This window comes from Haematobia irritans, chromosome 1, assembly GCF_050003625.1.
Source record: "Haematobia irritans isolate KBUSLIRL chromosome 1, ASM5000362v1, whole genome shotgun sequence".
Classification (NCBI taxonomy): Eukaryota; Metazoa; Arthropoda; class Insecta; order Diptera; family Muscidae; genus Haematobia; species Haematobia irritans.
Window position 1 is genome coordinate 278,188,941 of NC_134397.1, and position 238,637 is coordinate 278,427,577.

General features: G+C 32.7%; 12 protein-coding genes and 4 long non-coding RNA genes across 24 annotated transcripts; 7 read left to right on the forward strand and 9 right to left on the reverse strand.

The window, feature by feature from the left end:
• The first annotated feature begins 4,213 nt into the window (after window positions 1-4,213).
• Window positions 4,214-7,099, forward strand: LSm-4 (COMM domain containing 5 Like Sm protein 4). The gene is made up of 3 exons (XM_075295672.1): window positions 4,214-4,643; window positions 4,700-4,843; window positions 4,918-7,099. Exons 1-3 carry the CDS (start codon window positions 4,240-4,242, stop codon window positions 5,144-5,146), a joined length of 777 nt encoding a protein of 258 aa, XP_075151787.1. The 5' UTR covers window positions 4,214-4,239; the 3' UTR covers window positions 5,147-7,099.
• Window positions 7,100-7,143: 44 nt separating this feature from the next.
• Window positions 7,144-9,044, reverse strand: Galt (Galactose-1-phosphate uridylyltransferase). Its single transcript, XM_075295660.1, has 3 exons — window positions 8,487-9,044; window positions 8,259-8,428; window positions 7,144-8,054 (listed from the first exon to the last, which is right to left on the reverse strand). Exons 1-3 carry the CDS (start codon window positions 8,512-8,514, stop codon window positions 7,194-7,196), a joined length of 1,059 nt encoding a protein of 352 aa, XP_075151775.1. The 5' UTR covers window positions 8,515-9,044; the 3' UTR covers window positions 7,144-7,193.
• Window positions 9,045-22,936: 13,892 nt separating this feature from the next.
• On the reverse strand, window positions 22,937-87,416 carry Nrx-1 (Neurexin 1). 5 transcript variants are annotated; one of them, XM_075295715.1, is made up of 16 exons: window positions 87,190-87,416; window positions 84,423-86,187; window positions 70,527-71,148; window positions 70,187-70,374; window positions 69,892-70,050; window positions 67,941-68,093; window positions 67,762-67,878; window positions 67,179-67,563; window positions 66,729-67,099; window positions 66,532-66,652; window positions 50,676-50,823; window positions 41,987-42,744; window positions 41,029-41,379; window positions 40,718-40,953; window positions 36,513-36,810; window positions 22,937-26,327 (listed from the first exon to the last, which is right to left on the reverse strand). In XM_075295715.1, the coding sequence occupies exons 2-16, from the start codon at window positions 85,206-85,208 to the stop codon at window positions 25,381-25,383; spliced, it is 5,640 nt and encodes a 1,879-aa protein (XP_075151830.1). In that variant the 5' UTR covers window positions 85,209-86,187; window positions 87,190-87,416; the 3' UTR covers window positions 22,937-25,380. The 5 variants fall into 5 exon arrangements, with proteins under 5 accessions (XP_075151830.1, XP_075151843.1, XP_075151825.1 ...); XM_075295728.1 differs by having other exon boundaries at window positions 66,541-66,652; window positions 87,180-87,416; XM_075295710.1 differs by having other exon boundaries at window positions 87,180-87,416.
• Window positions 41,545-51,372, forward strand: LOC142225885 (uncharacterized). Its single transcript, XR_012719484.1, has 3 exons — window positions 41,545-41,757; window positions 41,935-42,767; window positions 51,146-51,372. It is a non-coding gene; the product is annotated as an uncharacterized LOC142225885 (long non-coding RNA).
• Window positions 87,417-108,306: 20,890 nt separating the features above from the next.
• LOC142225914 (serine hydrolase BPHL) lies at window positions 108,307-109,474 on the forward strand. Its single transcript, XM_075295770.1, has 2 exons — window positions 108,307-109,191; window positions 109,279-109,474. The coding sequence occupies exons 1-2, from the start codon at window positions 108,440-108,442 to the stop codon at window positions 109,370-109,372; spliced, it is 846 nt and encodes a 281-aa protein (XP_075151885.1). The 5' UTR covers window positions 108,307-108,439; the 3' UTR covers window positions 109,373-109,474.
• A 1,152-nt stretch (window positions 109,475-110,626) lies between these two features.
• On the reverse strand, window positions 110,627-113,079 carry LOC142225922 (protein D3-like). The gene is made up of 2 exons (XM_075295775.1): window positions 111,101-113,079; window positions 110,627-110,895 (listed from the first exon to the last, which is right to left on the reverse strand). Exons 1-2 carry the CDS (start codon window positions 111,493-111,495, stop codon window positions 110,760-110,762), a joined length of 531 nt encoding a protein of 176 aa, XP_075151890.1. The 5' UTR covers window positions 111,496-113,079; the 3' UTR covers window positions 110,627-110,759.
• A 2,265-nt stretch (window positions 113,080-115,344) lies between these two features.
• On the reverse strand, window positions 115,345-119,810 carry AP-2mu (adaptor protein complex 2, mu subunit). Its single transcript, XM_075295787.1, has 4 exons — window positions 119,428-119,810; window positions 119,012-119,290; window positions 117,543-117,702; window positions 115,345-117,177 (listed from the first exon to the last, which is right to left on the reverse strand). The coding sequence occupies exons 1-4, from the start codon at window positions 119,602-119,604 to the stop codon at window positions 116,480-116,482; spliced, it is 1,314 nt and encodes a 437-aa protein (XP_075151902.1). The 5' UTR covers window positions 119,605-119,810; the 3' UTR covers window positions 115,345-116,479.
• Window positions 119,811-137,562: 17,752 nt separating this feature from the next.
• Window positions 137,563-138,973, forward strand: Rpn7 (regulatory particle non-ATPase 7). Its single transcript, XM_075295841.1, has 2 exons — window positions 137,563-137,646; window positions 137,707-138,973. Exons 1-2 carry the CDS (start codon window positions 137,612-137,614, stop codon window positions 138,896-138,898), a joined length of 1,227 nt encoding a protein of 408 aa, XP_075151956.1. The 5' UTR covers window positions 137,563-137,611; the 3' UTR covers window positions 138,899-138,973.
• Window positions 138,974-139,536: 563 nt separating this feature from the next.
• LOC142225972 (uncharacterized) lies at window positions 139,537-174,405 on the reverse strand. 2 transcript variants are annotated; one of them, XM_075295836.1, is made up of 3 exons: window positions 173,884-174,405; window positions 147,039-147,947; window positions 139,537-141,159 (listed from the first exon to the last, which is right to left on the reverse strand). In XM_075295836.1, exons 1-3 carry the CDS (start codon window positions 174,086-174,088, stop codon window positions 140,375-140,377), a joined length of 1,899 nt encoding a protein of 632 aa, XP_075151951.1. In that variant the 5' UTR covers window positions 174,089-174,405; the 3' UTR covers window positions 139,537-140,374. The 2 variants fall into 2 exon arrangements, with proteins under 2 accessions (XP_075151951.1, XP_075151943.1); XM_075295828.1 differs by lacking the exon at window positions 139,537-141,159 and adding an exon at window positions 143,962-145,163 and having other exon boundaries at window positions 173,884-174,404.
• A 2,783-nt stretch (window positions 174,406-177,188) lies between these two features.
• Window positions 177,189-177,575, forward strand: LOC142219804 (uncharacterized). Its single transcript, XR_012717781.1, has 2 exons — window positions 177,189-177,304; window positions 177,362-177,575. It is a non-coding gene; the product is annotated as an uncharacterized LOC142219804 (long non-coding RNA).
• A 798-nt stretch (window positions 177,576-178,373) lies between these two features.
• Window positions 178,374-179,537, reverse strand: LOC142219805 (uncharacterized). Its single transcript, XR_012717782.1, has 3 exons — window positions 179,204-179,537; window positions 178,775-179,138; window positions 178,374-178,710 (listed from the first exon to the last, which is right to left on the reverse strand). It is a non-coding gene; the product is annotated as an uncharacterized LOC142219805 (long non-coding RNA).
• Window positions 179,538-180,333: 796 nt separating this feature from the next.
• On the forward strand, window positions 180,334-180,962 carry LOC142226015 (uncharacterized). Its single transcript, XR_012719575.1, has 2 exons — window positions 180,334-180,768; window positions 180,824-180,962. It is a non-coding gene; the product is annotated as an uncharacterized LOC142226015 (long non-coding RNA).
• Window positions 180,963-184,337: 3,375 nt separating this feature from the next.
• LOC142226034 (cytoplasmic aconitate hydratase-like) lies at window positions 184,338-198,694 on the forward strand. Its single transcript, XM_075295892.1, has 11 exons — window positions 184,338-184,559; window positions 184,666-184,758; window positions 191,737-191,906; window positions 192,072-192,287; window positions 192,451-192,655; window positions 192,864-193,166; window positions 193,230-193,447; window positions 196,865-197,519; window positions 197,575-198,007; window positions 198,062-198,347; window positions 198,409-198,694. Exons 1-11 carry the CDS (start codon window positions 184,553-184,555, stop codon window positions 198,517-198,519), a joined length of 2,697 nt encoding a protein of 898 aa, XP_075152007.1. The 5' UTR covers window positions 184,338-184,552; the 3' UTR covers window positions 198,520-198,694.
• A 503-nt stretch (window positions 198,695-199,197) lies between these two features.
• On the reverse strand, window positions 199,198-203,390 carry LOC142226042 (solute carrier family 25 member 44). 4 transcript variants are annotated; one of them, XM_075295901.1, is made up of 4 exons: window positions 203,264-203,390; window positions 201,779-202,649; window positions 201,584-201,711; window positions 199,198-200,351 (listed from the first exon to the last, which is right to left on the reverse strand). In XM_075295901.1, the coding sequence occupies exons 2-4, from the start codon at window positions 202,464-202,466 to the stop codon at window positions 200,160-200,162; spliced, it is 1,008 nt and encodes a 335-aa protein (XP_075152016.1). In that variant the 5' UTR covers window positions 202,467-202,649; window positions 203,264-203,390; the 3' UTR covers window positions 199,198-200,159. The 4 variants fall into 4 exon arrangements, with proteins under 4 accessions (XP_075152016.1, XP_075152021.1, XP_075152035.1 ...); XM_075295906.1 differs by having other exon boundaries at window positions 203,201-203,320; XM_075295920.1 differs by lacking the exon at window positions 203,264-203,390 and adding an exon at window positions 202,846-203,059.
• A 10,085-nt stretch (window positions 203,391-213,475) lies between these two features.
• Window positions 213,476-219,744, reverse strand: LOC142219807 (uncharacterized). Its single transcript, XM_075288617.1, has 3 exons — window positions 219,504-219,744; window positions 214,611-215,297; window positions 213,476-214,196 (listed from the first exon to the last, which is right to left on the reverse strand). The coding sequence occupies exons 1-3, from the start codon at window positions 219,655-219,657 to the stop codon at window positions 213,583-213,585; spliced, it is 1,455 nt and encodes a 484-aa protein (XP_075144732.1). The 5' UTR covers window positions 219,658-219,744; the 3' UTR covers window positions 213,476-213,582.
• Window positions 219,745-233,129: 13,385 nt separating this feature from the next.
• Window positions 233,130-237,504, reverse strand: LOC142236709 (uncharacterized). Its single transcript, XM_075307952.1, has 5 exons — window positions 237,075-237,504; window positions 236,037-236,990; window positions 235,418-235,499; window positions 235,138-235,360; window positions 233,130-233,270 (listed from the first exon to the last, which is right to left on the reverse strand). Exons 1-5 carry the CDS (start codon window positions 237,502-237,504, stop codon window positions 233,130-233,132), a joined length of 1,830 nt encoding a protein of 609 aa, XP_075164067.1.
• Window positions 237,505-238,637: the final 1,133 nt, after the last annotated feature.

Here is a 238,637-nt window from a genome sequence, read left to right on the forward strand (position 1 = left end):
GACTCAACTAATTTGCTAATTAAATAAAATATCAATCACAGACATTTAGTGTATTTTCTAATTGATCATTTCATATCATTTCTCTTATTGAAGAATTTTCAATTACAAATTATCTGAACCATTTAATTTCGTGAATGAGCTACCGTGATGTAATGGTTAGCTTGCCCGCCTCGCTTACATTATGGGTTCAATCTCAGTTCCCGACCGAAAACCATAAAGTGCAGAGAACGAAGCCGACCAATTTTTGTCGGCGGCGGCTTGACGGCTAAGCCGATGTAAATTTGTCCATCAATTATACATTTGAAGTTGCTCGTATAGTAATGAGATTAATTGTATAACCAATCTTACAATCAAATTTACATTGTTTCAAATTTTCTGAGCTAAATTTTTGTAAAATTATTATAGCAGCTTGAAAATGATTGTTTGGTGGAAGGTTCAAAATTTTAGAAAAAAAAGATAATTATAAATAAATTTTTCTGATTTAAATTGTTATTTTTGATTAATTAGCGGCTAAATTTGACGGCATCGACTGGCAATAAAAGTTCGGCGGCGCGACTTGGCGGCTTCATTCTCTGTGCGTGTGTTTTCAACTTAATAGGTTCTCAGGGAATTTAAATCTTTTGAATCACCCTGAAAATATATTACCTTAATTCATTAATTGACTTTCTTCGAATTCGACTACTCGACTTTGGTAAATATCATCATAATCAAATCACGCTACATGCTTTAGTTAACTCTTAAATAATCTCAAAGTGATAGGGTATACCAACGATTCACCACACCATACATACGTACTTCGGAATGAAGACGAATCCCAATTTGGCTTTAATTACATAAGCCTAAAATGTGAGAAAAATTTTTATGCATCACTCTGAACAAATGCTCCATAAACAAACACACCTTATTCCAAATTTCTCCCATGTTAATTCCTATCATCTCTTAAATTTCTATTGAAACACAAAGAGTAGTATACACGAGTTCAGCTTTTATCTCTAATAAATAATGAGCAATGAGTCATATGAAATACATATTCACACGCATAGTTCTTTTCGTTTTGCAAAGAGATTTCGAGTTGTTTACAACATTAAGAGACATTACCCAGTATTTTTCTCTTACCAAAGGAGAATAAAGTGCAAAATTAGAAGGGTGAAAAGTTAAATTTGGTTTTTAAGTTGTCATTAACCAAGACACAAACCACCCTCATCACTTTTTTTAATGAAAATTTAAATAAATTTGTCATTGATATTGAAATAAAATTTATCACGCTAACTTGAACTGTCGAAAAACAAAAGATTTATACACATTTAAATGCTGGAGGACTCTAAGGATACTCACTTCAGCAAAATACAAAGCAATCAACTCAATCATGAGTAACTTTATTTCTGAATGCAATTAATCAAAATGATTTTCTAAGATTGTTTACAAAAAAAATGTCACTGGAATAAATCTGTCAGTGATGAAGTAAAATCACATATGTATAAACAATTCTAAAATTGTTTTTATTCAAACTAAAAACACAAAGTCTGTTAAGAAAGTAATTGATAATTGTTACATTAGTTACATTTGCTCTTAAAAAATTAATTGGGTTTTGCAAACAATAATAATTACAATTTTTATTGAATCAATAAAAAATTAATTGAAATTTGCTAATGATACCAATTAATTGTTTACTCAAGTATTGTTTTATGCCCAATTAAAACTGTGATTGATATCATTTTTGTGATTATGTCTTCAATCATTACAAAATTAATTGGATAAATAAATTTTGTTAAAAAATTATGTGAAGTGTGCACGTAGTATTAAATGGAATGCTGCTTTCGATTTGTTTCGCTTTTAAATGGAGGTAAACAAGTATATTGTAGAAAATATTAGGATTTCCATCGAATAGTTACATGCAGACATTGTTGTAGAAACATTCCGTCCGAAATAACTGATAGTCTGTAAAGCGCATTACTCTCGTCCTATATTTTTATTGTGAGATGTAAAACTTTTTAATGTAAACATTGATCGCCATCTTTCCACAGGTTACTATTGTCAAAAATGTGTATGGTTACTATTGGTAACTATTGGTTACATAGGTTACTATTGGTTACGTAGATTTTATTGGTTACATTTTAAGGCCGGTACTCTGTTCGGTTTTCGCGTTGAAACTCCATACAAAATCAAAAAATGCGAAAAATTTGCGAAATTTTTTCCATTTGTGATACTTTGTTTTTTCGTGTTGAAAAACTGACGTTTATAGCACGGCGCCATTTGCAATGTGAATTAAGAAATAATTTATTTATTAAAAACTATTTGTGCGGGTTTATAAATCAAACACGGACCATATTTTTGTTCCGAAACTATACAAAGGATCAAAGGAATAGCAGATCAATTGCCCAAGGAAAAATAAAATGTTATTTTGTAAAAACAAGCAACAACCACCAACTTAATCCAATATCGCTCCCTGTAAAATAGCGCTCCAAGGTACCTAAAAAAACGCCGCTTTCTATGTGCGAAATAATGGCTTCCATAAAAATTTTTCGCAAGAATGAACATAGTACCGGCCTTTACATGCCAAAAACATGTCTGGTTACTACTGGTTACATAGGTAACTATTGATTACATAGGTTACTATTGGTAACTAACATTAAAATGTAAACAAAACAAATTGAATATTTTAATATCTTTTGTTTACTAACATTAAATTTTTGAACAAAACTGACATTTGGGTGTACTTGAATTTTGCTGTTTTTATTTATTTATTTTATTTATTTATTTTCTTGGCGAATCCAAGCCGCAAACCCATATACGGATTCCAAAACTACACAAACATAGCAATAATTACAAATTATAAAAATTATGAGCTTAAAAACTAGAAATTAATAACAAAAATAGTATCAATAAGTGACTAAACAGAATTTGAAACAAACAAATACACAATAATTATTATTATTATCTGACATAAATTATATAAGACTTAGGGCCAGTTTCTCAATGTCTTGTTATTATTTGTCGTGTCGATAAAACAGCTGATCCCATACAAAAATGTTATTAACCGGAGGTCTATCCACCGGTTAAAATTAATCGGAGGATGAGAAACTGGCCATTAGTACTTATCACACATTTGACTCATGAATTAGAAAAATGAACATGTAGTCTTTTACGAAATGTAGTTGAGGAACAATTTAATATCTTGAGAGAAATAGGTAATGCATTGAAAATGCGAGCAACGCGGACAAAATAAGCCTTTTCTAATGAAGTCGTTAACCGAGGTATAAATATTTTCGAGGTATAAATGTACGAACCGACCTACAGAAGGTAAACAATTTTATTGTTTTTGTAATACTGCAACTACCTGGGAATTATTTTACCATGATACAGTCGTGACTGTGTTCATTCACAACGAGTTATTAACATTTTGACAACACTCACGAACAGCTGTATTTTGTCCAGTTGTCAAATGGACAAAATGCTTAGAAGTACTAAACCAGTGATGATAAACGTATTGAGTTAAACAAAACAATATATTATTGTACAGAACGAATGTACTTCCTCAAAGAAATATGAAGAAAAGCAAGCGTTTATATATCTGTGTTTAATATTTGTTATCAATATTATGTATTTTGATAGATACCCATTCGGCATATGATTTCTCCTTCGGGAATACTAAACTAGCGATGATCGTAATGTACGAATAAAAGTACCCGTTATAAGACCGGTACACCTTTCTACTTTATTTTAATTGAAATTTTGAGTTCATCACATTACACTTCCAAAATCCACTTTAACTAGATTTAAACTGTCATATGCTTTAATACATTACGTCCGCACTAGACACGAAATCTAGGAGGATTTTGGCCGAAATCCTCCTAGATCTCAGTAGATTTACAATAGGCAAATATTAGTTGGCTCGTGGAGGAGTTCAACCCTGTCCCAATTTTTTATTATAAAATGAAATTACATTATAGTTTCCTATAAATTAATTCTCCAAATAAAATAAATAATTTCATATATACTAAGCACATAGAAGGATTTCACATGCCCTTATTACGAACTTCAGATTTTCGTCTGGCAACAACAAAGTACCACTTAAATCAAAACTGAAATGAAAATTTCCATAGTTTTTCGATTTTTTTACTTTGTATTGTGTTTCGCTTCAGAAATCGAATATAGTACGCTACTTTACTGAGGAAAGTACAAAATATTTTACCATCCCTGGTACATGCCATCAAGAGCCATATACAGACATATGCATATATGTGCAAACAATCCGAAAAAGAAAGGCGGAGGTCATTTTTGTTTGTGAACGGAAGAATACAGTTCGTCAAAAGGACATCAAGAAGCAAACGTTTATACTGCACAATGTCTACAAATTTCCGCTATACTATTGTAAAAACTATTCGTCCCTATGTAAAATTTTTTCCACAACTTACAAAGCCCGTCATGCGGGTACTTATCCAAGTGTCATTTCACTATATCGAAAGTTCCAAATGTTCCCCGGAGGTATTGGATTTAGCATTAAACAAACTAACCCATGCCGGACACACAATACCGGAAAATTTTTGTGAACTTTTTGCAGCAATTCTACAGATAATGCAAATATTTCTAAGGACGCCCGTGAAACAAGACGAATTAAAGGATTGCCTGAAACAGGATTTAAGGTATGGACTTTAATGGTAATTGAAGTGAAAAACTGAAATAGTTGTTCTATATTCAGAATAAATGATGAATGTGTGGAAGATTTGGCCAAAGTTTTACACAATCATAGGGCATCGTTGACCAAGAACTTTGTAGAAGCCAAAATGGTGCGGTCTTGTGCCAAGAATCTACAGTGGCGCATCAATATATCTTTAACTCAAGGGTAAGTAAAGGCAACGACATCCAACATAATAGAAAAAAAATTAAGAGTTTTTTCCCATTTTGTATATTTTATAGTATACCTCGAGGCCCTTCATCGTCTTCCTCCGCGTTAACAAAGAAAACAGCTGGAAGCGGAGTTTCTGCAGTTACACCCACCATAATATTGCATTTCCAGCTCTCGGATGGTCGCTATCGTACTCTTGAATTGCCTTTGGCTATGTTCCACCGTCTGCGATACAATATTGCTGTTCTTCTAAGTGAAATGCAATCGTTACAACAACGTGCGGTTATGAAAAAATTCTAAATAACCCAGTCACAACAATACAGGAATACACACACACATATACTTATTATACATACCTACAAATACATAGTGCGTTGGTTGAATACAAAAGGATGTGTACATGCATGTACATGGTGGAAAACATTTATACCCCACATTTACACAAACACATACCCTTGCGCCCTCAAGACATTCCTTACATTCATACGATTTTGGATCATCTCCAAAAACGGGAAAAGAACAATTGAACCTAAAACCTTACATTAAATGTTTCAATGTACGACAGTCAACCACAAAAACACTGCAAATACACTTGTTGTATGTGCTTCAATGTTAAATGGTGATATGACTATAGATGATACCACCCCCTACACCCTATTTAGAAATTGGTGATTTTATGATGGATGACAAAAGGTAAAATTGTAATAACCTTCAAAATCGAACATTTACTAACTAGCTTCAATGCTCACTGATATAGATATTTAAGCTTTAATTACCAGGATTTTTGAAAAACTTCAGGTACTGTAAAGTTCTGTTCGGTAACGAATGTACAATCGAATCATTGCCATCTATATCCAATTTTGAGAAAGGAATTCATAAAGCATAGTGAGTGTAAAGGCTATATTGCTTTTAAATAGTCGCAATACTTTCCAAATATTTCTAAATACGAAAAGTTTATTTACTTTTAGTTACTTAGTTCTAAAATAAGTTCAATGTGATCTCAAATTCTCGCATTCTAACCTTATCCTCCTTATTTAATTGATTAAGCTCACATAAAATGTTAAACAGTTTTTGTGAACGCTAAAAATAAGTGCCAAATTAGCATACATTTTAATTTTCCTAGATAGGTAATTTGTAAATATTCGGATATTTTAAAACCTTCCCATAATGAAAGGTTAGAAAATTATTAAAAGACATCACCTTGTTTTGCCCGAAACGCTGTGGTATAAAAACGGCCAAAATAGGAAAGCCCAATTGATGTCATTAAATTCAAACCTGTATTAGGTAGGCTTTTTGAATATTGAATAATAAATCTGTATCGGACTAAAATACTATCAAAATCAACATGCGAGTAAAATTGTCTAGTATAAATTTCATTTTGTATTGCTAATATATATTGTAGAAGAAACATAAATATATTCTTTTACTACCTTTATTTTAATTTTGTTGATAAGACTCTTGAACATTATATTTTGACAATGGATATTTCAAGCAAGCAAATTCTAGCGGAAAAACTCGCTTAGAGCTATATCAGTTTTTCAGGTGGTGTAGGGATTGTCATAGTCGAATTGTGTCGGCTGCTTTTTGTCATACCTAAATTAATGTTTTTGCTGCATTGACATTGCTTGTACTACATACCCAATCCAATAAAATAATAATACGTATCATGCAGCTGTGTGCGTATTTCCGGTATGTATGGTTGTTTGCTCCGCTACACATGTATATTGTACATTGTTTATATGTAACGCTTTTTTATATATAGTATCAAAATTAGAATAGAAACAAAAAACAAACAAAAAAATATAGTTGTTAATAATATACATATAATGTCATAATTGTAATACTAGTAAAGTGATTAGTATAAATGTCCTTGTTGGTTGTTAAAGTTTACACAGTTCATAAGTATTTGGAAAATGTTGTTTATTGATGATATTCGAAGAAGACTATAAAAAGTTTCGAATAAAAAAATGTGTTGTTGTCTTTTTGGCCTATAACCATATGATATAGATATTTACACGCATATAAGTATTTACACACATATACTATATGTTTATATTACAGATAATTAAAGGGAAATACTAAATTACATAATTACACACGAATACACATACAAAATACACGTTTATATACGTATAAAAAAGACTTGACTATGTGGTTTATATAAATAACAGAAAATAATTTATAACCTAATGGATTTTAACCCATGATTTTTGATTATCATGATGCAAAATAAATTGAAAGTTTCAAAACATACATACATGTTGTTTTTTTTTTTATCACTATATAAGAAGTAAACGTTCTTTTTTTTCATTTAAATAACAATATATTATTTAATATTCTAGTATTATTACAATTTTAAATAGTGATTTTCCCCATCCAAATCTCTCAACCGCTGAGCAGCCTGCTCTGCCGTTAAATCTCTTTGGGCTTGGCATAACAATTCAAATCCAACCATAAATTTCCTTACCGTTGCCGATCTCAAAAGAGGAGGATAATAAATGGCATGCAAGGTCCAATGGTCATTTGCATTTGCGGATAGATCACCGGTGGGTGCCCCATGGAAACCCATGGAGTATGGGAAAGAACATTTAAATAAGTTATCATATTTCGTTGTCAGTTGTTTGATAACCAAAGCTAAATTCTTTTGTTGTTCCAGTGTAAGGTCATTTATGCGTTTATTATTGTTGCGAGATATGATCATCGTTTCAAATGGCCAAGAGGCCCAATATGGCACTACCACCAGCCAGTCGGGATTATTAATAACAATGCGCTCTTTACGTATCAATTCCTTAGCTACGTAATCGCTTAGCATGGGCTTTTTGTATTTTTCGTAGTACTTTCTAAGATTATTGTCCTTAAGTGAAGGCTCTGATGGTAAAAATGAGCATGCCCATATTTGACAATGTGGATGCGGATTGGAACAACCCATGGCAGAACCTTTGTTTTCAAAAATTTGCACCCAAGTGTATTTCATACTTAGTTCATTGAATTGGTTTATCCACTCTTTGATGACAGCTTCAATTTCTTCTGGTATCATTAAAGGCAGTGTCAAATTAGACTTGGGATGGAAACACATAACACGACATGTTCCTCTAGCAGCAGTTGCTTGGAAAAGTGGATCATTGCTTTCTGGTGGTGAGGGAATATCTTCTAGTAAAGCTGGAAAGTCATTAGTAAACACAAAAGTGCTTTTGTAATTGGGATTTTTCTGTAATAAAAAGCCAAAGTGTTTTTATTTATTAAAAACATTGACAACAAAACCAACGGCAATAGTTTTAGCTCCATTTCTAAAATTGTTTCTTGTATTTATGATATATTGGTAATTTATTCCTTCTCAATTTTATTGTGGCAAATTCAAATTTAAAATCTGTTTTTATTTCACTTAGGCAACGAAGATAAATGTAGCACTTACTTCACCATTGGGTCTAACGACACCGGGACATAATGGATTATTCGGATCAAATTGTGGTAAATTATTTTGTTGTGGTGATTCTTCTTGACCCAACCAGGGTCTGAGCATCCTATGTGGACAAACCAAAATCCATTGTCCTGTTAAAGGATTCAATCTTCTATGTTGATGCTCTGTAATGGGATTATACACTCGTCTCCATTTTCCATACTGATATTTATACGCACCCACCTGTTGGTATGAAAGTAATTTTATCCATTTTGAGTTCCTATGCGGACTATGTGACTCAGTGACAATTATCTTCTTATCAGTTGTAAATCAAATGGCATACTGTATTTCAACTTGCGATTATTTCTACTTTAGATTATTGACAATTAATTTGCCCTTGTTTTGGAGTGTGTTTTGTTTTGATACGACGACAACATCCAAGTGAATCAAATTGCCAGACCTTTTTCATTTTGTGTTGACACAGAGAGGCAACCCAACAAACACAAGGATGAGCATTTTTCATAGGTAACGCCATATCAATTTGATAGTGAATCCCATCTTGTTGCAGGCACATGCAGCAACATACAATGGCATAGGGGGGTGGCCAACTGGACCATGGCAAATTTATGTAATTTCTATTTTTGGTGTCCACGGATATATTATAGGTGGCAAAAGATTGTGACGGATGTTTATGTTTGCAGTGGTAGTATTGTGGAAAATAGTTTTTCTTCTCATTTAAGAGAAGAAAATATTTTCTGGGTGAATGGCTTCTTGTTGATGTGTGGCTGTGAAATGGTGTGGAAGAAATGAAGCAGTAGAGGTTGGCTGCAGTGGCAGTTCATGTAGCGGGTAGGGCTAAATGGGAGCGTGTGACTGTGGCGTGTCTGTTGCGTAGTTGGTGGAATAGGTTTGGATTCAAGCAATATTCAAATGTGGTTGGTAGTGTTTGAGATCCAGCTAGTATTTTTGTTTATGACTGTCTTAAAGTGCTACTACCCAATAAACACAAACGTTTGAAAAATGCTAAATTTCAATAATTTTTCAAACATTTTTTCAAAGGATCAGGGTAACATTCAAGTTGAGAAATTGTTGAGAAAATCGCGTTCTCAACAAAAAACAGACATTACCCTCAACAGTGAAATTCAACACATTAGCAATAATATCTCAAGTGTTATCCTCAAATTAAAATGCATCGCTACTCAATAATTTGTCAAACAATTTTCGATGCGAGTCAAATTCAAAATTAACATCGTTGCAAATACTTTTCAACCTTAATTTGTCTGAATGATATCCCCACTTCAAATTTAAAGTCAAAGCCAAAATTCTATGAATTTTGTATAATTTATTCAATTTCATCAAAATAAAATATATAATAATACACTACACTACATAATACACTACAATACCAATTGATAAATAATAATTTTATTAAACATATCAACAAATAAGAACAAAAAAAAACAAACAACAAAACTTTAAATATCTTAAACATTATCAGTAAACACTTTTGCATTGATAATTCGATTTCCTTCCTTTTGGTGTCATAAAACAGCGTTAAAATTTATTAACATGCGGGCAATTTGAAATTAGGAACGTACGGGACAGCTGTTTAGAATTGATTTCCAGCAGAAGGAATTTACAAAATATCCATTTTAAACTGATAATAGCATATGAATTAAACTGACGATGTGATGCACATTTTAATTCAGAAGTTGTTGATTTTAACAATTTGTTGTTTATAACAATTTTAATTGGTTGCACTTGTAATGTTTCTGGAAACTTTTTCTTGTCGATAAGCCACTCATTTTTCATTGGCCAGCTTCTTAATGTTTGCAAAAATGTAGCATCCAAAGATTTTAGTTTTCTGCGAAGAGATTTAAATTTAGTGACTTCTCTAAAGTGTTGATTTAATTTTTCATATTGATGTAATAATTATTATAAACTATTTGAAGCAGTTCCAGTTAATTGTGCACCATTTTTTCATCGGTCAGCTTTTTCATGTTTTCAAGAACGTAGAATCCATAATTTTAGTATTCTGCAAAGAGATATACATTTAGTGACTTCCTTAAAGTTTTATTTGAAAAGTTGTTGCATTTGAAAAACGATCACAGGATGATGTTTATTGGGTATGGACAGTTTCAAGCGGATAGGCAGATCTTCACACGGACTATGTCATGATTCTGCGCCACGGTATGTTGAACTACACTAAGCATGAGTTAGATCCTCTATTCATGTTAGTAAAGTGGAAGTCAACAGCCGTTAATTTGAATTGCAGGGTAGTATTCAGTATTATCATTCACGATTAAATCGACAGGAAAACAAAACGAAGGAGGGTGTCAAAGAGGAATGGACGAAGAAAATGGGGGACATTGGAAAGTTGGCATTTGGTGGTGTTGAAAGCGGGGGTATATAAATGACAAGGGTAGCCCAGCTGAGAGGCAAACAAGACGTTATTGGTGAACATTCAAACCAATGTATTTATTTGTAAAGTTAAATTAAAATATTAACAAGTGTAATATAATTAAAGTAATATTAAAGGATTGATTGTGTTTAGTGTTTAATTACACAGTAATTAATACTAGAAAAAAATCTGGTGGTCGACAGAATCTGCACTGGCCTCCGTGGACAATTGTGAGGGCCAGTGCTTTCTTCTTTTCTGGTTGCTCGTTGAGAGCTTATGTTGAAGCCAATATTGAGAAGTTTGGAGAATATCTTTTCGTCCACATTTGTACCCCAACACACAAAGCCAAGTTCTTTGGGGAAAGCAAGAACGCCGAATTTGCGAAGTTGGTGGATTACTACGTTGTTGGACAACTCAAAGCCATATATATGGATGCTGATGGTTGGAGGCTTCAAGTCTGTTTATTCAACATAATCCTGCAAGAAAATAAGAAAACGAAAGTCTGTCAATAAGAGCAAAAATACCAGGTAACTTTGTGTTTCATCAGTTGTTGTGTATGTCTGTCCTTGCGCCATAGAGTATAAAACGTCGACAGATGATACTATTCCTGAAATTGCGTGAAAAAGAAATATTATTCAGTATTATTCTCGATTCAAAAACAATATAAATAGAAAAAAGAGGGAAAATAATCAATATAAAGGTGGGTATTAAATTCGAGTTTTTTCACTGAAGTGAAAACTAAATCATTAAAAAAGGCATAAAATTATACATATTTGTTGCAGATTTTATTATAACTTGATGGGGAATAGCCCAAAGAAAGTTTTCACAAAGTTTGTATTCCTTAAAAAGTATTATTAAAGAAAAGTAATCGTGAAAAATGGCGATTTTAGCGGCTAAAGGTGAGTATTAAGTTCGAGTTTAGCCGCTAAAATCGCTAAAGTGAAAACTAAATCAGTAAGAAAAATGCATGAAATTATACAGATTTGTTGCAAATTTTATTATAACTTGATGGGGAAAAGCCCAAAGCAAATTTTCACAAAGTTTGTATTCCTTAAAATGGATTATTAAAGAAAAGTAATCGTGAAAAAATGACGTTTTTAGCGGCTAAACTCGAACTTAATACCCACCTTAAACTCGAACTTAATACTCACCTTAAAGGTGTGAAGAGGTATGAGGTAGTTGTGTGAATACCATTGTGTGTGTGGTATTAAGGGGCCCAAAGAAATATGGAATTGAGGAAAATGGAGTGCTTTGGGTCATGGTTGGGTGGGCAAGTGTGATGTCAAAACACCAAGACCTCTGGATCAATGTTTTCCCATTTGAGATTGTCGTAAGTCGCGTTTTTTGTATTTGTGTAAGTCAAATCCTTTCAATGTTAGTGCTCTGGGTTTGATATAGGCGGGTTGAGTCCCACACCCATTGAGATCGCCGTAGTCAGCCGGACGGCCATGTCAAACGCCGCTATAGACGCATATAACAATCTTCAACATTAAATCAAATGGCCTTGCAAATTGTTTGCTTTCAACAAATTTTCCAATAGGTTTTAATCATTAAAATGAGATCTAGTTTGAAAAGTTGTTGCTAATGAGTTGAGAAATTGTTGCTAACGTGTTGACCTCTACTGTTGAGGGTAATGTCTGTTTTTTGTAGAGAACGCGATTTTCTCAATATTTTCTCAAATTGAACTCTAATCTAATTCTTTAACAAAATGTTTAAAAGCGTATTGAATATAAGAATTTCTCCAATGCTTGTGTTTATTGGGAATAGTACAAAACAGTGTACGAAAACAAACGAAACGATTGATGTACGTATCATTTAAAGTCACAAACTTTTCGTCAATCGTTTTGTACGCAGACAAAAACAAAACAACGAAACGAAATAGGAATAAAACGTTTGCAAACGTTTGCTGAGCGAAACGATGATAAAAATGTTTAAAAAAATCTTGTTTACCAACATAACAGGTGTTATTGTTCCAAGAATAAATTGAATAAATAATGCAAGACAAAAATAAATAACATTCAAGTTTTTTCTTCTTGTAACGATTTAATGAAACGTTTGCGAAACGTTTGCATTCAATGTGTATTGTTTTGTTTTCTATATTTTACTAAGCACCGCAGTACTTTTTAATTTAGGTTTGGTTTCCACTCACGAACAAAAACAATACAAAACGAAAGGCAAGCGCCGTTATCTTGGGGTTTCGTTTCGTTTTGGATATGTGGATTGTACGAAACGAAACAATTGGAAACGTTTTGTTTTGTTTGTTTTCGTACGCTGGTACAAAAGCGCATTATGCGCTTTACAGACTATCAGTTATTACGGATGACAGTGCTCGTGTCGAACATATCCCATATATTGTGCACATTATAAGTTAAGTCCGAAGGCATAATCGATACTGCTACATGTTTATGGGATCGATAACACATTTACCGATTATTTAGTCATTGCCGACAAGTCGTATCGATCCGATACACTGTAAGATTCTTTACAAACACCGACATTCCGTGCAGAATAACTGATAGTCTGTAAAGCGCATTAAATTCGTTTAAAAGTGATGCTTTGACGGCGTTTGACATATCGACGTTGACATTTGTCAAAACTGATGAGACCATTTCACCAACAATAGGTCTGTTTTTCTGGCAATAATTATCCAGTAAAAACCATAGACCTTATAATACATAGATGATCCACTATTCTCTTTAAAAAAGATGTGTTAGTTCCAAAAATTAATTTTCTGACATTTCGTTTTGATTTTTTCGTAAAGAGTCGCGCATTTGCTTTTGTGTTGTTCGTAAAGAGCAATGCTGCTCAACATTAAATTTCGTATTTTAATTTTCGGTTTTGGTCACAATTTTTGTTCAAATATGAACTTTTAATATATTAATTTATTTGTAAATCCTCTGTTGCATCATAAACGTTCTAATTTTGTGTAAAATTGACTAACTACAAAAAGGAAAACGAAAGAGATTGTAAGCGTGCTCTTATTTTTCTCGTTTATTCTTAATCTTCGGAACTGTCAAACATAGTTTGACACCCATGGCTCATCTATATAAATATTATAAGGTCGATGGTAAAAACTAGCAAGAGAGTAAATGTACATTTTACTCTCTTTCCTTAAAATTGCTGAAAAGTACGCGAATGCAATCCAGTTCCTATTTGTATATTCCAAATTAAAACATTAAACATATTCAGATTTTTAGCTTCCAGTATAATTGCGGAACATGTACATTTAACTTGTGTTTTGTTGTTATCAAACACTCAATCTGATAACTGTCAAATGTAGTCTCACGCTCTCTTTTGCAGGCTTTTTGGCGTAATCGATCGACTTCTAGTAAAAAATTGTGATAATTATCAAAAGTTATTGGGTTCTCGAACGGAGCTAATCACACTAAATAAACATGCTATCAAAGTAAGACGAAAAGCAAAGTAATTGGATATTGGCAGAGATTTTTTTTATTTTAATGGAAACATAGCTACGCTGCTCCCTTTGTATTCGCGATTCGTGGCTTGTTCACAAATGTTTTTGCATAATAATTTGTTTTTAATGTTTAATGTAATGTAGTTATATAATGTGTACCATTTTACTATTGCCCATTTGACCGGAGTGAATCTATAATTTTATTCGGATCAGCAGAAAATTTCAATAAACTACTGACTTTTCTGCAGAACGTCTGCTGTTCCAAAATAACAGATTGTTTGATGTTTTAGCAAAAAAACTGCTAAAACAGCAGCATTTTCTTTGCTGGAAAACAGCAGACAGCGTTCGCTGTTAACAACGGACATTTTTCTATGAGTGTACCCAAAAGGAAAGGGGAAAAGTCTCGAATATACGGAAGAGCATTTTGCAATAATGTCGATATCTGTCTTCTTGCTTCATTAAAAAGATTAAAAAACAATTTCCATGATATTATGTTATTCAATAAATACTTTATTTCATTTCTTTTATTTTCTTTCATTATAATTAGTTATTAATAATGTCTATATTATTATCATAATACATAATTTTCTTTTGGTTTTGTTAATAATTTAATATCTCTGTTTTTTTTTAATTATATGCAATTTATTTAAATCATAATCGTAACTTTTTGCCTTTCAAATAATAATTATAATAATAATAATTTATTTGTTGTTTCTTGTGATTTAATCAGTCGTTCTGCTTTTTTTATTTTAAGAATTTTTAATTTATTTTAGATATATCATATTTACTTTTCTTAGGTTTTATCTTTTGTTTTTGTATGATGTATTTTATATATATATATATATAAATATAAATGTATGTATGCTTTAGAGTATATTTTTCACTTAATAAATTAAAAAACCTAACACAAACAAAGCAATTGTATTTAATTTTTTTTTTCTATTTGTTTTTTAACTTTTATTTTTTATTTAGCTATCGTTTATTATTGATTTTGTTTAACAATCACTTGAGGAATATTTCTACATACAAATATAGTTTTGTTTTCTGGCTATTTGCTTCTTCTTCTTCAGTTTATTATTAATGTTTCCTATATGCATTTATTTTGTTACATAAATGTAATAATAATAATAAAAATTGTACAATTGGTAATACATTAATAAATACAACAATTTTTCTTAGCAGTTTTGTCAATTTTCCTATGTAGAATAAATTAAAACATAATCCAGACTCTTTTGTATGATAGGGGCTAATTGCTCATCCTCCAATTATTACTTAATCGGAGAGAGCTACGGTTAGTCGACATTTTGTATGTGGTTAGCTGTGTTATCGACGCGATAAATAATAACAAGGCCTAGAAAACGCAAAATCTCGAACATTGTTGTATCTAATGTTTGCTGTTAATAACAAAAACTGACTGCTGTTTGTTTGGGTTTTGCCAACACAACAGACATATTGCTGAAAAGTCCGTAGTTTGCTGACATTTTCTGCTGATTCTGATAAAATTATAAATTCCCTCCGGTCTATGCGATAAGAGATTTACAGCAATGACATTTGTAAATAAATCTCCCTTTTTTAATATATGAGGAGATTAATTTACTTCAAAATATCGATTAAAACTTTCTGCTTCTATAACAGCCATTTCAAGTAATGCTATTTCAGTAGCGAAGTTTATCAAATATTGTTAACACACACGTTTGCTAATTCAGCAGTATTTGTTTTCTATTTCAGCAGAGAAAAATGGTTGCTGTTTCAACTAACGGATGTTTGCTGAAACACCTATAGTGGCTGCTTTCTCTTATTCCGCACACAAAATCGTTTTTTTGCAAACATTTTTGCTGTTATGCATAACTCATTTTTTGAGTGTAAAAATTGTGACCATAAGTAATATCACTTTTGTCTAGAGATTCAATTTAGAATTTGCTAAGAAATTTTATGGGTTATTTTTCGATTTGAATGAATCAAAATTGAATGGTAATATCAATATTATTTTAAGTTTGTTTTTTTTTTTTATAAAGAAATCTGTTAGCAGAAATGTCGATTCACCTTGACCCGATCTTTAATTTCGAAAAATTTAAATAATTTTTTAAGGATTACAATTTCATCAGCTTACTGCACAGAAAAAAATATTTTAGTCTTCGTTCACAGAAGTGAAATCACCAACAATTATAATTTTATTTGGAAAATTTTCGGTGATGGTGTTTTTTTCTGTGTGATATATAATATTTTGTGCCACAATATGCAATGATAAATGAGTCAAGAAAATTAGATAGCTTTGTATGCTGTGTTAACACTCTAACTTTCCCCTATCACGTCGGCACATTTCGAATGGATTGTAGCGCCCATTTATTAAAATTTATTTATTTAAATTTGAAAAATAATATATAATTGTTTTATATTGTACCAAAAGTGTTAGGCTTCCCTGAAACATAATTCAATACCGCGTTGCTACAAAAATTAAAATATAGCTAAAATAACTCAGCAAAAATGCGTCGCCAAAAAAGTAGTGAAAATGTTCTGTTGGGATCCGGAAATGTTGCAAAATTGATGCAGCAGCGATGAATTTAACATGGGCTTGTCACAGGACGGATGTCCACCATTTCAACAGCCGTTGCACTGAATTTGAATCACTTCTTAGGGGGTCTGAACTCAGTGATATTTAAAAAATGTTGTGATATTTTGCCAAATAAATATTTTTTATAAATTTTTTATGATTTTTAATGCATTCTAACGCTTGTCTGAAATGTTTGACCACAAATATTTTCAAAAATTCGCAATTCTAAAATGGATTTAGCATTTTTATCGACTAATTTTGAATAATTTCTTCCATAATGTAACATCAATTGGATTGTTAGATTGGTTGTACAATTCATCTTCGATCGATTCGGATACCGTCAATTTGATTCTTCAGCGGATAAATGCCGCCTACCTAATAGACAATCCGTCTCTGGCTAAAAATATTTCTCAGCCGCAACGAATATATGGGTTGGCTTCATTCTCTGTTATCATGATGTAATAATAAGGTGAAATCACAGAAAATGCTGAATAAAAACTATTTTTTGTCACACAATGATTTTATGCATTATTTTGCAATTAAGAAAACATTTCCACTTTCTATTATGACAAACAACTCCAATCTAAAATGGCCATAAGCCCTGCCTTGCTTATGGAGAATTGTTAGCGATCGATAACACCGTCTCGTAGAATTTTCCCTAGCATACACAGCCGTGTGGTAATGAGGGGTAGTAAACATAGGAGTGAATATTGGCAAGAAACAAGAAGGAAGAAACACTGTTGTTATCTATGTTACAAATAAAATAATTTTACAAACAAAAAATACACAATTAATTTTTCCTAAGCACATTTGTATGCATTTATACTATTTTTATAAAAATATAATTTTTAAAATATATCAATTATAACAATAATCATTAATTAATTATGAGGTTCATTCTATGTTAATGTTATATTGGGGGAGGAGGGTTATTTGTATCTGTATTGGTTTATTCTTTTGTATGAATTTTTCTAAACCTTTTGTTACTGTTTTTGCATTTACTTTACCTTTATACGTTATAAGATGTATATGTATGGATGTATATCATATATACTATATATAACAGTAAGATGTATATACATTTCTTTTAGTGTATATAAAGTACATATGTAGTTAATAGTACATGCCTAGTGTTTTGTAAAAACAAAAAAAAATATAATAATTTAAGCATAATTCTATAATTTAGGGTAACCCGAAATATATTCTGTTTTGTGTCGATAATGGGCAAAACTTCCTATAGTCAGGTTATGATTAAACAAAAAAAAATCGAAAACATAATTTTAATATTAAATACATCTTATTAGTTTTACATATTTCGAGAAATGTATAAAAATAGATGTATTGATTAAATCATTATACCAAGCAATACGATAGACAAAAACATTTTATTACTTATACACCCTAATACCCAATATGAGTGTACCGGAGTGTGCAATAGCATTCATCGTTTCTCTTTTTTAATTGGTAAAAGGAATTTATTTTATTAATAAAAATAATTATTATTAAAGGTGTGTTGGTTCTTTTGTTTGTTTGTGTGTATGTGTGTGTGTCTGAATAGCATTTGTTTTAGTAGTTTGAATTTTAAATAGATTTAATCCTAAAATAAATAAAGTAGCATGGATGTTGTAGTTGTTCTTAGTTCTTGTGTATTCATAATTCGGTTGATTAAATATTTTTTTTTCCATTTCATGGATATTTTCTTTATACCAAAATGTATTGTTTTGGTGTCTACGAATGTATGTATGTGTGTAGGCGGTACATACATAATGAGTATATAAGAATTCTGAATAATACCATTGTTACTGTCATTGTTGTTCATTGTTTCCGTATCCGATTGCTATAATATTGTTCGTATAATATAAGAAGATAATAGTTCAAATATAGAGCTTAGCTTTTGTTTCGTTTTCGTCTTAGCAAAAAATAAAATAAGGTGGGGTTCATTTTGTGTATTTGTTTGTATTGATCAGTTTGTAAAAAAGTAATTAGAAAATTCTTGAAATTTCAATATTGATAAAAGGAAAATGATTTGATTTGGATCGGTCTATCGGAGTGCTGTGCGATTAATCGTTTCTTGTTCAAGTTTTCGATTGTGTTTCTATTTGGTCTTCTAAATCATTTATCCAATATGGCACTGCTTCCAATCGTTCGTCTTATCCACAAAACGATAATAATATCGGTGGGGATTTTAAAATGATAATGAAATGCCGATTAATTTCCATAATATTTACTCACTTACCATTTGGCATAGCTATGACCTATTATGGTTAACTTCAATTGATTGTCGGAAAGGGTATTAAGCACTAAGAATATTCCTCCAGGGAATAAATCCGAAAATTACGAATGTAAAACTATGCAGAAAAATGTAGAACTATACAATCACAAAATTATTTGATTCAATTCAATTATTCCATTTGATTTAATCAATTTTTAATTGATTTTATTTATTAAATAAGTAATGCAATCAATAAATATTTTAATTCAACATTTTTTAAATTCAATTAAGATTTTAATTGAAAAAATATTAGTGATATAATTTTCTGTGTATGTAAGGTTTCAACTAAAGATTCAGAAGAAATTTTGCGATAAATTAAATAATGTTTACCTCATTCGCGTTCTACAGATTAATTTTAGTTTTCCCCTATTTCGAAATTAAATTAAGGGTCCAACCGCACAAAGATGAACCAACAATTTTTGAAAATTAGGGATTCCATTTTCTTAGTTTTTACAAAAAGTCGTTTTATTGAAGAGTCTAATTTCGACTTTTGTATCCATATTGTTTATTAGACATCCCAGCAAAAAAAAGCGTCGCCAAAAGAGTAGTGTAAATGTTCATTTTGAATCCAGAAGTGGTGCAAAATTGAAAATTGATGTGAATTCAGTGATTGGGATGTGAATTAAGAAATTCTGTGATATTTTGAGAAATAAACAATTTGTACAATCTTTTATGATTTTTATTGCTTTCTAACGCTTGTCTGGAACGTTTGGCATCAAACTTTTTCAAAAATTCTCAAATTTTCTAGAATCATTTTTTCCGGCAAAATTTAAATAATTTGTACTATTTTATTAATTCTGTTTTTAACCTATTTGAAACAAAAAAATTTTAAATTTCCCATTGAAAATATGAAAAAAGTGAGTTATAAAAAATTGACTCAAATGAACTTCCTGTGCAGTTAAAATAAAGAACCTCTTTTGGAGGACATTTTTGGAAGTGCTTTTATAGTTGTGCCTTTGGAATAACTTCCCAATTTTTTTAGTGGGATACTTAATGAGGAAATTTCATTAGTTAGGTCAGTTATTTAGAATCGATATTTACGAAATACAATTGAAATTCCCTTTTTGTATAGCCGTTTTGCTTTGTACAGTGCTTCCATTTTAATTTAGCTACACTTTGTCTTCCTCTTTAATAATAACCCCAATAAAATAAATTTTAATTTTCTTTTTCAAAAACACGTGCATTAGTTTTCCAAATTGTTAATAAATGTTGAATTTTTAAGAACATATTGTGCCCAATAAATATATTATATATTTGTATTCCATTTTCGTGACGTTTATTTGTATTTTGGTTCTGATAATTTTCCAAAAAGAAATTCTTATGATATTCCATTAAAGCGCCAATTATATCCTATATCGATATAAGTATATATCGTGTTCTATAGTAAATCAATCGCACAACCCTTTTCTATTTTTATATGTAGATATTTTATTTTCATTTATTATATTATTGATTAGCTTTTAGTTATTTAAGGAAGGAAATTTAACAAAAGTTTTGTGGATAGTGCTGTAAGAGGCATTCAACAAATTCAATATCATAAACTAAATAAAACTCCATACAAATTTATATTTAAATTATCTTATCTTGGTGTGTGTTGTGTTTTTTACTTTTGTTTTTAAATGCAAAAAGTTCCTTGTGCAGCTTTAACTTTGTGTTTAATGTTTTCATATATAAGTTGTTTTTTTAGAATTACAAATATGGCATAATCTTAAGATAAATCAAACTTTTACTTAAATCTATTATAGCAAACAGAAATGGCATAAAAACTTATGTTACAAAATTATATGCAACTTGTTTACAAATGTTATAAATCTTTTATTACAGATTACGGGAGAGAAGGTGTACAAAAATCATATAAATAAAAACAATCAATTTTAATTATATATGTAATGATGTAATGTAGAGCTCAAATATTTTTAGTATATAAATAAAAAGTGTTTTTCATTGTCGTTTTGGTTTTCATGTCTTGTCTTTAATCAATATTGATATGTTTGAGGTTTTTCTTACAAAATTCCATAAGTCTTTTTTGACATATGTATGCGAAAATGTATATACTTAAAGAAATTCTTAGAAAAAATAATTTTACAATATATTTCTTCATTTGAGGAGATAAATGCAACTCGAGTTATAAGAAAAAATCATCTATTTATTACACAATGACAGAAAACGTCGAATCAAATGAATATAGCACTGGCTTTTTATATTCCGCATTCCAGTTTTAGCTTTTGGTTCGTATCGAAGAAAAAACCAGAACGTACAATAGATTTATTTTGTTTGAGATTCTTTAAGAAATATGTTACACATACATACGTTTTTTTATTCGCCTGTCGACAGTCGCTATGAAAAATTTTAATTTGGCAACACTACATTAACTGACTGGACACAAAATATAAAATAACAACAGGAAATAGTAAGCCAATAATTTAATTAACTCCTTTGAGTTGCATTTCCTCTAACTGTTTAGCTATGGAGTTAGTTGTAAATTGTGTTATCATTGTTTTGCTTAATATTTAATGACTGTAAATTTAAGTAAAAAAATCAAGCTTCCAAAACGAAGAGAAAAATTTTTTCTTAAAAATAGGTTAAAGCCCTTATATTTTTTATTAATGTATAATGTATATATAATTTCTTTCAATTTCTATTTTATTATATATTTATATATATACTCATCTATATATACTTATTTATATATATGTATATGTAAATGTATGTGTAAGTGGTTGTCTGTGTATATATGTATGTAGGTTTTTAAAATTTCCATTAGTGTTTTATTTTACTGATATTAATAAATTTTGAAAAGTTTAATGAAATTTTAATAATAGGATTTTCTTGTTCTTTAATTAATACATTGAAAGAGTATTTCATTTAATTAGTTGTAATTTATTGATTTTTGTTTTGAATATATATAATTTCTTGTCTTGTTTAATAGATTACAGCACCTTTTTTAAATATATAGTAAGTTTTACAAGAACGGGGATTTGCTTTTTTTTAAGGATTGTTAAGAAAATGAATATCATTATAATAATGGGAATTTCCTTCAATTTTTATATAAATTGATTGTATAAATGTAGTATGTATATTTGTATGTTTCTATATGTGTAGAGTGTGAATGTTTTTTTATGGAGAATGTGATTTATCAAGATTATATCTTATCATGTTTGTGTGTGTGTATATATATATTTTTTAGGTATCTGTTAATGTGTTCTGTGAAAAACAACATATACCCTATTCCAAAGAAAACCACTTCCTTTCCCTACCTAAATCATTAAATGTCTACTTCCGGTCTTACTTCCTAACAATAAACGGAAAACAATTAACAATCAATCCATTTCATTTCTTCTATCCTTACAAAATAATAGCCATACATTGCTAAAAGCACTAATAATAATATGGGGGGATGGGTTATATTTGCATTGCATAATAATATTTTACATCTGTCCTCTCTCTCCTCTCTCACTATGTTCTAGAAGAATTTCTTTGTAACTGAGATGTCAGTGAGTTGTTTTCCATTTTCTCTTAAATTCAATGCAATGCTAAGAAATGCAATATAATACAAATCAAAAAACGAGAGAGAGAGAAAGAAAAGAAAGATCTTAATGCCTATAATTAATAAGTCGCATACATTAGATTTTAAAGCCTTTTTTTGGAGAGTAGGGCAATGCAATTACATAATTATTTTGATACACATGGGACTTTTGCTGCATTGGGGGCTGCAAGGGATCTGTGACAGTGGGTTATCAATGGGGAGAGCTAAAGGTCATTATAATTTGTAATTGTGCTTTTATAATACATCTTTTTCGCATAATCTATCTAATCGCTCATTATCTACATTCAATCATTCATACACCTTCATTGTAAATCGTGAGAGTATTAAAAAGGAAAAATTAAATATAAAGCGAAATAAAGGATAAACTTAACAATCATTCAAGTCTAAACTTTCATTTTCTTAAATTACTATGGCACAGAATCTTAAAGTACTCCTACTGTATTTTCGTTATAAATAGCTGAGAGATTTCTTACACTCTTGTTTTTCTTTTAAACAATCGAGAAGTGGTTTATCTTTTTCACTCTAGTTATAATTTGGTTTATTACAAGGACCGTTCAACAATTGTTTATATTTGTATATATGCATGTCAATGTGTGTGTTGTGTGTATTTGCTGTTTTTTTTAATTTGTTGGGAGAAGGTAATTTTGAAGCTTAAAAGCTATCTAAAGTAATAATATTTTCCTTTGGGTTTTAATACATTAAATGTAAATAAAGTGTTTTATTAATTAATCAGAAAGTATGAGAAAGAGAGAGAGAGTGAGAGAGGAATATGAAGATTTAAATAAGAGTTGTGCAAATTACTAAATTCCTCATTACATGTCACAAATGATTAGATCGTAAAAATGCAATTTCGTCAAATCATTTTTTTTAACTTGGATGATTTTAAACAGCAACGTATGGATTCGCCAAACAACTTGTGAATAATTAATATGTTGTAAAAACGATCAAAACTTCCCACCTATATTCGAAGCAAGAATATCATCTATCTATAGCCAATGATTTAAGTTCGGTCTTATTGAACCTGGAACGCATTCGAATTTATCTTACTGAATTCGTAAACCAGAACATGTATATATATATACGTTTGTACAAATTTGGCCCAGTTATTGTTAATAACTCAGCAAGTTGCCTTTTACAACTTTGACCATTACCAACATTTTCTTGATTTCGTTAATATCTGGTTTGGAAACCACTTGTTATAATTGGAAACATTATCCTACCAGAGACATCTCAGTGTGGGAAACGTTTATGATATGAATGTACACCGTTTCTGCTTACTTCTTAGTGATAATCAGCGCTATCTTTGAGAATTTCCTACACGTATCATAAACAACAATTACTTTTTTATGATATGGGGTACCGGGTTTTGTTAGATATGGGATAACCGATCATTTGCTCTTTCCTATTTTTAGTTTATCAAGTGAAATATTTGATATATACGGAATAATACGTACGTAATTTAGTATGGGAGTTCAAAATTTTATTCAATTGCACGAAAATGTTATTACATGTTCTGGTTTATGAATTCAGTAAGATAAATTTTTAAATGTCATTGGCTTCTAACCTTTTCATATTTTACCAAAAAAAATTCTCCCATTTAATTTCTTATCTATAGAAACAGTAAGTAAACATGTCTTGTGAAATATCATTATGGTTCATAAACTAGAGATTGAGAAATTTTACAATTTGCAAATTCGTAAAACAGAAATATGTTTGAGCCCTGTATGCAAAATAGGCATGTTAATTTTACTCACTTTGTCTCTTCTACATTGTCATTTGGGAAAAATTGTGAGGTTACAACATTTTCAGTCATTTGCAAAACTAGTAAACTCATTCCTCTCTCGCACTCTCTCTCACACTCATCTGTTTAACGTTCACATGTCTACAATACGACATTATGTTTGAATATCTAGCTGTTGACTTTTTGTAATTACTGGTTCCATGTTATAACGAACATTTGTTTTATTGTTTTGCGTATGATTTATTAAAATGTTTTTGTTTTTATTGAAATATTATTAACAAACAGAAAATACTTAAACGGGTTTTTGGAAAACATCTCATCAAACTAGATGACTATATATGGAGCACTGGATCATATTGACAACCTGACAGTTTGGCCTACATTATTTTCATAAAAAAAAATCCAAAAAATAATTTAAACCGTATCTAGGCTATTCCTAGTTTATAAGCTTTACTCTTTGGCTAATTACAATTTTAAAATTATATATTCAATATCTCTCTAATACATTTAATAATCTATAATATTATTTGCATTATTTACTATATTATTTACTATTTAAATAAAAACAAAACAACAAATAGCTATACTCTCAATGTCAGGTTTTATGGTTATCTTTGGAATTTATTTTACTTCAAGGTGCTAACATTAAAGCTCTAGTATGTGATACAGTGCACTAATGATCTCTAATCGATGAAATGTTCTCCAATTATTATCATTTTCATTGCATCTTAATGAATTATTTGTACATTAACTGATGTTTGTTTGTTTCGTCGGTTTTTCCTTCTTGATTTATTTAACTTTGGATTTAAATATTTTTGTATTTTTGGAAATATATGTTTTGTTTTCGTTTATTGACTTTAAAGGGTTTTCTCAGTTAAATTTAGAACTGCTAAGTTAGGTATGAGATTATATTTATCTTTTTTGTTTTCAAATTCTCATATATTGCACTAAGTAACTGTATACCCGACCCTCGTACTATTCATATGGACACATATATGTAGGGACACACTTGGTACTTGTGTCTTGTGTACGTGTATGTATATATATAACGCTAACGGTTGTTTTTGAATAGTTTCGTTTTGTATTTACTATTGATTCTTTTTATTGCTAATTTGACGTTCGTTTACATTTGGATTTCCTACCAACACCGAAAAACAATAGAAAGAGTGATAGGTGGGACTACCGGATATTGGCATTGGTCGGGGTCCATTTACACGTACCACTCTTTAACATCTTTGGAATCGCGCTTTTTCGTTTTCACGAGACCGGGACGATCTTCGCCTTCGCTATGATCCGTCGAATCGTGATAAACACGCTCGACACGCATTGGCTGCGATCGTCCACACATGTCAGCGTTGCCATTGTTGCGCATGGCAATGCCCGAGTGAGAACGTGAACGTGCGTCCTGCGTCGATGATTGCAGATGATTGCTAGACGATTGTTGTCGCTGCTGATGGTACGAGCCATTGGTGCTCGTATTGCCCAGAAGTGAGGCATTAGGATTGTGTGTACCATAAATAGTTTTTTCACCAGCAGTTTTATAGTTACGATCCCCATTGGATTTTAACCATAAAACCAGTAAAATAACTAAAATTACAGCGATCAGGATACCGGCTACAATACCGATGATCATGGCTGTACGCTCCTCCTCAATGGAATTGATGCGACCTCCTTTGCCCTTGGGTCGATAGTTGTTATTGCCATAGGGTGGTGTTTGTGGTGGCAGAGGGAAATAGGGTAGACCTCCCTCAGTATCATGGATGGGCGGTGGCGGAGGAGGTGGTAGACGATCCTCGGGTATCTGTGGGTATACCATATTGGAATTTTCACTTTTATCATCCGACTTAAAGACATGCACAACATCATATGTGGTCGTATCTCTTTCGGTGGCTGTCGTTCGTATTTCGGGGGTGGGTGTAGCTGCCGTTGTAGTGGTGGTTGTTGTGGTCGTTGAAGTTGTGCTTGTAGTGCTGGTTGTGCGTTGCGTTGAGGTGGTCAAGACAGTTGTAGGTGGCGATGTCTGACTTGTGGTGACCACCGTGCTTAGAGCGGTTGTTTGTTGTGGCGTTGTCTGACTAATTGTGGTTGTTGTCTGTTGTTCTGTAGTTGAATCTTGTCGTCGCGTTACGCTATCAGTGGTCACTTCACTGTGGCTTTCTGCAACGGGTAAAAAGAGTATTTTGTTATTATTGGGGGTTTCACAGAGGCGATTAATGAATATTGACGTCTTATGTAATTTTTGTATATAATAAAGAGATAAATTCGGAAAACTAGCAACTGACTTTGGCTGTGTCTCTTTATACTAAGCAAATTTTTAGTTTTCGCAAAACAATATGATTAAATACCACGATATGCTTACTTGTTTACAAAAATTTTGATATTCTTTTATTTTGATTGGCATTTTTGGAACCACTAAGTGGACTCCTAACGAAAAAGTTTATGTAAAGTTCCGAAAACGTCAATGAAACCATGCCCTGTGCAAATTTTCGACATTAAGGCACTTACACCTAGATCTTAGACTTTTCGAGTGACAGCTAAATCTACACGGTAGTATTACAAAACACGCACTCCGTTCATTTTTCCATTTATTGTTGTTCATTGCCAATATTCTTGTATTGATCTAATTGCATTTTCTTCTTATTTTCGTTTTGTTATCGCAGGTCAGTTACACACTTGATTGTGACTGAGTTGTATACATTTAGTTGGTGACACTTTCCATTGGTATCGACATCCAGTTGGGAATGTTTGGTTTGCAAACCATACAATTTTTTTTTTTGGTTTGCAAAAAAAAAATTTAGCTCAAATATGTATTAGGCCTTTACCGACTTTTTTAATTCTGCATTTGTATTTTTAGTGCCGGTAAATTCGGGTGGACACATAATTTCAATAGAAAGAATCCTGAATCCTATTCAGGAATTCTGTTTTGTAATCTTTCTCTTTTTCCTCCATCTGAGACATCTTTTGAAGTCAGATAGATGACCATCCCTACATTGGCGATACACCTTCGAAAAATACCATGCTCCTGCATCGTTTTTGAGGAGATCATATACTTTCTTCTTCTGCTAAACTAGCAACCTACGAATATCGACCAATCAATATTTTATCAAAAACAAAAAGAAATTAAAAAGCTAAGCTAACAACATTTTGTAATTATTCAATTCGATTAATGTCAAAATCGATTCAAACTGGCAGATTGGTTGTTTATAACGGCCAAATTCAAAATTCTCTGCAGTTTTGTTTTGATTTGATTTTTATAAAGGGTGATTCTTTTGAGGTTAGGATTTTCATGCATTAGTATTTGACAGATCACGTGGGATTTCAGACATGGTGTCAAAGAGAAAGATGCTCAGTATGCTTTGACATTTCATCATGAATAGACTTACTAACGAGCAACGCTTGCAAATCATTGAATTTTATTACCAAAATCAGTGTTCGGTTCGAAATGTGTTTCGCGCTTTACGTCCGATTTATGGTCTACATAATCGACCAAGTGAGCAAACAATTAATGCGATTGTGACCAAGTTTCGCACTCAGTTTACTTTATTGGACATTAAACCAACCACACGAATGCGTACAGTGCGTACAGAAGAGAATATTGCGTCTGTTTCTGAGAGTGTTGCTGAAGACCGTGAAATGTCGATGAATGAAATGTCGCAGCAATTGGGTTTGTGTTATTCGACCACATGGAAGATTTTACGCAAAGATCTTGGTGTAAAACCGTATAAAATACAGCTCGTGCAAGAACTGAAGCCGAACGATCTGCCACAACGTCGAATTTTCAGTGAATGGGCCCTAGAAAAGTTGGCAGAAAATCCGCTTTTTTATCGACAAATTTTGTTCAGCGATGAGGCTCATTTCTGGTTGAATGGCTACGTAAATAAGCAAAATTTCCGCATTTGGAGTGAAGAGCAACCAGAAGCCGTTCAAGAACTGCCCATGCATCCCGAAAAATGCACTGTTTGGTGTGGTTTGTACGCTGGTGGAATCATTGGACCGTATTTTTTCAAAGATGCTGTTGGACGCAACGTTACGGTGAATGGCGATCGCTATCGTTCGATGCTAACAAACTTTTTGTTGCCAAAAATGGAAGAACTGAACTTGGTTGACATGTGGTTTCAACAAGATGGCGCTACATGCCACACAGCTCGCGATTCTATGGCCATTTTGAGGGAAAACTTCGGAGAACAATTCATCTCAAGAAATGGACCGGTAAGTTGGCTACCAAGATCATGCGATTTGACGCCTTTAGACTATTTTTTGTGGGGCTACGTCAAGTCTAAAGTCTACAGAAATAAGCCAGCAACTATTCCAGCTTTGGAAGACAACATTTCCGAAGAAATTCGGGCTATTCCGGCCGAAATGCTCGAAAAAGTTGCCCAAAATTGGACTTTCCGAATGGACCACCTAAGACGCAGCCGCGGTCAACATTTAAATGAAATTATCTTCAAAAAGTAAATGTCATGGACCAATCTAACGTTTCAAATAAAGAACCGATGAGATTTTGCAAATTTTATGCGTTTTTTTTTTTTTAAAAAGTTATCAAGCTCTTAACAAATCACCCTTTATATTTCAATAACAAGTTTCCATTTGAACGAGGTCATCGCTTTATACCCACCATAAACAAATATTAGCATATTTAAAGAAATTCGTTATAATTTTTTTGTTAAACACACAGATGTACTTGAATGAAAAAACATATTTTCTAAGGTTATATAAAGGGAATGGAGAATCCACCTCCAGGTCGAAGCTATAAATCGAAAGCGTCTACATTTTACAAATATACAAATATTATAGTATTCGGCAGTGTAGTTTAGAATAGCGCAATTTATCTTTAAATCATCGATACGCTTAGCATTTTAGAAGATCTTTGTTAGGCGAAATTGGAAAAAAATATTCATGTTACATATATATCATAATTTGAGAGTTAGCGTTACGGTGAACCTTACGCGGTCGGTTAAATCCAGCGACACAACACGTTACGGCGACAAATCTGCTAGTATAAAGCCATGTCCGCGTGTCCGTCCATGTGGAACGTTTTGGCATAAAATCAAACGAACATTGATTTTTTCCATTTTTAGAATTATATAACTCTAAACCAGAATTGTGAAATAAAAACTTTGAAGATTTTTGCTTCCATTCGATGGAACTCTAGGCAAGAAGTAATTTGTAACTTATCAAACATTTGCTCACATTATTAAGTGGATATCTTCAAGAAGCATTCTTTTGTTCATATACATGGATTTTTAAGGTGGAATTACATACAATGCGTTAATGCGTCCGTTGATTGAAGAGTTGAATTTTCTCTTTGAAAACAACAGTTTTGTTAGAGTGCTTCAAACTGAAAAAATCAACCCTTCCATCAACGCACGGATTAACGCATGACATGTAATTAAATCTTTACGAAAATTTCCTTCTTTCTTTTTTTATAAAACAAATAACTTCAGAAATTGGGTTTCGTCTATCTTTATTGCTTTTTTAACCTTCTTCTTATTTTTCCCATGTTGCGGCAATACATAACCAATACGCGAATCTCTGACGTATGGTTTATTCGACCGTATAAGGCCCTCTTTATAAAGAAGATTTTTTTTGATTAATTCCCTGTGAGGTACTATTTTTCAACAATTTACTAAAGATAATTTCAAATATGAATTATGTAAATACAGTTTTTTTCCAGATTCATGGTAACAATAATCTTCTTAAAAGATCAAATATTATCCTCTCTTGCTCACATTTTATAAACTTTATGAGACTTTCGAAAAATGTTTAGCTTATTTTTGGAGGATGGATTACGAAAATTTAAATGAGTGGTAATTTTTTGATGACATCTGTGTCGAAGATTTTCTGCACTGGATTTTATTAGTTCATTTAATAACGTAAAGCTATCTTAAGTTAAAACGACATGTTTTCAATTAAATTTAAATTTCATTTGTTAATAAGCCTTATAAAGTACATAAATACATTTCTTTTATACATAGTGGGAGATTACATATATATTTATATGATTTTATCATAGGAGATATTTACAAAATATTAACATAATAAAAAAAACAACAAATATTTTTAAATGTATAGAGTTTAGCTTATAATAGTGAGAGTAATAGAAATATTTGCGGACCTTATAGGAAAATGTTCAAATAGCTTAAGAGATCATAGAATTTTGAATTGAATTTTTTTATTTTTAATTCTTTTAGTTTTAATTCGGTAATATTTATTACGTAGAACATAGTGTGAATTCTGAACTTTTTGAAAGACCACACCAAACCAGAAATGGGGAGTAGCTAAAACTTCGAAATTCTCAAAATATGGGTGGACTTAAACTGAATTATATTGAAACAAAAAATAAAAGTGGATATGAAACAGGGCATACCTTAGCAACTCTAAACTTGAGTGAACGCGTTAAAAATGCGCTCCCATTAATTATAAAAAAATTCATGATATTCTGACAGACTGGTGGAAGATCATCTTTCATATAAAGTAATGAGAATTTAGTCGTATCGACATGTATTAAAAACTATGTAAAGAAGCCCGGCAAAGAAAGGAAAGTTAAATTATTCGCTACACCAAGAGAGAAGATTAGGCATGGCTGAATAAAGAGGTTGAAACACGATTACAAAAACAAAAAATTCAATATGTTGTTTACAATTTTAAGAAGTCAAAATCAGCTGATAAAAGAATAGTATGGCATTGGTAAAAGTGGCAATTATTTATTCTTTCAATTGTCCTGAAAAAAATAATTCAAACCCAGAGAAAAGTGAAGATTCATTTCAATTCATTTAATTGTGTTACCTACGAGTGATTTTAAAGTGGATAATTCATCCGAGGGACGCCGATATGAGACAAATAAGACAATAATACCCACCAAAGTTAAGAATGGAATTCAGTCAAATGGCTCGTCGCCAGCTATTAACAAAAACAGTTCATGATGCACTTTAAAAACTGATGTGCGTGGTATTTTGGGACTGGAATATGTTATCAAGATACAAAAGTCATTTTTGAACATGAATGCGTGAGTTGGTTTTAGATGCATTTGCTATGCAGTGTCATTTGGAGAGCTGCAATCAACATAAACATATGATTTTGACATCTTAAAATTTTGTGGATATAAAAAAAAATTGTAATCATATGGGCCCATGATTTAACCTTCTTGTTCAGCCATGAGATCAGGTGAGAGCTGTCACATGCAAGCTGTGTTTAATATCGAGAGACAACAGCTGTTCGGTACGAATTTTACAGTAGAGCCTAAAACTACACATATAAATGGAAATACCTATGGAAATGGCAGCAGGAATTATAAATGGAACTTCTCCACTATTCCCAAATAATTCTCTCGGTAATATATCTGTTACAGATTTACTTAGTTTAATGGAAACAACCATTGGAAATCTATTAGATGGAGCTGTTAAAAGATTACCGACAAAAGAAGATGTAATTGAAATAAAAGAGAAAATTATTAGTATGAAACAGAGAAATTGTTAAGTTATCAATTGAAAACCACAACTTGAAATCTTAGTTAATAAAATTGAAGAAAGAAAGAGAAAAGGATCACCGACACTTGATGTATTTGGAAGCTAACTTGAAAGCATTTTTATATCAATAGATTTGCGATCATAGCCGATTCGTTAATATGCGCCTCCAAGAGTTATCATTAAGGACTATCTTGTGCGAATTTGATGGCAATACTATCAAGATATCCCCATAAATTTTTCATATTTTAGATTTTGGACAAGTGGACTTTTCAACATTTCAAAAAGCGAAATTCACACATTTTTCTTTGACCCAATAATAAATACCGATTTTATTTCTCACACATATAATTTTTGAGATCATTCAATAATCATTTAAAAATTAAAATTAGATATATAGAAATATATAATATCAAAATGCAACATATTTGAGTGTCACATATATTGTTCCTAAATAGACCGCTTTTATAGATTTCGATATGATACCAGTGTATGCTAAGTCGGCTTATTCAATCCTCAATTATTGAGAAGAAATTCAATCGAATTTTACCAAACTTAACTCTCTTCAAAACTTATGATTGTCGACTTGACATATTAGGATAACATATTGGACACCATTTACATACAAGAAAGATAAGGAAAGATGCGTAGGATTATATATGTGTAAAAAATACATGACATATTTCTATTCATAGCTAAATTGTATTTTTTGTTTCTAACTTTCTCTGTGTCCATCAGGTTTTGCTACATCTGGTGCTGTATATTGGACATCCGCGTTACAATTGAGGGATGCCATAATCATTTTCAAGGTATGTTTGCCTATCTATGTTGGTTTCTAATACTAGCTTCCATCTAAATTGTCTGAAGGAAAAAGGTACATATGTATTTACGCGTCTTATTCGATTCCTGTACTTGATTTTTGTACTTCTATATATTAGCTTTGTTTTTTGGGATATATCTGTTTTGTCTTTATCTTGTTCTTTTAACTTTAACACTAAAACCTTTGGAAGTATAATGGAATAATTTTGTTTACATATGAGGGGTTCAAATCAAAGCATTCGAGACAAAAACCACTGCATAACATAGAATAGAGCATCGACAAACTGGTCGGATTTCTATTCTTTATCAATCCATACACTGAAAAAGATATTATCGTGAGGAAAAGTCCATTCAAAATGTATATTTAAAAACTATGATATAATATAAGTAGTAAATATAAATTAAAATAGAAAACAAGTTTGTACTGAAGGAGTCAACAAGTATTGACGAAACGTTGGGATAAAACTGCGAATTTCATCATGAATCAATGTATTTAGGTCCAATTATCTAAATAAAACATAAAAGGAAAAATGTCATGCCTTTAAAATCCGAGAGCGAGATTTGCATAGAATCATAGAAGACACATTTCTCCGATATAAAGATTTTTTCCCTATCCATAAGTCGATACGCTTCTCAATGAAGCTGTTTTGCCTTTAGAGATAAGTGATTTGACGTAAAAATGTGTATCTTTACACGAAAGAAAATTTTGTTGGACTATGATCAATTTGGCTTTAAGAAATCTGGAAAATGCTTCAAAATTATTAAAATCGTTCTTAAATTTGTAGACTTTTTGTATCTTGACTACAAAGCTAAAAAGCGCACAAATATTGTGAGTGTCTTTTAACATTTTATTCGTTTTTTACTTCAAGTATAACATAATTTCTTCTTTTAAAGAATATTTGTTACCGAAACAAAAGCTTTCAAAAATTTTAGAATAGCAATATCTTCTTTTAGTGTGGAGATATTCCACTTGGTGTAAGCACTCCTTCAGGCAAATTAAAATGCACTAAGATTCTGGATCCAATACCCTGTGAAGTTTACAGCTGGTTATACCATATATGTACTCGAAACTTTGATTTGACCTCTGTGTATGTAAAAATGTATAACTATTTTAATATTTCATTATCATTATTTTTTACTTTTTTAATCTTTACCACATAAATAGAATAATGTTTTTAATTGATGTAAATATATTAGAGCTACCTACATTTTGTTATTTTTTTAATTTATAATATAAATATGATGATTATATTAATAAGATATATGAATATGACCGTAATTGATCTACATATATAACAATGTATAATCAAATAAAAAGTATTAATAGTTTGCTCATTTATTTGAAGAAACATATATAATGAACATTTTGTAAAACCAATAAATGCTTCTAATTTTTAAATGATCACAAAAAGCCAACTGTGACATCAAATATTTTCTACGCCAGCCCAGTTCTTACCTATAAGTGTTTTCACAACAAACACAGTAGTAAAATACAATACAATTTAGAACATTTTTGAAGATTTAATTTGAAAAAAAAAATAAACTTTTCATTACGAGACTTCGAATTAAATGAGCAATTCTTGTTTTTTTCTGAACTGATTAATCCAAGGAACTTTAACTTTATTGCTTGTAGAGAGACATCTCTCATTTATACATACATACGTAATATGTGTATGTATGTAGTTTATGTTTGATGATAACATTATTGTACTCATACTTGGCTAATACTCATATCGTGTATTATATACAAGTTATTCAATAGGCAAATGCAAACACCCCCAAACATAGTCACAAAATCACTTAAGGCTATGTGTGTTTGTATGTAGGTAGGAAGGTCTGTCTGAGTCTCTGCCCATTATGTAGATGTTTTTGTTTTTTTTCATGATTTGATCTTAAATGTTAATCGTTGCATTTCTTTCGTTTTCTGTTGTTTTTGTTCAATATTATAGTTGTTGTTCTTGTTGTTGGTGTATACATCATTATTTAATGTTATCTAGTTTATCTCCTTTTTAAATGGTTTCCTCTGTCTTATGATAATAGGCTAAGATAATACTTTTTTGGTTTAGTTTGGTTTGAATACACTTAGGACATTAACGTTGAATTTAAAACAAAAGCATATATGGTGATGGTGGTGGTGGTGGTTGTTGTTGTTGTTCTCTATTAGTTGACTGGCTATCACAATTTTCCCCAACTCTGACACGGACAGGAAGTGGCTGTGGTTTCTCAGTTTCTATTATTTTGGTGTTTTGTATGTGGTAGTGGTGTATTTTGATCTAAGAAGAGAGGGCTTTTTATGATTCATTGCATTCCTGTCTACTCATGTGCTATTGAGATTGGTTAATTTGTTTGGCTTTAAATTTTATGTTAGGCTTGCCATGATTATTACTGAGACAGCCGGTGCACAATCACAGTCACTAGGATTATTATGAAGCACAGTTTTAGTTCTGAAAGAGATAAGTCCAACTGTTTAAATGCTTTGCAAAATGTAGTTTTTGTTTATAGCATTTTTGATTTGAGAATGTCCATGGCTGGCATGAATGAACGAGAAATTGAGAGAGAGAGATAGAAAGAGAGCGATAATGCCATGATTGAGATGAAAGAAGCAGTTGGGAGATGTTTTCTTGCATGGGGATTTTGGGATATTAGAGAGAATTCAAACTACTATGTTCTCGGAGCAATGATGATTTTTTTACAGCTTCGAATCGAGAAGAAGCCAGAAGAAGCCACTGAAGCAAATACATTTGATATAAAATGTACACCACTTTTCACCATACTTCTTAGAAACGTATTTACAAGTCATGCGAAATATATATTTGGTATTGTGCCAGTTGTTCAGACCAATATGCCACATTGTAATAAAGATTCGTAATGACAGAGATGTCGTGTTGCAAACTACTGAATTAGTTTTTTTATTTTGTTTTATTTTATTTCTCTATCGTTTCCATTTTCCTTTCTGCAAATGTTGGCGGAAAATAGTCGTTACTTTCATGTTTTTCAGAATATAAAAAATAAAATTATTGATTACTTAAAATAGGGTGACAATTTTGTTCACCACCTATCACCATTATGATGTTTTAAATTTTAATCGATCATTTATGAAAACAATTTTTATATATATTATTTATTTATGATCTATTGCCGACAAATACTTTGTGGAAAATTTTGACTTTTTTGATTTTTATGATTTTAATACTTTGTCATCGCATTCAACTCTGTCAACTTAAATAAATACATACATATTTATATCTATACAATATTTAAATATGTTTACCAATTAAAATTGAAACATGATCAAAATGGGCGAATGAGAAAAATAAAATAATAATGGTTGAAATGAGCAAAACATTATTTAAATTATGTAAGTTACGCTATATACAATTGTGGCATACCAAAATTACTACAAAGCGTATTGATTTTTCTGGTATGCAAAAATATAAAAATTTTGTCTAAGCACATACAATTTTATACAACGAGTTCAATTAAAAATTACATAAGAACAAATATTCAAGACATAGTGTCATATTATTTTGTATTTCTTTCCCTAACATAAAAATTATATTTTCTTGTATGGAATAACATTCTTAGGATTAGGGTGTTTTGGTAATTCACATATAATTTTTTAAAAACAAATACTGCCAATTAGACTATTCAAAGCTTCCGGTATTGAGCCATTTATGTGTTTCTAATTATTTTTAATAAAACTAATTAATAAAACACAAAATTAAGTATCAAATCAGAGAAGCATTTACCATTTTTATGAACAGATTTGACATTTGGGTTTCCTCTATTATTTCAGTCAGATATATCTGGCAGCAGTTTACACACTCACTTTTATATTTTCAGAAATTCATTATTCATTAAATTATTTTGAGACCAAGACAAAGTCATTAGCTGTCATGGACTTCTAACTGTTTCTTCTCTACTTTATTTTAATGATTATGTACAAATGTATATATGTGTGTGTGTGCGAAAGATGTCAAATAATGAAATGACACACAAATTAATATAAATTTTTTACAACATTCTATTAAATTAATGTATGTTGTATGTCTAGACTTACCTGCACCCTTTGCTGTGCTTGTTGAAGTGAACTGCTCCGTAGTCTCACCATAATCTCCCGACCCGTGTATACAGTCCTCGTCATCACAAGCTCGTTCTGTACCATTTGTCTTGTCCGTACTGACATTCTGGGGCATAGTTGTCTGTTTGGTCGGTGGCACATAGACTGGGGTAATGAGATCATCCCCGCTTGATTCAAAAGGTGGTGTACACTCATCTTCGTCATCGTCGCGACATCCAGAACCGGCACCGGAAAAGATCAAGTCATCAATAGCCCCTGGATAACCACTAGCCGGTGTCTGCTTGGGGAAGAGAACGTGAAGTAATAGGATACACATTAAACTAAGCTCAAAGAGTTGATATGTCATCAACTGTTTTTGGTATTGTACTGATACTGAATACTTGTTGGTTATGTATAGACATGTATGTAGATAATACGTATATTTTGTATGTGTGCATGTAATTGTAGTAATATTGAATGTATTCATGAATGCGAATGTGCTTTACATAGGTATTACTAATATACATATGCATATGTACGAATGTGCGATGTATAAACGAGGATCGTATGATAAATAGGTATAGGCTTATAAAAAAAAGAAATAAGGAAAACCCAAAGACGTTCGAAGCCTTTCGTAAGTTAGAATATACCCAAACCTAAACAAATCTAACCTGGCTAACACCAGTTTTGTGTTTCATTTCAAATCTTAATTAAGTTAAATTAAAAAATTAATTCATTCAAGAAATTTTTACTTGAACCAAAGATCAATCATAAAATACATTGTAGATGATTGATATTATAAATAGGTCACTATGATTGAAGTTATATCATAAATATTATATTATATTAATATTAATTCTTATATATTTACGATGGATTTGATACCTAATAGGTATATGGTTATGTTAGCCAAATTCGTGTAACATATAGAGTTACATTTATAGATGATGCTTTGAATCTTAAAAATCAGTATAAGGAATTTTTAAGATGACCCACATAAGCGTAGGGAGGCCTCTGGGGAGGGGGCTTAGACCCCCCCCAGAAAAAATTTAGCCCCCTCAGAATTTGAAAACCTATAATTTATAACCAAAAAACAGATGTTTTTTGGTTATAAATTCAGCTGTTTGTTTCCATTTTAGTCGATCGACAGAGCTCATTCGACATACAGAAACAGGCTGTAAAGCTCCTTTATTATATTGTTTAGTCTGGTTTAGTCATCTTAATTAAAAAATAGTAATTGGTATTAAAACTATTCATTCATAAATTAATATCTTAATAATGCAGCAAAAAAGCGTCGCCAAAAAAGAAGTGAAAATGTTCTTTTTGGGTCCGGAAGTTGTGCAAAATTGGCGGAGAAGCGATGAGTGTAATAGGAACTCGTCATAGAAAGAATGTCCACTGTTTCAATAGCCGTTGCAATAAATTTGCATCACTTCTTACGGTGTGATCCGAATTCAGAGTTTTGAATGTGAATTAAAAAATTGTGTTATATTTTCCCAAATAAATAATTTTTATTTATTCGTTTTTTATTTGATTTTTGGTCTACCTTTTGTTAGAATTATATAAACATTTATAAAGACCTCGAGCTTCAAGAAACATTAATTTGTAATAATTTTTATATTTTTTATGTTTTTAATGCATTCTAACGCTTGTTTGAATATTTTCAAAAATGATCGATTTTTCTATAATGGATTTAGCATTTTTGTGGCAAAATTTGAATATTTTTTACCATTTTATTTATTCTTACTCTTTTTTAAACTATTTGAAAAAATAAAACAAAAATTACGCATTAAAATATGAAGAAATTGAAGTAAAAACTTCCTGTGTAGTTAATATAATTAACTTCTTTGTTAGGGTATTTTTGGAAGTGCTTTTAAAGTTGTGCCTTTAAAACAAATCCCAATTTTTTTTGCTGGGAAAAGTGTGGAACTACTTTTAGTTGCTTTATTATATATTATTTTGATGTCTATTTTTTTATTCTTTTTTATGAAATAAAACAATAATTGAACCTATAAGTTCAGTCCATAAATTTTTAGCTAGGGGGGCTATAGCCCCCCCTAGGAAAATTGTCTAGCTACGCTAATGATGACCCATTACAATCGATAATGCATGTGATATATATGGGAGCTATACATTCATCAGTCCCCATATTAATAATATTTGGCATCATATAAGATTAGTTTATTCAAGAATTGACTTAGATTGTTAAATAGCGTGGGATCAGGATTACCTTCTAATCTTGGAGGAGGCTATATGGCTTTGAACAGGGCAAATTATAGTTGCACCAAAAACCTGGATTGAAAATCAATGATCAAGTTACACAAAGTAATATGAGCACCGTAGGTGATGAAGCAAAGGAGGCTCAAAAACTTGTAGTTTTGTGATCAATAAACTTTTCTGATCAGTAAACTGGTCATTTAGTTCACTGATTCATTATCGGTCAGTAACCTGTTCATTTAAAATTTCATCTATCCGTTGATTTATTTATCCCACAAAACAGATACGAAAAGAATACCGAATAATTAATGTGCAAAAAGGAGTAATATAAGCGTAAAGATTAAAAATTGGGCGATTTCCAAATAACTGAGGAAAATTCAAACATTTGGAACGGAAAATATCGATTGATGTGAACTAGTTCGTTGGCGAACTATCACGAACTATCAAAACCAGAAAAAAAAACAAAAATAAAAACAAGGCAGAAAGATTATAATCAGAGAATGAAGTAGACCCATTTTTGTTGACGGTGGGTATTATTTATTAAAAAATCGAATTGAAGTTATTCGAAAGGTCATGAAATTAAATAGACAACCAATCATACACCGCAATTTATAAATTATTTGTAGCAGCCGACCAAAATATTGGATCAATTATTTATTTTTTTAACATTCAAGAAAATAAATAAATTATAAATTATTTTTTAGAATTAAATTTCGATTAATTGACAACTAAATTTGAGTCAAGATGATCCGACAATTCGAAAGCTCTGATTCTCTTATAGTAATAATAAATAATTTTCATTGTTAACTGAATTATATTAAAATGAGAAAATAACCTATTTATCATACCATCTTTCATGTGTAGTGAATGTTTTATGTGTACATGCATATATGGGTATGTGTGTGCGAGTGTGTCTTATGATTATAATAAATATTCTGCGATAAGAAAATGTGCTTAGGTTTGCATAATTTCAATATTCATTACTAAGTGCATTAAAAATCTCTGTGAAGATAGAAATAAAGAAATATTCAACGAAAAATGATCATAAATAAAAAATTATTTTGAAAATCCAAAACTCAAGATCAGAGGCATATGGTGGGTTGTTAATAGCATTTTTGATTTGTAGATTTTCATTTTCATCGTTATTTTCAATATTCAAAGTTGCAGTTGTGGTGGTTATTATTGTGGTGATCATAAACAATTGTACAGAGAAACCCAAAAAAAAAAAACAAGAAGATAAATTAATGCCAAAGTGCGCAGTGCAATTGGTTAGTTACGATAGATATTTCAAATATTTTGTCATTAATTGATTAATTAGTGATAGTAGATTAGTGGCGGCGTAAAAGCGATGCGAAGAAACTTGAGAGATATTTCAAAGAGAACATCGATTTTAAAGGTCAAACAGCATTGGACATTGTACATGGAGGAATAATCTGATGCTTCGATGAAAATCTTTCAACTTTCCCGTGAACTTAAAAAAATAATGAAATGAATTAATTAGAAGTAGGTTTATGATATTATTCGGAAAAAGGCATAAAGAAAAATTACACAATTTACACAGAATTCAAGGCTAGGAATTAAAGATTTGGTTTTTCTTTCTTTTTTTTTTTTTTTTTGTTTTGATATGAAAAGACAACGAAATTCAGTCTCAATTGGTGTATGAAAAATGAACGACTACTACTAAGATTTGGTGGTCTTCAGTATTAGTGACTTAATTGGATTTTCCGCAACATTGATATTCATGATTTACTTACATCCAAGTGAGACTGATTGATTGACTGATAAAAAAAATACGATACGATATGATACAGATTTGAATTGAGCGACAAAAATAGAAACAAAATTTGATATTTGAATTTGATTGAGAAAGATTGATTTTCAAATACGACAGAGCAAAAAATCGATTTTTTTTTTTTGGTTACGATGAGAAAAATACTTGAAAAAGTTTGAGGAGAGATTTCAAATTATTTAAAAATAAAATCCCTAACCTGCTGCATTCTTTGCAGATCATTTCTATCTAATACTCCAGTTACCAATTGAACATCTCCTCGTATGGTTATATGGGGATCACGTTCCACAGCCAGATCCAAGACACGCAACTTATTCACCGTAAGGCCAGCAATGACCCCGGCAAAGGGGCGTTCAATGCGTGAGCGACCGGAGCGACTGAATTTTCCTCCGACTTGTATATTCGAAATGGTATTGAAGACTGTAGATTGGTGGACTGCAAATATAGAAAAACGAAATCCCCATACCGCATATAAAACAGTTTAACTTAATCCAATGCATCTAAGCTTACCCTGTGGCGTTAAGGTCTGAACATTATAATCGTCCAATTGGAGAGTGGCATTACCTCCTTTTCTACTGAATCTTACCACATGATAGGTATTGTCATTGACTTTGGTTCCAATTTCACCAAGTGGTAAGTCCCGTGTGCCCACATTGTAGCACATGAATATATTGCCCTCAACGATTTCCAATTCCATATAATCTTGTGTGGTGGCACTTTCAATCCTCAGTAGTACAGCATCAGATTTGGTGGTTATAAAACCCAATGCAATATTGTCCTCCTCCGTATCCGCCTGGGCATTTTCGGGGAAAGTGTATTGGATAATGCCCTTATTATTGCCAAATTCATAGGCAATTGATTCTGTACAAAGAAGAGGAAAAGAACAATCGATTCGTTATTGAAATTTGTTCCATTTCTAAGAATTAATCCTTTTGTTATATCTAGATCATTATTAAATTCAATTATTCATAATGCAAAATCTTTTAATTTTTTGTACTAATATTTAAATATAATATTGTAGTGCTATGAATCACGAATGGTATAGACGTCTCAAGTTGAGTGGCAATGCTTGTTTGTAGTGCGCACGCATTACACGAGAATTACTATACAAATCAACAAATTTGCGCTTAAAAGACCTGGATGGATATTCCTTAGGAAAATTTAAGAAAGGACAAAAACAAATTAAAAATACAGAAGAAAAGGCGCCATCTACTGTGAGCAGACAAACAGTGATGTGAAGTGAGTTGAGACGCATTTAGCATATTTGGTCTATCTTTAAGATCCATTTAAATATTCGCAATTTATCAAATTGTTCGTATGCTGTTTTTTATTTTGTTGTACTAATAATCATGTACCCATAAGTAGACGACACAAGAGAATTAACAGTATGATTCACTCTCTCCCTCTCTCTTGTAGAACAAGACTTATCGTAAGAATCACTCCCCCCCACTATACTAAGGTTACTTACCATCGTAACAAGTTGGTCCTGTATATGAAGTCATATCACACTCGCAGGCATACGCATTCCACTGCTGCACACAAACGCCTCTGTTCGCACATGCATTTTGGCTACATTTTGTTGGGCCCTCGCAACCGGACACAACAAGCGAGCTCGGTACTACAGCGTCATTTGTCAGTGATGGTGATGTGTCGCCCAAATCGAGTGAAGAAATACAACCCTCAAAGCCGGAACGCGATGATATCGAGGCCGGCAACTTCGAATACATATCCTTGAAAACACCACCTATATACAGAATACCCGACAACTCCAGGTGCATACTATTGCCCGTCAGCGTTATAATCTCAAATGAATCGTCCACGGCCAATGTATGCGTCTTTGGACCAGGTCTTCGTATGCTGACTTGATGCCACCGATTGTCGTTCATATGGATGCGTGTCTTGTCACGCATTGTTATGGGTCCATCACCCAAATCGAAGGTATAGTGAATGTGACCATTAACCAATTCGACAGCAACGAAATCATTGCGACGACCGCCATTATAAAGTAACAGTCCATTGGGTTCTACAGTTTTGAAACGAAAATCTACAGATATGGTGGAATAAGCTTTCAGCATTGGCAGTCCCACATAAGAGTGTTTGGAACGGAATGTGGCTGCATGATATGGATTTCCTGGTGGGGAGTTGACAAATCGGGCAGTTAGTTTAAAGGTGGCGCTAGGTAATGCCGATAGTTCTGGACCTAAACTTTTAACAACATCGATGTATCTGTAAAAAAGAAAAAATTAAACGTGAGTATAATACAGAATCAAAATGATATCAAAAAAGAAAGCAATAAATATCAGTTAATAAGTAAATACCCAAAAATATTGTCGTGATGTCAAAGATTTCATGTCTTTAAAATACGAATGCAAATTTTGCTTAGCATAGAAGACGCATTTCTCTAATAAATATAAAGTTTTTTTCCTTGTCCAATAGTCGATAAACCTTTCAATGAAGTCATATTGTCCTTATAATTAAGTGATTTCACTTAAAAATGGGTATCATAACATGAAAGAAAAAATGTTTGGGCTAAGGTCAACTTGACTTTAATAATTCAGAAAAATTCTTTAAATTTAATGAAATTGTCTTTAAATTTGCTGCCTTTTTGCATATTGACTACAAAGCAAAAAATCGTTCAAATATAGGACATGTCTTTAAAACTTTATTTTAAAGAAGTTTTTTACTTGAAACATAGCATAATTTCTACTGGAAGTCGAGTCTTAATTTGGAAAATAAAGTTGTCATTAACTCGTTTTTAAAGGACTTTGATAGCATATGAAGAAAAAAAGCTGAGAAAGCGAAAACTTAAAATTTGCTTACTAGAAGCAAGTACACAAAACCCAAATTTAAAAGAGAATTGTGTCTTAAAAGTAGCATTACTTTTATTCTCCACTTCTTTGGCTCGGAATCAATACCAAATTTTTTACAGTAAAGACAAAATCTTTGGAACCGGGTATGCTTTTTTTCAGTGTATGTGGGTATTCGTTTGCTTCGAAATATGAGAATTGAGGACCACTTTTCTCTCATCATTTTGATGCAATTTCAATATTTCCAAAGTTTTGGAATAAAATAATCTAATTTTTATTATACCCTGTCCTTCTGTCTGTGAACACATTTTTGTGATCAAAGTCTAGATCGCAGTTTTTGTCCAATCGCCTTCATATTTACCACAAGTTTCTGTTTTGGGTCAGTATAGAACCCTATTGATTTTGGAAGAAATCGGTATATATCTTTCGCTCGATATGCGCTTATATGGGACCTGAAGCCAGAGTTGTACCCTGATTTGCTTGAAATTTTGCATTAGGAGAACAATTAGTACTATAGTCAAGTATGCCAAATTTTATTGAAATAGGTTCAGACTTAGATATAGCTCCCATATATATCTTTCGCCCGATATAGACTTATATGGCCCCAAAAGCCAGAGTTTTACACTAATTTGGTTGAAATTTTTCACAAAGAGAACAAGTAGTATTATAGCCAAATTTTATTGAAATCGGTTCAGATTTGATATAGCTCCCATATATGGTTAGGTTGCCCGATGTATCAGGCTCACTTAGACTATTCAGTCCATTGTGATACCACATTAGCGAACTTCTCTCTTATCACTGAGTGCTGCCCGATTCCATGTTAAGCTCAATGACAAGGGACCTCCTTTTTATAGCCGAGTCCGAACGGCGTTCCACATTGCAGTGAAACCACTTAGAGAAGCTTTGAAACCCTCAGAAATGTCACCAGCATTACTGAGGTGGGATAATCCACCGCTAAAAAATTTTTTGGTGTTGGGTCGAAGCAGGAATCGAACCCACGACCTTGTATATGCAAGGCGGGCATTAGGAGTAGAATTCGGGTTCTTGATGTGCATGCTAATTTTGGTTGAAATCGGTTCAGATTTAGGTATAGCTCTCATATATATCTTTCGTTGTAATCCGATTTACTAGAAATTTTGCACAGGGAGTAGAATTAACATTGTAGCTACGCATGCCAAATTTGGTTGAAATCGGTTCAGATTTAGATAAGCTTCCATATATATGATTTTCCGATTTGGGAAAAATGGACAAAATACCCACATTTTTCCACTGCTAAGTTGAAAACTTGTAAAAATGACTCCAATTTTCCTATAATTCTAATACATATAGGTGGGTATTAAGTTCGAGTTTAGCCGCTAAAAACGTCATTTTTCACGATTACTTTTCTTTAATAATCCATTTTAAGGAATACAAACTTTGTGAAAATTTGCTTTGGGCTTTTCCCCATCAACTTATAATAAAATTTGCAACAAATATGTATAATTTCATGCATTTTTCTTACTGATTTAGTTTTCACTTTAGCGATTTTAGCGGCTAAACTCGAACTTAATACCCACCTTATCTGTGGACCGATAAATCATAAATACAATTTTGGAAAGTTGCCTCAAAATTGCTTCAGATTTAAATGTTTCCCATATTTTTCACTAACATTGTGTTCCACCCCTGGGCATTAGCCGACTAAAATTTTAGGTCTATAGATTTTGTAGAAGTCTAACAAATTTTTGTCCAGATGGGGTCAGATTTAAATATGTGTATATGGGAACATACACTTTTATATATAGCACATAACATATTTGACGGATTTGATATAGTATCGAAAATGTGGATACAGGGTATAACATAGTTTTTATTTTTTTAGCAGAGTTTAGCAGAGTTTCCCTAGGGGATCAAAGCTACAATATGTGCACTTTGTTAATATACATCGAAAATAAATGAAATGATTTCGAGTAGATGGGAAGAATTGGGGTTCCTTGGCTTCATAATGAAAATCTGCTTTTACTATTCCAGAATCTTTGCAATAGTTTACAAATTCAAACCCCATTATGTAGATCGATTTATAGAACTCGGAGGAAAAATAACAATCCTGATACAACTATAATCATTAAACTTGAATCACCATTTATAAAAAATTACCTCTTAAAAGCCATAAGTAATTTTAAAAAGCAAAATAATGTTAAACTTAATCTACAACTTCTAGGGTTTGAGTCTACCAAACCCATTTTTGTTAATGAATGCCTCACTACTGCTAACTATTCTATATATCAATCTGCCCTCAAATACAAAAAACAAAACAAACTCTTTTCTGTATTCACAAGACGTGGATTGATTCATGTAAAAGTAAACAAGGATGAAAATCCACGAATTTTCAAAACTATAGATGACCTGCATAATTTATTTCGTTAGTTTGGAAACGTATCTTCAAAAATTTATTTATAATTATTTAATAACTTGTATGTGCGTTAAGGAAAAAAATGTGTTTATATTATTATTATTATATATTTACTATGTGTTTCTCTAATTATTTTCTTGATTATGTAGTAATTTTAATTGTCGTTCGTATTTATCACAGCTTGGCTCAAATTTTAAATGTTGGCACATGAGAGTAATACTAATTCCAAAGACAATTTATCCTGTATGATTCGTGTTCTTGCAAACCGTCAAAAAGGTCTAAAATTAGTTCATATTAACGCTCAAAGTATCGCGAATAAGATAGACGAGCTAAGATTTTTATTTGTCAACTCAGGAATAGATGTAATTTGTATAGCAGAGACGTGGTTATGGCCAGAATATACTGATTCTCAATTTGCTGTTGATGGCTATCAGTTATATAGAGTCGATAGGGGATCACTGGGTGGTGGTGTTGCAATTTTTGTGAGAAATGGGTTTTCTTGCAAAGTGTTGACCAAATCGACCAGAGATGATCTGATTGAGTTTTTGTTTTTGAAAATCCGATCTTCTGTATCAAAGATGTTGATTTCTACAGTTTACCGCCCTAATAGAACAATTAGTTATGAGGCTTTAATAAGGGAATTGATGAAATATTCATTGTACTACCAGGATGTAATTATTTGCGGCGACTTTAATGACAACATTTTGAAAGATTGTAGCATTATAAACGAAATGAGAACGTTTGGCTTGGAAATTGTTAATTCTACTTTTCCTACTCATTTTACGTCCTCTTCTAATACACTTATAGATCTGTTGTTTGTAAACTGCTCAAATAAGGTAAAACTATACGATCAACTCTCTGCCCCTGTTTTTTCTCGGCATGATCTCTGTTTTCTTACTTATGAATATGAGACTGATTTATCTTCAGAATTGCTGACTTATAGGGATTTCCGAAATATTGATTATCAGTCTCTTCAAGCTGATATCATCTCAACTGACTGGGACCCTATTTATTATATGTTAGATGTTGATGAACAGATACAATATCTACAAGGAAGAATAAATTATATTTACGACAGAAATGTTCCTTTGAGAAGGAAGATTATCATTAATGCTCATAATCCCTGGTTTGATAAAAGAATACAATTCTTGATCAATAAAAGGGACGAAGCATATACAAGATGGAAGAGATATAAAATCCCAGAGTTGTATGCTACTTATAAAGATCTTAGGAATAGGACTACCTATACCATTAGATTGAAGAAGGCTCAGTATTACAGTCAAAAGTTTAAGGGTTGTGTTAACTCTAGACAAATTTGGAAGCAAATTAAATCTATTGGCATTGGAAAGGAAAATATGGGCTCATCTAATATTGATATTAATCCAAATGACGTAAATGATACTTTCGTTAATTTGCCTATGAAGTCCGCGGATCACAGTTTTTATGATTTGATACAAATCGATAACGATGTTGAACGATTTTCTTTTGAACACGTCACACAAGCTGATGTACTTAGCAAGGTATTTGCAATAAAATCTAATTCTGTGGGGTCTGACGGAATTGATCCAAAGTTCCTCAAGATAGTAATCAGGTATGTTTTGCCTCATATAACGCATATCTTTAATACTATTATATTAAAGTCAAATTTTCCATTGACTTGGAAGCATGCAAAAGTCATACCAGTCCCCAAAAATGGAAATGATTTTCGACCTATATCGATTCTACCCTTTTTATCAAAAGTGCTCGAAAGCCTTTTAAGTGACCAGATATTAAACCATCTCAGAAGTAATTCTTTTTTGACAAATTTTCAATCAGGATTCAGAAAGAAACATAGTTGTATAACTGCTCTCCAGAAAGTGACTGAAGATTTAAGGCGTCAACTTGATAGTAGCAATGTATCATTTCTGGTATTATTGGACCATTCTAAAGCCTTTGATACGGTCGACCACCATATTCTGTGCATGAAACTTTCAAAATTTTTCAATTTTGCTCCGCAATCTACAAATCTTATGCGTTCATATCTTTCATCCAGGTCTCAATCTGTAGTCGTCGGCGCCAATTGGTCTGATCCATTATGCCTATCTAGAGGTGTACCGCAGGGATCAGTACTTGGTCCCTTGATGTATTCAATATATTCCAATGACTTACCACTTCGAATTAAGTATTGTAATGTTCACATGTACGCTGATGATGTTCAAGTATATATAAGCACCCCGAAGGCAGATGTTGACCCTTGTGTTGAACAACTGAACAGTGACTTGAATCACATTTACATTTGGGCAAAGTCTAATGGATTGAGCTTGAACCCCGTGAAGTCTAAATGTATAGTTATTGGCAGAAATATTGCACCTATTGAGATACCCATTCGAATATCAGATACTGCAATAGAAGTTGTTGAGAGAGGTAAAAATCTTGGTGTAGTCATGAATAATAAACTGAATTGGTCTGATCACGTTAATATTGTAGTTGGGAGAACATATTCGACAATGAGAAATTTATACTTAAGCCAAAAATATACGCCAGTTAGCATAAGACTTCTTTTGGCAAAATCTTTACTGATTCCTCAATTATTGTACGGGTGCGAACTTTTTTCTAATTGCAACAGTGAATCGATGAGGAAACTGAATGTAACTTTTAATAACATTGCACGCTACGTTTTTGGGAGGAATAGGCGAGATAGCATAACCGAGTATGCGAATATGATTTTTGGAGTTTCCTTTGTCAATTATTTGAAGATAAGAACCTTGATAAACTTACACAAAATCGTATATAGTAGGGAACCTGAGTATCTATACACATTTATACGGTTTGCCAGATCGCAAAGAGGAAAACAGATAATCCAGATAAGACATAATCGACATCTCTCAGAACATTTCTTTTTTATTTATGCCATTCGTCTTTGGAATAATCTTCCATTTACAATTCAGCTAATTAAAAACGAACGACAATTTAAAACTGAAATTTATAACTTTTTTAAATAAATAATATTATATTTTTTATTTTATCTACAATTAAATTCGAAAATATTCTTTGATTTTTTTTTTTTTTTTTGAATACCTTTTTTATTTTTTTTATTATTGCTTTTTAAATAAATAATATTATATTATTTTTTATTTTATCAACAATTAAATTCGAAACTATTCTTTGATTTTTTGGATACCTTTGTTATTATTATAATAATTATACAAATTTTATTATTGCATATGTATCATTAATCCACTGTTATTTCAAATCTAAATTTAATGAAGAAAACTGTAACTAATATTCAATATGTAACTGCAAATACTATAAACCATGCTTTATATAAGATTTAGTTCTTGTGCATAGGTTAGTCAAATAAATAAATAAAATAAAAATAAATAAACACTGAAATTTTAATACAAGGTTATATTATCATTGATTGAAGAACTACTGCAACGTGTTTAGTAGGGGGAGATGGCAAACCCAAAAAATCCCTCTAGCTACGGCAGTGTCGTTAATAAAATCTATTTAATATAAACAAACAAAAATATTCAATAAAACCTTGCAAAGAGTAAGTATAGATTTACTCTCTTTGGTAAAGTTAGTAAACATGAACAACCATTTTGCAATTGTTTTTTATACATTTAGTCTATGATTATGTAACATGCAGAAAAATCAGCGGTTTCTATTTTCGAATTCAAAGAAAGTTAAGACGCAAGGGAGCAAAGAAGTTGATGTGTTGTCCCCAAAAGTCCTCAATTTTTTATTTATTGATTTTTTAATTTATGGACTAGAGAAAACTTTTCGCAAATGGTAATGATCTAAATCAGCAATTCGAAGAAGTTTTTAAAAATGCAAAATTCTTTGATGTTTTTTTTTATTTTAAATACAGCGGTGTTTTGCCTTCCTTTGCTTCGAAGGAAAGAGTTCATGTAACTTAGAGAAATTGGTTGTTAGATTCATAAAATCTCCAACAAAATCCTGGAAAAGATTCCCCAGTTTGGAAAACATACCCATCGCAAACGTCTCGTTATACACTGAAAAAATATTTACGTGGTATTAAAGATTACGCAACCAAAATTTAAGGATGCGCAATTTACACAATACTAAGGACAAATTTCTTTAAAATAATGAAATTTTAATTAGAAGAATTTGTCAACTATAGGCTAAGACTTGTTTTGAGGATTTTGTATTATTTGTTTACATTTTTTTAGATTTAAGGAAACATTTTTTATTTCGAAGTATCTGTTATCTGTTTGGATTTTTAAACTGACATTTGTTTGTACGTGATTTGCTTTATTAATGAGAGAATGAAAATTCCATAAATGAGATCTGTAGCCTAATTTAATATTTATTGATCCTAGATTTAAAGCTACAAAGGTCCCTAAGAAATGTCCTTATCATTGGCTCGGAATCAATACCAAACACCTTAAGGGAGGGTCAAAATACCTAATATAAAAACCTTTCAAACTTACATTACACGAATATTACCATAAAAAAAAACAACATTTTTGATATCACTGCTTCCTTCCTCCATTTTAATTAGCAATAGTCGAAAATATACAACCAGTGATTTCGACAATTTATATATTATGTATAACCATGAACATTCTTATCACATCTTATCCACATACTAACACAAATATATGTGTAATGGAACAGTTCTTTCAAGTTTCTAATATAATTATTGCAGTATTCTCTTCGTAATATCAACAATTGGCAATTCCACTGTCTTATATTTGCTGATCAAAAAACGTTTGAGTTGCCCATCAAGGATTGACATAGTGCTAAAGAATTTGGAATATATATTGTGATGTTTTCAGAAATGTTACCAGCATTATTGAAGCTTCCCGAACTTGAGGTGTCATTTATTAAAATTACATTACATTTTTGATGAAATATGATTCAACATCGATTTATATGCAAATATTAGTGTAATATCATTTACCTCTTATAATTGGTACAATTATTACAATTAATTTATTAATTGGCAGACTTACCTTTGGCCATTGAATATGAATCCCTGCATTTGTCCAATAAAATTCGGCATAGTTGAGGTCATTTGTATCTCTTCTTCGGCATGGAATAGACCGCCCAAATGGATGGATCGTATCTCAATGGTGCTATGACGTCCCAATATGGTCTCCGCTGTTTTGTGAAGGGTAAGGGGAATACAACATATACAGTGACAAAAGATGAAGTTGGCATTCGAGCACAATGTGATCGGTTTTGTTTTAGTTCAATCATAAACAACCTAACGCCTTCTTCATACATCATACATCATCATCAATATCATTATCATTATGGTACATTATACATACATACATACATACAAATATATGCATTGCTCTGGCTACTATGTACTGCTACATATGAACATACATAATAGCATATCTTATATATGCTGCTAATTTTAACATTACCATTGATTACTTTAATTTTGTTTTGTTTTTTTTTTTTTTTTTTTAAGGGTGACGTGAATTTTGGCATTTAACATCGATTTAAGCACAATTACAATCAATTCCAGGTTATTTAACTAATTTTTGTTGTTTTCTTTTGTTTGGCAAATTACGTTCTGAGTTCTGTAGTTTCATTGTTATTACAAGGATAGTCACACATATATGTATGTATATGAATAGCAATATCAATATGTATGTAATAGAGTACAACATAAAAATCTATTTGGATTAATTTTATTATTATCATAGTTAATTATATTGAATAAATTGTATTGGACAAAAAAAGGATTTATAAGAATAAGATCTCAAGCAAATCTCTTATTACAAAATTAATTCAGGTTAATTTCATTAAAAATTGAAGAATGTACCCATATGGATACTTGCAGTTTTGTAAAAAGACTATGTTGGTGCAGTTTACGTTATTAATTATATTATTATCGTTATCATTATTAATTAATGATTATTATTGGAGGTAAGTAAAACAAACAAAAAATAAAACGATTAGAAATTATTCAAATCAAAACTAAAAGTAAATGCTATAAGAAAAAGTTAATGAAAAGTTATCTAAGAAGGCTAGAAAAGAGAAGTAAGAAAAAAACTTTTGGTAATGCTTGGGCTCGCAAATTTTGTTTTATATTTACCTTTTAACTGATATGCAATATGGATAATAGAATTCTGGTACGGGGTTTCATTACTTGAAAGTTTCTTCAAACACTAAAGTGGAAAATCGAATTATGAAATACATATATCGAAAAGTCGACTTTACCAAATTTTGACAAATTTGAAACGTCTATGATTCCTATTCCAGATGTGAGCACATTGTAATCAAACTATATCCCTCTCTCAGAAAAATTTTCTTCATTTATTAATTCATTCATTCAATATAGAAACTAATCTATCAAGTTGACTTCTTGAATGCGTACAAAATCTAGTTTTGTTTTTGCTCAAGTACCAAACATATGATAATCTAGATGGGACTCTGATAAGACTTATCTGGTATCTGGTATTATTTTATACCCAAATTTTTGTTTTGAATTAAAACCCTCGACTTTTAGTACACCTAAAAAGTTTAGGCAATTCGAATGGGACTAGTTTAGACCCATTAACATTGATGGGATTATCATGGTTTGTTTTCTAGAATATCCATTTGGAATCTGGATTCTTGGAATTTTTTAAAGCCACAAAGAGCTAAATGTTATTCTTTATTAAAAAAGAAGCAGAATGCGTTATTTTCATTACCCCAAATATGGAGCCAGATTTTATTGTTGAACGCTTGATTTTCTTGAAATTGGAGATATAAAGTATAGTAACGATTTTATTGTTTATACCAAAATCCATTTAACCATTGCTAATTTAATTTAAATTTAAAATATTCTTTTAATTTTCATTACCTGTAGTTTCCCTTTTTTCAAAAAAGATAACTTTAAAAATATGAAGCTAACTCATAAGCCAAAACAATTTTTAATAAAAAACATAAGAATTGAATTGAAATAAAATATTTACGAATTTTATTTTTGGTGTAGAAGTATGGTGCTCTTTTCATTGGTACGATATTCAGAGTGCAAAGTGAGTGTGAGCAAAATTAAATTAAAATTTTAAATAAAAACGGCTATGATCGACAATGACCAACTTAAAAGAGAACATAGAAAATAAAAATGTAACTGTAAATGGCAAACGAACACACGACACGATACACGATTTAAACTGTAGTGACACGAGTAGTAGTAGATAAGTACTTGGCAGATGGGTAGCTAGGTTGGTATTTATCTTAGTAGTACAGGTTCATATGTATGTTGGTTTGTTTTTTTTTTTTGTACAGACAGCTAACACGAATCACGTAATAAAACATAAGAGAATGGTGCGACACAACCTAAAAAACAACAGCTGATAGATTTGTTCTCTTTTGTGTTCTCGCTAAGATTTATGTAAGATTTTCTCTTTTTCGGAGTGGAGGTGTGATGGTGTTTTTTAATTTATGTCAGTGTGGGAGAGAGGTTAGCAGAAGGATGAAGTAAATCACATTGTTTATAGAGGGCATAGATAAGGGCAAAATAGAGAGGGACTAATTAAGAGTGCTAAAAGAGGGGAATTAGCGCATCAATTTATAGAAATCACTGATATGGTTTCGGACTTTTCATTAAAAGCTTGGTCCACAATTCCTTAAGGTGGTATTGGGGAGGAGGTGACAAGAAAAAGAGAAGAAAAACATTCAACATTTTATAGAATCATGTGGTGTAAGATGAATATTCGAATCGCTGATTTTTACCGAATTGTTATAGATGAGAATTGACTGTTTTTGGTTTGGTGTGAAACTGATCTGATGTAAATGGAAATGAGTTTTCTTCAATGCAGATTCATTAGTCAGTAGTTTGTCTTTATAATTTCCATCAATGAGTGTCTGTGTCTACATTAGTAAGGAGATCACAAAAAATATCGTATATAGTGCCTAAAAAAATTTGGTGAAATTTGAATATATGGATTTTGTCATTGTTTTTGAGTGGCGAGAGAGAGAGAGAGAAAGAGAGAGAAAAAAACTAATTTGCGTTCTAGTTTTAGGAATGTTACTTTTCGTTCCATTTTTCAGCTTTAATGACTCATGCATGCAATTGTTGTTGTTGTTTCTATTGTTATTAATAATTATTTATGTAGTTGTTGCTATTGCTCTTTTTTATTATTGCGATTTTTTTTTTGTAGTTTGCAAAATAGTGGTGCTGTCATGCAAACGCCATACGTGAGGAAAACACTTTTTCATGTTCATTTTCCATTTTAATCATTTCTATTTAAATATTAATTATGCGTGATTTGATTTTGTTGTTATTGTTGTTAAAGTTGTATACAGTGGCGATATTATAAAATAAAAAGAGACGACAAAAACAAAATGCAAATGTCCAAATGGTCCTCCGGCTCTAGTATGTGTAATTCATGTAAGTTTATTCGTTTCTTTGTGTGTGTGTGTGTATGTATACGTGCCTACGTGATTTTGGCGTTGTCCTTTTGTGCCACAATAAACAGGCAAACACATTAAATATAAAATAGAAGGGTGTATGTGGGTGTGTGTTTAAGTGTCCTGTTTTTGCCGGCATGATAAGTTTGTTTCAAAAATACTGATTTCATTTGCGATAAAACCTTGAAATGCAATCTATGGTTGTTTCACTTGTTTTTCTTGTGTCTATTAAAAAGCAATTATTGTATATCTTTAAAAACCATTTATATGGAATATTAGAAACTTTTATATAATATTAATGAGGCAGATAATATTCATAATTGATAATATTTTTTCAAATGTACGAGGTCTATAAGAACTGATTTCTGATGTATGAATAGAGTTCTGCAACGTGTATATCTGCATAATAGAAAGGAGATGAATAACTGTTGAAAAAATCCAACCATAGATTCGTTTGCCTTTCCAGGCAATGAGGGAATTGTGCCCTTGCATTCGATGGAAAAATATTCGAAGTTGGCCGCAAATTACTTAGCCTCCCCATATGTTGCCAGAATATCACGTGACTTTCTGGGAATTCTAGAAGACTAGACATAAAAAATGCCAGTTGGCGATTCTATTCATATCTCGGAAAGTATATTGTACTGCAAAACCAAAGAGCGTTTGGTATAGCCTGACCTTCTTTTCTGGAATCTGCAAAAATACAAACTTTTAATTGAATAGCGTCTCTTTTTTAGATCCACCCAAGTACAAACACTCAGTGTGATATGACTTGAAAGTCGTATTTTCTTGTATACTATCCATGTTTTATACCTGCAAGGTATAAAGGTTTTCGACAGACAGAGTGAAGTGAAAGTAGGTGCTGCCGTTTTCTTGTTTAGTATAAACATTTTTCTCTCAATTCTTTGGATGAGCAAATGTTTGTGATTAAATAACCTTAATGAAGCAAGTAACCATTAATTGCTTAGTTGTGTTAATTTATATATATTGAGGATTATGATATGCCTTATGAAAATAGTTGTGGGCAAATTTTATGACTTCTATCGATTGTTTAAATGGTTTCATAATCTGATTTCATATCAGCTGATCACTTGCAATCTCCTGTGAGTAAGAAAGAGGGAGAAAAAGAATGAGTGTCGATGATCAAGTGCAATACCCAAACTAACATTATATGATATATAGATGCATACTGATATTTTTTTTAAATCATTCGATTTGCTTTATAAATTATTTACTCAACATTTGGTAGTCAATCTCCACATTTGTGTCTATGTATACTAACCACATTTGTAAATTATTTTATAGAAATCATATTTGTCCATCAAAACTTATTATACCATCACATTATCTAAACGACTTTTTCCCAAAAATAATATTAGGGAAAAAATTATTGTAAAAGTAAATAATGAGAAATGTAATGGAGGCCATTTTTGAACATTTGCTGTGAAAATAAATTTTAGGGTGTCGGTCAATAATTGTAGTTGTTGTTATGAGAAAAGTGCTGCTAAGAGCTAAAACAAGAGCATTTATACGACTAGTTGTTGAGTTGGGTTTATAGTCGTTGTTGTAGTTCTTGTTTGTTGTCTAAACGATAGAGTCGAGTGCTTGTAATGCGTTAGAAGTGAATTGGTAGTAGTAACAGTAATTACAGTTGTAGTGGTAGTTTGTTTTTTGTGAGAGTACAAAGAGCTGTTCAGTCTTGGTTGGTTGATGTGGGTATAGTTGGGTAAGTAGGTAAGTAGGTAAGTATGCTGGTTGGTTGGTAGATTGGCAGGTACATATGTTTAGGTTACGTACACTTACACATATTCTACATTTAAACTAAATTACATAATTGTTTATTTTAATATTTTTGGTGCAAAATACAGCCCTGGGTGGTCCTTCATCAAACCCATTTTCTTTGCCAATCCATATGTCATGTTTTTTTCGCTTTCATTTTATTTTAGATTGACCTTCATTTTTTTGCAATCTCAGGTCATTCTTTCATGCGATGGAGAACGAACATGAGATTTTGCGTTTTTCTTATATATATTTTATATATATATATATATTTTTAAAGAAATTATACAAGTTTCTTAGGGCGATTGGCAAAAGAAAATGTTTTGATTTCATATCACCGATCTTGCGTGTCGATTTTTTTTTTTCGTTTTCGTTTTTTATTTTCTTGACTCTGTTCTTCAGCTGCTGATTGGAAAGAACTAAACCTTACTTTGTTGGTTGCTTTTTTATTTGCATTTTTTGTTTTGTAATTATATCCGTTGTTGTAATATTTATATTTTTCCTTTCTCTTATAAATGCTGCAAGTGTTAGATTTAAATCTTTTCGCTTTCAAAGGAAAAAGTGTTTGGGGCAAAATAGGTGGAGTGTCAATATTTTCATTCCATATTTTTATTATTAATTCCTCTTCTTTTCTTTATTTTCTAGAAAAGCAATAATATGGCAGGTGGAGGGCGAATGAATTTTAATGTGTAATTTATTCAAAAATATACCTAGTTTCTGTTTACTTCATTATTATGCATAATTGTTATGAGGTTTGTCTTGGTAAATATGGTAACTCTCATTGCTATCGTTATTCATAATGACTACAACAAAAGGAACACACATTCATAGCCACTAGAAAATAGAATATAAATGTGAAAAAGTATTAAACAAATTATAGGTAAATAGCCCTAACAAAATAACACACTTACAATAGACTTATTGCCAGCATTTTTTAATTTAAACTTCAAGGTTAAATGAAATCATTCGTATAGGCGCAACCATAATAAGGGTTTGATGTTAGCCTCAACTAATCGAATTAAATTGAAGTATTTTAAATATTTACATCCATATTCAAAATAGTTTATAGACTAATTCGAAGGAATTTACTATGAAGTAAATATAAAATTCAAGTTTTCTACAACATTGGGTTTATTTATTTTTATTTGGAAAACTTTGCATCTCTCTTTTTCATGAATAGACTCAATGTATGGTATAAAACAAAAACGTACCCCTAAGCGTATGAGTGTTGTGTCAATGAGAGGAAGAGAAAATAATTATACGCCACCAGGCACTATGAGAACAAAGAATTACATTTCAGTCATACACACAGCATCAATTTGCTGCAATTGGCACTACATATTTATCTCCTTTGAAATATCGGTGAACACGTTAACAGAAGTGTAATTTTGCACCATTACCAACTTTCGATACTAAATTTTGAGTTATATATATATTAACTCAATTATTAATTTTTTGATATTGATTAATTGAAGAATATAACAAAATTGCGATTGCCTTACAACAAAATCCCAAAGTAAAAAATATACCTATTCACAACTGTCAAACATTGTGTGCGATATATTCGGCGCTTAATCCAGAATGATTTCTTAACCCAGCAAAAAACGAGCGTCCAAAAAAGTAGTTTGGATCCCCAATCTGTGATCCGGAAGTAGTGCAAACTTGGACCATCTCCAATGAATTTTACATGGGCTTGTCATAGGACGGAAGTACTCCCTTTTTGGATCCTTTGCATTGCTTTAGAAGTTGTACCCTGGAAGTTAATTCGAATGAAGAAATTTAAAAAGCGAAAAAAAATTTTTTTGAACCAATTTCACTTTTTCTTTTATTTATATGTTTTATTACACTATTATTTTCCTAATTTTTCTAATTTTTACAATTTGAAAAACTTTTTCGCTCCGACCAGGGATTGAACCTGGGTTTGCTGGCACCATAACAGAACGCTTTAGCACACTCAGCCACAAACGTCATTGAACATAAAGCGTCGAAAGGTCAATTCAAATGTTTGTGATATGATCGTAATACGACACCAAGGAATAACATTCTAATTGCTTCTCGAGATGTTCTTTATTAGTATGAACGAAAAAATAAGAAACGCAGGTTCAAATCTCACCAGCGGCAATCTTTTTATCAAATATTTTTCTAAAAAAATATTTTTTTATGCTATGCATCGTTTTATTTTTTATTTTCGGCATATATTTTCGTATAAATATATTTTTTCCATTAAAAATCAACAAAAAAATTAAAAAATCTCGTAATTTGCAAAACCTTCTCAAAAGAACTTGCATGGAAGCGAAAAAGTCAAACGGCACAGGTTCAAATCCCAGCGGGGATAAAATTTATTTTTTTATTATTATTTTTTTACTTTTTTATTAATTTTTCTATTTTTTTTTTATTAGTTTTCTATTATTTTGTAAAATTTAATTGTCCAAAATTTGACTTAAAATAGCTTGATTGCGTTCTTTCTAATACTTGTCCACAAGGACTGCATCGGAAGTAGAAAAAAATCATTGGGGGATTCCAAGATGCGCTTTAGAATAAATGTTTGTGTACTTGCCCAAAAGGACTACATCGGTAGTGGAAAAAGAACATTGGGGGATCCCACGATGCTCTTTAGAAGAAATGTTTGTGGACTTGTCCAAAAGGACTGCATCGGAAGTTGGAAAAACTCGATGGGGGATTCTGGGATGGGCTTTAAAAGAAATGTTTGTGGAACAACTTCCAATTTTTTTTGCTGGGAAGCTAATCATAGATAATGACCTATATCAAATAGTTTATTTCCTCAATACGTTTGATGTGGTTTATGAGTAATTTAAAACATTTCGACCCTGAGAAGAAATTGCCCTATTGTGGTATCAAACTATGTAAGAGTCTAGATGAATCTATATATGCAGACGTTCATCATACCGAACTGATTTTTCTCATGCCTTTAAAAAGATTAAAAATTTATATTTATATTTTTGTTGTAAAGTATTTTTTTTTCATCACCCTCGCTTACTTAGGACACTGGTCACAGAGTGGCAGTGGTGTATTATATTTTCCACCCAGTGATAATGCACAAATTCGTATATTCGAGTGTGAATACGAGCATTGCCTTTAATTTGGCGTTGAACGTTGTTTGACGATGAAGCTCCATCAAGAGCTCCACAGAGCTCGTAGTTCACTTCAAGACAAATTTCGTTAAAGTCGTCCAAAATCAATTGTTGTTTCGGAATCCGTTGATGCTGTGCGCAAACTAATATTACAAGATCGTCATTTGACCTATGGTGAGATTCAGACACCTTTATGCATTAGAGGGACTGACATACATTCGACATTGCATAAACATTTGACCGTCAAAAAAATTGTTCGTGTTTGTTCATATACAATTTGCCAATCGCCAAATAAAAGACTCGTGTCGATTAGTCGCAAATAATACTGTCGCGGTAATTCGAAACACGTCTATGACATCTTGATATCTGATAAAAACGTAGATTTATGCGTTGAGACGTGACAGCAGTCACGTGCTCTACACTTGAAGAAGGAAATACAGCAAAGTGCTTCGACAATTGCTTCAAACGTATGCAAAAGTAAGTAGTGGGGAACATTTTGAAAATCAATAAAGCTATTTTCGATGATTAATATTTATTTTTTTGTCGCGAAATATAAACGATTGTATTAGCACTTATATTCATTGAAAACGGTGTCAATATTATTCTAAGTTACAGCCCAAAACAAAACTGTTTTGGTATTTTGTGCCAATCCACGATTGAATCGATGATCCCAAGTATGCATGGTGGTCATACCAACAAATGTTTTAAAATTAATTGTTTTGCTAGGATATCATATAATTGGCTCCGTCTATATCCCATTTGTTTTTAATTGTTTTACACTTTTCAGCATCCAGTGTGAATTTTGGATTTTGAGACTTATGCCAGACCGTGGAAACCAACAAAATAGCGGCCTTTTATAAATGAATTCACATACTTTGTTTTCCTTTATGTTAATACAATTGCAATGTTTAATATTCCTATCATGATTAATAAGAGAACTATAAATATATAATTTTTATTTGTCACATCATTGCCCTTTTACTGCAATTTACTTCTGGACCCAGAAAGATACAAAAATTATTTTCTCTTCCTACAAAATTTCAACAAAATAGTTTTTTATTGCCTTTTTTTTTGTTATCAATTATAACACCGAACATAAATGATAATAAATTCTTGCTGATGAATGTGTGTCCTATGCTGTAAAAGTTTTACTGGTAAATGAGTCCTTGATAGTTTCGCATTCCAATAGAAAAATATGCTCGTATACTTTGATAACAAAGTCCAAATATGACTGTGAATGAGAGACTACAAGCATACGATTTGAGTGTGTGTGTGTGTAAATACTTTCCGATTTCATGTTAAGATATGCTAATGAAAATCACTTGGCATAAGTTTTTCCTTGACATCGTCTACATGACAAATGTCCTAAAAACATTACACTTAGATTTTAGTGAAAATGTGACTTTTGGTGTTGTTTGGAAAAGGATTTCTATGTATGAGAGAATGTAAGAGAGAGGACAATGTTCATTGGAGATGAAGTTTCTATGTTTCGTCTTTTCGTTTCTCCAAATGCTTTTGTAATAACAACTCTAAAAAACTTTGTTGTATGCTAATTCCTATTGTCCTGATTTTCATATGGTGATTTGTGAAGAGGGGCTGAGGGAATATATCAATCGTATCAAACAAGAGAAAATGTCTAGTCACTCCAAATACCAATATAATAATAAGGACAGAACATAATACCTATGTGTTGTATGTCTGCTTGGTTGGTGTTTTGGGTCTTTTTTTATCATTGATCAAATCAAAATCACAATGGAATAAAATGGAGCACAACATCGAGATGTGTTTAACATTTTCTTTTTTTTTTTGGCAGGTTTTGAGAAAAGTTACGAGGAGTTGTTAGTTGAAAGTATAAAAACCATATAGCAAATTCCAAAACAAAACAAAAATAACAAACAAACAACCAAACAACCAAACGAACGAACAAATATTGAAGTATTGAATGAAATCAAATAAAACTGTTTCAAGAATTTATACAAAACTTGTCAATAGAAATATGAAATAAATCCAAAAATATGCAATGCCTTTCTTTGTATTGAGCTGACAGAGGAGCATCACAGGATGAAAGGGAAGAATATTGGTTATTTGACTTGCAACAAGGAAATACTTTTATTTAGATGTTTGGACCGAACTTTATTTAGGCTTCTTTTGTTGGTGTTGAAGAAAACTTTCATGGATTCAGGGAGACGGATGGATGTAATTGTAGCAATTCGATCGATTACAGTACATTCAATGGATGGATGTTAGAAGTAAGGCAAGTATGCACATACTTGTGATGGAATATAATTTAAACAAATGTGGAGGTAGGGAGATATGGCTTAGATAGTTGGGTGTCTCAAACTAAATTATTGAACATAAGAATCTGGAAAATGACAACATCAGCATTTGAAGGATGTAACTAAAAAAAATTGAATGGAAATCAAAATCAAAAACCATGTTCAATAGCTTCAAATACTAAATGTCAATGCAACACACATTTAGATGTCAAATAGATGGTGTTTTTATGGAGGAGGGGGTGGGGGTTGGATTAGAGAAAAACATTTTCTGTTTGGTGGTGTTTCTATATGGGGGGGTTTTAAATGGCGAAGATATCGAACATCGGCCGATGAGTGAATTTCTGTTGTCTGTAAACTTTGATAGTTTTCTAAAGATTTTTTTCTTGTCTGTCCTTTTAATTGTTGTCTATGTTCCTTGTTTTTGTTTCTTTTTTTTCTGCTGTTGTTTGGACAATGAAAGAGGAGCATGGTGAATTGTTGTCTTTATTGTTATTGTTGTTGTTTTTCGAAAAAAGTTGTTATTAAAAAAAGAAAAACAAAAACAACAGTTACGGAACAACTCAAGTTAACTCAAACACCAAATGAAAACAACAGATACTTAATGGTGTAATCAACCCAAGAAAATGAAAAGAAACAGAAAACAAAAACCAAACCTATTACAACTAAAGTGTATATATTAATGAAGTATTCTGTTTGAAATTTTCAACACAAATAAAAACTTTTTAAAATAGCATAACATATGAATAATGGTAATACAAAATAATTATTATTTAAATAAATTGTTAAGAGTGAGTATATTTCCGTTTCACATTTACACTGTTCAACTTGTTTTGTTTTGTCACTATAATGGAGGAAAAATAAATGTGCCCCTTTTTAGGCATGTAGTTAAAGTATTATTTTAAAAGGCAGAAAAAAACAAATATTTCTTTAAATTAACGAAATTTTAATTAGAAGAAAGTTAATTACAATGCTCTCTAAATAAAATTTAAATTTCTTTAAACTAGAACACGAATCGTTGAAATTTGCCTATGTCGTTGAAGTAAGATCAATTTTCCTTATATTAAAGAAAATTATTTTGATTAAAAAAATTAACTCATTAAATTAAATTAACTGATATATTGAATCTCTGGATTAATAATAAAAAAAAACTTTACAAATTATTATTATTAGAATTTTTATACGAGTTTATTGGACATGAAAGTTTGATGAATTGATTGATTATGATGTAAAGAAAAGAAAACGCGAGATACCAATCCTCAAGCCTGACTAGACATGTGTTTCTTTGCTGGCTAATGCAGTTTCCATAGTCTTTAGTGTAGATCTGGCGATATAGCACTGCGATGCAGGAAATTAGCATATAAGACCAAATTAAATCATATCACACCCCGCCAGATCTACACTTGTTAGCATTAGCCAATAAAGAAACATATGCTTGGGGATTGGTAGCTGGCGTTTTTAATAGCTTCATAATCAATCAATTCCTTAATTTCATGTCCAAAAGCTCGTATTAAAATTGTAATAATAATATCTAAAGTAATTAATTTTGACGAAACATCAGCCAGTATTGTCACCAGGCTACTTAGTTTTAGGATTTTTTTTAGGAAAATATTTTTTAGTTTCAAGTATCAGTTGTAGGTAAATTTTTTAAATTAACTTTTATTTGTATATTAATACATTTGTTGATATATCGCAAAACGAGAACGAAAATTCGATTAATGAGATCTGTATCCTAATTTTTAATTTATAGAGCCGAGATAATTCTTTTTAAGAAGCGACATCTCGGCTCGCAATCAATAGCAGAAGCCTTAAAGGAAGGCCAAAATATTTGAATTCAAGTTAATGTCTTCTTTTTTTGAGTGCATGTTTGGTTATTTAACATTGGGACACAAAAGTCGAATATTGTGTTTTCGACTAAAGATTTTAAAAAAACAAACGATTGGGCTAATAGCCTTTTGATGTAATTTTTTTAATCACTCAAATGGGCCAAACTCAATAAATCCATTTTTATACCCTGCGCCACACTGTGGAAAAGGGTATTATAAGTTATTTTATATTGAACAAATTTTCGAATTAGAATATTGGTGTTGATGCCAAAATCGATTAGATTTTCGCACATCTAGCAACTACATAAAGGGAATGACATCAGTATATCGACTCTGAGAATACGTTTTATGGGGTGATTTACGCATTTTCCACATACTTTTAGCTTAGATTTTTTCATCTAGAAATATGCGACTTAAATACATCCCTGGTTGTATCTACGAAAAGGACTTTATGACAATATGCCATCTATAACTAAACAAAAATGTTGCATTAGATACAAGTCGAAAAAAATATTTCTAAATGGCTCATTTTAATGAGAATTTGTTGCAATTTCGTGGTGCTCTAATCTAAAATTAGAGCTCATGAATGACCGCATTTAATTAATGGCGCAGTTTCGTGTTAACGCACCATTCCGGTTTATTTAACGGTAAAACTATTTTCATATTTTGCACTCTCCACTAAACATCGTTAATTTAGTTGTACAGCGAGAGTAAAACAACCACTGCACACGTACAGATTTATGGTTTATTAAAACGCATATGGGTTAATACAACGATGGCAATGCTAATGAAAACGACGATGGCGACGCAGACAAAGACGGCAGCTACAACGACTCCCCTACTACACCACAATGAAACTGACTGGAAGTCTATGTGATGTTCATTAGGGATGTCATTGGAGATATTCCGAATCCTGAACTTGTGATTTTTGAACATGTATATCCTGAATCATAGAGATCTCGGATCGCGGTTTCTTACAGTGAAACAACCAAATACAAGTGCAAATATAAAAGTAAAATGATTTCTGTAATGGAGTGTCCATAAATATGCAAAATATGTAATTAAACATTTTATTTTAATTTTAATTTATATTTTGGGTAAATTAATTTACAAAAAATATAAAATTGACATTACGACTGGTTGGTAGGACTTTCGCCAAAAACAAACCGGACTGCATTGATATAAGGCTAATATAAAAAAAAAAACAAATTTTGTTTAAGTGACCGTTAAATTAGGTTTGGTTAAGTATAGACCGGCCGTTATTATGGGCTCTGTTAGACTATTCTATGTATAGCTGAATGGTAAGAGACCTATCGATAGCACTATCGATAGTTTTATTTTATATTTCTTCGATAGCATCGCTACCCTATCGATTAAACTCAGATCACTAAAAAAACACCGACATATTTTTGATTATGCTCTAATGGCAATGATGTCCATCGAAATATCGGTGATAAAGTCTTGGTCCTTATGTAATCTTCACATACCATTGTCGATGTATGAGTTTGCTACATCGAAATAAAATAACAACTTTATTCGCAATTTGTTAATTGTGGCTATATACATTCGTTCAGTAAAAATGGATTTGCGGGGTCATCAATCCAAATAGAAGAGTTTGCAGATTTTTTACGGTTGGGATCTATATGCTAAAATTTCTTCTATAGCTGTCGAGTTTTGCAGAGAAAGCAGCTCCCATAAATGAACATATTCAATGGAACTTCTTTGATTATTATATATTCAACAAATTGAAGAAATTTTTTTAGACATAATTATTTTTTTTTTTCCATTGTTAAAGAAATTTCATAGATTGAAGAAAAAAATTGGAATTCAAAATTGCAAAAATGTCTTCATCGCTATACTAAGTTCACGATGGGTACATTGTAGTAAATTTTACACATTTTAAGAATTTCAGAACTATTATGTGGGAAATCCGAATTTATGTGTATAATTTTTTATCCTTTTTTAGTTCATTTACGGCAAGAAAAAATATTAATGTCATGGAAACTATCTCAAAACGTAATAAATCCGTGAACTAAAATACAGTTGAATTGGCATTAGTGCAATAGAGAGTTCCCTTTTTTAGTGTAGGTTTACATATGATAAAATTGGACGAAAGTGATCATAAAATCCACGATGTGCATAAAAGTATGTTTTATAATAAATTTCCTTTATTTCGATATCTAGAAATAGATTTGCTTACTACTGCTTATACAGTGAAACCGCTCACGAGTGGACATAATTTTGTCTACATTTGCAAGGAGTTCACGTACTTTTAATGTGAGCACAAGCCTCCACTTTTGAGAGGTATACGGTTTTCAGAGTGTCCAAGTTTGAGAGGTTTTACTGTAGTAGGGTGCAGCAGCTGATTTTAGACATTAAACTTTTTAACTTCTAACAATATTCACTACGAAATGACATCCCTATTATACACACACACCAAGTGAAATGTATTTAGTAACGCAGCGAGAGGGAGAGTGGGGACTTTGGCCTCTTTGGGAGAGAGACACACTTATATGGTGTCGGTTATTGTGGTTTTCATCGTAGACTGCTATCGCCCAAATGGCCTTGAATCGAAAATGCGAGTGCGAGTAAGAAAATTCTAACATCCGTTTCCTGTGCTAGTACAAAACATTTGTTGAACAGTGTAAATTAGATGAATATACTTAAATTAGAAATTAGGTAGCTAAATAGCTGGCCTGGCTGCCTGAGTTGCCGGTGATGGTGATTGTGGCCTATGTATTATGACTGCACATTGATATATATATTTTTGTTTTTAATTTGGCTTTATTCCTCTCTGTGGAAAGTTTTTGTTCTCCGCTGCTAGTTTCGTTCATCATTTGGAACATACACCAGTTACAGGGATTCTATTTGAAAAATGTCAGCTACTTTACTTTGAGCATTTTTAGACAAACCAACGAAACAAAAAAAACACAATGTAACTAACTGAACAAAAACAAAGATGAATAAATTTTACAGTTTTTGTTTTTTTTTTTTTTTTGCTCATTTAATGGTTGGCTTAATTTTACAGAATGAAAAAAAGGCTTTTATTTACACGAAAGTATAACTAGCAATGTTCACATTAAAGACGATTAGAGGAAAAAACATAATAATAACAGTAACAACAATATGAAGGTTGCCCACAACGGAAGGACAACCTTCTACCTTTCCACACTCTGAGGGTGGGTGGTTTACAGAAAAGAACGAAAAACTGCATATCGAGAGATTTTTTGTTTCTTGGGTATCGAAAAGTATCCTACCGGTATTTTTTATGTACATTGGATGGTGTTTACGTTGTACGAAAATTAAAGGCGCAAGCAATAACCCTAACACTATTCAAATTGGGATGCTCGAAATGGTGGTAAGTCTGATTGGTAAGGAGCAATTTTGGATTATTTTGTTTTTTGAATTTGTTATGAAAAATTTTGATTTAAAAAAACGACACGGCACGACACGTAGTAGGGCAATTAAAGTGCTGGTGATACATACATAACATACCCCTGACAGGGGGAGCCCCGTCAACTTGTAGACGTAGATTCGAGGCACGCCTCGAGAAACGTATGGTGTGCCAGTTGTTGTCATTCAAAACGGACTGACCGGCCAAGAGATTCTGAAAATACGAAACAAAAGCAATACAATTGATGCTTTAGCATAATTCTGGTCTTAGCTTTTTTTGTGTTTATTACCTTTTCACGATCACTCAGTCTCACACTGGCACGTATACGTCCGGCAACCAATGCAATTTCTAATCTATCTGGTGAGTTTGATTCGGCACTGGTCATTAACAATAGACCAGTGGGTCTTCCGGTCTTGAAACGTAATAGTAACTCTTCGGTCTGGGTTTTGGTACCTTGACCATTGCCCAACCAAACGGTCATGTGTTGTGTTCCATTGAAAACCAAAGTGGCAGATTCACGTCCGCATGTAGGTCCATAATACAGGGTTGAAGTACAATCACATATGGGTCTATTCCATCCTTCCATGCATGTTCCACCATTCAAGCAGGGATTACCTGCACAAACATTGGCCTGTACATGGCACGAAGGCTTAACTGAAGCTATTGAAATGAAAAGTAGAGAAAAAAAAATAAAATTGAGTCGCCTTGCCTCTGTGGTGCGGGGAGCTATTAAACTAACCTGAATCCTGTAATCTGGCAAATGCTGCTATATCTATGGGCTTTCCACTCAATACCAAATCTCTTAAGCATCCAACGAAACCCTGGCGTAATGTCGCCGTCCAAATAGCTGGCGGCCAATTGGCATTGGCATAAGAGGGTCCTGTACCGCCCACATACATATGGCCATCCAATTCCAAAATAGTGCCTTCACCCGGTGTACGGAAATCATTCCAAACTCCGTCGACACTAACTTTTGCATCACGACCATTGCGTCTCAAAATGAAATCATGCCAATCGCCATCATCTACTCGGCGGCGAGAGCCACGTACTTTGGCAGCACCAGAACCCAAATCCAAGTGAATGTAAATGTGACCATTTAACAATTCGATTGCAAAGAGAACAGGCTAATGAAAAATAAACAAATTAAATATAATTTAACAAAATTATCACCAATATGGTGTTGTGGGTTGGATTTTTCAATTTGTTAAAAACAAAACTGGAAACATTTATTTCATTTATAAATATTTTAACAATATAATTCAATAATTTACATAGTTGCAATTAACAGTTAATTACATTAATTAATTGAATGTTCTACTTACATTTTTCGCTCTAGGCTGCTTTGATCCTGTTGCCATAATGATCAAACCATTTGGTTCTTTAGTTCGGAATTTAAAACCAATAGAGCTTTGTTTCCCTGTTTCCCATGGTGGCAGCACCTAATTAAAAAATATACAATTTTGTAACCGTTTCGTTTCCATTCATCTTTCTCCAAACTTACTAAATGCGATTCTCTAGTTGTGAATGTAACTGGATCTTGGGGATCTCCTATGGGACATTGATATTCAACATTACCGGCCACTTGTATAAGTTTCGAACCGCTCTTAGCCAAATCGATGAGATTCAATAGAAGAGTATCTGCTGAGAATTCCACCTATAAGAGAAGAGGAAAAAACACGGAACTCAGATTAAATTTATGTTCTATTATTTTAAATTTGTAACAATTATTAAATCGATTATTTTTTTTACATGGAAGAGAGAAGGATGTGAAGGAATATGTAACTAGACAGAAAATTCGACAAAAAAAGTTTTATTTTGAGTAAGGGTCACACTAGGCAACTATTTAACCAAAATGAGTGTTAAACTTTTGTTCCAGTATACTGTTTTCATATTGGAAAAAACTCCTATTCGTATAGGAATAATTTTTATTCGTCTAAAATTTAAACCACATCAAAGGATTTTATTTTTTTAAAGATTTCTCGCTTTTCCGGGAATTACAAAAGTCCGACCTACTCATAATGTACCCTTCGGTGGAGTAAACATGCATGTATGGGTATATGAAACAAATCAGGAGACAGGACCTTGTTCGTTATTCCAAAGAGCCTGCAAACAACAAATGCCAGAGCGAAAACAAATTTGGTTGTATAGGTGCTGTAGACAGTAAAATTCGCCTTTTCTTATTTGCAGATTTCTACTAAAAATTTGCGTATGTACCTAAAATTGAACACACTGAATTTATGGTTTACTCAAAAAAAGTTGTATCCAAAGATTTCGAACTTCCTTTAAGGATATTGACTCTGAGCAAAAGATGAGGTTTCTTTAAAATAAAGACATTTTCTAAGGACCTATTTAGCTTTAAATCCAGGATCAATCATTCACATTTTGCGATATATTACTAAAGCTATACACGAACAATCAAAAGCCAGTAAAAAAAAATACATCATATTAAAAAATTAAAAATATTGTCCTTATTCCAAAAAACTTTAAACCAAAAATACAAAATCCTCGAAATAAGTCTTAGCATATAATGAAGCGTGTTTAACTTGGTATTGATTCCGATCCAACGATGCGGTGTGTTTAAAATAAAGACATTTTTAGCGAGCTATCTGGCATTAAATCTAGGATCAATAAAATCAAAATTAGGATACAGATCTTATTTATCGAATTTTCAGCCTCTTTTAGTGGTATATTAATAAAGCTATTTACGTACAAATAAATGCCAGTTTAAAAGTCCAAATTATAGCGGATACTTCAAAGTAAAAAATTCAGAGATCTAATTTGATACGATTAGATATCAGTAGATTCGAAAAATGGTAAGATGTAATCATATCTAATTACTGTGGAATTGGATCTGATCAGATCTCAATATTGGATTAGATATAATATCTTAGATATAATTATATTTTTCCTTATATATAATTGGATCTGATGTTAGATCTCGTCATATATGGTATTATATATAATTATATCCAATTTTGTCTCATAATGTCTGGGTAAATCTACTTAGATCTAAAGAGGGCAATTTTGAGATCTAAGCATATCTAATCACATCCCCCAATGTTTACACGGAATGTTTTCTTGATTTCAAAAAAACGTTAAACCAAAGACGCTAAATCCTCAAAATAAGCCTTAGTGTATATTTGAAGTGTTTTTACCTTAAATCTAACGATTGAATACTTCAGTTAATTTAAGGACGATTTCTTCAAATCAAAAATGTGTTTCTTTACTTTAAGGAAATTTAATGACAAATATTTTTTAAGCACATATTATAAACGTTATTTTATCTAAAATTTAGGTGATGTAATCTTTAATACCACATAAATATTTTTCTAGTGTATGTTAATTTTAATTCTTAAATCCAAATGGATGCTAAGATTCCCTTCCTTCGATTTGTAATTCATGGAAATCCCCATTTAAAAGTAAAGATTATCCAATTTCACACTTTCACTTACCTTTCTCAGACAACCCACGAAATTGTTATGGACTCTGGCACCAAGCAAGGCCCTTGGATTGACTGCACCACCCACATAGACACGAGATGAGGATAGCATTGTGAATTTTCCAGCAATGTGAGAGTGGTCTGTATAAACATCGTCGACAACAGTAACCAGCTGGGCAAAAAAAAAAAAACAACAGAACATAAGAAACGGAATTCATACAAATTAAACCATTCCAAGATGATGACAACGAAAGTTGCAATATAAGAATGAAAGTGGACAAACAAACTCGACAATTAGCCACACTTACACGACAAAAGCTGGTAATGGATGAAATTTCTTGGATACGTCTGTGTACGGTAACCTTGTGCCATTGATGATCATCGAAGCGTACTTTGGAGGGTTTAATGTGCATTTCCTGTTTGCCATTGGCCAAGCCCATGGTCAGTGAAACGCCACCATCACGCAAAGCCAAATTTAAGTAATCAGTGCCGTGTCCTGTAATTTAGAATAGCCCACGCCCCCACACACAAAAATGGAGCAATTAAAATACGAAAATACCACCATTAGTTTGACTCGATTTTCGTTATTAGTAAGTACTTGGGATAATTGAAGAAATGACAAGCAAACGCTTGACCTTCACCACTCACCTGTGTAAAATAGTAGACCATTTGGTTGTCTGGTGCGAAAGTATAATGTTATGGCATCCTGGGCACTGACAATAGGTTCAGCACCTGTCTGACCAAGATCATATGAAAGGAACTGTGTACCGCGAAAGGTCGCCTCAGAGGGGGCCTTTTCTTTTTCACAATATTGTCCATCGTATTCTAGATTTCTGCACTCGCAGATGGGGCCGGAATCGGTTGATATACATATGCCACCATGCTGGCATGGATCATGGCGTTCACAAGCATCTGTTGTATTGCTGCCGCGTAAATTTCTAGTCACCTTTTCCTTGGGCATTTCACCGTGATCGCATGGGCCATCGCCACATTTGATGTCACGAGGCTGTTTCATTTCCTGGCGTCGTGTTTGGCCACCCGGTTGATCAGCATACACCAGATTTCGTATAGATCCACGAAATCGTGGTTCGAATATAACACTGGGCAGGGCAAGCAGAGCCAATTTGCTACTGTACCAATTTGGCATACCACCGACATAGACGTCGGAATTTGTGGCAAATTTACCGAATTGAAATTCTTTACCTTTCGTTGTGCGACTCTGCGAGACGCCATCAACAATGAGCGATGTCTGCTCATCATTGCGTATAACCTGAAAAGGACCAAGAGAAAAGAAAAGTGTTTAGTAAATAGTCGAAAGGAAGAAATTAAGCATTAAATAATAATTTATTTTAAGATTCAATAAAGTTTCTATAGTATACTAGCGTAACTCGGCCCGCTTCGCTGCTCCTTCCGAAGCGTATTTGTAGGAACATTTTGCATTAACTTAGTCAACCATATCCTTCGTGCTGAAAACAAATTCGAAAAGATTTGAATTCTTTCAAACAAATCGGACTACTTGCTTTTTCGTTTATAGGTACAAATACGTCGGATATGCATATGTAAAACGGTTCGTCTTAAAACACACCCTCTGTACCCTTTCCTCCAATTTTTTTAAATAATGTTCTGTATTTAAGTAGTTAGATAATCATCTATATTTCTTGTGAATTTTAAGTGTGGTTTGTCAAGGAAAGGTATCCTTCTCCTCAACATATCTGAAAATTAAGCACTAAAGAGTGATACGGTCAAAATTTGGTCTATATAAACTTGACGTATTTCTTTCAATTTTGCATTTAAAAAACCTGAACACCCCTCATTTTGAAGGTGTGTGTGTGTAGAATGTTGGTCCTATTTTGATTTTGGAATTCACTCTTCAGTTGTCAAAATGCCGTCCAAGCAAGAAGAGCAGCGTATCAAAATTTTGCTCGCCCATCGCGAAAATCCGAGCTACTCGCACGCAAAGCTGGCAAAATCGCTAAAAGTTGTCAAATCAACCGTTACAAATGTAATTAAAGTGTTTGGGGAACGTTTGTCGACAGCCAGGAAGTCTGTATCGGGGGGAAATCGAAAACCGGAAGCCGCTGAGACGACAAAGAGAGTTGCCGGTAGTTTCAAGCGAAACCCTAACCTCTCTCTCCGAGATGCCGCAAGTAAGCTGTGTGTATCGTCTACAACCGTGCATCGAGCCAAAAAACGAGCCGGACTATCGACTTACAAGAAGGTAGTGACTCCAAATCGCGATGATAAACAAAATACGACGGCAAAAGCGCAATCCCGGAGGCTGTACACGACGATGCTGACGAAGTTTGACTGCGTGGTAATGGACGACGAAACCTACGTCAAAGCCGACTACAAGCAGCTTCCGGGACATGAGTTTTATACGGCAAAAGGAAGGGGAAAGGTAGCAGATATTTTCAAGCACATAAAACTGTCAAAGTTCGCAAAGAAATATCTGGTTTGGCAAGCCATCTGTACCTGTGGCTTGAAAAGCAGCATTTTCATAGCTTCCGGGACTGTCAACCAAGAAATTTACGTGAAAGAGTGTTTGAATAAACGTCTGCTGCCTTTCCTGAAGAAACACGGTTGTTCCGTACTGTTTTGGCCGGATTTGGCATCTTACCATTACGGTAAAAAGGCCATGGAGTGGTACGCCGCCAACAACGTGCAGGTTGTTCCCAAGGACAAGCAAAACGGTCAACTTTGGTCCAATTTTCAAAAAGTTCGATAAAGGGGAGGTCCCCCTCCGCGATCAGGTGTCACAAAAATGAGGTACCCTATTTTCACCACATGAACGTGCCCTACGATCTCTGAAAGTTTCAAGTAAATCGGTTCAGCCGTTTCGGAGCCAAGGCTCATGTCGATTGGTCGAAAGAAATTATCCAAAAATAAGAAATGAAGACCGGAGGTTCAAATCCCACCAGCGATGAATTCTGCAATTTAAATGTTCACTTTAAACGGCCTAATAGCGTATTTTCTTAGACTTTTCCAAAATAACTACATCGGATGAGGTAAAAAATTACAAAATAACCGGCATTCTTTTCAACAGACGTTTTGCTGTTTTAGTATATTTTTGGTTGTGTCTAGTATACACAAAAAAGATTTTTTGTGTTCAATCACGAAATTAATTAATCCAAATAATTTTTATTTGAAAATAATTGAAAGTCAATTAAAAAATTACTTGATACAATTAACTTTTGTGATTGATTTTTGTTTCAATTAAAAATTTGTTTGAATCAATTAATTTTTTTATTGAATATTTTTTAAAACTTAATTAAGTCTACAATTGGAAAAATGTTCGTGATTTTTTTTCTGTATACAAACCAATTTCAAAGAAATCGACGCCGTAGTGTAAGTAGTAAGTAGAGAATAAGAAATATTCGGGTTTCGTCTGTTAAAAAGGTATGAATGTCGAAAACTACATATACCTTTAAAAATGTTGTAAATGTAACAACTCCCACAAGCTCTTTACATAATCATTACGATCAAAACCCTAATTTTTTTGGAAATTTTAAATCTCTTTTTATAAGGCAAATTGAAATCTTGTAAAGATTACATATTAATGTGTGTACAAATTTATTTCGGCAAAGGCCGGCTATCATAATCCTTTTTTCGGAAGGTTCAACTGTGGTTCACTTTGAGTTTAGTGAACTGCCTAAATTTATTCTGATAATTGGTTGATAGTTTGAGGATGCTGATGAGGAATGTGGTAATTCCGAAACGTGCGTCCATCCAACCAGTCTATAGGGCTTTGCCCAAATAAATTTGACAAACATTCGTTTCCTCTGTTGGTTAAGCTACACTTGTAATTTAGTCAATGCATGGTTTTAAGCTGAAATCAAAAACAACAAAATGATTGAAGAATAAACCAACAATAACATAACAAAACGAATTTTGGAAAATTATTATATTAATATTATTAATTTTTTACTCAAAGTGTAGAGTGTAAACTAAAAATTCTTTAATAGAAACCCACAATTGAGGAACGTCTTTATTTGAACTCAATTTCAAATGGTATACTCTGACTTGCTAATCTCACAAGGTTGAGAAATAAAATACGTAATCCATTAATTCAACAAATGTTCTTACATTGGTCAATATATTGTTATTACACAGAAAAAATTCACATATTTAATTGATGCAACAAATTTTTTATTTGAAACAAAAATCAAATACAAAAATTAATAGTATCAATTATTTTTTTAATTGGATCGATTAATAGTTTAATTGACTATCAAATAATATTTTTAATTGATACTATCATTTCTGTGATTGAAGACTTGGACTAATTGGATCAATTAATTTCGTGATTGAATCAGAAAAAAATGTTGTATGTATATAAACAGATAAACTAACAACTATCTTCTGATGAAATGTTTGTAGCAAAAATCGGACCAAATTTAGATATAGCATATAACCTTATAATAAATCGGTACAGAGCATGCCTATAGGATAAATTATAACGCTAAAGCAAAATTTGGCACAAAGTGACGGTCTTCCATCTTCGACTTCAAGTAGTGGTATGGACAGATGTGAGCGTCGGTGGTAGAACTGAACCCAAAAGTCGACTTTGATTTTTCGAATTTTGTAAAAACATTATTGATTTTTGTATCTGTAGCAATAATCTACTTAAGTTTAATTTTAATTTTTTAATTCGTTAGTTTTAGCAACACAAGATGACCTTTATAAATTGTTAAACCTTTTTTTAGTTGTTTTCCATGTGAAGCATAAACAAATCATTCCTTGAGGCATCTAACAAATCCATGTGACAAACAAAGCCAATGTCACATATACACAGACAAGCACACATACATATTCTCCTTTAGCAGAACAATCCAAAAATAATCCCTTTCAAAGGTTAAGGTTATTTCTCAATTGCATTTTAATCCGAAGGTATCACTCCAATACTTACCCCCTCCCTCCAACCATCCAAAAAAGACAATCTCTCATCTGTGTACTTAACAAAGGTACAAAATCACATAAAAATAAATCAGGTAAGCATTATCTGGGATTCTATTGCTGGAGGGCTAATGCCATGGCAATGATAACCAAAAATTGCACTTGCCATCTTTTCTATTTTCTCCTAATGATGGTTCAAATAATGGAACTTATGTTGAACCACACTCACACTAACCCCAGACACATTTGTGGGGGGTCTAAGGCAAAATGTCAACAATGTTTATTTCTTTTCATAGAGAGAGAGAACACATTTCGTAACCTGGAATACCTAGAATACGCTATGTTTGAATATCCACAACGACCTGGTACAGCTCACCACAATCCAGCACAATCTCCATGGAAGCATCCTAAAGCCAAGAAATAAAATCAATGACACTCTTTTGACATCGAGCCAAACGGATGTCTAACATTCTTATGCCGAATCTCTTTTAAACATCGATGCCTCCTTCTTCTTCTCCTCCTCCTCCTCATCTTCCATATACCAAAGCCTCAACGAACAGAGTCTAACTACATAGAAATGGTCAAGGTAAGCTACCAAACACCCAAACCAAAGAATGGGGCACGATTGTTTAACACTTGAGAGAGCAGCTTGACGTAGATGTGTTTTTCGAGTGTGTTAGTGTCGATGAAACAGCAGCCATCGCTGTTGGTGTCTGGGTTAAAATTATCACCATCTAAAATGCTTGAGATTAAACGCCTCAGATGCCATAAGCTGATGAATAAATTATATAATGACCATATCTATCAATATTCCAATTCTACCATACGAATACAGATTTTATAGAAATCTGCCCCCATACCCACCTCCATTGGAGAAAAGAGAATTTCTAAGTAAAGGGTGATTTGTTAAGAGCTTGATAACTTTTTTAAAAAAAAAACGCATAAAATTTGCAAAATCTCATCGGTTCTTTATTTGAAACGTTAGATTGGTCCATGACATTTACTTTTTGAAGATAATTTCATTTAAATGTTGACCGCGGCTGCGTCTTAGGTGGTCCATTCGGAAAGTCCAATTTTGGGCAACTTTTTCGAGCATTTCGGCCGGAATAGCCCGAATTTCTTCGGAAATGTTGTCTTCCAAAGCTGGAATAGTTGCTGGCTTATTTCTGTAGACTTTAGACTTGACGTAGCCCCACAAAAAATAGTCTAAAGGCGTCAAATCGCATGATCTTGGTGGCCAACTTACCGGTCCATTTCTTGAGATGAATTGTTCTCCGAAGTTTTCCCTCAAAATGGCCATAGAATCGCGAGCTGTGTGGCATGTAGCGCCATCTTGTTGAAACCACATGTCAACCAAGTTCAGTTCTTCCATTTTTGGCAACAAAAAGTTTGTTAGCATCGAACGATAGCGATCGCCATTCACCGTAACGTTGCGTCCAACAGCATCTTTGAAAAAATACGGTCCAATGATTCCACCAGCGTACAAACCACACCAAACAGTGCATTTTTCGGGATGCATGGGCAGTTCTTGAACGGCTTCTGGTTGCTCTTCACTCCAAATGCGGCAATTTTGCTTATTTACGTAGCCATTCAACCAGAAATGAGCCTCATCGGTGAACAAAATTTGTCGATAAAAAAGCGGATTTTCTGCCAACTTTTCTAGGGCCCATTCACTGAAAATTCGACGTTGTGGCAGATCGTTCGTCTATTCATGATGAAATGTCAAAGCATACTGAGCATCTTTCTCTTTGACACCATGTCTGAAATCCCACGTGATCTGTCAAATACTAATGCATGAAAATCCTAACCTCAAAAGAATCACCCTTTATTTTGCAAATATTTTGAAATTGATATGAATGAGAGGGTGAGCGATATGGAATGAGGAAAATTCGAGAGTTGTCAATGAAAGGCATTACAAACGTCTAGATTTAAAGAGATTTTTATTGGATATACCATACATGTAATCCTTTTAACCCTCTAATGCCCAATCATGCCCTACAAAAACGAATAAAATAAAAAGAAACCTTACACTGAAAAAAATATTGTTGTGATGTCAAAGATTTCATGTCTTTAAAATACGAATACAAATTTAGCTTAGCATAGAAGACGCATTTCTCTAATATAAAGTTATTTTCCTTGTCCAAAAGTCGATAAAGTTTTCAATGAAGTCGTATTGTCCTTATAATTAAGTGATTTGACTTAAAAATGGGTATCATAACATGAAAGAAAAGATTTATAGGCTAAGATCAACTTGACTTTAATAATTCAGAAAAATTCTTTAAATTTAATTAAATTGTCTTTAAATTTATTGTCTTTTTGCATCTTGACTACAAAGCAAAAAATCCTAGAAACAAGTACACAAAACCTAAATTTAAAAGAGAATTATGTCTTAAAAGAATCCTTACTTGTAGTCTCCGCTTCTTTGGCTCGGAATCAATACCAAATTTTTTAAAGTAAAGACAAAATCTTTGGAACCGGGTATGCTTTTTTTTCAGTGTAGTTGAACCTGTTCAAGAGCCTTTGCAGCATATACGATACTGAATTTTAACATTCAACATCGTGGCTCAAAGTATTTTAAAACAAAGCGAGATACATTGTTCGAAAAAGTAAACTTTATGATTCTGATTACAATCCCCTCGATATGATAACACTTCTTACGGAGACAATATCAACATGTGGACAGATCATAATAATATGTTAGATACAGTCATGCTATCATAGCTACCGAGCAAATTATGCCACTTGTTTGGAGATTTCAGTAGGATAACGACCCGAAACACTCATCAAAGTTGGTGAGTGAATGGCTTCGGGTTCATAATTCGTATGTTGTTGAGTGGCCAAGTCAGTCCACCGACCTCAATCCCATTGAAAACCTTTGGGGCGAACTCAAGAGACAACTCTCTAAGCTTCCCTGCAGCTACAAAAAGTGAGAAAATTAAAAAAGTATGGTGTAATGTACAGGTAGAGATTTGCCGTAAGTTAATTTCATCAATGTCTAAGAGAATTGAAGCTGTCCTTAAAAATACCCGTGAATATACAGGACATTAGCGACCTGGCGCCGAATTTCTTGAATTTGCTTTAAGTATTATTTAGTCCTATCTGAATTCTAAACTAATTTTCAAATACACGAAATTTGTTTACTTTATAAATTAATCAGAAATATTTAATAAAAAGTATACAAATGTAAAAAATAAAAATCATGGCATCGTTAAAAAAAAAAATACTTACACCTACATATTTTTCTGTCCACATTTGTATAGTTTTAAACTCTATTTGACCCGCAGAAGTTACACGAGTCAACTTTAAAATGGCTATAATTACATTGAATAACATTCTTCTGAATGTTTTTTTTTGTAATTTTCGTATGAAATAAGCTAAAAGAGTTAAAATATTTTTTTTATACAAAATACCCAAATATAAATTTATAAGTTAACTAACTGTGTCTTAAATTTATTTTTAGATTAATTTCTGGCATGTTGAGATTGTAATCAAAGACTTCCAAGTAAAGGCAATTTTTTTCTGTGTGGAAAAAATGGAAAACTTAAATGAAAAAAATAAATTTTCTTCGAGATCATATCATTTACATTAATGATCATATTCTGCTAAAAAAAACTAGAAAAATGTGTTATCAGAATATAGTATTTTTGTCTAGCATACACTGAAAAAAATATTGTTGTGAGGCTAAAAATTTAATGTCCTTAATTTAATTGTATCAATTAATTTTTTGATTAAAAATTTTAAAATTTTCAATCATTGACTTAATTAACTTAATATTAATATCTTGATTAAAAAGTTAATTGTATCAATTAATTTATTAATTGAAAATTTGTTCAACTTCAATTAACATTTTAATTGGAAATATTTTGGTGATATTGTTTTCTGTGTACATAGCGTATACCTTTGTTGTAAATAAACCGTGTCTTTGCGTTTGAATCAATTCCAAATCTTTGAAAAAGGTCAACTTTTTTATGGGTAAGACTCATAAATTCATTAATTAGGCATTATGTCCTCACCTGATCAGACCAAGTCAAATATTATAATTTTCCAGTCGACCCCACTAATGTTGAATTACAAAGTAAAAATGGTTTTTTCGATTGAGGAAATTAACATTACAATTAATTTTAAAATTTTCCATAATTTATTTAGACTTCCATTGTTCAGAGGTTGTGATATATGTGGACTTTGAATGCAATGTAAGTCCCAATGGTTTTTCAGTATCTTTTATTATGGCTGTTGCAAACAGATGGATTTTGCACTGCTCCTGATTTGATACCAGTCTATACACAATGAAAATTGACGGAACCAGGATTGCATTGTTTTCCTTTTGGTTTCAGTTAAATACAGACCCCCATATACCATATACACCATGCATTTGCAGAATGAATATACAAACAATGAGATTCTCGTGCTGTTGTATGCTGTGAAATTTACGGATAAAACTCAAACAATTCGTTTGGTAAAAAAGTCGATAAACCAAATAAAACATTGGTATTACATTGCTGCAGCAATTTACTCACACCAGTTTTTACTTCACTAAAGAAAAAATTAAGAAAGCTTGTTGAAAGATTTCTTTAATTTGTTAAATCGACTAGTCTAATTTAATGATAAATGAGTCAATTAATCGTTTGTTTGTTTATTTGAAAATTATAAAAATAAGACTACGAGCTTTGGATATTTTTACGAAAAAATCTATTTGACCAACATGGCCAATTAATAGATCAAAAATAATTTTTGTAATGAAACAAATATAGACTTAATAACTTTTATGGATCTAAATGTTGACATCGTTTTCAAACAAAAGGCAAATTATCTGAGTTCTACATATGATGCATAACACTAATGGAAAAACTTACGTTCCAAAATCGTGAACGGCCGGTAATAAAATGAAACGCAAATGTTCAAGAAAAATCAAAACAGAATGTTCACGGTTTCGTCCACGGGCGTTCACGATTTCATGAAAGGCTTTCGTATTTCTTTGGCAATGAAAAGTCTTAAAATATTCGTTAGACGTTATTATTATGGCAACTCCGTCGGTGGAGCAATGCGCTAAGGCGACTGTTAGCTCGTATGGTATGGGAGCCACCGGTAGTGGGTTCGATTCCTGCTTCGACCGAACACCAAAAATTTTTTCAGCAGTGGATTATCCCACGTCAGTAATGCTGGTGACATTTCTGAGGGTTTCAAAGCTTCTCTAAGTGGTTTCACTGCAATGTGGAACGCCGTTCGGACTCGGCTATAAAAAGGAAGTCCCTTGTCATTGAGCTTAACATGGAATCGGGCAGCACTCAGTGATATGAGAGAAGTACACCACCGTAGTCTAACCTAACCTAGCTCGTATGGTGCAGGCGAACCAGTCACGGATTCGTAACCACTACATTTTCAGATCATGAACGCTGGATGTTGTTTCGACAACGCATGGAGTCATTTTATCGTTTGTAGATTTACACCGTCTGTTCTTCGTTTGACACCACATGTATGTTGATTCACTTTCATGAACGGATCGTTTTGATACATGATTTTTTCTATGGGTGTATACATTGAAGGTCAAATTATTACACTCAAAAAAAAGTGAACTCTCTATTCACTAAAGCCAAATTAACTTTATTTTAGTCCATGGAATTATTATGTTTGGAGAAAGTTTCCTTTACTCTAATAATTTTTTGTGTATGTTAGTTAAATTAACTAAAACCGAGGAAAAAATATACTCAAATGAAGCATAAAGATTAACTAAATTCGTGTCTTCCACAAAATAGTTCAGAACTTCTTAAAATTTGTAAATTTTGCCAAAAATACGTCCATCATGAACTTCGTATATCACTAAAGACATTCTTGCAATTTTGAACTCTAAGTTTTTCAAAATTTTCTTTAAGAAGTGAAAAAACTTAGTTGTGTCTAAAAATTTTCTTAAATTTGTTGAAAAATATTTACTTAATTTTATGACATCGGCGTGATGCCAACGTTTGTAATACTCTTTAGTTAAAATTTTCTACAAATATTCAACATTTTTTTAAATTAACCGAAAGTTTTCTTCCTGGTGGGTTCACTGTTTTTTCAGTGTATGCAACGTTCGAATAAGAATTTTGTTTGCGGTTTGAACATTGCGAAAAAGTTAAGCTAAAATCACAGTTTCCACCGAACACCAAAAGGTTTTACAGCGGCCTACAGTAATGCTGGTGACACTTCTGAGTTTTGCAAAGCTTATCTATTAGCTAAGAGTCTATTTTATACACAGACAAAATATTGCCATAAGCACTCATTGATGTAAGAGAAGTTCGCCACCTACGGTACCAGTCGAATTGATCCTAAAATGACGAGCTGCCCAAATGAATCACATACCATTCTGTTTTTATCACATCGAAATATCGTTGTGGTACCATGATACTTAACCCAAACCCGCTAAACTTATCATTGAAGTCGTTTTGTCCTTAGTGTGAAGTTAACTAACACACACCACTTCTTAAATACTATAGAAAACGTAATTCAAATCGATGATATTTTGTAACTTTATAGCATTAAAAAAAACAGCATTAGCAATAGGAGAAGATTTTATTTTAAATGTGCTTTTTTATTAAAACATGACATAATTTATATTTCAGATCGAGTTTGAATGTGAAATTACGTTTAACAAGTTCATGAAGGTTTCATGGAAAAAGCTAGAAAAACGAATGAATGAGAATTTGTTACCTAGTATTAAGTAGGCAAGACTTAAACTTTAAGGTGAGTTGCGTCTTTATTGTCTCCTTAGTGTAATTCATCGCTTCTTTGGGTCCAAATTAATACCAAACGCAATACAATAAAGACAAAATATATTTAATTTATCCCAACGATGTCTCATAAAGTTTATGAACTAACCGTTAAACAATGTGGCAGCACACTTTACAATAAAATAAACTTTAGATATATGAAACATATCACGTTTGCTTTCAAATTTTAATAATTTAAAATATAGAAAAAATAAAATAGTTTAAAAGCGTATTTAAATTTTCCTCGACAAATTTGGTGACCCCGACGTAGCAATGCCGAACGAATCTGGAGATGGGTCTTCCGCGACTCAACTATCATCCCATGCCGTTAAGATACCAATATTCTGGAGAGAACACCCATTACTTTGGTTTGCCCAGGTCGAAGCTCAATTTGCCCTATATCAAATTGAAGCTGAACGGACAAAATACCACATACTCATCGCAGAGTTGGACACCGAACTGCTAACCCACATAAGCAATATAGTTTTGAATCCGCCTAATGATGTATATTCCCAGATAAAAAAAATCGGCTGATCGAACATTTTTCTGTGTCTGATGAAAATCGCATAAAACGACTTCTTAACAATATGGAGATTGGTCAGAAAAAACCAAGTATATTGTTGCGCGAGATGAGGAGTCTATCTAATGGTGGTGTCACCGAAGATTTTTTACGAACCATGTGGATGCAAAGATTACATTCTCATTCACAAGCGATTTTATCAACTTCTACCGAACCATTAGACAATCTTGCAAAGATGGCTGATAAAATAGCTGATATATCTACTTCCGGAAGCGTATCAGAAGTCATACAAGGAAACGCATTTGATTTTACATCAATGTGCAAACAAATCGAGACGCTCACATCATCCGTCGAAGAAATACAGAAAAGACTTTCTTGGAAATCTTCAAGGGGACGATCCAGAAGCAAGAAAAGAGATAGTTCTCAGCACGAAGTATGTTATTATCATCGACGTTTTGGGAACCACGCCAAGAAATGCCGAAAACCTTGCTCATTCAAGCCTTCACACTCGGAAAACAATTAAACCGGAGGCGACCAGTGACCGGATTTCACCAACTAATCGCCTGTTTATATACGATAAGACAATAAAAATGCATTTTTTAATCGACACAGGGGCAGATATTTCTGTTATTCCCGGTAATGGAAACTGTCAACCACAAAAATATACACTCTTCGCTGCAAATGGAACACCTATCAAGACTTATGGAAGCGTCGTTATATCCCCAAGTCTAGGACTCCGCCGCGCCTTCCAGTGGAATTTCATTCATGCAGACGTATCGCACCCCATTATCGGTGCAGATTTTTTAAAACATTACGGTCTATTAGTTGATGTAAAAAAACATATTGATCGACCCCGAAACTAAACTGCATACTAAAGGCGAAGTTAAAGAAATTTCGAACTACTTTGAAATAAAAACTGTGTTAAATAACTCCAAATATCATGAATTGCTGGCTAGATTCCCCAACATCACAAATGCATCCAGACGTAATAAAACTGTGAAACATAACGTCCAACACGTCATACACAGGCTCTACAGTATCAACAAAACCCCGCCGCCTTCCACCAGATAAATTAACCATAGCAAAGCGAGAATTCCAGTTCATGGTTGATCAAGGACTGTGTAAACCATCAAAAAGCTGTTGGGCAAGTCCTTTACATATGGTTCTTAAAAAACGGTGAGTGGAGACCATGCGACTTCTCAACGCGCAAACGGTTAAGGATAAATACCCACTACCTCATATTCATGATTTTTCTCATGGCCTTAAAGGGAAGTCAATATTCTCAACAATTGATTTGGTACGAGCTTACAACCAAATACCTGTTTCGCCTGAAGACGTTCCGAAGACCGCGATTACGACCCCATTTGGACTCTTCGTGTTCAACTTCATGACATTCGGATTATGTAATGCCGGACAAACTTTTCAACGCTTCATGCATGAAGTATTAAACGGTCTAGAATTTTGTTTCCCATATTTAGACGACATATTGATTGCCTCCGCAAATGAACAAGAACATTTAATTCACTTAGAAAAGTTGTTCACCAGACTACAACAATATGGTGTAATTGTAAACGTCGCTAAATGCAATTTCGGTAAAAGTTCTGTAACATTCCTAGGACACCTTGTGGAGGAGGCAGGTATCAGACCACTTCCCAAAAAACAAGAAAAACGACAAAACCAAGATCGTCTGGACCGATGAGTCGAAAGCTGTCTTTGAGAAATGCAAGTTTTCACTAGGATGCGACAATTTTGTCGCATCCTAGTGAAAACTTGCCAATATGCGTGATGGTAGATGCATCTGATCATCCGCCCTAGGCGGTGTTTTACAACAAAGAACAACAGAAGATTGGAAACCACTTAGTTTTTATTCAAAAAAAACTTTCCGACACACAGAAGAAGTACAGCACGTATGATCGCGAACTCCTTGCAGCTTATTCTGTCGTAAAATACTACCGCTTATTTCAAGCTCACTAAAAAACATCTCCTGTTTTTTTTTTAAACTTTTTTTGCTTTGCAAAAATTTATCAAATTTTAAGACGATTTCATTAGTTTTGAAAAAAAAACTATCTTTCATGTAAAGATACCTATTTTTAAATCGAATCACTTAACTATAAGGCCAAAACGATTTCATTCTTCTATGCTAGTCAAATATCGTATTTAAAGAAAATGCAATCTTTGGCATCACGAGAATATTTTTTGTCAGTGTGGTTATAAATTCATAACCTATTTGTCTTCATACAACAAACGCTGGTTGCTCTTCTGAATACACATGGTATCATTTTATCAGATAGTTTCAATTCGTTTTGAGTGCATTGCTTAGGAAAACAAATGATTTTGATAGAAAACTAAATCATACAAGTTTTACTACTAAATATAGTTTTAACTCACCTGTACTTTATGCCAATGACCATCGTGTAGATCACGACCCACGGTAATAATCTGGGCTCCTCCACCCAAATTATAACGCAATCGTAGAGCTCCTTCGACCAGTTTTAATTCGAAGAAATCATAGGTGCCACCATCGTCCGAATACAAGACCAAGCCATTGGGTTGCTCTGTTTTGAATTCCAATTCTAGAGAACCGTTTAGACCCACATACCATTTGCGAAATTGGGCAAATGAACTCTGTGAACCATCCAACTGAAAGGCGGCCGATGTGGTTAAACAACAACAGGACAGGATTAAGGCCAACAAAGACAGCATAAACAGGGATTGCAGGCGATTAAAATAACTGCAGCTAACACGGCAGCGGTCAAGGGATTTGGCAATAGTACTATTGCTACGACTGGTGTTAATTCTGGGTCTAAGACTGTTAGGCCTTTCATGTTGTTTTCTTAATGGATTACACGAAACGGGCGATGAAGACTTTGGAATTGTTGATTTACTGATGGTGGCTTCATTTTCAATTTTAGATGAATGCATTACTAATGACAATGGCGCTGACGATGGCACCATGGATGTCGATGTTGAGGGGATAGTGGTAGTGGTAGTGGTAGCGGCGATGCAGATGGTTTTCGATGAAATTGTTGATGTGACTGATGTTCCTAATGTCGATGATGATGGTTGTTGTCCTGCTGGTGATGGTGGCCTTAATAACACTTTTCTTCTTGATTGGTTTCTGTGACCTCGTTCAGTTACTGGGAAAACAACGGCTGTCGCCTCGGAGGCCACCATTTTGTTGAGGAAAGGTTATTTGGTTCCCCGCCTTTTTTCAATTTAGTTGTAAGGACTTTTTACAACTTTCCCCTTGCTTTTGTTGTTGCCTTTTACTTCTATTTATATGAGGTGCATAGATAATTTAGATAGTTTTTTGGGTAGTTCTGTTGAAGTTTTTTTATTTGTTTGTTTGTTTGTTTGTAATTTTAGTACCCGGGGAAAGGGATAAATCGAAGTTATCATTGATTGGTATCTTATGATATGTTTGGGAATTTAGCTACCGATGATATTTGATTGGCTTTTGGCTTTGTCGTCTCATGGAATTCGACTACCAAAAACAAAAGCCTTTGTATCCTCCTGCACCGTAGTTTGCGTGTTTCGAGTTCAGTGGAACCACAACAGCACACTATACCATAGAGCACCTTGTGTGATTTGCTTGTGGGAGGAGGTGCTGATGGCTGTTCCGTGTAGCCTTTACTAAAATGCTACTACAGCCCGTTTATTTGTTTTTATATTTACATTTCATTTTTCACTAAGTGATGTTGCTGCTACTGTTGTTGTTGTTGTTGCAGTGATTGTGTGGTTAGATTAGGACATGCACTTCAATTATTTCGTGTTTTGCTTTGAAATTCGAATGTAAAAACCGTTTATTTACTTTGTATTGAATTATTTATTTGTATTTCGTTTTTATGACAGCCATGAATATGGACATGAAACGTTTTGTTTTTGTTGTTGTGTTCTTCTTTTTAAATTTACCGTTACTATTTTCTCTTTGGTTTGAGATGAAATTGCTTTGGTGTTTGGTGTTTTTTGTTTTGTTTTTCTTTTTATCAGACTAACGTCATGTCGTTTTTACAGCTACCAAATTGTGTAGGGGTTGTTGTTATTTGTGTGTTCTGCTTTGGTGGTACCGTTATTTGATAGCAACAACACTACTTGGTTGATTATAGTAAATTTTGCGCGATTTTCTTTTCATATTGTTTGGCTTTCCTAAAACCTATGCACGGCAAACAAAAAATAAAAATAAAACAAACAAAAAAGAGCTTTATTAGATAGAGTGTTGGTATTTGCGTGAGACAGAGAAAGAGAGAATAGTTTGTTCACACGGATAACTGAGAGACTGCCGACTAGGATTATCCGTTATCTCAGTGTTGTCTTGGGTTAGGGTTTAATTGTTGGCTTCACTGCCGCCATTCGCCGTGTAAATGTTTTTGTTGTTGTCTTGTTATGGTCACACGAGCAACTTTCATTGAACTTTTGTTGTTGTTACTTTTCGGCTTAACCATAGCATATGCAGTATGTGTTGGTGGCATTTGTATAGGGGCAATGTGTGTGCGTATGTATCCGTACAACCCCAAGTTGATGGTTAATAAAAATCTAAAGCTTTGTGATACGTCTGTCAAGCTAACTAACCATTCAACCAGCCATTGTGCTTAAAGTGAAGTTAGCTGTGAGTTGGCGTAAAGCTTTTATTTTACAAAAAAGCTATTCCCTTTATATATGTTAATAAGGACGCTTGTATTTAATAATAGACACAAATTGCTACTAAGTCAACACTCCATTGATACATTTCCTATTTTTTTTTTCTTCTTAAAATTCGATTTCTTTTTTTTACGCACTAAAAATCATTAAATATTTCCAAGTTCTCATTAATTCAAAGAGGGTTTGCGTCCTCTGGCTTGTCCCAATGCCAATGAGCCCACGATAAAAAAATGCTTAGCACGTCCATGTGTACATACTAAAATTTTCTATGAACCTATTGAAAAAATCAATTATAAATGAAATTTCGGAGATATAAATGAAATCTTTACAAAATATGCATGGTTTTTCATTAATTTTAAAGGCTTCTAAAACATTTTAAATTTCTCGAGTACAGACAAATATATATATTATAAGGACCACCGAAAAATTTACATAATATTTTCCCCAAATCACTTAAATAAACTACTTTTTCATGTTGCTCTTGTAGGCATATTAAAATTTTCATACATTATTTTACTTTTTTTAACTTCACTGTAAATTCTTAAAATTCCTTGGGGTTTTTGTTTAAAATTCCTTCACATTTCTCTAACCGATGAAGGACAATCATGTCTACCCCCGAAAAAATGGTAGAACATTTTCTTCCTTTTCAGTTACACACATAGAAATAATATAAGATTCTCTATTTCTCTGGTTTTGATGCCAATGGACGCGCACATGGAACTCCTCCGTTTTTACGAGTATTGATTCACACTGCAATCGCGACGATACTAAATTGCAATTTCCAAAAATCTTCACATGAAACATTGGCCAAACGTATTCTTCCTTTCCTAAGGAACGGATAAAAAAGCTCTACTTCGCTAGACAAAAAAAGCTTTGATTGGCACACGAACATATGATAGCGAAACCAGAAATAGATGGGTCTGGGGGTGGGTGGTTTGAATGAATGTAAACTACCTCCCCACACACACACAAGCATGGTGTGAATTCGCTTTGCCGCCTCGTAGTATACTTTACACTATCCACCACCATGGGCCATCCTAAGCGGAAACAGGTTCATAACCTGCACCACTTGAAGTATAAGTGTGTATGTACATAAACTAATACACACATAAATACATTTATATGTTGTGTGCATATATATACATATATATATATATGTGCATACGCATGAATTGGTTACGATTTACCATTTTATGTAGTAGTATTCGTTAGCTTGCTCCTGTTTCTGCTCCTGTTCTTTCTCTTCGGGTTATAGAGATGATTTCACACGTACATACATATATACACACACATAGTATTCGCTCGTAGAATGACTTTGGTGATGCATTATGGTTGCTTTGACAAGAAGTAACGGGAGGGGTACAAGGTAATAAAGTTTGAAGGATGTTTGCCATTTTTTAACAATGCAATTTTGAAGTAACTGAAGGAGAATCACAAAGCGTGAGGTGAATGAAGAAATCATTTATTTCATTTCTTACCAAGAAACAGAAAACTTTTGAAGGGGTTTTGCGAATAATTTGTTGTAAAATAATATGTATGTACATGTACTATACATATTATTTTTTTATCAAATTCAATTCATCAATGATTTTCTTTGGATAATTTCAAAATATTGTGTACCACTAATTTAATTACAATAATAAAAAGCAGTACCGTAATAAAACGAATTAAAGATACAAATTGTCACAATCTTGATTAGTAACAATAGATCAATGGAAAGGATGAAACACTATAAATAAATGTATATTTGTCGGACACGGCCGAAGAAAATAAACCATTGAGGGTTGGTGGGTATGTTGCGGGATGATATGAGCGCCGAAGACCCAATAGACGCCCAGATTTTTATTACCATTGTTATATCCAAATTATAACAGCTACTTGAAGATAAAAAATGTTTTTTAATTCCAAAATAATTGTAAACTAAAGATGCAAACTCCTGAAAATAAGTATTAGCCTATATTTGTCCTAAATTTAATGAGAAAGATATTTAAGAAGCAAAGATTATAAATTTTCTTTTAATTTGTTTTTCTTTTAAAATTTGCGTGTCCTAACATTTAGGTTGCATAATCTTTCATATTAGGTAAATATTTTTTTCGGTGTAGGGATTCTAATCCGAATTAAAATTAGACTTGTTCAATAATTGTAAAATTTTATTTTGCCTTCTCGAGTTTTACAAAGATTGAATTTCACCATTAAAGACCCATAGATGAGCCACTCCAATATACATATGAGAGTACAAATCTCGTCCTTAATAATGTGGTATGCGACAGTATGTGCCAATTGATTTGCAGCTAATACAAAATTCACTAAATTGGTCTTTATTAGATTAAAGCAGTTTAGCTTTCGCATAAAATAGCCTATTTTCACGCTTTTCCGTGAACATCATTTTGGCAGGAAAAAAGGGAAATAGCAAATTATTAAGTCACGATTTCCAATAAAAAACAAGTGTATATAGATTACAAATATTTTGACGTAGTCTGCAATGCATGGAAACATTTATGATAGCTTTTAAAATTAATGTAAGTACGTGGCATTAGATATAAGGTCCCAACAAATCTGAAAGACGCTGTCGCAAATCTTTTCATGTCAACAAACAGAAAAACAACAATATGAGTATGGATATGAATACGTTCCAAAAACAAATTTTATATTCATGATAACAGTAGAATTTAATTTATTTTAAAGTATTAAGGTTTATGCATGTATGGACACCCAGAAGAAAGTGAACCCATCATGAAAGAAAATTCAAGTTTATATTAGAAAATGTTAATTAAAATATTTTAGTAATTGCAACATAATACAAATAAGTTGATAATTTTTTTGTCAAATTCAGGATGATTTATTAAAAATAATAAATTTTTCTGTTGTTTAATAAAATTATTGAAGAAAAATTGGATTGGAAACTGTTAGAATGTCTTTAGCGCTACATAAAGTTCTAGATAGAATTTAAGTAAAATTTACTCATTTGAGAAACTTATGAACTCAGTGTTAGCAAACTTTACCCATTGTAGGAAAAAATATAAATTTTAAATTTATTATAAGATACAATAGGAAATGTATTATAGAACTGATATGTTAAGAAATAAAAAAAAACTAGGAACACAAAATCCGCAGGTAAATTGCTTTTGAATGTCGTTCATTTTTAATCCAAAATTCAACATTTCTGTCATATGGCTTTATAAATAAAAACGCAAATACCAAAGATGAGGATCATAAATATAATGAAATACATTTTTACAGCAATGATTTTGGTATTGATTCAGAGCCAAAGAAACGGAGAATTGAAGTAAGAATATTTTTAGAATACAATTATCTTTCAAATTTAAGTTTAGGGTATTTGATACTAGAAAATAAATTTTAATTAAAAACGTGTTAAAGACGACTTAAATTTCCAAATTCAGGCTCGACATCAAATAGACATTAGTTTCAAGTAAACAATGTCTCTCAACTACAAAACATATCCTATTTTTAGATGTGTTTTAGCTTTTTAGTTAAGATGTAGAAAGTCAACAAATGCAAAGACGATTTCATTCATTTTGAAGATGTTTTCAGAAGTTTTAAAGCCAAGTTGGCCTTTGTAGTTTAGATCGAATCTTAATATTTTAAGTCGACAAAACAAATTCATTGAAAAGTTTATCGACTTTCGGACAAGGAAAAAAACTTTATATCAGAGAAATGCGTTTTCTATGCTAAGAAAAATTTGCATTCGTATTTCGAAAATATTTTTTCAGTGTACCCGTAGTGTAACAGGTTGGCTGATAAGTCCCCGGTCTAACAAAGAAACACACATTTTTTTTTGTCAAAATTAGTTTTTATTATTCAACATAGTTCCCTTCAAGAGCGATTCAACGATTATAACGACCTTCCAATTTTTTGATACCATTTTGGTAGTACTCCTTCGGTTTTGCCTCAAGATAGGCCTTAGTTTCGGCGATCACCTCTTCATTGCAGCCAAATTTTTTTTCCTGCGAGCATCCTTTTGAGGTCTGAGAACAAGAAAAAGTCGCTGGGGCCAGATCTGGAGAATACGGTGGGTGGGGAAGCAATTCTCAATGACTTGTGGCACGGTGCGTTGTCTTGGTGGAACAACACTTTTTTCGTCTTCATATGGGGCCGTTTTGCCGCGATTTCGACCTTCAAACGCTCCAATAACGCCATATAATAGTCACTGTTTATGGTTTTTCCCTTCTCAAGATAATCGATAAAAATTATTCCATGCGCATCCCAAAAAACACAGGCCATTACTTTGCCAGCAGACTTTTGAGTCTTTCCACGCTTCGGAGACGGTTCACCAGTCGCTGTCCACTCAGCCGACTGTCGATTGGACTCAGAAGTGTTTCATCCATTGTCACATGTTTCATCCATTGTCACATATCGATGGAAAAACTCGGGTGTATTACGAGTTAACAGTTGCAAACACCGCTCAGAATCATCAACCCGTTGTTGTTTTTGGTCAAATGTGAGTTCGCGCGGCACCCATTTTGTACAGAGCTTCCGCATGTCCAAATATTGATGAATGATATGACCAACACGTTCCTTTGATATCTTTAAGGCCTCTGCTAAAGGGTGATACGGTCAAAATTTGGTGAAGGGAAAACGCGTGTAAATCGGTGAAATCGTTTATTTAAAAAATCAAATTAAATTTCTTTTTCAAGTTCAATTAGTATAAAATTCAGGAAAAATATTCAGTTAGGCTTTCGCTTTTCCAAATCCGCCATCAGATTTTGTACAGCCACCTTGTTCACCTTTTTCGCCGCAAAAAGCCTGTTTGCCTTGAACTGCTGCTCGTCCTTAGCAGTTTTTTTGGTCTTCTTTAGGTTCCGCTTGACAATAGCCCAGTATTTCTCAATTGGGCGGAGCTCTGGCGTGTTGGGAGGGTTCTTGTCCTTGGGAAGCACCAGCACGTTGTTGGCGGCGTACCACTCCATGGCCTTTTTACCGTAATGGCAAGATGCCAAATCCGGCCAAAACAGTACGGAACACCCGTGTTTCTTCAGGAAAGGCAGCAGACGTTTATTCAAACACTCTTTCACGTAAATTTCTTGGTTGACAGCCCTGGAAGCTATGAAAATGCTGCTTTTCAAGCCACAGGTACAGATGGCTTGCCAAACCAGATATTTCTTTGCGAATTTTGACAGCTTTATGTGCTTGAAAATATCTGCTACCTTTCCCCTTCCTTTTGCCGTATAAAACTCCTGTCCCGGAAGCTGCTTGTAGTCGGCTTTGACGTAGATTTCGTCGTCCATTACCACGCAGTCAAACTTCGTCAGCATCGTCGTGTACAGCCTCCGGGATCGCGCTTTGGCCGTCGTATTTTGTTCACGAGCAGCAGTTCAAGGCAAACTGGCTTTTTGCGGCGAAGAAGGTGAACAAGGTGGCTATACAAAATCTGATGGCAGGTGTCAAGCGTGAGGACCGGCAATTCGGATTTGGAAAAGCGAAAGCCTAACTGAATATTTTTCCTGAATTTTATACTAATTGAACTTGAAAAAGAAATTTAATTTGATTTTTTAAATAAACGATTTCACCGATTTACACGCGTTTTCCCTTGACCAAATTTTGACCGTATCACCCTTTATTTTTATCTTTCCATTACACCATAATAAAAAAATCAGTAAAGATAGTTTAAATAATAAGCCATTATATCATTAGATGTAAAGTACTTTGTTCAATAATAATCTCGATGCGCATCAAACACTGAACAAATATGGACCTAATATGAATATAATTAAAATTAGGACACGAATCTTGGAAATTAGAGTCCCCCATTAGGCAAGAAATTTTCTTTAAAGTAAAAAAATAAAACATTTTGTATTCAAAGAATCGTCCTTAAATTAACTGGTAGATTGAACCTTCAGATGTAAGATAGAAACGCTTCAAATATAAGCCAATACTTAATTTTAAAAATTTGCATGTTTTTTTTGCGAATTAACAGCCTGTTTCTGTGATAACATTTCTTGTTTTGAAGTATTTGTTGTAATTTGGATATTTAACTAGCAATTGTTTGTATTATTTATATATCGCAAAAAGAGAATGGAAATTCGATTATGAGATTTGTACCCTTTCATATTTAAGTTTATTGATCTTAGATTTAAAGGTAGATAGGTCCCTAAAAAATTTCTTTATTTTAAAAAAGCCGAATCTTTGGCTCGGAATTAATACAAAATCCTTAAGGGAAGGACAAAATCTTTGGATCCAAGTAAACATTTTTTAGTGTAGATGATAAAAACACTTTTTATCATTGTATGAGTTTATTATTATAGTTGTTCATTACCTTAATTTTCTTCTGTTGGATTTTTCGATTTATTGCAACTAAACTTTTAATACAAGAACCTCCCAATTAGTTTTGCAGCAACAATATAGCTTAACTTAAATTTCAAACTATTTTAAAGAATATTTTTATTAACATATAATCCTTCTTTTTAAATAGATGTCATGTCCATTTCTCCTAAATATAGATAAAATTTGTTCCCAAGAACTCAAGGATAAATTCCTCGTATATCTTCAAAATTGTACGCAATTTTTCCAGCACTAGATTTCTGGCATGCATGGTAAAAGAAACGGACACACCAACGTAACCACAATGAAACATTCCTTTGAGATTCTGGCATAAAAATATGGTCTAATTTAGATATGACTTTAATAAAATGGATTTAATAGAGGATTGCAAAAGTATTTTCCCAGAAGGCAGAAGAAAGATAGTAGCCATAAAAGACTTTCTAGTTTTCTTATGTTTGTTTATGATAAACTGAGTGTAAATACATCAGAGTGACCCAGCGGGAAAATTGCGAAGTACCGCAAAAATCATGCTTTCTTAACCCATGATTTTGGGATCCTTAACACCTTCCCATATGCCATCTCCTATCATGCATGCTAAAATGCCTTGCACTTCCTTTCTAAAAAATGCCCGCAAACATTATTCTGTGCCTTCTTTCGGAATTGGAAAAAGAAGGACCTATATTGTTGTTATAAGAACGAAAATTCAGTTTTACAGACAGTTTTAATCAAATCCTTGAGAGTTAAAGAAGCAAACAAATTGTCTTTGATAGTTCCGCTCCGCCCATTCTCTCTAGTAATTTTGACAACTTGTTTCACGGTATGACATTGAAATCTTTTTTAATGCGAATCGTCCAATAGGAAAACACGAATTAACTCATTCTCATATTAAACAAGTAAGGAAAGTCTAAAGTCGGGCGGGGCCGGCTAAATTATACCCTTCACCAGTATGAATACCAACATCTTAACACCTTCAAATTTGTTAGTAGCTATATAAACGTTTATTTTCCCATATACAAATATTTAAATATGAACCGATTTGGGCATTTTTTAAACATTCACAAAATGTCTAGACTCAAAATTTAAATTGGTTTATGACCGGGACGGACCACAATGTTAGTAAAAAACAAGTAAGGAAAGTCTAAAGTCGGGGGGGTCCGAATATATTATACCCTGCACCACTTTGTAAATCCACATTTTCGACACTACATCAAATCCGTCAAATGTGTTGGGTGCTATATATATAAAGGTTTTTGTCCCAAATTCATACATTTAAATCTGACTTCATCTAAACAGATTTTATAACCTATAGACTTAAAATTTAAGTCGCCTAATGCCCTGGGATGGTACACAATGTTAGTAAAAAAATATGGGAAACATTTTATAATGAAACAAATTTGAGGCAACTTCGCAAAAGTGTATTTATGATTTATCGGTCGATAGGCATGTATAAGAAATAAAGTAAAATTTGAGTCACTTTTACAAGTTTTCGACTTAGCAGTGGCGATTTTATAAGGAAAATGTGGGTATTTTGGCCATTTTTGCCCAAATCGTAAAAACATATATATGTAAGCTATAAGAAATATGAACCGATTTTAACCAAATTTGACACGCATACTTAGTATTTTAATTCTACTCCCTGTGCAAAATTTAACGAAAACGGACTACAAATTTGAACTCTGTGGTCATATGACGGAAAATCTGGCGAAAGATATATATGGGAGCTATATCAAAATCTGAACCGATTTCAATTAAAATTCGCTCTCATATCCAGAACCTTAATTCTACTCCCTGTGCAAAGTTTCAAGTAAATCGGGGTAAATCTTTGGTGTCTGTGGGTATATGAGTCGAAATCGGTCGAAAGACATATTCGGGAGCTATATCTAAATCTGAACCGATTTCAACTAAATTTGGTATAATTAACGACACTATTAAACGCACTCCTTGTGCAAAATTTGAAGCAAATCAGGGTAAAACACTGGCTTTTGAGGCCGTATAAGTCCAAATCGGGCGAAAGATATATATGGGAGCTATATCTAATAATTTTGCATATTTGACGAGAGCCCCCAAATATTCGGCTCTGCGAAATTTTAAGGAAATACGTTGATAAATACGTCAATTATGAACCGAAATCAATCGCGATTGTCTTTGAGCCAAGGTAAAACTCTGTGCCAAATTTGAAGGCGATCGGACTTAAACTGCGACCTGTACTTTGCACTCAAAATTACATATACAGACAGACAGACGGACATCGCTTAATCGACTCAGAATTTAATTCTAAGACGACCGGTATACTAAACGACCTTCTTGACGTTACATACAAATGCACAAACTTATTATACCCTGTACCACAGTAGTGGTGAAGGGTATAAAAACGAACTAAAAATAAAGGACAAAATCATTGGCATTTCATTCTATTTTTGGAATCGTACGAAAATTTTCTTTTGCTTTAGTTCATATGGAATTTATGTGTACGGTCATTGAACTATATACCCACGTTTAGTTTATAAAATGTTTGAGACATACTTACAAAAAACGAAAATTTCATTGGGATGTGGAAAATTTCGAAAAAAATAAATTTAACTACAAACAAATAATTTTTGTGCAATAAAAATAAGTTAAATTTAGTGTTCCGTTAACTACGGATTTTTTCGGTGTAGTAATATCATCTTTTCATTTTCCCCTAATCAAGTATATATACACTGTATATAGTCGGAAATAGATATTTTGTTGTGCTACACACGGAATGACAAATTTGTTATACCCCCAATACCATTCTGTGACGTCAGGTATAAAAAGGATCTCATACTCATTCTTTGTTGGCTGCCAAGCTATTAATTTGTTTATGTCTAGTTACTCCTAACTTTGGCCTTCTAGAAGACATTCTCTGTAACATATAAAAGATCCGATACCAATTATACGTTCACTTCCGACAGAAGGGAACGCGGAATGGCCTCACGTGTAGCTTAAGTTTACCTTTTGGCGCCCACATCACATAAATGTGTCGTAGGCCAGTGGATGAGTGTAGGACTACCAATAACGAGGACCCCGGTTCAAATCCCGACGGAGCAGAAAAATAAAAATACACATGAGGTAAATATTAAAATCACAAAAATAAAATAAACTGTATAGGAAAAGTAAGTCAAATTAAATTATAATGTAAAAGGTATGAGGGCAAATGTTCAGTTAATAGACAACCTTGCCTTCAAAATATTTATTTTTACACGCTTTCTTTTATGCCTTCCTGTCCAGGCCTTTTTGAGGGCCTTCTTTGGAAGGCATGATTTTTGTACTTAGTATGAAGGCCTGATAACATGGCATCGACGACATCACCACTAGAAGGCATACGAATAGAAGCGAGAGGCAAGGCCTTGGTCTCCAATCCAATCCAATGTTATTTTGAAATGAACACGTAATGCAGCGCCCAGGCCTTATAGCTACCCAGGCAGCACTTCCATCATCGATTCCACGTCCCTTCCATTTCCCGCTGGGGATTGATATACGCACACATTTACACATCCATACATGAAAACACATACACACACATACTCTTACGAGCATATATGAAGAAACATAGAAACGTAATTTGTTATTCATTTTATTACACATTTCATGATGGAAAATATATTTTATCGCAAATACACATCGCTACTACACATGTACATACATTAGTGCAAATGTAATTCCACTTGGACGCAAAAAACTAAACGAAATTTTTAGTTTGTATATAAAACTTCTCATATATATGTGTGTGTGTGTATGCATACTTAATGACTGAGACTATCTTCTATTATCAATAACACCACTAAAGTTCAAGGCAATGTCTCTTCTTTTCGTTACTCCTTGAGAAAACCACGTATTTGATATTTTCACAGTGCTTGGTTGTGTGAGTGACTTTTTGTGTGCGTCCATGAGCGTGAGTTTGATTCGTCTTCGCTTTAACTGATAAGTATTGGCAACAGTATTGCCAGAAGTTGGAAAAATATTTCTAATGCTACTTACTTCTATTTGTAATACTTTCAAATAAATACTGTTGGAGAAAAATCAATTTTAATTGTCAAATACTTTTTTATATAAATAAAAATGTTGTCTTTATTCACATTGTTATTAAGACTAGAGCCAAATAACGAAATCAACAGATTTTGCTGGGAAACTGAACATGAGACAGGAGTGTGTTGAATGTTATGAGGTAGTAGATCTTTAAATATAGAGATTCGTGTAAATATGTTCACAAATACTAATGGGTTCCCCAATGAATATTTGCAATATGTACAATTTTACACATACACACACTGATAACCCCATTTCACTTCGGTTTGAAATTTGCTTTCGTACAAACTAAACACTCTCAAGCTGTGCTATATGTTAATATTATAAAAAAAAAATTGGATGGAAAAGACCAATTGAGTAAAATTACGAATTTTCGCGATTACTTTTCCTTAAACAATCAACATTACAAATGAAAACAAACATGTTCCTGTAAAGCCTTGCCGAAATCTAGAGGGACAAGAAACTGCACATCAATTGAGTTCATTTATCTGTTTTATATTGCTTTATATAACCGCGAAAATTTCAACGTGAACATAGTACTGCACTTTACCTTTTATAAAATCACAATGAAATCTGAAAAAAAGAATATTTTCCCGTGTCCATGAATGTGAATGAATGTGAATTTTCCTTAGCCAAAAGTCAATAGGTTTCAATAAAGCCATTTTGTCCTTATGCTTAGTACTAAGTTCGTTTCTGCGAAAAACGAATATCTCAAACCCAGGGATGTTAACTTATTTATACGAAATAATATGCCTGCCTATTTTTTCGTGCGAAAATGGGTATCTTTACATAAAATAAAATTCCATAAATTAAAAACAAATCTTCAATATTATTAAAACCAATTATTTGTTGAAACTTTACTATAAAGATAAAATGAAATAGAATATGTCTTTCAATACTACATTTGAAAGTCGTCATTTGCTTCAAACATTGCATAAATTGTGCTTGAAGTCGATCGTGGTTAACACGTTTATGAAGGACTTTCATATTACATGAAGAAAACAGACAAGAAAAGCGAACAAATTCTAGTACAATTGCCCCTTTATTTCCAGGAAGAAAAGTTTTGTGTAAAATTAGACAATTTTAACCAACCTGTATAACATTCGATGATTACACAGAAAAAAATGAAGCAGAATAAAAATTAATTACTGGCATAATTGAATGAAAAAATTATATCAAGTACGATTTTTATTAAGTCAAATACAAAAATAATTGGTTGAATGGAAAACTGGAAAAAATATCCAAATTCCCCGATAATTGAATTTACAACACATCAATTACTATGTTCAATTGGACCAAGTATAAAAGTTATTGATTTAATTATAATGCGTAATTGCCAGGCAAAACTGATTATGACGTTGCTAAGTAACGAAAAATAAACAAATACAAAAAATAAAATATCATTTATTGTTATTATTAGGAAACTTTCTAAGTACATGGTCGCGCAAATAAAAATTGCTATCGGTATCGCGATTCCAAAGGTTTAAATATTAATAACGCATCATATTTTATTTTTTTCGTAGGTAAGTATGTTATATACTTTTATCTAAATCCGAGTTTTTTTTTGACAGCGAATTTTTGTGGAAACTACTCTGAAAGAATTCTCTTCCTAAAAATTAACAGTTTCGTTGTGAGTGTATCGTGTGTGAAGAACTCTCTCTCTCTCTCTCCCTCTCTCACAAGCACATTCACGAAATACTCATGTATGTTTTCGCAAATACGATTAAAGATGCACAATAATTTTTCGTGACTTCTACTATTAGTCGGGATCACGACGAATCACGAATGTTTCACAGCACGAACTTTTTCGAATGGAAAGTTAATATAATATATTTAGTATATATTTCGTATATTCGTAAAAAGTTGTTCGTAAAATTTACAAAATTCGTTGAAAACTTTAATAAACTTAGTAAATGAATTCTTTCGTTGTATAAACTTACACACATCCTGAATTGGGCCATTCAAAAACTTGCGAAAATGCTTTGATAAAGGGTGATACGGTCAAAATTTGGTCAATATAAACTTGACGTGTTTCTTTCAATTTTACATTTAAAAAACCTGAACACACCTCATTTTGAAGGTGTGTGTGTGTAGAATGTTGCTCCTATTTTGATTTTGGAATTCACTCTTCAGTTGTCAAAATGCCGTCCAAGCAAGAAGAGCAACGTATCAAAATTTTGCTCGCGCATCGCGAAAATCCGAGCTACTCGCACGAAAAGCTGGCAAAATCGCTAAAAGTTGCCAAATCAACCGTTACAAATGTAATTAAAGTGTTTAGGGAACGTTTGTCGACAGCCAGGAAGTCTGGATCGGGGGAAATCGAAAACCGGAAGCCGCTGAGACGACAAAGAGAGTTGTCGGTAGTTTCAAGCGAAACCCTAACCTCTCTCTCTCCGAGATGCCGCAAATAAGCTGGGTGTATCGTCTACAACCGTGCATCGAGCCAAAAAACGAGCTGGACTATCGACTTACAAGAAGGTAGTGACTCCAAATCGCGATGATAAACAAAATACGACGGCCAAAGCGCGATCCCGGAGGCTGTACACGACGATGCTCACGAAGATTGACTGCGTGGTAATGGACGACGAAACCTACGTCAAAGCCGGCTACAGGAGTTTTATACGGCAAAAGGAAGGGGAAATGTAGCAGATATTTTCAAGCACATAAAACTGTCAAAGTTCGCAAAGAAATATCTGGTTTGGCAAGCCATCTGTACCTGTGGCTTGAAAAGCAGCATTTTCATAGCTTCCGGGACTGTCAACCAAGAAATTTACGTGAAAGAGTTTTTGAATACACGTCTGCTGCCTTTCCTGAAGAAACACGGTTGTTCCGTACTGTTTTGGCCGGATTTGGCATCTTGCCATTACGGTAAAAAGGCCATGGAGTGGTACGCCGCCAACAACGTGCAGGTGGTTCCCAAGGACAAGAACCCTCCCAACACGCCAGAGCTCCGCCCAATTGAGAAATACTATGCTATTGTCAAGCGGAACCTAAAGAAGACCAAAAAAACTGCTAAGGACGAGCAGCAGTTCAAGGCAAACTGGCTTTCTGCGGCGAAGAAGGTGGACAAGGTGGCTGTACAAAATCTGATGGCAGGTGTCAAGAGTGAGGCCCGGCAATTCGGATTTGGAAAAGCGAAAGCCTAACTGAATATTTTTCCTGAATTTTATACTAATTGAACTTGAAAAAGAAATTTTATTTGATTTTTAAATAAACGATTTCACCGATTTACACGCGTTTTCCCTTGACCAAATTTTGACCGTATCACCCTTTATATTCACTCTTTATATTTTATTTTTACATTTAGGATGTGTACGCGTCAAACTGGTCTATGAATGGATAAAAGACGACTGCCAAAACTATGTGGCCTAGAGGAAAATGTGTTTAGTTTGAAAACGGGAAGTTCGTGCTCCAATTCTTCCCAGAATTCTTCAACAGAAGGTAAAATTATATAAAAATTTTTTAAATCTTTTTAAAATTTTGAATTGAATATAGGCTTCTACATTGATTGCATTACAGACAGCGTTGCCAGAATTGTTTCACAAAAAACCGCTAGATTTGTCCAAAAAACTAGCCAAAAAAAGCTAAAAAATTTTAAAAAATAGCTAGAAAAAAAGCTAAAATGTTTTGTATCAAAAGTCACATTTTTGATTGAAATTTAACAAACTTAAAGGCTTTATTTCACTTAAAATGCATATTATTTTAATTGTATTCATTTTATTTCAATTTCTGTGAGACTGTAAGAAAATTTAAGTCATATTAGCTCTGTTTGCATACTCGATACATTTTGATTACTATCACAAATTTTTACTGGAAGTCCTTCGTTTATATTTCCTAGTAAAAACATTTTTCCCAGTAAACTTGCAATTGTCAGCTGGTTAATCATCAACAAGTCCAATGTGTGATATATTGCACAATGTCACATAGAACTGCATAAGAAAATATCAATATATTTCGTTTTAACTGAATTAATGATAAATTCGTGAACGTGTACACTTCTCCTAATTTTACCCATGAGAATAAAACCCATTCTAACTGTCTTGCAAGTTTATATTGAATAACTTTTATTCGAAGATTTCCCATACAAACCTATTGTTGTCTAATTTTCGTAAATGTAAATCCATTCCATTAATATATAGCAGATTTGTTTTTATCCTATCACTACGAATTTTTTCATTGCATTTTTTTGATGTTAAAAAAAATAATACCACATTCAAAACTTTATTTCCTTAATTATTTCTATGTTCGGTTCCAAAGATTTTGTACACTAATGATTTTGGTATTGATTCCGAGTCAAATTTGAATTTATTCGTTTTGTCAGCTTTTTCTTCATGAGCTATCACAGTGCTTTAAAAACGTGCTAACGACAACTTAAATTTCCAAATTCAGACTCGACTTTAAGTAGAAATTATTCTATGTATACGTTTTTAAAATAAAATGTTGAAAAATCTCTTCTATTTTTGAACGCTATTTTGGTTTGTGGTCAAGATACAAAAACTCCACAAATTTAAAGACTATTTCATTAATTTTAAGAATTTTTTAGAATTGACCCTAGCCTTCTTTCATGAATAAATACCCATTTTTAAGTTGAATCACTTAACTATAAGGACAAAAAGAATTTATCGGCTATTGAAGAAGAGAAATTCACAAATGCTATTATAACCAAATTATAATAAAATAAAAAGGATAAACGAGTCAAATGCTAATATTCCTAATAATTTACTGACAGTTTATATAAGGAATTGAAATATGTGGAAAACCTTATTCTGGCAGCAAGGCTTAGATAAAAACGAAGCTTTATCCATATTTCAATAGGAACATGTCGAAAATAAAAAAAAGCCAAAATTAGCTAAAAGGGTTATGAAAAAAAGCCAGAAAAAAAGCTAAAAGCTAAATGCATTTTTTCCCCGCTAAACGTCTTCAAAAAAAGCCAAATCTAGCGGAAAAAAGCTAAATTGGCAACGCTGATTACAGAAGACGACGAATCACATAGAAATGAGATTTGGGAAGCCCAATTCCAACAGGTGGTACAGATAATTCAAAAACTGTTTATTCTTTGTGAGTGAGCCTGTTAAATATGTCGTTTATAAGGAATATTCTGTATTTTTGCCAAACATGTACTCTGCCATATTTTCAGTTATATATATATTTAAAATTTTTTACAATAAAAAGCATAAAACCTCTTTTCAGAGTGTATTTTTATATTTTTTTTAAACCAATATAGATTATAACATATAGTACAAAGATTATATTGATTACCATCGTAATAAACACAATTACGATAGTAATTGTATAGGTTACAAAATTTTATAAACATTGTACTCAGTTCAATTACGACTGTAATTGAAAAACTTTATATATTTTAAATACCAATGTATTTGGATTGAGTACTGAATCATTTGGAAATTTTGACAAATTCCAAATACCTTTATACTCAACACAAATATCCCTTCATTTGAAAATAATTTTACGACAACCTTACAATTTGGGTAATTGGATTTATGATTTTCGTAATAAGCTGAAAATCAAATACAAAAATAATTGAAATCACAATTTTTGTATTTGATTCAAGTATTCACTTTTTTCTGTGTACACGCCGATATTACAAAAATAAGTAAATATTTTTCGAAAAATTCAAGAAAATGTATGGTTCAAAAATATTTTTTTCACTTGTTAAAGAAAATTTCGTAGTTTGACGGATAGAATTGGAGTTCAAAATTACTAAAATTGAGTTAAATTGGCTTTATTACCCTAGAGGATTAACTTGTTTGAGTGCACGCAGAGAAGGAATATGGTCACTCGAACCCTGTTCCAAGAGCAAAATGTTATTTTTTTACGGAAAACATGTACCATGTTGGTCGAAACCATGTTCTTTTCTCGGAGATTATGTATCTGATTTCGGAAAGTATGCTATGTTTGACGAGAAAAGAATATTTTTGCGACAAAAATGCTGCATGGTCGCTGTGAAAAAGTAACATGGTGATCTAGAAACATGTTTGAGGTGATCATATTCCTTCTCTGGGTGTATTAGCTCGCAATCAAAACCAAAGTCATTAACGGAAAGACAAAATCTTTGGAACCGGGCAAACTTTTCTTTAGTGCAGAGACTTTGAGTATTGAAAGGAAGGCCAGGGTAGTATACCCCTGCCATTTAGACGCATAAACTTTCATGTAGAAAACTGTTCATATTTTGTTCACATTTTTAAAGTGTCATATCGGAAAAGGCACAGGCATAGGATAGCCGTTGTTCCAGGAGTGATGCATTTGTCTCGTTTGTCGCTAACCATTCGAAAGGTTAGGTTAGGTTATGTGGCAGCCCGATGTATCAGGCTCACTTAGACTATTCAGTCCATTGTGATAACACAGTGGTGAACTTCTCTCTTATCACTGAGTGCTGCCCGATTGCATGTTAAGCTCAATGACAAGGGAACTCCTTTTTATAGCCGAGTCCGAACGGCGTTCCACATTCCAGTGAAACCACTTAGAGAAGCTTTGAAGCCCTCATGTCACCAGCATTACTGAGGTGGGATAATCCACCGCTGAAAACTTTTTGGTGTTCGGTCGTAGCAGGAATCGAACCCACGACCTTGTGTATGCAAGGCGGGCATGCTAACCATTGCACCACGGTGGCTCCCAACCATTCGAAAACATTAAAATTTTTGCAACACATTATCCCTAGGACGTAGTAAGATGGCAACACTGTTTTCATTTCTAGTTATTACTGCTACTAGTGTCATCGTTGCTGAAGTCGTATCTACTATCTATCTAACCATGATTGGCAAGTATGATGTACGAGAATTTCATTTCTTTTACCATTGCCGTTCGCGCATCGCATGTGTGACTTTTTATTTACTCCATTCACATATACGCACATACCTACATGCATATGTATGTGTGTATGGATGAACATATGAATGCGATTTTGTATGCCTTTCACACTTTTATACACATTACCAAAATGAACAATAACAACAAAATACAAAATCCTCTCCTTGTAACATTACATTACACACTCTCTGAGTTGGATAAAATGTTTGTGGAAGTGTATGTGTGTTCATTGAGCATGTTATATTCGTCAGTTTGGATGCGTGTAAATTCCTTGACATTTCCATTTCATAGAAATATCATTGCACACAATATTTACGCACGCATGCACAAACTTACATATTCGATAAACCAACTCACTTTGAAATATAGACAGTCTTGTGTATATGTATGTACGCCAAAGCTAATGGGTGCGTTTGTATATTGAGAGGTCATTAATTCAATTGTTTTATTTTCCCAAATGAATATTTGCGATATGCACAATTTGGCACATATATACACACACATACGCACACTGATAACACCACTTCACTTCACTTCGCTTTGAAATTGGCTTTTGTGCCAACTAAAAAAACACTCTAAGGCTGTGCTTTATGGGGTTGCCGTTGTCATTTTCACAGTCACTGTTATTGTTGTAGTTGTCGTCATAGTCGTCTTTTAGCAAATGTAATCACTTTAACACTCTTGTTACTCTGTTTTTTTCTTTTGTTCTTATTTCATTTCAATGTGTGTTAGCATGTGTGTTGTGGTTTGTGACAGTGTGAGGGTTTATAAGAGTATTAAGTCTAGTGTAAATCTATTTAATACATTCGAAGTTGGGTTAATACGACATATTTAGGCTAAATGCGAGCCTTAATCCCCACAACAATTTAGCTTAATTGGTTTATACATCATTAATGGTGTCGCCTTCGTCGTCATCGACGATATTTCCGATGGTATGAGGATGTAGCCAATGAGAAGTCAATTGAAAATGTGCTCACGAATCGTTCGTTTCCCTTTTTCTGCATTTGCTGGGACTATGCAAATTTTATATCGTGTTCGATATCGAAGTGCAGCAACCCAATTATGTAGGGGCACTTCACACACTTTAGACACTTTTTTATATTATTTTTTTTTCGAACCTGTTTTAAAATGTTTACTTTAATTCATAGTTTAAATCGTATGATTTTTTATTTAACACTGTATGTAATATTTTATATAATACTTTAAGTTAAAGTTTGTATTTGTAATTATTAAGACTTCATTCCCTTTTTATTTTAATCAACCGACAATCATGTGTTCTAATGGAAAATTATAGCGATGGTACGTCTTTTCACCAACTCTCAATATTATGAACTGTCAAAACAGTGCCTTTTTTTGAGGGTGAAAGGGCGCATGACACTAAAAGCAAAAAAAAATTCAACCAAAAACTACACAAGGTGCTTTCACGTATCCACAATCACCACATCTACGAAGAATATTTATTCCTCCAACATCTATTACCTTCTTACCGAGTTTTGGTGTATGCTACGTAAAAACTATTATTTTCTGTCATATGTCCATATGGATATATGGCGTCCGGGCGTATACTCAATATTACTCATTCGCTCAATGGTACAAATATCCTAATGGCGTTTTCTTTTCTTGTAAAAAATGCACACTTTTTTTGCATTTTGCCCGGAAAATGTACTCTTTAGGTTCTTTTCTAAAAAAAACAGGCAAAAGTGCGAAAAGGCTTCGAATTCTGTTGTGAAAATAGTGCCACGCATAGAGGCAAATTACGGGCATTTTCAGCACTGCCAACAAACGAGAGTGCTGCGATTGCCCTGTTTCCTTCTTTGAATTCTTTTCTGCCCGCTGAAATGATAGCATTTTTTTAGGTTTCTGGTAACATTTTAAAAATGCGCATTCTGTACAGACAAAATGAAGGCAAAGCACTTTTTTCAGAAAAGAAAAAACCATAAGAGTTGTTCAAATGTCGGCGAAAAATTAGTAACACATCTAATGGTGTTTTCTTTTCTGAAAAAAGTGCTTTGCCGTCATTTTGTCTGTACAGAATGCGCATTTTTAAAATGTTACCAGCAACCTAAAAAATGCTATCATTTCAGCGGGCAGAAAAGAATTCAAAGAAGGAAACAGGGCACTCGCAGCACTCTCGTTTGTTGGCAGTGCTGAAAATGCCCGTAATTTGCCTCTATGCGTGGCACTATTTTCTCAACAGAATTGAAGTGAATGAAGTTGAGGAAAAGTAAAAGAAGAAATATAAAATATTCTTTTAACCTTTAAGGTGAGTAATAAGTTCGAGTTTAGCCGCTAAAGTCGATTACTTTTCTCTAATAAAATTTTAAAGAATCTAAACTTGCATCAAAGAAGAATAATTTTATACTTTTTTTACTGATTTATTTTTGATTTTAGCAGCTAAACTTGAACTTAGTAGACACCTTTAGGTGAAATATATACTGTGGTGGTGGTAAATTTTAAGGTGGGTATTAAGTTTGAGTTTTGCAGCTAAAATGAAAAATAAATCAGTAAAAAGAAAAGCTATACCTCATTGATGCAAATTTTATTAAAACTAAATGGGGAATAGCTCAAAGCAACTTTTCATAATGTTTATATCTTTGAAAATGGATTATTAAAAAAGTAGTCGTGAAGAAATGGCTATTTAGCGGCTAAAGGTGAGTATTAAGTTCGAGTTTAGCCGCTAATTTTCACTAAAGTGTAAACTAAAAGAGTAAAAAACGTCATAAAATTATACATATTTGTCGCAGATTTCATTATAACTTGATTGGGAATATCCCAAACCAAATTTTCACAAAGTTTATATTCCTTAAAATGGATTATTAAAGAAAAGTAATCGTGAAAAAATGACGATTTTAGCGGCTAAAGGTGGGTATTAAGTTCGAGTTTAGGCGATAAAAACGTCATTTTTTCACGATTACTTTTCTTTAATAATCCATTTTAAGGAATACAAACTTTGTGAAAATTTGCTTTGGGCTTTTCCCCATCAAGTTATAATAAAATTTGCAACAAATATGTATGATTTTGTGCATTTTTCTTACTGATTTAGTTTTCACTTTAGCGATTTAAGCGGCTAAACTCGAAGTTAATACTCACCTTAAACTCGAACTTAATACCCACCTTAAGGGTGGGTATTAAGTTCGAGTTTAGCCACTAACGACAAAACTAAATCAGTAAAAAAAGGCATAAAATTATACATATTTGTTGCAAATTTTATTATAACTTGATGGGGAATAGCTCAAAGCAAATTGTCATATTCCTTAAAATGGATTATTAAAGAAAAGTAATCGTGAAAAAATTACGATTTTAGCGGCTAAACTTGAACTTAATGCCCGCCTTTACCTCTTTAATATTTGGAAATTTGTGGCAATTTTTTTTTTTTTTTTTTAAATGACTAAAGTAAGAAATTAAACATATCAGACTTGCAGTTAAATAAAACAAGAATTAATAGTACTCAGTAAATTAAAACAAACAATAAGAGAGGTTAAACTTTCAATTGAAATTTGAATTTTTGAAAGGAAAGAAAGTCGATTTTGTTTTTTTTTTTATTTCAAAAGACGTCTAGTAGAAGTCAAAATGAAGAATTTGCTTCAAATTAGAACGTATTCTCCTGTCAAAAATTAAAAAAAAAACTCGTTTTTGACAATCAATGTATGTTCATACAAACAAAGTTTCCAAAATAGAACAGTAACTTCGAATTGGAGTTCCTGTGTTTTAATAATTTATTTGTAGTTCACTGCTGTTAGCTTTTAGTTGCAAGATAACATAACTTTGTAGAAAAGTTATGATATCAGAGGAAAATTCTCAGGTGTCAGTTAAAGTTCTCTTAAGTGACACTATGCCAATTTATCATCACATTTTAAATACAAACTTTTTATTTATATTCAAATGCAACGGTTTTGATTGAGTATCGTTATTCTAACAAACACACAAACCGATTACTTTATCTTCGCCATCTCTGTTGCCAACAGTCAGCTGATTTATAAGCAACAAATGGTTTCCCAGCGGCGTAGTTCGCGGTACACTTATAAGGCTGAATAAATAAAAAAATCTATTGGCTGTACGTGTGTTTGGCCCTATTTTGCTATTTTACTAAACAATTTCTTTGGTTGTGGAAATAAAAGTAGTAGTCGAATTTCAGAACATTTAAATATAGCAATATCATTAAATGTCCACATTAATTAATGCATCATCAATGTTATAACGAATTAGGAGAATAAGGAGCCAGCATTCATAAGGAATGCTATTCATAAATGTTAAAACCCATTTTTCCAAATACCAAAAAATATTGAAGGTGCTCTTTTTTTACTGACTTTATGGTCTTCTCAATTCATTTAAAAAATTCAAATGCTACAAATCACTTAGAATGTCCCTATAGCCGCGAAATGCAAAACAACTCTTTCGTATTAGTAGCGATGAAGCGAATGTTTTTATTGTTAGGGCATTTAATGGGCCTGAATTTTCCAAGGGCATTCTCTATTCCGCCACTGGGTCTATTTGATTTAGGCAATAACAATTAAACTTTCATAACAAATATTATCAAAATTCACTTCGCTGAGAAGCGGTTTGCTTACGTTGTCTTATTAATATACTAATCAGGCAATTTGTGGAGAGCTAAAATGTTCCAATCTCATTCAAAGGTCCTGTCTTCGTTAAAGCAACTGTCACGGATCATGTCTTATCGTTTTGTACATGTTGAGCGGAAGGTTAAAGTAAATGACCTTGACATTAACTTTGTTGAGAGCGGTAATGGTGAAAAAAGTGTTCTGTTAATGCCCGGCGCATTGGGATCAAGTTGGACAGATTTCAAGCCTCAAATTGAAGAATTGCCAAAGTTGCTACCCAATTACACAGTTATTTCATGGGATCCCCCAGGCTATGGGAAATCTGTTCCCCCAAAGAGAAAATGGGGTCTAGATTTCTTTCATAATGATGCAAATTGTGCAGTAGATCTCATGAAAGCACTAAACCGGCCGAAATTTTCTATTATCGGTTGGAGTGATGGTGGTATAACCGGTCTCATAGCAGCCGGCCGGTATGTAGACAATGTAGAGAAACTTGTTATTTGGGGAGCCGGAGCATATTTGGTGCCAGATGAGGTAATAGCCTTTCATAATATACGCGATGTTAGTAAATGGTCACCAAGAATGAGGGAACCCATGGAAAAAGTTTACGGTGCTAAACGATTTGCAGAACTTTGGGGTGAATGGGTAGATGCGGCATCCGCTTTCTATGCGGAGAGGGATGGTGATTTTTGCAAAAAAGAAGTGGAAATGATAAAGGCACCCACTTTCATATTGCATGGAAAAAAGGATCCAATGATTGCCGCTGAACATATTCCCTACCTTAGGGAACATCTTAAAAATGTAAGGTAAGACAAACATTGATAGTGTGATATGATCATGATTTAAAAAAAAGTAAATAAAATGTATTCCCCCAAAATGTATTTTTATTATAGGTACCATGAGTTTCCCGAAGGCAAGCACAACATACATCTACGTTATGCTGATGAATTTAATAAACTTGTTGCACAATTCTTGTTGGACAAATGAAGGCATAAAAATAAGCTACATTATATTTGTTTTGTAAATATGAATATGTTTGCTTACGGATAGAACAAATATCATTTAAAATTAAAGTGGTATAAATGAGAACTATTTATTGTTTAAATCATTGTTTTGTTCAATATTAGCAACATCATTATTTGATATTCAAAAGCAAAAAAAAAAATCTTCAATTAGAGCGATTAGCTGATAAGACCAGTTTGCATTTATTCTTTTGGTCCAAAATACATAATTTAATTAAAGCGTTACGCTTATAATGTTTTTTTTTTTTTTTTTGGTTAATTTATTTTGGAATTTCTACAGAAAATTACAATTGTCGATAACGTACAACGTTGGTTGTCTCTCATAATGACCTTTTGCAAGCCAAAAATACGGCTATAATATTTATTCTAGTCCGGTCTGCACCTCTAGCGGAAATTTCGTTTGTGTTACAATAACGCAGTTTTGCCATGCATTTCTTATAGAAGCAAAATCGATAATAACGTCTCAATGGGTAGCAGAAACTTCGTTAGAGGTGCATACCGGCCATATGGGAGCAACAAAGTCAATAAGTTTACACTTTTATACAAAATAAACGAATAAAGAACCGGTGTACCATGCGATATATTTGCTACCCTAAATGTTCATAGTTTATTTTATATACAAAACGCTGAATGCCGTTCAAAGTAAAACATTTTTCCCAAGCGTTATGAAATTCAGAGCAAAACACGAACTTGGTACACACATTAAAGGTGGGTATTAAGTTCGAGTTTAGCCGCTAAATCATCATTTTTTCACGATTACTTTTCTTTAATAATCCATTTAAGGAATACAAACTTTGTTAAAATTTGCTTTGGGCTATTCCCCATCAAGTTATAATTAAATCTGCAACAAATATATATGATTTTATGCCTTTTTTTACTGATTTAGTTTTTACTTTAGTGAAACAATTAAGATTTTAGCGGCTAAACTCGAACTTAATACCCACCTTAAAAGTTCCGCTAAAATCGCCACTTTTTCACGATTACTTTTCTCTAATAATCCATAAAAGAGGTACTAGTTTATACTGTTTTTACTGATTTCATTTCGGTTTAAGCGGCTAAACACGAACTTAATACCCACCTTAATATACAAAAGAAAACAGAGATGGGTTTGTTACAATTTAATAGTCCAACGCGTTAATTTCTTATATATATCGTGTTTTGGAAATAGTTATTTTAGCAATCCCGAATAATATTGTCAAGAATACAAAACTATCCAAAATACTTGAAAACGGATTTATTATTAATTTTTTCCCTTGGAATAAAAGATAAATATTTTCTATTTAATTATTTTATGAATGCAAAAAAAAATACATCTGAATGAGATAAAATTCGTTGGACTATCGAATGTAGATTTACTTCAATTGAGCTTTCAAGATGGGAACGTAGTCATCGTATTGGGCCTGGTAATAATTGCCAGCAATAGGGTTACCCAATTTATACTTGGTAATATAGTCCCGAGTCTTAATACTTAAACGTCCTTCGCGGGATCTGCAAAAGATAGGTGAATGTTTATTCAAAAACCTGTTGTGCTTCTTTAAACTTTAAAAATAGTAGACAATGTGTTTAGTTTCAGTACTTTCCCTTTTTTAGCTTCTTTGGACTTCTATTTTTGTACAGTGCCAACTAAATGAATTTACCAGCTTCCAAGTTATTTTCGTGAAAATTATTTATTACTTATAATAGTAATACTTACGTTTTTGAGATGAATTTGTCTGTAGTAATTTTTTCACTCTGCTTGAACACAAGAAAGACATAGCGATGTAGACCTGTACCCTCTGGTGGTCCTGATCCGATATATTCGGCAATCACTTGACCGTCAGCAACCTTATTGCCGGGCACATTGATAACTAACCAATGTAAAATTTCACGGTAAGTGGGTTCCTGACGAGATGGTGCATCTGGGTCAACCATCAATAATGTGTATAAGGCTCCCTCTTCTGCTTCCCAGGTGACTTCAGGCTGATCCTTGACTTGTGTTGGTGTAAGCTCTTTGCCCAATTCAACTTTAACACCACCGGCATAGGTTACCTTTGCAATTGCACCAGGCTTAGTGTCAATAATGTCGGGAATAATACCGCCAGTATCCATATTTTTGAGAGCAGACAAAGAACAATAATTTTACTAACGAGTGGTGGACTTAAACTGAGCAATGTTTCCACAAATACTAGCCTTTTTATCACTTTTTTAGAGAATAAACTCAGTCCATTTAATATCATAGGCCAACGAGGAATATTTTGATCATCATTCAATAAAATAGATAAGAAAGTTCCACAACATACATATATGCATTAGAAGGAAAATGTATGCACATAGAAAAATTACAAATCCAAATATGGGTGTAAGAATACAAATTAAAATCAAACCTGGATGTAAATAAAAATTTGGGCTTTGGTGCCAAGTTCACATTTATTGTACGCCCGCTTATATAGTTATATAAGTTTGGTGCCTTTGGTGCCAAGTTCACATTTATTGTACGCCCGATTATATAGTTATATAAGTTTCAACTTTTTTCGAAACAGGAAAATAAGTCAAGAATTTTGGGGCTTTTTCATTGTGCGTCGTCTTTACATTCTTGGATCATAATATGAAGACTCCTTTCTGTTCGCAATAGAAAATTAGAAACAAGATAACGAAGAAATACCGAGTAAAGAAGGGCCAAACAGCCTTGCCGACAAGCAAACACAATTTTAGAGATGTATTTATAATAGACTTTATTACTTTTTTTAAGTGTGTTGATTTCCATTGCTTTCAAAATTATTTCCACCCAGTTTTTGGTAGTTATGTATTCATTTATACATCAAGTTGTGATCAATTATAAAATCAGATAGTAAATAATTTGGTTATCAGAAAACCCAGTTATCAGTTCATTCGACAATACAACCCCCTTTGAATCACAATGATTTTTATGCCACCATTTATGCTTATCTCTTAGTTTCCAGTCCATCAATAGTAAATTTTCGTTAACAAAATCAGCTGCAGTGACAAACCAATTTCCATGATTCATATGGAAACTTTTGGAATTTGTAGCTTCTAGAAATTGCAACTCATACCCTGAGGGAAATTTCTTTGAAGAATTGGCAATAAATATTACTATCATTTTAAATCCCTACATTTAAGCATTTTAGGTTATAAGTAAAACATTCTGCCTTTAGGCGTTATTTTTTAGTAGATTTATAGTAATATACCTCAATTGGCCTTTAAGGCTTTAAAGTACAAATAAAGATAATAATAATAAAAAAGAAGCAGGGAAGTGTAAGAAAACAGCAGTTATGAAAGCTATTGTAGAACCATTCTGGGCTGTAAAAAAATAACTCTATGAAATTGTTAGAAGTGTTATTCGCTAGCTTAAAAAGGGCAAGTATTCTCGATTACTAAAACTGCTGTCTCGAATAATGCTGTTAGCTCCTAAAATTTTATATCAAATCAGCTGAATTAAGAGCGCTGGCTAAATCCATTCTGGAGTATGGGTCTATCGTATGGGATGTTCAATATGATATTTACGTTGATAGGATAGAATCGGTGCAGAAGCAGTTATCAATGTTTCTGAAGACTTTTTTCTTCCTTCCTAGACTTCTAGATTGAATCTTATTCATTTAACCACTCATAAGAGCCGACGGACGAATTGATATCTAGGATTAAGATAAATATTCCTTTCAGGCCTTCCCTTTTATTGATTTTCAACGTTCGAATTAAGATAAATATCCCTTTCAGGCCTTCCCTTTCATTGATTTTCAACGTTCGAATTATATATTTTATTTCAATCACCTAATTGACACTAACTTAAGTACTGATGTGATAAATTCCAAAATTGTAGCATATTTGCATAACTAATACATTTTTGTTGGCTAGTATTTAGTATTATTATGTTATATGTCCGGCTGAATAGACCATCTCTGTAGCTTTATGACTATGCTGCATTGAATTATATATTTATATATTTTTGGTACGTTTAAGTTATATGTAAAATGATCAACTATTTTTTTTTAACTTTATACATGTCGTATCGACGACTTCGCTAAATAAATTATTACAAGTCTAAACTACTGAATGTTATTATTTCTTTAAAGGGTGATACGGTCAAAATTTGGTCAAGGGAAAACGCGTGTAAATCGATGAAATCGTTTATTTAAAAAATCAAATTAAATTTCTTTTTCAAGTTCAATTAGTATAAAATTCAGGAAAAATATTCAGTTAGGCTTTCGCTTTTCCAAATCCGAATTGCCGGGCCTCACGCTTGACATCTGCCATCAGATTTTGTACAGCCACCTTGTCCACCTTCTTCGCCGCAGAAAGCCAGTTTGCCTTGAACTGCTGCTCGTCCTTAGCAGTTTTTTTGATCTTCTTTAGGTTCCGCTTGACAATAGCCCAGTATTTCTCAATTGGGCGGAGCTCTGCGTGTTGGGAGGGTTCTTGTCCTTGGGAACCACCTGCACGTTGTTGGCGGCGTACCACTCCATGGCCTTTTTACCGTAATGGCAAGATGCCAAATCCGGCCAAAACAGTACGGAACAACCGTGTTTCTTCAGGAAAGGCAGCAGACGTTTATTCAAACACTCTTTCACGTAAATTTCTTGGTTGACAGTCCCGGAAGCTATGAAAATGCTGCTTTTCAAGCCACAGGTACAGATGGCTTGCCAAACCAGATATTTCTTTGCGAACTTTGACAGTTTTATGTGCTTGAAAATATCTGCTACCTTTCCCCTTCCTTTTGCCGTATAAAACTCCTGTCCCGGAAGCTGCTTGTAGTCGGTTTTGACGTAGGTTTCGTCGTCCATTACCACGCAGTCAAACTTCGTCAGCATCGTCGTGTACAGCCTCCGGGATCGCGCTTTGGCCGTCGTATTTTGTTTATCATCGCGATTTGGAGTCACTACCTTCTTGTCAGTCGATAGTCCGGCTCGTTTTTTGGCTCGATGCACGGTTGTAGACGATACACCCAGCTTATTTGCGGCATCTCGGAGAGAGGGGTTAGGGTTTCGCTTGAAACTACCGGCAACTCTCTTTGTCGTCTCAGCGGCTTCCATTTTCGATTTCCCCCCGATCCAGACTTCCTGGCTGTCGACAAACGTTCCCCAAACACTTTAATTACAGTTGTAACGGTTGATTTGACAACTTTTAGCGATTTTGCCAGCTTTGCGTGCGAGTAACTCGGATTTTCGCGATGCGCGAGCAAAATTTTGATACGCTGCTCTTCTTGCTTGGACGGCATTTTGACAACTGAAGAGTGAATTCCAAAATCACAATAAGAGCAACATTCTACACACACACCTTCAAAATGAGGGGTGTTCAGGTTTTTTAAATGCAAAATTGAAAGAAATACGTCAAGTTTATATTGACCAAATTTTGACCGTATCACCCTTTATAATTCTCCCACTGGTTTCCTGGCATTTAATTCATATAAGCTTTTTCTTTTCATTGTCCACGACGACTTTGTTAAAAAAAATACAATTAATTACACATTAATTTTGAGATACATATTAAATCGTATTAAAGGGTATAAAATAATCTTTTTGTGCACTAATGTAGCATGTTGATTTGCCAATAAATTATTTTCTTTCTTAAGTTCTGTGACATGCACCTAAACGAAAATTTCGTTTGCATTCAGTATTGAGCATTTTTTATAAACTATGAAGAATAGGTAATGACCGTATGATTTTTATTTTTTCGCATATAGCAATGCTTTTCAACACGAAAGCTCCATATCGGTTTTGGAAACTATTTCGAAATCGACAATAACAACTCGTTTTTTAGCAAGTAGTTTGCTATTATAAATCTGCAAATATGATGCTGCAGCATCAACAGAAAACTTTCTTATTATAAACATTTTGGAGATTAGATTAATTAATAAAAAAAAATACTTGAATTGTGCAATTAGTATCACATATAACACTCACCATTTCCTGAAATCCAAAAATCAACAAACAAAGAAGCATCCAATTAAATAACAAGATGGAGGAAATCCATTATTGTTTAATACTATTCGAGTATATCATGTATTTCTATTGTTGTCATATTAATAATTATGTGTATATTTTAACTAATTAACGACAAAGATGTATGCGATGTTTGTTTGCTGCACTTTCATGATCTTTCCTGCAAATAATTAATTAATAATAATAACATCTTGCTTGATATTTATATATGTATTTAAATTTTTTTCATTGTTTGTTTTGTAGGGTTGCTTCTCTAAGGAAGAAAATATACATTTATAATGGTTACCACATATGGATGCCAGGATTTGAATGATTGTAGATGTTTGCTAGTGTCTACGTGGGTTGGAGATTGAAGGAGGTGGTCTAAGATAAAACTGTAGTAGTGTTGGCAATACTTAATAGTTATTATTTAATTTCATCCACGGCAAAAAAAACATTAATTGTTGTCATTGTGATAGCATTAATATATATTCTAATACATGGTAGTTATTAATTTGTTGTTTAAGCTTAAGAAGCTTTTGTGTTTTTGTTGGATTTCTTGATTGATCCTTTTTTGTAACTGAATTTATATGGCTTTCTGTTCATCGATACATGAACACAATCCTTGATGCAATGCGACCCGCACAGGGGACCAACATTGCATATTTTTCCACTACAACTAACTAGAAGTGTTTCTTGAAAAGGAGATTATTTGTCTTTAAAAGTTGTTTAAAACTTTTTGTTTTGTTAAGATGAACAAATTTAAACAAAAGAATATAATACATTAAATAATATATAAGGATTTTATGTATATATAAATCAATACAAAAATCAATAAAGCATTTATGAATAAAAAGTTTTTTTTTTAATAACATTTGTGTTTTTAGGAATACATGTGTGTTTGTATGTGTAGACTAAATAATATATTTTATATATTTAATATTGGAATTATTTTAATAATTTTGCAATTGCTTGTTCAATTTTTCAAATTGATTGAAGAAAAAACCTGCTGGATTGATCAACGAGGAATTAAAAAAAAACGACAACACAGGATCTTGAATTATGTTTTTGTTTTTTTTTTCTTTTGTAGCGTACAACTTTCGCTTTTGTTCAGTTAATTTCGGAACATGTATCGAAACGGACGCATAAGTAATTCTAATTTAGCAACGTGTCTCATATAAACCACTGCGGCCTATGTAGCGCACCCATTTAACCACATCGTGGTCAGAGTAATTCAATTTGGGTTCGAATACTTTCAAGTAACGCACTTTAAAGCCAGAAGGAGCAAAAGGTACTTCAAAGTTCATGGATATGGGTGGACGAGTCCACTTCTTTTTCGTATCCGTTTCAAGCAGTTCTATTTCGGCAGAGAGTTGTGTCTCTTTCATGCCAGCCATGCGTTTAATCTTCCAGACAATGGCGTTCTCGGATGCTTTATATTTGGCTTTGCCTTTAAGACAGATTAGTTGCACACCCGAAGTGTTAAGGGGTGTGGGGATTTTAACTTCAATCTTTTGACCCAACAACGAGGGCTTGAAATTGGATTTCAAGACTACCTTTACTTCCATTTTGGTGCGGCCAACTTCACGCACCAGAGGTATAACACGGAATGGCAGCGAAATGTCTTTGGTCGTACGATAACGCATCAATTCAAATTCACCGTCCGGCGGTATAAAGCTAATTGAATGTTCCGTTTCGAATTTACTTAGTTTAACGCATTGGTGGAATTGACAGTCGTCAATAACAACCACCGGTTTACCGGAGCGTGAAGTATCCGCCTCAGTGTTACCAGATAATCCACGACCTCTAGATTCCATAACAATTTTATCATTGATACCGAATTTGCATTCAGGCATACCTAAAAATGGAATTTAAAGATCGAAAATTATTGTAGTTGCCGTCGGTTGTGGATGTCTAGGTTTCTTAGGTCTTGTCACAGTTTTCGAATCAATTTGACGAATACATTTTAAAAATGTGATGGTTGTATTCCTCAAATCGTTTCGAATCCTATTTGTCGATGGTCCAACAGCCTTCCATTTCAGTCCAACTTCATTGCAGTCCATGCGTCGCAGTTTTTGAAAAATATATGTTCTGTGGTTGCTATAATTTTATAACCAATTAGTATAGCACAGGCTTTGAATGAAAAAAATCGTAGCCACTTTGCAAGGTTTAAAAAAATTCTGTTGTACCTGTGGAAAAAATCATAGAATCATCTATACTTACCGGATAGATAGGATTTCATAACTACTCTTCCAGCTACATGAGCTGAAAGTACTTGTCCCTGAGGACTCATTAACAAATTTACATATTCCAACACATCCAAGAATAATTCGTTACGTCTATATTTGATACCTTCACGCCTCCAACCAATTTGACCAGTCACCTTTGTAAATAGAAATGTTTAATTATTACATATTATTATATTTAAAAACATTTAAATTAATAAACTAAAAAGACGCAAATATAAAAAGTAGATATGTAACCATGAGTGGTTTCACCGCAATGTGGAGCTAAAAATAGAATCGGGCAGCACTCACTGATAAGAAAAAAAATTCACCTCTCTGGGCTGAATAGTTAGTGATCCTGAAATATCTATCTATCTGTCACTATACCTAACCTAATGATATGAGGGCATTCGTAGAGACTACACCAACCAAGATAGTAATTGTGAGTTATAAAGGGTTTTCAAACAAGAGATACTTTGTTGACATTTGGTCATTACTAAAAATTACATTACTCAACAATGCATTAAAGTTCGACACAAAAATGGGAAAAAACTTGCGGTCACATTTCACAAAGCAGCATCTTTGGGTCGGCTTGAAGTGTCCCCTCGGACAACAATACAAAATTTGGTGGTAAAATCTGAGACCTGTGCAATGAGAATATTGACTGGTAATCCATTGGATTTGGTAACCCATAAACACCACTACAACGTAAATTAATCAGACGTTGATATGAAGGCTTATAAATCCGATCATCAACAAGGCTCTGTCTTCACCGAGTGGGTATTTGAAATGGTACCGAAAAATCATATGGACTGATGAGATACATTTCCCTATCAAAAAAATATTTCTCTATCCAAGACATACGTCAGTCAATTTGCAGTATGCCCATGCAAAATCGCATAAAAAGGATATGCTCTTCCAAGCATGTTTTTGGTAAAGGTTTGGCTAATATTACTTTATCTCAAAAATGAAATATTTTTTTGAATATCTCAATAACACTTCTGGAAGATAAGGGAAAACTTTTGTGTAACATATTGTGGCATAGAATGTGCGGGTAGACGGAAGTACTCAAAAAGTTGTGTTTGTTTCTATTTCGCATTTAACCCAAGATGCAGCCTAGCCGTTGCATCACAATCACTTCCTCTCATATCCATTACTTTAAGCATGTGAATTGGTATTAAATTACACCTTATTTAAACTTCGCACTTTTGATTCCTTACTCTAGCAAAAAGTCTCCCGAAAGAGTAAAAATATTTCATATATCGTTTTTTTTTTTTAAGTCCTGACATTTTTAAAAGTCTGCAGTACATCCACTTAGCTGTAATATAACATTTAGTTAAATTCATTTTAAAGCCACCCGCATTATCACAAGTTTAAACAAGCATTGCTTCAGTATTTTCTTATAAACCTCCATACGATTAAATTAATCTTAATACACATACACACACATCCACAAGTCAAACTTACTTGAGATGTGATTTGCATTTGTTCCTCTTTAGTTGCTGACTTTATACCCTGCTGAGTAATAAAGGTCTTCAATGTACCGGAATCTGTGTTTTGTGGATATCCAAAATCTAAAATTTCATCAAGCAACTCATAGATCAAGACGAAGTTATTCTTGATATTTTCCTCGGATATTTTGCCAAAATACGATTGCATGACCTCGATGATTTTTAGCAAGAACTCAAAGACCATGGCAGCATTAACATTTTGTTTGGTCACAGCAGCCAACCATATATTGGCACGCTAAAATGCAAAAATTGATATTGAATTATTTAAATACATTGAAAAAATATGCGATAAGGGAAATGCAAAATATCTTTGTGGCATCACTTCATTCTCCCTGATGTGATGGTGTTGAGGGGTGGTTGGGGAACACTAACCTTTATGTGGAAAAAACTGGTGCGTGCTATATTGGTCACCGGTGAACGAACCTGCTGGCGAGCATGGATAACGTTGACCCTAAAGGCATCTACGGCATTTCGACCAATGTCATCGCGATAGACACGACTGATGAGCACTTCACCTTTGTGGTTGTACACAAACAACCCACCAATCATTTTTCACACGCTTTTGTTGCAAATCACAAAATTTCAGAAATTCCTTGATCGCAAACGACTTAAACGAAGCTGTTTACACTAATTTTTATCCAATCTTTCAATGAAAAATCTGCCTAATTAATATGGTAGGTGGTTGCACAAATTTCTCTATAATTTTCAATTCCTTCTCTTGATAACTCCCCTTTTTTTCGTTTGATGACAGAACGGAGTAGTGTTGGGAAAGTAACGAGTATTTGATTACAAGTACTCGTTACTGACTAATTTTTTTGAGTACTCGTTCCAATTAAATGAGTACATAAAACGACATCGTAAACTATAAAAAAAAAAAAACAATTTTCTTAATATAAAGAGAACCTTTTTAAAAACTCATTTATGAGACTGTTATTTATTCTAATTTCTTTCATTTTTCAAACAATAAAGGTTAACATGCCTCAAGAGACGACATTCACTCACCGAGACATTCGAATCGAGTGTGTCTGTCTTTAGGAAAGTACTTTGTGGGAGAATTAATTAGGAAGGAAAATGCCGGGCTTTTCATTTCCCAAAGGCGGATCGTATAGGAAAACAACAAAAAAAAAATAGATATCAGCACTTTCGAGTGTGTCTGTCTTTAGGAAAGTACTTTGTGGGAGCATTAATTAGGAAGGAAAATGCCGGGCTTTTCATTTCCCAAAGGCGGATCGTATAGGAAAACAACAAAAAAATAGATATCAGCACTTTCACGCATCTTTTTAAGAATTCCATCATCGGCAAGACTATGATATGAAGAAACATTCAAAAGCCATGAAATGAAATGAAGGAAAGGAAAGGAGCCATGGTAAATCGCATGCATGTTTCATGACAAGTCTTATAATCATATAAACATGCAGCAGTGTCGACTATGCCTTCGGACTTAAGGTGGGTATTGAGTTCGAGTTTAAGGTGAGTATTAAGTTCGAGTTTAGCCGCTAAAATCGCTAAAGTGAAAACTAAATCAGTAAGAAAAATGCATGAAATTATACATATTTGTTGCAAATTTTATTATAACTTGATGGGGAAAAGCCCAAAGCAAATTTTCACAAAGTTTGTGTTCCTTAAAATGGATTATTAAAGAAAAGTAATCGTGAAAAAATGACGTTTTTAGCGGCTAAACTCGAACTTAATACCCACCTTTAGCGGCTAAAGTCGAACTTTTAGGTGAGTATTAAGTTCGAGTTTAGCCGCTAAAAACGTCATTTTTTCACGATTATTTTTCTTTAATAATCCATTTTAAGGAATACAAACTTCGTGAAAATTTGCTTTGGGCTTTTCCCCATCAAGTTATAATAAAATTTGCAACAAATATGTATAATTTCATGCATTTTTCTTACTGATTTAGTTTTCACTTTAGCGATTTTAGCGGCTAAACTCGAACTTAATACTCACCTTTAACTGATAATGTGCACAATATATAGGATATGTTCGACACGAGCACTGTCGTCCGGAATAACTGATAATATGTAAAGCGCATAAAAGAGAAAAATAAAACCAAAATATTTCCAATTAAAAATTGATTGAAACTGAAAATATAATCAGTAAACAAGTATATTCGGCCGTAAGTTCGGCCAGGCCGAATCGTATGTACCCTCCATGGATTGTGTAGCAACTTCTACAAAAGACTTTCATCCATAATCGTACTACTTGGGTTGTGGTTGTGTAATACTTACCGATGGCAAGTATCTTAAAACTTCCTAACATCATCTTCTAAATTTTAAGTTATTCCATACGTGGACAAAAAACAAGTAAGGAAAGTCTGGCAGGGCCGTAGACTAAGGCCCGGGGGTGCAACACAATGTTAGTAAATAAATATGGCAAACATTTTAATCTGAAGCAATTTGTAGGTAACTTCACGAAAGTGTATTTATGATTTATCTACCGATATATATGTATTAGAAGTATAGGAAAATTTAATACGACGTTCTCCCCAAGCATGTTTTGGGGTTTGAAATGTTTTCCCTTTATAAGCACTTCAAAACGAGTCGTTTTCGCCATACTAAAAAACAAGTTCAAAACACAAGTTTTCCTCAAAAACACGTCAATAGGGCTGTTTTCTTTTTGCACTGGATAGAACTTTTGTATGGCAATCGTTGCACTGGTGTTCTATCCAGTGCAACTATCAGTGCAAGTCGCACCAGAGTCACCATTATATGCGAATTTTGTAGTTGTCAAAATATGAATTGGCAACTAACTAAAATACTGGGGAGGAACACATCTCAAGTGAATGTCACATACTGAAAAGAAGAAGAAACAAAAGCAAATGTAAATAAACAAAACAGAAGTATTTGTTTAAATTTTGTTTCACTGCAACAAAAACAGGAATATGTATCGAATTATGTAGAAATATCTAGTGGCCCAACTTGTAGCGTCTCTAACAACTTCCAATAAAGGAACTCTCACGTAAGTGACAATTTCATTTGGACATTTCGTCAAAGGCCTTATCTGTATTTCGTGAGACTCACAATAATTATGGAGTTCGAAAAAATTTAACGGTGCCTTAAATTTTTACAAAAACACCTTAAATGGCATGAGAATCAGTGAAATGTGTTTTATTTTCCTACAAATCAAAGTTTAAATTGCATGGCTCGGGTGGTGGAAGTTTAGTACGAAGGTCCAAAGAAAAGTCTTAATCCAAGAAATAAAAACAGTTCCTTCAATAATGGTGGGGGTAATATTATGGTCTGGGGGTGGTTTTTTGGACATGGCTCCGATTTATTGAGTATAGAGGGCACTATGCTTTTGGAAATCTTCAAAAACAGTTTGTCCCATGTAATATTACCATAACAATCACGGGAAATACCGTCTACATGGATTATTCAGTGCGATCATGATCTCCAGCACTCGTATAGTGTGCTAAAACAACTTATTTCTAATGAAAAAGTGTGTGTACTTGTACTCTATGTTTCGAATTCAGGCCAATGTCGTTCCTATGTTTAATAAAAAAATAATGTATTATACCCTTCATTGTGGACCAAATTCATTGATACCATCTCAAGTTTGTTGCGAGCTATATAAAGGTTGATATTCCCATATGCATGAATTTGAATCTGCACCGATTTAGACAAAATTGTATACACTTCAACAAAATCTATGTACTTAATATTTGAATCTAACTTTATGGGACGAAACATAATTTTAGTCAAAAAAAAAAAAATAATAATAATAATAAGAAAATCTGAAGTCTGGCGGGGCAGACTATAATATACACAACTTTGTATTTAGATCCACATTTTGATAAAATCTCAATCCTTCAATTTTGTTGAGTGCTTTGTATAAAGGTTTATGTTGCTATTTACCTCACTCGATTTGGACAATGTATATTGTAATACTTCTATAAAGAGTGCGACGCAGGGTATACATTTTTAGGCAATTTCGCAAAATTGAATTTATAATCGGTCGAAAGATTTATATTAGAGGTTTTTTAAGAATCAGTGACCATCAGCACGAAATAACATTATATGAAAATTTACTATAGAAATACATTTTCAATAAATATGCTAAATTTTGAGAAAATTTTCTATAGAAATAAAATTTTGACAAATTTTTCTATAGAAAAACAAGTAAGGAAAGTCTATAGTCGGACAGGGACGACTATTTTATACCCTGCACCACTTTGTGATGTACATTTTCGACACCATCTGAATTCCTTCAAATTTTTTGAGTGGTATATATAAAGATTTATGTTCCCATATACATGCATTTAAATCTGAACCGACAATATATTTAAGACCAAAATTCTATTGACTTAAAATTTATGTCGGCTAATGCCCTGGGGTGGAACACAATGTTAGTAAAAAACAAGTAAGTAAAGTCTAAAGTCGGGCTGGGCCGACTATATTATACCCTTCACCACTATGTATACCAACATTTGTGTTACCACCTTAACTACTTCAAATTTGCTGGGAGCTATGCAAAGGTTTGCATTTCCAGATACAAATACTTATAATGAAGAGAATATTTGTACAAAAACACTAGAATTAAAATCGGCTATCACCATGGGATGAAACACAATGTTAGTAAAAAATATGGGAAATATGAAGCGAGAGAAATTTTAATGCAAGTGTACAAAAGGACATTTATGATTTATCAGGCGATACTCACCAGTGGCGATTTTAAAAGGATATTGGTAGATCTCGCCAAGATATGTGGTCAAGTGTGGGTTGTAACATATTATTTGGTCAAGTCGAGCGACTTGGAGCCTTATTTTAAAAATCAACTGTTCTGTGGAAATTCTGGCACTACAGGATATGACTAAGATATGAGGAAATCATCACAGAGTTTTGTCTAAAGTGTGGGAATTTTGGTCATATTTGTAATAACTGGAAACACGAATATATGGGGGTTTTATCTAAATCTGAACCAAATATTAAAGATTTTAACCAAATTTAACACACATAACGACACCTAAATCTGAATCGATTTCAATCAAATTTACCAAGCATTGCTAGAATGTTAATTCTACTCTCTGTGCAAAACTTCACGAAAATCGGTAGTAAACTTTGGCCTCTGTTGTCATATGAGTCTAAATCGGACGAAAGATATATATGGGTGCTATATCTAAATTTGAACCGATTTCAATCAAATTTTGCACTCGTGACTATATGGCCAAGCGTTATGTTTGAGCAAAATTTCAACCAAATCAGGGTAAAACTCAGGCTGAATCCATATAAGTGCATATCGTACGAAAGATATATATGGAAGCTATATCTAAATCTGAACCGATTTCAATAAAATTTGGCACATTTGACTATACTACCAATTGTACTCCTAGTGCAAAATTTCTACCAAATTTGGGTTAAAATCTGGCTTCTAGGGCCGTATAAGTGGACGAAAGATATATATGGGAGCTATATCTAAATCTGAACCGATTTCTTCCAAAATCAATAGGGTTCTATTCTGACCCAAAACACATACTTGTGCCAAATTCGAAGTCGATTGGGCTTAAATTGCGACCTAGACTTTGATTACAAAAATGTGTTCACGGACAGACGGACATGGCTATATCGACTCAGGAGCCCACCCTAAGCATTTTTGCCAAAGACACCATGTGTCTATCTCGTCTCCTTCTGGGTGTTGCAAACATATGCACTAACTTATAATACCCTGTTCAACAGTGTGGCGCAGGGTATAAAAATTTTATAAATTGTTGTTCATTAGGCCGTGAAGTACAAAAATATAACAGCAGACATCTACTGCTATTTTTAGCAGACTTTTTCTATGAGTATACTGGAAGTCGAGTCTGAATTTGGAAAATAAAGTTGTTAACTCGTTTTAAAGGATTTTAATGGCATATGGAGAACAAAAGCTGAAAAAATGAAAACTTAAAATTCGCTTCCTAGAAAGAAGTACACAAAACCGAAATTAAAAAAAAAAATGTGTCTTAAAAAAATCCTTACTAGTATTCTCCGCTTCTTTGGCTCGGATTTAAAAAAAAAGGAAAAAAAGGAAAGGGAAAAAGTAAATTTTTAAAGTAAAGACAAAATCTTTGTAACAGGACATGCCTTTTTTTGAGTGTATACTGCTTAATTTTCATAAATAAGGAAATTCGGTTCATCTCCCAAACCTATACCAATGATACCCTTGCTTATGTTTACTAATTCGCATGGGGTGGTTTAGGGTATGATATAGTCGGCCCCGCCCAATATGGACCAATTTTTGTATGGTTGTTAGAAACCACATACTAACACCACGTACCAAATTTCAACCGGATCGGATGAATTTTGCCCCTCCAAGAGTCTCCGAAGGTCAAATCTGGGGATCGGTTTATATGGGGGCTATACGTAAAGTAATGCGATATGGCCCTTTTCCAATAAGATACGACCTATATCAATAACAACTTCTTGTGCCAAGTTTCAAGTCGATAGCTTGTTTCGAACGGAAGTTGGCGTGATTTCAACAGACGGACCGACCATCATCGGGTCGTATTTTTTCCAAAATGAGGCCGGTCAGGCAGTTACTGTGAATGGTGTTCGCTATCGTAAGATGATAACGAACTTTGTATGGCCCGAATTTGCCCCACAGCTAACGAAACAATGGCTCTTTTGCGCAACAAATTTAATGTCCGTGTTATCTCACGTAATGGCAATGTCAATTGACCGCCAAGATCATGCGATTTGACACCGTTGGACTTTTTTCTTTGTGGTTATTTGAAAGAAAAGGTGTACGTCCATAAGCCAGCAACAATTCAATAGCTAAAGGACGGGATAATTCGGCACATTAACGGCATAGAACCTCAATTATGCCCCAGCGTCATCGAAAATTTGGACCATCGGATGGAGGTGTGCCACCGAGGTCGCGGCGTCTATTTGGCCTATAGTTTGTTCCATACATAATTGAGTAATACGAATATATCATAATAAAATAAAATTACAATAATGTCCTAAATAGTTTGTGTTTTATTCAAAATCAACATCGGCCCTTGAAAATTTAACCACCCTATTCTTTATGGGGTCTTAGAGCAATTTTTCGATCTGTTACAAACGGAATGACAAACTTAAAAAACCACCATCTTATGGTGGAGGGTATAAAAATAGCATTTGGAATAGTATATAATAATAAAATTGCCTTCTTCATCATTATTTAGAAAATATTCACCAAGACAGTATGATTTTGGTTTGGATTTTGCGGTAAAATTTAAAATTTTCATGAATTTTTTAGATATTTACGCTTCATTTGTGTATAATTTTTCTATTCTTTAGTTAACCCTCTAATGCCCAATCCCGCCTTTAGGCGGGCTTCAATAAATAAGGAAGCTTTTAGTAAAACACACCTTAACACAATAAAAATGGGTATAATAAAAAGAAAACAGTTGGAACTGTTCAAGAGGCTTTGCAGCATATACTGAATTTTACCTATAAAATTTTCTTGTTTAGTTTTCTTGCTTTTGTGTCGTTAACATTAAATATTTATTCAGATGGCCAAAAAATTGGGGCATTAGAGGGTTAATTATACAAACATAATCCAAAAATGAATAAAGTTAAGTTAATTTGCTGAAGAAATAATAATTCCGATAACTAAAATAAACCTAATTTTTTTAATGGTTACATTTTCTTAATAAATTTTAAAATAATAAAAACTTTTGTCTTACACTTTTCGACATTTTTTTATTTTCACGGCGAAAGCTTAGGGAAACCTTGAAAATAAAAAATGTAAAAACAAGTGTAATGAAACTTAGTTTTTATTGATGGAACCATGAACGCCTAAATGTTTTTTAACATATTTAAAAATTTTGAAAGAAAATCTTCACTCCAGCGCCTCTAAAATGGGATTTCGTGATAAAGACTCCTTGTTCCAACAAGCAAACACCTCAAACACACGGCCTGGGATGTGAAAATATGGATCTCATTTGGAACCGTGGATCGGACAAAACCAAATTTCATCTTGGACAGCCCTTAAAAAAAGTGTTACAAGAAGAATGGGGCAAAATCTCTCAAGAAACGTGTCGATGCCAAGACGACTGGAAGCCATTTGCGCTAACAAAGGGTACTATTCCAAATACTAAGTGGACCAAAATAATGTCTCATACAATGTGATTACTGATACGACGAATACTTTTGTGAGCTTTTTTTGTAGTTTTTTGAATTAATGATTAAAAATAATACAATAAAATTAATTTCACGATTTTTGTTTACGTTTTGCTGTTATGTATATCCATGGAAACATTTTAATAAAACTTTTTCATATAAATGTTAAGCGGTTTGCGATTTCAATATATAAAAAAGAATATTTTTGTGAGTCACTGTATATGTTTTGTTTTTGTTTTTTGTATGACTTGTTTTATGGTCTAAAACAGCAAGAAATCCCTTTCTCAACTAAATATACAAATAAACTTGCGATATTTGTTTGTGGCTGGTGGTGGTGATGTTTTTCTCTGCCTACAATTATTGGTATTTCGTTCCAAAGAAAAACTTATAAACCAAGGTGGCTATTAAACCCAAGACAAAAGGCATCAGCCATGACTTCATTACGATTCCTCGTTCTTTTGCTCAGTATTCCATGTGGGTTCGGATTTTTCTGGAACATTTGTACGCTCTTCAGCAACTAGTTAACCGATTTTGTATTGTTGCATCATTTCACGGGCATATGAACTGTGACCAACTTCTTCGAAATTTTCTGTAGCATCTTTACCAGATTGTTCGATCAAGACTTCTTCACCACCAGGATGCTCATTGAGAAAAGGGGTCACGTCATACACGTTGTTGTGGATTATGAACCAATTCTTTTCTTTTGTAATATTTTTGGCAACTTCGGCGTGGGTAAATTATTTTACATTTTGCGATGACATGGTGTTTAATTAAATAATTTGTGGTATTAAGTTGAATTATATTTCCTGTATATTCTCTCCCTCTTGTGATGGCTGGCCGAAGTCTGTAATTCTACGTTAACTAGGCTTTTGTGATTTTGATGCAATTGGCATATCCATTTCTATACCACACATGCTTGTGGTATTAGCCACTTGTAAATCCACCACTTGGGCAAATTCCCATATTTCCCCGCGTTTGGTTGATAAACATGACGCACTGAATCTGTTTCCACGCACGTAGCTGTTGCCAGCAGTCATTTGTTTTTGAAAGGCAAGCAGCAAATCCTTTAAAATTAATAATCACTCTTTCGTTTTTGGTACACTTATTTCTATAAATTGATTATTAAATGTATACCCCCTATTTTTATTTATAAACAATAACTTTGATTTTGACATTTGACGACCAAGTGTTGCCAATCAAAATCGAAAATTGAACTGTTTAGACGTTTTGCGTTTTCTTTTTGCACTGGTTATCAGTGCAATAAGAAAACAGACCTAATTTTAGAATTTGAACTGACCTAATTTGGAATATACCCCTAATAACATACCCCTTTCAAATAAATATGTCAAAATATTGAAATAGTTTTTATAGAAAAAAGGAATAAACAAAGGCTTTGAAGAACGTGGACATGTGAAAATAACTTGAATTTTTTTTCCCTTTTCGCTCGCGGTAAGTATTTGAAGATTGCATATATGTGAATTTCGAGTAAATGTAAATTTCTAGTTTCCATGGTAACTGTCTCAAGTCGGTGTGAACGGTGAAATGTTTTGGAAAAACGAATGAGGAAAACGGGTCAGTGGGAACATAGCATAAGTCAGTTTTACCCGTCTTCGATTTTACAAGAAAAATGTGGATATTTTGGCCATATTTGAAATCGAAAAAAAAACATATTTATCTGAAACGATTTCAACCAAATCCGACACAATTTACGAAACTATAAATTGCACTCCTTGTGCAAAATTCAAAGTAAATCTGGCTGAAATTCTAGCTTCTGGGGCCAAAGATATATATGGGAGCTATATCTAAAACTGAACCGATTTCTTCCAAAATCAATAGGGTTTTATTCTGACAAAAACACATAACTATACCAAATTTGATGTCGATTGAACTAAAATTGCGACCTAGACTTTGATTTCAAAAATGTGTTCGCAGACAAATGGATGGAAGGACTCAGCGCCATGGGTCTATCTCCTTCTGGGTGTTGCAAACATATGACTAACTTGGGGATCGGTTGGATCTGGATCAATTTTAGCATGCTTTTTGGAGGCCATCAAGGCATATTAATATGCCTTGAGAGGCCATAGACTTACATCACGTATGTGAAATTTACTTCTCCAAAAGGCTATAAGATGTCTTATTTGCAATATTAGACTTAATTTGAATTTGAAATATTGAAATGACATTACCCTCAACAGTAGAGTTCAAAACGTTAACAATAATTTATCAACATATTAGCAGCAACTTTTCAAACTAAATCTCATTTTAATACTTCGAACCTAAAAAATACTTCGAACCCAAAAAATATGTTGAAAGCAAGAAATTGGCAAGGCCATTTGATTTAATGGGATTAACTATCAAATTGATATGGCGTTACCTTTGAAAAATGCTCATCCTTGCGTTTGTTGGGTTTATATAAAACTAATTCTGAATATTAGCGCCATCTGTATATTAACATATATCTAAAATGTTCACTATCTGAAAATTTTTGAAAACCTTTCCGAACTGACATTCGCTTTTATGACTTCTGTTCAGTGTACACTGACTTCTGTTTGTGTGACATTTGCATGATTTGCAGATCTTCACTCAATTGCGCACAAATCAGTCAAATTTCATTTCGTTTTGGAAAACGAGAATAACTGCACAAATCAGTTAATTTTCATTACAAAAAAGTTGTCGACGTATATAATTTTATATGCTTTTACAATATTAGGTATTTCATCAAGAGAACAAAGGAAAGAAAACAAATTAAAGCAAAATTAAAGAATAACTCCTTTGCAGACGAAAAAGCGCTGTGAATTCACATAAGATGTCTATAACTTCCTTGGTCTATGCTGAATATTAGCGCCATCTGCATATTAACATATATCTGAAATGTTCACTACCTGAAAATTTTTGAAAACCTTTTCGAACTGACATTCGCTTTTATGACTTCTGTTTTGTGACATTTGCATGATTTGCTTTTATGACTTCTGTTTTAATGTTGGAAATTTTGATTACTTTTGACTACTCGTTACTACTCGTTACTTTTGAATTGAGTACTCGTTACTACTCGTTACTTTAATAAAAAATTCAAAAAAGACCATTTGTATAATTTTTAATAATATTTTCTTTCCCAACAGTTAATAATATATATTTGGTGCTTTTTGCATTTCGGGAGTTGGCATCACTGATAAACGGTGTAACAACTTTGAAAGGCGTCAATTTTTGTTTGACCGCCTTTTGCAGTTTCGAATTTTTTTATTTGATAGTATTTGTTTTGTTTACTTACATATGTATTATGTATGTGTATCTATTTTATATGTATGAGTAAAATGAGTATTTTCTCAGAGTATTTTATTTCAAATTGCCTGCATATTAATGAACAATTTTAAATGGCTTAGAAAAAACTTGGCAGCACTGAAAACAAACAGACGTACCTATTTTTCTCGGATAATAAATTTTCAATTAATTTATATATTTTTGGTAATATTGTTGACCCAGGCAATTCTACTGCAAATATTGCAAGGAATATGCCTGGCCATATACCGCCTGATATGGAGTGTGATGTAGCAGAGGTAGAAGTACCTCCACCATATCAACTACAACAAGTGCCCATTGCCGGCAACAATAACAATCAACAAATCATCACCCAACCAAATGACCGCAAAAGGCAGCGGCTGGAAACTACAACCCCACCATCGGAAATTGTAATTCCTGACCTGTCGGAAAAGCTAAGGAACTATAAACCGACTGATCAAAACAGGTTTGGCATCCTAGGAGTGTTGGCTGATATCAACATTGAATGTCCAAGTACCAGTTCACAAGCCCCAATCAAAAACAACACAAACAAAACAAACAACACAAACAACAACAAAAATACACAGAAACCAAAATGGTGTCCACCCATTTTCATCTATAATGTGAATATCAAAGCTCTTGTTGACACTTTGCGAAGTACGATACCACCATTTTCATTTAAAATCAAAAACATTAACAAAAACAAAAGCAAGATCTACTTTGCGGACGTAAATGTACATACATCAATGATGGCAATTCTCAGGGAAAAGAACATACATTCATATTCTTTCACTCCGAAAGAATTGAAGCAAACATCTCTTATATTAAGAGGTCTTACATTTGACACGGAAATTGAGGAAATGAGATCTGAACTGGATGCTATAGTTCCTGACACTGTGGCAAACATAGTGAAATTTACAACTTCAAATTCCATTAAAAAGAATATTGATACCGGCCTTTTCCTCGTATCTTTATTTCCAGGAAAAACACTGAATGACGTCTCCGGAATAAAAAGTTTACAAAGTCAGATAGTCGAATGGGAGATGCCCAAACAAAAAGGAGCTGATATACAATGCCGCAGATGTCAGAGATGGGGGCATACAGCAAAAAACTGCAACTCTGGATACAGATGTGTTAAATGCGACCAAAGCCACAATCCAGGTGAGTGTCAGAGAACAAGAGATGATGACAAAGAGCCCTTTTGCAATAATTGTAAAGAGACTGGACATCCCGCAAATTGGCGAGGATGCCCCACTTACAAAAAATATACAGCAGCCAGGAAACAGAGATTTGCCAAAGCAGCAGAGGAGCGTTCCATTGCAAGGAACAATGTTAAAAATGCAATTGGTGTTTCCAATATCATCCCTGAGCAAACCTTTGCTGGTCTCTTCAATACACGTCCCGCACAAAATATTTCAATACAAAAACCATCCATTATAGATCAATTCATGAAACTGAGTTCACTTTTCCTTTAACCAGAAGTGTTATCAATTGAGCAGGAGATAAATATATTCCTGACTGAATACTCAAATATGCCAAGGGCAGAAGCCAAAGCCGAATTTATTCGTATTTTAACCAAAATTAAGACTAAATATGGACCATAGAGCCATCAATTTTTTAACCTTCAATACAAGATCATTGATCGATACCAGTAGACAAATTGATTTGACAAATACTTTATTTAAAAACAATATTGACATTGGATTCATTCAGGAATGCCATCTGAAAGGAAGAAGAAGAGTGAAATTAGGTGGATACAACTTTGTGTATGACAACTCACCATTAGGTGTTGCTGTTGTTTGTAAAAATACTTTTCTCCACGAAAAGGTTTTATTAAATGATGTCGGTATCAAGACGTCCTTCATAAAAATTGAATCGTTTTTCAATAATATCACAAAAAAATATTTGTTTGGGTCTGTTTACATACCATGTAATCACCCAGTCCAGCAACTTGAAAATGACTTGGAAAAATTACTCCGCCTATGTCAGAATTTTGATGCATTTGTCCTTGGTGGAGATCTCAATTCTAAAAACCGTGCGTGGGGAGATGATTCCGAGAACTCAAATGGCAAAATACTGTTCAATTGGCTTGAAAACAATTCTCTTGATGTTGCCAGATTATGCGATTCTTCGCCCTCTTATCCGAACGGCCCCTCTTATCTTGATCATTCTTTGGTCAGTTCTCAGCTTATCAGTGGCAACATGGCGAATTTTAAAATAACATCATTACCATCATTTTCGGATCATTTTCCACTCAAGCTTAATTTAAAACTTCAGCATTCTGGCTTTCTTCTACGATCTCCAAGTGTGATCACATCTTATAAAAACACCAATTGGAACAATTTTAGACAAGATATGGATGCTGCTTCAACTAGATTGTTGCCGCAACGCAACAACAATTTGGAAATCACTGAAATTGATGATTTGATTAATGATTTCAACGAAACATATAAAACAATCCATAACTCTCATTGCCAACAAATCCAAATAATGGATAATAAATTCCCATTATCAGAAAGGACAAAAAAATTATTCAAAATCAAACACAATTGGCAGAAACAATTGAAAAATATATTTCATCGTACTGGGAACAGAGCGAGTAGCCAGTATACCATTCTTTCTAAACAAATTCAACTGTTGAAAATAATAATAAAAGAGTGCGTTAACATTGAGCAAGCAGAAAAATTTTAAAATAAACTACAAAACATCAAACCAGGTCCCTCCGCCTTCAAGGAAATATACAAAATAACGAGTAAAGTAAAATCCCCATTTTGCAGTCAAATCATTATCAACAATGATATTTCCAAGAATCCCATTGCAATAGCGAACCATTTCCAACAATATTACAATACCGTTTTTCAGAGAACAGTACCAGTCCAACCAGTCTCGGATTTGAATACAAAAGTACCTGCTTATATAGGGGCTACATCTCCACATATCTATTCATTTGATGATGATTCCAATGCGGTTCAAAATTCTGACAACTTCCATTTCACAAATGTAGAGCGGATTGGAAATATTATACATCATATAAATAATAAAAAATCAAGTGGCATAGATGAGATCTCAAATTTTATTATTAAAAAATTTCCCTGCTCAACACTGAAACTTCTTACATGTATATTTAATCATTGTATAAATAACGGATATTTCCCTTCAGTGTGGAAAGCTGCAAAAATATTGCCGATTAAGAAGAAATCGGACAGCATGGAACCTGCTGATTTTCGTCCAATTTCCCTCTTATCTAATATCGGGAAACTTTTTGAACAAGTCCTAAAAGAGAAAATAGAAAATGGTTTCATAATTGATCCTATACCAAATTACCAATTTGGTTTCAAAAAAGGTCACTCCACACAACACGCACTTTTGAAATTTCACAATGATATAATATCAAATCTCAATAATAAAATATGTACTGTTGCCATTGCATTGGACATTCAAAAGGCTTTTGATTCCGTATGCCATATGGGAATCCTACATAAACTTGTGGGACTAGAAACAGATCCATTTATTGTAAAAATACTCACCAGTTATTTTACAGACAGAAAATTCGCAGTAAATATACAAGGGATATCCTCCAGCATGGGTGAGGTAAAAAGCGGCGTTCCACAGGGAAGCGTCCTGGCCCCATTTCTCTTCAATATCTTCCTGAGTGATTTCCCACACACTCATGTTGATTCACAGGCAATACTATATGCTGATGATTGTTTAATTTATGCCCACAGCACTTCTCCGGCAGATGCTCTAAATAAAGCAACACACCACCTTCAACGTATTTGTGACTACTACGTAAAATGGGGTATATCAATTAATGCTTCAAAATCTGAAGCAATATGCATAAGAAACCCGTCTGGAAAAGGCCCCAGGTTTGTAGTCCCTGAGAGCAAATCATTGAAACTTACTCTGAATGGCATCGAAATTCCCTTTGAAACAGAAATAAAATATCTAGGAGTCACATTCGACAATTTGCTAAAGTTCAACACTCACGCCCGGTCAACACTGAAAAAGACAAAACGTATACTTGGGTCATTCTCATACATCCTGGGTAATAAATACTTACCCCAAAACACATAACTCCTAATATATAAAGTGGCTATAAGACCAATATTATTATACGGATTTCCAATCTGGTTCACTATCTCGCCGACAGTGGCTAATGAATTAGAAATCCTTGAAAGAAAAATATTAAGGAAATGTGTCAACAAACATTACCAAAGCCGTGAAAAAAAATTCTCCAATTCATATATTTATGAAACATCTGGAGTCCAACCATTTTGTAGGTACGCCCTTAACCTCCAACGAACATTCATCGAGAAGCTTGCAGCACATGAAAATGACTTGATGAGTACAATCTACAACATTGAGGAAAACTCTAATTGGTCTGATTCTAAATATCTCTCGTCTGTTGCCATCATTAATGAAATTCTTGACAATGAATCAGCCAATTATATCTTACCGCAATTCTTCCAGAAAACTACACCAGGAACACATAGAGGATAATTAGTTATTATAAGAAACTTTTATTTTCTTAATTAGTCTCTAAAATGAAATATGTGCAATATCTTTTTTTCTATAATAGACAATCAGTCATATTACAACACTTGTCTACCCTATACTCATGTATATTCGATTATTTTCTTAATTAGTCTCTAAAATGTAATATGTGCAATAACTTTTTTCTATAATAGACAATTAGTCTTATTACAATATTTAACTACCTTATACTCATGTATATTCGATTAAACTGTGATACTAGTGTAACAAATACTTACCATTTTACACCAATAGCTATTATATTAGCCTTCGTCGCTAACACACATTTTGTTAACTCGTTTTAAGTGTTTTATAGTCGTAATTTTAGTCTTATTTATTTATTTACTCTAATAACAGACACTCGCGCTCTGTAAGAAAACAACAAAGGCTGTTTGAGCAAGCCTTTTTTTTTCATTCATGTCATGTGCATTGCACAATCGATTCTTTTTCACTTTAAAGCAAGAGCTATTTTACATTATTAAACTGTGTATTAGAACAAGACAGATATAGTTCTAAGTTTACCACTAACTTATCGAAAAGTTCATATCATCAATGTAATCGAAAAGAATAAGTCTCAAATAAAAAAATACTTACTTACTTACTTACTTACTTTAAATGGCTTAAATATAAATATAAAATTAAAAATATCTGGATGTGGAACAACTTTTCAGAGCGGAAAGAACATCATTGAATTGATCATCATCGTCTTTGTTTTTAAAGCGAATTTTTAACCTTCCCCTGATACCAAATCCTTTATCCTTCGATTTTGGTTCATCATTTGTGGCAGGAAGAAACTTAGAAACTATTGACAAATTTCTAAATCTGAACAGATATATGAACTAAGGGTGCATCCTTCATCCTGCATAAATCCTAAATGTGGTACCTTGAAAGCGGTAACATTTAAACTTTTATCCCATTTTATTTGCTGATCTATGTTATGGAACCATTCGACAACCATTTCTTCATTTCGATCACAATTTGATGGCTACGACTCGAATTTTGTGGTTTTCAAAACATCTTTATGCCGCGTAGAAATATAAATATACGGAAATTGTTTGGAAATTATTTGAAATTATATTATTTGGTAAGTTAAAATGGAATGAAAAGTTAAAGAAGTCTCTAAACGCATATTTATTTGCAGAAAACTAATATCTTTGGATGACACATTTTTGGAAGCATTCAGAAGCTGATCGATGAAAAAATATGGTGTCTCATCGACAAGTGAAATTTTCCACAAATCTTTCAAAAACCAATGGATGGATAATCTATCCTTTTCCATATCTACTAACTACACCTAGAAAACAAATTCGTTGCCTCAACCGAATTATTTGCCAGCTGTTTTGGGATAATTATTTTATTATTATTCAGCTGTTTTGGGAATCCTAGTCGAACGAAAGCATTCGTTTCGGATATGAGAAATTGGTTGTTATTTATATGGTTTGTTGGTGCAACCTCCCCACGATGTTATTTATTGTTACCCTGACCAATTGTTAGATATACTTAACAAATTCCAATATTAAATGAAAAGGGCAAATTATATTGAGATTATATAATTCAATTTTCATATAATATGCATGTACGTACATATTACAGTTTTTATAAATATAAAATTATTATTCATAGACTTATACTTACCAGAAATGTCCTCCTTAAGTCTCTAGATATAAATACAGATCTCTGAAGTAGTTCTAGAATTTTATGTGCTTAATACAATAAAAGTATTTGTGTTGGTTGGTGTATGAAGCCTGCAAACTTTATGGAAACTTTTGTAATATTCCTTTTTTATAAATCGGTGCGATACTTACCTTAAGCCAAATTCTATTCTATGGGATAAACTATTCAATTTATTGCGGACTATTATTAAGTACATTTAGTGACGCTGTTCCCCGTTTTACAAATTATGTAGCGTCATATCAACTAACATGTCGATGTTGATAGTAATAGTTATTTGTTTGCAACAACTGCCTTAAGCGCGTCCCATAATTTGACTAAGATTCTATTAGTTTACTCAACTTTTGGTTGTACCAACCATTTGTTGATTCCCATGCTGGTGGTTAGCTCAACAATTTTATACGACATAAAACCAAATTTATCGGCATTGGTTATCGTAACCAATTGAATGGTTATGGGAATTTCTATTTGATCCTGTGAACTTTTTTATGGTCGTGTTGGATATATAATGGGTAAAATAATAAAAACATTGTTCTTGTAGCAAAAAATAACTGCCTATTCATGAAACTCAAAATCGTCCCGCGACGAATCGTTCGTCTAGAGTGAAACTAAAATAACTTTATATACAAATCCTCCAACTTTGCCATGGAGTCATCCTTTGTGATTTACTATCGACCACCGAAACAATTGTGATTCAACAGACTCTAGTTCTCGAGATATCAACGAGTGATTTTTGACGTTTCGTTCGTCTCGAGGCGAACGAAAATTCCAGTAAGTTCTGTAATGATCGAATATTATAAATATTCCCTAATTGTTTGAAAAACAGTTGAATTTTAGCATTTTTCAAACGTTTGTGTTTATTGGGATTGTATTGTAGATATTGAGTACTCATTTAACTGTAACGAGTACTCAAAAGATTAGTCAGTAACGAGTACTTGCAATCAAATACTCGTTACTTTTCCAACACTATTCTGTTTTGTGACATTTGCATGATTTGCAGATCTTCAACAAAGCAAACATTTCGGTGAGTTCATAATTAAATATTGAAAAAATATTCATAATATAATCTACCATCCTTTCACAGAGTGACACAGAAAAAAATCAAAATGCCTGTGGAAAATTTGGAAGAACAAGGCCTAGAAAAAAACCCCAACTTGGAATTGGCCCAATACAAATTTCTTCTAACCCTACCGGAACACAAGCAAGATGCTTCCTTGAAACAAAAACTATTGGAAGCAGTAAAAGCCGATAATATGGCACCTTATTACGAATATTTGTGTAGTGAGCTAGGCTGGTCTGTTGATAAGGACCTGCTGTCAAAGATGAAGGAACAAAACAACAAAGATCTGGAAAAATTGGATGAGGCGATTGAGGACGCTGAGAAGAACTTGGGTGAAATGGAAGTTCGAGAAGCGAATTTGAAAAAGTCAGAATATCTTTGCCGCATTGGAGATAAAGCTGCAGCTGAAACAGCTTTTCGTAAAACTTACGAGAAGACAGTGTCACTGGGACATCGTTTAGACATTGTCTTTCATTTGATTCGCCTTGGACTCTTTTACTTGGATCACGATCTAATTACCAGGAACATAGATAAGGCAAAATATTTGATTGAAGAAGGTGGCGACTGGGATAGACGTAATCGATTAAAGGTCTACCAAGGAGTATATTCCGTAGCCGTAAGAGATTTTAAAGCAGCGGCCACATTCTTCCTAGACACCGTCAGTACATTTACTTCGTATGAACTGATGGACTACCCCACATTCGTTCGTTACACAGTGTATGTGGCCATGATAGCCTTGCCTCGCAACGAACTACGTGACAAGGTAATAAAGGGGGCAGAAATTCAAGAGGTTCTACACGGTCTTGCAGATGTAAAACGCTATCTGTTCTCTCTATACAATTGTCACTACGCGGATTTCTTCAAGCATTTAGCAGAAGTGGAAATAATCCTGCGTACTGATTATTTAGCCCATCCCCATTATCGTTTCTATGTCCGCGAAATGCGTATCTTGGCATATACACAGCTTTTAGAGTCATATCGCTCGTTAACACTTCAATACATGGCCGAAGCTTTCGGTGTCAATGTTGACTACATCGATCAGGAATTATCGCGTTTCATAGCTGCCGGTCGGCTTCATGCTAAAGTTGATCGAGTAGGTGGAATAGTAGAAACAAATCGTCCAGACAGCAAGAACTGGCAGTACCAGGCAACCATCAAACAAGGCGATCTTCTGCTTAATCGCATACAAAAGCTAAGCCGTGTCATTAATATTTAAGCATGTTTTGTATTCACCATCGTAACGCATAAATTCGAAAATAAAATGTCAGATATATAAATTAATTACTCAAAATTAATTTTGTATTAAGTTGCTAGGATTAAAATTATTTGAAATAGTAGTGATATGCACGACACCGGAATTGTGGCAATGGTAATATGGTCAGCCTAGAGCGTGCTTCTAATTGCTACGGATATCAGAATTGACACAGTCAGGATGCTAACAATATCATTATTGTGACTATCCCTTAGCTTTGTTAAAAAAATGAGTCCTATGTTTTTTTACATTGCTAATTTGTAATCAGAATAAAAAAGTGAACTTCCAAATCTATAAAGAGAAAAAGCAAAAAATAAAATATATAAAACTTATACAAATCGAGGTAAAGTATGAAGATCCTCTTCATGAGGTTAGCCAATGAAGATCAAACGGTTAATTTATATTCAAAATTGTCTTAAGCTTACAAAATTTCAACTTCGTCCAATATGTTACTCCGAGATGTGAGGAAACGTGCTAAACTCGATCGTTAATCTTAAGAATTCGTCCAGAAAGCAGTAACCAATGTATATGTAATCAATCTTTAAATTTTATTTCTTTACTCACCATCAGCAGGCAATTGTTCACAAATAAAACATCAGATATATACACTAATAACCCAAAAAAAATGAAAAACTTATATTTTATTATTCGCAAGACTTGGATTTAATTAAAAAAATAGAATTGATAAAAACATGTAATTTTATCTGTTTATGATTTTTTAATATTGCACTAAATATTTAAATTTTCTAATAAAAATGCATGGCAATCATTCACAACACTTACATTAGCTTATTCATATACAATAAAAACAACAAATTCTTTGGAAGTTTCTTTGGAATATTCTTAAAAAGTAATTTATATATATATGTAGATTTGGAAGAGTATTTATTAATGAAAACATTACAACTAGTAGTAGTTGCTTAATTAAAGTGGAATGGGTTGAGAAAAATACCATCCGAAAACAAGACTTGAATTGATAACCATTATTTGCTATAATTATTTATAATCTCCTAAACAGGAAGTTGTAATAAAATCCATTCACTTTAAAATAGATGAGTTAAATTCCAATATTTGTAGATTTTTTGTATATTTCGTTGGGTGCAACGGGTAATGCTTTTTCACACTCAGTGTGGTACAAGAAGGATGTGTTATATTCAAATAACATAGATGTGATACCTATTCTATATTCAATTGTAAATATGGTAAATTTAAATGAATTTTGTTAAGGATAATTTAATTTCCGGACACACGTCGGATACGCTACGTTGAAGAGAACAAACGCAGAACACATTAGTCATATAATATTCCGCAATTATGGAATATTCACACTCTATTTTTTGTAGTGAAATTCAAGTTTTTCATACCGTTTAAAATTAAACATTGCATTTCTCATTTGATGTAGAACATAAGCAAGAACACTTTTTAACTTAATTGAAATTCCTATTCTAATCGCTGCGGAACTGTTTCATGTTTAGATTGCCAATCATTATTTTCATTATTTGTGGTGCTGTTATTATTCTTTGGCGATGTAGATGGATGAGCTGTTTGATTACTATTATAAGCATCCAAAGCATCTTGCTTACCGTGTCTATCTCTTTCGTAACGATTGAGATCAGCAGAACGTATCCCACAATCTAATGGTTGTTCATCATGAATGTCCTGGTCATCATCGTCAGGGTCAGTCATATTCCTATGATTCTGGACTGATGAGTGATGGTGAGGATGGTTGTATTTCATATGGTCTTCATTATCAATAGCCATTGTCCTTTTACCCAAATCTAATAAAGTGCCCGCCATTGCATTCGCTGCTTCCATATGAGATTGCAGTGCAAGAGGCGAATTGCTATTGGCTGCAACCAAATTACTTAAATTACTGGCTATGCTATTAACATTGTGCCTGCGAAGATTTTCCACAGCCAATCGATTTGTACTTAAATTAATGAGGGCATTCATCATAACCTTATTGCGTTGGTAGTCCTTTCGAAGATGCTGACGAATTTCCGTGTGACAATGTTCATTATTGGTTACTATAATTTCGCCCGTGTCTGTTGTTGTTACTCGTGCCTTGCAATTGAATTTACGCGACAGATTGCATTGCCAATATTTTTTATCTTTTCGAACATATTGTATTCCAAAGGTGTGACCGTCATGTACAAGCAGAGGTTTGCCACGCTGGCTCAGCATAAATTCTAGTTTTCCCTGAAACCAATGTTCACCAGGTCCAACTAATCGAAAAAAATCGTATGAATAAAATGTATTAATAACCAAAATAAATATATATTCATATATGGAACTATAGTATTATGATGTTTATAGCGTACGATGCATTTCTATGGATAGGTGATGATGACATTCATATTGATTTTTAATGCGAGGATATTCTATGTAGAATGCTAAGAAGATTTATCTATCATCTTGGTAAAGTCAACCTCATTGTAATTTTATTGCGACTCATTTGTTACAATATTATTAAATTATTAAAATTTTAATTTCGAGTACTCCAGTGCGTATAATTTATAAACAGTAGTGTTATCACTAGTCGAAATTTTGTGGATATTATACTAAAAAAATATTAACATTTACAATTTTTCATTGTGAATTCCAATTTCTAGTATATTCAAAAAATGTATGGATTAATTTACTTATTTGTTTGTTCGAGAGTGATCCGATAAGTACTTATCCTCACATTTCGATGCAAGTCTGCAAGACTAACTATCGTGTGTAGTGTTTCCCCCGGAACGGGATCCCGGGAATTTCCGAGATTTTGCCATATTTCCGCACCCGCTCTTTCGGGAAAACAGGGCGAAATTGTTTTTTGAACGGGATTCTGGGAAATTTGAGAAATGCCCGGTAAGAACCGCTTATCGTGTAGCATATTCTTGAAAATTTAACACAGAAATTAAAAATGCGTTTCTCCTTTGATGGCTACGCATTGCTGCCCTATCCATCATATTCTACTCCGCGCCACAGCTGAGTACTTCAGTCGAAAAAAAGTGGTAATCAAGCCTTTTTGTAGGCAAAATACTTATCGAACGACAGCCTCGAATTACTGAATAAAGTGACAATTTCTTGTGTTTAATTTCTGTAAAGCGCCTGTGATATTAAACCAACTTAGCATACTATTTAACTAGGCACCGAGGAACATTCATAAACTGTCTTTTCCTTTTTTTATGTTGTTTAATCTAAGTGTAGATTTGGCATGCTATTAGTTTATCCAGGTTTAATTATGTTTAAATATTATAGTTTTACTAAATACTTGTACATGTTTATGTTATGTTTTGATAATAATTGGATCTCCAATAAAACTAAATTAAAATTTGTAATTATACTTACCATAATATTAGAATTGTATTTGAAAAGTTAGCATGGATAACATTCAAATACTAGATATACACATGATATAAGCTGACATAGGTACGAGATAATATTTGTCTTTTGTGTCAATATTTGTCCCAATAAACATTTTTTAAGATTTATTTTAAAAACACATCGCACTGGTTTGCGAGGAGAAAATAATACATGTGTCTAGTAGGGAAATTATGATCTATCAAAGTTACAGTTCTCGAGAGAAAACGTCAATATAAATTTTTTTAATGAAAGATGGTTGGTATGTTTAGGTTTGAATATGAACGACTAAAAGAAAAGTGTAATATAAGGCAGATTTAGTAAGGTAGTTTTAGTATTACAAAAACAAAAATGTCAGTCTCCGTATTGAAACTTTGATTGTCAGTCAAATTGAATTAAATTTCTCACTTGTTGAACAATATGTTCAACAAGTTGGAAATTTAAAATAGAGAAAATCTGGAAATGATCAATGTATGCTTCGAAATATGATACGGTCTACAAGAATAATTGAAGTAATTCTTACCATCAATTATGAGGATAATTTATTTCGATACTTTTCTGTCATAAATGTAAAGCAAATTGAAAATTCAAAATTTTTGGTATAAAATAATTTTATTTTGAATTTTTATTTTTATTTGTCACAATTGTCTATTAAACATTGGCGTAACTAGCAGCATTTTCGTAGGGGGTAAAAGCTACGATGTGTGCTCATTGTGAAGATACCTCAAAGAGAGAAAAAATAAATTCTTATAGATGGGAAGAAACCATAATATTTAATTCAATGATATATAATCATGATTTGAAGAAATACTGAATGGTATTTGGTAGGGGGAGATGAAAAACCCATAAAACCCCTTTAACTACGCCTATGCCATTAAGCAGATACCGACAATCAAAGTTCTGCTCAATAGCATTTTACTTTTCTAAATTCATTATGACAACGGAAAATCATCAAAATTTTAACTTATTGTCAGCTTTAATTTCTATAATAATAATCGATAATCTCAATTTTATTATAGATTTTAACCGGTATAAATAAACTTTATTGGTATGCATGCATATTTCTCTAAAATTTGTTTACAGTTAACACAATGATGATGAGGACATACTACTTTTTGATTATCGAAGTTTTTTTTTAGCAGCACATAGACACGCCTAAAAGTATGCACATATTTCAATGGAAAGTGGTTGCTATGCTAACCCAAGCATGTATATGTAAGAACACTATAATAACAATACGAAGAACGTAATCTATGTCCTGGCTACGTTATAACTTCAAGCGTGTTATATCATAAGTTAATCGGACCCGGCTTCAGAACTATCGAACTTATGCACTAATTTTGATTTAGATATCAATATATGTATAACATTTTTGATTCGATTTACAACTATTAGATTTAAAATTCAATTGAAATTTTACCACCCTATGCGATAGGTTTCTCCATAGATAAGTCTAAACCGAGGAAAAACATATTTATGGATAATAACTGAAACTGATTTACTTATGAGAAATAGAGATTATCCATCAGGCGGTTTTCAGGTAGCGTTGATTGGATACGTTTACTAAAATACAAAAACACCTGCATATACGTTATACTCCTTTAGCTAACCTATTGGAGATTCATATTTAAAACTAGAAGAAGTTAGTATTATTCTATTCTAATGAAATATCAAAAGTAAAATTGGATTCATGAATTTTGTTATTTATTTGCTACTGCTGGGATATACTCTTCAATGTAAATTTTGTCTAAATAAATATTACTATTAACATATGTTTTTATGTACAAATGTCCATTTACGAGATTTATTAGTAAGTAGGGTTTATAGGAGGGGACAATTTTAGATTAGTATAGGAAATATTTTACTCTGACATTTTATAACTTTCCTGACTTAAGTAACCGAATTAGTTTTCTTTAGCCCATATATTACAGGGGTTCCATTTTAAAATTGTGGCCACTTCCTCCTGGTGATATGGTAATGGAATCGATCACTTGTACAGGCTCATGCTGTAGACGGTGGGGATTTTGTTGATTCTGTTCGGAAGTCCTTTTAATTGATGATTGACCATGACTACCAGCATCATTGTCACTCGAAGGTGATAACTCAGCAGCATTTTGTACCGGGATATTATCATTATTTACATGAACCTTAAGAGCTTTGTCATTTACATCGTACATCTCCGGATTAGAGCAACGATTGTGATCTGTACTATTAGATGAGCTGGACATTTCATAGCCACCATGATTGGATGTCGTAGGATGTATCATAGCTGGATTAATGTTGTGGTGCTGTGATTGTAAATTGGAAACCGTAGTCGGTGGAAGTAATTGTGGTGTAGTTATATGGTTGCCACCGCCAACACTATGATGGTGACCCTGATTCGATTGCACAAAGTGATGTGATGTGGTGGGGTTCATATTAGATTGGCTGTCAACCCCAGGAATTGTCATATGTTGCATGGAAGATGGGGGCGTCGGTGGCGATAGTGAATGCCCATGATGTTGGGATGGTCCATGGTAACTAGGTGGAAACATATTTGTATTTGGCGAGCCAATATTAGGAGGGAATCGTCCAGATGTTTGTAGTGAGGATTGTGGACCACTGTTGGCAGGCAATGTTGAGTCGACATGTGCGCCTGTTGTATTTTGTCCTCCACTAACATTGCTATTTCCACGCATATGGGGTGGATGATTGTGGACACCTGTGGCCGATATAATCTTTCCCTGATGCGTAATACATCGGGCACGGCACATACTTATCCTATAGGATTTGCACAACCAATATGTTTTCATGCCTTGTTGTGTAGCCACGGTATTATTACGATTGAAAACACAATGTCCATGTAGTAAAGATGTAGAACTTAGCATCACCACATTGGGACAATCTTAAATATCAGCAGCAGAACGAAGAGATTTTTATTGAAAAAACAATACATATCATTATTCGAAGAATATAGTGTGGATTGATTATTCTATCTATTTAGAACTAATATCAATATTTAAATTGTTTTTTGTTATTTACAAAATCAAGAATTATATACAAACTAATTTCGTTTATTGAAAAGTGCAAATAAAGAATCGAGCCTAATAAGAAGAAACATAATTAAATAAAATTTGCAAATTAAAGGAAAGGTGCAGTGATGGTGCCACTCGTATGGTGGCGGGATGTAGTGAATACATATATGTATAATCACTATATCGTTTATTTTAAATATAGCCGTATAAATATTTTTAATAAAACAAGGGCTTTGTAAAATAATGACATTTTTATTATTCTTGTGAACTGAACCTGCATTTTTTTGTGGATAGAGTAATTATTACCCCAATATATAACTTTATGTGTTACACCCGAAAACAATATGGTGTGGTGGTCACAAATTTAAGATACCATACATATTATAAAATCGAAGTATCAAAAAAATTGGGTTCGTGTTATGATAAAAATTCCTTTGGCTGTTTTCTATATTTTCTTAGAAATTTGTATTATGAAATTATACAAATTAAGATCTCATAATGTCATGTCGTAAATTCAAGGCCACCACTTTATGTTTGTGTATAGTGAGCCATCCAGCCATTTGTTACTTGCAATTCATCAATTACATTGAATAACATTCTCGTTTTATCTAAATAGAAATGTTTGTCTTTAGAAACAATTGATTGGAGAAGAATAATAAAGTAGGAACTTCAAATTTAAACAGAGTTAAAAAAATATCCTGTAAATTATTCAGATATAAAGCTCGGGGTACAGTGTCCAAAATCAAAGACTGTTAATGGGATGATGCGTTTGTTTATAGAATCTATCCCAAGATTCATACATTCGTACATTTCTACTAACATTATTTTGGATATTTTTTAATAAACTAATCGAATTTCTTTATTGTTAAAAATTCTACTTTACAAATTGTATTTGTGCCATCTATCTTGAACTTGAATTTTTATTAAATTTAGTTCCTGCTCAACAAGACTGCAGGATCCACGAGTATAGGCATTATCACTTATACGAACAGATTCATCTCAAAACAATTTTAATGACATTAAATTGAAATAATGTCTATGTCCCAAAAGAGACATTTTTATTTGAAGAACTAACCTTAGAATTACTCAAAAAAAGGACACGTTTGGCATACCCGCCACAAACACAATTTAACTACAGGTTTCCAAAAATTAACCAAAATTTGGTTAATTTTTCAAGAAAAATTAGATAATGTTTTACAAAAAATTAAGCAATCGTCGTCATAGTCAAGACAATAAACCTTTTTAGCTACTTTTTGCATATAAAACATCATGATAAGAATATCTCTCGAAAACGTCATCTACTTATTTCTAATATTCTCATCGAAAAATGTTAGGCAATTTGATCAAATATTTGCCTAGTGTGACCATACCCTTAATTTAAACGTAAATATTTACTCCCATATTCCAAGAAGCTAAAGTAAATTAATTAATGTAAATTTCTTTATGTATTTCTAAATATAGGCATTAATAATTTAATTTCAAATAATTGCAATGTTATCTTTTTTAGTTAATATTATATCGATCCCAAGGTTAATGACAATATTTTGAAAATGAAAATTTGTATTTAGCCCAAAAACACAAAAAAAAAAACAAATGTGAGTGAAATTAGTGAAGTTTTAGTTGATGATAAATGAGTTAGAGTGGTGAGTTTATGAGAAAATTCCAACAAATATATGAAGACACCCAGTAGAATGAAATAACACTTGAAAGCAAAATGGGAATACGGTTCACAACACATAACTTACTTGGTGGTATATCCATATGATTAGCAAACCCTTTAGAATAATCACTACCAGATATATTTAACTCATTGGGATATTCTTGACCACTGGGTGCTGGACCATTGCTACTATTTTTATAGAATGTGTAGTCTAATCCAAATGTTGCCGGATTGAAAGAATTACGTAAGGCAGCTGCTGCACTTGGGTTATTTGTATGCATATGATGCTCTGAATTTTCACGTTTCACACTGTTCAAATCGTAACGACCCTCTACCATAGACATATGTGGCAGGAAGAAATCTTCTGTATTCATTTGATCCATACTATTGCTACCACCAATATCCGAACCATCATTGTTTTCACTGCCTTGGTCAGTTGGAGCGGTGAAACGTCGGCTTTTATTTCTCGAATATATAGACAACGAATCGGAATTGAATTCTGGCAAATGGCGTTTGTGACCTGCACCACCAGAAGCAGAACCCAAGTGGAAATTATGATGCATTTGGCTATCACTTTGCTTCTGACTGACACTGGATATATTCAGGGAGGGGGATGCTGGGGACAAGACAGGTGGAGAGTGTACCCTTTGGGGAGTAGTTGAATTTGTGTTTGTAGCATTTGACTTTTCAGCATTGTTCGCACTCTCATTGTTAATTTCGGTTTCATTGCTTGGCGAAGCAGCAGATTTCGTTGGACTATTAGAACGTTGTGACGGTGATTCACTTGGCGCATTTGTATTTTGATTTGCAGTTGATTTCTCTGACATAGACGATGTGGTTGACGATGATGAATTTGTAGCCAATCCCTTTATTTGTAATAACTGACCAATCTTCATGAAGGCTTGCAGTTCGGTATGCTTAACATTGACTACACCTTGATACATGAATTCCAAGAGCTCGCACATAATTGTATAAGAAACATCCTTAAGGATAACTGCAAAAGTACATACAAAAAAGCATTTATTATTATAAGTTTTTGAACAAATTCTGGCATTCAGTTCTGCCAAAGAAACAATATTCATATATATTCACATTTTCCTAGTAAATAGCAACTAATTAATCACACCTCGTTGAGAATTTGTATTTAAATGTTTTTTATGTGGTATTTCATTTATTTAACTATCATATTTTTCTACAAACTTTGTCTTAAACCAAATCTAAAATGTAAAGCAAAATCTTGTACAAGCAATGTCAAGTGTCAAACTTTTTTCCAGGATTACCTTCGAAATATCTGGATACTAATTGTGGGAAATAATCCTACCATGATATTACATATTCAATATGAGATACAAATGTTTTGACTGTGACGAAAAATGTCAAAATTTGCTCAATGCAACCATACCCTTACACTTATCGTCTCTTATGTCCGTAGTATTTATTTGTCCGACGGATGTCACCCATCGAATGCACTTCAAAGTAAAGGATTTTTTTTATTTCAATATCCTCGAAATAAATCGTAACCTAACATAACCTTATTCATATTAGGTCAATATTTGTTCAGTGTACGTATAGTCTAATTTTAACAACAACAAGCCATATTATTCACATTTATATACCGATATTAAATTTAACTGAAAAAAAATCGGCAGTTAAGTTCTTAACAGATATGTCCATAGTTTTGTTTAAAAGTACGTTAGCTAACCTAACACTACCAGAGCTTCATGAAAATGGGGGGTAAGTATGTAAAAAAAGTATTCCAAATTTTTTCTGATTCAATCACGAAATTAATTGATCCAATTAATTTTTTAATTGAAATATCTTCAATCACGATAATGATAGTATAAATTACAGTTGGACATTAACTAAATACTTGATTTATAAATTATTTGATTTCATTAGCAAATTTCAATTAATTTTTTAATTGATTCAATTAAAAATTTAATTGGTGTTGATTGCAAACCTCAATTAATTTTTTCATTAAAAACGTAACTATTATCAATTACTTTCTTAACTGACTTAGTGTTTTTAGTTGGATTAAAAAGTTAATTGTATCAATTAATTTTTTAATTAAAAATTTTAAAATTTTCTATCATTGACTTAATTAACTTAATGTTTATATCTTGAATAAAAAGTTAATTGTATCAATTAATTTATTAACAAAAAAACTAAACTAATTTATTGGATGGTGACCATGTAACATGTTTGTCTCAAAAATGTTGTTTTCTCTCCAAATATAACTTGCTTGCGTAAAACACGTTACATGATCACTATTCAAAAATAACATTTTGCTCTTGAAACATATTTGAGGTGATCATATTCTTTCTCTGGGTGTGAGGGGGAAGCCTCATGGTATGGGATGGTGGCAAACTTTGCCGCTAGTTAATTTTTTGTGTTTTTTTTTAATAAATGCAGTAGTATAGGTATACACTTTATCTGAAAGTGCAATTGGAGCAAATAAAGCATACTCGTAAGTGGTAAACATGCAGTTTTGCTCCCCACTGTATATGGTCCTGGTTTGCCATAAATGCTTGTATTTGCTTTTAAATTTGTTTTTATTTTCCTTCCTTTGAGATAAGCAGAGTTTTAGATTTTCATACTAAATTATTTTTCAAAATTATAATCATCAAGAAGGAAGTCTTTTGTGATGACCCGTAAAAGTGCAAAATGACCAAAAGGTAATTCAATTTTGGATATAGCTTTCACCCATAGATATTCCCTGGTTTTCATAAAATTTGCTCAACCTCTAACAACATAAGGAATAGAAGTGTATTTGATGAATATGAATGTACTAAAATAAAATTTATTTTTTCTATTGCTTTAGGATTGCATTTTGGTCTCAATAATTTAGGTTAGTATTGCGTATTCTATTGATGCGTTGTTGGTTGGCGCCTATCACTGTAAGAGTTCATGATATACGTGCATGGACGATAAAGATAATGATTTCCGAGATTGTAAGGGGCAGGCCATAGTTAGCCAGCAACAGCAGAAGCAGTAACCATGTAACTCATTTATTTGTTTCGATTGATCTCTCGTTCGTATCTATCCGTTCCTTTGCCCGGTTCGAATTTTCAAATATGCATCTCTACTTATCTGTAGCTGATGCTGGTAATTTTTTGTGATTGGTTGATCTGTGGTCCATTCGTCCCTTTGACTATCTATCTATCAGCCAGTCGTGTTAATAAAAAAATGTATATATTAATAATTGTGTGTGATTATTGAGAACGAGTGATAATATTGTTTTTAAGTAGATGTGAGTCTGATGCTGATGTTCTACTCGTTTTTTCGCCTTTGCCTTTAAGTTGTTTTTTAAGATTTCAGTATGAAACGAATGTATGGGTGTGTGTGGATTTTTTTTGTTAAATTGTGTCTTATCGTAAATAATTTTATGTATTGATTTAGTATTTGTACTTGTTATTACTTTACTTCGGGCGATAACATCTTATAGGAATATGGCTGACCTCTTTTTTTGTACGATCACTGGGCCCCGTTGATGAGCAGAGTCAGGCTCATATTGATCTCTATACAGAATACACTATATGTATGTATATATTTGGTTGGATGTATGCATACTTATAAGCAAATATAGTAAGAGATATTTTTATAAAATCATATTAATGAAAAAAAATAAATAAATAAATAAAATTCATAAAATCTATTTTGTAAGAGTATCGAACATTTTAATCAGTTGTTCAATAGTCCGAAATTTAATCAACGTGTTAAGATAACAGATTTACATGCCAACACATTCCCGATTTGTTTCGTAGAGACAACACACTATCATTTCACTAGATTAAGAACTTGCAATGATTTCCATTAATAATAAATTGTTAAATGAAGTGTTGAAATTTATAATACTCTAAGAATTTTCATAATTGTAATACAAAATGTGACTATTGTTATGTACACTCAAAAGTCTGCAAAAAAAAAAGTACAGACAATCCATACAATTTTTAAATTCTCAAGAATCAAAAACTATTGTCTTCTTCTATTCTTAAACGATCTTATATATGATCAGAAAACATGTTCTTAAATAGAATAAAATCCGATTTTTTTTAGGAATACTTTCGAGTTTAGAAAATAGCAGACAAAGTTTGCTATTTCAACAAACAGTGTTTGCTTTCCTTTTTTCGGCAGACTTTTTGCTGTTTTGTCTACTAACAAAATTGTTTTTTTTTTTATGTTATAACTTATTGTGAGTCTTCATTGATTTAGTTAAACTTCCATACCATACAAATTTAATATTTTTCCATCATTTGCACGACAAATGATTTCACATTTGCAACGCTCAATAGCTCAATTTTTCTCCTCTTTGCAAACAAATGTTAATGAGCATTGTTATTAAAAGGTTTACTTGGATCTAAAATTTTGTTTTTGGTATTGATGTCGAGTCAAATAAAGAAATATTTTAGAAAGCTATGTAGCTTTAAACCTAGACAATCACATATATCGTATTTTCATACTCATTTGCGATAAATCAACACGCTATACACGTATAAATAAATGCCAACTTAAAAATTCTAATTATTACAGATACTACTTAAAAATCTTAAAAATGTTTTCTTTTTTTCCAAAAACTAAAAAGTGGATCCTCTAATGCACTAAAGCCAATTTTACTCTATTTTAGCTCATGAAATTATTGTCTTGAGAACGTTTTCTTGTCTTTTATAATTTTTTGTGTACGTTTTTACATTTTTACAATTTTGAACTCCAATTGTTTCCTTCGAACTGCGAAATTTTTTTCAACATTTGAAAATAAAATAATTTTTTGAGTTTGACCAAAAATATTTACTTTTCTTTGTGAAATCGTGGTATTGGCGTTTGTTATACAGTTTAGTTGATTAAATTGGTTTTCCCGATGCTTCTTCCACACATTACCCATATATATATAACTCGGTAATCACCAAATCTACTTATTCAACGGCGTGGAAAAAATCTAAAATATCCCCATACCAAAAGGCAATAACGGCTACAGACCCATTGCATACTCCCTTTTCTATCAAAAAAGCTATTGTATACCCAGATAAATGATTATCTTTGTGAAACAGTGCTTTTTATACTGGACCATAGCAAGGCGTTTGATACTGTCAACCATGCAATCTTATTGTCAAAATTAGAAAAATACTTTTGTTTTTCAACAAATGCATGTAATGCATTAATCGTACTCAAAAAATATTTTACAACAATGTTTTTTCTAATGAACTGGAAATTGCAAACGGAGTTCCACAGGGATCTGTTGTAGGCCCTTTGTTAACTAACTACTTTATTATCTTAAGACATGAAAATGCAACGTATATAACCTAGAAAATAAATTTGTATTACCACCGCGGTTGCCACAGTTGGTAGAATTATACCAAAAATAGTATTTTTTTTTTTTTGTTAAATCTCTATAGAAATAAAATTTTGGAAAAAGATTCTATAAACAAATTTTTTTGAGAAATTTTTCTTAGAAATAAAATTTTGATAATAAATTTATAGAAATAAAATTTTGAGAAAAATTCCTTAGAAATAAAAATAAAAAATAGTATTTTTTTTTTGTTAAATCTCTATAGAAATAAAATTTTGGAAAAAGATTCTATAAACAAATTTTTTTGAGAAATTTTTCTATAGAAATAAAATTTTGATAATAAATTTATAGAAATAAAATTTTGAGAAAAATTCCTTAGAAATAAAATTTTGAGAAAATTTTTTATAGAAATAATATTTTGAAAAAAAATTTTTTCTATAGAAATACAAAATTTTCAATAGAAATAAAATGTTAACAAAATTTTCTACAGGAATAAAGTTTTAACAAAAATTTCTATAGAAATATTTGTTTGGTAGATTTGTGGTAATCTTCAATTTTTTTTTGTTTTTTTTTTTTGCACGAGTGGCAACTGTTGTTACCACACATTGTTAAAGATCAAGCCTTGCCGGCTTCTAATTTCCTCCTCTAGAGCCACCAAAATGTAAAAATTGTTACAAATTGTGTTGAATGAAAATGTCCCCACATTGTGGTCCTGCGTCCTACAAGACGCTAAATATTAGAAAAAACCTACATATAGGGAATTTCCCCTACTTCTACCAACACTGGCTGTAGTTGATATTGCACCTACGGGGTTAGTATGCCACTAATATTGAGCCCATTATTAAAAAAGAGAAAATCGCTCAATTACACACAGAAAACAAATTTGTTGTGCCAACCAATTCTTTTGCCAACCAAATTATTCGGTCCCATCTACTACCAGAATATAACTGACAAAATTTGTCAAAGCAACCAACTGTTGTCTTGCACAACAATATATCAAATTGTTTGGATAACTAAAATTTGGGCACATTATAAGTCTAATTGGTAATCCCAACCAATAAGATTTTATTCGTTTGTTGAAACAACTATTTATTATTTTCGGACAACCAATACTTGAGAAATTAAAGAAACCATTTGGTGAATTAATTTTAGTCTGTATTTAATTTTAATACATATTAATATTTTTATTGACTATTGACCTAATAAAACATCGTCATCTTTAGAACCTTTTATGAACTGCCAAAGAAACTTCATGAAATAGCAAGAGTTGCGAAATCTACACAATTTTCAGGTCCAAGGAGGTCAAAACATATTTTTTTAAATTTCTGGAAGAAAAGCAGACATAATATAAAAAAAAATGCGTTAACGTTAAAAAAGTACCTTTGATCGTGTTCTGTTGGCAAAGTTTGTCTAATAGTACACGCCTTACATGGTTATATATGTCATTCGATTTGAGTGGCAGTACCCCAATGTACCCAAAACCCCAACAGATATTAAAAACTGAATGGAAATGATGCAGATGCTGCTGATGCTCCACTCACAATTACTCGATCGTGACTCACGCATGGACCTTGAAATGTTCTTATGTCTTTGCACCAGAATCTTTCTTCAGTTCTGATCGATTTTAAGTTCGATGGCGAGGTAGCCAATCTATATATTTACCATTCACATCCTCGGAAATCGTCACATTTGTTAAAATATCTCTAGTAGGGAAGAACGTAAGTGAGTGAGTGGTATTAATGTCATTTGATGATTATTTTACTCACCACTTAAGAATGCAGCTACCGAATTAAAAAGAATATATACCTAATTCACAGCAAGTCTTTATGGCCAGAATTTTCTCTAATATTGGGTACTCAACATGAAAAATTTGAATTGTATTGAAATTTTGAGAATTTAGAGTTTATAATTAATGAAATCAAACAACAACTTATTTGTTGTCATACTTATGTAGTCCATAGCAACAAATTCCTTTATAACTATAAATTTTGTTAACACAACCAACTTATTGGCTAGGCGGACTTTCAGTTGGGTTTAGTGACACATTGGTAAAACAAATCAGTTATCACAACAGGGTGGAATAAATTGAAATAGTTAGTTACTTCAATGTATAAATAACGACCAATGTTTGGTCGTGTGTACCAACTTTTGGTCGCTCCACCCTTATATTGATTATATAAACTATCAAACAAGAGAAATAACTAACAATTATTCCACACAATTAAAAATTGTGGGTCTCCACTATCAAACTGTTGTCCTAATCGAATTCCAACCAATCATTTCTCTGGGTGTAGTGTGGGTAATAAATCCAAATTTGTAAAAATCGAGCAATATTCTTATGTAAGAGCTACAAGTACGTATAAATACGATCGGCTAGTACAAATTTGTAAAAATCGAGAATATTCTTATGTAAGAGCTACAAGTAAAGGGTGATTTGTTAAGAGCTTGATAACTTTAAAAAAAAAAAAAAACGCATAAAATTTGCAAAATCTCATCGGTTCTTTATTTGAAACGTTAGATTGGTCCATGACATTTACTTTTTGAAGATAATTTCATTTAAATGTTGACCGCGGCTGCGTCTTAGGTGGTCCATTCGGAAAGTCCAATTTTGGGCAACTTTTTCGAGCATTTCGGCCGGAATAGCCCGAATTTCTTCGGAAATGTTGTCTTCCAAAGCTGGAATAGTTGCTGGCTTATTTCTGTAGACTTTAGACTTGACGTAGCCCCACAAAAAATAGTCTAAAGGCGTCAAATCGCATGATCTTGGTGGCCAACTTACCGGTCCATTTCTTGAGATGAATTGTTCTCCGAAGTTTTCCCTCAAAATGGCCATAGAATCGCGAGCTGTGTGGCATGTAGCGCCATCTTGTTGAAACCACATGTCAACCAAGTTCAGTTCTTCCATTTTTGGCAACAAAAAGTTTGTTAGCATCGAACGATAGCGATCGCCATTCACCGTAACGTTGCGTCCAACAGCATCTTTGAAAAAATACGGTCCAATGATTCCACCAGCGTACAAACCACACCAAACAGTGCATTTTTCGGGATGCATGGGCAGTTCTTGAACGGCTTCTGGTTGCTCTTCACTCCAAATGCGGCAATTTTGCTTATTTACGTAGCCATTCAACCAGAAATGAGCCTCATCGCTGAACAAAATTTGTCGATAAAAAAGCGGATTTTCTGCCAACTTTTCTAGGGCCCATTCACTGAAAATTCGACGTTGTGGCAGATCGTTCGGCTTCAGTTCTTGCACGAGCTGTATTTTATACGGTTTTACACCAAGATCTTTGCGTAAAATCTTCCATGTGGTCGAATAACACAAACCCAATTGCTGCGAACGGCGACGAATCGACATTTCACGGTCTTCAGCAACACTCTCAGAAACAGACGCAATATTCTCTTCTGTACGCACTGTACGCATTCGTGTGGTTGGTTTAATGTCCAATAAAGTAAACTGAGTGCGAAACTTGGTCACAATCGCATTAATTGTTTGCTCACTTGGTCGATTATGTAGACCATAAATCGGACGTAAAGCGCGAAACACATTTCGAACCGAACACTGATTTTGGTAATAAAATTCAATGATTTGCAAGCGTTGCTCGTTAGTAAGTCTATTCATGATGAAATGTCAAAGCATACTGAGCATCTTTCTCTTTGACACCATGTCTGAAATCCCACGTGATCTGTCAAATACTAATGCATGAAAATCCTAACCTCAAAAGAATCACCCTTTACGTATAAATGATCGGCTAGTACATCGGCTAGTACATGAAATTTGAGCAACATTGGTTATAACATAATAAAAGTATTATGGCCAAATTTGGGAAAATCGAGCGATGCATATATATGGAAGCTATATGTAAATCTGAATTTTCATAATATTTTGCGGGTTTGATTAATAACACAAAACGTTACCTTGTGCACAATTTGAGTAAGATCAGTTAAGAAATGAGGCCTCTATGGTCAAACATAAGGTTATTAGGGGCAAATTTTTCAAAATCGGGCGATACATATATGCGTATTGGAAAATGAAATCGTACTAATGGTTAACAACACTAACATTTGCCAAGTTAAGACATCGAAGAACTTGGGCGTTATATTTAATGACCGCCTAACATGTTCAATCCATATCAATATGGCGCTGGGAAAACTATATGGCGTACCAAATATACAACATGAATTTTGAAAATTTCCTAAATTTTTAATGTGTATTATTCTTACATAAAATTATTTATACTAAGGAACCAGAATACCTTTATAACAGACTGACGTTTGGAATATCAAATAGAGGCCTCAGAATTATACAACAAAGTTATACATGTTTGACATCTGAAAGACAATTTTCGATGCACACAGTGCATCTTTGGAGCAGTTTGCCAATGCAGCTACAGATTATAAGCAACGTAATTGTATTTAAAATTAAATAAAAAAATTGCATTCGAAATTTATTACCACATTTCTTGTTAAATTGTAAATCTGATGTACCATTAAGTAACCTTCAAACATTTTTATCAAAAATGCCTAACTACACCCTCACAAAAAATCGCTTCTGTAACATATACTCCCAAACATATTTTGCTTCAAGCATATACATTTTTGGGTATTGCCCAAACATTTATATGTTTGATCTCTTCCATTATATAATATGTTTGAAAGCATATTGGTCTAAACAATATATGTTTGGGTAGTCTAAGTTCCAAACATTTTGTATTTTTGCATCCAAATTCAATAATGTTGTCTTCCAAAAAACAATATGTTATTATGTGAACATATAATATGTTTGGAAGCATTTTGCACCCAAAAATATTATATGCTTAAAAAAAAATTCTACCAAACAATATTGTGCTCAAAATTTTATTTATTTATTTATATATTTACAATCATAATGAATTATGAAAATAAACAGGTAATATAGGTGCTAACAACATAGGTTTTCGACCTGAATGCTCAAAATTTTGTTTCTGCCTAATCGTATATTCCCCCACATCTTTCTCACTTCCACGAGATTTTTTAGTTCTTAGCACCTTTTTCTGTAATACAAACATTGTAGAAGAAATTATTCAATTTTATGATTTTTTTATTTTAATTTTACCTTTTGTCGGACGGGGATTCGAACAGCGGACCACACAGTTTGTAAGGATCAAAGAAGTAGCTGATCAATTGCCCAAGGAAAAATAAAATGCTAATTTTGTAATAACAAGCAACAACCACCAACTTAATTCAATATCGCTCCCTGTATAATAGCGCTCCAATCTACTAAACACATATATGTTTATAGGTTATTTCTAAATTAATATATGTTTGTATCGAAGCATATTATATTTACAAACATTTTATGTCCCAAACATAATATGTTCTAACATATTAACATATATGTCCCAAACATGTTATGCTAGTTTATGAACATTATATGCTTGCACTCAAAAATATTGTGTTTAAAAATGTGTGTTCCAAACATATAATGTTTATACCCAAACATATGAAAAACAGTCTTTTTCATCCGTGTAGCTCTTTCAATTATAAGAAGTGTTTCTTGTAGTGCTAGGTTTTCTAATAAATAAAGTTAAAATTTTCTAAAATTAAAAAAAAATCTTCCTTCCTGGTAGGTACGTCAAAATAAATATTAGCCTATATTTGAAGTTTTAGTTTTAATACAAAGAATCAAAATCTAGAAACAAAACATTGTGTGATCGTTCACCAATCAGGTGAATTCAGCAATGCCTCTAAAAATAGATTTCGATTTGTTGTTGCATTAGGAATGAATTGTAGCTACACACAAAAAAAATTTTCTGATTCAATCACGAAATTAATTGATCCAATTAATTTTTAAGTGAAATGTCTTCAATCACAGAAATGATAGTATCAATTAAAAAATTAATTGAAGGTCAATTAAAAAGTTAATTGATCCAATTAAAAAATTAATTGATACTATTATTTTTGTGATTGATTTTTGTTTCAATTAAAAAAATTTTTGAATCAATTAAATTTTTAATTGAATATTTTTTAAAACTCAATTAAAATTTTAATTGGAAAAATGTTCGTGAAATTTTTTTGTGTGTATATGAGGAGATGATGCACAGTGGTGGTGAAAAAGGGTTCAATTTGGAAGGAATAATTCTCTTACGTAATTTCCTTAGGAAATTAGCATATAAGACCCAAATTAAATCATATCACCCCGCCAGAATATGAAATCTTGCATTAGCCAGCAAAGAAACATATGTCTAGTTAGGCTTGTGGATTGGTATCTGGCGTTTTCTTTTCAATAGCTTCATAATCAATCACTAAATTTTACTTCTAAAATTTTATTTACTTTAACAGGGGGACTCCAATTTCAAAGTTTCGTGTTTCATAAATTTAATGAAAACAATTTTTAAACCAAAGATCATATATAGAAAATCATGTGTAGAAAATTTTCTTTCAGGAATCCGGGGTGGTGCAAAATTAAAAATAATTATAAATAAAAAAATTATTTGCCTTAATTAAAACATTAATTAAATTGGCTATAGAAAATTTCGTTGCCTTTTTCTGAGGGTTGGTGAAATAAAGCAAAACTATCGTTTAAAGTGAAAATTATGGATATTTTTTTTACAATTTATTTTAGTTGATCATAAAGTCATCTAACTTGATGTACTTTACATATATCCAAGACCATTGATATGCAAGTGATACTCATATCACTGGTATACGATAACAAAATGTTTCAAATTTTGTTTCTTTTAATATTCGTGTTTATACACCCAAATGACTACACACATCCATTGTTAGCATTAAAAGACAGTGAACAAAATAAATATAAATAAAAACAACAAAAATAAGACGATTTATAAAATAACATAAATACGTATATTAACATCTCCTCTTTACTCTGGAATTCATTTATTTTTTCTTGGGTATTCAGTTGAAGATAAACTTTGTCTAAAGTTCATTGAAATCATTGATAAATCTCATCAGCATCTACATAGAATGCTCTCGTTATAGTCCATCGATCGATTATCATTGGTTAGTGAATGAGTGTCTCGAATTTTATTTTACTATAAATCGCAATCACAAAAAACTTGCTTCATACGCGTACATATAACAGGGGTATTATCTAGCATTCTTTCCTATTTGTGTCCGCATGCACGATGTGGTTATGATACAAAAAACAACAATCCCATTCGAAATTGGAGCAAATATTATTTCGACATGGTTCAAAATTTGACCCTTCGATGTTTACTACTACATAGAGAAGCAGATACTGTATTAATAATAATTAATAGAGGGGATTATGGCCTAAAATTAGTTACATATATTTGCGATAATTCTTGCGTCAATTTTATAATAGTGATTGGCAATTTCTCATACGGAGATTGTTATCAGAATCAGAAAACCTATTTGTTGTAGAAAAAACTAATTTTTAATATTTTTGGAAATAATATATTTAGTTGATTCTCTTTCGTTGTTAAAATTCAGTCTTAAGGTGAGTATTAAGTTCGAGTTTAGCCGCTAAAATCGCTAAAGTAAAAACTAAATCAGTATGAAAAATGCATGAAATTATACATATTTGTTGCAAAATTATAACTTGATGGGGAAAAGCCCAAAGCAAAATTTCACAAAGTTTGTATTCCTTAAAATGGATTATTAAAGAAAAGTAATCGTGAAAAAATGACGTTTTTAGCGGCTAAACTCTAACCTAATACCCACCTTTAGAGGGCGAATAAAATCTATTTTATGTTCAAAATGTATTTGTTCTAATTTGAATGTAAAACTTGTTCTAAACATGCAAGCAACGTTTACGAAAATAGCTGAAGAAGAGGTGCAGAAGCTTGATAACAATAACAAGGACTGAGTTATGTGATTCCATCAACCCACTTGAGTTGTCAGGAAATTTCCAGCTACATGTATGAAAATGATTCCATTCTGTTAAGGTTTCAGAAATATTACCATGTTAATAACCCATATTCAATTACATCATAGGACATTTGATCAAAGTGCTTAAGAGCTACACTAAATTGCGACGTGGTGTAGTCTGAGCAAACTGAAGATAGAATTGCGAAAATATACCCAAATTGAATCACACATGGATACTACAAGGTTGCGTTGACTAGAGTGATCAAAAACCGGTTTTTTAATATTTGTTTTTTTTTCTCGGTTTTAAAAACTCAGATTTTTTCCAAACCCGATGGACGGTATTTTTTTAAACAATTTATCGGCATGACCGGTTAACCGGTTTTCATAAAAACACGTAATTTTCACAAAACATCAACGAATAAAATAATTTAATAATTTTTTAAAAGTTTCACACATTTGTTTTCATTGCAGTTTAATAATATACCCAGATGTATTTGCCATTAAATTCTCAATTTTACAACGAAATTAAAAAAACGAACACCGGTTATTTTGGCCTTGAAAACACCGGTTATACCGGTCTATCGAAAATGGGTCACAATCGGTGCAAGAAGATAAATCGGTCCACCGGTTTCTATCCACAGATTTTAAATCAATAAAATACTTTATTTTGTTCGCACAATTCCCTTCAATTAGTCCCAAAATACTTTATATTGACATTCACGATACCAAATTTCTCCCAGTTTCTTTTTCAAAGTTGGTTTAGAATAAGAAACAAAATAGGCAAAATTTTCCGGGCAGCTGGTCGTACACTGAAATAAGAGTTTTCTTTTCTGAGGAACGAAATTTTAGACAAGCAAAGAATTCTTTTGACGGAAAGAAAATGTCTTTCCTTAGATAAGAGACTATCGTTGCTTCGTTTGTCATAAATTAGGATATATGTGCTCTTAAAGAAAATGTTTTATAAGGAGAATTTCGTTTGTCTAAAATTTTGTTCAGGAGGAAAGTAATCTTTCTTTGGTTGTACATTCATGGTGCAACTAAAAATTTGAAGTGAATATTTATTGGATGATTTTAATGGAAAAGCTTTAATAAAGCGTATATAATTGAAGTAGTACAAATTTCGAGGTTTAGATTAACCATTATTCGAAATTTTCAAACCCAATGATTAACAGAAAATTAATTGAAGTGGTATCAAATGATGAATCAATGGAAGTCGTCGTCTTCCATGGCAAATACATTGAGAGAAACAGGACAATAAGGTCAAAAGTTCGAACATGCCGGGTCTTATGTACCATGTCCATTATTGGCATAATATAAATTTCTCATAAAGCAAATTTCGTATCAGATTACCGACCTGCAGCAAAGACAAGCAAAGAATTCTTTTGACGGAAAGAAAATGTCTTTCCTTAGATAAGAGACTATCGTTGCTTCGTTTGTCATAAATTAGGATATATGTGCTCTTAAAGAAAATGTTTTATAAGAAAGGAGAATTTCGTTTGTATAAAATTTCGTTCCGGAGGAAAGTAATCGTTCTTTGGTTGTACGTCCATGCTGCAACTAAAAATTTGAAGTGAATATTTATTGGATGATTTTAATTGAAAAGCTATAATAAAGCGTATATAATTGAAGGAGTACAAATTTCGAGGTTTAGATTAACCATTATTCGAAATTTTCAAACTCAATGATTAACAGAAAATTAATTGAAGTGGTATCAAATGATGAATCAATGGAAGTCGTCGTCTTCCATGGCAAATACATTGAGAGAAACAGGACAATAAGGTCAAAAGTTCGAACATGCCGGGTCTTATGTATCATGTCCATTATTGGCATAATATAAATTTCTCATAAACCAAATTTCGTATCAGATTACCGACCTGCAGTTCAAAATTTTTTTCTTCCTTAAAAAAACGATGCTATTTTTTAGGTATAATAAGTCTAAGGAAAGAAACTCGACTTTTTATAATTTTATTTTTTATTATTTATATTGCGTACGATATAATTTTTTAAAAAGACTAATCCCTTGAAAAATAAATTGATAAAAACAGGACAATAAGGTCAAAAGTTCGTCCATAACGGGTCTTATATACCATGTCCATTATTGGCATAATATAAATTTCTCATAAACCAAATTTCGTATCAGTTTACAGACCCTTGACAAAAAAAATCATCAAATGGATAAATGTAGGGAGAATATGTAATACTAGAATATTCTTTGACAAAATAAATGTTTCGTCAGTGCACATTTATTTGATATAATTTTGTAAAATTTTAACTAAGTTAATGTTTTTAGTCAATTCGAATAAAAAAATTTAAACAGAACCAATTTTTCCGTTGTTTAAGATTTTGTATTTCGACGAAAAAAGTTTAAGAAATGTCCTTAGCGACATACAACGTGCATGACGCTTCGCTTATTTTTTGGCGCATAGTGTAATTTACAATAATCAAATAACTTATGTTAACAAAAGTAATTATTTTCTATAGTGCCTGCGATATCATCAATATAATCTAAGAGGGATTATATACCGTTATGGTCTCAGTGTCATCACCACCAGAAGTTATTTACTTTCAAACTAAACACGCCCCATTTGGAGATTTGTATTTACATCGACCAATCAGAGGCGAGTTGTCAACAGCAATTGTAGTCCAATAAAACATTTCATTATGACTACGATAAATATTTATCGAATCGGAATAGTTCTTTCTTTATATGAATTTATGAGCATTAACGAATTTTGACAATTGCCTTATCATGGCGAGAACAACAACAATAAGAAATCAATAATAATACTTGGGTGTACGAGTAATACCAGATAGTGGCGATAAACTTGTGAAAACAGTAGAGCTCAGATAAAAATGTTTTACGCGTTTATGATCGATTTTGAGCGTGATTTATTTGATCTTGTTATTTATATTTTGAAGCGTTAGCCAACTTTATATAGGTAATATTTTTTTTATTTATAATATTGTCAGTTTGTCTATACGTCTGTCTGTTGTAACCACACCACATCTCTTACATTGAGCTAAACTTGTGAGCATAGACATTCTTGTTTGCCTTTGCACAGAATATTGGCTGTATTGATTCCATCATGAGCTACATAGGGGCTTCCACGGTGATATCAGCACGCAAAGAAAAAAAAAAGTTTGGAAAACGTGTACCGAAAACGTTTTTCTTTTGTTAGAGTTTTTTGAATTGCTTCGAAAATTTTAAACTTTTATCACCAAAAAAATTCGTTTGTTACAAAATTTTTATTTTTTTCTATAAAAAAAGTTATTTTTGAAATAACAACACAGTCCATTTCGTTTATATCAAACACTGTTCTTTTCTGACTTTAGGTCTTTAGTAAGACACATTTTACAGTTCAAAATTTAATATAGTACAATGTAATGTTGAAAATTTTTTCGGAATCTGGAATATATGTAAAAAAACAAAAGCAAAAAAAAAACTTTGGCCGAAGCAGGGATCGAACCCACGACCCTTGGCATGAGAGTCGGGCGTAGCTACCACTGATCCACGGTGCCAAACTAAATGTTTGTTTCTGTTAAATAAACTTTGTTTATTCGGTTCGTGGGCGCCGCAAGCTATGCTATATAAATATAACTTATATGGATATTTATCTATTGATGACCATAACAGGTACATAGCTCAGTGGTTAGTGTGTTGGCTTACAATGTGCATGGCCCGCGGTTCGATTCTCCGTCCAGGCGAAAGGTAAAAAAATTTTTACAAATTTATAAAATCGTATAATTTCTTCTACATTGTTGGTATTACAGGAAAAGGTGTTAAGAACTAAAAATCCTCGTGGATGTGAGAAAGATGTGAGGGACAATGCAATTAGCAAGAAAATAATGTTTTTTTTTGAGCTAGTCTTTATGAAATTGTTTTTACATCCTGGAAAAAAATAAACGTTTATCACAAAAAGTATATACTTTTCTTCCAAATACACTTCCTTACAGCGAAAAGCAAATGAGAAACGAACTTTGTTTGTCTAAAATTTCGTTTGGGAGGAAAGAATTATTTTTTTGCGTGAGGATACTTAAAATTTCTATACAAAATTCAGGAGAGGAAATCATATCATCATTTCCAAACAAAATTTTAGATCCACGAAATGGTAGGGAATTTTTTCGCGCTAAAAAGTTTGTTTGCAAGAATAATATAAAAGTTTTCTCCACACCTTTTCTTTTACCCGGAAAACTTTAGTTTGCAAATGTCTGATATCTGTCTTACAAATGATACAACTTTTCGATTAAACAAAAAAAGGTAATATGTAATGTAATTTTTCAATATATTCCAACCTTTTTTTGTATAATTTCGAAATGTAAATTTAGGATTGAAATATCAAGATGTGATATACATATTTGTGACATAAAGTCATTCGCTCTTTAGAAAAGAAATATCTCTAGAAGTGTGAGAAAAAAACACAGAAATAATATCAGCTATAGTTTTTGTATGAACTCTACTTTAACAATTCTTCAATTATATAAATGTTGTGATTTTTTCTAAAAAAAAACTGAGCCCTTTTGGAAACCTCAATTTTTATCCGATTGCTCCAAATTGGAAATCAAGAGGTATTTTAGGTCCACACATAAGTGTACCGAATATGGTGAGCAGCGGTCCATGTTTTGGCATAGACCCAGTATGGTCCAATCTACTATCTCAATTTTTAGAGGTATTTTGAGAGTGTAAATAAGTATGGCGAATATGATATGAATCGCTTCGATATAGCCACCATATGGACCGATCTGCCGATTTGACCTCCTGAGCGTTTAGACATCCCATTTTTTATCCGATATGCCTTTTTTAGATCTATAAATAGGTGTGCCAAATATGGTATGTATCGGTCCCTGTTTTAGTATATATGTTTGCTTGGGAGAATATCGTTCGTAAAATCCACCTGAAATTCTATATATTTCACTGATATCATCCCATGTTTGCTCATAAATGACCTACTATGAAATACAGTCATTGGTGGGTCGTGTAAGTGAAAAGATGAAGAAGCAAAAACTATTTTGGAAAAATTTAATAATAATCGATCGAGTAGAACACATCTCAGTTTTTTAACAATATTGAACAATATATACGAACCTATATGAATGTAAAAAACTTTTAAAAGATGGTCCTTGCTAATCACAATATGAGAAGACAATGTGAGACCGCATTTATATATTTAAATGTGTACCGATTTACAAGTTCTAACGAATGACTATGTAATGTCAAATTAGAGAAATAAATCATTTTAATTTGTCTGATATTTCTCAAATTAGAAACAATATATCATGAAATATATATCATAAATGACCTACTATGAAATACAGTCATTGGTGGGTCGTGTAAGTGAAAAGATGAAGAAGCAAAAACTATTTTGGAAAAATTTAATAATAATCGATCGAGTAGAACACATCTCAGTTTTTTAACAATATTGAACAATATATACGAACCTATATGAATGTAAAAAACTTTTAAAAGATGGTCCTTGCTAATCACAATATGAGAAGACAATGTGAGACCGCATTTATATATTTAAATGTGTACCGATTTACAAGTTCTAACGAATGACTACGTAATGTCAAATTAGAGAAATAAATCATTTTAATTTGTCTGATATTTCTCAAATTAGAAACAATATATCATGAAGGTCGGATAACGATATCACAATATCAAATATCAAAAAAAAATTTTTTGATTTTGCGTTTGAGATTAGAGCTCGACCGAAGCGGGGTTTTTTTGGCGGAAGCCCAAGCCAATGTTCGGTAAAAAAGCAATAATCGGCCGAATCCCATTGATTAAAGGAATTTGCATATATTCAAAATTAGGATACTTTTCAACAAATACATAAAATATTCTTTTAGAACTAACAGACTTTTTAGTACTCAAAATTCAGCCTTTTGATATAATAATGACAAAAAAGGTTTCTTTTAAGTTTTATTTTGGGTTTTGACTGAGACAAATTCAACACTGGGACAATTCGATATGAAAGAAATTATTCAAAAAGCTTCGGCTTCGTTTAATTATCGATTTTTGACCGAATGCCGATACCAATTCTTCGGTCGAGCTCTATTTAAGATACGAACTACAAACTAATATGAATCTGACGATATTGTGCCATTCATTTTGTCAAATGAAGATATAATAAAATTGCGAATGCTTGCAGGGAACTATATAAGATAGGTATCAGTGCCAAAGTAATGAATCTATTAACAACCTTTCAATATACTTAAATCCACCCCATATATCCTACATTTGCAATTTTTTTATAGTTTTTTCAAGTGGAATAGTGTAGTGGGGTTCGGGTAGAACCAAAACCAAGGTATTTCGTTTATGGGTTTGTATTGTTAATAAATTTGTTGTATTTGTGTTTTACTTGTTATTTATAAGGTTTATTAATATTCTTTATCTTCGAATAAAACAAAAAACACAACAAAAATTTAAAATTGGTAATGGTAGTAGCTCTGGTGGCTAACAGCTCGTCCGCACCTTTGCTACTACACTTGAAAGATAAAACAACATTTTTTATTGCATTTCGATCAGATAAAGTCGTTGAGTACGGGCAAATGTGTGTGATATGATATCCATTCCATAGTCCATGCGGTAAACAAATACTTGTAGTAAATACAACACACACACACACATATACTCCTGCAAACAGTTAGATTCGTATTATTTATGAAATCAATTGAATACATCGTTCAACTTTGGACGTATCTACGTGGAACTTAGTTTGTTGTTCTTGAATGTTGAGAATTTAGTGTTAGCCTCGTCAATTTAGCTGAGAAGTGTTTAACAGTGTGGGTGTATGTGTTCTTATTGTGCGTACACGCATTGATAATCAGGGCCAGAGTTATCACACATCACAACCTACATCTGTCAATAGTTCATTGTTTTATCTCCACGAATGTGATAAAACTGCATAGGCATGTTCATAATTGTAGCAAAGTATTCTTATTACAAACATCTACCAAAAAAAAATATCTTCCAATTTTAATAGCTACTGTGCTGCTTTTGATTTCCCCAAATAAATTATATTAGGCCTGTTTTTTATTTGGTACTGAACATAAAATTAATATGTTCATATATACTATCAAGCACATCGTTGTACTAGTATTCTATGCACAAAGATGGGCTTTGTCGTATTTGTTTTACATTTATGGCGTGCAAAAACTTGTCCAAAACTCATCTCTCAGGAGGTGATGATGAATAGATCAGAGCATATATGCAAATTGATGTGTACACTGGGTGCCGTACGTAGTAGGTTCAATACTCTTAAACTTAAGAGAATTATAAGGTAGGAATAAACTTACAAAAATAAATACTAAAAAGTATATATGGTCATTAGTTCGGCCAGGCCGAATTATAAATACCTAGAGGGAAATAGTGAATTACGCTTGAACCTCTTTTTGCCTTCGCCAATTCCCCTTTTCATTTGCCAAAGTCGAACTCCTCGTCAGTTGGTTAACCAAAGCAGTCATAATTTTATTCATGGTTGGATCACCACAAGAATCTATTCCATCTGGTAATCGTCTATACAATGAAATAACTATGTTTTATATTTAAGCATTGAAGTGCGGGTGATGATTTGTTTTCTTATCTTTCAATCCTAAGAATATGCAAAATACGGGCGTGGCGTTAAGGTATTCAGTTAGCCAGAGGTATGATGTATTAACCAACGTGAGCGGTATGATTTGCATCATAATCGTGCTTGAGAATCCAACTTTTAGAAAGATTTATGATATTATATATTGATAACGATATATCAATATTATCTTGAATAAACATTAAATTTTCTACTGCGGACAGGACCCCAAATCATCACGTTTCCACTACCATACTTAACAGTCGGGTAAAAAAAATGTTCAATTATAATACCGATTTTTAATGGAAAAACAGACTGTTAATTAATATGTATTTGTATGAAAGAACTTTAAAACTGTGTACATTTTTTAGCTATCTCACGCAACGATCGTGGTGCAGTGGTTAACCCGTTTGCTTTGCATATGGAGGGGTCATAGCTTACATCCCAGTGTCTGCCGAACTCCAGCATTTGTTTTGGACGGTTTTTTATCACCTCTCAGTAATGATGGTGAAATTTCTGAATGCTGTGAATCGAGGAATATGGAGCAGTCTTGGGTATCCCGACACAGCGGCTTGGCGTGTGAAAAATAGAAGAAGACTTTAGAGATATGTTTTAGTACGAACAGAAAAAATTAAGTGAATATGTTACAAGACAATTGAATTGAATGTGGTTAATATCAACTCTTTAACTAAGAGAACAGGCTTTCGGTGTTCCATGCTTTGGCATCGAATATTTGTTCTATCACAAAACTAATGGTGAAACATTAAATGATAAATATAAGTTTATTACGGAAAATCTCTCAAATTAAATAAAGTAGCAAAATTATTGTATTGATGTTATAAACCATATTGGGTATAAACAAATAAAATCATTTATTATAGCCAGAGTATTGTTGCTCTTTTTATCAGTTCTTTTGCCAACCAATACTTCTAGTGGTGTTATAATACAGGAGACTCTGGCTAAAATAGTTGGTATGTGGAATTGCTAACACTTTTTATATCTGTATTTCGAGATCGATATAACAACGTTGCCGGAAGTTTGTTTTTATTTTGTTCTATCCTGTACATTATCGAAAAGTGAAACGCCGTTGGGACTCGGAATCGGGCAGCGCTCATTTATAAAGACCAACTGTGGTACCACAATGGGCTGAATAGCTGAAGTGAGCCTAAAATAAGGAAGATTGCGAAAAGCGTGTACAATTTATGATAATCTTGTTTTTATTATGAAAACTGAAAACTGAAACTGATTACCCGAAACAAGCGAATATACGGCAAACTATAGCTAATCGATAATCGTGCGCAAATTAAAATAATAAAACCAAATATATTTTTACAGGCAGATATAGCATTGGAAGCAATGAATGCTAAAAATAGAAATGAAGGAACATGGAATTATATTACTTATTAATGAGAGTATACAATCATGAGGAGCAAATTTTTTATTCATAAACCATAGAATACATACATTATGCAGCCGAACATCTCTGTAGAAATGATCAACGATTACCGTAAAATAAAGGCGGTATATTTTGTTTAATGAGTACTACCTGTTATTATTTTTAAGTTAAGGGGTTTTTCGGTAGAACAGAATTTATTACCTCAGTTGATTTATATCATACTATTCGACACAAATATCACTCGCAGAACAAACAAATAGTCTCTTGTTGTTATATGTAGGTATGACATAAGTAGATCCACACCACAACCACTGTTTATGAAAATAGTAGAGTATTGACAGACGGCCATTGGAACTGACTAGATGTTATAAAAAAATCGGTTAATGCTGATAAACCGAATTGTTGTTGCTAGTTAGATGTTATAGTAGCCTCCAAACAGTGGATAAAGCAAAATATCACACAAGTTGTGGTAAGCACATGCTTTATTTATGGCTGGACACCGTATCTACAGGTGGTGGTTGGTGTAAACAAATGGTAAAAATTAAGAATTCCGTTGCATTTGTATTTTGTTTTGAGCTCATTCGATCTTAACCTATTTGATTTCAATGATTTTAACATATCCGTTTGTCCACACTCTCCTACCTAATCTCTTCAAAGTGTTGTTTAATCAATGTCAAAGTAAATACGAAAATTCGTGTGATGTAGTTTGATGCATTCAATGATAAATAATTAACAATAAATTACTTATTACAACAACAGCAAATATATGGGCATTGATTTTGTTATTCTATCGGGTTTGAAGGTACCCCTGTAGTCTTTGAGATTATTATTCAATTATTCAAAAGTTAAAAGTTCACGTAGACTCGATGGAGTCATCATACCTGCAGTTGTTATTGTTCTTAGTGGTGTTATTATGCATTATTCCATATCAGAAAACCTTGCGCTCAGTAAGTGCATACGCATAAATATAGACAAGTACGGACACACATTTTTTATAGTCGAAGACGTTCCAAAGCTGTGTTAGGAAACGATAATGGACAATTTGTTTCTAAGACGTTGGGGTACATAATAATACATAAGCATGTCTTATTCATAATTATACAAAAAAAGAATGGATTTATCTGCTACAATCTTGCAGTTTATATAAAATCAAAATTAATTTGTCACTCTAAATCGGATTTACCGAAAAAGTATGATTTTATTTGAATATGTTAATTTAGAATTGTAAGCAATAATTAAATCTTTATATATTTTACATAATTTTACAAAACAAATAGTGTTATAGTTATGTTTTATTAGGCTAAGTTGTCACAATCATTGTAACGTGAAGACGTAAACTTTGAGAACATCCATGGCAATATTTTTTTTAGAAAAAATTATAAAACACATGATCTTAGCAGTTAGCTAGTCCATCTTGTTTTTATGAAATTTATGATAAACCTTCTTGAGTGAAAGGATACCTGGAACGATAATTTATCCCGTTTTGCCTAATTATATTATTTCACTCAGCTTTATTAATACCTTTTAAATCTATGGTAAAATCGGATTTGTCATTGAACGGATATGATTTATACGCCTGATACTTCTTCAGTATTTCGAATTTCAAAGTGACAAAATTTTCCAAAAAAAATTAAAAATAAATTTTGATTAACTGTACAGACATATTTTGACACCATTGAGAAGGCATTAGAAATATTTAATATTAATCTGACAGATAGATAAGTTCAAAATTTTCCTTATTTGTGTTATTACATGTTTCTCTTAAAAATTTGGAAGAATCTGACATGAGTGCTAAGACCATATATATAATAATCACTAATTATATATACAATATTGAATATTGAATAAAGTAGAAGAATTAAAATTGACTTTGCAAAGGGCAATGGCATGGAATGGATCACAATATTCTGTATTTTCTTTGCTATAAACAACGGTTTGTGATTTGAATTAATATTATTTAAGTAGAAATATATAACTTCTTGTAAAGAATTATCTGATCTTATAACCAGGGCTGTGGAGCCGGAGTTGGAGTCGTAAAAATTTTGCTCGACTCCGGCTAAACCAAATTTTTTAAAACACTTCACATTTTTGTAACTAAGCAAGTTTTTACGCAAATTAGTTTCCATTGCGTTATTCATTCGATCAATGTACAGCATGATTGTAAATGAAAATCAACTTCCAACTATGGCTATCTTTTGATGTTTCCTAGAATGTTAGACTAGCAGATGGGCTGGATCGATCTATTTTAATGCCCGAAATTATTTTTTTTTATTTTATTTTAAGGTCATATATGTGGAATATCGACAGAAAATTTTTTCAAAATTGTATTTCTATAGAAAATTTTGTCAAAATTTTATTTCTATAGAAATATTTTTTCTATAGAAAATTTAGTCAACATTTTGTTTCTATAGAATATTTTGCAAAATTTTATTTCTATAGAAAATCTTGACAAAATTGTATAGTAATAAATTTTTTTATTAGAAAATTTTGTTGAAATTTTATTTCTATAGAAAATTTTGCCAACATTTTATAGTAATAGATTTTTTATTGGAAAATTTTGTCAAAATTTTATTTCTATAGAACATTTTGTCAAAATTTTGTTTCTGTAGAATATTTTGCAGAATTTTATTTATTACACAAAAATTTTTCTAAAATTGTATTTTTATTGATAACTTTTTTAAAATTTTATTTCTATAAGAAAAAATTTTCAAATTTTATTTCTATAGCAAATTTTCTCAAAAATTTTTTTCTTACTAATGCCCACTGGTACTCACTGATATAAAAAATGTATTCAAAATTTTATTACTATAGAAATATTTTTCTCTATATAAAATTTAGTCAAAATTTTGTTTCTATAGAATATGTTATTTTGCAAAATTTTATTTCTATAGAAAATATTGCAAATTTTTTATTTTAATTGTATTTTTTTTATTTATTTATTTATTTATTTATTTATTCATTTATTTAATCAACCAACGCCCTATAGGACAACATGTTGATAGAATTTAGTACAATTCAGGAAAAATTGACTTAAAACTAACTATTAAACCTATACTAGCACACAATCTTTTAATAAAAATTAAGTATTATATACAAAAGATTGGTACAGCAAGAAAATCGATTGTCAGTATGATGGTCCTAGACAGTTCATTCCATGTCTGAAATGCATTTTTATGTTTTTGTTAAAATTGTGTTACGTCCCATAACGTTAGATTTAAATTTAAAGTACATAGATTTTGTAGATGTATATACAATTTTGTCTAAATCGATTCAGATTCAAATTCATGCATATGGATTTGAGATCAATAATTTTAGTCCACAAATACATATACTGTTGGTATCTTCTCATATTATGATGGATATTTATATCATTATTTTATTTATTAAACATTGCCCTAAATTTGAAATATAGAGTTCAATTGGCATCTAATGTGAAATTAAGACCTTCTTTTGCAAACATAAATAAATACGATACTTTATATCGATCCACTTACGGTACCCCCACAATAGAACTACAAATTAGTGGTATTAAAATGAGATTTAGTTATATTACCCGGAGTCGACTCCGGAGTCGGAGTCGAGCTGATGAAAAATGTTGGAGTCGGAGTCGAGCAAAATTGGACGACTCCGACTCCACATCGCTGCTTTTAGCCAAATGAAATTATTTCACAATAAACGTTCTGCTGCCATATTTGTCATCTAAGCATTTTCTTTTTTATGTACGATTTTTTTTTTTTCATTAATATAGATTGGTTTCCGGACAGAATAATTCTTAGGTAAACTTCTAATCAAGTTTTTTCACAGCTACATACATAATGAGAAGGGTCAATTAACTAACTGAAACAGTGGCAAAGAAAATTATTTTTATTTTTGCCAAAAAAAATTAAAAGTTTTTTTGTTCCAGTCATTAAAATGATTAAAAACAAGTAAGTAAAGTAGAAAGTCGGGCGGGGCCGACTATATCATACCCTAAACCACCCTTACTGAATTAGTAATCATAAACATTTGTGGGGTAACATTGATACAGGTCTGGGAGATAAACCGCAGTTGCATATTTAAGAAAATTAATGGGTACATGTCTATGGGTGCTTTGGCTCAGACGGACGGACAGTGTAGCCAGGGAAAATGTTCGGTTTACCCATAAGGTTATTAGGGGCGAATTTTTCAAAATCGGGCGATACATACATGGGAGCTATATCTACATCTGAACCGATTTCGATGAAATAGTTAGTACTATAGAGGACTGGATCTAGCCAATTTTGGGTAAGATCGGTTGATAAATAAAGGTTTTGTGGCCAAATTTGGGAAAATCGGGCGATACATATATATGAGAGCTATAGCTAAATCTGAACCAATTTGGATGAAATTTTGCAGACTTGAAGGGCGATGAAAAGGATTACCTTTTGCTAAATTTGGTGACGATCCCTTTGAAAAAAAAGCAACGTGACCCCATTTGTCGAAAACGGGCGATTCATATATATGGGAGCTATATCTAAATTTGATCCGATTTCTTCCAAATTCAATAGCGTGCCCAAAAAACTCCCTGTACCAAATTTCATCAAAATCGGTTAATAATTGCGACCGGAATCCTGTGAACAACAAATACATGGACAGACGAACGGACACCAAGCGCTAGATCGACTCAGGAGGTGATTCTGAGTCGATCGGTATATATTTTATGGGGTCTAAAATCAATAATTCTGGTAGGCACTTTTTTTGGCAGATCAAACTTATTATACCCTGACCACTATGTGGTTTAGGGTGTCGTTTAAACATAACATATCCTGTGTCCTGATACCAAATGGGGGATTCTAAGCATGTATGCAATGGGAGTAATAATATTCGTACTTACTTATGGGATGTTTACAGGGATTCGTGATAAAGATCTCCTGAAAATATGGACTGCAAATCGCGAGGACAATCTTGTGGGCCTGTAACAACTTTCCATCACACGCCAGTGTCACATCGACCAAATCACCACGATCGTAGAGAGATTGAAATCCCGATGCAATATTGTCCTGGAAATTTTTCCAGCACAGTTTGAACTCATCATCCATTGTTAACACTATTATTCTTTGAACACTTTTATTGTTTTGGTAAGTTTCTCGTGCGGTACAAGATTATGAATTACAAATTAATATAAACAAGTAAAGTTTGTGAGTATAATAGCAATAAAAATTAATTGTTTTTGTTTGTATCTTATAAATATTTTTACGATGGTGAGGAAACGTTATCATATACGAAAATTTGTTTGATTTTTCTAAAATCACAAATTCCACAAACTCAATAACACAAGAGATAAATAAAAATCCATTTTAATTTTTGTTGATATCGCGTTTGAACGACGATGTAGAATGAATGACTCTGAATGAACGAATGAACGTATTGTTTATAACCCAAAATGTCAGGCTGTTTAGTGATGTCAACCCAAAACTTTTTTTAGTGTGTGCCATCCAGCGTTGCCACTACGAAATTTTATTTTGGACTAAAATTTTTCCAATATCGGACCAAAATTCCCGCCAGCGGACCAAATTTGCAATTTCGAAGAAAAATTCCTTAACTAATATTTTGTTGTACATGGTGTTTTTATTAAAAATGTAAAGTAAATCATAAATAAGGGTTTTATGGCCAAATTTAGAAAAATTGAGCGGTACATATATATGGGAGCTATAGCTAAATCTGGGAAAATGAGAGCTATATCTAAATCTGAACCGATTTGGATGACATTTTGCAGATTTGAAGGGCGATGAAAAAGATTACCTTTTGCCAAATTTGGCGACGACCCGTTTGAAAAAAAGCACAGCGTGACCCCATTTGTCGAAATCGGGCGATACATATATATGGGAGCTATATCTAAATTTGATCCGATCCAAATTCAATAGCGTTCGTCCTTGTGCCCAAAAAGCTCCCTGTACCAAATTTCATCAAAATCGGTTAATAATTGCGACCGGAATCCTGTGAACAACAAATGCACGGACGGACGTACACCAAGCGCTAGATCGACTCAGGAGGTGATTCTGAGTCGATCGGTATATATTTTATGGGGTCTAAAATCAATATTTCTGGTAGGCACATTTTTTGGCAGATCAAACTTATTATACCCTAATAAGTTTAATGACTTTAAAACAATGTGTTGAAACATTTTATTAATTTTGAAGATTTTTTCAGAAATATTAAATCCATTTTGACTTCATTAAAACGAAATTTTCATTCATGTTAGGATACACATTTTTATGTCGAATCACTTAGCTATAAGGACAAACAGACTTCATTGAAAAGTTTAGAGACTTTTAGACAAGGAAAAAACTTTATTTCAGAGAAATACGTCTTATATTCTACACGCAGAGAAGAAACATGATTGTCACAATCATATTCGAAGAGCAAAATAATATGATAGGAGCTATTTTTGCGGCGACCATGTAACATTTTCACCTGCAACCATGTTGGCTCAGTGAACATGGTTCTAAGAAAAATATAATTTTCCTCATCTAAAATATTATTATATTGATAAAAAGAATTTTGTTTGAATGAAAAGAGAATGGTCACGATTTAAAATGTTATGGTATTCATTCAAAATGTTTTTCTTCTAGTTAAAAGAACATGGTCACAACCTAAAATGTTTTGATCTTTATGAAAAAACTTTTTTCGTCGTCGAAAAAAGGATGCCACTTGAAAAAAGAAAACACAAAATTAACTTTATTTATTTGTTTTTATTTATTTATTTATAAACTAATTCATTGTTTATTTGTATTTATAATGTCGTGCAAGCAAACATCATATATTTTTACACACTCTATTTTGGTTCAATTTCAACATTAAGTATTCATTCCATATTTACCTCGTGCCCATCAAATGTATCAACGCAGACATCATGTAACTGCAAATAACAAAAATCATGTACATTTTTTCAATTACACTTTCCTTTTTTGTGTTCACATAAAACCACGTGCCACTTCTGAATAAATAAATTAACACAAAACCCAATAATTCCGTATTCTCCGTCCATTCCAAGAAACAATCAACACACGACTGACGCTCAAAATGAAAATCGTGTTTACCTGCTCAATGTTTTTATAAAATTCTTTTCGCTGCAAACAAGTTAAAAAATTAAATGGTGACGAAAACAATGTACATGGTCTTTATGCTCATGTAATGGTTCTAGACATGTCTATACGTAACCTATAAAAATACTTTTTTCTCTGCAAAAAAGTAAAAAAATTGAATGGTCAGGTACATGATTTTCCCGACCATGTAATGATCTCAAATTCTATCATTTAAATAATAGAACATGCGACATTTGAGAACCATTTAAATGCTTATTGGCAACATATATTTTTCTCCGCTGGAAAATTATTTTTACAAAGACAAAATACATGGTTTTCGCGACAATTACCTACTCTAGATAAGCATTAAATGGATGCGGCAACCATGTCCAAACATGTTTTTTCTGTGCGTGTAAGCAAAATTCGTATTCGTATTTTAAGCATGTGAAATATTTGGCCTCCCGACAATATTCTTTGCGGTGCACCATCTACTATTTAATATGTGATAGAAACCAAATTTATGAAAATGGACCAAAATGGACCAAATTCTGTTTGGTCCGACCATCGGACCAAATTTAAAAATTAGAAATCTTTTGGACCAATTTTGGTCCGATCGGACCAAAACGGCAACGCTGGTGCCATCTCCCTGCCAGCATTTCAAAGTTCCATTTCAACCTCATCGTTAAGGCCGGTATGCACCTCTAGCGAAAAATTTCATTCCCATAAGAAATGCATTGCTATTTATGCTAACGAAATTTTCGGTAGCGTTCAATTTCGTAAGCTGGTACGCACCTCTAATGAAAATAACTGGGTTGTCAAAAGCATATTTTGGCAGCAAACATTTAATTTATTACAATCATTGTGTGCGTTAAATAAGCAATTTATTTGAGGAATATTTGGAACATATATTAACAATTTTTAAAAGCGATTAGCTGGTTTAAAATTTGTGAACACAGCCCTGTTTTTTTGTTGTAGACTTAAATAAATTTTTGCTACCGAAAATTTCGCTAGAGGTGCATACCGGCCTTTACCACAGACTCGTAAATGTCACTTCAACCATCATGAAAAGGTACATCAAAAAGTACATGCAAGTAATTTGCCATCCCTACTGCTAAAAAAGCCATTTTTTTTTTGTGAAACGCCAAGCGCAACCAGCTTGTTATATTTTAATTAAATAAAAACGAAAATAAAGTTCTGAAAACATAGATTATACGTTTAAAATTGTGAAAGGTATATTGGTGAACAATTTGGTGATTTTCCAAATGGAATAAAGTGATTGTTTTTCAGATATTTTACAGACACGCTGCCTCCATGGAATAAAAACACTGGTTGATAGACGCAGCAACATGTAACTCGCTACTTGTAACTCAACATCATCATTAATGCCAAAAATTATGTTAAATGTAATGTGATAGTGGTATAAATGTTATATTTTTAAGAATTTGTAAATGTTTAATTAAATTAATAAATATCTAAACAAACGTGTTTTACTCGACCACAATGATTCTTTTACAACTATCTTAAAATGCACTTTTTCTGATTGTTTGGAGAGTCCCTTATTGGCGTCGTTCTAAATTGATCTATAAAGGCACCTAATAATTGCACTCATGCGAAACATTTTTGTAGTAACTTGGCGTGGTACAACTTCTCAATAGTGACGGCGCTTTTCCGACGAGTTTTTGATGTCGTATATGATTGTTTTCGACGTAGTGGGGATTCTCAAAAGAGTCCCCAAATTCAAAAAATGTTGGCAGGGCTATAACATGCAAATAAACAATATGGGGTGTTCGCACCACTAGCTTGAAACTGAACATACCCAATAAACACAAACGTTTGAAAAATACTAAAATTCAATAATTTTTCAAACATTTTTTCAAAGGATTAGGGTAATATTCAAGTTGAGAAATTGTTGAGAAAATCGCGTTCTCAACAAAAAACAGACATTACCCTCAACAGTAAAATTCAACACAATAGCAATAATTTCTCAATTGTAATCCTCAAATTGAAATGCATCGCTACTCAATAATTTCTCAAACAGTTTTCAATGTGAGAAAAATAAAAAACTAGCATTGTTGCGAATACTTTCAAACCACAATTTGTATGAAAGTCAATCCTAGTTCCAACTGAAAGTCAATACTAAATTTCTAGGGATTTTGTAAATTTTATTTTTTCGTTAACAAATATAATAATCTTAAAAATAACATTAATAATATATGAAAATAATAATATTATACCAATCAAAATGTAATTATCTTATTAAACGTATTAATAAATAAAAGTATGAATACAACTTTAAATATCTTAAACATTTTTACATGTATAATTCCATTTCCTCCATAATGTTGGTGTCATTAATATGCTGGCAATTTGAAATATTTACTATCGAGGAACTTGCTGGCTTGTGTGTTAGAATAGATTCCAGCAAGAGGAAATCACAAAATATCAAACTGATGACGGGATGTAAATTGATGTAATGCACATTTTCATCCAGAAGTTCTTGATATAGGAATTGTTGCACTTTGTTTTAATTGGTTGCACTTTGTAAGTTTTCTGAAAACTTTTCTTTGTTGTTTCCTTCATCGGTTTTTCATCGGCCAACATCTTCCAAGAATATACCATTCAATGATTTTAGTTTTCTGCAAAACAATCGAGTTTTGTGATTTCCATTATGTTTTCATTTCACTTTTTATTTTGACTTACCAATTTGTATTTCTTCCAACTGACCAGGTACTTCGTGATTTCCTCAAGAACGTTGGTATTACAAAATTGTTGTTATTAAAATACTGGCAATTTTCAGGAACTTGATGGCCAGATAATTGGAATAAATTTCCAGCAATTTCAATTCACAAAATAACAAATTAAACCGATGATGCGATATAAATTAAACTATCGATGTGATGCGAATTATCATCCAGTAGTTGTTGATATGGAAAAGCATAAATACCAAGTTTTTTTGGTTGCACTTTGATTTATGGAAACTTTCTCTTCTCGATAAGCCACTACCATTTTTCATCGGCCAGCCTCTTAATGTGTCCAAGAATCAGCATCCAAATATTTTAGTTGTCTGCAAAGAGATTTGAGTTTAGTGACTTCCTTCAAGTTTTCATTTCGTGTTTTAGTTTTACTTACCAATTATTATAAGCAATTTCAATTGATTATTAAAAAATTTCCACATTTTTGTATTTCTTCCACGAACTTTGTTGTCCAAAGTAGTATTGAAAACCATGTGGTTTTTTCGTTGCATTTCAGGGTAGTGTTTTGTCAAAGTTTTCTCCAATTATCTTCAACACATTTTCAAAGTTTTCGTCAACATTTTGCCAAATTGGTTGTAATTCGCAAACAATTTGAAGATGAATTGAAGATGAGCTTTTTCAAGTCAAGTTGAATTTATGTTGAAAATGATATTTACCCTCAAACTGAAGAGGTGTTGCATTTGAAAAACGCTCATCCTGTGTTTATTGGGTATAGTTGTGGATAGGCGATAATGCTATGTTCCCACCGACTCGTTTTCCTCATTAGTTTTTCCAAAACATTTCACCGTTCACACCGGGTTGAAATGTTTTAGTTTGACAGTTACCATGGAAACTAGAAATTCACATTTACTCGAAATTCACATATATGAAACGTATGTCCAAATAATTACCACGAGCGCAAAGGGGAAAAAAATTTATTTTATTTTCACATGTCCATGTTCTTAAAGGCCTTTTTGATTCCTTTTTTTTCTATGAAACTTATTTTAATATTTTGACATATATTTTGAATAGGGTATGTTATTCGGCAAAGCATATTAATTAAAGGTAAAGTCACGAGCAAACGTGTGTACACCCCATGATATTTAGAAAGTCAAACTGAAATGACAGGTCACTTAAGTTGACATTTTGTGTATGTGTAGTGTTGTTGTATTGTTGAACGTTTGGACTTTGTTGTAAATTTAGATAATTATATTTAACAGTTTTTCAAGAAAGCTCTTTTATTTTTCTCCCCAGTTTCTAACACGTAGGTGAAAAGTTTCATAAAACTAAACCCATACATACACATGTATGGGTTTAGTTTTATGAAACAATGTAAATAAAAGCAATATTTATGTACACAAGGAATGTAAACAAACCTACTAAACGTAAACAAAGACTTTGACAAGATGAATGTCGATATTAGTCACCTGATTGCATGACTTTACCTTTAATTAATATGCCTTGGTTATTCGGGGTATATTCCAAATTAGGTGGGTTCACACCAAGGCATATTAATCCAGGTAAAGTCATGCAATCAGGTGACTAATATCGACATTCATCTTGTCAAAGGCTTTGTTTACGTTTAGTAGATTTGTTTACATTCTTTGTTTACATATATATTGCTTTTATTTACATTGTGTTATTAGTATGGGGTTAGTTTTACGAAACTTTTGCCTACTTGTTAGAAACTGGGGAGAAAATAAATTCAAAGTGCGCAAAATTACAATTCGGGAACAGCTCAAAGTATCACAATATGATGGAGGCATAAGGCAAATAAATGTTGAAGAATGTATTGCTAAACTGAAACACTATGGTTCGAGTGTACGAATTGAGGCATTAAGGAATGTAAGAGATGCAATAGCAATAAATCATGGGATCCCTATGAAGTTCAAAGAGCTTATATGGAAAAGGTCATCATAAGTCTACGAGATGGATCAAATGGTTTTCTGGAATCCCCAACGGGTATAAAATAATGTATAACAATGTAACCACCAATAAAACAAAAACTTTCTCATAGGAACCGGTTAAACCTTATGTTCATCTTTGGAATGGCTGCAATCCCGAAAAGAGGAAATGAAGATGCAAATACAACAAACAGCACCGCCACCAATTATTTTAAAAACAATCCTATTTAGGCGGAGCACCTGTAAATGATTGCTCGTGCAAAGCCCAAGGGTGGTAGCTGGCGTCTTCCTAAAATAATATGTATATAATGGGTACTTGAGGTACCCACTCACACCTAACGCAAGCTATGTAAGAATTAAAGCGGACATCTTACTCATTTACGAGAGCGGTGGTTTTGAGATCCAGAGATCAATTGTGTATATATTCCGAGGTATTGCGAGAACAGGGCAATTCAAATAAAACACAGATCGATTTGTCGATTGCGAGTCCAAAAAAGAACTTGTGCCTTTCATCATCGCGTGGAATCGCGCAAATATGATCTGGATTTAATGGACATTGAAGACTTGGTTAAAGTAGGTAAAAACTCAAAATGTGTCCATATTATGGAGCCAAAGAATTGATTGAAGATGCAGACAATGTATTTATGTCCTATAACCATTTATTGGACACATCTGCACGGAAAGCAAATAGAATTGAATTGAGCAATACCTCATAATATCGGAAAGATAAATAATAAATAATTTTTATGATTTTTTATAATTTTTAATGGATTCTAACGCTTGTCTGAAACGTTTGACCTCAAATATTCTCAAAAATTCATAATTTTTTCAGATTGAATTATACATTTTTCGACAAAATTTAAATAAGTTGTACCATTTTATGAATTCTTAAACAGTTTTTAACCAATTTGAAACAAAAAATTTAACATTACCAATTAAAAATATGAATAAAACATGTTATAAAAAATTGAATGAAAAGAACTTCCTGTGTAGTTAAAATGAAGAACATCATTGGGAGTACATCTTCTGGAAGTTCTTTTAAAGTTGTGCCTTTGGAAGAACTTCCAAATTTTTTGATGGGTAACTCTGCACTTCTGCCACATAGGATCAGCAATAATTTTTTTATGAAATAGCGCAATGCCTCATGCAAACGATCCATAAATTCTGTTTCTGGTGTAATACAATTGCAACCGAATCGTTCGTGTTCTCTCACTTCACCTAGGCTCTGTGCTAATCGTTCCAAAGTTCAGCTTCCTTGGCTGAACGAAAACGTCTACTGCGCTGTTGATTCATTTTTGCACGAGGGGCCACGCCGTCAATGGCCATAAGGAATAATTTCTGTGGTTTAATTAGAAAAAACAACTTGTCAATGTCCTTCAACATATCCTCCTGTTATGTTGAGATGGATGTTTGTATCATCGGAATGGGAGCAATTGTGAATAATGCCATTCATATCCAAATAAAGATTATCAAACTCGGGAACCTAAATAGAATACACAAGAAGCTCATAATTATTTCCTCCAACTTGTTACATGTCATTCCACACTTACGCATTGTTCCCAGGCCAATTCACTGAGACAAGGACACCGTTCGCTTATGTAGCGGGAAAATTTCGGCCCATTTTTTGTTGTTGTTTTGTATTGATGTCTGCCTTAGGCATATATTTAAATTCAAATGACTTTGTTCTTTGTAATAAACAATTGTTGGCTGAAAACAACACTACACATACACAAAATGTCAACTTAAGTCATCTGCCATTTTAGTTTGACATTATAATTATCATGGGGGGTACACACGTTTGCTCGTGACTTTACCTTTAATTAATATGCCTTGGGTTCACACATATATAATAGAAATACATAGATGTCCCATGGGTGTCAAACTAAGTTTGACAGTTCCGAAGATTAAGAATAAACGAAGAAAATCAAGAGAATTGAGAGATTTTTGGTACTCTTTTTAACACAACAGGTTGTTCTGTAATAACAAACTCCTCATAAAAAATTAATTGTGAATGGACAACGAATACAAAAGAATCTCTCTTAACGAAAAAAAAAAAAACAAAACGAAATGTCAGAAAATTAATTTTTGGAACTGACACATTTTTTTTTAAAGAGAAGAGTGGGACATCTATGTATTTCTATTATCTATGGGTTCACATTCTAAAATTGACGTGTTTTGGAGGAAAACTTGTGTTTTGAACTTGTTTTTTAGTATGGCGAAAACGACTCGTTTTGAAGTGCTTTTAAAGGGAAAACATTTCAAACCCCAAAACATGCTTGCTGAGAACGCCGTATAATGCGCCTTGCCGATAAACAGCCTATTTCCGAATTCTTGTCTTCGTTCGCATACAAAACGAAAAACAGCTGATTTTGGTTGCTCTAAGGTTTCTCGAAACGAAAGTCAATGCGAACGAAGACGTAACGTCCCTGCCAACATTTTTTTTTTAATTTGGGGGCGCTTCTGAGAATCCCCACTACGTGAAAACAGTCGTATACGATATCCAAAACTCCTCGGAAAAGCGCCAAGTCACTACAAAAAAGTATCGCATGAGTGCAGTTATAAGGTGCCCTTCTGGATACATTTAGAAGGACAAGAATAAGAGTCCATTCAAACAATCAGAAAAAGTGAATTTTAAGATAGTTTTAAAAGAATCATTGTGGTCAAGTAAAACCTGATTGTTTAATTGTTTATTAACTTTTAAGTGAAATAACTAAGTTTTCTGCACTTCATTATCGTTTTTATTTAAATAAATTAGAAGCTAGTTGTGTTTGGCGTTTCACAAAATTTAAAATGGCAAAATACTTTCATGCGAATAGTGATGGCAAAATACTATCACAGTTGGCTATTGCTGCAGTGTCACTTACGAGTCGGTGGTAGCGATGAGGATGAAATGGAATTTTGAAATGCTGGCAGGGTAATTGTGGATAGGCGATAATGCGCCTCTTTGATATAAAAGCCTATTTCTATTTCTGCTATCCGAATTCTTGTCTTCGTTCGCATACCAGCTGATTTTGGTGTCTCTAAAGGTAAACGAAAATCGAAACGAAAGTCAATACGAACGAAGACGTAACGTAATCTCTAAAATTGTGTTTCTCTAACTCGATTCGTTCGCATTTTGTCGAACTGAAATGTCAAAACCACTCAGTTGCTAAAGACCTTTCGTTTCGTGGAAAAGGCATTTATAAATAAGGAAAAACTTAATAATTGATAAATTGATTAAAGCTTTCAATGTAAATATGTGATACTGCGCTGTATGCGCTTTACAGACTATCAGTTATTCCGGACGGAATGTCGGTGTTTGTAAAGAATCTTACAGTGTGTCGGATCGATACGACTTGTCGGCGATCACAAAATATTCGGTAAATGTGTTATCGATCCCATAAACATGCAGCAGTATCGATTATGCCTTCGGACTTAACTTATAATGTGCACAATATATGGGATATGTTCGACGCGAGCACTGTCGTCCGGAATAACTGATAGTCTGTAAAGCACATAAAGCGCATTAAAATCAATTTCGCTTTCCTGCTGTCGTTATCGCTGTGTTTGATATGTTGGACTTTCGTAAGTATACAGTGCAAAAACTGCCATCTCTGGTAAACTATTTGTCTCTCTTTGGTAATCAATCGTCATTCACAATTGTGCACGTATTGGAATCACATCCATCAGTATCTCAGACCGGGAGTTGGATCTTTTTTTGTAATATATCTTTAAATCAGTTGGAAGTTACGTGGCAAATTTCTCCAGTTTTATTTTGCATTTGTGGTGCAGCCAAATCTACATAAAATCACATTTATAGTAGAGTTTTAACACAGAATATATTAGTGTGTAAAAAGACAATCATGGCCGGTAAGGGATAGTTAAAATAAACATCATGACTTCATTTTTATGATTTTAGATAAATAGTAAATAGTGAAAATTATATAATTTATTTTTTTTTAATTATATATTGCAGGTCCAAATCCTTTTGCGCAGTTTCAAAAATCATTTGTCGATGGCGAGGTCGCATATAAATACTTTGACTTGGCCTCAATAGATCAAAAGTATGGTGAGTATGAGTATGGATAGTTCGACTTTATCGAAGTAGTTGTTGCATTGCCCAGCGGCGATCCAACAACTACTAGTGAGGCCTGATTTGAGTTGTAGGACAAGGGTTTAACACACAGAATTGCTTAAAACTAAAAAATACAAATAAGTGACGATGGGCGTGACTTCATTTTTTTAAATATTTTATTGAGTCTTAAGTCCTTTTTTTTAGACCTACATCATTTCTATCGCGTGTTGTTAACACTAATCCCGCAATGAAACCATGTGTAAAAACATATGAAGTTGGGATGGGTAACTTCAACAAAATCAGCATTCAAATGAGGCCTCCTAGAGCATTTTCCGCCGCTGGATTAGCTTATAAATATTTATCAGTCAAGAAATGTTAACATGAATTTCCATAGCTTGCTTGCTACGATGTAGATCGATAGGTGTGTGTGCGTATATTTGGAAGTGAACTTTAAACATATGGAAATTCGAATTATTTGGAGAACAGAAATATATCAATTTGCTTTGGCTTAGACCGATGAGCGACAGTATGAAGATGTTAAAAATATTCTACCGTTACCTTTGTTATTCCCTCGTCTTATTCTACAAGTTACAAGTTATAATTTAATTTAAAAGCTGCGAGATTTTGTTGTTGATCTAAGAAAGTGAAAGCGATCTATAGGTACGTACATCTTGCTTTGATATGAACAATTTACCATTTCCTGAGGAAGGGAAAGAAGAGGCGGAAGTATATGAGCATGAGGTGATAACGACAAAATTTCAATTTCCTCTCTTCAATCACACAATGGGAGATTCAATTGTCTTTTATTTATTTTTATGCCCACCACCATAGAATGGTGACGGGGGTATAATAAGTTTGTCATTCCGTTTGTAACACATCGAAATATCGATTTCCGACTATATAAAGCATATATATTTTTGATCAGGGAGAAATTTTAAGACGATATAACGATGTCCGTCTGTCTGTCTGTTGTAATCACGCTACAGTCTTCAATAATAAAGCAATCGTACTGAAATTTAGCACAAACTCGTCTTTTGTCTGCAGGCAGGTCAAGTTCGAAGATGGGCTATATCGGTCCAGGTTTTGGTATAACCCCCATATAGACCGATCTCCCGATTTGGGGTCTTGGGCTTATAGAAACCGTAGTTTTGATCCGATTTGCCTGAAATTGAAAATCTAGAGGGATTTTAGGACCATAAAGAGGTGTGCCAAAAATGGTGAGTATCGGTCCATGTTTTGGTATAGCCCCTATATAGACCGATCTCCCGATTTTACTTCTTGGGCTTATAGAAACCGCAGTTTTTATCCAATTTGCCTGAAATTGGAAATGTAGAGGTATTGTAGGACCACAAATACGTGTGCCAAAAATTGTGAGTATCGGTCCATGTTTTGGTATGGTCCCCATATAAAACGACCTCCCTATTTGCGGTCTTGGGCTTATAGAAACCGTAGTTTTTATCCAATTTGCCTGAAATTGGAAATCTAGAGGTATTTTAGGACCATAAAGAGGTGTGTGAGTATCGGTCCATATTTTGGTATAGCCCCCATATAGACCGATTTCCCGATTTTACTTCTTGGGCTTCTAGAAAGCGTAGTTTTTATCTGATTTGCCTGAAATTGTAAATATTCTGGTATTTTAGGCTCACAAAAACGTGTATCGGATTAAGTTTTTATCGGTCCATTTGGTAATGCCTCCATATAGACCGACTTCACTTCTTGAGGGTGTAGAAGGCGCACTGATCATGAAAATTGCTTGAAACTCAATGTAAAATTTCCAGATTTTACTTCTACAGATTTAAGATTTCAAATCAAGACGTTATTTTATAATTTTCTTGCACACTTACAAGAGATGTTAATGATTCCTCTTAAACTCAAACAAAAATGGTTCTTATAAATCCAGAATCTGATATAGTCCTCATAGGTGAAATCTTTAAATTTATCTTCGGGAAGTGTCCTCAAGCCCTCCTGAAATTTCAAAGGAAACCCTAATATTTGGTTCATGGTGGTGGGTATTTAAGATTCGGCCCCGCCGAACTTAGTGAAAACACTTGTTTTTTTTTTTTTAATAATTTCATATTGAATAGCTCTGCGCATCAAACCAATAAATTATTAAATGTAAAATGTCTCTCGTTAAACCTATAAACCTATGCAAATAAACGTACGACATAAATTACTGGTCGTTATAGGATGTTATGTTTAAATTTTGGGTAATTTTGGCAAACTTTACATCTTTAAATGACAAGTAGATGGCGAAATCCAGCCTGTTGTTCATGGGCAGTGTATATCTTTCGAAGACCTTAATGTATATCGTTATCACAAGAACAAACCAAGATATACGTTACTATGTCATTGAAGAGTCCAATAGGCATTTAGCCTTCAACAACAATTCGTAACTGATGACAATGTTGATGGGATCAAACTTTCGAGATTCTAGAACAAAACTTTCTTAATATACTTTATTCGGCCTGAGCCATTCAGGTATTCATGCTTCCATAAATTATCAAGTTTTTCTAGTTTTTAGTAAGAAATTTTAGAATCTAATTTGGTCAAAAATCGGGAAAATTTAGAAAAATTCTTATGTTGGAGAACATATAACATTTATCGGGCTATAATGCTTTCGTTAGTTTTTCATGTCTCTAATTTTACCTGTTTTCTTCGTTTCAACCAAACTATTACCGAAATTCCAATTTATTTTTAAACCTTTCTTCTTTCACATTATGTGGTTTATTATTTTTGGCGCTGAGTCTACTAATGACTATTTATTCTAATAAAAATATATTGTATCAAATACAAAAGCATAATTCAAACGAAGATCTTTATACAAATGCTAAGGCATTAGCATATCAGGGCAAAAAAATACTAACTTGATTAAAACTAAAAATGCTAATAATTGGTATGGTGTGATTTTTTTTTTGAAATACTTTATTCAGTCTTAACTCCTTTTTATTAGACCTACATTACTTACAATTTCTGGGTAACTTCAAGAAATCAGAACTCCTAATAGAATTCTCCGCCGCTGGATTAGCTTATAAATATTTATCAGTCAAGAAATGTTAACATGAATTCCCATAGCATAAGATGTATATCGATAGATGTGCGTATATTTGGAAGTGAACTTTAAAATTTGGAAATTCGAGTTATTTGGAGGACAGAAATATATATTACTTTGCTTTTATTACAAGGAAAAATAATATGTCAAAAATACTTTACAATTATCTTTGTCAAAAATACTTTACAATTATCTTTGTTAAAAATACTTTATAATTATCTTTGTTATTCTCTCGGCTTATTCAAAAAAGTAATAATTATATTTAAAAACTATTTAAAAGCGCGAGCTTGTGTCGCTGAACTAAGAAAGTGATCTAAAAGTACATTCATCTTGTGAACAATTTACTATTTCCTGATTAAGGGAAAGAAGAGGCGGAAGTATATGAGAATGAGGTGATGAGGTGATAACGACAAGTTCTAAATTCCTCTCTTCAATAACACAATGGGTGATTCAATTGACTTTTTTTGTTTATTAATTTCAACTTGAATAGTTGAACAAGAAAAAAAATAAGAAATACGTTACTATGTCATTGAAGAGCCCAATAGGCATTTACCCTCCGGTAATATTAAACTTTCAACTTTTGGGATCAAACTTTCGAAGGGAACATTCTTGATATAGTTCAATCGCCCTAAACCCCTCTAAAATGTTCCCTTTTACAGCAAAAATAACCTGCTTTCACTTTATAAAGGTATTAGTGGTTTAGAATTTTGTACGCTGTGTCTACTAATGACTGAATATTGTTTCTTATATTCTATTAAAAGAAGCTTGTTGTTAATATCTTATTGACAAAGCTTAATTCACACGAATATCTCGATAAACATGCTTTAAATATGATAGGAGTTCTTATCTACGAGTGCAAAAATTATTCTTTGCAAATGCTATCCAAATCAACAGATGAAATTAACTATTTTTATCTCTATTTCAAAAAAATAAATGTCATTTGTGTTCGGAAATAAGTAGTTTCTCTATACATATTCATTGGTTCATAAAGTTTTGACTCAAACCCAAAGAAAAATCCAACTATAATTACTATTTTTTTTTCTGATTGATCCAATTATTTTTTAATTGAAATGTCTTCATTTACGAAAATGGTATTATCAATCACAGTTTTAATTGGACATAAAAAATACTTGATTAAAAAATTAATTGATTTCATTAGCAAATTTCAATTAATTTTTTAATTAAAAAAGGTGACTATTTTCAATTTCTTTCTGTATTGACTTAGTGTTTTTAGTTTTATTAACAAATAATTGTTTGGAATAAATTTCAAAAATGATCACCTTTTTTTTAGCTGACTTAGTCTTCCGAGTTTGATTAAAAAGTTAATAAAGGGTGATTCTTTTGAGGTTAGGATTTTCATGCATTAGTATTTGACAGATCACGTGGGATTTCAGACATGGTGTCAAAGAGAAAGATGCTCAGTATGCTTTGACATTTCATCATGAATAGACTTACGATCTGCCACAACGTCGAATTTTCAGTGAATGGGCCCTAGAAAAGTTGGCAGAAAATCCGCTTTTTTATCGACAAAATTTTGTTCAGCGATGAGGCTCATTTCTGGTTGAATGGCTACGTAAATAAGCAAAATTGCCGCATTTGGAGTGAAGAGCAACCAGAAGCCGTTCAAGAACTGCCCATGCATCCCGAAAAATGCACTGTTTGGTGTGGTTTGTACGCTGGTGGAATCATTGGACCGTATTTTTTCAAAGATGCTGTTGGACGCAACGTTACGGTGAATGGCGATCGCTATCGTTCGATGCTAACAAACCTTTTGTTGCCAAAAATGGAAGAACTGAACTTGGTTGACATGTGGTTTCAACAAGATGGGGCTACATGCCACACAGCTCGCGATTCTATGGCCATTTTGAGGGAAAACTTCGGAGAACAATTCATCTCAAGAAATGGACCGGTAAGTTGGCCACCAAGATCATGCGATTTGACGCCTTTAGACTATTTTTTGTGGGGCTACGTCAAGTCTAAAGTCTACAGAAATAAGCCAGCAACTATTCCAGCTTTGGAAGACAACATTTCCGAAGAAATTCGGGCTATTCCGGCCGAAATGCTCGAAAAAGTTGCCCAAAATTGGACTTTCCGAATGGACCACCTAAGACGCAGCCGCGGTCAACATTTAAATGAAATTATCTTCAAAAAGTAAATGTCATGGACCAATCTAACGTTTCAAATAAAGAACCGATGAGATTTTGCAAATTTTATGCGTTTTTTTTTTTTAAAAAGTTATCAAGCTCTTAACAAATCACCCTTTAGTATCAATTAATTTTTTAACTAAAAATTTTAAAATATCCAATCATTGACTCAATTAACTTAATGTTTCTATCTTGATTAAAAAGTTAATTGTATCTATGAGTTTATTAATTAAAACAATTTTCAACTTCTCTTTCAACATTTTAATTGGAGATATTTTGGTGATATTTTTTCTGTGTAAGAAAGCGATAAATCGTATGGACACTATTACTAGAATATTATTTCATCTAATGATAAATCAGTTAAATTTTTAATTGAACCAATGAAGAAATTAATCGAAAGTGCCGAAGAAATCAATTGATTTTTTAATCAAGTATGCTTTTTATTTCTAATTAATTGCTACAATCATTATAATTTTGGTAAATTACTATAATTTACAAAAAAAATAACGAGGTGGAATCCGATCACCAGACCAAAAATTTAAAAATACTCATTCTTGAAAAATATATATTTTTTCATACAAATGAAACTTATTCGAATTCGAGTGACTTTTCGTTCGAATAAGGTTTCGTACGACTTACTAGTACATTAATGTTTTTTTTTTTTTTTAATTTTCTTTTGTTAAAAATGAAGAAAAATGAGAAAAATATTAAAGCAGTGGTAAAAACATCACGTAGATAAAAAACAATACACTCAATAACAATAAACAAGAGACAAGAATTTTAAAAGTTTTTGTGTATGCAATTCCACATAATGCTAAAATTTGATTTACTTATACGTGTCGAATTCGCATATTTTAAGATAAGAATTCTTATTGATTGATGCTACAATAATATATTCAATTGGCGGCTCATTGAATTTGCTATTGGCACGTTGGTTTCATTAATATTGCTAGGCTTGTTGCGATTTTTTTAAGTTTAGTCTATGTTCCTACCACTGAGTATGGCGGTACAGTATAGAAAATCTCTCACCACCACTTCAATATAAAACTTCACTTCCTTTAGTGTTTACATATAAGAAAGATCTCAAAATAGGTGTAAGGTATGTAAATAACTTAGGACTTCACCTACTGTTGTAATGTGGTATTAACGCGTTCGTTATTGTTCTTCAGCATTTTTCTTCCGATTTTTTTTAAACTTTTTTTATCGATAGTTTGGAAAATATTTTTTTTACCATGTTATGGGCTTATTTTGATGATTATATATATTTTTTTATTTTTTCCTATTTTTGTTTATGGCTGGGGAGCCACTTTAATACTGCAGGAATAATATTATAAATGTATATAGAATAATTTGAGTACTTGACTTTATAAATATAATAATAATTACTCAGGATTTGTCATAAGTAATATAAATTAATTGGCCTTATAGGCTTTGTATTAGGAAAAATGTTGAAATAAATAAAAAAAAAAAAAATAAAAAAAATATTCCTCCTCTGATCGTGTCCTTGATATTAGCTTATGACGGTCTATGTTGGCTTTATCTGGACAACTTAAAAAAATATTAGAGCTCAAAGCTGGAACATATCTCTTAATGACGAATTTCTCCGACAATATTTACGTTCCAATGAATTTGCACGTAAATTATAGACTAGGTTCCAAACAGATTATAACAAAGTATTCTTTATTTTAAAAACGGAAAAAAGTCCATTAAATTAAACAAAATTTCAAATTCACCTAAATTTGTGATTACATGTCTTTATAAATACTTGATTTTGTACAGACCAATTGCCTTATTCGATTCGTGTTCTATTGGAATCGGCCGTGCGTAACTGTGATAATTTCCATGTCCTGGAAAAAGATGTACAAAGTATTCTAGGTTGGACTCCAGACTTGAAGCAAGGAGAAAATGATGTAGAAGTTTCGTTCAAACCAGCCAGAGTTATTCTCCAGGTATGTTTCGGAAAATTTTGAAAATGGAAATATACATGAAATGATATCGAAAATATTAAAATATAAATGGAATAATAATTTCCAAATCATTTTTTGTAGTATGCAAAAAAAATGTTTCTTTCCCCAAAATGTTTTTTTTTACATTCGTTTGTGTTTTTATTTTAGGATTTTACTGGTGTTCCTGCAGTCGTTGACTTTGCCGCTATGCGTTCTGCTGTGTTTGGGTTAAAAGGCGATCCAGAAAAAATAAATCCCATTTGTCCTGCTGATTTGGTTATTGATCATTCCGTACAAGTAGATTTTTCACGTACCTCAGATGCTTTGTCTAAGAATCAGAATTTAGAATTTGAACGTAACAAAGAACGTTTTACATTCTTGAAGGTTAGATATATACTTCCGTGTACCAGATCATAGCTTCTGATTTATACAAACTAACGTTTTTTTACTTTATACATACAATTATTTATTGGGTTTTTAAAACTGCTTTTTTAATTAAACTTTTTTTGGTAAGAAAGAATTAATTGATTAATTTTTGTCTATGTAGTGGGGTGCCCGTGCATTCAACAACATGTTAATTGTACCTCCTGGTTCAGGAATTGTTCATCAGGTTAACTTGGAGTATTTGGCTCGCGTTGTCTTTGAAGCTGATACTGATGGTGGAAAAATGTTGTATCCCGACAGTGTTGTTGGTACAGATTCACACACTACAATGATAAATGGTTTAGGAGTGCTTGGATGGGGCGTTGGAGGTGAGTCAGTTGCAGTATAAAAACTAAAACTTTATGCAAAGAAGATGGATTGCGACACGAATCAATAAACGTAGCGCTTTCTGTATCGCCAAACCCATTCTGGTGCATGGTTATTAAGATGAGAGGATCCCACAAAATGAAATCTTTTAAAAATTTTTAATATTTAGAATTATTAAACTTTAAACATTGCTATTATTGATATATGCAGGTATTGAAGCGGAGGCAGTGATGTTGGGACAATCTATATCTATGTTGTTACCTGAAGTTATTGGTTATAAGCTTATTGGTAAACTGGGGCCCCTCGTTACATCCACTGATCTCGTTCTAACGATAACAAAACATCTACGCCAATTGGGAGTTGTGGGTAAATTTGTTGAATTTTACGGTCCCGGTGTTGCCGAACTTTCCATAGCCGATCGTGCAACTATCAGCAATATGTGTCCTGAATATGGAGCAACAGTGGGATATTTCCCAATCGATGAAAATACTTTGAACTATATGAAGCAAACCAGTTAGTACACTAATCTTGATATTAGTGCAAAGTATAAACATTTTTTAATGCTTTCCACTACAGATCGTCCTGCGAAAAAAATTGAAATCATCAGAAAATATTTGCAAGCCACTCATCAATTGCGTGACTTTTCAAATGAATCGCAGGATCCCAAATTCACACAAACAATAACACTTGATTTGAGTACGGTTGTGACATCAGTATCAGGACCAAAACGGCCTCACGATCGTGTATCGGTATCCGAAATGAAGAAGGATTTCCAATCCTGTTTAGTTAGTCCCGTAAGTATTGTTTATGTTGCTTTAATTTCGTTATTATGAGATAAACAAAGCCCAGTGATGCTATCATATCATTTTCAATATTTATTGTCATTATGAAATTCGACAAAACTGAACTTGGTGTATCCCATAAAGTGAAACTTCTACACTGGTTGTATTCACTTTCACATTAATCCACATTTTTGTTTTAATTGCGGTTTACAAAGCGCCTTTAGAACACAGAGCTATCAAAAGAAACAGCAACTGTGATATATCAGATATTTATGGGTGCTATAAAATCACGGCTACTATTTCCTTAGATAACTCGATATAATGTTGTCAGTTTTCTACATCCCACATACGAACACATACTTCACATTGCCAAATTAAACAACAAAAAATATTGATTCGAGCTTTATAAGATCCTTTGCTATCGTTCTTATAACTTGCCATTGCAAGCTCGTCACGTTATTACAGACTAGATTAAACTAAACGTTCCATTAGTTATTGCCAATACATTGCCTTCTTATAAGCTTTGCGTTCAATGCCATCATTATTTTTTGTACTTATTCAATGGCCTCATGTTACCCCGTTGGCAATTTTGTTGGTTTATTTCTTACCAGTGGACAATTGCAACAAAACCAATAACCACTAGCACTTTAATGCATAGGTAGGCATTAAATTTCATTTATTGTTATTATTACAAATCAACAGAAATAAAATCTTGCTTAAGTATGGAAATTTATCCATTTCAGGTCTTTGAAATTATTCTGTTCATATTTTTTCTATGTGGATTTTCACTTCTCGATTTTACTTTTTAGATCACTTAGTTTTTTTTTGCTGGAATGCTTGCTTAACACTTTCCAAGCAAAGTAATTCAGGTTTAAGCCAAGGAGATATTGTAAAGCTACATAGAACTTTTTGGTTTGTATTATTATGCATGTCTACAGTGGTGTTGTCAACTAAATGGTTAAAAATTTCTCTTAAAATTTTTGATTAAAACATCATTCATATAGTCATTGGAAAAAGTATTTTATAACAATTTTGTATATATTTCTAAAACTTATTCTTACCTTGTTGTATTTTTAAATTCATCGATTAAATGTGCGCTTTTCTCATAACAAAGATTTTATCCCATCCATGATTCTTTATGAGATCGCAATGAAAGAGAAATTTCAGCACAAATTTAGGATGCGCTTGAGAAACGCACTGAGTATGTGCGGATGTATTTTTTCCTCCAAGAACATTCGATAGTCGTATAATAATGAGAAAGAAGACCTATAGGATTGAGAACAATGTAGAAAATCGGGGAGATACTATTCCTGCTGAAGGCTTTATCCTGTTCATGAATTCTGTGACATTCGTTCACTTACTTGATTACGCTTTACAAATTTATTGTAAGGTCATGCAAATCAAAGTATATGTTTTACCTAAGGAGAACTATTGGATTTGTATGTATGTTATGGTTCGTATATATTATAGTAGAATTTCAAATGAGAGAAATAAGCTTGCAATTAATTCAAAAACGAGCTGCCAACATACGTTGTCCAGATTTAAATTAACTGTTTTGGTTTCTCGATTCTTCTCTTATTGAGGCTCTTCCATATATTTTAACCCTTAAATGCACAAGGTCACGATTTTTTTTTAATAGTGGTTGTATCTTAAAAATACGGTGCGATTTAAACTAATTTTTTATTTACAAATATTCATAGAATTCGGTCAAAAGTTTAATAGGTAAGATTTTTTTCTGGTTGTATCTTAAAAGATACAGTGCGCATTTAAGGGTTAAAGCTTGTCCATGTCGATTTCTGTCACTACTCACAATTTTTTAATTCAATCACGAAATTAATTGATCCAATTAATTTTTTATTTGAAATGTCTTCAATCACGAAAATTATAGTTTCTATATATAAATTATAGTTTCTATAATTACTTTCATTAATAATTTCATTAATTAAAAATTTAATTGATGTCGATTAACTGACTTAGTGTTTGTGTGTTTGTCTTTCGAGTTCCATTATAAAGTTGATCGTACCAATTATTTTTTTAATTTAAAAATTTTCTTTAATTGGCTAAATTTAATGTTTCTAGCTTGATTTAATTATATCCATTAAGTTTTTAATTGAAAAACTTTTAATTTTTTTAATTGAAATATTTTGGTGATATTTTATTCTGTGCAGCGATCCGGTGTGGTCAAATAGTAATTGGATTAGTAGTGACAGGCCTGTTATATCTGAGGTAAAATTCCTTTTGTATTTGTTAATAAAAGACTCGTATTTAAAATTTTTAATAAAATATGAGAGCAGCATAACATTCAATATACTCTCCCATAATTTACGCTCTAGGGCATCCTGGAGAGACGGGTTCTGTTGAAAACGTTAGACTCCTGAATCATGGTGATACGAATATCTCTCCCTTACATTGTAAATCAGAAAAAATTATTATTTTCCAAGTTTGTTTTATTTTTCGTTACAAACTTTGCTTTCACAACACTTGAAGAAACTTTCACAACACTTGAAGAAACTTTTGGAGGAAAAAATAGAAATACAGTGAAACTTCTTAAAAATGGGCACGGGTGGTCGCCTAATTTGCTTTTTTCATATTTGGGAGGTGTCAACTTATGATAGGTTAATTTTAATATGACAATATAGCAAACGTCTCACGAAAGTTATCCACGTTTCAAAGTGTCCAATTTTGAGAGTTTTCACTGTATTCCAAATATATTATATAATTTTGTAAAAGATTTTAGAATAGAACATTATATTATGTTATATCCGGTAACAGTATAATTTCAGTGCTTTCAGTAAATTATGACTAATTTCGCTTTTCCATCATTATATGCTGGTTCAAAAAAATATTCTTCCTATTATTACTAACACATTTCTCTGAATGTACGTTAATGATATTACTTGTTGTGGTCTTTGTTGCTTTATATACAGCCCACACATTTAAATTTCATATTAGCTACGTAAACATTTTGAATGTTCCATAAGATGTCTCAAAAAATGTTGGAGAACATTTTCAATGATACTAAATTACGAAAGTGTTTATAATGTGTGTAAACATAGATAAGGGGTATATCCTATGTTTGAATCAGGATACACGTATCCAAGTTCATTGTATTGATATACAACCCCGCTAAACAGCTAAAATGACAAATAATCAAATACATGATTTCGCAATGTATTTTCAAGGGATCTTTATGGAAAACTTCTATGGATAATGTTAATTGTCAAATATTGGCAAAAGAGCAAAACTTCCGCTAAATTTGCAAATGATTGAAAAAAAAAATCACTGACCTACTACTTTTTTGTTTCCATGTGCAAAAAAAAAAAAAAAAAAGAATGTCATTGAACTTTAACTATAATGGAAGTAAACGTATATGTATGCAAGGCCTTCTGCTTAATAAACAATTTGTTTTTATGTATCTTCTAATTTTAGGTTGGATTTAAAGGTTTTGCGATTCCATCTGATGCTATGGGAGCATCAGGACAATTCCAATGGGATGATGGAAAGAGCTATACTATCAAACATGGTTCTGTTGTTATTGCAGCCATAACAAGTTGCACAAACACTTCCAATCCTAGCGTCATGTTGGGTGCTGGAATGTTAGCCAAGAAGGCAGTTGAGAAGGGTTTGAGTATTATGCCATATATCAAAACGTCTTTATCTCCCGGCTCTGGAGTGGTGACATACTATTTGAAAGAATCTGGAGTTATACCATATTTAGAAAAATTGGGTTTCAATATTGTCGGCTATGGATGTATGACATGTATTGGTAATTCTGGTCCCTTGGACGAAAACGTTGTTAACACAATTGAGAAGAATGGATTGGTGTGCTGTGGAGTTTTATCTGGAAATCGTAATTTCGAGGGTCGTATTCACCCAAATACTAGAGCCAATTACTTGGCAAGCCCTCTATTGGTAATAGCTTATGCAATTGCCGGACGAGTCGATATCGATTTTGAGACTGAACCTTTGGGTACAGATGCTAATGGCCAAAACGTATTTTTGCGTGACATTTGGCCCACACGTTCTGAAATTCAAGAAGTTGAGAATAAGCATGTAATTCCAGCAATGTTCCAGGAAGTTTACAGTAAGCTAAAAAAAGATACTTTAAATTAAATTAATAATAAAATGTGTTATTTTAGGTAAAATTGAACAGGGTTCTGAAGACTGGCAGACGTTGGAAGTATCGGAAGAAAAATTGTATCCTTGGAACGAGGATTCAACATATATCAAACGTCCTCCCTTTTTTGAGGGTATGACTCGTGAATTGCCGAAATTGAGTAGCATTGAGAGTGCTCGTTGTTTGCTATTCCTGGGTGACAGTGTAACAACTGATCACATTTCTCCGGCTGGCTCCATTGCACGTAACTCTCCGGCTGCCCGTTTCCTTTCTGAGCGCAAATTGACACCAAAGGACTTCAATTCATATGGTTCGCGACGTGGAAATGATGCCATTATGGCACGTGGAACCTTCGCCAACATACGTTTGGTTAATAAATTAATTACAAAAACCGGTCCTCGTACCATACACATTCCAAGTCAAGAGGAAATGGATATTTTCGATTGTGCTGAAAGGTAAACGATTTTGTTAAAATCATAGATCTATATTTTATTTCCCACTATCTGTAGATATCGTGAAGAGGGAACTCCCTTGATTTTGGTTGTAGGCAAAGATTACGGCAGTGGATCTAGCCGAGATTGGGCTGCTAAAGGTCCCTTCCTTCTGGGTATTAAGGCTGTTATTGCCGAGTCTTATGAACGTATTCATCGTTCCAATTTAGTTGGTATGGGAATTGTTCCATTACAATTTTTACCTGGTCAAAATGCCGAAACCTTGAATTTGAATGGTCGTGAGAAATTCAACATAAGCCTTCCAACAGATAACATCAAACCGGGACAAAAGATTCAAGTTGAGGTATAGTACAATGTTTTACATAATTGTGGATGTTTGTCATTTTCTGAACTTTATATTGTAGGCTGATGGCAACGTGTTTGAAACTATTTTACGTTTCGATACGGAAGTCGATATTGAATATTATCGCAATGGCGGTATCTTGAACTACATGATACGTAAAATGTTGAACTAAGTTTAAAAATAACGCCAATATAACGAACACATACAGCTATATATTATAGATTTTTAAGATAATATTTTTTATATGTATTTTTATGTTGGAAAAATCTTCAAGATTGAATAAATTAATTATGTATTGGTGATGACAATGGTATAACTAATAAACGTATAATTTATTTTTCTTGAAATTTAATTTTGTCACCCTAATATGCAATAACACTTTGGCAAGTTTTGATAAAAAAATTGATATTATCCTCCCATCAATCAATAATATGGATTTGAAATTTAATTTCATGCAGGTAAACAAATTTAATAACAATCAACAAGACAGTCGGAATAGACGCGATCGTGTGGAGATATTACATTTTTACTGATTAGATTGATATTATTCGATGTGTGATAATTTCTGATTATAATCAAAATTTATCAGGCTTCATTTTTCTTTGTTTGGATTTTAGGTAAATTTGTTTTGTGTACTTTTTAAAATGTTAATATCGACGATCTTTGCGTTAATATTAAAATCAATGCAAGTTGATTTCATAGATAATCGATTTGATGCAGACATTAATTCCTATCATTAACTCTGTTTGGACATTAAGAAGTTAATTTTACCCAAGCTTACCTTTACCAAAAGTCTTGATATAGTTATTCCCCATATTACACAAATACAAAAAAATAACGCTATTCTGAATTCTTTTAATTTTGTACTTTATTACAATATTTTTTGTTCTTGTAACTCTTTTTGTATATTTTTTTTATAAATTATTGTACATAGCTTGTAATTGTTTTACTTTTATTTCAATTTGTCTACTACAGAATAAATCTACATATCGCATCATATCTTCTATATTAGAGTACATTGACTTAAAATTTAACAACATTTACAAAATTTTCTAAATTTTGTTTATTCATTCAATAGGGAAAAGTCAAATGTATGTACGTTGGTTGTAGAAGGGTGGAAATTGTAGCATTGTTTAGCAACGAAAACTTAATACACAGTTAATGCGTATATACAATTTGTTGCAATCCGCTTTAAACTTAACAATATAACAACAATCAATAATAAAACGTTGTCCAAATAAATAATTAGGGTTTGTTTGGCTTTGTTTTAGCGTCATCGAAATATAATTGGCTAATAATAAAGCTGGCTTTAAATTAATAAAATAAAGCTAATTGAATTATATAAAGATAGAAACGATCAACATTTAGGTTATTTACAAAAATATAAAAGATTTGTTTTAGTTTTGGGCGATACACCATCATTGACTGTAGTACTTAAAACTAAAGCTGTTTAAAACAAGGGAAATATAGGAATTTAACTTTAATGGACTACAGATGCTTTTCGAAATAAACCAATAAAGTTTATCAAGGAGTACTATTTATCTTAACATGATGTTGGAAACAGTAACAGCGCGCATGGGATATTCATTGCTGATATTTGTAAATGAACAAACTTAATTTTGATACATGGTACAGCGTTTTGTTTTGTTGCATTGTGTTGAAAATTTTACACAAAAAAATCATTAAATGCATTTCGTATTTATGAATAAAATTATTAATTTATCGTCTGCATATTTGTGCATTCCAGGTTTAAAAGTTGGTGGTGGGTCTGGATTTGAAATTAGTTAGTAGTTATAGTTTTGTCGTTGGCGTTCACCAACGTATTTGGTTTTTATACTGCTCATCAACTGCAATACGTTTAATGGTTTCATATCCTAAAATTATGCTAAAGGAAAAAGCCGCAGATTGAACTAGGCGTGCTGATAATCCTTTGAAAAAACAATTTAGGCCTTCTTCCCGCCATAGTTCTCGGAAAGCTACCCTCATACCATCGAGGCGCTGCACCTGCAAATGAATAATTCAATTCAGTATTTAACGAAATTATTACATACAAATTAAATGAAGTTAAATTAGAAATCAACAATGCCAATTTCGAAATTGTCAAATATAGATGTCGATTTTATATAACCCAAGAATATTGGTAAAGCAGCCTAGATTGGTTGGTTATCTTTACCATAAGTCTACAAAAAAATTATTCTAATGAAATAAAAAATATATTTAGGCAAACTTCAAGCATTTAGCCATTCTTATACAGGACTTTTGCCACCCATGATAGTAGGCATTGTTGTGGTGTCTAGTTTTAAATATATTCTAAGGGCTTGTAATTTATGATACTATGATTCATCATCGTATTGAAAAGAATTGCATTTTATTTAACGCTATTTGATTGAACTGAATCCGAAGCTTAGCTTAGGTTAGGTTAGGTGGCAGCCCGATGTATCAGGCTCACTTAGACTATTCAGTCCATTGTGATACCACATTGGTGAACTTCTCTCTTATTAATGAGTGCTGCCCGATTCCATGTTAAGCTCAATGACAAGGGACCTCCTTTTTATAGCCGAGTCCGAACGGCGTTCCACATTGCAGTAAAACCACTTAGAGAAGCTTTGAAACCATCAGAAATGTCACCAGCATTACTGAGGTGGGATAATCCATCGCTGAAAAACTTTTTGGTGTTCGGTCCAAGCAGGAATCGAACCCACGACCTTGTGTATGCAAGGCGGGCATGCTAACTATTGCACATTGACTGATGGAAAATTTAGCTAAACGATAAAAATGTAAGAGCGCAAATTCGACATTCGATTATTTCTTTAATCCTATTTTGGTCAGAATCAAACGTCGATTTTGTATTTGAATTTGAAGAGTCCAAAATGTCGACATTTGAAATTTTTGGGCAAAAAATCGATTTTTCGTAAAATAGATTTCCCTATGCGAAACGAAAATTCCGCAACGAAGTAAGGATCTGAATTTCATTTGCCTCCAACGTACAATTTTATGAACATTTGTACCATCTGTGCACAATTCCAAGGGGACAAGTTATTCGTCACTCTCATGGGAAACCAAGGCATCACATTGAGAGCTATATGCCTCCATTTGGGAAAGTTAGGAAAAAATCGCACTATATATTTTGTGCTTGTACCAAATGAGAGCACATTCAGAGTGATTGTCGTTTCCAATCATTATTTCCCTTTTTGAGTTTTTTTCTTGAGGCCCATATAAGATTATTGCGTTCATACCTGTAATCTAGCTCTAACTATGTCTAACGGATTGGTGAGTATCGTTGTTGTGAATCCACCCATGCTTCCAGCAACACATTGAATTAGAAGATGCGACACCCACGGTGGGCATATTCGACATAGCTCATCTAAAATTAATCAAAAAAGATTACGGATAAAAATTGATTAGATTAACTAAGTCCTTTTGGATCTTACCTTGATACAAATGATAAAAAGCCCACCACATTGCCGAATTCGGCACATAAGCCATTAAACTAGCAGTATACCCTCGATAAAAACCGCGGAAACCATCTCTTCGCATGATCTCTTTGGCAATATCAACAGATATATTGATACGACTTCGACCGGGACCTGTATCAATACCCAGTGGGTTTAGATCTGCTTTTGCACTACCAGCTGCATGTTGTGCCATCCCCAAAACCATGGCATGTTGAGATATGACATCAAAAGGAACTATAATTGTCTGACCAACTAATGAGGCACAGCCTCCGCCCACAAGAGCTTTGACATTATGGCTAGCGCCCAAATCCTTCAAGATGTGTCGCACTCCTTCATATGTGCTGATATAGAAAACACCAGAAACAATTTGAACGGAAGATATCCAGAAACCTCGATACAATCCGGGAATGCCTTCCGAACGATAAATTTTGTAGGCGCAATCAAACATTCCCTTGTAAACATCGCTTTTGTGTTGCACTTGAAGTTGAGTCTTGATCACCGTCAAGGGAAATAGACAGCAGCGCACAGAAAATGAACTCAACATGGAGAGTGGAAAGAATTTAGCTTTATTCATCATATCCCATTCAATAGTTCTTATGAAGGTATTATCCATATTGTTGCCGGTACTGCCACCGGAAGGCACAGATATCGCACTTCGACTCATTTTTCTTGATGTTTGTGGTCGTATCAAATAATTTTCCACAACTGTGCCTTCACATATAACAACAACCCTGCAGCTGTTACAACTCCGGTCACGAGGAGTTCATATGGGCTGTAGATATGGGATGCAAAAAATGAAAACTTCCTCCTTCGAATACAATAATGCGTACATATACTCAACGACACTCTAGAAATAGAAGGAAATAAACAAATTCTTAATTCTATTATTTGAGCATACATATTTGTATGTATGTAGTATTTTTGTTTTAGATTTCGTTTTGGCCACAAACAAATCAACAAATACACTCCAAGGTGAATAGCCAAATGGCCCTGACAATGGGCAAATAAGGTGGTATAAAAGAACAGACTTTGCACTTGTTTACACTCTATACAATATCAGCGTGCAGTCCAGGAACATTATCCCAAAACTCCTTCAGATGTTACATTCTTCCTTGAACTTATATAATTTGTATAAACATCTTCCTCTGGTGTCTCTGCTACGACAAATGACTTTTGCATCAGCGTCTTACGATGTTGCTCATAATCATGAGTGAAGTAAATCAACCAGCCCTTCCCGCTGCCATCTCTTTTATCGAACATCGATCCGATGGTTGTGTTGTGCGTAAATATGACGACATATTTTGCAATCCTCGACATGTAATGGCTCAATTTCTTCCTACCACTTACACGATACAACCGATTTCACTTTTTGCGGATGTAAACGCAACTACTGCTTACCGTATTTTTCCAAACTGAAAATCTTTTTTTTTTACGAATTTCTGTGATTTTAATTCTCAATACCTTTTATTTTCCAGCAGCAGTCAGTAACAAGCAAAACACTACTTTTGACATTTATCATATGTTGAAATTGACATTCAATGTCAATGCGTTTCGGTGTTACCAGCTTGAAATACAAGTGATTTATACGCTTTACAGGTTATCAGTTATTCCGGACGGAATGTCGGTGTTTGTAAAGAATCTTACAATGTGTCGGATCGATACGATTGTCGGCGATGACTAAATAATCGGTAAATGTCTTATCGATCCCATAAACATACAGCAGTATCGATTATGCCTTCGGTCTTAACTTATAATGTGCACAATATATGGAATATGTTCGACACGAGCACTGTAGTCCGGAATAATACACTTCCACATAATATTCAAACAACAAGTGACATTTTGCAATTTAAAAAGATATTATTTGATAATTTTCGCTTACAGCAGAGGATAAATTTCTATTGAATGCTACATTTATTTACTTTTTTATTTCATTTTTGATTAATAATTTCTCGTTTTTCATATTTGTTCATTTTTTATTGGTTTATTTATTTTTTTTTTTCTATTTATGGTTATTTTTTTTTTGTTTTACCCTATTTCTTACACCTTTCAATTTTTATTTACAATAGTGTAATTTTTATATCAATTCAATTTGAATCGTATATTTTTTTTGTTTTAATTAAAATTTTTTTTTGTTTTAATATAATTTCTTTCAATTTCTTGTCTTTTCCATTTTTATATACATATGTTAAATTTTTTTCATGGATTCACAATATCAAATGTAAATTTACCAAAACTTTTATTCTTAGGTATTATAATGTTATTATTTTATATTAAATGGATAATTGTAACATGTAACTGTATTTATAAGAATCTAATATTCTTGTTGTACATATCATAAATAAAACAATCAATCAATCAAAAAAAACGGATATTCTGTAATGGGCTTTACAGACTATCAGTTATTCCGGACGGAATGTCGGTGTTTGTAACGAATCTTACAGTGTGTCGGATCGATACGACTTGTCGGCGATGACTAAATAATCGGCAAATGTGTTATCAATCCCATAAACATGCAGCAAAATCGATTATGCCTTCGGACTTAACTTATAATGTGCACAATATATGAGATATATTCGACACGAGCCATGTCGTCCGGAATAACTGATAATCGGTAAAGCGCATAAGACATGATTTTGAACTCTTTTATTGGGAGAGCAAGTACAAAGACTGCAGATGGCACTGATAAAAGAACGAATTTGGTAAATTTGTGAAAGGAATTGTTACTAAAATTAAATTACCGATCTCCTTAACACACCTTTTTATGCTAAAAGACTACAACTGCAAAATAAGATTATAAATCTGCAACCTGGAACTAAGAATTGAACTTGATATTCTATGCAGGTAATGTTTAACAAAATTAACTTTTAATTGAACAAAATTAAATTCGAATTATTCTGTTTACTTTCAGAAAAACTAATTTAGCTTACAGGCTGCTGATTTATTGGAAATCTAGGCGCATCTACATATAAGAAGGAACATGCTATCATGGTTATTATTATAAGGAAGATAATGATTTATATACTTTATTTTTTCACCCTATAGTTGTCTATTGATAGTAATTGTATGTATGATTAAAATCAAAAATGTTTTTTTTTGTGTAGGCACATCCAAATTTTTTATCGTTCATAATGGACCAATTTCGTTATGAACGGTACTATGCATTGTATATTTTATTATTTTCATAAGGTTTAACATACACTGAATAAAAATATTGTGAAGCCAAAGATTTTCTGTTAAAAAAAAAAACAGATCGAGTTTAGCTTAGCATAGAAGTCGCATAACGTTCTTGCCTTGTCCAAGACTGGATACAATTTTTAATGAAGTTGTTTTGTCCTTGCAGTTAGTGATTCGGTTTACATGAAAGACAATTTAGTTCGACTAATATCAACTTGGACTAAGATCTTCAAAATTAATGGAATTGTCTTTAAATTTGTTGTCTTTTGGTATCTAGCAAAGCTAAAGAGTATTAAAAAATAGGAAATGTCTTTTAATACTTTATTTTAAAGACGTTTTTATTTGAAACATAGCTTAGTTTCAACTTAAAGTCGTGTCCGAATTAGGAAATTTAAGTTATCGTTAAAACATTTCTAAAGGACTCTGCACTCAAAAAAGCATACCCGGTTCCAAAGATTTTGTCTTTACTCTAATGATTTTGGTATTGATTCCGAGCCAAAGAAGCGGAGAATTCAAGCAAGGATACTTTTAAGACACAACTCTCTTTTAAGTTTGGGTTTTGCGTACTTGATTCTAGGAAGCAAATTTTAATTTTTCGTTTTTTAGTTTTTTTCTTCATATGCTATCAAAGTCATATTTAAAAACGTGTTAACGACAACTACAATTACCAAATTCAGACACGACTTCCAGTAGAAATTATGATATGTTTCAAGTAAAAAACTTAAATGTTGAAAAACATGCCCTATTTTTGAAGACGTTTTTGCTTTGTAGTCAAGGTGCAAAAAGACAACAAATTTAAAGAATTATTAAAGTCAAGTTGACCTTAGACCAAAAAAAGATTCTTTCATGTTATGATACCCATTTTTAAGTCGAATCACTTAATTTTAAGGACAAAATGACTTCATTGAAAAGTTTATGAACTTTTGGACAAGGAAAAAACTTTATATCAGAAAAAAGCGTCTTCTATGCTAAGCAAAATTTGCATTCGTATTTTAAGGACAGTGTGATAGCAATTTTGTTTTTTTTTTTTAATTTTTCAGACCATAGCTGTACACTTGACCTAAACAGAAAATTTTTGGTGTAAATTTTTCACGTCTGTGACGTGTAAAGTGTAGTTCACACCAAAAAGAAAGTGAACCCACCGTGGAAGAAAATGTAGGTTTATTTAAGAAAATTTTAACTAAAATAGTTTTCTAATTGCAAAATGTTATAAATAAGTTAATACTTTTTGTCAAACTTTCTTATTTTTAGTTCACGTCATTAAAGTTAGCAAAAAATTATTCAAATAAGGAACATTTACTCATATTGTGCAAAATTTAGCTAAAATCAACTAATCTTCATGAACTAAAATAAAGTTCAGTTGGCATTAGAGCCCCTTTTTTCTGGGTGCAGAACACATCTTATGTGTGATACCTTACGACAGCAACACATATGGCTACCAGAAAAGGCACGATTGCTATTTTAACCTTTTTTGTAACAATAACAAATCTGTAATTTTCTAATTTTCTAATATCCTATTGTGTATTGAGTAGAACAAATATGTTAACAATGCAATCCCAATTTAGTTTGCAACAATTGATTTTTTTTCATTATTTCGGTTTTAATTTTATAATATGTTATTGTTTTTATGGTCCATGATGTTGCAAAGACAAATGAAAGAGATGTTTCAAGAGCAAAATATTATTTTTTGGTGGGTTACATGGAACACTTTTAACGCAAAACTTTTGTATAGCTGCACCCAGAAAAAAGTGCCTTCAAAACTAAAGGAAAAATGTTTATAAATTTAGTTTAGCCATTTTATTTCCATTAAGTTAAATTTTTGTGTGAAATAATAAAATTTACTTGTTTCAGTAAAAAAATCCTGAACTGAAAGCAGTTAGGAATAGCTCATTAACTAGAATAAGGCATGGAATTTTACTAATACTGTTTTCTTCGCTGGGTATAAGAATTTACTACTGAACACGAAAATTTTATTCACTGATAACATTCGTAAAAATAAACAAAAACCGAACTACAACCAAGTTTCCTCAAATTTAGTAAAATTTCTTATAAGATGATAATTCCGACTTCCTTTATTATAGAAAGCTTATCATACATACGAATAACACTTGGCATAGAAAAATATTTTAGTTCATTCGTACTAAGAAGTATTCAATCATTTTAAAACTTAAGGAGACACACTTGTTAGAATATAGGAAATTTTCCTATATTTCTTTTATCTACCTGTAATCGATACCTGTAATCGATGTAATCGATATCTTTGCGCGTGGGTTGTTTTTTAGATGGAATCGCGTTGTTATGGTATACGGAGTGATTGTTAAAAAATAATTTAGTAAAATAATATAACGAATAACAAATAAAATATATAAAATATTTGTTATTTTAAATTAGTGAGAAAATTTTTCGTTTTTTTGAAAATTATTATTAAACATAAACATTAGCGTAGCTAGACAATTTTCCTAGGGGGGGCTATAGCCCCCCTAGCTAAAAATTTATATTTCATTTATTTATATTTCAATTAATGTTTTATTTCATAAAAATGAATATAAAAAAATTAGACATCAAAATAACTCGAAAATTAATTTATAATAAAGCAAGTAAAAGTAGTTCCACACATTTCCCTGTAAAAAAATTTGGAAGTTCTTCCAAAGACACAACTTTAAAAGCACTTCCAGAAGATGTACTCCCAATGATGTTCTTTATTTTAACTACTCAGGAAGTTCTTTAAATTCAATTTTTTTTAACTTGGTTTTTTCATACTTTTAATGGGAAATTTTAATTTTTTTGTTTCAAATAACTTAAAAACGAAGTAAGAATTCATAAAATGGTACAAATAATTAAAATTTTGTCGAAAAAATTCTAAATCCATTCTGAAAAACTTGTGAATTTTTGAAAATATTTGAGGTCAAACGTTTCCGACAAGCATTAGAATCCATTAAAAATTATAAAAATTACTTATTTGACTAAATATAACAGAATTTTTTTAATTTACAATCAAAACATTGAATTCGGATCACAACTAAAGAAGTGATGCAAATTCAGTGCAACGGTTGTTGAAATGGAGGACTTCCGTCCTATGACAAGCCCATGTCAACGCTTCTTCGCCAATTTTGCACCACTTCCGGATCCAAAAAGGTCATTTTCATTACTTTTTTGGCGACGCTTTTTTGGCTGGGCTTGTTTATGTTTTATAAAAATGGAAGATCGTAAATAGGTTTTCAAATTCTGGGGGGGGTGGCTAACATTTTTCTGGGGGGGTCTAAGCCCCCTCCCCAGAGGCCTTCCTACGCTTATGAACATAAACAAAAAAATAATACGAGTACGTCTATCAATGTTCGTGATGGTGTATAAAGAAAGAATACCCTTCATTCGTCTTCATTTTGGAATCTTCAATTATCAGGTAACATTCATACGGTGACGCTAACCTTTTGTGAACAAATTGGTTTACGATTTTTTATATTTGTAGGTAAATTGTAAAAGGAGGACAAGATCGTTACGCAGCATCTTATTAAAAGTGAAAGGAAGAAGAAAACCATTACGTTTTATAGTTGGTAACATTACATGGAAATTGGAAATAGTGGAATAATAAACTAATATTTCAAGGCCAGTCGATGCTGTTGATTCTTAATTTAAGAAAAAAGTGCCTATATAAATAAATAAAACTGTATTTAAAAAGGTAAGCAGTTCTAATTTTGAAGTAAAAGATTTACCACAAATATGTAAGATTTGTCCAAACGAATGAAAAAAGTTCAATAAAATCATTCCATATATGAATTAAATTCAGTTAACTTTTTTCATTCAGTAGTATAGTGGTACATAAATATAGGAAAATGTTAACTAATATATGGAATGCATTCTACCTAATTTCTACGAAAATCACATCGTTCAAATAAAAATGTCTTTGGCGCTATACGAAGTTCAACTTTCTTCACAATGAGTTCATTTTAACTTAAAGAAGTGGTCACTTTTTCCTGGGTGTGCTTGCCGAAATCAGATACATAATTTCCGAGAAGAGTAAATGGTTGCGTCAAACATGTTACATGTTCCCCGGCCACATTTTGCTCTGGAAAATTGTTTGGGTTATCATATACACTGAAAAAAATATTGTCGTGAGGTCAAAGATTTCATGTCTTTAAAATACGAATGCAAATTTTGGTTACCATAGAAGACGGATTTCTCTAATATAAAGTTTTTTTTCCTTGTCCAAAAGTCGATAAACTTTTCAATGAAGTCGTATTATTCTTATAATTAAGTGATTTCACTTAAAAATGGGTATCATAACATGAAAGAAAAAATGTTTGGGCTAAGGTCAATTTGACTTTAATAATTCAGAAAAATTCTTTAAATTTAATGAAATTGTCTTTGAATTTGTTGTCTTTTTGCATCTTGACTACAAAATATAGGACATGTTTTCCAATACTTTAGTTTAAAGACGTTTTTTACTTGAAACATAGCATAATTTCTACTGGAACTCGAGTCTTAATTTGGAAAATAAAGTTGTCGTTAACTCGTTTTTAAAGGACTTTGATAGCATATGAAGAAAAAAAAGCTGAAAAAGCGAAAAATTAAAATTTGCTTCCTAGAAGAAAGTACACAAAACCCAAATTTAAAAGAGAATTGTGTCTTAAAAGTATCCTTACTTGTATTCTCCGCATCTTTGACTCGGAATCAATACCAAAATTTTTAAAGTAAAGACAAAATCTTTGGAACCGGACATGCTTTTTTTTGAGTGTACAGAGACTCCTGATCTGAACCATACTCATTCAGGATAGTTTGATGTGCTCTTTTGTCTCATATCTAAGTCCCAGTGGTTGATTAGTTATGGTTTCTACTATATTAAATACATACAAAAAAACGTTTAGAAAACGGGTATCGCAAACGTCGAACTAACACATTTTTTGTTCAAACTAACAACATGTTTAAATAACATATCTTAAATAAGACATGTAATGCGAACCATCTTTTCGTAATCTTGCGAACATTTTTCATTTTCGAAAATTGTAATTGGTACCAGGGATCCGGAGCGGTCCATTTTTTTCGCTCCGCTCCGCTCCCGCTCCGGAGAAAAGAAAAACGCTCCGCTCCGAGAAAAAAAAATTGCTCCGCTCCGCTCCACGCTCCGCTCCGCTCCTCTTCGAGAAAATTATAGTTTATTATATAATTATATAATCTGAACCAATTTGAATAATATTTTGCGGGTTTAATTAATACCACAAAAGGTTACCTTGTGCAAAATTTGAGAAAGATCAGTTAAGAAATGAGGCCTCTACGGTCAAAAATAAGGTTATTAGGGGCGAATTTTTCAAAATCGGGCGATACATACATGGGAGCTATATCTACATCTGAACCGATTTCGATGAAATTTTGCACATACAGTTAGTACTATAGTGGACTGGATCTAGCCAACTTTGAGTAAGATCGGTTAGTAAATAAGGGTTCTATGGCCAAATTTGGGAAAATCGGGCTATACATATATATGAGAGCTATATCTAAATCTGAACCGATTTCGATGATATTTCGCACATATGGTTATTGCTATAGAAGATTACATTTAGCAAACTTTGAGTAAGATCGGTTGATAAATAAGGGTTTTATTGCAATATTTAGAAAAATCGGGCGGTACATATATATGGGAGCTATAGCTAAATCTGGGAAAATCGGGCGATACTTATATATGAGAACTATATCTAAATCTGAACCGATTTGGATGAAATTTTGCAGACTTGAAGGGCGATGGAAAAGATTACCTTTTGCCAAATTTGGTGACGATCCGTTTGAAAAAAAAGCGCAACGTGACCCCATTTGTCGAAATCGGGCGATACATATATATGGGAGCTGTATCTAAATTTGATCCGATTTCTTCCAAATTCAATAGCGTTCGTCCTTGTGCGCAAAAAACTCCCTGTACCAAATTTCATCAAAATCGGTTTATAATTGCAACTGGAATCCTGTGAACAAAAAATACATGGACAGACGGACGGACGGACACCAAGCGCTAGATCGACTCAGGAGGTGATTCTGAGTCGATCGGTATATATTTTATGGGGTCTAAAATCAATATTTCTGGTAGGCACATTTTTTGGCCGATCAAACTTATTATACCCTAACCACTATGTGGTTTAGGGTACAATGACTTTAAAACAATGTGTTGAAACATTTTATTAATTTTGAAAATTTTTTCAGAAATATTAAATCCATTTTGACTTCATTAAAACAAAATTTTCATTCATGTTAGGATACACATTTTTATGTCGAATCACTTAGCTATAAGGACAAACAGACTTCATTGAAAAGTTTAGAGACTTTTAGACAAGGAAAAAACTTTATTTCAGAGAAATACGTCTTCTATTCTAAGCAAAATTAGTATTCGTATTTTAAGCATGTGAAATATTTGGCCTCCCGACAATATTCTTTGCGGTGCACCATCTACTATTTAATATGTAACCTAATATGTGATAGAAACCAAATTTATGAAAATGGACCAAAATGGACCAAATTCAAAAATTAGAAATCTTTTGGACCAATTTTGGTCCGATCGGACCAAAACGGCAACGCTGATTGGAATTGAAAGTCTATACACAGAGTAGAAGTAACTACTCTCCGAAAGTTTTTTTTTGGTTTTGCAACAGACGTAGAGAAGAGGTTTTGTTATATTTGTAATGTGTGAGTGTATGTTTATGTTTGCAACAACCTCCATCGAAATCAGCCCGTGGTATACCTACGAATATTCTTACTCAGATCTAGTGTTACCTAATTTCGCTTTTTTCCCTTTATTGTAAAAATACATTTTCGAACAGCGTTTTTAAGAAATGTTCGTTCTCAAAAAAAGTAGATAACATGCAATTGGAAACCGCTCCGCTCCCGCTCCGCTCCGGATTTTAGAAATGCCGCTCCCGCTCCGGCAAAAAAAAGGGCTTGCTCCGCTCCGCTCCGGATCCCTGATTGGTACGTTATTTTTAAGAAATGGACCAACTAAAGTGGTTTGTTTTCTTTAAATAAATTAGTCCGTCGAATTAGGAGAAATTTGTTTTTTAATGGAACTAAAACCTATCCTTATAGCAAGCGTAGAAGAAGAATTTTTTCTGAGTGTAAAAATATTTCATATGGTAAACTGCTTCAAAAGAGGCTAACCGTCTATATCTATTATTTGATCGTTATTAGTATTTTTGGGATTTACATATATTATAACTGGACATGCACCACGGAGAGCAAATATTTAAAGGTGCTTACATTTTGTTCACTATGTTTACATTATGCACTTAAATAGTAATCCTTACGTTTGAATTTTTTGCTAATCATGTTTTCTGAAAACATGATTAAAAACTTTTTAAAAATTTTAAATGAAGGAAGAAATATATCTGAATTTAGTATTTTTCTAGTGGTGTATAGATTTAAGATTTACTAAAATGGCAGTACGTTAGTATTGGTCTCGTTTGGCTTATTGTGTTGTATCAATAAATTGAAATTGAAAAAAACAATAATAATTATTTGCATACCTTTGCCAAAATGAATCTATATATTTTAAAGTTTTAAAATTTATTCAATTTTTCGACATGATTTTCCCTGTTGCTCTCTTACACAAAAAGCTATTTATATATTAAATTACAACTCATCAATGCCTTCAACAAATCCTAGCACTTTAATTAAACTTTTTCTTTCGCTTGTTTAAATCTTTTACTCATATACATGTGCTAAAAATCTTAGCTAACCTATTTTTTTAAACGGAAACGGATATCCGTAGCTTTTTCACAAAAAAAAATTAATTGACCTTGAATAAGAGTAATAGGCTTAAATTGGATATGGACGATATACGAATAAAAAAAAATAACATCAATTTTTTTCATTTGAAATATATAGATTCAAATCGGTGCACAAACCTGGTCATATCCTTGTCCAAATTAAATATATGAGTGCTTGGTGGTACCATTTCAACATCTGCCCCAAAAAGGGAAACAAAATGGTAGATATCACAAGAAATTTACATACTTTCCTTATGTGTTTTTCTAAATCACATAGAACATTACATATAGTATGTATATACATCACGTTGTATATAGCATAAAATCTTCTGTGTACCAATGTTACAAACAACCAATAACATTATAGTATCTCAAATGAGAACATGCGCAAATAGTATGTGACATAGTATTCATCAGGAAACGGAAACGCCCCCTTAAGATATGCCATAAATCTTGTTCATCTTTCAATTTTGAAATTCAGTTGATTTTGAGTTTAGTTTGAGTTATTATCTTGCGGATGTTGCCGTTTTATGTGTATTTTGAAGAAAGTGATTTTTAAAATGGTTTATTAAATGTAGTTATTATGAATGGAATTATTAAATTTGGTCCATAAAAAACAGTGTTATTGAATAGTGAATATTAAGGAATAAAGAAACCATAAATATATATATATATATATATATATATTTTTTTTTAAATTCAGCAATTCGAAGGAGACAATAAAACAAAATGGTACGATTTGAGCTTTGTTCGAAGTTTGTTGTTGTGTTTCTTTTTTTTCAAAAATATAAATAATTTATTATGTTAAAGTAACTTATGAATATTGAAAAACTATTAGATAGTCAATCAAATAACAGAGTGTATTCATCCATAACTTATTGTATAACCCATATTTTCCATTAGAGTCTCTTTAATTGCCGGCTGTAGAGCTCTTTGCATATAAGTGGTCAAAAGACCACGAACACCCATTGAAAATAGCTTTTCCAGTTCATCTCTGAGGGCATCATTGATCTCTTCGTTGTCACCAAACTTATTGCCCCCGTTGCCTTCATTATTGTTCGAGAAAATATTGGCAAACGCTCTAGCATCGGGTTCTAATAAATGTTGGACATTATCATCTGACAAGCGCAGAATGTCATCATTGAAATTTATTTCATCACGTGAACGATCCGTTGCTATATGCTTTCCTTGGCGCCATCCATAGGTGCTACGTTTATTACGGAATTGTCGTCGATAGAAATTATCGCCATTAGGATCAAAAAGTTCTTGCGAGTTGGCATCAGTCCAAGTTAATTCTTCATCACGCATATTTGGTGGTATATATCCCTCACTTCGTATATCGAATATTACATCGGGCGTAAGATGTGGAGGCGAAGGCGGGGAATGATGCAATGGGGAGCCAGCGCTCTCCGTTTGGTGTTCGTTAACAAAACTGTATCGTCTTTTGGAGTTTTGACGTAATTTAATACCCGTCGGACCTATGCAATAAAATGTAATAGTGGGGAATAAAAAAGTATTATATATAAAAATATATATTATATATAGACACATTATATATTGATAAAAAATATAAATATAAATTTAAATGTTTCATATACACATTTCTATTTGTATATAAAAAAGGAACTTTTAGCGGCGTAAATAAAATAGCAACCGAAGTTTTTTGTTCTAAAATACTTTTTGGTTTACACAAATCACCTTAGTGATTTACATACAATTTTCTAAAAGTTGGCTTTTCAAAATATACAAGATTCGATTTTTTATGGAATAAGGAATTAACAATGAAGTACTTAACGGGACACACTCACTTTTCAGTTAAACATTATCACAAATTATAAAGAAATGTATGTCATTACAAATTCATATTTATTAATATTAAGTGATTATCTTACCTTGACAGCCATGGGCAAATACAGATATAAATCCCGGTTCTGCAAAATGTGAATCTGTTCTCACCGAAGCTGAGCCTATACGTCTCGATTCCTCGCCACTTATTTTATCAAAGCCAATGGGCACTGTTCGAAATTCAATGCCCGCATGTCTTAATCGTAAAATCATATTGCATTTTCCGCCCGTGGGCTGTAATACAACCTTGCCGCTCAATGTCAAGTCCGGAAATATAAGACGAGTATCCAGTGTAGAGTTTTCTGCACTGAACTTGCACTTGTCAATTTCCACCCATCTGACTGCATTCTCCGTTGGTAGTCGTACTCGTAAATCTTCAACTTCCACTCTAGATACCTGCAGTTTATGTGGTTGCCTTTGGCTATGATACGGATATGCTGCTGGAGGATTCGAGTAACTATTTAATGCGGCATCAAAATCTAATCTGGAATTAGCCCCATAACTACGATTGATATTTTTGGCATAGTAGCCACGACTTGGAGACGGACGGTAAAAATCATCAGCATCTTCATCTGCCTGACCATAAAGTGAGTGATAGAGAGCATATGGTGATTGAAGTGGAGTATATGAACGTCCTCTTTTAGTTTGGTAACTCCGTCGCCTCATATGTTCCAAAGCATTTTCCAGGCGAGCTGAACATCGCTGATTTCTGCGATAAGGTTGACAGTAGACCGCTAAAACAAATTATTTCTATTAATATTTGGAGAATAATATTAGACCAAACCTAACATTTTACTATTATTAAGTCTCCAACAAAATTATGGTGTTTTCTTTTCTGAAAAAAGTGCTTTGCCGCCATTTTGTCTGTACAGAATGCGCATTTTTAAAATGTTACCAGCAACCTAAAAAAATGCTATCATTTCAGCGGGCAGAAAAGAATTCAAAGAAGGAAACAGGGCAATCGCAGCACTCTCGTTTGTTGGCAGTGCTGAAAATGCCCGTAATTTGCCTCTATGCGTGGCACTATTTTCACAACAGAATTCGAAGCCTTTTCGCACTTTTGCCTGTTTTTTTAGAAAAGAACCTAAAAAGTACATGTTCCGGCCAAAATGCAAAAAAGTGCGCATTTTTCATAAGAAAAGAAAACGCCATTAATAAATTCTTCGATTCTTTTACCTATAAAAAGATAATTCTTTCCTCCCAAACGAAATTTTAGACAAACAAATATCGTTTCCCATTTGCTTTGAAGAAAAGTATATAATTTATGTGATAAACGAATTAAAAACAATTTCATAAAGACTAACAAAAAATCTTTTCTGGCTAATTGCATTTTCCCTCACATCTTTCACACTTCCACGAGGTTTTTTAGTTCCTAAAGGTTGATACGGTCAAAATTTGGTCAAGGGAAAACGCGTGTAAATCGTTTATTTAAAATATCAAATTAAATTTCTTTTTCAAGTTCAATTAGTATAAAATTCAGGAAAAATATTCAGTTAGGCTTTCGCTTTTCCAAATCCGAATTGCCGGGCCTCACGCTTGACACCTGCCATCAGATTTTGTACAGCCACCTTGTCCACCTTCTTCGCCGCAGAAAGCCAGTTTGCCTTGAACTGCTGCTCGTCCTTAGTTTTGTTGGTCTTCTTTAGGTTCCGCTTGACAATAGCCCAGTATTTCTCAATTGAGCGGAGCTCTGGCGTGTTGGGAGGGTTCTTGTCCTTGGGAACCACCTGCACGTTGTTGGCGGCATACCACTCCATGGTCCAAAACAGTACGGAACAACCGTGTTTCTTCAGGAAAGGCAGCAGACGTTTATTCAAACACTCTTTCACGTAAATTTCTTGGTTGACAGTCCCGGAAGCTATGAAAATGCTGCTTTTCAAGCCACAGGTACAGATGGCTTGCAAAACCAGATATTTTTTTGCGAACTTTGACAGTTTTATGTGCTTGAAAATATCTGCTACCTTTCCCCTTCCTTTTGCCGTATAAAACTTCTGTCCCGGAAGCTGCTTGTAGTCGGCTTTGACGTAGGTTTCGTCGTCCATTACCACGCAGTCAAACTTCGTCAGCATCGTCGTGTACAGCCTCCGGGATCGCGCTTTGGCCGTTGTATTTTGTTTATCATCGCGATTTGGAGTCACTACCTTCTTGTAAGTCGATAGTTCGGCTCGTTTTTTGGCTCGATGCACGGTTGTAGACGATACACCCAGCTTATTTGCGGCATCTCGGAGAGAGAGGTTAGGGTTTCGCTTGAAACTACCGGCAACTCTCTTTGTCGTCTCAGCGGCTTCCGGTTTTCGATTTCCCCCCGATCCAGACTTCCTGGTTGTCGACAAACGTTCCCCAAACACTTTAATTACATTTGTAACGGTTGATTTGGCAACTTTTAGCGATTTTTCCAGCTTTGCGTGCGAGTAGCTCGGATTTTCGCGATGCGCAAGCAAAATTTTGATACGCTGCTCTTCTTGCTTGGACGGCATTTTGACAATTGAAGAGTGAATTCCAAAATCAAAATAGGAGCAACATTCTACACACACACACCTTCAAAATGAGGGGTGTTCAGGTTTTTTAAATGCAAAATTGAAAGAAATGCGTCAAGTTTATATTGACCAAATTTTGACCGTATCACCCTTTAGCACCTTTTTCTGTAATACAAACAATGTAATTTCTTCTACATTGTTTGTATTACAGAAAAAGGTGCTAGGAACTAAAAAACCTCGTGGAAGTGTAAAAGATGTGGGGGAAAATGCATTTTACATTTTTTTTAATTTTACCTTTCGTCTGAACGGAGAATAGAACTGCGAACCATGCAATTTGTAAGCCAACACACTATCCAGGGCTACGTAGCTGTTATTGTCATCAATAGACAATTATCGTTATAAGTTATATTTATATAGCATAATTTGTGGCGCCCACGAACCGATTAAACTAATTTTATTTAACGAAAACATAGATATAGTTGGGCACATTGGAGCAATGTTTAGTATATCCGCCTTGCATACCAAGGGTCGTGGGTTCGATCCCTGCTTGACCGAACACCAAAAATTTTGTTTTGTTATCAGTGAATAAAATTTTCTTGTTCAGTAGTAAATTCGTATACCCCGCGGAGAAAACAGTATTAGTAAAATTACATGTCTTATTTTAGTTAATTAACTATTCCTAACTGCTTTCAGTTTAGGATTTTTTTTTTTTACTGAAACAAGTAAATTTTATTATTTCACACAAAAATTAAACTTAATGGTAATAAAAGGGCTAAACTAAATTGATGAACATTTTCTGGGTGAATATATTCAAATAAGTTATAAACATATTTTTTTTAAAAATATATATGTTTTCCTGAATATATATGATTGTGGTAGAATGTGTTGTTGTGAGAATATGTTACAGAATCGATTTATTTGAGGGCGTTGTTGTAAACAAATGTCAATTTGCGTTTTTACGAAGAGAACATATCTGAACATATAAGTTTAGTCAATTTAGTTAATTTTATGACACATAATTGAATAATCGTGGATATAAGAACTCCGTGAACTATTGTAATAATTCTAACTTTAAACAGATACTTCGATACTAATATATTCTGATTAATTTAAGATGACACCTTTTTCAAATTGAAGAAAATTTGTTAAAAATAATATACTTTTTTTCTGTTGTTTTCGAAAATTTCATATTTTGAAGGAATTACAGTTAGTCGATATATGATTAAATCATTGGGCACTTCATTTGAATAAATTTTTTTCTTATTTTTAGTTTATGTCATTAAAGTAAGCAAAATATAATTTAAAAAAAAACGAAATTTTTCTCACATTTGGCAAAATTGAATCAACTAAAACCAACTAATTGTCATGTACAATAACGTATCTACTAAATCTCGCATAGGCTAATATTTGTTGAACCTTGCAAAAAGTTCTAAGTGAGGCCAAAGTTCATGTCCTTAAAATACGAATCAAAGTTTTGTTTAGTATAGAAGACGCATTTCTCTGATATAAAGTTTTTTTTTTCCTTGTCCACAAGTCAATAAGCTTTTCAATAAAGTTGTTTTGCCTTTATAGTTAAATGCTTCGACCTAAAATTGCGCATCCTTAAATGAAGAATTTTTTTTGCATCTTGACTACAAAGCAAAACAGCGTTAAAAATGGGAGTCTTTTTCTTCACTTTATTTTAAAGACTTTTTTACTTGAAACATAGCATAATTTCCACTTGTAGTCGAGTCCAAATTTGGAAATTTAAGTTGTAAAGTTTCTTCTTAGCACATGAAGAAAAAAGCTAAAAACAAATAAATTAAACTTTGTCTCCTAGAGTTAAGAACGTAAAACTTAAATTAAAAGAGTATTCTCCGCTCCTTTGGATCGCAATCAATACCAAAATCTTTAGTGTAAAGACAAAATCTTTGGAACCGGGTATACTTTTTATTTCAGTGATATATAAAAAGTGTTCTTTCATCATACATCCCTCCTCGTCACAGTTTAATTGGAGATACGATATTCGTTCAATGTTTTCACTTAAAAAATAGCTCGAATCGTATTCCTCCAATTTTCTAAATTTATATTTTAAGCTAACGATATTAAACATTTTAAGAAATTATCTACCATTTCCCAGTGTCTTCTTGAAATGTAAACAGACTTGAATTTATGTATTATACCAAACCTTATTATTGAAAATATTTTTCTATATTATTCAATATGGCACATTTCAATAACATTTCGTTTTTTGGCTGGCTATTTATTTTCACAATAATTGTTCTTCCTTTGAAGTGCGAACGATGGCTTTAAGGATGTCACTTGATAGCACAGTTTCACTTGAATATTATTAATTAATTGGTATTTATCTGGATTAGATAAATAAAATAACAATGCGATATATTGTAGTTATTTTAGATATATTTCCGTATTTAGGATTATTTTGCTAAATACATTTCTAGATTTTTCTACAAAAACATTTACCTCCACACATAATTATCAATATAAAAAGTATTATCCAAGACAATTTATAAATAGCACCATTGATTTTTCTCGAACTAAATTTACACAATTCCTTTTGAACAAACTCCATTTCTCTCATGGGGAAATTTTTTCTACACTTGGGAGTCAATCCCATAAAACGATGTAAACTGTTTTAAATTCAAATATTCGCGGATGACGACTGAATGATAGGGCTGAGTTAGTTGTGTGAACCGTTTGCGACTGCAACTACAATCGTTATGTGGTACAAGAAATGTCGCTCCACACTACTACCATCATCTTGGCCAACAGTTCCATCATATGAAGGTGATCTACCGACGCCACAAAAGTGGATCATCACTAGTGCGATGATCAGTTTCATTCATTCGCGAACTTGTGTTTAGAGTTTCATTTCTTTTTTGGTTGGGAACTTTTTTATTTTGTTGTTGTCAGTAGGGATGTACGTGGAGACGATTCCGAAATTTTTATAGCGGGTTCCGAGTGTATATTCACACGTAGCCTTTTATCATAACCCCCATATTCGCATTTTTTTTCTGTTAACTGGCACACTGAAAAAATATTGTCGTGAGGTCAAAGATTTCATGTCTTTAAAATACGAATGCAAATTTTGCTTAGCATAGAAGACGCATTTCCCTAAAATAAAGTTTTTTTCCTTGTCTAAAAGTCGATAAACTTTTCAATGAAGTCGTATTGTCCTTATAATTAAGTGATTTGAATTAAAAATGGGTATCATAACATGAAAGCAAAAATGTTTGGGCTAAGGTCAACTTGACTTTAACAATTCAGAAATATTCTTTAAATTTAATGAAATTGTCTTTAAATTAGTTGTCTTTTTGTATCTTGACTACAAAGAAAAAAATCGTTCAAATATAGGACATGTTTTTCAAAACTTTATTTTAAAGAAGTTTTTTACTTGAAACATAGCATAATTTCTACGGGAAGTCGAGTCTTAATTTGGAAAATAAAGTTGACGTTAACTCGATTTTAAAGGACTTTGATAGCATATGAAGAAAAAAGATGAGAAAGCGAAAAATTAAAATTTGCTTCCTAGAAGCAAGTACACAAAACCCAAATTTAAAAGAGAATTGTGTCTTAAAAGTATCCTTACTAGTATTCTCCGCTTCTTTGGCTCGGAATCAATACCAAATTTTTAAAGTAAAGACAAAATCTTTGGAACCGGGCATGCCATTTTTCAGTGCAGTTAAAGCCAAATGGAGCTAAAAGAAAATGTCCGTTAGTCTTCCGAGTTTGATTGAAAAGGTAATTGTTTCATTTAATTTTAATGTTTCGAGTTTGATTAAAAACTCATATTAAATTAAACTCATATTAATTAATTTTTAATTGAAAAAGATTTCATCTTCAATTAACTTTTTCCAATTAAAAAGTTAATTAAAGTTGAAAACTTTTTCATTTACAAAATTAATTAATATTTTGGATATATATTTTTGTTTTGTGTACGATATGATAAACGGTGACTATGTGAAAACAATTAATGGAAATTTATTAATTTAACTTGATTTAGTTTATATTACCATAAAATAAGTCTTAGCTTATATTTTTTCTTCAATTTGAAGATTCAGTAACTCAGTTATGTTAGGTTAGGTTAGGTGTCAGCCCGATGTATTAGGGTCACTTAGACTATTCGTTGTGATAACACAGTGGTGAACTTCACTCTTATCGCTGTTAAATTCCATATTAAGCCCAATGATAAGGGGCCTCCTTTTAATGGCCGAGTTCGAACGGCGCTCAGTGGTTCAAAATAGTTTTTTTTTTTTGGAAATAATTCTGTAACTTTTGAATGGATAAAGATATCAACATAATTTTTTTCTTTGTGTGAAAACTGAGGTGTTTTCCTCAAAGTTTGCAAATTTGTGGGTCCCAAGTTGGTCCACGGGCAGACCTGTAGGCGTTGAAAGTTGGTCACCATGGGGGTATCAAATTTTGTTCGGCAGATATTTTTTTTTGCAACATTTTGACAAAGTGGTGTCAGTATAGAAGTTCCGTTTTTGGGTGGATCCGCAATTTTTCTTCTTAGCTGCATTCCCTACAAAACTCTACGAATTCAAAGAGAAAAAAATGTGTCCCTATGTGTTTTAGATTTAAAGTTGTAAAGTCCACAAAATAGAATTTAAAAAATATCGAATTTTTACTTGTTTCTTATTGAACATGATATAAATATACGTTTTAAGCTTTTATCGGTCATTTTGGTCAAGTAGAATATGAATTCTTCTCCTCCCAAAATCGGCAATTTTTCAAAAAGAAAAAATTTTTTTATCAAAAAGTTCTCATTTGGCAAAGCACCGATTGCTAAGCCGATCTCTTTTCCAAAAAGCCCTCTGTGTCCACTAACTAACTGTAAAAGGTTTCAACATCCTATCAGTAAACAGCTGAGAAATATGCAAATTACAAAAAATAACGATTTTTGAACATATGTCCCCACTTTGGGGATTTTCTATACCACCAGCTTGCACACATAGCTGGTGGTATAGAAAAGTTATGTTGATATCTTTATCCATTCATTATTCCACGATGGTTCCCAGTAACTCAGTTAATTTAAAGATTATTGCCTTTATGCAAAACCATTAATTGACTGTTTATCGAATGAATTTATATGGCAAAAATAGGCTTGAAGTTTTCTTTAACTTGTTTGTATATGGGAGTAACATATTTCATTAAATTAATTTTTTTCCTTTTTTTCTTAGTAGGAACTAGGACTTAATTTAATTGTTTTTCTGTGTATTTTCGTCATTTAATATCAAAGCCCTTCATAAGTGTGGTTAAGGTTAGTTTCTTTCAATTTTCATTGAAATTACAAATCCCACTAAATATTTAGTTTTTCCATGGATGACAAGCCTATACCAAACTCATGTAGATTTGTTATCTTCCATGTGTGTGTAGGTACTTTTCTGGCTTTTCCAAAAAGCAGTTGAACCTTGCGCCAAGTGAGTGTCATTTGGGCAGAGCGTCTTCGTCATCAGTGAAAGTGTTTTCCATACTTGAACGAATCCATACGTAAGTGAAAACAACCACCGCCCCGCCCCCACAACTTAACTAGAAGTTAGCTTATGCGCGCGCGTAAAATCGCCCATGTTGTCTTTAAGAGTAATTATTCTCCATCTACATACTATGTGAAAATGAAGAAGATATTTTCAAATCTTTTCCGCAGCAGCGACTCATTCATCCATCCATTGCAGCAATAAAAAAAATTATAATTAGTTTCATTTGGTGGAAAAAGGTGACGGATTTGGTAATCCATTGCGAATATAATAACAAAATTCAGAGTGGCGTCAACAGCTGACAATGAATGAATAATTGAAGTAGCTTTGAAATAAGCTCCCTGCTGAAGGCAATATAGTTCAGCGTTCTTCAACTGAATGCCGCTACATTATTCATTTTGGAAAAAAAGGTTCGAAACTCTCAACGAAATTTGTTGGCTGGAATAGCAAACATTGTCGTTTATTTTGAGAACTAGATTACACTAAAACATGTTTTAATGCGAATGAAACGATTAAAACATGTAAACAATAAAATTAATTTTTAGAATACATTTGACAAATAACATATATTTTGATATGTAAAAATGATTACCCTGACCAGGATAGTTAGGTTAGGTTAGGTGGCAGCCCGATGTATCAGGCTCACTTAGACTATTCAGTCCATTGTAATACCACATTGGTGAACTTCTCTCTTATCACTGAGTGCTGCCCGATTCCATGTTAAGCTCAATGACAAGGGACCTCCTTTTTATAGCCGAGTCCGAACGGCGTTCCACATTGCAGTGAAACCACTTAGAGAAGCTTTGAAACCCTCAGAAATGTCACCAGCATTACTGAGATGGGATAATCCACCGCTGAAAAACTTTTTGGTGTTCGGTCGAAGCAGGAATCGAACCCACGACCTTGTGTATGCAAGGCGGGCATGCTAACCATTGCACCACGGTGGCTCCCACCCTGACCAGGATATTGGTTTGATTTTTTGATTGAATTTTAAGTATTCTTGAACGAATGAAGGATGTAAATTTGACACCGGCATAGTGATTTAGTTTCTGTTAATGTAACGCTAATGTAGAGTGTTAACAGCCCTATTGCAAGACTCGCAATTTATGCGAAGCAACAAGTATCGTGTTCGTTGATATTGTCGCTGGCAAAGACTTTTCTGTACGAACTAATATTTTCTTGAGTTAAGTATGTCTTTGGTACCACTATGGAACTCGTGCCATCACTTTACGGTTGGATGGCTGATGATCGCATGCAACAATGTACGTACAGTCGGAGAAATTATTTGCTAGTGACTAAATAAAATGCAATGGAAATGACAATAGTTACTGCGAAAAATTACTTCTCTAAATTCGTATAACTTGACCTGATCGCCTATTGGAAGAGTTGCCCCATAAACATCAAAAACACCATGGAAACATAATCATCTTGTTTCTGCGAATTTCCTTAACACTGGTCGGAAAATGGATACATTAACATACATATATAGAGGACAAAGTAATATTCGAAACTGTTGTATCCAGGGAATTTATTTCTGAAGATGGCGAAGAGTGTATTTACGGCAGGAAGACGATGACTAACGGTACACTGAAAAAAATCCGTAGTTAAACTAACGCTAATTTTTACTTATTTTTTTTTATTGGAAACAAATTATTTCTTTGTAGTTAAAATTTATTATTTTTTCGAAGTTTACCATATCCCAATTATATGTTTCTTTTTTACGTATGTTTCAAGCATTTTATGAACTAAACGTGGGTATAAAGTTCAATTACCTTACACATAATTTCAATATGAACTAACACAAAAGAAAATTTTCGTACAATGCTTTGTGGAAATCACCAAATATGGAGTATAATTTAGTTCAATTTTTGTACGTGGTAGTTCATTTTTGTTATAAAACAGTTTACTTTTTTCTGTGTAGTCTATTATCCAATTCGCCTATTCGAGGAAGGTAAACGGCACCAAGCTAAATTATTGTGTCAATTAAAAAAGACAGAAAAAATGTCCTTTATCGGTAGGATGGCTGGCGTGTCCTACTGCAACTCCATCGTTTTTAGTAATTGGCTCCGAACGTGTTGTAGTATTATCAACGTATTTTTCACTCCAAAAAAGTGAACTCTCTATTTCACTAAAGCTATTTTAACTTTATTTTAGTTCGTGGAATTATTATGTTAGGAGAAAGTTTCCTTTACTCTAATATTTTTTTGCGTACATTTAACAAATGAAAAAAAATTAATTATGTCTAATAAATTTTAATACAGTTTAGTTTCAATTTTCTAAAAATATTCAAAATTTTCTAAAAGTAACCAACAGTTTTCTTCAGTAGTAAACCCACCAGTACTGTTTTTTTCAGCGTGATTGCAATGAATTGGGCATCGTTGACCCAAGAGTAACGAATAAAGTGACATGTTGAATCATAAATGTCCTTTTTTCGACCACCCACATATAAACATATTTCTTTCAGTGTGCGCTTACAATATACTCAAAATGTATTGTAAGGAGGAGTATTTTTAACAGCAATACATATGTTAGGCATTTACAAAAAACCAGTTAATATTTTTGTAAACTTTTGAATAACAATTTACTGCAAATTGACATATTAATGTACCGTTTTGTTGCGTCGTGGGAGAATCATAATTTATGCTATAAAGACTGTGCGTAAGATCACCTAACCACCCACTTTCAAATGTGGTAATTCATATTATATATGGTGGATTTCGAACAATGCCACGACATTATGATAAGATGACTTCGAATAAATACAACGTAATTTGTTTAACCTAAAATGAAAATACGAAATGTGTATAATGAGTGTATGGGCTATGCAATTTCACATGTTACACCATCGTTTGAATAACCAGAAATTGCTGCAACAGTAATAGTATTACCTTAAATTACAATTGAAATGTCATTTTCGCAGTCTAAAGAGAATTCTGAAATCTAATTCAACTCAATTTATATGTCGCAACAAAATTTCTAGCGGTTTTTTATTGTTGTTTTCGTTGGATACCAGTTTTGAAGCTGCTTTTTTTCATGAAAACGAAACACTAAGCAGTTTGTACCGTATCGAAGTAAGTGCTTGCCACATGAAACACATATTGTAAGGGCGCATGTGCAAAGCGGTTAAGAGCTAATCGAGTGATTAAACCCAAAATGTAAATTCAAGTCTTCTACTTATTTTAACTGGTTAAAATGAATAGGTTAAAATGTGTTACTCACATTAAGGTGGTTCAAAAATGTATGACCATATTATTATGGGAGGATTTACATTGTAAAACAAGAAAGGAAAGTCTAAAGTCGGACGTGGCCGACCGGCACCACTCTGTAACATAGATCCACATTTTCGAAACCATATCAAATCCGTCAAATGTGTTGGGTGCTATATAAAGGTTTTTATTCCCCTAAACAACATTTAAATCTGACTCGATCTGGGCAAACTTTGTTAGACTTCTAAAAAACTGTAGACTTAAAATTTATGTCGGCTAATGCCCTGGGGTGGAACACAATGTTACTAAAGAACAAGTAAGGAAAGTCCAAAGTCGGGCGGGGCCGACTATATTATACCCTGCACCACTTTGTAGATCTAAATTTTCGATACCATATCACATCTGTCAAATGTGTTGGGTGCTATATATAAAGGTTTGTCCCAAATACATACATTTAAATATCACTCGATTTGGACAGAATTTGATAGACTTTTACAAAATCTATAGACTCAAAATTTAAGTCGGCTAATGGACTAGGGTGGAACACAATGTTAGTTAAAACAAGTAAGGAAAGTCCAAAGTCGGGCGGAGCCGACTATATTATACCCTGCACCACTTTGTAGATCTAAATTTTCGATACCATATCACATCTGTCAAATGTGTTGGGTGCTATATATAAAGGTTTGTCCCAAATACATACATTTAAATATCACTCGATTTGGACAGAATTTGATAGACTTTTACAAAATCTATAGACTCAAAATTTAAGTCGGCTAATGGACTAGGGTGGAACACAATGTTAGTAAAAAATATGGGAAACATTTAAATCTGAGGCAATTTTAAGGAAACTTCGCAAAAGTTTATTTATGATTTATCGCTCGATATATATGTATTAGAAGTTTAAGAAAATTAGAGTCATTTTTTCAACTTTTCGACTAAGCAGTGGCGATTTTACATGGAAAATGTTGGTATTTTGACCATTTTTGTCGAAATCAGAAAAACATATATATGGAAGCTATATCTAAATCTGAACCGATTTCAACCTAATTTGGCACGCATAGCAACAATGCTAATTCTACTCCCTGTGCAAAATTTCAATTAAATCGGAGCAAAAAATTAGCCTCTGTGGTCATATGAGTGTAAATCGGGCGAAAGCTATATATGGGAGCTATATCTAAATCTGAACCGATTTCAACCAAATTTGACACGCATAGCTATAATGCTAATTCCACTCCCTGTGCAAAATGTCAACTAAATCGGAGCAAAAAATTGGCCTCTGTGGACAAAGGAGTGTAAATCGGGCGAAAGCTATATATGGGAGCTATATCTAAATCTGAACCGATTTGGATGATATTTTGCAAGTTTTTCGAGACTCATAAAATATTCGGATGTACGGAATTTGAGGAAGATCGGTTGATATACACGCCAATTATGACCAGATCGTTGAAAAATATATATGGCAGCTATATCTAAATCTGAACCGATTTTTTCCAAAATCAATAGGGATCGTCTTTGAGCCGAAACAGGACCCTATACCAAATTTTAGGACAATCGGACTAAAACTGCGAGCTGTACTTTGCACACAAAAATACATCAACAGACAGACAGACGGACAGACAGACAGACGGACATCGCTAAATCGACTCAGAATTTAATTCTAAGACGATCGGTATACTAAACGATGGGTCTCAGACTTTTCCTTCTTGGCGTTACATACAAATGCACAAACTTATTATACCCTGTACCACAGTAGTGGTGAAGGGTATAAATATGGGAAACATTTAAATCTGAAGCAATTTTTAGGCAACTTCGCAAAAGCGTATTTATGATTTATCGGTCGATAGCTAAAGTGACTCACACGTCTAACCGGTGCCACCGTGGTGCAATGGTTAGCATGCCCGCCTTGCATACACAAGGTCGTGGGTTCGATCCCTGCAACGACCGAACACCAAAAAGTTTTTCAGCGGTGGATTATCCCACCTCAGAAATGCTGGTGACATTTCTGAGGGTTTCAAAGCTTCTCTAATTGGTTTCACTGCAATGTGGAACGCCGTTCGGACTCGGCTATAAAAAGGAGGTCCCTTGTCATTGAGCTTAACATGGAATCGGGCAGCACTCAGTGATAAGAGAGAAGTTCACCACTGTGGTATCACAATGGACGGAATAGTCTAAGTGAGCCTGATACATCGGGCTGCCACCATAAGCGTAGGAAGGCCTCTGGGGAGGGGGCTTAGACCCCCACAGAAAAATTTTAGCCCCCCCCAGAATTTGAAACACTATTTATGATTTTCCATTTTTCAATAAATGTCAATAGTTTTTTTTTAATTTTTATAACAATTAAATAAGTATATACAATCGCACAAAGTTCCGCTAAAGACTTTCATGAACAATCGAATTACTTGGGTTGTGGTAGCAGTTGCCGATGGCAATGTTTGAATTCAGATATTTATGAAATAAAGCTGTGGTTGACCTTTTGATTGATTTAGTTTAGTCAATTTAATTAAAAAAAAATAGTAATTGATATTAAAACTATTCTTTCATAAATTAATATCTTAATAATGCTGTGAAAAAGCGTCGCCAAAAAAGTAGTGAAAATGTTCTTTTTGGGTCTAGAAGTGGTGCAAAATTGGCGAAGAAGCAATGAATGTAATATGAGATTGTCATAGGACAAATGTCCACCGTTTCAACAGTCGTTGCAATGAATTTACATCACTTCTTAAGGTGAGATCCGAATTCAGTGTTTTGAATGTGAATTAAACAATTTTGTGATATTTTCCCAAATAAATAATTTTTTTATTGTTTTTATGATTTTTAATGCATTCTGACGCTTGTTTGAAACGTTTTTCCTCGAATAATTTCCAAAATGATCGATTTTTCTATAATGGATTTAGCAGTTTTATGGCAAAATTTGAATAATTTGTACCAATTTATTTATTCTTACTCTTTTTTTTAGACTATTTGAAAAAAAAGAAAACAAAAAATTACACATTAAAATATGAAAAAAATGAAGTAAAAACTTCCTGTGTAGTTAAAATAATTGAGGACATTTTTGGAAGTGCTTTTAAAGGTGTGCCTTTAGAACAACTCACATTTTTTTGCTGGGAAAAGTGTGGAACTACTTTTAGTTGCTTTATTATAAATTAATTGTCGAGTTATTTTGATGACTACTTTTTTATTCAATTTTATGAAATAAAACATTAATTGAACCTATAAGTTCAGTCTATAAATTTTTAGCTAGGGGGGCTATAGCCCCCCTAGGAAATTTGTCTAGCTACGCTAATGGCTGCCACATAACCTAACCTAACCTAACCGGACACTACCAACGTTAGGTTTAATTTTATCAAATCTCTGTGAAAAATATAGATTTATGGGTAAAATTATACACCAAAATAAAGGAAATTTTGTTTATTTTTCTATTACAAAGCAAAAAGGCACAAAACGGTCACTCTTAATATATACATTTAAAAAATGAAATTCATTCCACACATCTAGCCGGATTATTCAAAAAGCGCATTACACTAGATTACACTGAAAGTGTACACTTGATGAATCTCAAAAACGGTTCCATAAAAAATGTTTAAACATTTTTTCGAATTCAGCAGTCGACTCTCATCATAGCACTGATTGTGAAAATTTTAGAGTAAATCAGGCTAAAATTCTGGCTGCTGGGGTCATATTACTAGATATCGGGCGAAAGATATATATGGGGGCTATATCTAAAACTGAACCGATTTCTTCGAAAATCAATAGGGTACTATTCTGACTCTAAATACATACTTGTGCCAAATTTGAAGTCGATTAGACTAAAATTGCGACTGACAGTATTGACTGACAATATTGCCAAAGACACCAAATGTCTATCTCGTTTCCTTCTAGGTATTGCAAACATCCACCCAGAAAAAAGTGACCCCTTCTTTAAGTTAAAATGAACTCATTGTGAAGAAAGTTGAACTTCGTATAGCGCCAAAGACATTTTTATTTTTTTGAACGATGTGATTTTCGTTGAAATTAGGTAGAATGTTAATATTTTCTAAAATTAACCAAAATTTTTTCTTCCTTGCTTAGCGTAGAAGACGCATTTCTCTAATCTAAAGTGATTTTCCTTGTCCAAAAGTCGATACACTTTTCAATGAGGTCGTGTTGTCCTTATAATTGAGTGATTGGACTTAAAAATGGGTATCATAACATGAAAGGAACATTTTTTGGGCTAAGGTCAACTTGACTTTAATAATTCAGAAAAATTCTCTAAAATTAATGAAATTGTCTTTAAATTTGTTGTCTTTTTGAATCTTGGCTACAAAGCAAAAAATCGTTAATAATTAGAACATGATTTTCAACACTTTGTTTTAAAAACGTTTTTACTTGAAAAGTCGTGTCTGAGTTTGAAAAATAAAGTTGTCGTTAACTTGTTTTTTAAGGACTTTGGTAGCATATGAAGAAAAAAGCTGAAAAAGCGAAAAATTAAAATTTGCTTCCTAGAGTCAGGTATACAAAACCCTAATTTAAAAGAGAATTGTGTTTTAAAAGTATCCTTACTTGAATTCTGCGCTTCTTTGGCTCGGAATCAATACCAAAATTGCTAAAGTAAAGACAAAATCTTTAGAACCGGGCATGCTTTTTTTTCAGTGTATGAAATTCTCCAAAATTCTCCATTAGTAGTTTAAAATTTTAAAGTTTTTTATTACAATAAACTTAACAGCATTATCTACACACAATCGAGATGTTATATGCGAAGAATTATAGATTTAGATCACTTCACTCTTAGAAAAATATGTTTTTCATATGTTCCGATATAAACAAAATGTGTTTCGGGCACAATAAAAATCATATGTGTGAATGCAAACATATATACATTTACAAATTTCGACTAAACATACATATGTTGTGATATTTTATTCAAAGCGACAGAGAGAGTATAGAGAAAGAAATAGAGATGGAAACCGGGAGAGTTTACGGGAGAGTCCACGTGGCAAACAAATGTATGTTTCTGTTAAATAATGTTATGTTTCCTTGGGCTCGTGGGCGCTGCAAACTATGCTATATAAGTGTAACTTATAACGATAATTATCTACTGGTGACTATAACAGCTACGTAGTCCAGTGGGTAGTTTGTTGGCTTACAAACTGTATAGTCCTCGGTTCGATTCTCCGTGCAGGCGAAAGGTAAAATTTAAAAAATTTATAAAAGTGAATAATTTCTTCAACATTATTTGTATTACAGAAAAAGGTGCCAAGAACTAAAATATTTCGAGGAAGTGAAAATTACGAGTATGTTAGGCAATGAGCACAATCGTGCTCATTGGGCTCAAACTGCTTCCAAACATATGATATGTTCACATAAAACAAACATATTAATGTTTCGGCAGTATCCAATAATATATGTGCTTCCTGCAAAATATGTTTGGAACATATGTTAAAGAAGCGATTTTTTTGAGGGTGTTGGTACACATAAAACTATTGAAAGTATTTTACGAAAGTTATCCGAATAATAACAAGAATATGACGCAATAATATGACACTTGCTTATCAAATGCGACCAAGTGTCTTTTTTTATAGATTAGATTCAGTATAAAGCTGTCATGCGTGTGCTTAAAATTACAAAAATAACGGGTAGTTCACAGTTGTTCGACTTTAAACAGGTGTCCTCATATGGGGACAGAGGGCGGTAATGGGTTAATATATACGAATTAAAATACTAACGTTGAGATATCCGTGATAATTATAATGTAATTCGACTGATATTTCCACCAAGAGATTATGTTTACTTTTGTTTGGAAATAAAATGTAGAATGTATTACTCTAATATTGCACTTATCGGTTAATTTATTTCTACATGTATTTTTTTATAAACTTGTCATATTTTTTAAACCACTCTTATATAATAGCAGACAACTTAATAAAGATATAGATCTGCTCATGGATGTTGGATTGAGGAAACAATGCTTTCGTGCTTTAGTGATTTTCCTAAGCATTAAACTGATTAATGAGATTTTCATCTTCTCTTTTTTAGGGAAAATTTCACCTTAATGAAACCAAATATCAAAATGTAAATGGACACAAATAAAGGGAAACTATGTGTGTTTTCGTTTTAGCATTATTAGATATTCAGCGTATAAAGTTTTGACTAACTGAAAAAGGCCTACAATAAATATTCAGGGTCTCTGACACAGAGTCACTAATTTCGCTTCGGATTGACATGACCATTTTTATTGTTTACATTACTCAGAAAAATATCACCAAAAGCTTTCTACTTAAAAAGTTGAAGAAAACCTTTTTAGTTAAAGTTAAGAAAATGAGCCACCGTGGTGCAATGGTTAGCATGCCCGCCTTGCATACACAAGGTCGTGAGTTCGATTCCTGCTTCGACCGAACACCAAGAATGTCAGCAGTAATGCTGGTGACATTTCTGAGTGTTTCAAAGCTTCTCTAAGTGGTTCAACTGCAATGTAGAACGCCGTCCGGACTTGGCTATAAAAGGAGGTCCCTTGTCATTGAGCCTAATATAGAATCGGGCAGCACTCAGTGATAAGAGAGAAGTTCACCACTGTGGTATCACAATGGACTGAATAGTCTACGTGAGTCTGATACATCGGGCTGCCACCTAACCTAACCTAAGAAAGTGATTCAAAATACGTTGCTTAAAAATCATCAAAATGATGAAAACTCGTCAGATTTGGATGGAACACAATTACTCTCCTTCCTTCAAACGGTCCAATTGTTGAAAGTACATTTTCGAGATAAGAGCATTGCTTTATGGTAGCAGCTTACAGGAGATAATTTATGGATTCACGGATGGAGGTCATCTTGTGCCATCCATACAAAGGGATTCCTTTTGTATAAAGCCTTATTCAAATTGTTCCAACAGGTTTTTTTTGCAATCTTCATCGACCATCGAATTTTCACCCCTATCGAAGACCAAAATAATTTAGAAATTGAAAAAAAATCTTAAATTATTTAACACTATACAGTGTTGTGGACACTTGTTTAAACTATAATTGCGGTCAACATCAAGGTGTATCATTTGTGAAAAAGTTTTGCCCCTGTTTTGTGCAAATATCATTACTCGATGCCAATAACGTATGACCAGATATGTCAGTAACACAAATTGAATTGACACAATTAAAAATACATCTGACACTATGACCGTTCGGACAACAAATTTTTTTCAAGACCACCCATCATCACTTGCAATTGAAACCTGATTGTTTGTTGAGGTTCATTACTTAATTGCCAACATGGAGTCTCATATCAACCCTCCCAATATACGTGTTACAGTCTTGTGGAAAGAATGCATGTGACCTCTTAAGCGAGGATGTGTAAAAGAAGAAGTTAATTCAATTCAACACTTTACCTTTATATGGTGGAGTTGTTGTGGTGGTCCGAACTACTCCTGTGCGATTTTCTTCATTATAAGCAAGGGGTATTGTTACTTCCATAGTGGTCGAGAAAAGCTATTAAACTAATTACACCATTTTTGACCAGATAATTGCCATTGCCAAGTTTATCCAGCTGAGATGAGATGGTAGTAAGTAGGTTTTTCATAACGAACTGTGAGAGCAACAACGCACCAGGAGTGTAAGTAAACACACTTATAATGAGACATTGACACAATATTTTGAGGATAACGAAATACAGAAAAGTTTTATAATGGGAAAACTTGTCATTGTTCTAGAATTTACTCAATTTAGAGAAGAGAAGGTTAGTATATACGCTTTCTACACATACGACCTACCCACTTCTACACTCAAGTCTGCTATAAACAGCAGTCGATGTCTGCTGTTATATTTTGTGTAATTGTATCGTAACCCTAAGTTGACATTTTTATTTGTTCAGCCAAACTAAAACATGTTTTAGTGTAATCGAGCTAAACAATAGCAGACAATATTTGCTATTTCAGCAAACACTGACTGCTTTCCCTTTTTAGCAGACTTTTTGCAGTTTCAGCAGACTTTTCTGCTGTTTCTTAGCAAATTTCTTTGGGTGTGCAATAATAACCTAATAACATGTTTATCGCAACCATGTTATTTTCTCGGAAATTATGTATGCTCATGCAAAAATCATATTTTGCTTTTAAAACATGTTCTCAGCTTGTATTAATGCTGGTAATCTCACATATTCTATAAATGGCGAATTGGGAATGCACAATCAAATTTTTCAATTGTACTAAACAGAACAAACAAATTTACATTTTTGTTTCAAATGGTACCAACTTTGACGATTGTCATACATACCGATCTTAAGATTTAAACTGGATATTGCAATTTCTATTCAATTTGTCTGAACTGAGCATTGCTTGTATCTTTGATTAGTATTTATTCTCGTTGTAAGTTATTAAGCAATGAATTGTTCCAAATATGTAGGTCATTGTAGTACCTTTCATGTGGAATGTACCAAATTTAGAACAATTGTACCAACTTTTGCATACTTGTGGTGAATGAACCCAAAATAACCTAACCCAACCAGTGTTACCGTTGCAGGCTAATACTTTAGTGCCACCTTTTTGTTATGCCACTAAATGTTATGCTTTTTGAGCCTCTTTTTTAATATTGTGCCACTTTTTTATATTGTGCCACTTTTTAATTCGATTCATTTATATTGTAATATACACTACCGAAGTAAACCTAATGTTAAAAACTTTAATTTTTCTTCTGTTTTTACTTGTACTAACAGCATGTAGAACAAAAATTGCCATTTTGAAAACCTACCTCAATTACTTCAAGAGCTATATGCTTGTTCTGAAAACTTGATTCTTGAATTGTGACCAAATGGCCTTACGAAAATAAGAGCTATTTGGCCTATAATATCCATCAAATTGTGAGAAAAAATACAAAAAAGTATCCGAAAAAGTACCAGCTATAGTTTTTGTATGAATGCTCATTTTCGTATTTTTCGTTTATTTATTTATTTATTTATTTATTTATTTCGTCTAGGGAAAATATTCCTTACAGACTAATGCTTAATAATAAATTGTGTTTAACAAGTTCTTAAATTGATTAATATTCAAAGAAAAGTCTACGTCGTATAGCAAACTTATTCTATTACATTCTGTAAGAAATCTAGTGATGGGCTCATTCATAGCGTAGCTAGTTCTATGACAAGGAACATGAAAAACTTCAAAATTTCTTAATCTTCGGGATGGTACATGAAATCCTATTTTACTAAAAATATAAGGACAATCTAAAGTGCCACATATAACTTTATATAAGAATAGAATGCATTGCAGAAGTCTTCGATCTTTTAATGTAGGCAAATGTATCAATTTACATCGATGCTCATAGAGTGGAATTGGCTCAGTAAAATTGAGTGAACTTAAGCAAAACTTCACAAATTTTTTCTGAAGACGTTCAATACGATTAATATGCGTACTACACGACGGGCTCCAAACAATTTGTGCATATTCTAACTTTGTCCTTACAAGCGCAGTGTACAAAGTCTTGCGAACATAAGGATCTTGAAACTCTGTACTATGTCGTCTGATCAAAGCTAAAAGGGCATAGGCTTTTGGCATTATGTAATCAATATGAGCATTAAATGATAATTTAGAATCGAAAAAAATGCCGAGATCTAAAATCTCACTAACCTGCCTAACACGATTATCGGTAACATAATACTCAGATATCATTGGGGAGTGACGACGACTAAAACATACATAAAAACATTTTCTAACATTTAGTGACAAGTGATTAATCTCACACCAATTCACAATCGAATTTAAATCACATTGAAGATGAATAGCATCTAATAAACTATTGACGCACTTGAATAATTTTAAATCATCTGCATATAACAAAGTGTTGGAAAAAGAAATGCTCTTAGGCAAATCATTTATGAACAAATTAAATAATAGTGGGCCCAGAACACTACCCTGTGGAACCCCTGATTTCGCAAAATAATTATAAGAGTTTACGCCATCAATAGACACCAAGTACACTCTATTGAATAAATATGACCCAATCCACTTTAATGATTTTGAATGAAATCCAATCCTTGCTAATTTCGCAAGCAATATATCATGATCGACTTTGTCAAACGCCTTGGATAAATCAAGAAAAATAGTATCTACTTGGCAACCCCTTTCGAAACTATCTATGCAAAAATTAGTAAATGATAAAAGATTCGTTGTTGTAGACCTGCCACTTACAAATCCATGTTGGTAAGTAGATAAAATCGGCTTAACAGCAGCAGAAATGTAACGATACATAACATGTTCAAATACTTTAGAAACATTCGACAATTTTGATATGGGCCTATAATTAGATATATCAGTTTTATTTCCCGATTTAAAAATTGGAGTTACAAAAGAAATTTTCCAACGATCGATAAATAACCCCGATTGTAATGATTTATTAAATATTAATCGTAACGGTAAACAGACAGAAATAGCAAGTTTTTGTAAAAGAAACGCAGATAAACCATCAACATCAAATTTGCGTGAAGCTTTCAAGGATGCAATTGCATCCAAAATATCACTCTCATTAATTTGAATGAAACCAAAATCTAAACAATCATCAACAAGGTCCAAGTAAGAAGTACTATCATCGTAGTGAACTTCCTCATTGAAATTTGATGCGAAGAAAGTTGCGAATAAGTTAGCTAAATCCACAGAATCATTAACAATAATATCACCTAAATGCATCGACGATGGGTATTCACTGAATGATTTTTTCGAGTCTATATATTGCCAAAAAGACTTAGGATTGTCCTTGATCCTATTCTGAAAGTCTAGTAAGTATTGCTTATATAGAAACTTGTTTAAGTAATCAAATTCACGCGAATAATATTTGTAACGCTCATAATTTACATTATCTTTATAATTCTTAAACAGTTTGTAGAACTTATTCCTTAAATTCTTTAACTTTTTCAATCCTGGCGTGTACCATGGAAGTTTATGCACCTTACCATTACTAGCTCGCAAGTATTTATTAGTATGCATCTGAATTTTATTGACAAAATAAAAATAGCAATCATCTACTGATTTGTCATTAAACGCATCAGCCCAGTTATAATCTAATAACTCCTGATTTAAAATCTCAAAATTACAATTATCAGGGTAAAAATAATTACAATACGATGAACTAATTTTACGAAACATTATAAATTCAAAATCAATTTCTAAAGCCACATGATGCATATCTGGCATGGATAAAGGCATTTCACATTTACTAATATCGAATTGTAAATTGCTACTAATAAAAATTAGATCTAAAATACGATTAAGAGAGTTGACAAACCCATTTATCTGACATAAATTTATACTTAGAAGTGTATCTATAAAATTTATTTCAATTGAAGTATTAACATTCATTGCATATAACAACCGGGAGTCAGGAATTGTAGTCCATATCAGCTTACTTAGATTGAAGTCACCAAAAATAGCAAGTTCATTTTGATGACATTCTTCAGCAATTTGTTTCACATTCTGAATATGCTCATTATATACAGTATAGGAGCTTGTAGGGGGAATGTATGAAACTACCACAGTCAAATTAGATTGGCCACTTATAGTAATACATAATTGATCCAATAAACTGTTATCATTGGGCAAATTTACTCTCATAGCAGCTATACCACGACGGACAGCAACAAGCACACCACCACCCCTCATGTTATTAGTACTCATAGTATCTCTATCCTTACGGAAAACTTGAAATAATCTGGCATCAAAGAATTCATCATCATGGAAATCGCTGTTTAACCAGGTTTCAACCAAGACGATCACATCATAAATACACTGACTGGTGTTAAAGAAAATATCCTGGCTTTTAGTGCGCATGCCAGACATATTTTGAAAATAAAACTTTAGCTTGCTTGTAAGAGGACAGTTTAAGTTTGCTCCTTCGCCAATATATCCTTTCGAAAAAATTCAAAAGGCCGCACTTTAACATATTCAGGCCACATTTCTGATTTAAATAGCTCATTATAAAAAGTCTCCGTTATGCCAAGTTTAAAACTAACTCTTCGTATCGTCGAAAGCTCAATATCTTTCTTTATAAGCTTACGGCAAAGAATGTGATCATTACCAATTCGCAAACTGCTAGAAACATAATTTACAATTTGTTCCTCAGATACTGTCGGCTTGAAAGAAGACAAATGCACCCATTTTCTTCGAGCTACAACATCTAAGTCATTCGATTTATTTTGTCCAATGACAAAAGCTTTACGATTATTTTTCTTGTGTTTAACATTAACCCATTCCGAAATGTTAGTTGGGTTCGGTTTAACAGCGCTCTCATTGCAAGCAAGAGAAGATACAGCTTGAGTATTTGTCTCTCCCTTGTATTCTCTTAGCATATCATCAACAACAACAATATTATTTCCATCAGTACAGATCTCTTTGGATGCAACTCTTTTATTCGCCACAACTACACCATCTCGCAACACATTACAGATATCTTTAGATGAAGTTCTCTCATTAGCAACAACAATAGCATCAGCACCAACAGTTAAAGCAGACGAAGAAGCACTCAAATCAGAAGAATGTGAAAATAATGTGGGCTTTGTATTTACTATTTCACCGCTTGTAGGGGCATTAACAGCATGAGTTGGTAAATAATTACCAGTACCAATAACATTCTCTGTATTTACATTATCCAATACTTGAATGTTAGTAATAATGGGCGCATTATCATCTTTACGCACATCACCAATTTCATTTCTTTCACTCGAGCCAGAGACCAAATGATCTTTCGATGTACTTGCCAGCATTTTATCTACAGATTTATCTAACCTCTCACACATTAAAGTTTTTATGTTTTCCTTTAACTCTTTAATTTCGGCAGAGAGCACGCAAACAGCAGCAACTAAGTCTTTAGATGTTTTAAGACAATCATCACATTTATAGACAATGTTTTTTAATTTATGAATCGCATTATAAATTGAAGGTTCATTAATATCAGCACAAAACAAATGAAGTTT

Excerpts from the sequence above, each read along its gene's own strand:
- LSm-4 (XM_075295672.1), top strand. The coding sequence starts at position 4,240 with ATGTGCAAACAATCCGAAAAAGAAAGGCGGAGGTCATTTTTGTTTGTG. Across the intron at positions 4,644-4,699 it reads TGCCTGAAACAGGATTTAAG|AATAAATGATGAATGTGTGG; the intron begins GTATGGACTTTA and ends TTCTATATTCAG. Across the intron at positions 4,844-4,917 it reads AATATATCTTTAACTCAAGG|TATACCTCGAGGCCCTTCAT; the intron begins GTAAGTAAAGGC and ends TATATTTTATAG.
- Galt (XM_075295660.1), bottom strand. The coding sequence starts at position 8,514 with ATGGATAAAATTACTTTCATACCAACAG. Across the intron at positions 8,429-8,486 it reads AATTACTTTCATACCAACAG|AGCATCAACATAGAAGATTG; the intron begins GTGGGTGCGTAT and ends ATCCCATTACAG. Across the intron at positions 8,055-8,258 it reads TCGTTAGACCCAATGGTGAA|AAAAATCCCAATTACAAAAG; the intron begins GTAAGTGCTACA and ends TTTTTATTACAG.
- Nrx-1 (XM_075295715.1), bottom strand. The coding sequence starts at position 85,208 with ATGGTGGCCTCCGAGGCGACAGCCGTTGTTTTCCCAGTAACTGAACGA. Across the intron at positions 68,094-69,891 it reads TCGTGGGTTGTCTGAGAAAG|GTGGAATTCTCAGCAGATAC; the intron begins GTAAGTGAAAGT and ends CTTCTCTTATAG. Across the intron at positions 40,954-41,028 it reads TCAGACCTTAACGCCACAGG|TCCACCAATCTACAGTCTTC; the intron begins GTAAGCTTAGAT and ends CTATATTTGCAG.
- LOC142225914 (XM_075295770.1), top strand. The coding sequence starts at position 108,440 with ATGTTCCAATCTCATTCAAAGGTCCTGTCTTCGTTAAAGCAACTGTCA. Across the intron at positions 109,192-109,278 it reads GAACATCTTAAAAATGTAAG|GTACCATGAGTTTCCCGAAG; the intron begins GTAAGACAAACA and ends TTTTTATTATAG.
- LOC142225922 (XM_075295775.1), bottom strand. The coding sequence starts at position 111,495 with ATGGATACTGGCGGTATTATTCCCGACATTATTGACACTAAGCCTGGT. Across the intron at positions 110,896-111,100 it reads GACAAATTCATCTCAAAAAC|ATCCCGCGAAGGACGTTTAA; the intron begins GTAAGTATTACT and ends TATCTTTTGCAG.
- AP-2mu (XM_075295787.1), bottom strand. The coding sequence starts at position 119,604 with ATGATTGGTGGGTTGTTTGTGTACAACCACAAAGGTGAAGTGCTCATC. Across the intron at positions 119,291-119,427 it reads CCAGTTTTTTCCACATAAAG|CGTGCCAATATATGGTTGGC; the intron begins GTTAGTGTTCCC and ends TTTGCATTTTAG. Across the intron at positions 117,703-119,011 it reads AAATGCAAATCACATCTCAA|GTGACTGGTCAAATTGGTTG; the intron begins GTAAGTTTGACT and ends CTATTTACAAAG.
- Rpn7 (XM_075295841.1), top strand. The coding sequence starts at position 137,612 with ATGATTTGCAGATCTTCAACAAAGCAAACATTTCG. Across the intron at positions 137,647-137,706 it reads TCAACAAAGCAAACATTTCG|AGTGACACAGAAAAAAATCA; the intron begins GTGAGTTCATAA and ends ATCCTTTCACAG.
- LOC142225972 (XM_075295828.1), bottom strand. The coding sequence starts at position 174,088 with ATGGATGATGAGTTCAAACTGTGCTGGAAAAATTTCCAGGACAATATT. Across the intron at positions 147,948-173,883 it reads TCCCTGTAAACATCCCATAA|TTATCCTTAAGGATGTTTCT; the intron begins GTAAGTACGAAT and ends GTACTTTTGCAG. Across the intron at positions 145,164-147,038 it reads TCATATGGATATACCACCAA|ATTGTCCCAATGTGGTGATG; the intron begins GTAAGTTATGTG and ends CTGATATTTAAG.
- LOC142226034 (XM_075295892.1), top strand. Across the intron at positions 184,759-191,736 it reads CTCAATAGATCAAAAGTATG|ACCAATTGCCTTATTCGATT; the intron begins GTGAGTATGAGT and ends GATTTTGTACAG. Across the intron at positions 192,288-192,450 it reads AACGTTTTACATTCTTGAAG|TGGGGTGCCCGTGCATTCAA; the intron begins GTTAGATATATA and ends TTGTCTATGTAG.
- LOC142226042 (XM_075295901.1), bottom strand. The coding sequence starts at position 202,466 with ATGAGTCGAAGTGCGATATCTGTGCCTTCCGGTGGCAGTACCGGCAAC. Across the intron at positions 201,712-201,778 it reads TTTTTATCATTTGTATCAAG|ATGAGCTATGTCGAATATGC; the intron begins GTAAGATCCAAA and ends GATTAATTTTAG. Across the intron at positions 200,352-201,583 it reads TAGTTAGAGCTAGATTACAG|GTGCAGCGCCTCGATGGTAT; the intron begins GTATGAACGCAA and ends ATTCATTTGCAG.
- LOC142219807 (XM_075288617.1), bottom strand. The coding sequence starts at position 219,657 with ATGGGATTGACTCCCAAGTGTAGAAAAAATTTCCCCATGAGAGAAATG. Across the intron at positions 215,298-219,503 it reads ATTGATAATTATGTGTGGAG|CGGTCTACTGTCAACCTTAT; the intron begins GTAAATGTTTTT and ends AATTTGTTTTAG. Across the intron at positions 214,197-214,610 it reads ATTTGCCCATGGCTGTCAAG|GTCCGACGGGTATTAAATTA; the intron begins GTAAGATAATCA and ends TTTATTGCATAG.
- LOC142236709 (XM_075307952.1), bottom strand. The coding sequence starts at position 237,504 with ATGTCTGGCATGCGCACTAAAAGCCAGGATATTTTCTTTAACACCAGT. Across the intron at positions 236,991-237,074 it reads TTTTGGTGACTTCAATCTAA|ATACACTTCTAAGTATAAAT; the intron begins GTAAGCTGATAT and ends TAAATTTTATAG. Across the intron at positions 235,500-236,036 it reads ATCGGGGTTATTTATCGATC|ATGATTTAAAATTATTCAAG; the intron begins GTTGGAAAATTT and ends TGTTATATGCAG.